The following is a 258,604-nucleotide window of genomic DNA, read 5'->3' as shown; positions in this document are numbered from 1 at the left end:
TTCAAGTGTCTTTTAAATACTGTCATAGAGAGATACAGTGTGGAAACAGGCCCTTCGGCCCAACTTGCACACACCGGCCAACAAAGTCCCAGCTACACTAGTCCCACTTGCCTGCGCTTGGTCCATATCCCTTCAAACCTGTCTAACTGTCTTTTAAAAGATGGGATAGTCCCAGCCTCAACTATCTCCTCTGGCAGCTTGTTCCATATACCCACCACCCTTTTGTGTGAAAAAGTTACCCCTCGGATTACTATTAAATCTTTTCCCCTTTACCTTGAACCTATGTCCTCTGGTCCTCGATTCCCCTACTCTGGCCAAGAGACTCTGTGCATCTACCCAATCTATTCCTCTCATGTGTTTGTACATCTCTATAAGACCCCCTTCATCTTCCTGCGCTCCCTATATTGGAATAGAGACCCAGCCAACTCAACCTCTCCCTGTAGCTCACATCCTCAACATCCTTGTAAATCTTTTCTGACCCCTTTCAAGCTTGACAATATCTTTCCTATAACCTTGTGCCCAGAACTGAACACAATATTCTAAATGTGATCTCACCAACGTCTTATACAACTGCAACATGACCTCCCAACGTCTATACTCAATACTCTGACTGCTAAAGGCCAAAATGCCAAATGTCTTTTTGACCACCTTATCTACCTGCGACTCGAACTTCAAGGAACCATGCACCTGTACTCCTAGTTCCCTCTACTCTACTACACAGAGGCCTACCATTTACTGTATAGGTCCTGCCCTTGTTCGACAATTGCAACACCTCTGTATTAAATTCCATCAACCATTCCACTGTCCACCTGGCCAACTGATCCAGATCCTGCTGCAATCTTTCACAACCACCTTCACTATCTACAAAACCACTAACTTTTGTATCATCAGCACAATTGTTAATCTTGACCTGTATGTTCTCATCCAATTCATTGATGTAGATGACAAACAGTAACGGGCCCAGCAACGAACCCTGAGGCACCCCACTAGTCACAGGCCGCCAGTCCAAGAAGCAACCTTCCACCATCACTTTCTGCTTCATTCCATGGGGCCAATTTGCTATCCATTCAGCTATCTCTTCTTGGATCCCATGCGATCTACACTTCCAAAGCAGCCTACCATGCAGAACCTTGTCAAATGCCTCACTGAAGTCCATGTACACAACATCTACAGCTCTGCCCTCATCGACCTTTTTGGGCATGTCTTCAAAAATATCAACCAGGTTTGTGAGACACGACCTCCCACATACAAAACCATGCTGACTATCCCTAATCAGCCCTTGCCCATCCAAATACCTGTATAACCTATCCCAGAGAGTCATTGTACCTGAATCTACAGCTTACTGTGGCAGCTTGTTCCAAATATGCACCATTCTTTGAGTGAAAAAGTTGTCCCTCTGGTTCCTTTTAAACCTTTTCCCTCGTACCTTAAATTTAATGCCTTCCAGTGTTAGGCTCCGTTATACTGTGGAAATAAAACTTCCCGTCATGATATAATAAACTCTATATGGTCTCTCCTTAACCACCTACACTATATTCCAGGGAAAAGAGTCTCATTGTAATACTCAACTCATCCAGCCCCAGTAACTTCCTTGTGAATCTTTTCTGCTGAATGACATCCTTCCTATAGCTGGACGACCAGAAATGCACAAAGTACTCTAAGTGTGATCTCATCAACAACAATTGTAACATGGCACCTCAACTCCTGTTCTCAATGCCCTGACTGATGAAGGCAAGCGTGCAGTGGTGTTAATGTTACGTTTATAGCAAAATATGACAAGGTGCTGATTGGAGGATTGGTTAGCAACACCCAAGCCATGGAAGGAGATATTAAGATATATGCCTTGAAGCTTGGTCAAAGAGTAAGAGTTTTGACCTGTTCAGCTGAAGACAGAGCCAGGAATACAAGATACATTTATTTGTCATATGTACCAATTGGTACAGTGAAATGTGTGGTCACCATACAGCCATATGAATAATAAAGAGCACAGAACACGATAGTCTATAACACAGACATCCCCACACAGCGGAATCAAAGTTTCCCACTGTGGGGGAAGGCTCCAAAAATTCAGTCATCCATCCTCCTCTGTTGTCCTCTGTTGTTCAGCCGTGATCGGGGGGGGGGCTCCCGAACCCCTCGCTGTCACCGCTAAGGGCGGCCCGATGTTCAGGCCCTCTCCTCTCGCTGGGATGATGGAACTCCGACATCGGAACGGGAGAACCACCTCAACGGCTTGAACATCCGAGTCGGCCACTTCCTACCGGATTCCGCGGCTCCGGAAGTCCATAGGCCGCGCTGGGCAGAGATTCACGCTGGCGGCCCTCGGCAAATGGTCTCAGGACTCCGCGATGTTGAAGTCAGCGCCGCACGCGCTGGGCGCTCTCCAAACCCCAGCTCCGAGATGTTGAAGCAGCCGGCCCAGCAGTCCGGAGCTTCAAACGGCGATCCGGGTGAGGCATCGCCCGCTCCGCGCTGAATCCAGTGTTGCGCCGCCGCTGCTGAAGCTTTGGCCGGTCTCCGGCTGGAAAGGCCGCGCCAATCCAGTTGGTGGGCCGCGAGGAGGGGGGCGAGAACGCGACTCGAAGAATAGTCACATCCTCGCCAGGAAGTGACTGGGAAACGGTTTCCCCCTTACCTTCCCCCCCTCCCCCACATAGAAAAACTAACTTTTCAAACAGACTAAAAATGTTTTACAAGATAGAAAAACAGACAGACTGTAGGCAGAGCTGCCATCAATGCGGCGCCCCCTAGTGGGCCAAACGTCAACAAAGTTACAAGAGAAAGATTTGTGAGGCTTGACAGGAGGTGAGGCTGTTCAGGGACTTGGTGGGTAAAATTGGATTGAATTTTAATAAACTGGATGCTTAGCTGGTGCCACTCAGTTGTTTGCCTGAACATCTGCTGCTTGAGAGTAAACCTGGACAATGCCTGTTGGCTGCTTGCTGACTGGGACTTGTCATCGTGGAACAAGAAGGGTGTTGACTCTCTGGTGCACTGGCTGCACCCCCCCCCCCCCCCCCCCCCCAGCCCCCCCTTCCCCCCCACCCAGCCCCCCCATCTCCCCGGAGAGAGAAAGGCCATCTCTTACACCACTGAAAAACATTTGTCAGTAATCTTTATATTTTTAATGAATGAGCAAACTGATTTGATTTTGTGGTTTATTCTACCTGCATCAGGATGTTGCTGGCATCAATCACTGGGGTCTCAGGACCCCGGGGACTGAGTCACATCCAATGGGAGAACTGAGAGAAAGTCACATCCAATTTTCTGTTTTCGCCGTCGTATGAAAGCCTTTCCTTGAAATAGGCCAATTTCATGCGGAAAAGGAGAGTGGCAATTAACATTCTCATTTGCACTGCCAGTTCAACCAATGCAATTACAATGAAACGCTAACAACTGGGTCTTCAACTGTTCAATGTGGTTTAGCTTTTGGCTACATTATTAGTCCATTGAAACCATGTTGGAGTATTCATACGAGTAACATCCAATAGTCCACAAAAGCCATCACCACCCAAACCCAAATCTACAAGTAGTTGTGAATTTGGCTCGTGTTCTGTGCTTGTGAGAGAATTGGCCATCCACCAACAGATTACTATTTTAGTCACAGAGACGCACAGCACAGAAACAGGCCCTGTGATCCAACAAATCCGCGCTGGCCATCAACAATCGCTGAACAATAAGCCTACATCAATTTCAATATTCTTTGTCTTCTCAATTCCCCCAGATTCAACCTCTCATCTGCACACTGGCTCCAGTTTATAGTGACCCTTAAACCTTCTAATTTACCCATCTTCGGGATGAAGGGGAATCCAGAGCACCCGGGAGAATCCCAAGCGGTCACAGGGAGAACATGGGAATGGAGGTCAGGGTTAAAGCCGGTACTTTGGCGCTGCGAGGCAGTGGATGTCCAGCTGTGCCAAGGCGCTGTCCTGTCTTACTGCTGGGTAATCCAGCAGTAACAGGCCTCACAACTGAATATGACCATGTCCTCAATCAGCCATAACCCTTGGGAGGGTATAATCCTTGGAGTTTAGCATAATCCCTTGCACTCGATCGCAGTGAGAGGCATGGTATGATTGTAATCTGGGTCAGCAGATTTTTACAAATGGTTACAGATCACAGAGACGGATGTACGTTGGCAGGGTATGTATGTTAACGCTCAGACAGTCTAATAAGTAACGGCCATGATCATTGCTAAGGTGCCCAGTCTCAGTAGTTTCTACAGGTCTGTTTCCATCAAATTCTGTACAAGGCACATGGGATAGGGCAGGGGTTGTCATGGCGATGAGTCATGATGATGATATGCAAATACCTTGACCTTTGTATCAGATGCCTTGGAGGTCAGATCGCATGTGCACTGTGGAAGCCTAGGCAGGAGGTCATGGCTGAGTGAGATATTAAACACGGAGACAAAGAACCCTTACCCCCCCCCCCCCCCCCCCGGGATTTTGCGCCCCTGGACTGTGCGTTGACATGAGGAGAGCTAACAAGGCAATAATCAGAGAAAGACACCCAATTCCTACGATTGATAAGGTGCTACAAGTGTTATCAACCAGTAAAGTGTTTTCCAAAATTGATCTCAAGTGGGGACATCATCATTTGGAATTACAACCAGAGTCAAGAGTCATTGACAACATACGTCACTCACTGTGGATTGTACCGATACAAAAGACTGATGTTTGGAATCAATGTTGCTCCCGAGATCTATCAGTATAAAATCCACAGAGTGATTGAAGGTGTACCTGGAGTAGCAAACATATCAGGAGACATCATCGTCCATGCATCAATTCGTGAAGAGCATGACAGGAGGTTGAAGCTAGTGTTGACTAAACTTGAAGAAGCAGGTCTCACTGTGAATGAAGATGTGCAAGTTTGGCGTCTCTGAGATGGATTTCATGGGACATAGACTCACAAGTGAAGGGCTGAACCCAGCCAAAGCTGAAGTGAAAGCTGTTGCAGATGCACGTGAATATCAAAATGCAATCGAGATGAGAAATTTTCTAGGACTGGTCAATTATTGTGCAAAATTTATTCCAAATTTTGCCACACTGGCAGACCCGCTGATAACGTTGACCAGGAAAGACGTACCGTTCCAGTTTGGGAGTGAACAGGGACAGTCGTTCAAGGCACTGAAACAGAGTCTAATGAGTGCAGAAACCCTTGGACATTATGATCCAGCTGCCCCAACAAAGGTCATGGCAGATGCTAGTCCGGTCGGCTTAGGAGCAGTGTTGGTACAGACACATGCAGATGGATCCAGAATCATAGCATATGCCAGTCGATCATTAACCAGCGTGGAGAGAAGGTATTCTCAAACAGAGAAAGAAGCACTGGGACTAATGTGGGCCTGTGAAAGTTTCCATGCTTACTTGAACAGCATTGAATTTGAACTTGTTACAGATCACAAGCCCCTGGAAAGTGATCTATTCGACAAGGTCTAAGCCATGTGCCAGAATAGAACGTTGGGTGCTGAGACACCAACAGTACAAGTACAAAGTAGTCCACATTGCTGGGAAAGCAAACATTGCAGACCCGCTGTCGAGACTGTTGAAGGATGAACAGCTTGAAGCAACATCCACGCTAGAGATGGAAGCAGAGAACTTTGTGCGATTCGTCGCAATTCAGTCAACGCCAGGAGCTGAGACAATGATGGGTTGAAAGGGAATCAGAACATGATCCTGAACTCAAAGATATCAGAGAACATGGGCAATGGGATCAATGCCCTTACAAAGCACATGTTCCCATAAAAGATGAATTTTGTGTAATTGGTCAGTGTGTGCTGAGAGGTGGCAGAGTGGTGATCCCGCAGGCACTACGACCAAGGATTGTGTCATTAGCGCATGAAGGACATTTAGGCATCGTCGGTTGTAACAGAATTTGCGGAGCAAAGTGTAGTGGCCAGGTTGTGAGAAAGATGCCGAAAAATTTGTCAAGACAGGTCACGGATTCCAAATCACAAGCAGGAGCAACCCACCAGTACCAATTAGAAGTACAAAGTTGCCAACAGGACCATGGGTTGACATAGCTGTTGACCTTCTTGGACCACTTCCAACAGGTGAATCATTTATGGTAGTGGTAGACTACTATAGTATGTACTATGAGTATGCAGTGATGAAGACAACTACAGCAGAAAAGACTGTACAGGCATTAGCAGAGATCTTCACCAGACATGGGTTGCCTGTTACATTCTACTCCGACAATGGGCCACAGTTTGTTTCTGAGACATTTGCTAAATACATGAGAATCACAGGCATCCATCATCACAAGGTGACTCCGAAATGGCCACAAGCTAAAGGAGAAGTAGAGAGACAAAACCAGTCCATGGAGAAGAGAATACGACTCGCCCATGCCGAAGGGAAAAACTGTTAGCATGTGTAGCTGTATATTGGGCGATCACTCACTCAACGACAGGGAACAATCCAGCAGAAGCTCTGTTTGGAAGGAAAATTCGCACTAAAATACTAGAAGTGCGAGTGACCAGGAGCTGAGAGACTGTGATGCTGAAAAGAAAGGTGCGGCAAAATGGTGCGCCGATTTGAAACGAGGAGCCAGGCACTCTGAAATAATGCCTGGGGGATGATGTGCTTGTGAGGCGAGATGATGGTGGTGAGATAGACACTCCTTACCATTGTCAGCCATACAATGTTGTATCGAGGAGCGGCAGCGTGGTGACAGTCAAGTCTCCAGTTGGTATTATCTACAAGAGAAATATATCGACCGTCAAAAAGTACATGTCCAGGGACACACAAAACGACGTAGCCCAAAATTCACCAAGAGCTACTGATTCAGAGGGGCCAGGCGACATTTCCGAGGTGGAGAGCAGAGTTCCAGTGGCAGCTCGCTGCAACGCAGGTGGTGAGCAGAGAAGGTGTCTGGGTGACAACACTTTGGCAGATTCAACAGGCTCTCATGCTTCTGTGCCAACTTGTAGTCAAACTGTGAAAGGAGAGCCCCAAGCGATGCAATGATTTTGTGTTATAGATTATGATACTGTTTATTATGAGCAAGGAGTTAATTAAGGTTACAAGAGTGTAAAACTCTTTCTATGTTTCTATGTTTCTATGTTTCTAAAACGTTGCCACCCAGAGTAACGCCCCGGCCAGGGTAAATTCACCCTCTGGAGTAACTGTCCATTTAGGGTGACTCACTGTCCGGGGTAGCGCACAGTCAGGGGTAACACAGTGAGTCGCTCTGGGTGGTCAGTTGCCCTGCAATGGAGCTGCCTGCTGCAGCACCAGTCTTTGTATGAACCGCCACATCCTCACACTGTGCTCGTCCTTGTGAATGCCCAGACAGCAACAAAATACCTGCCTGCTTTAGGGTTAACTGCTGGCTTGGCAGTCGGATTATTCATGCATGGCAGTCAGGTTATGCAATGTTTGTACTTATGTTTTACCATAGCGTGCTAGTTGAATTTAGAAATTGCAAGTGGCCACGTCAAGCAGACTGAAGTATGTCATTTGCTGCCAACAGTTTAATGTACATTACAAATTAAAACAAGGCTTTGGACAGAGACGTGATTCCCTGTAGCTTACTCAGGATGTTGAACATGGTTGATCAGTGGGAAAGACATGATTTAAAATTGTTCCTTCACTTTGCACCAGTACACAACATCATTGGGAATGGAAGAGACTATTTCACCCCTTGAGCCTATTGTGGCATTCTGTTAGACCCTCAATGGTCTGTATCCCCCTCGGATTCATTTATCAGTCTCATGGAAACCCCACCCAACAAAGAACGACCCATTTAATTCTTGGAGGCAAGAACAGTCCTTTGGGGGGAGAGATTTCCAGTTTTTCACAACTGTGTGGAAAAATCCATCCCATTTTTACTGTTGAACAGCCAGCTCCAACGTTAAAATTAATCCACATAATTTTTCATTTTTTTAACAAAGGAAAAATGTTCCTACAACCACCGTTTAAAACATTTTACACACACTGATCAAAACTCTTCTCATTCTCTGTAACTGAAGGAATACAAGCCAGGGTGTAACAGTGAGAGGCAAGAGAAAATAAGATACTTTACTGTGGATGTGGACAGGATGTTTCCTCTCCTGGAGAGAATTGAGAACTGGGGGGGGGGGGGGGGGGGGGGGGGGGGAAGAGGAGGGGGGGGGGAGGGGGGGGGGGGGGGGGGGGGGGGGGGGGAGGGGGGGAGGAGGGGGGGGAGGGAAGGGGGGGGGAGAAAGGGGGGAGGGAGGGGGGGGGGATGGGGGGGGGGGGTGGTAAGGGGGGGGGGGGGAGAGAGGGGGGTCAATGTTTCAGCAGATTGCCATTTAATACGGAGATTAAAGCTGAAGCTTTCCTCTCGGAGAGTCAAGAGGCTTTAAAACTTCATTCTTCAAATCCCGGTGGAAGAAGAACATTTAACTATTTTGATACAAGAGGTAGACAGGTTCATAACAAATAAATGGGTGAAAGGTTGCTGGCTGGAGGTTGCTGGGATTTGAGGTTACAATTAGATCAGCCGATTCTTGCTCCTGGTTTATGCAACCTGTTCTGATATTATTCGGGTGATTTGGTTCAAGGGTCTTGAACGAGGCTGATGCTTGGGACTGAAGCTGAGGTCCGGAAGTCCTCTGCACTTTGCACACCTACACCATTGTGTGTGGGAAGATCAACACTTAGTGTAGTCAGAGATATTAACGGCAACTGTTCTTCCTAATGATGCCGAACATTTACCTCCCTGGACATCTGAAGTTTGCATAAATTCTACAAGACAATGAAAAGAAAAAGCATGAAAGCAATACACATGCTTAAAATCCCATTTCCTAAGCTGGCTGCCAACTTAGCTTCACAAAGTCAGAATGTAAAAAGACAGGTGTTCTTGTGCTGAAAAATCCCTCTCTCTGGAGCCACCTTGACTCACTTTCCACCTATCCCTCAGTTCCCGTAACATGCAGACGTCTATCAACCTCTGCTTTGACTGCACTCAGTGAGTGAGTACCCTTCCATGTAGAGAATTGCATGGGATCCCCTCTGAGTAAAGACATCTCGTATCATCTCAGCACCGATTAGCCGGTCCTTATTCTGAAAATAAGCCCTCCATTTCTAGACGCCTCATCCAGGGAAACATCATCTCGCATCAAATCAGTCAAGCCCTTCAGGAAGTTTCAATGGGATGTCCTCTTAAACTGGAAAGAAAACAGTTCCAGTCTGCTCTTTATATAATAAACCCATCACTGGAACCAGTACAGTTATTCTTCACTACATCTTCACTACATTGTCTCGCTAAGAGCATCCTTCCTTAGAGAGAGAGCCATAGAGAGGTATACAGCCTTTGGCCCAGCCATGTTGACCAAGATGTCCATCTGAGCAGGTCCTATTTCCCTCTAAGTTATCTATCCATATACCTGTCTAAATGTATTTTAAACATTGTATTGGCACCTCCTCCACAGCTTCCTCTGGCAATTGATAAGGAGCTGAATACCATATAATACTCCAGATCTTATCTATATAATTACAATGAGAATTCCTTACTGTTGTATTGAATCCTCGATGACCATCACTACAGGAGCGCCTCAATCCTGTGTGTTCAGTCCCCTGCTTTACTCTCTCTATACCCATGACTGTGTAGCCAGACACAGCTCCGATGCCATTTTTAATTCACCAATTATACCACTGTCGTTGGGGTAACTAACAGGTAACAATGAATCAGGATACAGAGGATGATAATCTGATTAAAGGGTGCAAGAATCTTGATCCCAATGTTCACACGATCAAGGAGTTGATGGTAGACTTCACTCAAGGGAAAGCTGAGGATCCATAAACTTCTTTTCATCAACAGGACTGCGGTGGAGAGCGTCAACAGCTTCAAGTTCATGTCTTTGAAGATCTGTTCTGGCTCCAGCATACTGATGCAATCAGAAAGAAGGTTCATCAACACTTCTACCTCCTTAGAAGCTTGAGGAGATCGGTATGTTGCTGAATACGCTTTTGATCTTCTATGGATGTTTGGTAGCGCAAACCCCCAGGAATGAGGGGGCTGCACAAAGTGGTAGACATTGCCCAGTTCATCACAGTCATTGACATCCCCTCCATTGAAGGGATCTACAGGAGGCGCTGCCTCAAAATGGCAGCTAACATCATCAAAGATTCACTCCACCATGACCATGCTCTAAACTCACTCCTACCATCAGAAGAAGAAACAGGACACTGAAAAACATGACCCCCCCCCGGTTCAAAAGCAGCTTCTTCCCAGCAATCATCAGACCCTGAACAGTAAACACCAACCACAATTCGACAGCAACCAGGATCTATATGAACTTTATTGTTTGTCACACCATTCTTGGGTTTTGCACTATTATAGCTGGTTACCTTGCACTATTGATTATTCATTTATTGCATCGTTGATTATTATTGTTGTTTATTTATTTGTTGTGGTGCTGCAATATTGCGCCTGTAAAACTGCAGCAAGTAAAAATGTCATTGCTCTGTCCCGGTACATCTGACAATTAAACCCCCTTGACTCATTGCCAACGTCCAAGGAAGCATCAGTGTCTATAGATTCAGCTCAGTAAAACTCAATATCACTGGCCATGGGGAGAGCCCAGGAACAGCAATGCCAGTGCCTATAATCAGTGAACATTATCAACTTAAGCAAAAATTGACAAAAAAATAATTATATCTGAAAACAACAAAATTCTCATCAGAATCTTAAGAAAATAATGTGGATTTCATCAAATAGATCTTACAGAAAGGTGACTGGTGTAGAAACGATGGAAAATTATGAATTATTTTGGGCTGAGGCATGAAGGGTGTAGATTGGAGTCTTGGCAAAGAATGAGCTAGTCTTGAGGATTTATCACTTTTTGGTCACTTACATTGTATTGGCCTGAGATACGTGGAGAGCTGGTCTTTCTGATTCAATATTCCTCCACTGTAATTACTTGCACTAAACATGCATTCAACATGCCCACCACTTCCTTATATTCATTTACAATGGCAATACCATCACTTTCCGAGGAGCTCATATTTCTCCTGACCACTCAATTTTCTCGAATGTTTCTTGCTTTGCCATCTCTAATGATTCTTTGCATGCATCTTTTTAGTAACTCTGATGTTCTTTGTAACTCTCCCAGACATCTTATTTCTTGTCATGTTTTGGATTTACAAACATTTTTCATTGCCCCATATGTTATCTGTAGTTGGGGAGCTTGTGTTGTCTGTGTTGCTTGGAATAGAACATTCTTGCCTCTTGTGAGCACAAACTGGTTTTGAAAAGCACAAAGATCGATTTTGTCACGGCATCAGGGTCAGAGCCGACCTACCTCTCCTTTTCCGGGGTTATGTCCATGTCCGAGTGCCCCCTGAAAAAGAACACACATTGTCCATGGGCACCATTGATTGGTTCTGGGACTGCCGGGCACTGTGAGGGATTAACTGTATCCTGAGTCAAGACTGTACTATAGTAAGTAGATGTTCAGCAGTAAGAATACTTGCCATTTTTGTATTATGGTGGTGGGTGCTTTGTCATTGTTCGTTGTATAAATATTGTTGTAAATAAATGAATAAATATAATTGTTTTTATAAAGATCTCTTTTGAAAATTTCCATCTGCTCGTCTGTTCATTTTGCCTAAAAGGATGGATACGACAGAAAGACAGAACCTTTTTCACCAGGATGAAAAAAATAAATACTAGAAGGCATAGCTTTAAGATGTCAGCCGCAAAGTTTGAAAGAGATGTGCAGGGCAAGGCTTTTCTTTATGGAGGGTGGTGAGTGCCTGGAATGTGCTGCTGGGGGTGGTGGTGGAAGCAGGTAAAATAGTGGCCTTTAAGAGACTTTTAGATAGGCATATGGATATGCACGGTTGAAGGGATATGGATTATGTGCAGGTAGATAACAGATGGTCTTGGCTTCAGGTTTGGCACAGACATAGTGGGCTGAAGGACCCGTTCCTGTTCGGTCCTGTTCCAGGTTATTTTACGTTGAAGTCAGACAAAACTATATCTAGGAACTTCTGCTTCTTCTTCTTCTTGCGTATGGCGTGCACAGCCTAAGGTTGAAAGACAATTTATTCTATTTGATCTTATTTGATTGTGCACGCCAGGTTGATTGCATTTGTCGAAACAGGGCGGACCACGTGAAGGTTGCAATCTCCTCCCCCATATAGGAACTTATAAACTCCTTCACATTTATCCCTTTTAAACGCAACATTTAACTTTAATTGAATTTGGACAGATTACTACAGGAGAATAGAAACAGGAAATGCTGGAAATACTCATTAGGACAGCTCGCATTTGTGGGAAGAGAAACAGAGTTAATGTTTCAGGTAGAAGATCCTTTGTCAGAATTGGGAAAAGAAATTTTAAAAACTTTAAAAAGAGAAAGGAAAATCTGACGGTATTTTTTTCTCTTTTTTTCTGCACATTTTTTATCTTTTCTCTCTCTGAGAGTGGGAGACGTATCTAGCCTGACCTGCAGGCACAACTTTCTGCTTCGCATCTCACAACTACCACATTCTTTTGTCTGTGTTCTCACTCTCTAACTGTTCCGATCACATCATTGACCAGATAACGTTTTTACCCTGACCTCCCCCACCCTCCCTACAGTTTAACAAGATTATTTTGTCTCTTTCCCAGATTTGACAAAAGATCTTCGACATGAAATGTTAACGTTGTTTCTCTTCCCTCAGATGCAGCCTGGTTGCTGAGTATTTCCAGCATCTGTAGTTTGTTTTTGACTTACCACAGTTAAAGTTAGAAATCGAATGTAAAAACAAAATACTAAGCAGGTTGGATAGCATCTGTGGAGAAGCATTTTACGTTTCAATTTGAAGACTCTTCATCAGAGAAGTGAAACGTTAGTCTAAGTAGCAGAGAAAGTGGGGAAGTGTCTTTTTTCAGATTTCCATGATCTGCAGTTCTCTTGATTTACACTCTTCTCAATTAAATCAAATCTGTTTTAAATGTAGGCAGCGTGAGGAGGGGTGGGGGGAACAAAGAGAATGTCTGTGATGGTAAAAACCTAAACGAGAAAGGTATTGACCATAACATGTCCATGGTATTTATTCTCTCTTGGCCACCGTTCTATCAGATAGTCCCTCCCTCTTTTCTTTTCACCCCAAACATCTTCTCTGCAACAAAAAAAAGTTTCCAATATTTTCTGGTTCTGATGAAATGTCATTGGCCTGAAACGTGATCTGTTTCTACCACCACAAGCAGTGACTGACCCACAGTATTTCCAGCAGTTTTACCCATTTTGATGATCATTCACAAGTTATCCTTGTCCTTGTCACTTTTAGAATATAACTTCCACTAGTTACAATCCATTGTGGGGCAACTGAAAATACTTTGTCTTGCAAATGAATTCCAATTAAAGTTTCAAATTGTCTTCCACAGAAGGTAGTTGAGGCCAGTTCATTGGCTATATTTAAGAGGGAGTTAGATGTGGCCCCTGTGGCTAAATGGATCAGGAGGTATGGAGAGAAGGCAGGTACAGGGATACTGAGTTGGATGATCAGCCATGATCATATTGAATGGCGTTGCAGGCTCGAAGGGCCGAATTGCCTACTGCTGCAACTATTTTCTATCTTTCTATCCTGTAATTTTTATTTTCCAATTTTAGAGTTTGCTTTTTGTTTTTATCTGTATATTAATGTGTATATCTCCTATATTAATTACTCTCTGCATAGTGTTAATTAAAGGTAAAGAATTTTATTTCCTGGTTTTTTGGCCATCAGAATTCATCATTTGGATTGGTAGCTCAGCCAAATTGTTGACATTATTGTTGACATTCTTTTTACTGGATGTCACATAGTCCAAAAAAAAGTGTTCTACAACTACTGATGAAGCGGAAAACCTATTTCACTGACCCTGCACATTCTTTGTGGGCAAGATCAGCCACGTTTGGAAGATCACTTCCTTGCCTTGACCTGAAATTCTTGCCTAATGTTGTAGAGGTTATGCTGAGCACATAGGATGTTCAATATATTTCTGACATATATGAGGTTATTCCAAACATTGTGATCATTTAAAACCATCATCAACTTTTACTGCCTTTGTTCCATTACACAGCACCTTCCCAAATACTACACCTGGCCTTCACTACAATGTTAAATCCTTTTCAGTGCTGGTGTGCACAGATCTCCCTCAGAAACAGTCACTGCTGATGTATCTCTACTCACAAGCAGTACCTTTATCCATGGGCCTAAACCAGTAAAACCATGCAAGTGGGACTGACGTGCCTCTATCTACCTCTCAATCTCATAGCTGTGGATGGGCCCCGTTAATAGCGTCATGGAGAATGGGCCATGTTTAATGGTCAGCATGGTCTCCATGGGCCAATCAAACACGCATTTACACTAAACCTACACTGATCTAATTTTATTCTGTCACTTTTCTTTAACCAACCACTCCACCCCCCATACCACCACACACCAGGGGCAGTTTACAGCAGCCAATTAACCCTCCCCACACGAAGAGACTGGAGCATTTGGAGGAATCCCACACGGTGACTGTGAGCGAGAAAACTCCACAGAGGCGGCACCACAAGTCTACTGCCTCGGTTGCTGCAGCGGTGAAGCAGCGAGTGAGTCAGTCTACCAGCTGCACCACTGTGCCGCCCCTCTGTTAATGTACCTGCAATAGTACCAGTGATGGTGCCCAGGGAACAAACTCATGAGATCAGTGTCCATGCAATCGTTCTAGTTTCCTTCAAATCACTGGAGTTTCCACACCAATGACATTCTACAGAAGATAAACACAAAAAGCTGGAGTAACTCAGCGGGTCAGGCAGTATCTCTGGGGAGAAGGGATGGGTGAGGTTTCGGATCAAGACCCGTCTTCAGACTTCATGACATCCAATGCTGGCTGTTGGCGGTGCCGAGGGAAATCTCTCCCTGCAAACACTACTACTCCATCACACCCAGACCCATCATTCAGATTGATTCAGTTTGCCGGGTGTAGTTCTATCCAACTGCTCAGGAGTCTGGATCTCGTGGTTACGGCGCGATAGACTGGGGCGCCTGTGCTCCACTGGACGGGAAGGTGATGGGGAGAGAATGAATCGGGAGGCTGTGTCAGGCCGGGGAGGGGGTGGAGAAGAAACATAGGCTGGCAGCTTTCTACAGTACAGCTTTATTAATACTGGAAACATCACAGTGCGATTGAGGCTTCAGCCGGTGAGAGTAAACAAATTCACATGATTATAATATTACAAAAGAGGGTGGAAAAGACGGTTACCAACAGCACCGGGAACATCACTTCAGTGTTTCTTTTTACTCTTTGTCTGTACAAAAAAAAAATGGTGACGAGTGCTGCTCCCTGAAAATGTCCCGAGAATGGCCGTGGGGCAGAAGGGCGTGGAGAAGCAGCGGCCGGTGCCCTGCTGCCGGGAGGGACAGTGGGCGAGCTGGGCTGTGGGGCAGGTGGTTGGCGAAGCTCTGGCAATGTGCCCACTTGCCGCCCATTCCTCAGCCGGGCCGAGCCCTATTGCCGGTGCCCCACGCTGGTTTTCCCTGTTGCCCCCCACCCCACATGCTGGAGCTGATTCCTATTCAACGTGCCTCTTGAAGTTCTCCACACCACAGCCTCGTCTTCCAATCCCACAGCCCCTCTCCATCCCTCCACCCGAGAAATACTTCTGGCAAGTCGTAATCTTAAAACAAAAAGGCTGTTTAATGTGCCATTGCAGAGAACGTCTGCGCCCTGTGGATGAAAAAAATAAATACAAGGCCGACTTAATCAGGATAAAGCCGAGACAATCTGAGACATACACTAATTTGAGAAGCATCTTGGTGATTTGCCACTCCCGGTCAGTTTGTCCAATCTATAGGTTACCATCAGAAAGATAATGTATTTTGCAAGTTTGTATTTCTATAGCACCAAGTCGCTTAACAAAGACTTTACACCCTCAGATAAATAAATACCAGCGCCAAGCCACACACAAGAGACACTGCGACCGACGTGGCAGAGAAGTAGGCGATAAGGAGCATCAGAAAGCAGGAATGCACTTAACTGGGATCAGTGATGTTTGGGGAAGGGAACGCCGCAGATGGGATTTCAGGCAGCCTTTTGGGTAACTCTTTCTTCGTTTTTAGCTCATGTTAACAGATCTTTAAACGCTCAAATTCAGTAGCCCCGAGGTACCTTCCAATTGCCTGCCATACTCCAATCAATAGGTCTACCCACCTGGATGCGTTTATTGTGAAATGATCCCCCTTCACATGAAAGCACGGCAGTTGTTGGCGTTGTTTCTATGGGGTCTAGAGACCTTGTCCGGTACTTCACGTTCGTTCTGGTTCTGAGTAACATTGGGCACCAGACCACGGCTATTTCGCAGCTAATGACAGATGGTTTCTGACAATCCCTGTTCGCGTGAATCTTAGGAGCAGTGTCTCAGCAGACTGGAACTTTGGCTGACCATAACGCACGCGTTTGACCCATATCCCTTCAAACTTTCCCTATCATGTAGTCTGAATTGAACCTGAACTCCCTTGTACAACTCCAGTCTGGGACATGGAAGTAGATGGGACTTGGCAGCTAGTAGTGAGGCCAGTCATTTCAGGTGAAAAGAACAAACATAAGAGGGGGCTTTGTCTGCAGATTGAGCCATAACTCCCAACTCTAACCCTAATTTCACACACGGCTGATTCACTCATGTCACGGGTTTCCTTGTTTTTGCATCCTCACTGAAGGAAGTTGAACGAGTACGTTTAAAGCCTTACTTGCCCTCGAAGGAGAGCTGGTCTGTTGCCAACTGCTGGCACGGAAGGGAACTGTTTAGTTTTGCTTGACCTCAGCACAATATTTGCAGACGCAGAAATCTATCCGTCAAATAAAAACGCCGGCTTGCTTGGTCACCAATAAAGTAGCAAGCCAAAATATAACTGTAAATTCACAACACAGCCAACAATCCCAGTATAACACATTGTGACACAAAACTGGCTTATTCAGCAACAAAAACATAATGCTTGCCTTCTTTATAGGGGCCCCACTGAACTCAAGTTGTAGACATTAAATTATCAATGTCACTTTGTTTAGTGGTCTTAAACATTTTTGATTGAATTTTGGCATACCTCCTGTCCTTCCTATCTCCTATAGTAAGCAGCAGTTTCCTTTCCCAGCCAGGTCTGTTCCTTCCATCCAAGTACAGGTATCATCCTCCAATCCTCACTCTCTCTGCCACCCTCCAATCCCCACACTCTTCTCCTAACGAGTTGGCTTCTGTCACATTTAGATGTTCACATGACGCAGAAATAAAAATGTTATACAGATGTTTACAATTATACATGACTCATTTGGAAAACTTCATAAAAATATATCTATCTGCTCTACAACAGAGGCGATGAACCTCACTGCCTTCTCCTCACTTCCCTCAGTATCTGCAACAATGGGGCATTCTGCAAATTCTCCCAAACTACAGATACCATCAGCATAATGAACCTTGGACGGTGTCATAACCCAGTCAATTCATTGGCATCCATCCCAAACTCTCCCTCTCCTGTGCCTCTGTACCTCTCCATCCTAAAGTCTTCCCTCCAAGTACCCATACACCTCTCCATCCCAAACACTCCTTCTCCAGTGCCCGTATTCCTCTCCATCCCAACCCTTCCCTCCTCGTGCCCCTATAGCTCTCCATCCCAACTCTGCCTTTCCCAGTGTCCTCTCCCTACATCTCTTCCATCTCAACTTCCCTTTCCTGTCCCAGCTGATGTACCTCACCATTCCAAACCCTCTCTCCCCTGTGGCCTGCCTTGGGGAGCTCAAATATTGTAGGAAGACTGAGGAGAAATTCCATTCGAGAAAAATCCTTCACACCCTATACCACAACTGCAACTCTATAACATTTCTTTCAGCAGCTGCTCGTTTCAAACTAAAACTCACAATTAATTTGCATCCTGATGTATTTATTAAATTATTGCACAACTGTAACAATATAAAATGTTGCTTAAAGTGAGCTTATTAGATCTGAAGCCATGAGGCAAGTTTTAATTCAGGGTCTAGCATTATACAACTCTGAACCATCTTAACAATCCTCGTTTCACAAAAGGTTAGCCAACTCAGTCACGGCATCAATATATGCCTCCATTCAAGTTCATTACTCTTCCATTTAATTATTTTCTTACCCTGCTAAATTAAAAATAAATGATCATTGGTGAAGATTGTGCTGGTCACTTAAATGGATACAAATGTAAGACTGGAGTTGGCAGTTATATCTAAGCAGGGTCTATTGCAATTATAAAGTCTTAGGCTGGGCTTTTACTGAGGGAACAGGCCTTTGACAACTCACCCGTTGGGGGGGGGGGGGGGGGGGGGGAGGTCAGCAAGAGATCTCCAGACCCAGCTTTTTGGTCCCTGGGTGCGGGTCTAGATGCCACTCAAAATAATTGGGACACTTCTAAGCTTAGAAACAGTTACAGTGCTCAATATTGGTTGACACTGCCCAACATTGCTGACACAAGCAATAACAAAACTACTGAAGCAACCCAACCAGTTGAGCAGTATCTGTGAAAGCAAAGAGGCAGTTGATATTTTGGGTTGACAACCTGCATCAGTACGGCAGGGTTTCGCTCGAAATGCTGACTATCCCTCTGCCTCCACAGATACTGCCTCACCCGCCGAGTTCCTCGAGCATTTGTTTTTCCTTTATTATAGATTGCAGCATCTGCAGTTTCTTGTATCTCCATTTTATTGTAGACACCAGGATTGGAGCTGGCATTTTGCACACTTACTCCATTTTCAGTGCTGTTTCTACCAAACCTTGAAACTTTGCACAAAAAATACCAACAAATGTCTTTCAGACAAATGTCAAAATATTCAATTTGTAGATTTGAAAAAAAAATCTAAAAAGCTATTAAAAATCACAATTTGTATTCATTTTCTGGAAACGTCTATATAATATTAAAAACCTTTTTTTTCCCTGCAAGTGATAAAGGATTATACAATGACTAATGAATCATACAATTTCTCATACACATTATTTCACAAATATCTAGCTAATAAATACAAACCATTTTCCATTAAGCAATCATTTAAGGGTGATATAGAATATAAGCCTTATTCTGTGTTGCACATCACAACATTTTTTAAGGGTGTTTGCTCACTGTTCAACAATGGCATCAAGTACATGCCTCATCCCCTGCAATCCAACTGTTCAATGGGGTGAATCTTGACTTTAAGAGCTGTTCTTATGCTTTTGAGTCATAAAGAGTTAAGTTCAATTCCTTTCCAAGCACACGATCCAGACTGGTGTTTCAAAGAAATATAAAGTGCTACAAGTTGCTGTCTTAGACCAATGCTCCAATCTGACATATGCTATAATTTAAAACAGTATTGACAATCTCTTGCAGTACAGTAGCCACTCCTTATATCTTGCCCTGTATCACTGATACAGATTACTGGGTCATCCTTCTCATTTGTCTTTGTAAGACTTGGGTATGCATTGTGTTTTTGTTATACAACACATGTCACAATGCATTTTATTGCAAATCATCATTTTCTACCCTTTGTTCGAATTACTGAATTATGGCTAAAACGAAAGATCCAAATGAAAACCAGGAAAGATGTAATTCTAAAACAAGCTGAAAATTAGAGACAGTGCTTAAAAGGTTAAAAGATGGAATTGTCATTGCTCGGAAGATCCCTCACCAAACTGCACTTGTCTCTTAGGTCATTTCAAGGTGAAGGACTGACATTGAACATCGCTTCATGACCAATAGAGTAATGTGGTATAACTAAACTCTTACCGATCCACTAGGTTATTTGGTGCTCCTGAAGACCCTGGAGCTAGACTAGCCATGTAAAGAACTGGACTAATAATCCAAAGAAAGCCTGTCCAAATCCCAAGTTAGCTTCTCTTGGTTTTGAATCCTTTTTTAAAAAGACAGCATTATTTGTAGATTAGACCAACATTCCAATAACTAACTAATATGGTTTAGTGAAGGAGAACTTTCTGACTATCCTCTTCCTTTTTATTTGTAACCATAACACCTCAAGCAATACAGCCATCTGTCTTCTGAAGTATCCAAGTGAAACACTTAATTATACTGAAAGCCGTACAAAGAGAATTAAATTCTAAATCAATAGCATCACCATCACTGGCTCCAAGTCACCTTTCCAACAATGAGGGAAGGGGAATAAATGCTGGTCTTGTCACACCTTCTGATCGATGCACGGGTGATGTGGAGGGGGATTTAATTCACCTCACAGTCCAGAAGCCACAGGGGTGGACAAAGAGCACAACCTTTACCCGTGTTCTACTTGGATCAAGTGTGTAATATTAACTAATGTCAGCAGTTCTTTCCCACAGCTGGGAATTCCAACTAATCCAAGAGTAAAGAGAATGCAAGATATATCCACACAGGATAAGCTCTCCAGAACATATCTAGACAAACATAAAATTGGGGAGTCCTCAGAAGTCTGCTGTGACGAGTAAACACTAAGTTGAAAAATATAAAATGCTCAAAACACTGCAGGTCAGGCAGTATTTGTGTGTGTGAAAGTTGCAGGTTATTGATCTTCTGAATGTTCCCAGCATCTTCTGCTTTTATTTCAGATTTTCAGGAGCTGCAATTTTTTGATTTTCAAACACTGAGAAGTGTTTGGTGCCCAAAACAAAAAAAGCACATCTTACATCTGCAGCCTCACTTTATTCCAATAAAATCTAAGAATGTGCTGGTTACTGCCCATAAGCCCTCTGAACAAGGGCATCAGTTGTAGCTGAACCCATAGTCCTCTTCTCACTCCATTAGCACATTAACCCAAGAGAGACTCTTCTATTGTATTTGATAATGAGAATATTGGAAATGGGATCACATGGTTCTGGTCACAGTGGGTACATGGAGCTATGGAATTGCACTGTCCTTCCAGAAGTCAGTGAGGAACAGAGAGGGCGAGGGAAAGAAAGAGAGAAAGAGACCTTGTACCTATTCCATCACTATGAAAAATTATTTCCACATCCTTGACATTGTCTGCCTCTGCCCTGCCTCAGCCCACCTGCAGCTGGCTGGCATCACCTCTTGTGGGAGGAGTCACTCAGGTAGATCATCTCACACATTGAGGACAACTAAAGCATCTGTTACCTTCCCAATTTCCCACTGATCACCCTTCTGGCAATGTGAGCCAATCCAAAACTGCTTGTGCCCTAACTTGCATTGAGTTCCATTCACGGATTGGTCACTGACCTTCTCTAAATACTGGTTAAGTAATGCCCTAATGTTACAATTCCCATCCGTGTTTCCAATTCCTTCCGAGATCCCTCTGTAATCCCCATCGCCACCGCCAATTTTAACCTCCAGCACGTCCATATGTAACCATTCCATCACTGGCTCCAAGGCAACAAACTCTGGAATTCCTTCCCACATCTCCTCCTTTAAGATGCTCCTTAAAAACTGCCTCTTTGACTAAAGATTTCATCTTCCACCCTGAAATCTCCAAATGTGGCTTGGCATAAGTATTTTTTGCTTTCTAAAGCTCCTGGGAATCACCCTGGATAGAGTGGTGAAGAAGGCCAATTGCATGCTTGCCTTCACAGGTCGGGGCATAGAATATAAGAGTTGACACATTATGTAACAACTGCACAAAACACTAGTTGAGCTGCACTTATAGAGTACTGTGTGCAGTTTTGGTCACCATACAATAAAAAAGATGTGGTTGCACTGTGCAGAGGATGTCGCTTGGATCAGAGGACGTTAGTTATGGGGAGAAACAGGATAGGCTGGGCTTGTGTTCCCTGGAGTGAATGAGGCTGAGGGGTACCTTACAGCAGTGTGTATGATTACGACAGGCATGGCCAGGGTAGATAGTTAAAATCTTTTGTCTGTGAATGGGGTATCAAAACCAGAAAAGCATGGATTTAAGTTGAAAGGAACTGAGGGCAAAGTATTTTACACAGAGGTAGACAAAAATGCTGGAGAAACTCAGCGGGTGAGGCAGCATCTATGGAGCGAAGGAAATAGGCAACGTTTCGGGTCGAAACCCTTCTTCTGAAGAATGCTGCCTCACCCGCTGAGTTTATCCAGCATTTTTGTCCACCTTCGATTTTCCAGCATCTGCAGTTCCTTCTTAAATATTTTACACAGACAGTGGTTGATATCTAGAACTGGCTGGCAGAGGAGGTGGTGGAATTAAATACAATTCCTATGTTTAAGAGGCAAGTAGAAAGACTCTTAAATAACCAAAGCATAGGAGGATATGGACCTAAAGCTGGCAAATGGGGTTAGTGTAGATGGGTATCAAGGTCAACATGATGTGGTGGGCTGATGGGACCCTTTCTGTGCTGTACGACTATGACTAAGAAATCACCCTGTGGCATTTCTTGCTACGTTAAGGGGAATGTAGAAATATAAGTAATTTTTGGTCGAAGTTGATGGTAATGTGCCTGGAGCAAGCAGCAGGGATGGGGTTACAATTTCAGGTGAGGAACTAAATCTTTCATGCAGGAAGTGGCTTGCACAGTGATAAATCCTACTGGTTGAACTGACTTGTTCTCCTATGCACTAATAAACCTGTGTCAACAATCGACAAGGCAGGTTTTCAAGAGGAGAATATGCACAATTCCTAAAAGATAAAAATAACAGCACATGGTGATAAAAGGGAGATTACACAGGAACAGAACAATTCTTCTGAGAAATGTTGTCAGGTGTCTGGGTTAATACAGCACCAAACAACTTCATTACATTTTCACTGACTTCTGTTCTCCATCAACACTCCCCAGTGTGTAAGTATAGTTGTGCAACAAATCCCTATCTTTGTTCTGGGATCGATTCACGGGAGACGGCACAGTTTCATTGATCAGTTCTATACTAAAGGTGGCCAATGATAGGTGTAGCCCGCAGCTATCATGCCGAATCCTTACCCAAAATGAAATGAAAGTCTGTTACAAATAAAGATACGAGGCAGGGCCAACACTGACTTACAATTTGAGGTGCATTGAACCGATCTGACCAGCACAGGTGCCTTTTCAAATGAAAACTACTAAGTTAGTACTCTTACATAAAAAATGTCACGTTAGCCACCAAGCATCCAAATCCATCAAAGAAAAGACCAACATCCATTTGCACCATTTGTCACAGGTGCAAAGGTTGGCTTTTATTTGCCATAAAGCTTGGCTCTTGGATTGGAAAGTTGGATGGGGACAAATCCATTGCATAAGTTTAGACAAGAATGCAGGGACTTGGTAAGTGTTCCCCACAAGACAGAGAACTTCAAGTTTAAAGTTGGTTAGGATAGGGAGCAATTCAATAGTCATTCACAAATGATCTTGAAGCAGCCCCTACAATGTGAAGAAATGCGAGAAGGATGCGATGCACCAAAAATACTTCCACCCGGCACCCCTTCCTCTGAACCAGCAGAACGCTTCTCCCCTTGTAACCTTGGCTCCCTCCCTGCTCTCATTTTTGTTACTGTGGCAGAGCAAGGCGGTGGGTCTGGGGCACACATTGAGGACTGACGTACATAGAGGATGATTGCGAATCACCACAGTGTTTGAAGCTACACACACAGAGCACGTATAGAACATTTTTGTTTTGCACCAAATACCGCAAAAGCTGAAAAAGAAAGTCACACAGTGAGTCAGTTAAATGGCCAATAGAATATCTGTAAAGAACAAAATGTTAAATTCCTCTTTTAACGACCATTTAAAACCTGCCACGTCTTAAATTAAAATATTCTGTTCCACCACACCAGTAGGATGTTCTTGCTTGGTTTAAGGAAGTTCATGGCACTGTATTGGAAACCAGCCTTGTGAAGTCAAGTGTCTTTTAGTCCAATCTTCTGGTCGTATCTCACAGAGTCCATCTAATGATGCACTTGGCCTGCTTTGGCCTTCCTTCCTGCCAGTACGAGTCAGTTCTGAGCGCTGGTTTTGTTGTCACAAGATCCTTGGTGCAGACCTGTCGTTGGTGACGGTCCTCCTGAGCTTAACTCCTCGGCGGATGGCAGTGAGCATGTCTTCGGGAGACTCGCTGGGAGACAGTGGGGGTGGGGGGAGGCCCAGGTCTTCGTCGGAAGCGGTGAGCACCGAGGGAAATGGGAACTGTCCTTCACCCAGGGCCTGGGCACTGGCGACCAGCTCGCCAATCTTCTCCACCAGGCTGTGGCGGTTGGCAGCCAGTTGTTGCTGCTCCTCGCTCGACAGGTGGCCGCCTGGGTAGACGGAGATCTCCACCGTCCCCCCGCCCCCCCAGGCCGTGTTGGGCAGGCTCAGCCTCTTGGGCGAGGCCTTGGCAAGATCCAAGGCATTTGGCGAGGTATCATCGCTGAAGAAGACGCTCTCCTCACTGCCCACCCGCACTGGGACCTGGCCGTCTGGCACGGTGGGCGTCTTCACTGGCACGATGGGGGGGCGGATAGGGATGGGGCCCGCGCTGGACAGGGCTCGACGCACTGAGGGCTTGGTGGATGGAGTGCGCCTGATGGTGGCCACTCCCGGGGTGACCGAGGCGCTCTGCGCAGACCCCGTGGGCAGTCCAGCTGTCGAGGCGGGGCGCTTGGTCTGGAACATTCTCCGGTAGCTCTGTGTGATATCACTGTTCCGTGGGATGGTCGACGATCTGTCAAACTCACTTTGGTGATCACCCTCCGCATCGCCATTGACAGAGTAGCAATCGTAATCTGAAACTGGGCGTAAAAAGGCACGATTAATGCTTATTAATGCCAATGGCATCAGAGAAAATATTCAATGCAGAAGCTTTCTTTAGAATGTAATCGATAAAACAGAGACCAGAGATACAGATTCCTAGGTTGGTCACTTGTTGTAAATGGAATACATGCTGGGCAAGGCTATGCTCATCAAATGCATCAATGAAACATTTGGATAGCTCCCTAACATTGCCATGGAGGTCTCGCATCCAAGACACTCTATACAAATATAGCTCTGGAGAGATACTGTATGAAAACAGGCCCTTAGGCCCAATGTGTCTGTGACGACCATCAGCCACTCATCTACCCTAATACTACACTGATTGCATTGTTTTTATTCTCCCCACATTCCCGTCAACTCTCCCCAGATTCTACTCCTCATCTACACATAAAGGGCAATTTACAGTAGCCAATTAACTAAACTAAACTAAACTAAACTACCAGTCTGCATGGTCTTGGAATGTGGGAGGAAATCCTTGTGAGGTTGAAGTCACACGTGCAAACTCTATATTGACAGCACCAGAGGATCAAACTCAAGTTGTGGGTGCTGTGAGGCAGTAGCTCTATTACCTGTGCTGAGTGCCGCACCATAAACAGCCAGATCAACAACTCCGCACTATGAGCACAGACCAGAACAAAAACAACTCAATGGGTAAGATGTATTTGCCAAGCCAATTTCCTGACACTGAAGTGAAAGTGGCAACACAGGGTGGATAGGATGATAAAGGCAACCCAGTGTGTGGTTCCAATTCTCTTGACATTTTATTTACCTGATGAGTGTAGGCTGAGAGGCCCTTGTATGCATATCTTACGTAAGCTGAAGTAACCACTAATATATACAGTAACACCACCAGGAACCACTGTGATAATTAGAGCCGCCAGCACTCTTGCTTAGTTTTGACTGCTGGAACCATTAAAACACTATATCATTGCATCTTCTGAAATCAATTGTTTTATTCAAGGAAATTCACTGATCCTCTTCCTCCTGCTTCACAGTTAAAGGTTCAATCCCACCAGCTTGCAATTTATGGAAATTTATCTCAAATCCCTCAAGAAGATTTTGTTTTGAAAGTGCTTTCGCTCTTTTCTCACACTGCACTGGGAACAGTCTACCACACAATCAAAAATGAAACAACAAAATATTGTGGTCACTTACATGACACACTATTAATGCATTCATCCCTGCAGCAACACATTAGTTTGTTCACTAAAGCAACATGTGCTCAACAAAGCAATGAACTGATGCGCAAGAGATAATTTCTATTGAGCATATTAATGCCGTCAGTTTATTAGCACATTTGTAAATTGACTTGAACAATCGTGAATCTGTTAACATAAATGTACTGATAAATTACAATATTTCTTGGCATAGTCATTAAAGTCATTGAGCATTGGGAAAGTTATTAAGCCCACAATGTAATTTGTAATATAGAGGAGATACTCCAATTCATATTTGGCAAGCTCCAATTTATCTCCCATAGGCAATGGCAGAAAACGGTAATTTGTCTGAGTCATATCACATGGAAAGTGAGCAATTAGGTCTCTGTATATATGGTCTGGAATTGATGCGTAGCGTGATACTTGTGCAGAAGGTAAACACCTGGAAAGGGAGCACAGAGAGATCTCCTGACGGAAGTACCTTGGGAAGGAATAGTGTCTTCGGAGCAGGAGGGTGTGGTGGTTTGGGTACTGTAACCACTGGAGTACTGCAGAGAGTCACGGCTGCTCTTCTGGTGTTCTAAGCTCAGGCCCCGGGTCAGCACCATAGCCAGGTCACTGGCTGCTGTGGATATCTCCTCCCCATGCTGTTAAGGAAATGAGGCACAACAAATAGTTCTTTACTGTTCAATGCGGCAAATTGTACTGTAATATATGTTACTTTGCACTGTAACACATTGCTCCTTGTACCATAATATACTGTCCCTTGTACAGTGATAGTACGTTCACACTATATCGTAATATGATATACCTTGTTGTGAAATACTGAGTATTGTATTGTGATACACATCCCCTGACACAGTAATAAATTTACCTTACAGTTTAATATATTGTACCTTAGACTGTTACATGTACCATATTATTTGTACTCTAGTGATATACGATACTCTGGAATATGACATAGTGTACTTGGTACTGTTACAATTGTATTTTGTACTGTATTGTACTGTACCCTGTATAGTAATATACCGTTCCCCATATACCAATAAACTGTACCTTGAACTGTAATAAACTGCACAGTGTATTGTAATACACCATGCCTTGTATGTAATATACTGTACCTTAGCAGCCAACGATGCTGCTGTTACACGAGACCTCTGCCCATCCTCGATGCTGATCCCCGGATAGACCATTGTTGCCGAGACGGCCTCTACTTCGCGGTAGCGTTCAGCTGCCTCCTTGCGTCTCTGTAAAGTGTTCACTACCGGCTGGTCATAGGGACCAGGCTTCGACCAGTCCTACAAAGTTGAGGCAAGCAGGTGGTGAATAGAAACATTAGTGTGGGGGCTGGGAGTTCAAAGCCCACAGAGAGGAGGGGAATTTCATCTGATTGAGATATTACAGCAAGGCAGCCAATTAAATACTAAAGCAATTCTGGATTTGCTTTAAGGTAGCTTATGAAAATAGCTCCAATTAATAGCACCCAATTTTGCACCCATGTCTGCCACCTGTTCACTCCTTAGTCACTTATCCGCACATTGCCCAGTAAACTGCTTTCTGTAACTAAAACCAGTTCAATCCACAAACAGACATCTCTCATTTAGTCCTGTTGCACAAGGCAGCCCTTTTCCTCCTGCTCTATACCAACTGCTGGCACTCTTAATCTGACCTACTGCCTGGGCCTTAGGACACCTCCCGAACCTTTAGTCACTTCATCCACAAGCCTGGACAATGTGGAGTGAGAGTGGCTGAACAAGTGCTGGTCATTGTTTCCTTATCAACGGGAACTGGGACTAGATCATCCAAATTAATTTCATGCAGTGCACAAAATGAATGGAAAATCCAGCAGCATGTATAATAAGTAGCCAATAAACTACTGCATTGTTTGTGCCCAAAGCAGATATTCTCCAAAAGAAAATCTAATTTATTCTATCCCTGCATCACTGAAAATGTTCTTCTTTGATCGATGATCATTCATCTTATTGCATAATCTTCTGTTTTAAGTAAGTGCAATGTCACTTTTTTCTATTCACAGCTTCTTCCATTCTTTTATCTTAAGCTGTTTCTTCTTCCCCCGTGCGGTCCACCGCATTTTAAGTTATTTCTTCCTCTCCCCCCCCAGCGGTCCCCACCACATCTCCTCCCTAAGGAGTTCTTGCCTCTGATTTTTCACCAGCATAGATCATGATCGAATGGGCAACATTCCAACCTCCAGATTTCAGGCTGCTTTGGAATTACAGTGGAACAATTAAACAAAAGCAGTCGCAGGAAAGGTGTTAATGTGTAGTTGATTCTGAGATTATGCATCCATGTGATTGGGAATCAACAGCACATCCATGAAGAGAATGTAATGAGAGATGAGGCAAAATTAAATGCAATTTAAAACAAAACTAAAAGTGAAGAAACAAACCTTCCAGCTAGGAATCGTTGATGAGCGTGCAGTGCCACCTCCAAGTGAGTGGTTAGAGGGTGGGTTATCAGGGAAAACAGCAGGGGAAGGCCTAGTGTAGGCCCCTGTGTCAGGGATAGTGGGGGTAGAGCCAAACAACACGGGTGAAGTACACTCACTAGGCAGATGGTAATACACATAACCAGGCATGAACTGCAGATGGAAGAACATGATGTCAGCATGGGCAATAAGTGGACAGCCATCAGACGGTTTTCAAGAGAATGGTTCGGGAAAACACAACTTAACCATATATTTTCCAAAGGAACGCACAAGTTGCATGGCCAATAGTTCAGTTTGCACTGCTCAAAATCCAAAACTTGAATACCGAGGGATTCATAGATGCAACCTGGTAATTTGCTAACCGTGGTAATAGATTTCTCCCCAAAAAAATGTATGCATAAGTTTCCGATTGGAGTTGGACTGAAGGAGTGTGGCTAATTGATCCAACTGCAGAAAAATGGTTGCCAATATTGAATCCACTGAAATCACAAACATTATTATTATTATTAGACAAGGGTTGCAAAATGAAGATGATTCCCTTGCTACAAACGCAACATCTCCAGTGAGGTTGTTCGTGCCGAGAAGCAACTTCCCTGTGTTAATGGGCAACAGGTCCCATCGCATTGATGTACCAAAGTTTCAAAATCTTAAAGCAATGTGCAGTCTTCTTCAATCAGGGCAGGCAAGCGAAAGCTACCACAAGCGGCCAATCCACAGATTAAGTGCTTGCTTGACAAGTTGTGTTTTTGAACAAATTCCCTTGAAACACAGGGTCTCCAAAACCAGAGAAACACTTTCCCAGCGCCCCAACAAATCTCTCTCCAACTCCGTAAGTGATTACCCTTTAACCTCACATCCTCTTGGATGCAGATCAATACTGTAAGTTTTCAAAGTATTCACCAACCAGTTCTTGAACTCAACAGTTTCCTTTTGAATCCTTCTGCAACTCTTTCCTAAACTTGTATAACTCACATCATCTCAATTTTGTAATAGGTATGCAGGTATTTTAAGTCAACAGGATATATACACACTCAATCAATCCAATTATCATTCCCAAACGTGCAATAGTACGACATCTCTAATCACGTTTATCATGGAAAAGTTAATTTTTTGTACGGAAAGTGTTTTTTTCTGTGCGTCCTCCATGTTTATTGCTTTCCTCTGGGATTGGCAGTTTGAAATTGCTTTGTATATTTTGTGATGTCTGAGAGTCTCAGCCAAATGAAGACACTTTGAGCTTTAAACTTAGGACGGTCCCTTTGGCCCTGTGAATGCTACCTTATTGAATTGTATAGATCTTTTACAAAATGAAGGAATGTTAACCTGAATGGTATGGTCTTAACATTTTAGAGGTGATCTAATCAAGGGGGTTTACATGAAAAGTGCTTTGATATGGTGCAGAAGGGGGAATTCAAAGTCATGAGAAGGCATGGATAGGGTGGATAGTTGGAAATCTTTCCCTGAGGCAGTTGTGTCGGAACGCAAGTTAACTTTGGCGTAGAACTGGTCACCTAGGCATCTCCCCATTTGACCCTGTAATCTGTTGTTTGCGGTATGGCATAGCAGCTTTAGAAGGGATCTGAGGAAGAGTTTTTTTCAACAAGGTGGTTGAATCTAAAATGTAATGAAGAGATGATGGAGGCAGATACTAATATTTAAGAAGTATCTTGATGAGTATTTAAAATGGTAAGACTTAGAAGGCTACAGGCCAACTGAGGGTCAATGGCTACTAGATTGTCGAGCCAAAGCTCATATTTCTCTGTAGTATGACTACATATCTTAGCCCTCATTGAAATGTTCAGTGAAAACCTTAATAGAAATGTCATGGCTCTATTTCTCTGAAATAAGGACTCTGAATAATGATTGTTGGATTGGGAATGCAAATATATCCTATCGACTTTGCTTAAACAAAGCTGAACAAGATATTGATAGAAATGTAGTTACTTATGGAGTACATCTAAAGAAGCAAACACTTTAAAACTTACAGTATCACAAAGAGGGGTGGAAATTGGCCCCAAGCACATGGATTGTTGATTAACCCTAATGTGCTGTACGGCATTTACTTGTTGGTTCCGCAGGCCCGGATGGGAGAGAATTAGCGATGGGTATGGATGATTCACCTTTTCACCACCTGACCACGCTCCGGCTGTGGAGCTAGAACTAACCGAAGTGGGTGAGCTACACTCGCTGACAGACTGACACGTCTCCGATGCCTCAGAGGAAGCCGAGCTCGATGACTTCTGCATTGGATCCGGCGTCAAAGGAGACGAGGTGGAGCAATGAAAGAGAAAGAGACAAAAGCTGGTTAGAATTTCATTATTCAGAGACAGCCCGTTTTTCATGCAATCTCATCGGTTGCTCGTGGGTGTTCCCGTTTCCTCGCATTCCCCAAAGATCCGTGGGAGGGTTAATGAACCCTATTGTAGGCAGATGATGGGGGAGTTGGGGAAGAGTGGAGAGAGCTGATGAACATGTGACAGAGAATAAGCTGCAGAAGTGAGAGGTTGAGGGAATGGAATTGCACTGAGAGGAGTCATAAACCCCGTGGGCCAAATAGCCTACTTTTATATAATTCTGCAATCTTTAAATCGTACTGCAAAGAATGAGTCCGGAGGAGCAGGTTTTGATGGCTATTTAGCTGAATGGGTGGAGACAACTTTGGATGAATGCTTCAAAACCACAGAGTTACAAGTAACTTCAGAGCTGCTAAGCTGGTTCAGCAAACTTTGCCGGTTTTCAGATGTGTGAAACTAAAAAGCAGACATTTAAATAAAACTGATAAACAATTCTAACTTCATTCCAATTTTTTATTATACTCAAATATTGCTTTCAAGGGCCCAATTGCTTAGAATCTGAGTAATGCTTCAGTTCTGAATTGTGTGTTGATTCCATAAATATCTCATTATGGCATCAAGTCAAGTTCTTGGATGTATTGTGTACATTTATAGGTAGTGTCATATAGCATGGAAGCAGGCCCTTCGGCTTAACTTGCCCATGCCGAATAACATGTCCCATCTACACTACTTCCCATATCCCTTGAAACATGCATCACTTGTTTAGAATGCACTGCGACAATTCACAGATTTTATTCTGTGATTTGAAAAAAGAACATTTGTCGAGTGCAATAGTTCAGTGGTCTGCTGTGTGCTGTGGTTTCTCGAAAGACCTTTACTTCTTCAGACTGCTACAAAGTTTGTGTTCTCTGTCTAACATGTGTTGCCTCTTTAAGGGCCTGTGTTGCAGCGGCCCCTACAGCCTGTCTGTCTGTCTGTCTTTTTTTTTTTTTTTCTAGTTAAATGTAGTTGTTTGTGTTTTTTAATAATTTTTTTAACTGTGTATATGCGGGGGGCGGGGGGAGGGAAGGGGGAACATTTTTAAACTCTCTTCCCTGTACGGGAGACCCAACCTTTTTCCTGTCGGGTCTCCGTTGTCATTGGGGCCTAGCACCGTGGAGCAGCATCCAGCTGGAACGACCTGGAGGCTCCAGTCTTGGGGCCTGCGGAGCTGAGGACTTACCATCGTGGGGCTGGCCGGCATCGGAGTGTGGGGAGCGGTGGTGACTCGCTGCTGCAGCCCGACCACGTAGCTCGGAGGCTCCAACTGCAGCCGCAGGTCCGGTGGACTGGGACATCGGGAGCTCGCGGGTCCGGGTGAGAGACCGCTTTCCGGAGCTCCCGCAACGCGACTTCTCCAGCCCGTGTCGCGGGGTTGGAACGACCCGGAGCGGGGCCGTACATCGCCCGGCGCGGCTATAATGGCCGTGGGACATTCCAGCGCCCGCCGGGGGCTCCAACTTTGTGACATTTAGACCGGGAGCGGGGCCGTACATCGCCCAGCACGGCCTAAAATGGCCGTGGGACTTATCATCGCCCGCCTGGGGCTTTGACATCGGGAGAGAAATGGAGAACAGGGGAGAGAAAAGACTTTGCCTTCCATCACAGTGGGTTCACTGTGATGGATGTTTCTGTAAATTGAATTGTGTGTATGTCTGTAGGAAATTGTCTTTGTTTGTATGGCTGTGGAAACGGAGTTTTGTTTGAACCTCACTGAGGTTTAAATGACATGTAATAAATATTGTATTGTATATTGTATTGTTTTGTATTGTACTTGGCGATTTTTTTCAGCGACTGTCGGCATCATTGACTGACGTATCAGGGTCGGCGAAAGATTTTGAACATTTCAAAATCCAGGGGCAACAAAAAAAAAATGTTGCGACACTTGAAACATCGTGTATCAATACGTCATCATGCCACGTCACCGCCACGACTTTTTCGGTAACCTGATACGTCAGTCAGCGAAAAAAATCGCCAAGTGGGACAGGCCCTTTAGGATGTTTGTGCTGACAATGTTCTCAGTCTATTGTGCATTGTAGACTTAGAATGCTTGCACTGAGAACTGTGACTAACAACATCAAGTCTGTTTTGTATAAGCTATAAGTATAGAATCACATCAGAATTAATAGAGAGATAGAGCTGGAAAATAGGTCCTTCACTGAATCTGTACCATCTCCCATTTTCCCTAAACATACATTAATCCCATGTCTTATTCTCCACACCGTCTCATGAACTTCCCCAGATTCTACCACTCTCTAATTTAATATACCACCGGAATAATTTACTGTGGCCAATTACAGCAGCCAATTAACCTACAAACATGCAACTCTTTACAATATGGAAGGAAACTGGATCACCCAGAGAAAACCCATGAGGTCACAGGGAGAATGTGTAAACTCTGTACAGAGAGCACATGTAGTCAGGATCAAACCTGTGTCTCTGGCACTGTAAGGCAGCAACTCTGCCGCTGCACCACTGTGACGCCCAACAAATGGGTTGGTGTGGATTTAGTGGATCAAAGGACTTGCTTCTGTGCTGTGTGGCTCCATGATCAATTGTGCTTTTACTGAATGGAGGAGCCTGTGCGAGGAACCTATTCTTGCTCCTGGGTGTAGGCTCATATCCTTCATTTCATCTACAGGTCCCCACTTGTCCATCTATTGCTAAACGGTGCAGTAACATTGGTCGGTGTCAAAGCTAAAAAGCGCTTACCTGACTGGTTATATCCGACGGCATGGGTGAGGGAGGCTTGGAGTACATGGCGTCCTGGGATATGAATCCGGAATCGTGTGACGAGACGCTGGACAGCCGGTTGCTGGAACTGGCAGGCTGGGCCAAACTACGGTAGCGATAGTTTGAGCTTGGTGAATGTGTCTGGGAACCACTGGAGCGGGAAGTGCTACTGTTTGTGCTATTTACGCTGCTGGGGAAGGGTGCAGAGGGTAAAAGGGGGTGAGGGAGGGGAGGAAGGAAGACAGTTTAAGTCATCAGACTTACCAATAACAAAATTACAGCAAAACAGGAGGCTACAGTCAAAGGGCGGCACAAATTTATTTCCTTCATTTGTCTTATAGAAACATTAAAAATTCTTTAGGGATTGGGCAGGCTAGATGCAGGTTATATATTCTCCATGTTTTGGGAGTCCAGAACCAGGGGTCACAGTTTAAGAATAAAGGGTAGGCCATTTAGGACTGAGATGAGGAACATTTTTTTCACCCAGAGAGTTGTGAATCTTTGGACCTCTCTGCCGTAGAAGGCAGTGGAGGCCAATTCACTGGATGTTTTCAAGAGAGAATTATATTTAGCTCTCAGGGCTAACTGAGTCAAGGGGTATGGGAAAAAAGCAGGAACAGGATACTGATTTTGGATGATCAGTCATGATCATATTGAATGGCAGTGCCGGTTCGATGGCCCAAATGGCCTACCCCTGCATCTTTTTTCTATGCTTCTGGTATAGGTTTTCCCTACTATTTCAAAGGGCATTAAACCAGCATGCTGATGTGACTGGTTAAGGAGGGCAAATTTCCCACCACTGAATGGGTTTTTGCAACAATCCACTTGTTTGGGAGTCTAGCTGTTCTTAGTTTTCTTTTTCTGAATATTACATATTATTGAATTTATTAAATTTAAAATTTAAACATCACAGCTACCATGTGAGATTTGAACTCAGGTCTCTGGATGGTTAGTGCAGACTTTGGGGGGTTATAAAGTTGGTAGCTTAATTACTGCATTATCACCTCACCCCATTGATAGGACAATTATGGTATTAATATTAGGTGCTTGGCACGTTTTCCTCCCTCCTATCCTCTCTTCTTGTTTAGATCACAACTTATAACAAGGCCATATCAACGTTCCTACCTCTGTGCATCAGTTAAACCTATTGCAGGGTATAAAGCCCCAGTATTGAGAGCCTTGGTAGAGGCAAAGATCCACCAACTTTTCCAGGGAAAATGAAAAGATGCCCTTGTCATTAATAACAGAGGCATTAGTCAGACGAGGAAGGATATCATGCTTGGACTCACTATTGAATTCCAGATACTTATGAATGAAGGACATTGATTCCTTGACAGGGGTGCAGGAAGGATTTACTGAAACAGGACTTCTGTAAAAAAGACTGAATCTGTGTTGCGGAAGACATGAACAAAATCTTGAGCAAAATACAAACTGCTCGAATTACTCAGTGGGTCGAGTTATGTAGAGGAAATGGACAGTCAACATTTTAGGTGTGGACCCTTCTTCAGACAGCTGCTTACCTCCACATTCCCCATTGAACCCGTACTACATAACTCCTGCTAGTTATACGCCAGAGTCAGGATTGGAAACGTTAACAGCTAAACATATGCCGTTGATCTGTCAGGCATACACACCTACACATGCTGGATTTTCGGGAGCCAGAGCTGCTGGGGGAAGACGGTGGAGTCTGGTAAGACCAACTATAGTCAGAGCCCTTCAGGTCCTTAATCACCTGCAGGAGAAACAGAGGCTGGTTATTCTGGGAATATTGGACAAGGAAGGCTTTATGGGAAACAGAGTCCAGGGGTTCAACCAGTAATCTGCAAAAAAATCTTTTAAGATTTTCTTTTATCAAAAGTTTTCTCACCTTTCTTTCTACACAAAATGTAGCGTATCATAGAAAGTATCTGCAGATGCTAGTGGTTGGAGAACATCAGGTAAAGGGTGGTCCCAAGAGACTGTAGGTGCTGTTTGTTATATACATTAATGATTTGGTTGACAAGCAGTGAACATTGTTCATAAATTTGCTGAGGATACCAAAATTAGTGAGAAAGAATAACTAAATTTACAACAAGATCTGGATTAGTTGGGACGGTAGACTTTGAAATGGCAAAAAAAAAAGTAATTCTTGACAACTGTGAGATGTTGCACTTCTGGATGTCAAACCAGGGTGGGACCTACACGTTAAATGGCAGAGCCCTGGAGAGTGCTGGAAAATAAGAAAGATCTGGGAGCACTGATGCATGGTTCCATAAAAGAGGCGAGTCAGATAGACAGTGTGGTGAAGATGGTGCTGGGCACACTTGCTCCATCAGAAAGGATATCTGGTACAAAAGTTGGGACATCATGATGCAACTGTCCAATTCATTGGTGGGACAATGTGCAGATCCACTGTTATTGAAAGGATGTCATCAAGTTGGAAAGGGTGCAGAAGAAATTCACCAGAATATTACCTGGGCTTGCAGGCTTGAGTTATAGGGAGAGGTTGAGAAGGTGGGGACTTTTTTTTTGGAGTGTATGAGGCTGAGGGACGACCTTATTGTGGTCGCAAGATTATTAGGGGAATAGATAAAATGATTGCTCAGTCTTTTTCTCAGGGTAGAGGTTTTCTAAACTGGAGAGCAAAGGCTTAAGGTGAGAGGAGAGAGATTTAAGAGGGACTTAGAAGTGGATTCAAATATGCTTTTAAAAGCATTTGGAAAGATATATGGACAGGAAGGGTTTAGATGTCAATAGGTCAAATGCAGACAAACAGAACTAGCCCAATACGCCAACTTGGTCGGCCTGGACAAGGTGGGTCACAGGGCCTGTTACCTTGCTGTATGGTTCTATGACTAAAAATACCCTGAAGACAATTTGTAGCGTCATACAGACTCAGATCCCTACTAGATCTCTTCCCCTTATCTTACATAATGCTCTCCAGTTCTATCTACCTCAAATTGTCATATCTACTACAACTAAAACATGGCATACTGGAAAATCACAGCCCAGTCTGCAGGTACAGTATACCACTCTTCCTGGCAGGCGATGAGCAGAACAAAATGCTCAGACATTCAGAGCCAAAAGGCAGGTACAGGGACTGGAAGAGCTTTCTGTTCAGGCAATTGCAGCCAGGATCAGACATTCCGTTGCAGAGTAACACCATGCAGAGACGCAGCAGTGTCAAACAGAACCCAAACCAGGTATCAATCACATGGACTAAGCACTGAGCAAAACTCCCTTTGCAATGTTCAAAAGCTTCTTTGAATGCTGTCCTTGGGTTAAAAAACTGGGCAGTGATTTGAACGGGATTGAGGTTGTGATTGCTAATCAAGCAGTAAAACGGCCACTCTATAACCATCGGTTATGGTCAAATCTACACCAACCAATAGTTCACAGCCTGAATCAGGAGCTGAGCCAGAGGCAATCACATGCTCGACGTGGTCACGTTGTGTGGTGATGCCGCATGTACTTGAGATCTGAGCCATGCCTGTAGCCTAATTACACCAACTAGCGCATCCTAAATGCACACTCCCCCCGTACATGCACACCAGCCACTCGTACACCCACGCTGCCATGTGGCCTTTTCCCGCCCATGCACGTTTGCATTCACTCACCCTCTCACGCATTCATTCAAACTGATGCATCCACTCACCCACCGATGGATCCAGTCACCATCCACACATCAATTCACCTGTACATGTAAGCACACACCCACTCATCCTTGGAAGCATACAGTCACCCATACATGCAAGCACATGGCTGCTATACATGCAGGCATGCAGCCACCCATCCACTCACCCACCCACCCATGTCACCAGAGGAAGTGTAAGAGAATGTGTATCACTGCCTCTCCTTACCTGTTCACTGGCCGGAGGCAGCTTGTGTGGCTCTGCCGTCTGAACAACGAGGTCATCAACAATGGCCTGGAGGTGTGTGATCTCCCCCAGCATCGCAATCTCCCCATCCTGGAGAAAGAGAACTGTTTCAACCTGGCACATCTGGCGAAGCCAGCAAATGGCTGCCCTCTTCCTCCTGCCCCAAACGTGAGCTTGCAAGGAAGTAAAGATACAATTTCCCATCTCTTAGCATGCAAATCCAGAATAAAACCAAGTAGGGCATCACGGTCAAAATCAAACTTGCTCGCAACTGCAGCTCACTCACTACTACAAGATTCCAACGTAGCAACAGACTGGTTTTAATCCCTCCCTTGCTTAGGGAATGCAGTAAATGTACTGGGGTTCCACTTTCATTGGGGAATTGGGATGCAAGTACGATTATTGAAACTCCAGTGTGTACTGTGTGAGTCCTCCAATCTACCATGTGCTTTAAATTCAGAATAATGGATTCCTGAGAGTAAGTCACAGGGTGCAATCTATTTGAAGGGTGGTTTTCAGATAGCGTGGTAGACATTGAGGTTGATGGTAGACTTTATGAGCAGTTGATGACCCACTTTACATGCTTCCCATCAAAGTATTTACCAGCACGCTGCTTCCTGTTCCAAACCAGCAATTTAAGCCACCATTAACCCCCAGGTGTCCAATTTCTGCCAATGGATTCTACTTACTAATGTCTGGACAGGATTATGCTCACTCCTGACCGGGTATTGGCAAGTGTGATCACTGCCATAATCCAGAAGGTGTTAGTGCAGGCCAGATTATAAAACACCACACACTGGTTCTCCCTAGAGGGGTTAAGAGGTACCAGAGTATGTTGGTGGGTTTTTTGATGGGGATGTCACAGTTGCATTTCATCCAGTTACAGCACTCCTGGACCAGACGTGATCAAATTGAAGCAGCTGCCTCTCTGACAGGAAGAGAGCTTTTAAAGACAGAATTGGTGAATCTATTCTACCTGCTGAGAACTTCCTGCATCTTTCTCATGATGTAATTGGTCAAGGGGCAACAGATTGGCACCTAGGCAGGGTGCCCACTTGATGGTCACAACCAGTAGGCAGGGTAGAGATAGCGAGGGGAGGGGGGAGATTCAAGTAGTGGGGATAGTTTTCACCTGCAGACTAGGCTGGCTTAGAGTCCAGTTTGAAGGAACAACATATCAATGGAAAATGTTGGGAATAACTCAGCAGATCAGACAGCATCTGTTCATCTGATTTTGGATCGGAGGCCCTTCATTAGAAGTCTGTTTATGTCAGGCTCCTTACCACCACAGGTTGTAAAAAGGTGATGAACGTGCAAAAGCGGCCTCTCTCCTCGATCAGAGCCTTGCGCACGGCCTGCTTCTCCGTCTCCTCCAGCAGCAGGTACATGTCATTCACATCCTGCACGGCATTCTCCACCTGGGGCCTCAGGTCTCCCTTACCTGGAGCAGGAAAGACAACACTAGGGTTTCACCGCAGAAACACTTGGGGGTCAGCGTGCCAGAGAACGCCAGAGACGGCTAGGTTAGCTTAGTTCAGACCTTGGAAAAAAATGTGACTGACCAAAAATACGGGAAAAGAAAGTTTGCGCAGAGAATAGTGCACTAAAACCTGAGCTGAAACCCATCAGTAAATGTGCAAAGAACTACCAACTGCAGTGCCAATTATCAGGAAGAATGTCGGAGCAGGGTGAACCCTACTCGGGCTTGGAGCAGCGGAGAATAGGCCATAGAGCTAAAGAGAGAACAGGGAAAGGAGGGCATGGCTCTCTCCTCCGCGAGTGTGTGTTTTCTATACGTATGTACTTGCATGCATATATGGACGCATGTACATATATAAGCATTTGCGTGTCGGATTTATAGACAGGTTCAGCATAGAAGCTGGCCCTTTGGCCCACTATGTCTATGCCGAGCATCATGCCTCTTTATATTAATCTCACTTGCCTGTATTAATTCCATGTCTCCGTTTGCCTTGTTTATTCAACTCTTTCCAGGTGCCTCTTAAATGTTTTTACTGTTCCCACTTCCATTACCTCCTCCAACAGCTCATTCCTGATCCGATTATACTTTACATGAAACAGTTACCTCTCGGGTCCTCCTTAACATCCTCCATCTCATCTTAAACCTTTATCCTCTGGTTTCACACACCCCTACCATGGGATGTAGATTCTGCCTATCTACCTTATTGATGTCTCTCATAATTTTATAGACCTCCATCATGGTACCTCTCAGCTTCCTTCAATCTATGGAAAGACACATGCAGTCTATCTATCTATTATGATTATTCAAGCCCTCCAAATCCAGGCAACATTCTTGTGAATCTGCACTCACTCTAGCTTAAACATATCTTTACTTTAATGTGTTTGTATATGTGTACTTTTGTGTGTATATGTGCATGCATATGTGTGCGCGTGCACGTGTGTGCATGCATGCATATTGTGCGGTGGTCCAGGGAAAGAGAATGCAGCGTACTGATGTAGCTGAGGTGGGAGGTGGAGAAACAGCATGGGAATCATAAAGGAGGATTTAACAAGCTGCCTTGTGACGGCTTTCATCATAAATACTGAAGCTGGGAGATGCTGTGTGCAAAGCATCAACACCATCAAGCAGAGCTACGCAATGACCTGCTGTGAGCAATGTGCTCCTCCTCCTTCAGTGAGGGATCAAAGAAGGTCAGTGACTGCACCCGAGGTTCCCAGGACAGAAATGTGGCCGTTCCCGTGATGCTGGGTCAGTACATAAGGTTAAGTGCACACAGATGTCCTCAGACCAATTCCACCCAGACACGATCACCAGTGCAATTTAGCCTGGGAGAAGACTGCGCAATTTACACAGGGTCAGCCAGACCCAATGGATCAATTTTCCAGAAAGCGCAAGTGTGCCACCTGCAGACCAGTACTGGTACTGTCTCCAACTTTGAATGACGCACTGCTTTTATCCAGAGTTTGCAGTATGCCAATAAGGGATGGTGGGGAAATGTCTGGTCAACTGTTTGCAATGTCACCTTGTCAGTAAAGAAATTAAATTGTAAATGCCCTGGTTTCAGTTCTGCTTTTCAATGCATTTTTCATTATCTGGGCATCAGTGGGCAGGGCAGTTACTGCCCATCCCTCATGGGCCTTGAGAAGGTGGTGGTAAGACATCTTCTTAAACTGCTTGTGCAAGGTTGCAGCAGGATCTGGATCGATTGGCCAGGCAGGCGGAGGAATGGTTGATGGAATTTAAAACAGAGACGTGTGAGGTGTTGCATTTTGGGACGTCGAACAAGGGCAGGACCTACACAATAAATGGTAGGACTCTGGGTAGTGTTGTAGACCAGAAGGATCTAGGAGTACAGGTACATGGTTCCTTGAAGGTCGAGTCACAGGTGGATAAGGTGATCAAAAAAGCTTATGGCACTTTGGCCTTCATCAGTCAAAGGATTGAGTATAGAAGTTGAGAGGTCATGTTGCAGTTGTATAAGACGTTGGTGAGACCACATTTAGAATATTGTGTTCAGTTCTGGGCACCATGTTATAGGAAAGATATTGTCAAGGTTGAAAGGGTTCAGAAAATATTTACGAGGATGTTGCCAGGACTAAAGGGTGTGAGCTATAGGGAGACGTTGAGTAGGCTGGGTCTCAATTCTATGGAGCGCTGGAAGATGAGTGATAATCTTATGGAGGTGTACAAAATCATGAGAGGAATAGATCGGGTAGATGCACAGAGTCTTTTGCCCAGAGTAGGGGAAGTGAGGACCAGAGGACATAGGTTCAAGGTGAAGGGGAAAAAATTTAATAGGAATCCGAGGGGTAACTTTTTTACACAAAGGGTGGTGGGTGTATGGAACAAGCTTCCAGAGGAGGTAGTTGAGGCTGGGACTATCCCATAGTTTAAGAAACAGTTAGACAGGTACATGGATAGGACAGGTTTGGAGGGATATGGATCAAGCACAGGCAAGTGGAACTAGTGTAGCTGGGACATTGTGGGCCGGTGTGGGCAAGTTGGGCCGAAGGGCATGTTTCCACACTGTATCACTCTATGACTCTATGCTGCAGTCCATCTGGCGAGGATGCTGTTGGAGAGGGAATTCCAGGTTTAGAAGAGTGAAAGACCTGGTAATATGTTTCCCAGTCAAGATTGTGACTCAGCGGGGAACCGGCAGGAAGTGGTGTTCCCCTGCCCCTGCTGCCCTTTTCCCTCCTGGCGTCGAGGTCAGGGATTGGGAGTGCAGCTGAGAAGGACCAAGGATATATCATTTATATAGTTTAGAAATGTGCAAAACACACGGCAGTTAAAATGCATGCTGAAAGAGGTTGACTGTTTCCCCCCAGAAACTGCTGCTTTGCCAGAAGTTGGGGAAAAGTAGTCAACGCGGGTAGGAATTGCAACAGAAGGCAATTAATTCTCTCCTCCATCAGTGCTGGCAGTTCCATGCCTTCCTGCAAAGGGCAGCAGAAGCAAGGGTCCCGATAAGAGCTGAACTGCAGTAATTCAAGCCACCGGCTATCTGCCACTCCTTGAGCGTAAATAAGGATGGATGAACAATAAATGCTGGCCCTGAGAAATGGATTTAGAAAATGAAATCCTGGCCGTTCCCTTATCCACCTGTTGTCACATTAAATGCTGCACTGATTAGCAAACACAACACAGGTTGGGAGCTGATAGACCATAATAAATGTTGCAGTTTCAGTCCGATCTTATCAAAAACTGGGACAGTTCACCCCTCAACATGCTGATAAGAATTCAGGAAGTCATGTTATAGCTGTATAGGACTTTGGTTAGACCACATTTGGAGTACTGTGTGCAGTTCTGGTTGCCCAATTACAGGAAGGATGTGGAGGCTTTAGAAATGTTGCAGATGAAGTTGATCAGGATGCTTCCTAGATTAGAGGATACTAGATATAAAGTGAGAGTGGATTAACTTGAATTATATTCTCTTGAGCATCGGAGGCTTTGGGGAGACCTGATAGAAGAAGTATCGAACTTGTTTGGTAAATGTCAAATATGAGCAAAGGCATCAAATCAAACTTGTTTGGTGGTGGCCTAGAACACCCTGCTGGGTGGTGGCAGACATGTCTTTTAAGTCTTAAGATAGCCACATGGATATCCAGGGCAAAGCTCTAACATCATGTTCGGCACGTTCTGAACTGCCTAAGCTGTACCGTTCTGAAAATCTGGTTTAAATCGAAGGTAGACACAAAAAGCTGGAGTAACTCAGCAGGACAGGCAGCATCTCTGGAGAGAAGGAATGGGTGACATTTCGGGTCAAGACCCTTCTTCTGTACCGTTCAATGTTTCATGTGTACATAGATACACCAAACCACAATTACAACATTAGACACAGATACAGCACACCATAATAATAAGCATTATATATAGATAAGCCACATGGTAAAAACAAGCAAATTACATAGATTCACCTCACTGCATAAACAAAAACTGCACAAATAGACTACACCATAATAACAGGCAAATTACACATGCAGTAATATTGAACACTGTAAACTGCGACACAGTCCAGAACAGTCATGCACAGCCAGAGGAAACACAGCAAGCAGGCAGTCCGTCCAGGTGCAGTATGCCACATCCAAATGAAATGATGGTTGAACAGTCAGTGTGGAGAGCAAGTGCTAGGTCAAGGCCTGTTGAAGCAAAATTCACGGCTACACTCTCACATCTCCGCATGTACCATCATCATTCTCCCACTCATCATCATCCTCAGCCCACAGCCTAGACTGGGGATAGACGCAGAAGGAAGATCCCTCCACCCTGTCTCATCACACACTCCCAGGGCACGTGATGGACTCCCGTGTAAAGCCCCCTCTACAGTGTCCCATCACACCTTCAGGGTCGGACATCGAGAAGAGCTCAATCGGTGAGCTGTAGTAAAACGCTAGAATTTGGTGAAACTTTGGAAGTCGGCTATGACAATGGACTACAAACGGTTTTCTTTTCAGGAGATTACTGCTTTGCAAGGTTTTTGTCTTTGTTTTCGAGTATTGTGGGAGGGGCATGGCTGACAGATTGTCAAAATGAACTTCTAAGCTCTGGTGGGAACTGAGAAGGACTTAATTTTGATTGTTCTCTCCGACACTCCAATTGTCTAGCCCAGTTTGCTGGGTGATGCCGATTTTCAGCGATACCTTGGGCTTTCGTGAAGTCTGGGAAAGTAGACTTCTTCTGACGCTGCAGAATCGGCACAGAAAATCAACACGGAACAATCCTGCGAGAATGGGAGGAGCAAATATGCCAAGAGATTGCAGGCAGCTGCAAGGTTAATGAGTAAGTCATACGGGGCGATTTTAATTTTACCCAATATAGACTGAGACTGTAATAGTGCCAAGACCTTGGATGAGGTGGAATTTGTAAATAGTGTTCAGGAAGTTTCCTTTGACAATATGTAGAGAAGGCATGGCTGGGTCTACTCTTAGAAAAATTGGGAAGGACAAGTGACTGAAGTGTTGGTGGGTGAACCTTTTGGGATCAGTAATCTCTGTTCTATTAGCTTTAAGATACGGATGAAGGCAGGGCGGGCTATAAGGAGAGATAGAGCAGGGTAGGACTTTATTCCTTGGAGAGCAGGTGGGTTAGTGGTGGTCTTGTAGAGGTGCATAATATCTTGAGGGGATTAGATAGGGTAAATGCACAGTCTTTTACTCAGAGTAGGGGTATCATGAACATGGGTATGAGGTGAGGTCAAGAAGATTTCATTGGAAACTTAAGGGCGACTATTTTTATACAAAGGGTGGTGGATGTATGGAACAAGTTGCCAGAGGAGGTAGTTGAGGCAAGTGCTATCACAACATTTAAAGGACATTTGGACAATTACATAGTTAGGATAGGTTTACAAGTATATGGGACAAACGCAGGAAGGTGAGACAAGTGTAGATGGGGCACGTTGGTTGGCGTGTGCAGGTTGGGCTGAAGTCTACGCTGCATGACTATGAATATGGAAAGTGAAGGGGGGGGGGGGGGGATATGAGGGAAGGAATATGGGAAGGGGGGGGGTTGGTTCAGGAGAAAGAGCCTTGGAGTCTACGTGTCCTGGAGTTCAGCAGGGGACTGAGACGTCGGGCAACAGGACAAAGTTACGGAGGCAAAGGATTCCCCCATAATGGAGGTTTCTGAGACTGCAGTTGGTCAAAAAGGAGACACACATTCTCTAAGTCGTGGGTGACCTTGAGGTACAGGGGCCTCAGAGGGGGTGATTATTCCCACCAAGACCCCATGCTCAGGTATCACGGCCACTGGGTTAGAGGATGCAGTACAGAAACCACCTGAGGGGGCAGATTTGGTTATGGGGGTGGGTGGGTCCCTGGCCAGATTGTGTGCCCAGTTGACTGGTTCCCCTTTCCTCTCTGCCTGTGTTCGTACAGGTGGTGGTTCTTTGCCTGCACAGATACCTGTACACCGAGCACCCCCCTACATGAGTAGGAAAGGACTGCAGATGCTGGCTTAAATCGAAGGTGGACACAAAATGCTGGAGTAACTCTGTGGGAGAGGCAGCATCTCTGGAGAGAAAGAATGGGTGACGTTTCGGGTCTGAAGAAGGGTCTCGACCCGAAATGTCCCACTGAGTTACTCCAGCATCTTGTGTCTACCCTCCTACATGACATGTGTTGGTGATGTATGTTCTCCACCAGGGTCATTGCTTTTTGGTCAATCAGCTCCTGGTAGTGGGCATCTGCTGTACTGATAATTGTGATTATGGAATAAAAACTCCTTTGAAAAAGGTAAAAGAAGTCAGGCATAGAGAATATTCTAATTTATATGTTTTTGTGATGATATTCCAATTAAGGTAATATAAAATGAATCAGGGCTGTGAATAAAGGTTAAGAAAGAGCAGGGGAAAAAAGTAGGTTAGACAGAGTATAGCTCCACCTAGGCAGTCCTGATACACCCCAAACGCTGGGACAGCATGGATGACATAGAGAGTAAAGCACCCCAAACCTACCCCATCAAACAAGGCTGGGGCAGCGTGGATAAGATACAGAGTAAAGCACCCTGACACTGTTCCATCAAATAGGGTTGGGAAAGCAGGCCTTAGACAGATTAAACCTCCCTCTACCATATTTCACCCACACTAGGCTGACGTTCATACTTACTGCCCAACTATAACCTTTCCATGTGAGACACGGGCTCAGTTCAACGTCACAGGACAATCTTATCGTAGCACTTGCGCAGACTCTGACTGTACAACGTAACAACGTGAAGTCACAAATGTAAGAGAGAGAACGCGAGCTGCATCCGTGAGAGAAGAGACTTACCGAGAAGTTCTACAGGGAGGGGAGGAAAGGAGGAAAGGAAGATGGTCAGTGGAGGTAGTGGGAGAAGCAGTATTAGTGACCAAGGACAATTCATTACGGAAGAGGGCGTGTGCAGACAAAGTGGCAAAACTAACTGAGTATCGGCACCTGTAAACACCTCACTTCTAACGTCACAGCTGAGGGTGATCTTGTTGGAGTTATTTCACCATCGTTGGTCATTTGCCCATCTGAGATCCAGACCCCGGAAAACGGGTCAAGGACATCACCCGAATAAACAGCAGCCCCCAGCACTCAGGGAGGTGCAGTGCCCTAGGTACTGCCCAGTATCTAGAGAGGGACAGTGATCCGGGTAGCCCTGTGTCCATAGAGGGGTAGTGGTCTGCATAATGTCCATGGTCGTGAGAGGGGCAGTGGTCTGGGTAATACCCATGATCCAGGGAGGGGTACTGGGTAATGTCCCGGTGTCGAAAAAGGGGCAGTGTCCTTAATGCCCAGTATCCAGAGAGGTGCAGGGCCTGCTACTGAACAGCAATGAGAACAGCAGTGTCCTGGATAATGCTCAGTGCCCAGAGTAGGGCAGTGGGCTGGATTCTGACCAGCCCAGGGAAGAATGATGCCCTGGGTAATGACCAAAGAGCTGAGAATTTGTTGTTTGAAGTCTCACAGGAACATCGGTAGGTCCAGATTTATGAGGTTTATATACTGATAAACTCTCATGCACTTACAGCACTGTTGAGGCAGGTCAGTGCAAACTCAAACCCATAAACAGATCCACTCACCTTTCCGTGCTTTCTTCTGAAGTTTGAGAGTGTCAGATGATTTCTTCTTAATCTCATGTCGAGCTCTCTTATACTCTGAAGTAGAAAAAGCAATGTTTAAATGTGGATTGGGAAATCAGTGCTATTTAAGTAATGACATTTCCAGCAAGTGTTGCATGTAGCAATGTCGGAAATCTTTCCCTTCTAACCGCCATCCCAAACTACTGGGACTCCAAACACTGGAAATGGGGGAGGTTTCAATCCATTGGGATTCCATAAACTGGAAATGGGGTAAGATTTCAGTTCATTGGTATTCGATAGATTGGAATGGGATAGGTTTAAGTCTATTGGGATTCAACAGACCAGGAATGGAGACGATTCAGTTCATTGTAATTCAATAGAGAAAGAAAGAGGAGATATTAAATTCCAATGGGATTCTATAAACCAGGAACACGGGTGGTTTCAATCCATTTACACTGGGAATGTGGAAGGCGTCAATCCATTGGGATTTTATAACTGGCAATGGAAGGATTTGTTCTATTGGGATTCAACAGTGAGAATGAATGGGAAAAGTCTGATTCTCTGAAATTCTACATATGAAATGAATGGGATAGGGTTTGATTCTGTACAATACGACATACAGAGTGAGGTTTGGAGAGATATGGACCAAACTTGGGCAAAGGAGTGTAGCTTAGATTGGGCATCTTGGTTGGTATAGGCGAGTTGGGTAGAAGGGCCTGTTTCAGTCCTGTATGACTTATGATTCTATGAATGGACAGGGTTTGATGCTCTCCACATTAGAAATAATTTTCTAGTGTTTGAGACGCCATGTGTTCAGGGTGAATGAGACAAGGTCAGGTATAATGAGATTCCACATGTTGGGAGTGACCAGGATGGAGTTTACCCTTTTAATGAATGTGCTAGAAAAAAAACATGGTGTGTATGATTGGTGATGTATTATATTAACTCCCAAGACTTGGTTGAACAGGACCCAACTGTCCATTATACAATATCAGTGACAGAGGCACAGTGGGCATACGGTGGTGAACCAGGTAGAGTTACCACTTCATAGCTCCAGTGACTCAGGTTCAATCCTGACTACAGCTGCTGTTTGTACATTCTCCCTGTGACCATGTGCTTTTCCACTAGGTGCTAGAGGTTTCCTCTCACATACCAAATACATTAAATCGTCCCTGTAAATTATCCCTCAGCAGAGATACTTGGCTAAATAATCAACAGGGATTTGTCTGTGAGTGAGAATAAGTTGTAGGGTTACAGAGAAATAAGAATGGGGAAATGAGACTGATGGGACTGCTCTGCCTGGACAGCATGGACCCGATGGATGAATGGCCTTCCATTGTGATATCATAAGAAACACACCATGAACTTAGGATTTCAATTAATAAATTAAAATTCAAACAAAAATAAGACCTACATGGAAGCATAGTAAAACCCTAAATGATTGCAGTCTCTCCTGCACTGCCTGGTTTTAATGGATTAATGTTAATTTGTGGGAATTGAAAAGAATAAAATCAAGCATCTTCAGCACTGACTAAGCGGTCAGCCCTGGGGGTCAGGATGTTGTGACAAATTTATCCCCAAACCTTTTAATGCACTTAGTCAGACACAACACTGGAAACTGGTGCTTGAGAGAGGAGTTGATGGCAACTGAACCCCAGGGGGCGATGTAGGACAGAGATCTGGATCTAGGAGTTTATCAAAGGTTGGATCGTGGAGAGAAGGCAGAGAGGAGGGGGACAAAGAGCTCTGCTTGTACCTTTGGCATGGTCCTTGTCCAGCTGGTTGGCAGATTTCTTCCAGTCCTCAATCCTCTCTTGTAACGGATTTATCAGGCTCTCCATCAGAGCACTAGGGAGAGAAACAGGAACATGCTAACCACCTGAGAGAAATGGGGAGAGAGGTAAAGCGTGGGGAAGGGTGGGAGAGTTGTGGAAAGAGAGGAGGGGAGAGAAAAGGGGGTAGAGAGAGTAAGGAAAGAAAGGGGGAGAGAGAAAGAAAAGAGAGCAAGAGAGGGAGTTAGTATGAGTGGAAGGAAGGGTGTAAGGGAGGGACATGAGGAAGGGAGAGCGAGAGAGGAGAATGAGACGAGCAGAGAAAATGGAGGAGAGAGAGATGAGGGAAGGAGAGGAAGTGGAGGAGGGAGTGGGAGAGAGAAAGAGGAGGAAGCAAGTGGGAAGAAGCGAGAGGAGTGGGTGACAGAGAGTATAAGAGAGAGAAAGAAGGTGCAAGAGAGTGAAGGGTTAAGAGTAAGGGTGATAAGAGAACAAGACAGAGGAAAAAATGGAAAGAGAAAAAAATGGGGGGGAAGGGAAGGATCAAGAGAGGGGTGGAACATGTGGGATGGAGCAAGAGAGGAAGAGAGTAAGGGAAAAAGAGGGAACAACAGCGAAGGAGGAAGATTTGAAGGAAGCCATATGGAGAGGGAGGAGAGGGAGGGGGAGAGAGGGGAGGAAAAAGAGAGGGCGAGGGAGGCAAGGGAGTGAGAAGGAGAAATGGGGAGGAGGAGAAAAAGAGGGAGGGAGGAGAGAGAGGTGGAGGAGGGAGAGAAAGAAGAGAAAAACGGGAGAATGGGGAGGAGAGGAGGGAAGGAGATGGGAGGATGGGAGGAGGGGAGAGAAAGGGAGGGCAGGGAGGGAGAGGGAGGAAGAGAGAGAGGAGGGGAAGAGAGATGGACAGAGGAGAGAGAGAGGGAGGGAGGAGAGAGTACTGCCAGAGGTTTTGAGTGTAAGAGAGGACGAAGATGGCAAAATGGGCTAAGGAGAGACTGGCGACCGGAGAGGTAGTCGGTTCGATCCCGCTTGGAGTGCATACTGTCGTTGTGTCCTTGGGGCAAGACACTTCACCCACCTTTGCCTGTGTGTAATGTAATGTAATTATGTGAAGCACTTTGGGGTCAATGCAAGTTGACTGAAAATGTGCTATATAAATAATCTTAATAATAATAATTCACCAGAGACCAAAACATGGAAACTGTTTTGAGATAAGCTTGCTGACTCTTCACATGGTTTGATAGGAATCCCAGTCTGCTGTACTCGCACCTGAAGCCTGCCGCCTCTGCAGTAGTTCATGGGGACTCTCCGCTCACTGCTCATCTCCCAGCTCACTCCTCAGTCAGCTGCTGCATCACTAGTCATTCTTAGGGGTTAGTGGGAAGTGGCAGACAAATACAACACAACCTGTGCCCATGCGGGGGATGTCTACCTAATTTAATTCCCCCTTGCCCCAGAGAAGCACTGTGGAAGCCCTTACATTCTTTAGATCCTCAGTCAGACATCCATTGTAGAAACCTCGACTCACTCCCCAACCCCAATGTGCCACCTCCACCACCCCCGACTGAATTCCATGCATTGGCCAGTCCGAGATCAGGCAACTGATCTTCTTGAACGATTCACACACCACACTTGGGACTGGAAATATCTTGCTCACTCTCTGTTGTCCCCGAGCTGTATCTTGGTTCATCTAACCAACCCACATTCCGGCAGCTCCTTCATCTGAGGGGGGTGAGGAAAGCGGTCAATCTTGCTTCCCAAGGCGAGTGGGGATGTGCGATAAGCGCTGGCCTCACCAGTGAACCCCTAAACCCTTCGCCCACCAAACCACAGAGACCAGTTCATCGCCGCTGAATAACAAGGCACTAACTTGGTGAAATGGCGGAGCTTGGCTTCGATGCTTCGATGTCTCATACACATCCGGGTCAACGCCGAGCCGATGTCCCGTGTGGCACCTGGGGAAAGAAAACACTTTGGGTCAAGCAATTCCAACCCTGGCCAGCAGTGGTCAAGCCTTGGCTTCCCATCACAGCTCCTGTAAGGGGAATAAATCAGACAAGAAACACAAAGTGTGGAGTAACTCAGCAGGTCAGGCAGCATCTCTGGAGGACAGGAACAGGTGACATTTTAGGTCAGGAACCTTCTTCAGACCGAATGTATTAGGGGGGCAGGGGAGAAAGCTGGAAAAGAAGTGGGAGGGATTTAAAGGGACAAACCCTGGCAGGTGATAGGTGGATACAGGTGAGGAGGAGGGAGAGGGGGCAGGGGGTTGATTAGCAATTGGATGGACAAAGGTGAGAGATGAAAAGGGATGTAAATTAAAGAGAGGAGGGTAAAATGTAAAACCAGACGAATGGATAAACATGAAAGTGGAAGGGGAGGGTAATGGGGTGGGGGGTGCAGGGTCATGGGTGAAGTGGGCTCACACCAAAGTGGGGCACAGGGGAGAGGGGGAATTCAATGTTCATACTGTTAGATTGAAAGCTACTCAAGTGGAATATGAGATGCTGTTCCTCCAGATTGCATGTAGTGGCCTCACTGCCATTGGAAGAGCCCCAGGGCAGAAAGGTCAGAAGTCAGTGGGGGAATGGGAGGATAAGTTAAAATGGTTGACAACCTTGAGATAAAGCGATCTAGAGGACAAAGCTCAAATGTCCGGCGAAATGGTCATCTACGCTTGGTCTCATCAATGTAAAGGAGGCCACATTGGGAGGAACGAATATAGTTGATGCTAGTATGGATGTGATTTAATTCAGCTGGCTCATCGCTTTGTGCCCGAGTGCTGATTTGCTCAGACAGACCACACTCAAGAGGCATCACTGTCTATCTACCAATCTTGTCCCGAGAACAGAGGTTGGCATCGATGACATAAAAAACATGGCAACTGTTGCCAATGCGGGTGGTTTCAGGAGTGGAGGATCTGCGACGATCCTTGTTCCCGAGAGCGGTCCCTATGGGCTTGGGATGTCAGACAGGTGAAAAGCTCATCCCAGTGACGGCACCTCCGACACTGCGGCACTCTCTCACAGCCGCAGCATTGAACTTGAGGTAGCCCGTGTAATGGTTTGAGGAATACTTTAGTATGTCTCGAAGCTGCTGCCGTGAATGTCTTGCAGTTACACAGGGATTTCTACTACCCAGACTAATGATATTCATAAAACAAGATCCAGACCTCCAGCAATACACAATTCTATCACTGCGACTCTATCATTGCTGTATTGCCCAAACCTCTCTCCGTAATTCACTTACACATGCACTTCCCAGGAATTCTGTGGATGGAAACGTACTGAGGTGTACATTTGTGTCCCTGTTTATCAACACATGTTCCTGCATTTAGACCCACTCAGGTGGTTGACTTTTAATTACCTCCACAGTTCAGTGGAAGTTAAGGACAGACCATAAATATCGATATTGCCAGTGATGTCCATATCCAGAGAATGAATAAATAAAAGAAAATGCATAGCTCAGTACATTGCTATCCCCAGCTACATTATCTCCACATCAGAGGGAGGTCATTCCAACATATTGGGTCCATGCCAGTTCCCAGGAGATTCTCATCAGTCTTATTCTTGCTCTCTGCTTTCTCTGTCTCCGATTTATTCTCCCTCACACATGCCTATCAACTCCTCTTTAATTTTTTTTTACCATCAATCTACCGCGAGTGTAATTAACAGTAACCAATAACCCACCACACAGAGAGTATTTCTATGTGTACAATTCTCTCTATCACTCTTATCTCCATAATAATAATAATAATAATATATTTTATTGTCATTGCACATCAGTGCAACGAGATTTAGTATGCAGCTTCCAACCGATGTAAAGAAAAGTAAAATAAATAAATAAGCTGTGTGACGTGACCATCCGAGGGAGACAGTCCAGGGGGGATGGGGGGCACTCAGCAGGGCCGGTTCAGAGCCGCTATAGCTCTGGGAATAAAGCTGTTTCTGAGTCTGGAGGTTCGGGCGTAGAAGGCCTTGTAACGTCTGCCAGAGGGAAGTAGTTTGAACAGTCCGTTACAAGGGTGTGAGGAGTCTTTATGGATGCTGACGGCCTTCCTGAGGCTCCGTGTGTAGTAGATGCCCTCCAAGGCTGGTAGCTGTGTCCCAATAATCCTCTGTGCTCTGTGGACGATGCGCTGAAGAGCTCTCCTCTCCGCCTCCGTGCAGCTGAGATACCACACAGAGATGCCATACGTTAATATGCTCTCTGTGGTGCAGCGGTAGAACGTTGTCAGCAGCTGTTGGGGCAGACCAGTCTTTTTTAATGTCCTCAGGAAGAACAGTCGTTGCTGTGTCTTCTTGACCATACTTCCTTACATGGCTCCCTCTCCAAAAAGTACGTCCGAGCAAACTCTCAAGCCATTGGGAACCTTCCTTGATGATACAGTATAGTAGCACTGTTTGACAGTGCTGGAGACTTGGGTTCAATCCTAACCTCAGGTACTGTCTGTGTGAAGTTTGCTCGTTATCCCAATGACCACATGGGTTTCCCCTGGGTGCACTGGTTTCCAAAAGATATGCTAGTTGGTTGGTTAATTGATCACTGTAAATTGTCCCTAGTGTTTATAGAATCGGGGAGGGAGTTGGAATGCAAGGGGAATAAAAATGAAAGCAGTATAAAAGGGTGATTGATGTGAACAGTGGGCTGAAGAGCCTGTTTCTGTTCTGGATGACTCTATGATACCTGATATCTCTTATCCACTCCCCCAACACACCTCTTCATCCTACCACTCCTCTGCCGTGGAGAGTCATTGAGCTTGTATGAAATAAGAGCAAAAGGTTTATGCTAAAATGAAGGCTGGTTTGTCGGAATCGTAATGAACAATTCCCTTTCCCTTGAAATCTGAGTCAGTATGTTTCAAGGCAATAGGAAGTGTACTTTCCGTGATGTAAATGGAATATTCTAATTTGGAGCAAAGGAGGCCCCCTGTCTCCAAAACAGTCACCATTTAGCACTTGGCAACCTCACAGCCTTCTCTGGGAAAAGCCTCCAAATTGGTGGGGAAGTGGTTGATGAAATATTCTGGAATTTTCTTCATGCTATAAATAACCAACTTGATCCGAACTGCTCCAGAGGAAATCGGAAACAGCTGTTCCTCCACGGATATTTTGACACAGGATATATTGGGAGGAGACGAAATGAGTTAGACCTCGGGGCTGTTATACTATCTCAGCAAAGTCTCTTAGAGGTTTTTGTGCAATGATGCTAGTGACGTCGCTTAATACAACTAGAGGCAAAATTGCTGCAGTTCCTTTCCTTATAGACATCTATTATAAGAGTTCCCACCCAGTAGATCTTATCTACAGAGTTTCAAGTGAAGTTTGAATCTGGTAACATTAGATAATTTGTTGTTGAATCTGTGTCACCCTATCTGTACGTAATCTGTGGTGTAGGTTCCCTGGAAATGTTTGACGGGATACTGTAGAGCAAAACAGATACACAGTCTTCCCACCTGGGTGAATGTTTCATGTACTCATGTCAAGAAGAGATTTACTCTGAACTCCAACCTAATCCTGGGACCGTGACACAATGACTGGACAGTGTAGTGGGTGCGGTATCAATTTCCTTCCTGCCTCTGCACACAAACTAGTTCACATTTGTGTTTAAAATCCCACAAACTATTTACATTAACTTTGTAAATGGATGATAACCGATGATGTGTTAGCGCTGAGTAATGAATATTATGCAAAAAGCGAAGTGCAGGAGATTGAGGAAGGGTCCTGACCAGAAACATCATCTGACCATTTTCCCCCACAAATACTGCCTGACTCATTGAGGCAGAGGGATGGTTGACATTTTGAGGTCTGATGCATGGTCTTGACCTGAAAAACTGACCACCCCTCTTTCTCCACAGATATTGTTTGACCTGCAGTTTGTTTTTGCTCAAGATTCCAACATCCGCAGTCTGTGTTTCCAATGAAAGACATTGCTTGTCATGAACATTTTTACAAGAACGTCCTGTGTTTATTTATTCCAATACTTTTTTTAACAAGTTAAGTATGTTTCGAAATAGAAATAAAGTATTCCTTCTTGGTGAAAGTTTGATGTACAGTGCAGGGGGAGCTGCAGCCACTTGGTGATTGTTTGAGATACATAGTGCGATTTACTCTGCATCTAACTTATCTGTCTGATGCAATGACTGAACAGTGTAGATGGAACTTTACTGCACCTTTCTTAGCAGATCACTTTATGCGTGACAAAATAAAATTGCTGGAGCAATGCAGGACTACAACATTTTTGGGGGCAGAGGGACATTTGACATTTAGAGTTGATACATGGTCTTGACCCGACACATTGACTGTCCGTATTGGTGGAAATGTGTCATCCTCGATAACAATCAGCACGGGAGCATCTCAAGGCTGCGTGCTCAGCCCCCTGCTATACTCACTCTATACTCATGACTGCGTAGCTGGACATAGTGAGAACTCCATCATCAAGTTCGCCGACGACACCACTGTTGTGGGACGTATCACTGATGGGGACGAGTCAGAGTATAGAAGCGAGATCAACCGATTGACCAAATGGTGCCAGCACAATAACCTGGCTCTCAACACAGGCAAAACCAAGGAACTGATTGTGGACTTCGGAATGGGTAGGATGGGGACCCACAGTCCCGTTCATATCAATGGTGGTGGAAAGGGTCAAGAACTTCAAATTCCTGGGCGTGCATATTTCTGAAGATCTCTCCTGGTCCCAGAACACTGATGCAATCATAAAGAAAGCACATCAGTGCCTCTACTTCCTGAGAAGATTACGGAGAGTCGGTATGTCAAGGAGGGCTCTCTCGAACTTCTACAGGTGCTCAGTAGAGATTGCATCGTGGCTTGGTTCCACAACCTGAGCATCCAGGAGCGGAAAAGGCTGCAAAATGTTGTAAACACTGCCCAGTCCATCATCGGCTCTGACCTCCCTACCATCGCGGGGATCTATTGCAGCCGCTGCCTCAAAAAGGCTGCCAGCATCATCAAGGACCCACACCATCCCGGCCACACACTCATCTCTCCGCTGCCAACAGGTAGAAGGAGAGATGCCTGCCATCAGGTAGAAGGAGAAGGAGCCTGAAATCTGCAACATCCAGGTTCAGGAACAGCTTCGTCCCAACAGCCATAAGACTATTAAACACAACTTCAAACAAACTCTGAACTATAACAGCCTATTACAGCCTATATGCCTATTGTAGGCATAAATACAGATCAGATCAGTGTGTCCATATACCATAGAATATATATATATATATATATTCTATGGTATATGGACACACTGATCTGATCTGTATTTATGCCTACAATATTCTGTCGTGCTGCAGCAAGCAAGAATTTCATTGTCCTATCTGGGACACATGACAATAAACTCTCTGGACTTGATTTGACTTCATTTGATTCCTCTGCCTCCACACTGACCATCCCTTGCCTGAATTGTTCCAGCAGTTGTTTGTTTTTTTGCACCATGTTACAGCATCTACAGCCTCTTGTGTTATCATGTTAAGTGTGAATTTGATCATAGACCCTCTGGAACTTTGTGGCATTTTATTTTTTTATAACTTCCAAAGTATTCCTCCGTACCCAGCAGAGGTTACGGAGTATGTGAGAAATTCCTTGGAGATGTATGAGATTATTTAATGCAAGGGAAAAGTAAAGCTTCTCCCCACATAATCCAAAGAGAATTTGTCCAGGTATTTGACCTCCTGTATTCTCATTCCCTTGTGCTCACACATATGGAAGATTCCCTGAGGCACACTACATACACAAACCAAGTGCCCACAAGGAATGACCAGTTCCCAGTAGTGCAGGCCCTATTGCAGTCTCACAGCAGATATGTTAGCAGATTGCTATAGAGTATAGCCCCACATAGCAGCTACGAGCCAGTTAGCCTCGACTAGCCTGACTCAAGCACTGGCTGTGGCCCTTCAGCAGTACAGGAAAGAGGATGACGAACCTGTGGCATTATGCCCTGGCACATCTCTGGCTGTTGACTGACCTTAAGCTAGGGAACCTCCCTTTGCCATGACCCGTCTTCTCTCTTTGAATCTTTGTTTATCCCTCTCACCCATCATGCCTGTCCTTCACACAGATGCAGAGTTGTACGTCAGCATTGGTATGTAAGGAAGGGGGGAAAGTGGAAGCAGATTGTCACCAAAGGATTTTTATAGATTGGATGAGTGGACACGAAATGCAAGCCATCTACAAACAAGCAATCAAAATATTTTCTATTTGGCAAGAAACAAAGCTTGGAGGTCCAAGTGAAAAAATCCAGAGAATTTAGTGGACAATGGACAATTTGCCAAACAGAATTAAAAGGGCTAGTGGAACATTGCTTTTTTTCTCATGGAGACTGGAATACAAAGACCTGAACTCACATTACTATTGTAACACTGATTGAACATTAGTTTAAGGATTGAATTCAGCTCTAATCGGACTGAGTGAGGACGTAACGGCTTTAAATTGATTTGTGGAAGACTTGGACCAACATTAAGCCACAGTTAAAAGGGCATCTCAAGAGCAACTTTTCCAAAACAATTAAAATAAAATTGTGATCTGTGCATCGATGCCTTTATTGACCATCTCTAATTGCCTTTAAATTGAGTGCCCATTTCAGAGGGCATTAAAAGTGGATATGGAGAAACATAGGAGAAGATTGTGAATTTCAGATTTCTTTCTAAAGGGCATTAGTGCACCTGACATGTTTTAAGACAAAGCAGTTGGTTTGCGGTCATTCTTGTTGCTGGAATGTTTCATTCCAGAATTTTAACTCGAAAGCAGCCGTGGTGGGATCTCTGGATCGTTAGTCCAGGCATTCGGATTACCACTGCCATTTCGAGCCTTTCGCCAATTTTATTTCAGCATTTTAAGAATTAAAGACTGAAAATACTGAGCCATAGTGAAGAAGCAAGTGGTGTCTCTGCCTCACAGCTCCAACGACCTGGATTCCACCCCAATAGTGTAGCGAGGAGCTTGCGTGTTATCTCAATGACTGCGCGAATTTCCCTCAGGGGATCCAGTTTCCTCCGACATTCCAAAGATGTGCTGGCAGGCTAATTAAATGCTGCAAATTGGTAAATTGCCCCTGGAGTAGATAAGGAGCAAAAGACTCAGAATTGATGGACATGAGAGAGGGAGAAAATAAGTTGCTGGGCTAGAGGGAATTGGACAGATGGAATAGTTTTACAGTTAGACGGCACATACCCATTGGGCTGAATGGTCTCTTTCTGTATCATCGGAAAAATAGAAATAAGCGGGTGTGTAGATCTGCACCAAACCGTGAAAGCTCAGACAATGGAGGTTTTCTCCTTGTGCTTGCTATTTGTTTAGTTTTTAGTTTCCTTTATGCAGGGCGGAAACAGGCCCTTTGGCCCATCGAGTCTGCGTCGAGCAGCAATCCCCGCACACTAACGCTATCCTACATACACTAGGGTCAATTTACAAACATATCAAGCCAATTCATCTACAAACCTATACGTCTTTGGAGTGTGGGAGGAAACCGGAGATCCCTGAAAAAACCCACGCAGGTACAATCTCTGTCCAGTAAACACCTGCAGTCAGGATTGAACCCAGGTCTCTAGTGCTTTAGGGCAGTAACTCTACCGCTGCGCCACCGTGCCACTGTTGCTGCCGGAAATTCCCAAAGCTCTGGCTGCTCTTTTGATTTCTTTCTTCCTCCGTATGTTTGGCTCCCGTCTCATCTCCCAATAAACAGGAAGTGTCTGTGTTTACTGCACATGCCAGGTCAAAATGGTATTATTCTGGTATGCATGCCTATCTGTTCAGAGTCTGTTCAGTGAACCCAGAGAAAGAATGAAATGCCAACATTAGTAGTAGCGCAGGTACACAAAATTGCTGGAGAAACTCAGCGGGTGCAGCAGCATCTATGGAGCGAAGGAAATAGGCGACGTTTCGGGCCGAAACCCAGACTGGCTGTTACATGGTCACCAGTTACTCGATTCCATGGCTTTGCAAAGGAGAGCTGATCAAACAAGAGAGAGCACGGGCAATATGGGGTGGGGCAACGCAAGGGTCAACAAAATCACTTTCCACATTTGATTCTTTAATATCCAGAAGTCCAGGATTAACTCAGTGGCCAAGCCTCCTCAGCCCCTGTGGGAAGAGCATTCTCAAGATTCACTTACTCTGAGTGTAGATATTTCTTCATCATAGTCGTAAATCATTAAGGACTGCACAGTGGCGTAGTGATAGAGTTGCTGCCTTACAGCGGCAGGGACCTGAGTTTGATCCTGACTACTGGTGCTATCTGTATGGAGTTTGTACGTTCTCTCTGTGACCATGTGGGTTTTCACTGGGTGCTCCGGTTTCTTCCCACCTCTTAAAGACGACAGGTTTGCAAGTTAATTAGCTTTGGTAAGATTGTAAATTGTCCAGTGTGTGATATGGGTGATTGCTCGTTGGCGCGGACTCGGTGGGCCGATGGCCCTGTTTCCCCACTCTTAAGTAACTCTTAAAGTCAAAAGTAAATTGTCTATTCTCTATACTGTGACCATGGCCCCTGGTTCAGGACTCCAAAGCCAGAAGGTTAACCCCAGCATCTACCAAAGGGAACCATGTAAGAAATGTTGTCTGGTTCATAGAAACATAGAAATTAGGTGCAGGAGTAGGCCATTCGGCCCTTCGAGCCTGCACCGCCATTCAATATAGGATCATGGGTGATCATCCAAAGTACCTGCCTTCTCTCCATACCCCCTGATCCCCTTAGCCACAAGGGCCACATCTAACTCCCTCTTAAATATAGCCAATGAACTGGCCTCAACTACCCTCTGTGGCAGAGAGTTCCAGAGATTCACCACTCTCTGTGTGAAAAAAGTTCTTCTCATCTCGGTTTTAAAGGATTTCCCCTTATCCTTAAGCTGTGACCCCTTGTCCTGGACTTCCCTATCATCGGGAACAATCTTCCTGCATCTAGCCTGTCCAACCCCTTAAGAATTTTGTAAGTTAAGTTCATTGGGATCTCTCTTCTAAACTCGAGAGAATACTGTCCCAGTCCACTCAACCACTCCTCATAGGGCAAACTCATTATCCTGGGCATCAGGCTGGTGAATCTTCACTGCGTTCCGTAGGATTTCCTTCTATACTGCTATAGGTCTAATCATAAGGTCAACATGCTATTTGACTTTCTAATCAGTTGTTGCACCTGCATGTTAGCAAACAACTAATTCCGAACTTCAGAAAGGGGAAATCAGGAGACCATGTGCCAATTTCAACGGGTGGGTCAGCAGTGCAGCGAGTTAGCAACTTCAAATACCTGGGTGTTAATATCCTCAGACCGATCTTGGGCATAGCACATTGAGGTAATCACGAAGACCTCTTCTTATTAGCTCCTCCACTATGTCAGTAGTTTAACAAAATTAAGCATATCACCCTGACACTCTAACAAACATATACAGATGCCCTAACTGCCTGTATCATTGCTTGGTACAGCACAATACAAGCAGTGGAGTGCAAGAGGCTGTAGAGTGAGGTGGATTCAGCCTGGTCCATCACGGTCACAGCTCTTCCCACCATTGAAAGCATCTACCACACCACCTCTTGAACTATTTGTTTTCTAGTGTATTTGCATGAATGTTTCGTTTTTTGCTTGTCACTGTCTTAGAATTTCTGTGTAATTAATTACTGTCCCTTCAGTCAAACAGATATAGACTGAGAGTAGCTGGGGTCTAAGCACTGATCCTGGTCACAGCCCAACAACCTGACACCAATCTGTTTAGGACCCAAAGTGTTGGGAGTAACTCAGTGGGTCAGGTAGCATCTCTGGATAACATATATAGGTGACACTTCAGGTCAGGGCCCTTCTTCAGACTGAGTGGGTCTGAATCAGTCCGTGTCAGTCCATCATCCAATCTTCACATGCTCCAACCTTGCTAACCAAATTCCAATGTGGGAATTTATTGAAAGTTTTCCAAAAGCCTATGTACAACCTATGGGGCACAGTGGCGCAGCGGTAGAGTTGCTGCTTTACAGCACCAGGGACCTGGTTCAATTTTGTCTACGGATGCTGTCTGTATGGAGTTTGTACGGTCTTGTTGTGACTGTGTGGCTTTTCTCCAGGTGCTATGGTTTCCTCCCACATTCCCAAGATGTGCAGTTTTGTAGGTTAATTAGCTTCTGTAAATAATCCCTAGTGTGGAGGATAGAACTAGTGTACGGGGATTGCTGGTCGGCGTGGACTTGGTGGGCCATAGGGCCCGTTTCCAAGCTTATCTCCAAAACTAAAATTACAACTATCCCTTAGTTTCATTGTACATATCGTCAGAGTCTCAGTCATTTCAGAAACCAATTAATAAAACAAATGCCAGTTCACATAATGAGACATTTGAGATTATGACCTTACTCTCAGTCAAAGAGATAATAAAGACACACAGCAATTAACTTGCAAAAAAGTTTGACAATACATTGCAAACGAAAAGAGAAAGAATGCAAAAAATGAGTGTGGCATTAGAGAGGGTGCATATATACATTTTGGAAAAGAGAACCAAGGTAGGTGGAGATGAAAACAAGGCATAATGAAGACCCTACATTTATATTTCTGAAGAAGAGTCCCGACCCGAGACATCATCTATCCAAGTCCACCAGAGATGTTGCCTGACCTGATGTGTTACTCCAATACTTTGTTATTTTCTGATAAAGTTTCTGTGTGTTTTCCCTATATTTATAAAATGGCTTTCCTGACGTTATGATCTCCGTAAGGTTTAACAGCCACTGAATACTGCAGCAGTATAGTTGCTGCTGTTCTGAATAGATTCGGATATTTATGCAACTCAAATCCATCCATGTAAAGCTGGAGAGTGAAGGGAATGTGGACGATTGTGAACAGAATTCCCTTTGTTCCCAGTACACGGCCTGCAATTTCCTACCATTAACATTAACAGACAGGATACCAAGGGTTTGACAGACTAATTTTTACAGCAAGCTCCTCAGGAGGGCCCTGTATGAGGTTCCAATGGAAATTGCATCTCAGACTCACATAATTTGCTGATGATTTGTAGTCACATTGCCCAATAAACGTATCGGAGAGTTGGGCACAATTAGGACTTTGTAAAGTCCCTGTAATGTAAGTTGAAGATCTGGCACTACTTAGCTATACTCTGAGAGAGGGGCAAAGTCAGTCACCATGCAAACCACCTCGACTCTTCCTACATCAGCCTCCCTTAAAGAGCTCCCGCCACTCACAGCACGTTGTGCCTGCTTCAAGTGGACACGATGGAAAACGATGAGACTGTTTTAATTACAGTCTAGCACTTAATACATTCTGAACAAAAATACAGAACTAGAAAGTGACGTACGAAATTCTTTATCAAAAAGCAATATGAATATTACTAGCTGCTGCCCATGGAATTGGTTTCCTCTGGAAATCAGCATAAGTATATGTAAAAGGATCTGGCAGACAACTGACTGAGTTGGTCAGTGCCAGATCTGATTGCTCCACAAAGCACTACCCAAGCTAAAGTGGCCATTCAGTTCACAGGGAGTTACAGTTGGCCAATTAATGCTGGTATTTGCAACAACACTCACCCCATAAAATGTACAAAAAAAATTCTAGCTTAATGTTACAGAACATGTCCTCATCCATGCTCTGGACTAGTTAGCTCTGGACTACACCAATGTAATCCATTGGGGGGGGGGGGGGATGAGTAATTAGTGAAAGGGGAGCTTATTTGGATGACGAACTTAGAGATGGTATCAGCCTGGTATCGGGAAAAAATCTGAATCCAGGGATCCAGGGATCAGCTGGATGGGCGATTGGGTTTGAGGAGAGGGGGACCTGATTGGGGGATGTGGACATGGCTGGTTATGGTGTGGAATGATTGGTTTGGTTGGGGTGTAGCAGCAGGGGCAGGTGGTCCTAGGGCTTTGTTACAGTCGTGGGTATGGGACAAGGTGGTGGAGTGGGTACTTGTTTGGGTGGCTGATGAGAGTGGGGTGATTGGTAGGGCGAGGCGATTGTGCTGTGACGGGGTGGGGCTGGGAGTTGGTTTGACAATGATGGAGGTGGGTGGGTTTGTTGATATGGATGAGAGGTGTGGTTGGTTGGAGGGGTAAGTGTAGTTGATGGGATAGGTGGAGAATTGATCTGTAACGATTTAGAGAGTTTAGAGATACAGCGGTGAAACAAGCCCTTCAACCCTCCAAATCCGCACTGACCAGCGATCCCCGCACACTAACACTATCCGACATACTGGGGACAATTTACAATTTTATTGAAGCCAATTAACTTACAAAACTGTACGTCCTTGGAGTGTGGGAGGAGACCAGAGCACCCGGAGAAAACCCACACAGGTCACAAGGAAGGGAGTACAAACTCCGTACAGAGAGCACCTGTGGTCAGGATCGAATTTGAGTCTCTGGTTCTGTAAGGCAGCAACTCTGCAGGTAATTGGTCTGGAAGTGCAGGAGAACACCTCTCCAGCATAACATGGCCCAAGTCCCCCTGAAACAGTCTTCCACCTCATGTGAGAATTGGCTCGTGGTTAACTACAGAAAAGTACAAAATGACCCGGAAGTGTTGCACCCTGTTTTCAATTGCATAGCCCTGAAAAATAGTGTTTGGCAGATGAATTTCTCCAGTGTTTATTAATGTCCACCTGAAGTCAGACAAGAGCTCCCAACAAGGTCTCAACTGCAGAACTGCATCTATGATTGTGTGGCACTCCTTCAGTATCGTAGATGGGAAGTCCAGCTATGTTCCGTAGTTAAACAACAAACTTCTTTCCTGACCACATGATGAGGAGAGCTACGCTGAGCTACCTTTTCTGGCAGGTACACATAAATGTACACCTTGTCACTGATAACTGACAAGGGAAAGTCACTGGAGTTGTGCAGGGAAGCGATGCAGATGGACTGGCAACTGCAATATTGTTGAGGTAAATTGGAAACTGTCGAAGGAGCTGAGTGCAGAGGGCCAGGTGATACCGGTACAGATACCTGACTGTCAAACCAAGTGTGTCAAGCAACATCATTGTAACTGGTGGTCTTCATCCTCATCGGGAACGTGTGCAGGATTCCTGGAACTCTTAGCGCACTTTCACCTTTTAGGATTTGTTTTTGGTTTTGCACAATCTCCCTTCATTTTCCAACGGGTAAGCACTCACCACTGTAGCCCTGGAACAGAAGCTGGTCAGTATCGAGTTGAGGGCCCCATCTCGGTTGAGGGAGCATTATGTACTCCCCCTGGGTATTGATCCTCCTGATTTAAGTGCAGTCAACTAGGATGCTGGAGGAACAGCGGTTTGGGATCCTCAGAGGCTTGCTTTTGTTCCATACGACCAGCTAATTGCTTCTTCCTCTCACAGTCCCCCCGCCCGAGACCTCTCAACAGTGAACACATCACAGGACTAACTGCTGCTGCCTCCTGATAGTAATCATTTTTAATGAAAAGTCTAGGATTGCTGCAGTCATTAGAGGGCCTAATTGCTACCCCCTGAGTGGAGGATGGCAGAGGTCATGGCCCAGATCCATCAACAAAGGTAAAAGTGCGGCAGATATAAAATTAGCCTCAAATCATCCCCACACGGGGCCTTAATGACCAATGGATTATCAGTGCACGTGACGTTTCCAAGTCCCTTGCCTTCCTATTTCTACACTCACACCCACCTCCAGCCTAAGTGGGTGATTAGCGTTTCCTGCCTCAGCTAAAAGTTGCATCCTGCAACACGGGGTGCTAAGCCTGGTTAAACATTGGCATTAGTGTTTTGATTGACAGCACACTCTGATAGCTCAGTTTAATACAAGGGTGCCTCCCTGTTTTGTGGTGAACTCATACTGAGGCATTTCCCTCAGACCCATGGCGATGGGCCAGGGCAAAGATCTGATAACCAGCATACACTCCCACCCGGCTCCGTGCAAAATCCGGTCTAATTGCTAGCACTCCCACCCTTTCCTAATGGTAAAGAAAGATCTTTACGATTGGAATGCCTGCTTCCATTCCAAGTTGTTCAAATACGGGTGGACCGCGCACCGTGCTTGAGCATCGGCCGTCTCCAAAAGTAAAGATCCACACAACTCCCACCTTTAATTATTCATTCGTTCGATGTGCAATTTCCTGGCCTACCTCAATTGCCTTGAATTCCCCGTCCACTTTAGAAGGCATTTAAGAAACACAGTGTATGCGTTGTCAGGCCAATTTGTTTTTGGGACCATCTAAGAGTTTCACAGTCAGAACCTCAATGGCCCAGCTAATGCTGTGAAGTTTGAGGACACATTCCTAGAACATTAGTCCAGGTTTCAGGATTATTAGCCCAGCAGATGAATGACAATATCCTGGCATCCAATGCCATTGGCAACATCAGATTCCCACCATCAACATTATAGGCACAGACTCAACTGGTCCCGTTACATATACTTACCATGGCTACGAGACCAAGTCACTGGTTGGCTATTCTGGTTCATTCCATCTCCTGACACTTCAAAGTCCTTCACCATTTACAAAGCAGTGTGATAAAACAGTCATCTTTTAGTGCAACAATAATGACACGAAAAGCAGGTTCACACCTGGTGTGATTGCCGCACTGTGTACCATCTATAAGATTAGATTACTAGATTCATCCAACAACGCCTCCTAAACACACCACTTTTACCAAGTGGAAGGCAAAGAAAGAGCAAACTCTTTTTCTGATTTTTCTGCATGTCTCCCATCACTACCTAATCCATTTTCCTTTTCTGCTTGTGTGAAGTCTGAATGAAAAACACACTGAACAAGCACTTGTTGGCAATTAATAATACAAGAGTCAAGAGTGTTTTATTGTCATAAGTCCCAAAGAGGACAATGAAATTTTTACTTGCTGCAACACAACAGGATATGTAAACATAGTGCATAACGGGAAAAGAAAAACATACATGCCCAATAAATAACAAATATAGTGCAATAATACTAATAGTCTGTTGCAATTCTGAGCTTATTTGTTGTCATGTTTAATAGCCTGATGGCTGCAGGGAAGAAGCTGTTCCTGAACCTGGACGTTACAGTTTTCAGGCTCCTGTGCCTTCTTCCCGATGGCAATGGTGAAATGAGTGTGTGGCCAGGATGGTGTGGGTCTTTGATGATGTTGGCTGCCTTTTCATAGATCCCTTCGATGGTGGGGAGGTCAAAGCCGGTGATGGACTGGGCATTGTTCACAACTTTTTGCAGTCTTTTCCGCTCCTGGACATTCAAGTTGCGAACCAGACCACGATGCAACCAGTCAGTATGCTCTCTACGGTGCACCTGTAGAAGTTCAGGAAAATCCTCTTTGACATGCCGAATCTCCGTTATCTTCTCAGAAAGTCGAGTCGCTGATGTGCCTTCTTTATAATTGCATTAGTGTGCTGGGTCCAGGAAAGATCTTCGGAAATATGCACGGCCAGCAATTTGAAGGTTTTGACCCTCTCCACCATGGTCCCATTGATAGGATTGTGGGTCCTCATCCTTCCCCTACCAAAGTCCACAATCAGTTCCTTGGTTTTACTGATGTTGAGAACCTGGTTGTTGTGCTGGCACCATTTGGTCAATCGGTCGATCTCACTTCTATACTCTGACATCACCATCTGTGATTCGTCCAACAACAGTGGTGTCGTCGATGGACTTGATGATGGAGTTCGCACTATGTCCGGCTACGTAGTCATGGGTATAAAGTGAGTAAAGCAGGGGGCTGAACACGCAGCCTTGAGGTGCTCCCGTACTGATTGTTACTGAGGATGAAGTGTTTCTGCCAATTCAAACTGACTGTGGTCTGTGGATGAGGAAGTCGAGGATCCAATTGCAGAGGTATGCGCCGAGACCCAGTTCCGTGAGCTTGGTAACCAGCTTTTTTTATTTAATTTATTATTTTTTTTTATTACAACAAAATTTATTCAATTATTAAAAATAATATTTACACTACAATAAAACAAGCCAGAACCCACCACCATAATACAATACAAACATGTATCCATAATAAACTACTATACAACTATGATACAATCCTTATTGAGGATACATTCAACACCCTGCGGAGCCCAGCGGTCCCGGAACTCCCTCAGGGTGCCCGTAGACAGGGCGTATTCCCTTTCTAATCCCACCCGGGCACGGACGTAACCCCGGAAAAGGGGCAGCTGGCTCGGGTAGAGCCCTCCGCTGTCTGGCGCCGTGACTCGCGGATGGCCAACTTGGCCCTTGGTAACCAGCTTGGAGAGGATGATGGTATTGAACGCCGAGCTGTAATCTATGAACAACATCCTGATGTAAGTGTTTTTATTGTCCAAGTGGAATGGAGAGCCAGTGAGATCGCATCCTCCGTTGACCTGTTGTGATGGCAGGCGAACTGTAGTGGGTCGAGGTTCTTGTCGAGGTGGACGTTGATATGCACCATAACCAACCTCTCAAAGCATTTCATCACCACAGACGATAGTGCCACTGGTCGATAGTCATTGACGCATGTCACCTTACTCTTCTTGAGCATTATGGATGCCCTCTTAAAGCAGATGGGAACCTCAGACCTCAGAAGTGAAAGGTTGAAAATGTCCGCAAAAACTCTTACCAGTTGGTCTGCACAGGTTTTGAGGACTCGACCGGGTATACCATCAGGTCTGGTCAGATCTTCTGACGTCGGCCTCTGTGACTGTAGCCTTATGATGCTTGTTCATGAGGCTCACACACAAAGAATGAGAATGAGGATGGTTCTGTTGTGTTTGTAGACCATACAATCAAAGTCCCTGTTTGCTGTACAGGCCATGTGCAATCTTAAAGCAAGAAGGAGCAATCTGACTCTAACCTTGTGAAACCAAACCACTTGAATAATTAACGATAGCCGCAAAAATTATTGAAATCAGTTGACAATGGAAAATCTAGACCGCAAATCTTCAAACCCCTTCAAACCTTCATAATTAATTTTAAATATTTGTTTCAGCTGTGGTGGATTTAGGCAAGGAGAAGAGAGTGAAGTCAAATTGAAAATGCAAAATGAACTTCACAACGAACTGCGAGTGTATTCCCCCCCCACGGAATTGCTCTCGAATCTCAATTTGAACTTGCGAGACTGAAGCAACAGGAAACAGACCATTTGAGAGTCATCAAACCCTCCCACAGGGTTATAAAGTCATCGAGACATAAAATGTCCTCTGCCCTCTGAATCAGTGCTGACCATCAATTACATTACAGTATATTCAACCCACATTTCTACCATCTCCTCTCAGATTTTACCACCCACCCACACATGAGCAGAGCTGCTAAGTTTTGTCAGAGCATTTCAGTATTTTAGTTCCTGAAAATCAGTATTTTGCTGAGGAAATCAGGATTTTTAAGTGGTGCCATTTGGCTGAAATTGTTTTTGTTTTTTATGTGCGGTCATTCCCATGTAAGAGTACAAGAATGCAATAAAAAACCCGTCCCACGATGCGAATTTACCCAAGAGCTCTCCAGAGTTTAAAAAAAAATCAAACTCGTGGTACTTCATCACGAGTATTTTTTACTCTTGAACATTTTTCACAATGTTGAAAAAACTTCCCGAGTTACCGCGTTTCCCGAGTACCTGCCGTTAGCATTACGAGTCGCTACATGACATCCACGAGCTCCGACGTACCTGCTACGCACATTCTACGTACTTACCACGAGTTTGATTTTTTCTTTAACTCGGGAGAGCTCTTGGGTAAACTCACATCGTGGGACAGGGGCTTAACATTGCTACCAATTGACATGCCTTCTACGTACCTTACTTGACAGTGCGTTCATTGCCATCTCTTTGTATACTTCTGTTTGAACGGCTGCTTCCTGCTTTTAGCACCAGATGATGAAGTAGAAGCCATTTTGGAAACCTCCCTCTCCCTCCCTCGCTCTCTCCCTCCTTCCTCTCTTTCCCTCCCTCCCTCTTTTCCTTCCTCTCTTCCTCCCTCGCTTCTTCCTTTTTTTCTCCGTCTCTTATTCCCTCCCTCCCTCTCCCTCCCCGAACAGTCTATGACCCATAACGCTATGTGTAAAGCCCATAGCGCTATGTGTAAAGCCCATAGTGCTCCAGCTGGTAGCGCTACAATTAGAACCCATAGCGCTGTTCGTTTAAATTCCCACGCGTTCAATGGACAGCGCAGTTTAAACCTGTAGAGGGACAGGCAGATAAAAGCTTACAAAAATAATCATCCAGATCTTGAAATTTAAAATACTAATAGATTTAATCTGCTATAATTTTTAGAGTTACAGTATGACTTTTTATATCCTTGCATTTTTTAAGTCGGGCCGATTTGTTAAAAATCCGTATTTTACAAAGCAAATCTGTACATCCGTATTCTTATCGCATTTCCGTACAAAATATGGAAAATCCATACTACTTGGCAGCTCTACATTAGGGGCCATTCACAGCGACCAACAAATCTACTGACTTTTCTTTGCGATGTGGGAGGAAACCAGAGCACCCAGAGGAAACCCACACACACAGGGAGAACTCCACACAGACAACACCAGAGGTCAGTATTGAACCCAGGTCACGGGAGCTACAGGCAGTGGCTCTGCCTGCCGAATCACTGTGCTACCTGCTGCATCACTGTGCCACCCTTAGTTTTCACCTAAATGGGGCCAAGATGCAGGTCTCCCAGGATGTAAAGTGCACCACAATACAGCCAGAAAGAACTGCACTATCCTCAGAGATTATTGTCCTGATCGTGCCCCTATGGTGAATGCTTCCCTCAACTTTGTTCAGCAGGGAGAGTACACAGAGATAAAGTGGATGTATGTCTCGACAAGGAAACAAAGCAACACATTCAGAAAAGAAAGGGTTAATTATCATCTCCCATTAAGGACATGGTCTCAGTTCCATCGCTGAAGGCAGTTCCTGTGTTCCAACTCTTTCATCAAACACTCTCCGAAGGGGAGAGGAAATGCGCATTATCCCAGGACTGGCTAGATTCCAATTAACTTGGCGAGGCCACTGGCACTTCTGAAAAAATACAGTTGGTTTCAGCAAAGAGAATAATTTTTTACCCCTTTTCTTCATCCTGTCACTCCTGCTGGCAGCATTCTGGTTGCGACATTCTTCCAGGAAATGAGGGGACATTGTGGGGATGGGGTTGTAGTAGATAGACCTCTGAGATTTTCCCCCCTTCACATGCTCCCAAGTAGTCAGCTCTAGCTTGCACTCTGTTTTGATTGCCTAGGAGTCGAAGAGTCCACTTCATTAAAACCAAAATAGTTTGGTCTTCTATTTCCCTTCTTCTAATGGGCCTGTCCCACTTAGGCGATTTTTCAGGTATATAGCCAGCGACTGTCAAGTTGCCGGCAGTCGCCTGAAAAACCGGCAACTGAAACGGCGACTGTCAGAATGGAGCACACACACACATCGCTTCCTTCGTCAGCCCGTTATGTAGAGGCGGCTGAGGGATGGCAAGAGGGGGCAACTGGAGTGAAATTTAACACAGTGCAACAGCCAAGGTGCCAGAGACACACATGCTGTGTAGATCGGCAGTCATTTAACAGAGTCGGGGGGGGGGGCTTAAGAGGGAGGAGAGGGGGGGGGGGGAATGAGGGAGGAGGAGAAGGAGTGGACAACTTTTAAGAAGCCAGAGATACACGGCTGTGAAGCTCGGCGGACATTTAACATTACCAATCTGTAACTATTGCTTACGTTTTTTTCCCAGTGTAATGAAAGTCCTTTAAAAGAGGGGGGGGGGAGATGGAGTGGAGACAACTTTTAAGAAGCCCGAGATGCAAGGCTGTGAAGCTTGGCGGACATTAACATTACCGGTCGGTTATCCGTGGTTCTGAAAACTACTGCTTACGTTTTTTTTCCCCCAACGAGCCAATTAAATTCACCGGTTAGCACCGGCTACAACCTACGAGAACTTTCGACCCCCTGGCAACCCACTAGGACCTCCTAGCGACCCACCTACGGCACGAGAATCCTCGCTATTCTCTATGGCGGCTTCATTCTAGTCGCTGCTAATTTTACAACATGTTTAAAAATTTGCGGCGACCATAATAAGGCCGCCACTAGTTCCCAGAATGCGGGAATTCCTCACGACCATAAAGGCGACTCCCCAGCAATCACCCGCGAGCATGTGGCGACCGTGTGACGACTGCACAGTCTCCTGCAGTCGCCTAAAACTTCGCCGAAGTGGGACAGGCCCATTAGGCAGCCTTTCGCCAATGAGGATAACTTGGTCCTGCCCAGGTGTCCGATGAGACCTATGTAGGCACCTCTGAATTCTTCCACAGATGGGGCAAGAGTTGTGGGCAGTGGGTAGTTTGTAAGAGAATGTGTGTTTCTTCCATCATTTATCAGGCCTCTGAGGACTCCTGACCCATGGACTCGAGGTTGTTGACACCGTCCAAGTGCTCCTTCTCTTTGAGCTATCATGGGTCAGGAGTCAGTAGGGATGATGTATTTCTTCAAGAATGCATTCAACACACTGCTATCTTTTCCTCTGTCCACCAATCTTGTCATGACAGTGTTCAGAATAGTGTCGGCTTCATAGGTTTGATGTCAGACACGCCATCAATGAAGCCTGACAAACAACTGTGTGTAACTAGGGCTATAGCGCTGGAGATATTGGCTCAGTATAGGGCACTAACATTGAATCTCTTGTGGACCTAATCTTCAAAACTAAAGGGAAATAGTTACCTTATGGTCCTAAACTCCAGAACCAAGATCACTTGATCCTCAGCAGTCGAGATGATTTCTTGCATTTGGACTCTCGCATGCTTGAGACTGAACTCTGAAGCTTTTACCAACTTGGTCAATGTCCTCCAAGAATAAAGGTTCTTGGGAGACCTTAAAAAGTGTGGACAACTTCACAAAATATTGGAAGCCACCTCTTGGTAAAGGCAGACGTCAGTGATGAAACGCACAGGTGTCTTCAATGCCCTGGGACAACATTGAGTCGATTGAGGAGAAGGATGTTTGAAGATCAGCCCCTCAGACGTGGCATAATCCACATTGTCTACCAGGCAGCAGTGAGCACTGCCCTCCTGCAAGTGGAGAATTCTTCCCTGTGTAAATTCCAGGTACCAGGACTGACTGCTATGTGCCTACATAACACATGCCGTTACATACAATACACGTGCCAGATTCACATGTGAATATTCCATAAGGCACCCTTTGTGAAGGAATATTTCACATGAACAGGGCAGTTGTAGGTACAGTCAGCTTGGGAAGACCCTGTGTTTGGGTCACTGGTGCTGTAGTTATTTTGTGTTCTGAGGAATGTGTGACATTTCTCTCAGAGGGGAATGAATCTCTGGAATTCTCTGCCCCTGACGTTGTGAGACTGGCATTAGATATATCTAGTCTGGAAATAGATTATTTTTTTAAAGATTGAGGAATCGAGGGTTATGGGGAACTGGAGCAAAAGAGGGGTTGAGGCCAGCACAGATCAGCCATGATCATATTGATTGAGGAGCCGAGAGGCCTCCTCCTGCTTCTATATTCGGGTGTCCTTTTGAATTAGTGAATACCACATTTACTAAAATATGGAAGACACCAAGGCTTATGCTTTTATGTTCAAATACATCACAACACTAACTCCTTATCAATGACTCACAACTAACCACCCATGTTACATGTAAGGCTTATGCTTTTATGTTCAAATACATCACAAGCAGGCAATATACCACCCCTAAAGAACTGACTCAGGTCAAGGTCAGGTAGAATTCATAGTAGACATACAGGGCCAAGTTGTACATTAGTTAATTAGTTTAATCAATCTCTGTAAAGCACTTTGGTTCAAATTGATTTTGTTGAAAAGTGCTATATAAATAAAGAGTATTATTATTATTATTGTCTGCTTAGTGCATCCCTCAAATTGCGTCTACACTATTTTCCTCAATTACTCCACGGTAGAGGGAGTTCCACATTCAAGCCATTCTTTGTGTGCAGGACTTCCATCTGATATCTTGTTTCGATTAATTAGTGACTGTGGACCCATTGGTTGGATGATTTGAAGAATGTATTCTTCATCCAAAATCTTGCAAACTCCTCTCTCAAGTTACCTGTTTTTTTTTCATTTCAAAGAGTGGCGTACCAGCCCACAGCAATCCTTTTTGTTCATCTTTCCTTCCCAGGAACAACATAAAACAAATAGCAGCTTGGAAACTAAGGGTTTTTTAAAAAGTTAGATTATCAAGGGTATAAGATAGACACAATGTGCTGGAGTAACTCAGCGGGTCAGGTCTGAAGGAAAAGGATGAGTGACAACATCCACCGCCCAACCTTCATCAATCTCAAAAAACTCAAATCGACTTAGTGAGACACGACCTGCTATGTACAAAGCCGCGCTGGCTATCCCTAATTAGTCCACTCTCTTCCAAATGGGAGTAAATCCTATCTCTAATAATTCTCTCCAATAGTTTCCCTACTACTGACGTGAGGTTTTTTACACAAAGGAACAACACTGGCCATTCTTCAGTCCTTCGGGACTGTGAAGAAACAAAGATCCTTGTCAAGGCTCCATCTACACCCATAGAGTGAAGAGGTAAAGGGAAGTGGGTAGGAGTACTGATGGAACAAAATAATGTCTTGCTGCACTCTTCCATTCCAAAGCCACAAATTCCAATGGGACTGATCCCAAGATAACTGCGGCCAACAGTTGCCAACACTTCCAGGATTGCTCTTAAGTTTCCAATTCCTAAGCGCAATAAATATACCAGCACTCTAAACATTACCTTTGACCCATTTTAAGAACATTGAGAGAAAAAAGGCAGACAAGAATGAGATGATTTATATTCCAAATTGCGTGGAACATTTGTGGGATGGACAAATCAGATGGCCAATGCTGTTAGGGAGGACAACGGGAGGCAGGAGTTCACGCTACGTCAGCTCCGCAAACACGACCAAGCAGCATGCAATGTTCAGCTGTCCTCCAACAAAAGCTTGTCATTTTGCTGCCCCTGGCAAACACCAGCTAGTGCAATCTGTTAAATTCTCCTCATTCAGAATGAACTATGACCAAGGGATCAGATTCTACATGTGAAAACTGTGGGAACAGCTGTTCTTGACAGATAAGCTCCACTCCCTAGATGCTCAGCACACTTCGCACCTGGTGGGATTACCAAAATAACCCACACACCCACATGTGCACACACACACACACACACACACACACACACACACACACACACACACACACACACACACACACACACACACACACACACACACACACACACACACACACACACACACACACACACACACACACACACACACACACACACACACACACACACACACACACACACACACACACACACACACATCACACTCACATCCAAAATCCGTTTGGGTTACATGCTTTTTTGTTCCTGCTTTATAATATTAAGTATTCCACCAGAAATCATCTGCTCCACATCCTTCAACACAGGGTCTCTGAACTAAAGGGCCTGTCCCACTTGGTCGACCTAATCCGCGAGTTCTGGCGAGTTTGCCCTCGACTCATACTCGCAGCATGGTCGACACGAGGTCGTAGGAGGTCTTTGTAACTCTCCTTCATGCTCGAGAGTGGTCTCCGCGTACTCGAGGCCTCAGCTAGGTCGCGGCGTTTTTTTCAATACGTTAAAAAAATGCCCGCGAATAAAAAAAGGTCGCCATGGAAAAAATGGATACTTTTTTTTACTCGTAGGTTTAGTCGTAGTAGGTCGCAGTAGGTCGGTATGTTAGTCGTAGGCAATCGAGGGTAGTCGAAGGTAATTGTAGATAGTCTTCATCATGGTCGAAGGAATGTCGAAGGAGTTTGTCTTCACTCTCCACTATCCGTTGTTCATTTTTTTAGTCGTAGCTAGTCGAAGCTGGTCTTCAACATAGTTGAAGGAGGTCTTCAACATGTGATTTTTTCAAACTCTTCTAAACTCGCCAATTAAGTCGCCCAAATGGGCCAGCTCCTTAAATGATTCACATGATATAGATGTTTAAGAAAGAACTGCAGATGCTATAAAAATCGAAGGTAGACAAAAATAGGTTTGTGATGTGTTATGTTGCTTGGAAACTAAAGGAAGCATATGATGATAAAAAGTATTTCAACAACATGCGTCGACTTTGAATTTTCCAAGGGCAATTTCTCTGTTAATACTCTCTGATCACTAAAGAATCTTTTGACTTACCAATCCTGGGATGCCATACCAAATTCACTTCCACCTCTCCAAACAAGGCCATACCATATGCTATGGAAGATTATTTTATATTATTCTATTCCCCGACACCTACCGTATCTCGATAAATGGTCTGCCTCTTGTCCTCTCTCACTCTTCAACAAAACCCTTGGGTACCAAAGCCAGCAAGCAATTTAACAAACCCCAGACTTCTGATTTAGCCAAATAAAATGTACCAAGGCTTGCACATATTGCACAAAAATTCCTCAAATGCTCCATTAACTGAGTTGTTCAACAATCGATTTTAAATTAATTCCATGCCCTTAATAAAACTGTAGAGGTTTGAGTTAATGCAGTGATAAGCGCCTGCAAAGTTATGTCTAAAGTTTGGACTAAAGTTTCGAACACAGAAAACTTCCTTTGGGAAATAAAGTCATATAGTCATATCGCAGGGAAACAGTCCCTTCGCCCCAATTAGTACATGCCAACCAAGTGATCATCTAAGTTTGACCCCTTTGCCTGTGTTTGACCCATAATCCTCTAAATCCTTTCTACCCAAATAATGGGAAGGAGCGCACTTCTCCATAAAACAGTGCAATTCCTTCGTCCAGTGAGTACCCAGGGAAGATGTTGGTCTTTCATAGAAGGACCATAGCAACCTTGTAACAGAAAATTTCCACCTCATTTAGTTGGGTAGAATATTGTAAAAATGTTTTTTACAATACATTGAGGAATGAAACCAAGTTATAAATCTATCAGTTTTGAATATTTTGTAGCTTAGGTTTTTAAATAGAAACACTTACTTTAATGCTCAAGACGGCTCTGGTGCAGTTCTGATTTTATAGCTGTCAAGAGCCTACTTAAATATGAAAAAAAAGAGGCTTGCACGTGAACAGGTGCTGAAGTTTTCCCTGCTCTCTCACTTGCATTACAGATAACACATGCTCAGTCTGGGAAACACACGCCTTCAGCAGAGCACATCACAGAAGGATTCAGCACATCATGTGTGGTCAACGTGTCTGTGTCAACCCTTGATAAGATCTACCCAAACAATCGCACTGATCTCACGCTCCAGCTGGTGAATTTGAGAGGGGCGTCAGTCAACGAAATGAGCAGATCAACATGCACGCAACATGCGTTTCTGAAGGACTTTTCAGGAATAACGTGTGGAAGGAATACACTTTTAAGATGGACTGGGACATAAGCAGCTGATGTCTTGATGACTAATAATGGGGGTGGAGACAACTGGGGTACACAAGAGCAAGGAACAGGGGCCATAGAGTTGGAGAAGGTCACAGAAATAAAGAAGTATTGAGGTATTTGAACATAAGCTGAGAATATCAATCTTAATTCTTTGGATCACTTACAGCAGAGACACAGTCACATGGATTATCTCCACAGTGGTACATTGTCTTAAAAAGAAAATGCTTGCAGCATTATGGGGAAAGCTTTTTTATTTTTTTAATTTATTTTTATTAGAAGCAATTGTACAAGGATAAAACGATCGGCATCTACAATTATACAATTATTGTACAGCTTCATTTTTAACCTTATAACCTAAATTTAAAAAAAATTAAAAAAAGGAAAACAAGGAAAGAAGAAAATAAAAAATGAAGCGATAAGTAAAAAAGAACAAGAAAAAGACCCCATAGCTACCAAAGCAGTGCAGAGGAAAGAAAAAGAAATAAGAAAAGAAAAAAAAATAAAAATGAAATGATTCAATTTATTGTCATTGTCAGTGTACAGTACAGAGACAACGAAATGCATTTTTTTAGCATCTCCCTTGAAAGGGAGACACAGGGCGTCGCGGTGTGCCCGCGCCTGCCGCCGTAATTACATTCCATTACAGGCAAAGGTGGGTGAAGTGTCTTGCCCAAGGACACAACGACAGTATGCACTCCAAGCGGGATTTGAACCGGCTACCTTCCGGTCGCCAGCCGAACTCTTAGCCCATTGTGCTATCTGTCGCCTTGTAAAAAGATGGAGATATACCTTCCCCCCCCCCCCCCTCACCCATCGTAGCATCGGATTTAAATTTAAATTTGTGTTTCACCATTCTGTTCTTGTAAAAATTCAGTAAAAGGTATCCATTTCTTAAGAAATTGAACTGTTTTTTTTCTGCCAAGACAAGCCTAATGTTTTCCAAGTGTAGTGTCTCGGACATATCTGTAATCCACATCTTCACTGTGGGGACTGTTGCCTGTTTCCAAAATTTAGGTATTAATTTTTTCGCCATTATTAGGCCGTAATTGAGGAAATGCCTTTGAAATATCGTTAGCTTAGAACAGGCCTCTGACATACCTAATATGATCAGTTTTATAGGTACACAAAATTGCTGGAGAAACTCAGCGGGTGCAGCAGCATCTATGGAGCGAAGAAAATAGGCGACGTTTCTGGCCGAAACCCTATGATCAGTTTTATATCTGGTTTATGGAGAAAGATATCAGTGCTTATGTGCATTGCTCCATTCATCCCCTGGGGAATCCTTGAATATATCCATAACGGGGAGCGACCTGAAGTAAAAGCCCACTCGCTAACCTTAAATAAAACCCGACTCACCAACTACCATGTAACAATTCTTATTCTCACTGCCTGGCCTTGCCCATCTTTGTAGCTACCTCCAGAGGTAACAGGAAAAATGAATGAGACTCAGTGAACTTTGTCCCAGGGAGAGAAAGCAAAGTGTAATGATGATCATCATCATCATCATCGTTGAAAACATTAGCGACACAATGGTTTCCGACGGGAACAGTGACGGTTGGACCACACATCTCTGTCCTCCAGTTCCTGCAGACCTCCGCCCCCGGAAGTATAGGATTTTGGTGTGTGTGTTTTATCATCATTCTTTACAATGCTATGTCTGACAGTGATCGCAACTTCTACTGAATTGTGGATGGCCGTTGGCTTGCTAGGAGCTCATCCGCCCTTTGACAGGTCTTGTTTTTGGTCCTGCTGGGGGTCCACAACCCCTTCCTCACCTGGCAAATCAGGTGGGGGAGATGGTTTAGTCGTCGCCGACTATCTGACTGTGGAGCAGGTAGCACGGGAGTACATGGTACCTGTGGCGGGGGGAACTCTTTCAAATAATATTTGATAAGGTTTATATGCAATTATGTTATTTGAAATACTGGTGCCCTTGGATAAAAGGGACAGGAGCAACTTGGAATAAAACAAAATGATTGAAGTTCAATAAACCGACAATTAAAAAATTGCAGATTTTGGAAATCAAAAATATTATTAATGAAATGCTGCATTCAGCATGTCAGACAGTATCTGCAGAGGGAGAGACGGAGTTAACTTTTCCGGTCGAAGACCTCATTTGTCACTGTTTCCACCAGAAATATTAATTCCATTTCTCCTTCTGCCCAACCTGCTGAATGTTTGCAACATTTTCAGTTTTTATTTCAGTAAACTAATGGCAGTGGTGAATGAATTTCTTAGGGTGTAGAGGGGTCTAGAGTCTGCAGTGGTTTTCCCGGGGCTTGTTCATTGCCTTATTGACTTGGATGCAAGAGCACACGTTTGAAATTTGCTGCAGACAAAATCTTCAAATACAATAAATAGTGAAGTAAGAAAGGTGGCAAGTAAGAAAGTTCTTGTGGGAGAGGGATGTGTGGAGAATTGACAGCGGAGTTGCACATAGAAATTAGGTGCAGGAGTAGGCCATTCGGCCCTTCGAGCCTGCACCGCCACCCAATATGATCATGGCTGATCATCCAACTCAGTATCCCGTACCTGCCTTCTCTCCATACCCCCTGATCCCCTTAGCCACAAGGGCCACATCTAACTCCCTCTTAAATATAGCCAATGAAGTGGCCTCAACTACCCTCTGTGGCAGAGAGTTCCAGAGATTCACCACTCTCTGCGTGAAAAAAGTTCTTCTCATCTCGGTTTTAAAGGATTTCCCCTTTATCCTTAAGCTGTGACCCCTTGTCCTGGACTTCCCTAACATCGGGAACAATCTTCCTGCATCTAGCCTGTCCAACCCCTTAAGAATTTTGTAAGTTTCTATAAGATCCCCTCTCAATCTTCTAAATTCTAGAGAGTATAAACCAAGTCTATCCAGTCTTTCTTCATAAGACAGTCCTGACATCCCAGGAATCAGTCTGGTGAACCGTCTCTGCACTCCCTCTATGGCAATAATGTCCTTCCTCAGATTTGGAGACCAAAACTGTACGCAATACTCCAGGTGTGGTCTCACCAAGACCCTGTACAACTGCAGTAGAACCTCTCTGCTCCTATACTCAAATCCTTTTGCAATGAAAGCTAACATACCATTCGCTTTCTTTACTGCCTGGCTGCACCTGCATGCCTACCTTCAATGACTGGTGTACCATGACACCCAGGTCTCGCTGCATCTCCCCCTTTCCCAATCGGCCACCATTTAGATAATAGTCTGCTTTCCTGTTTTTTGCCACCAAAATGGATAACCTCACATTTATCCACATTATACTGCATCTGCCAAACATTTGCCCACTCACCCAGCCTATCCAAGTCACCCTGCAGTCTCCTAGCATCCTCCTCACAGCTAACACTGCTCCCCAGCTTAGTGTCATCCGCAAACTTGGAGATATTGCCTTCAATTCCCTCATCCAGATCATTAATATATATTGTAAATAGCTGGGGTCCCAGTACTGAGCCTTGGGGTACCCCACTAGTCACTGCCTGCCATTGTGAAAAGGACCCGTTTACTCCTACTCTTTGCTTCCTGTTTGCCAGCCAGTTCTCTATCCACATCAATACTGAACCCCCAATGCCTTGTGCTTTAAGTTTGTATACTAATTTTTTATGTGGGACCTTGTCGAAAGCCTTCTGGAAGTCCAGATACACCACATCCACTGGTTCTCCCCTATCCACGCTACTAGTTACATCCTCAAAAAATTCTATAAGATTCGTCAGACATGATTTACCTTTCGTAAATCCATGCTGACTTTGTCTAATGATTTCACCACTTTCCAAATGTGCTGCTATCCCATCTTTAATAACTGACTCTAGCAGTTTCCCCCACTACCGATGTTAGACTAACTGGTCTGTAATTCCCCATTTTCTCTCTCCCTCCCTTCTTAAAAAGTGGGGTTACGTTTGCTACCCATATTGGTAAGGTCAATGAGAAAAGTAATGAAAGCTTATAAAGGCAACAGTAACCATGCATGAACCTTACCAGGTGGCTAACCGAGCAGTTAATATAACGTCGGTCCTAGGTTCCTAGAGTAATGCAACACAAAAACAGACTCTGCGTCCTACCTTACACATGCCAGCCCAAGTCCGACCTGACCTGGTGCAATTTGCCCACATTTGGCACTTATCCCTCCACACCTTTCCTATCCGCTTATCCAAGAGTCTTTGAAACATTGTAACTGTACACGCCACTACCCCTTCCTCTGTCAGCTTGTTCCATATATACACCACCCTGTGTCAAAAATTCAGTCCTCAGGTTCCCTCTCACCATAAACCTATTCCCTCAAGTTTTAGACAACACCTATTCTCGGAAAAAGACTGTGACTATCTACTCTGTCTATGCCCCTCGAGATTTTATAAACCTCTCTCAGCTCTCAGAATTTTTTCTGCACCCTCTCCAGCTCAGTCACATTCTTCCTATTGTAGATTTGTAGAGCATAGGAATAGACCTTCTCGACCCACCTCTTCCATTCTGACCATGATGCCTACCTACATTCATCTCATTTGCCTGCATTAGGCTCATATTCCTCTCTTTCCCAAATGCCTTTTAACTGGAGAGCTTTAGAGAATGAAAGGCAGGTACATAAAATACCCCTCTGGCACCAACTAAATGTCATGTCCAGGACAGGCTGAAGTCCATGGTTTTGATTGTGGACTGGCAAGGAAAATATTTGTTGTAGAAGATGGGTTTATAACCAAAGGTCAAAAAGGTAATGTGATCACAAAAACAAAGATAACACAAGTAAAAGATTATTGATATAGTTAGTGATTTAGCTTTTGGTTGATAAGGTGACAAAGCAGATTCAATGGGCAATTTCAAAGAGTTTTATATTAAAAAGCACTTAAAGGAGACCATATTGCAAGGAAATGGGATTGAGTTCCATCGATTACACTTGATGAGAGTTACTGTTAAGCTGATGGATCAAATGGTATACTCTTCAATCTTTCAAAGAGTAGATGACTTGCAAGATTGGTCTTTCAAACAATCGTCATCTGTTTGCCTAGAAAATGGGTTGGACCCCTTTTGGTCAACTAAAAGCTCCTTGCATTGAACAAGGGACAACAGCTAAAATAGGCTAGCTAAATTAGCAACAGCTAAAATAGGATGTTTAAGAAGGAACTGCAGATGCTGGAAAATCGAAGGTAGACAAAAGTGCTGGAGAAACTCAGCGACGTTTCGGTCCAAAACATTGCCTATTTCCTTCGCTCCATAGATGCTGCCACACCCACTGAGCTAAAATAGGATAGCATTTCGGTCAGATGATTTAATCACTGAAAGATGGAGTGTAAGCAACATGATGATATTTTACATGCGTGTCTTCACTAATTGATTGCATTCATGCATTGATAGGACCGTCCTGTTTGTTTTTTCACCCCAAATCTTACAGGTACTGGTTCCAGTTCCTCAATGTTCTCTCTATGGAAACATTTCCCTTATCTGTTTTCTAATATAACTTAAATCCATGATTATGGGCAGCACAGTAGTGAAACAAGTGGAGCTGATGTCCCATAGCTCCAGATATTAAAGGTTCTATCCTGATCTTGGGTGCTGTCTGTGGGGAGTTTGCATGCTCTCCTTCGATGTTACCTCGATGTTACCTCCCACATTCCAAAGAAATGTAGGCTGGCAGTTTAATTGGCCACTGTAAATTGGCACTAGTGTAGGTGAGTTGGAGAATCTGGAGGGGGGGGGGGGGGGGGGAAAGTTGTTGAGAATTTGTGAGAATATGTTACAAGGATAAAATAAAGGGGGAATTACATTTTTGTGTGAGCTGGCATAGGCTCAATTGACTGAAATGGCCTCCTTCTACAGTGCTCTTCATAATGTTTGGGACAAAGGCCCATAATTTATTTATTTGTCTCTGTACTCCACAATTTGAGATTTGTAATAGAAATAATCACATGTGGTTAAAGTGCACATTGTCAGATTTTAATAAAGGCCATTATTATACATTTTGGTTTCACCATGTAGAAATTACAGCAGTGTTTATACATAGTTTCTATTTTCTAGTAATTTTCTATTACATATCTCAAATTGTGGAGTACAGAGGCAAATAAATAAATGTGGGCCTTTATCCCAAACATTATGGAGAGCACTATACATCTTAAGTAAACTTTCCAAGGTATTGACTCCACAGCCTAATGGATCAGTTCGTCCTATTGTGACAACTGTTCGCTAATGACACCTAATTTCTGCACTTACTCCACATCTTTCCTGGGCTTCAAAAAAAAACTTTGGGCAAGTGACGGCATCTTGTACCATCTTGTCTGTTTTGTATCATCCTGCCTGTCCCAACACATCCCTGTATCCTGAGCAGACTTAGCATTCCCTGTAGTAAGTCCACAATCAGGTTGCTGATTGACCTCAAGTTAGACAAGCTAAGATGACCGACTTTCTTTGAGTAATGCCCCAATCCACCGTGTTGTGTGAAAAACATTTCTAGGCTGTGATATCAGACTTCAATTTGTTTACTTGAGCCAAAAGCATCCTCACAAGTCTGCCTGAAATCATGGTGGACCAATATAGACTAAAAACTGACCAGTGTTCCTTTGCCAACATGCCATGTGAACCAAGGACTCTGTGCTGAACATTTTTTAATCAGTCTGTGAGCAGAGGGGAAATGCTGATGCCATTTATCAAAACGCAAAAGGGATTTTCTCAACCCTTGCAGTGCTGCCAGCAACAATGATTTATAAGCCAACACGTAAGTAACACAGATGATGCTAAGATACCTGGTTCTAACATCAGCTACCTTTTACTGTGGTAAATGTAAAAATGCTGACATGTTCAATCCTTTCCCTGTCACAGCATTTTTTTGTTGGGATAATGGTTGAACATCAAGCTTTTACATTGATGGGCCCAAATATGATGGGCCCAAACTCACAGGAAAGGTTTCATCAATGAAACTATCACAGATCCAGGGCAATCAACAGCAATTTGCAGACTGCTGTATACGTGCCTGATCCCTGTATTCATCGGGACGGGCTCCTGTGACTCTCCGTCTTCTAACTTTCATTTCTGAACCAAGGTTCTAATTCCAACAACCCAAGTTATTTGACGTTTGTTGCCAGAAAATCAACACTGATGGATGTGAAAATCTCACCCATAAATGAGCATATATTACTAGAAAGACCAAGCCATCAGAAACAATATTGCATCATGCAATTTTCAGCACTGCAACATTTTATTATTTGTTTTTAAGCAGGCGACTTCTATCCCACAAAATCCAGGGGATTGGACACTTCTAGCTGAATTGCAATTTTTCAGAAGTGAGAGATGGGAAAACCTTATTAATAGTTAACCACAATAGGAATGTTTTAAACAAAGTGTGCCATAGTAAGGACCTGGACCCACTACAATTCACCACTGCCACAACAGATCAATTACAGATGCAATCTCGCTGGCTCTCCACTGCACTGGAGCACTTGGACAGGAAGAACATAGACTTCAGGCTTTTGTTCATCGACTATAGCTCAACGCACTACACAATCTTTAGAGATACAACGCAGAAACAGGTACGTGCTAACCAGCGATCCCCATACATGAACACTATCCTACAGGGACTCGGGACAATTTACAATTTTACCGAGCCAATTAACCTACAAACCTATATGTCTTAGGGGTATGGGAGGATACCAGAGCACCAACTCTACCACTGCGCCACCGTGCCACCCTCCACCTAGGGTTACCTAGTATTACTGATTAGTTATTTAATGCTGTATTGATTATTGGACACTTATAAGGGTGGCACAGCGGCAGAGATGCCGCCTCACAGCGCCAGACATAGGTTCAATCCTGATTACGGGTGCTGTCTGTACGGAGTTTGCACGTTCTCCCTGTGGCTGCATGTGTTTTCTCCGGGTGCTCCGGTTTCCTCCAACAGCCCAAAGACTGCAGATTTGAAGGTTAATTGTCCCTTGTGTGTGATTGCTGGTCAGCGTGGACTCGGTTACCCAAGGGTCTGTTTCCATGCTGTATTTCTAAACTAAACTAAATTTTGTTGTGCTATTGCATTAATGGACCCATAAAGATGCAGCAAGTAAGAATTTCATTGTTTTGTTGCCTGGAAGAAATCCACAGGTAGAACATGCAAACTCCAAACTCATCCCCTTGGGTCAATATAAGCTTCCATCGGTCCCATTTCCCCTCTCCTTATTTCTCTGCAGCTCTGCATCAACTTCTCTCACTCATGTCCATGAACTCCCCTTTGATCCGTTTGCCACTTAAGTACACCAGGGAAAATGTACAGTGGCCAATTAACCTTACAGTATGTCCTTGGGATGTGGGAGGAAACTGGAGCATCCAGAGGAAACCCATGCAGTCATGTACAGAATGCTGAGAGTCCACAAAGACAGCACCGGAGGCTGAGATTTGGTGATTTATTATTCCCGCTGAACATCCTGACACACACTCGAGTGCAGAATAAGTTTAGAGATTACAGATCAGCACTGGGTTGAAAGCCAAAGGCCAACAGCGATCCTGAGAATGGAACAGCCTGGGAAAATAAAAAAAATGTGGCTCCAATTTCAAGAAAAGCCTACCCTGCTTTTGGCCTCATTAAGTCTACTTACAGGTGAAAGAAAGTGTTGTAAACAGCTGCTCATTTACAGAATGTGTTTCAATAATGCAGGCTGCTCAATCAACCTCGCTCTGCCAATGCAAACTGGAGTAACACAACTTCTGTTGACATTGTTGCAAGATGCCTGATCAAAGTATTTCAACTGCAGTCCACCATTTCAAATACCAGTATTATTTACTTTTGCATAATCATGCAAGACAAGGTATCAGTTTTCTTCAATTTTAGTTTTCATTTTTCTCACTACAGTTCTTCCGTGTCGTTGCCCACAAGGTAGTGAGTGCCATTTGTTTTATGAGGAAATATTATTAGTGGTCTGCAGAAGGTAAAGTGTGATGGAAAAGTTTACATTCAGCAGAATACATATAGGAAATGTATGCCATATCAATTATCTTCAACTTATTTCTACAATATGAAACTCTAATGAACTAGAATCATAAATGCTGTTTGATAATGGTGGCATACTGAAAGAGTTGCTGCCTCACAACGTCAGAGAACTGTGTTTGACCACCCTGAGCATGCCTATTGTCTGTGTGGAGTTTGCATGTTCTCACTGTAACCATGTGGATTTCTTCCAGGCAATCCCAAAGTTAGTTACATCCCAAAGACGTGTGGGTTGTAGACTCTGTAATTTGCCCCTAGTGGGTTGGGAGTGGATACAAAAATGGGATAACATACAACTAGTGTGAATGGTGATCAATGGTCAGTGGGCAGAAAAGCCCGTTTCCATGCTGTATCTTATAATCAATTTTTGCTCCCGTGTTATATATATATATGATGTAATAAAATACTTTTCTGGTAACGGTTAGAAGCATTACTAGACTAAATCCCTTCCTATTCCCCCACCACTGCATGGAACTGCAATGGAACCAAGCTGTTCCTGTTGTAGGAAATTCTAATATGCTAAATCCCTTTCCACTTGCTATTACATTGCATGGATCTCAATAGTCACATTATTCCCCATTAACTCCCATATACAAAAATCTAAATGGAGTATAGACCGTCTAGTTCATTCCCACAAGACTGAATTCTAACAAATGTGAGCCTTAATTCAAACAGTAAAGATGATCAAGCACCAACTTCATTTGTTGTGTACGGACCAAGGAAGCTTATTAACACATCCACTGTATAGAATCCCAATAGGCCAAACTGCCTCTCCGTAATCATTTCGGGTTACAATTCCTGTAGCTTCATTAAGGAATTACATTTAATAACTATCCAAACAATTGCAATCTACCACTGTGGTTCAACAAACTAAATATGGTAAAAATTTACTGCAAGCCACGACTCCAAGCAACTGCATATTGTGGAGAGCCCTGTTCCAAACCTCGTCTTGTTCATTGTTTTCTCGTACAGTTTGTTGGATTGAGTCACTGAATGAATGGGGAATTAGGCTGGTGTTCAAAGAACTGTGAAGTAACTATTTATATCCTAGGTTTAGAGGGGCCCGATCCAAAGGATTTCTTGGCAAACTGTTCAGTACATTTATCTGCCGTCATCAGCAGTGGAGACAGCAGACTGGAAGTTCCAAAACCAGGCTTCTTGCATGTAATAAAATCAAGGAAGGGACAATGTAACTATGGGGAATAAGATTCAGAACAAATAGCCGCTCTCATGTTCCGTGCTGAATAGAACTTACTGTCGGATGCCTTCTGTGATCACAGTGCTTTGCACCCTGTTAAATACTTTACATCCACTCACCATGGTGACATGGATTTTAATTTGCACACAGATAGCTCTCACTGACAGCAATGATATAATAACCATTTCCACAAGGGAGGTCCATAAACACCACCATTGAAATGATTACCTAGGAGGTAATGGGATCCTGAAAAATAAAACACCTCTGAGCAGTGATAGGGTGAAATGTAGGAACACTTCATTGTTGGTAGCCTTAAGAGTTTCAAATGGTGATAGTTGTAGTCCCTGCACAGACTAGATGAGGCTGGTGTCTGTTCCACAAGGTTATCAGTTCCGAGCTGCTACTAATTTTGCTTTAGTTTAGTTTGGGGAGGGGGGTGGAGGGTGGATACTTTATGCAGCAGTGGCACAGTGGTTCCAGTCTCTCCCTCACTGCTCCAGCGCCTGGGTGATCCTGACCACCAGCACGGCATTGCGGGGTTTGCACATTCTGTCGGTCACCACGAGAGGCCAGGCCCCCTGTTGCTCCCATGTGACTGTTTGCGGGTGAAGGAGGACATGTGTACAGCAGGATATCAAGTCCAAAGGCACAGACAGTGTCTGTCACCCTTTGTGTCGCTCTGCTTGACAAGGCTATACCAGTCTTTGTAACTGGAGCGATATTATCATCATTTTATGAGGCCAGTGAGTTTTTACGAGTGACAACACAAAGGACACCACAATGGCACAGCTGGAGAGCTCCTGTCTCACAGCTCCAGCAAATCAGGTTCAATCCCGACTTCGGGTGCTGTCTGTGTTGAGTTTGCACATTCTCCCTGTGACCGTGGGTTTCCTCCCACATCCCAAAAACGTTAGTAGATCCACTGGCTGCCTTTCGTGTGTGTTTGTATGGGTGGGTGAATCTGAGGGGAGTTGATGGGATGTGAGAAGGTGTTGCTTACATGGTAACAAGATTAAATGGATAGCTCAAAAATGGAATAGACTCAATTGCCTCCTCCAATAGCATGAGAAATAAGTATACAGGTCAACAGGGGACACAAATTCCTAACCAATGGATTCCCCTACATACGAACAAGATACCACAATATTATTAGATTAAAAAAATCTGACATTCCTACAATTGGCTGAAGTAGATTCCGCTTCCTCCACTTTTCGTAATTGTTCTTTCTTATCGGTATTTATTGTGTGTTTTGGTACCGTTCATTACAATACTGTGAAGGTTTGGTTACAATATCGAGTGATTCGGTTATTGACGTGTAAAATCGGAACCTATTTGTTACCTGAGGTCCAACAGACTGTATGAAATTTTATAAATCAATATTATCATGCAAGTTGGATCAAAAACCTGGGCCTCTGGTGAGTCCCCATCTTGGCTAAGGGATATAAAATACATTCATGCTAATTATTCATTTTAAACATCTGCTTCCCTGGATTTGAAATAAAGGAACCAATATTGGTCTGTGTCTATTTGTAGAAATCTTAATGAAAACCATACTGTCACCAAACTTTGGTATTGATGTGAAGATGAAAAAACTGAAAACATTGTAAATCTCAAATAAAACCAGACAATGCTGGAAATACTTAACAGATCAGGAAGCATCAGCTTGTCTTCAACCGAAAGCATTAACCCTGTTAATGCCTCCACAGAGGCTGTCTTGACCTACAGAGTATTTCTATAATTTCCTGCTGGAGTTGCGCAACATCACCCTATGAAAAAGCGCCGTGATTGTCGCAAATCAACTTTATTTCCAATTGTAATCCAGACGATATGAATTCCTGCAATTGTCACCCACCCTACAAAGGATCTCACACATTTTGTTCTGATGATTTTCCTCTTCCTTTCACCGAGTCTTGCCATTACAGGTTGGACAAACAGGGAGCTAACCCCAAAGGAATAGTTGTTCTACTTTTCCACAATTACGGTTTGGACTGCTGTAAAGTGATTCCATGTACTTCCTGGCTGCAGGTTTGTAAGCTTTATCTGCACCTCTCGGCATCTGCCTGTGTGGTTTTTGTTGTCTAAATTATTGTGAACTAAGCACCCAGATTTCAATTGTCTTTAATTCATTGAATAATACCAAATAAACTCTCATCAGGTGAAAAAGCAATAAAAGATGTTACGTATACAAACAAGATAAGAAACAGAATTGTACAAGAGACTTCTTGTAGGCTGACTCTCCTCTTATAATTAATCTCTCCTAAAAATGAATATATCTTGAGGAATAAGACAGGCCATTGCTTTGGCTGCCTGGCTAGGAGATTCCTGTTAAATCTCTTAGGCTTGCTGAGCTCAGTATTCTGAGCACTGTTCAGAAATCTGGGTCAGAAGTTAAAATCCCCCGAGACAGCCGCACAGCTGCTCTGAAGATTCAAGAAACTATATTACATTTGTGAGAAAAGTTGTTTAATAATTCGTGAAGATTATTCCACAGTGCCCACAATAATGATGAGCAGACAGCAAATACATATTGTCGCGTCTTCCTACTTTCCTACTTGGTCATCGCTTCAGAATCGACAGCCACCTTTGACATCTGCTGGCAATACCATTTAATAATGATGTAATAAGTGAAATCAAGTGGCATTAGAGAGCATAACGGGCCCTGTAATCATAAATATGTTATGGTTTGAATACCCCCAGTCTTATTAAAGGTACAGTCTCCATTGCAGAGAGTTGATGCAATTGGGCTCCAAAGATTCAATAGGGAGGTCCTGTTGAGTTACCTCATCCACAAAAGCAAATAGAGGACGGATTATGCGTGACCTCCTCCTTCAGCACTTCCAGGATAGGTGAATCAAGGATGATATAGTTACGGAATACCAGCCCATGTAATTGTGGTTGGGAGGGAAGGGGGGGGGGGGAGGAATAGAACTCCATTTTTGTTAACTTTACATCTCAGCAACAGTTGGTAGTGGCAGAGAATGGAACATATCTCAGTTTATTGCCTGCTCTCAGCATCAGGATGACACGGGCAGCAAGAGAACAAGGCTCAGCCCCAGCAATGTTTCTGATCCTGAGCCTTGAGAGTGACCATCACCACTGAGGACCTTTACAAGGCCAGCATAGTCAACATCTCACTTCTGGTCGTGGTATTGCTTGTATCTTCAAGCCTAGCCATCACTCTAAATGTATTTTACTTTTTATTCTTGTATATTAATTCTTTTTGACTAAGATTAATTTCCTTTTAAATTGTTTCTCTGTTCATGCACTGAATAATATAACGTTTCCAACATCATAATTTCAGTGTTAATCATTAACTATTCCTCCATCTTATTGATTCATCACCCTGTTAAAGCCATATTTTTAATACTGTACATCCCTTAAAACAAAATTCACAATTCCATTACACATCCCTTGTAATCTTCTCTCTTTTATTTAAAAAAAGTTTTCTTCTGAATGGAATGTAATCACTCTGTTGATGATCAAATGTCAACTGTGTTTGTCTTTCCAGCTAGCTTATCAACTGCTTTAATGAAAGCTTTTAGGTTTGTTTTTACATGTTTTTGAGTTTTAAATTCCAATTGTTTTGAGCTCACAAACTCACTATCCAAAATTATTTAAAATTTGTGTTATAATGTGTGCCCACAGTGGCAAATAATATCACTTTGGTGTAAGCAAGGTTTCACACATTCACCATCTCCACTCGATTAAGGATTTTACCATTGAACCATTGGTCATTTCAATATCTTTCTATCTCACCTTGAACAATGCTTGCCACTTAGCTGCCCATTGTGACTTTAGCATCATGACACCACGCCCTAAATCTGGCATCATCCAGAACTCTTTGAGAACTGTGATGCTCCTTGATGTTTCTACCTATTGCTTTTACTGGAAATCCAATTCATGACTATAAATGGTGATAAGGTCATGTGAAATGGCCATAAATTAGGCTATTTGGCTCATCAGGTCTATTTTGCTATTCAATCATGGCTGATCTATCTCTCCCTCCTAACCCCACTCTCCTGCCTTCTCCCCCGGCACCTGTGGCATTTCCAAATATGCAAAAGAACAGGGAAAATTTGAGCCGTTGGCCATTAAGCCCATCATTCCATCTCCATCGTTCATCACAATCTTGGCTGATCATTAGCATTCTAGATATCTCTCAACCAGGATTTATCCGTACTAACTAAAGACACTTCCTACCTCCCTAGTCATTTAATTGTCTACAACTCCCAGCAAGGCTCAAGGCTGTTCCATCCCAATGGACCAACTCTCTCTTTCTGTTGGGCTGATGCTAAAGATCAAGAATTGAGACCCAACTCTACCACACCAATCTCCGGCTTATAGACAATAGACAATAGGTGCAGGAGTAGGCCATTTGGCCCTTCGAGCCAGCACCGCCATTCACTGTGATCATGACTGATCATCCCCAATCAGTACCCCATTCCTGCCTTCTCCCCATATCCCCTGACTCTGCTATCTTTAAGAGCCCTATCTAGCTCTCTCTTGAAAGTATCCAGAGAACCGGTCTCCACTGCCCTTTGAGGCAGAGAATTCCACAGACTCACCACTCTCTGCGTGAAAAAGTGTTTCCTCATCTCCGTTCTAAATGGCTTACCCCTTATTCTTAAACTGTGGCCCCTGGTTCTGGACTCTGTCAACATCGGGAACATGTTTCCTGCCGCTAGCGTGTCCAAACCCTTAATAATCTTATATGTTTCGATAAGATCCCCTCTCATCCTTCTAAACTCCAGAGTATACAAGCCTAGCCGCTCCATTCTCTCAGCATATGACAGTCCCGCCATCCTGGGAATTAACCTTGTAAAGCTACGCTGCACTCCCTCAATAGCAAGAATGTCCTTCCTCAAATTAGGGGACCAAAACTGCACACAATACTCCAGGTGTGGTCTCACTAGGGCCCCATACAACTGCAGAAGGACCTATTTACTCCTATACTCAACCCCTCTTGTTATGAAGGCCAACATGCCATTCGCTTTCTTCACTGTCTGCTGTACCTGCATGCTTACTTTCATTGACTGATGAACAAGGGCCCCTAGATCCCGTTGTACTTCCCCTTTTCCCAACTTGACACCATTTAGATAATAATCTGCCCTCTGTTTTTGCTACCAAAGTGGATAACCTCACATTTATCCACATCAATGCATTTCGTTGTCTCTGTACTGTACACTGACAATGACAATTAAAATTGAATCTGAATCTGAATCTGCCATGCATCTGCCCACTCACCCAACCTGTCCAAGTCACCCTGCATCCTCATTGCATCCTCTTCACAGTTCACACTGCCACCCAGCTTTGTGTCATCTGCAAATTTGCTAATGTTACTTTGAATCCCTTCATCTAAATCAATGATGTCTATTGTAAATAGCTGTGGTCCCAGCACTGAGCCTTGCGGTACCCCACTAGTCACTGCCTGCCATTCTGAAGGGACCCGTTAATCCCTACTCTTTGTTTCCTGTCTGCCAACCAATTTTCTATCCATGTCAGCACATCCAAGTCAGGAGGGGAAAGGGACAAGTGTTACATCTCCTGCGGTTGCAGAGAAAAGTACCTGGGGAGGGGGCGATTTGTGTGGGAAGTGATGAGTGAATCAAGGAGTCTCCGCGCCTGAGGTCTCCGCGAAAAGCGGAAAGGGCTGGACATGGGAAGATGTGACTGGTGGTGGGATCATGTTAGAGATGACAGGAATATCGGAGGATGATATGTTGGATGCAGACACTGGTGGGATGCTAGGTTAAGACCAGGGGAACACTATCCTTGTTCTGTCTGGGGAGAGGGGGGAGTGATAGCAGAACCATGGTACACAGAGGAGGCATGCGTGAGGGTTCCATCTATGACAGAAGATGATGACCACATTTACTAAAGAAAGAAGACATCTCAGATGTCCTAGTATGGGAGGATTTTGGTCAGATGCTGTGGAGATGTAGGGAATGGTGCCTTTGTAATAGCTAAGGTAGCAGGAGGTGTAGTCCAGATTGTTTTGGGAGTCGGTAGGTTTATAGTAAACATCAGTCGATAGTCTGCTCCCTGTGATGGAGGCAGATAGGCCAAGAAAGGGCAGAAAGGTGTGAGAGATAGTCCAGGTGTTAACAGGGACTGACTACAGTCTGTCGTCTATATGAGGGCAGGGTGGAGGTTAGTGGTGAAGTTAATGAAATCCACAGGTTCTGCATTGATGCAGGCGGCAGCCCCGATGCAGTCCTTGATGAAGCAGAGGAAGAGTTGGGGGATGTGCCATTGTACGCAATTTGCAGAGGTAGGTCAGGAACAGGCTGGAAGTTATTCCTGGCAGCTGCCACCCTTGCAACCAAACCCTTAACAATCAGAGAAGTCACAGTGCAGCAGTTTCATCATACTATACTTCTGGGGCATGCTGGTACATAAGTGCTAATTAGTTTTACATCTGGGACTGTGCCCACCAGGACTGGATCCAACTTGCTTCTCCCAAGTGACGGTAATTTTATTTTTGGTTTAGGGTGGGTTTTTTTTAATGAAATGGTTTAAAGTTCAAATGAAAGGTCTGCCTTTTGCATTACGTTTAAGTATTTTTTCGTTTTAAAAGTAGATGGAAAACGGTTAATCTGTTAACAGGAACTGACTACATTCAGTCTGTCATCTTCTTGGATCTGACCTCATCTAAGGCTTGCCAGAGAGGCACTGACGAGTAGCAGAGAGGAAATAATCAGTCCCAGTCATCTCCTGTCAGAGTCTGCGAACACAATCTAAACCATATGTCCGACTGCAATAATTATTCCAATAACTCGGCACAGCTGAGCTCAGGAACAGGCAAGAAACTCAAGTCAAGACTATTCCCACCATCAGACACATGAACAGATTAGCCGACCATGAGACAATGTTCCACCTCAGTTGTCACTGTGATGCCGTGAACACTCCCTGGCTCTGAGGGCGGAGTCTATGAACCTCTTCTCTGTAATTTGTTGGGTCCAGCTCTGCAGAAGCTGACAGTTCTCAAGCCACATGCATCCACTCTTGTCCCACAACTCCTCTCTCATTATTTGGGATCAAGAAGAGACTGTTCATAATGATACAACTTGCAAGATAAGGGATCTTGCATTGTCATTGAATGAGTATTTGTCCTTTGGGGAAGGGGACTAGTCTGCCACAGATTACTCAGTGGGATAAATTCCTATTCTTCCAGTGTCTCACACATGCAATCCTAGGAGAATTTCGTAAAACAGTGGTTCACTGCAATTTCCACTCATGATTGTTGGTCCTCTCTCTGTACATGCATAAAGTCTACCACAGATTCACTTACTCATGACTTGGGAAACTGCAACCCCACAGGAAGTACAGACAATTTTCTTGTTGATCAGATTATTACTCAGTGCACCAAATTACTCAGGACACACCATGAGCACACTATCTTAATTTGGGAACTTTTGCTTAATTCATTTTTTGGGATTCGGGCATCACTGCCAAAGCCAATATTTATTGCCTTTGCAAAGAAGCAGGTGGTGAGCTTCCTTCTTCAACGGTTACAGCCCTTCTGAAGGTGAGCCTGTTATTGGAGACAGATTTGGGATTTGGACCAGATGATGATAATGGAATGGCGATATATTTCTAAGTCAGAGTGGAATATGACGAAGAAGAAGAACCTGAAGGCAGTGGTATTCCCACAAGTCTCCTACTCTTGTCCATCTTGGTAGTGGAGACCATGGGCTTAGAAGGTACTGTTGGAGCAATAAAGGCAAGTAACTGCTGTACATTTTGTAGATGATACATACTGCAGCCGCTGTGGAGAATGATTGTTTATGGTGGAGTACTAGGTGCCCATTAGCAGGACTCGCATTATAACCGGAATAGTACTGTAAAAAGGATCATGACTATACAAGATCAGGTATTCAGGCAGGATTGCACACAGTTTGATTGTGAAGAGATTCTTGTGCAAGAAATAAACCTACTATTTTCAACAGATTGTCCATTTTCAGCTGCCTCAAGAAACATAGAAAATAGGTACAGGAGTAGGCCATTTCGTAAAACAGTGAGCCTGATGTGAGCCCTACGAGCCTGCACCGCCATTCAATATGATCATGGCTGATCATCCAACTCAGTATCCTGTACCTGCCTTCTCTCCATACCCCCTGATCCCTTTAGCCACAAGGGCCGCATCTAACTCCCTCTTAATCATTAAAGATGCACACCAATCCAGCTGTGCTCTTATCTTACAACTATCTTAGAGAAGAAGGCCCACCTGCATGAGAACCATTACCTTTAGGTGCAAGAACAGTTTCATCCCATCAACCATCAGGCTCTTGAACCCTACTTCAGCACTGAACTACTATGGACTTTGCACTTCTAAGGTTGCACTATGTATGTTGGCTTGCACTATCATTGTTTTACCTAGAAAACCAATTATTTATTGTAGTTATGATACCTATAAAGATGTAGCAATTAAGAATGTTCATTTTTCCAGTCCTAGTGCATATGACTCATGACTCTTCATTCTTTTCCACTAATTTCAATGTTTCCCCATTCTATTACACCAAAAAGACAAAAAGATTGTAGGTCCAGAGAATAATGAATGTGCAAAATGAACATCAGGCCCATTTTACATAATTCCAGTAATTAACTCAAGCAATCGGGTGGCACAATAGCACAGCGGTAGCGACACGGGTTCGATCCTGACTACGGATGCTGTCTGTACTGAGTTTGTACGTTCTTCCTGTGACCGTGTGGATTTTCTCCAGGTGTCCCGGTTTACTCCTGCATCCCATAGACATACAGGTTTGCAGGTCAATTGGTAACATTGTAAATTGTCCCGAGTGTGTAGGATAGTGCTAGTGTACCAGGTGATCGCTGGTTAGCATGTACGAGATGATCACTGGTCAGCATGGACTCGGTGCGCCAAAGGGCCTGTTTCCACGCTGCAGCTATGATGTCTGAAGTCTAAAGTCAGTTGATGGTGTCAGTGGAGATGTGCTCAGATGACTGATAACTGTCCCTATACTATACTGGCACCTTGATTGTGGATATCAATGGAAAGAATTACAGGGTGAGAACAGCTGGGGCAGTTGTGGCACAGTCTTCAACGAACAGTTCACAGAAGACAACCAACTGACTTGTGCATGATGCGTGGGTTCCAATACATGACGTGGAACCACATGGAAAAATGGCAGCATGACAAAGAAAACTGGCCACATGAATTGCTGAATTCCAGGAAGAAACCTCAGAAAAACAAGAGGGGGAATGGGAATAGAACACTGCGCGCATTTGTTTAGTTTAGTTTAGAGATACAGCATGGAAATAGGTTCTTCGGCCTGCCGAGTACGCACCGACCAGCGATCCCAGCACAGTAACATTATCCTCCATACGCTAGGGGCAATTTACACATATACCAAGCCAATTAACCTACAAACATGTATGTCTTTAGAGTGTGGGAGAAAACCGAAGATCTCAGAGAAAACCCACGCGGTGAAGGGGAGAACATACAAAATCCGTACAGACAGCACCTATGGTCGGGATCAAAACCAGGTCTTTGGTGCTGCTAGGCCGCAACTCTACCGCTGCGCCACCAGAAGATCAGAAGTATACAGTCATGAAGGGCTTTGTTACAGTGAATAGGATGGATCTGTCCCCCTTAGCAGTGTTGTAAAGCAGAATGTATGAACTAATACAGTTGACAGAAGAAATAGAAGGCAGGTTGAGGAAAAGTGTCTTTACTCAAAGAGGATGGGGCTTTGAATTCATGCCTGAATTATTAGGAGAGGCAGATTTCTCTGCCACTCGACATGTTCAATTATTCTTTAAAGAGCATGACCTGCAGGACCACGGCAGTCCAGCTTATGGCGCAGCTAGTACAGCTTTTTTTTAATGAGAACCTGTCCTTCAACAAAGTCGCCATTAACAGACTACCAAATCCCCTGACACAATAGAAACTAGAGTGGGGAACTAAGCCTGATTGTGGGGTGCAAGCTTGCGATATATGGCGATTAATTTTGATTGACAAGATTAAACTGCCCTAATATGGCAAAAGGAGCAGGGTGCAGCACAAGGTGTGGTGAGAGCAAGAATGACAGGCAGAGACGGAGAGATAAACGAAGGGAAGTAATGAAAGGAGTGAATGGAATGGGAGAGGAGTGAGGGGGAATGATGATGGTGAAAGGGGAAAGTGGATGGGAAAGATGGAAGAGGGCAGAAAGGTAAAATGAGAGAGATGGCAGAGCCAAGAGGAAGGGTACTGAGGAGGGAGGAAGAGAGAAACTAGGCATTTTGCACCCTTGCAGATAATGCTAATAGTTGTACTACCAGTCTGAAAAGACATGGAAGATGATATAATATAATGGATCAGTCATGAGGACAGAGCAGAAGGTTGACAGAGGTAAGAATGTATCAGCGGCAATGTGAAATTCAGGCTGTGAGTACAGCCAAACTGCAGCCGAGAAGATGCCTGTGATGTGTTGAGCAGCTAATAACTTCATCTCTGCATTTCATAAACAAAACCTGCACTAATATAGCTCCAACTGTGACAATGGCATGTGCCAAAGAACTTACAACAAATGGGAGTTTAATTGCTGCTTCAGTGGAGAAACTGGCTCCCATGGAATATGGCAAGCTTCCAAAAAAAGCAGTTCAAGGATGAACAGAGCAGTTGTATTTCAACAATACCAAGTTGGGGAACAAATGATTGTCAAGAGGACACGGTGACTGCTTTATTAAATGCTGCCCAGAACTCAATGGAAGTTCAATGAATGCCTCACCTGGAAGGTGCATCATTGATGGTCCAGCACACCTTCAGCAATGCCAGTCCAGGTGTTCCATCGGTGGCGCCAGCAATGGCTGCCTCGCCAGCAGTTGTTAGTCCTGTCTCCCTTTTTGTTATTTTTAGCGTGTCTAAAGGTATGTTTTAAATGTTCCTTGGTATGTCTTATTTGGGGGGTGGTGGGGGGGGAATAGGGGGAAACCATTTCCCAGTCACTTACCTGGACAGAGATGCGTCTTCTCTCTGTGTCGCATCTTCGCACCCCCCCTCGCGGCTTAACAACTGGATTGGGGCGGCCTTTCCTACCGGAGACCAGCCAGAGCTTCAGCAGCGGTGCAGTACTGATTTACCATCACGGAGTGGGCGATCCCTTGCCGGGGATCGACTGTATTGGAGCGCCGGAGTGTTGGGCCTGCTGACTTTAACACCGTGGAGCTGTGGTTTGCAGAGCTTCTAGCCATGGGTGGCGCTGACTTTAACATCGTGGAGGCCGGGGAACTTTTGCCGGGAGTCGCCAGTGTTGGAGTTCCGTCCAGCTCGGCCTGTGGACTTCGGAAGCCGCGGACTCCGGTAGGAAGCCGCCGATTCGGAAAGTCAAAGCCGCGAGTGTGTTCTGCCGTTCTGATGGTGGAGTATCGATCATCCCGGCGAGAGGGCCTGTACATCAGGCCATCTGTAGCGGCAACTGCAGAGGGTTCAAAGGCTCCGACCACGGGTGAACAAAGAGGAAGATGACTGAACTTTATTGCCTTCCATCACAGTGGGAAACGTTGATTCTGCTGTGGTGGATGTTTATGTTGGACTCTATCGTCTATTGTGTTCTTTTTATTCGTATGGCTGTATGGTAACTCAAATTTCACTGTACCAATTGGTGCATGTGACAATAAATGTGAACTTGAACTTGTTGCCAGACCTGAACCTGGAAACTTTGCACCCCAACAAGAGTCCCGGCCCCAAGTCCCAACCAAACTTGCAGCAATTAAGAATTTATCCAGTGCATGTGACAAATAAATACTCTTGACTCTAGACGCAGCTAAAACAAGGACAGACCCAAGTTTGGTCTAGAGAATTGGGTTTAACGTCCACCTTATAAGGAAGGGAGGATGAGAGTGTTGAGAAAGGGAATTTCAGAGGACTGTGACAACTGAAAACATGACCACAAAGTAATGGAAACGTCTGAAATTGGTGATGAGGCCACGATTAGAAATCTGGGAGGTTTCTGGAGTTAATAAGAGATGAGAGGGATGGGAAAGGGAGGGGGCAAAGGCAAGTCCGAAGCATTGCTAGTCGAAGAACCAATACAGATTGGAAGGCACGGACTGACCGGGAGGCGCTACAGGTCTCTCCGTTGCCGAACCAGCAGGTCGAGGATTGTCACTGGTAGTTACCCACTGCCAATGTATTGTGAACACTCCGGACATTATTGCAATGGAATATTCAAATCGTTTGAAAACACAAAGAAGGGAGATGCTAAACTCTAAGTACATGACAATGACAATTAAAATTGACTGAATCTGATAACATTACCCACTATGTATTGTGAAAGTGCAATGGAATAGAGAGAAAACACAAAGATAGAGAACACTGTAAGTAATGAACAACTGGATAACATTAAGTGCAAAACTGTGGCAAATAGATTTCAATACACTTCAGTGTACAATGAGTAAAAATCAAACTGCCAGAGGAACTCAGAGAATTAGGCATCATCTATGGGGGAAATTTACGGATGATGTTTCAGGCCGGAACCCTTACTCCACCCTTCTCCAGTTCCCTTCACAGATGATGCTCAACTTGCTAAGCTCCTCCAGCAGTTTTTTTTTTCCCTCAAGATTCCAGCATCTGCAAGCTCTTGTGTTTTTAATGTAGTGAGATACACTCACTTGGGACCACAAATGGATAAAGGAGAGCACCTTCTGAAGTGGTAACAGGTTAGAAACAGGAAATTCAAAAACCTGGCAGTAGGTGGGAGCAAGAATCAGAAGAAGCAGCAGTCATATGAATCAAAGAGTATGCTCCGTTATTCAAATCCTGGCTGCCGCACACATCCCACTTTCAAATCCATGCATGGGTGAGTGAAATCAAATGTGACAGGAAATAATAAAAAAAATGCTGACGGAATGCAATTCTTTGTGTCTACAGGACTGGTGGTGACAGGACAGTTCAGTTGCCAGTTAATAGCTGAGAATCAACTGTCCTGGAATCCCGAAAGGTGCAACGAGACCTAGGTGTGCTTGTACATCAATCATTGAAAGTAAGCATGCAGGTACAACAGGCAGTGAAGAAAGCTAATGGCATGTTGGCCTTCATTGCGAGAGGATTGGAGTTTCGGAGCAAGGAGGTCATACTGCAGTTGTACAAGACTCTGTTGAGACCGCACGTGGAGTATTGTGTGCAATTTTGGTCTCCTAGTGTGAGGAAGGACATTATTGCTATTGAGGGAGTGCAGCGTAGGTTAATTCCTGGGATGGCGGGACTGACATATGATAAAATCATGGGTCGACTGGGCTTGTATTCAATAGAATTTAGAAGGATGATAGAAACATATAAAATTCTTAAAGGATTGGACAGACTAGATTCAGAAAAAATGTTCCCGATGTTGGGGGCGTTTAGAACCAGGGGTCGCAGTTTAAGAATAAGGGGTAGGTTATTTAGGACTGAGGTGAGGAAAGACTTTTTCATCCAGAGTTGTGAATCTGTGGAATTCTCAGCCACAGAAGGCAGTGGAGGCCAATTCACTGGATGTTTTCAAGAGAGAGTTAGATTTAGCTCTTGGGGCTAAAGGAATCAAGGGAAATGGGGAAAAAGCAGGAACGGGGTACTGATTTTAGATGATCAGCCATGATCATATTGAATGGCGGTGCTAGCTTGAAGGGCCGTATGGCCTATTCCTGCACCCATTTTTCTATGTTTCTAATCTGAATGCGTTTTCAAACTGCTCTACTTCTTGCCTGAGGGGCGAGGGGAGAAGATGGAGTGACTGGGGTTAGACTGGTCCTTGATAATGTTGGTTGCCTTGCTGAGGCAGTGTGAAGTGTAGATGAGACAGTGGAAGGGAGGTTGGTTTGCATGATGGTCAGGACTACGTCCACAACTCGCTGCAATTTATTGCGGTCTTGAATGGAGCAGTTCCCAAACCATGCTGTGAAGCATCTGTAGACACGAGGGCTGCTGGTGACATGTTGAATTTCCTAAGCCTTTGAAAGGAAGTAGAGGCATTGGTGTGCTTTCTTCACATTTGCTGGTCCAGGACAAATTGTAGCGTTGTTACAAAATCCTACCATCAGTGACGCTCCAGATCTGCCCACTGCCTGTGCGTGCGATTCCGGAGGCTGTGGGAGGGGACGGGATTAAAATGCGGGTTTGTATTGGTTGTCGGAGAGGGATTTGCTCGGACTACAAGCTGATGAAGAAAATTCGTTCTCCGATGCAATTCCCGTTCTTTTTTTTTAAGTTTCTGGTCGATTGAATAATTGAATTGAAGTTAAACGCAACTTCTAAGGCCTTCAACATCACAGATCGCAAGTGCAGGACAAAACAAAAGGTATGTCGTTTATTTAACATCTTATCTAGCTTGTTGGTGTGGTTTCAATTTAATCTGATGATGCAAAATATGTTATTTAGGCCCCAATATCGACTGTGTCTTGCCTGCCGATCGGGGCTTAAATCATGGCAGTGGCCACATTCCGATCCATCACAATCCAGAAACATCCACTCTCAAGATAATCAAATACTTTTTTTTTTGCATAATCATAGAAACATAGAAAATAGGTGCAGGAGGAGGCCATTCGGCACTTCGAGCCAGCACCGCCATTCATTGTGATCATGGCTGGTCGTCCCTATCAATAACCCGTGCCTGCCTTATCCCCATATCCCTGACTCCACTAGCCCCTAGAGCTTTATCTAACTCTCTCTTAAATCCATCCAGTGAATTGGCCTCCACTGCCCTCTGTGGCAGGGAATCCCATAAATGCACAACTCTCTAGGTGAAAAAGTTTTTTCTCATGTAATAAGAACAAATCATCTATATTTTGTGTTATTGTCTATCGATGATCAATATTTTCATACTAAGTATCTGACTGAAAACTTCCACAGTACAATCTGAGGAGTATGATGATGCTACTGATTATGATATGTAAATGACGGCCAAGTGAGACAGGCCCTTAAGGCCATGAGACTTTCCTTTTTTTGACACTGGGGTTCTAATAGTCTTCTTGAAACTTGAATGGAGTAAGGAGCAATTGAAGATGTCCGTGAACACGCATGCAAGTTGGTGCGCGCAGTTCCTAAGGACGCAGCCTGGAATTCCATCCGGCCAGTTGCTTTCCGTGGATTCACCCTCAAGAAGAATGATCTAACTTCTGCAAGTGACCCTGGGAAAAGGCGCACTCGAGTCTAACACAACTGATTCACCTCAAAGCAAGCCTACAATGCACTGTTCATCAAGGAGGGCCACATTATCGGCAACAATGCTGCCTTGCTTTGCTCTTGTGCTATATTGTTCAATGTTCTTGAGAAACTAAGTTAGATGATGAGTGTAAGGAATATTTTGTTTGTAAGTACCATGGTTCATCTGACAGCCATTGTTGCCGACTGGATTTAAGATCCTAGGTCAGACAGGATCTCTGAGATTAAAAACAGTCACCGCTTCAGATCAGAAATGTGTTCTGACGAAAAGTCTCTGATCCAAAATGTTGACTCAATTTCCTTTTCCGCAGGTATTGCCTAACCTGCTGAGCATTTCCAGCATGTCCTACTTTTATTTCATCCGACATTCCAGGGTTTGTTAGAAATCAGTTTAAAATCTCAGTCAGCAAGTATCCATTGTGGAGTCGCTTCAAGTGACTACGTGTAGTCTATTAATGATCAGCATTAAGCATCAAAGTTGGATCGCAGCACAAGGAAGTAATTCAAACTCAAGTACCAAATCAAAGCAAAGCCTTGTAAAGCAAAGATAATGTGTGCATTTTATTTCACTTCGTCTGTTCCTTCTTTGTACATGCCTTACAATGAATGGAAGTCAGCAATGAGACTGGTTAATGAGCAATTCCCTGTAAAAGGGCAACACCAGAGAGAAAGATTCATTCGCACACCAGGAAAGGAATGGGACAGGCAAGGTATTGACCTGACAGTGTTAACAATTAAGCAATAATATCACAATTTGTCACCATCACAGCAGGGCAACAACAGCTTACTACATTATAAATGCCACATAAGCGCAAAATATATTCCAGAGAGTTTTGGAAAGCACCATGGTGCTATGTGTTACCAAAGCCACATATGCTAGTATAGATGGCCCATGGAAAAGCAAGGTTAGTGTCACAGTCGTACTGTGCTGGAATAGACCCTTTGGCCCGCCATGCCCATGCCAACCATCAGGTGCCCATCTATATTAATCACATTTACCAGCTCATGATCCATAACCTTCCACACTTTGATGATTCAAGTGCTCTTCTGGGCATTTCTTAAAATGTTGGGAGAGTCCCTACCTCCACTAAGGCAGTCTGTTCCAAATTCCAACCATCTTCTGGGTGAAAGCATTCCGTATCAGAGCTTGCAACCTTTTACTCCTTGCTCTCTGGTTAGAGATGCCTCAGCAATTGGGAAATCTTTACTGTTGTCTACCTTATCTGTGCACCTTATAACTTTGTGCATCACTTGCAGGTCTCTCCCTCTGCACCTGCACCCCCGCACCCCCACCTCCCTCCCACCCCCTTCAAAATTCTACACCCCTATGAAAACAAGCCTAGCCCATCAGGTTCTAAACATCATTGTAACAGAAGTGTAGAACACTGGAAATGTTGGGAGAGGGCTTTCTGGAACTTTAATCCCAGGCAGGATCAACAACAATAAAATAAATCCAATATGTGCAGAAGGGCAGGGTTTAGAGAAAGCCACACGCCTTGGATGGTTGTTGAAATGGCAGAGAACCATGCAAAATTGAGATGAATAGATTGCAGTCTTCATTTGGTCCCATGCATAGCAAGTGATGTATGATGAGCCTTTAAAGAATATACTCCGATTTCAGCTGTAATATTCTGTCCCTTCTTTGCCGTGACATAAAGAAGGATGGCATGGCTGCACATATTTACTGGAAACATGCTAGGAGATGGGTCATGTCTGACAGAAGGAGAGGGTTGACAACATAGAATTACTTGTTTTACAGCAGAGACACAGAGGAGAACAAAATAGAGCTGCTCACAATTCCGATGGGTTTTAGTGGAATAAATAAGGAGAAACTGCTTCCACTGGCTAGTGGATTAGTAACAGATACTGGCCAAATCCCAGGGTGGCAAGTGCACTTTCTTGATGAATTATGATTGAGTTGTACTAAACATCTGCATTGGTCCATCACCAAAATAAGACAGACCTTGAAAAAACATTACAGAGATGCAGAGAAAAAGCAAGGCCCGGAACGAATAAGGTAATGGTTTCAAAGAGTTGGAGTTACACAATAAGTCAAATAACTCTCTCCTGCACTTCATGATTCAAGTAAGGATTTTTATTTTGAAAGTAAATGGAGGCTGTAGGGTGTGTGAATCCCTTCAGGTGAATATTTCCCAATGATTGAAGACAGTCAATCGAACTGAAAACCATTGGGCAAAATATTGGTCCTAGATCAGAACTCTAACAATCTCACTGGCTTTGCACTGTGTAGCAGCTATTTGCTTATATGTACAGTGACTTTCGAATGATGGAGTGCCTCCCTCGTTTCTTCCTTAGTACAGGACTCCCCTGTCTTTAAAATGCAGAGGCAGAGAGGGCAGCTCAAACACTTGTGTTGTATACACCAGTAACTTAGTGCTATCAGCCCCATTCTTTATGAGGCAGAGAACCACCACCTTAAAGAAGCACCAGCATGGTTGAAGAGAATTTTTGTATCCAACCTCTTAACTAGAATCAACAGACAGCAAACAGGAGCAGGTCATACCTGAATTTGACTTTCCCCAAACCCAAATGGGGTATTTTGTAATGGAAGGGTCATGACTCGAAAAACTTTCTATCCATGTCCTCCAAAGATGTTGCCTGACCCGTTGATGTACTTCAGCAGTTTGTTTTTTATCCTTTTAAATCCTGCCAGATCCAACACTTTTCTCACCCCTTGATGATACAGGAATAACCTGTGCCACAATAGTGTCTTGAAGCAATTTACATTTCAAGAATCTGCTGTGTGAAGACATTGCTGCTCGAGCTTCAAGAGGTAGATTGGTAGAATCTGGGGCAATTGATGAGAATGTGGGGAGAATAAAACGTGGGATTACTGTAGGATTAGTGTAAATGGCTGGTTGGTAGTTAGCATGGACTTGGGGCTGTAGTACCTGTTTCCATGCTGTGCAACTCTGTAAAGTCTTTTCATTTCTAAAACAAAGCTTTGTGTTTTCCTTTACACTCTTTCCCCAGAATGGCAAGAACAGATCGCCATCCCAAATTTGAAACCAGCTTCCCCTGGCATTTGGTTTCATATATCCACCACCCTCTGTGTGAATAAATTGCTCCTCATGACTTTTCAACACCCCCCCCCATCCTCCCTCACCTTAATTAGATGCACTCTAGTTATTGACTTTGCTACCCTGTGACCATTCACCTCATGTTTTTTATATACCTTTAAGGTCACCCATCAGCCTCCTGACCTGCACAGAAAAATGACACAGCATATCCAGCCACTCATCACTCAAGCCTTCTAGTGCTGGTAACATCCTGGCAAAAGGGACTAAATGCCATTTTCATCACACTATCTACTGTGTTACCACTCTCTGTCTACAACACTGCAGGCCTCTACCAAGTAATGTGCAAGTCTTGCCCTTGTTTTCTTTACCAAAATGCATTGGCTGATACTTGTCCGAGTTAAATTCCATGTTCCATTTTTTGGCCCACTTTCCTAATTGATCTTCATCCTTTCGTAAAGATAGCCTTCCTCACTGTTCACTGTTCTACCCATTTTAGTGTAATCGGAAAATTTACTAATCATGTTAACTACATTGCATTCATCCAAATCGTAAATGTAGATGACAAACAGCACTATCCCTGTAGCACACCACTAGTCACCAGCCTCCAAGCTGAATAACGACCTTCCACTAGCATCCACTGACTCCTTCCACCATGCCAATTTTGAATCCAGTTGGTTAATTCACTCTGGTACTTTGTGGAAGGAGAAGGTGGTAGGTCGGATCAGATATATAGCTTCCATCTGGATGTTAGGGTAAGAGATTCAAAAGGGGAGTGGTCCCAGTCAGGCTAATCTACTTACCAGAATAACCAACAATAGTCACTGTTTGGAGTATGTGGACAAATTTCCCCAAGAATGCTTCAAAGACGAGCATTAATATTTTCTCTCTCTCCCTTCTCCTTTCCTCACCCTCTCTCGCATTGGGAAATTTCATGTTCAGATAACTTTGTTCTTAATTTGAACACACAATAAAATAATTTCTCTTTATTGACCTGAACAGCTCCTTTCATCAGATCTTCCTTCAGTCTTCCATACTAAAGTTAACAAGCCCACTGTAAGCCTTGGCGTGACATGTTGGCCGACACACATCTCGAGGCAATTATAGAAAGTCATGCAATAAACGCCAGATTCATAAGTGTATCCAGAGAACAACAGAAGCTTGGTGCAGTTGCCTTCCAAAGCAGTTTGACCTACTTTCCCCACAGACTGTTGGTTTTGGGCTTTTGTAAACACTGCAACAATAATCAAACGTCTGGCATCAGCTGGGACCCACCCCTGCAAAAGGCCAAATATGTGGAAAATTAGCGACTGGAGATAAAAGTGGAAGAGATTTCCATCAAAGATGTAGAAACTGCTCAAATTTTAAGTGTCCCGGTGCTGAATCTGGCTAGTTGAGTCACTCAGCTTGTTGCCTTGGTCATCAACCACCCCCAGATTCTACCACTCACTTATATACTTGGTGCAATTTTGAGTGACCAAGTAACCTACTAACCCTCATTCCTTTGAGAGGTGGTAGGAAAATGGAGCACCCAGAGGAAACACACACGGGAAAACATGCAAGCTCCACATGGACAGCACCCAGGTCTCTGGCACCACTTTACTAGCTGCACTATTGTGCCACCCAGTGGCTCTCATTTAAGAGTCTGACGGTTGTGGGCTGGTAGCCCACTTGGTAGATATGGAGTTTGTTCTCTAGTGGAATGCTGAAAGAGCAAACATAGGGAAGCATGCTGCTCGTCAGATAAAACATCATAATGGGAACTTGACACAAAGTGCTGGGGTAACTCAGTGGGTCAGGCAGCATCTCTGGAGAAAAAGGATGGGTGACGACATTGTGTCCATGTTTGGTACATACCAACATCAGCAGTTCCTTTCGACACATAATGTGAACTATGCTTGTCCTTTACGTGAAAATACAAAATTCCACAGTATTATTCCAGTGCAAGGGAATTATTCCCCACTACACTGAACAATTTATTTTCCTCCATCAAAATAATAAAATAAATGACCACGTATTCACGTGTTGTGCTGTTAGATGTAGGACTTCTTGCAGTGCCTCACCAGTTCTGAAATGTTTTGGGATGCAATGAGATCAGGAAAGGTGCAGTTGAACTGCGTTTCTTTTGTCCCAAGACTAATACCACTTTTCTGCCTACTCACAATTCTATTTCATCGAACAACTCATTTTAGATAAAATCATAGGGATTCTGCTTCGGCAGCAGATCGGGGCGATTTCAAATTCTCACTCTTCTCTACCAATGACGTTGTGTGATCCTCCCACATCATTTCATAATTAACGTGCAACTGATTAGCAGAAACAATCTAGTCAATGCTCCTTCATAATCCTATGGATCTGCAATATTTCAGGTCACCCCTTCTCTACAAGTGGAGAACACCCTATTACTTGCAAATGTGAGGTGTTATGGTTTGAGAGGTTAAAAATGAGGGGAAATTATACAATGAATGGCATGACCCTTAACAGCATTGATGTAGAGAGGGACCTTGGAATCCCAGTCCATAACTCCCTGAAAGTGGCAACACAGGTAGAATAAGTGTTAAAGAAGGCATATGGTATGCTTGTTTTCATTGAGTATAAGAGTCAGGAAGTCATGATGCAGATTTATAAGACTTTGGTTAGGCTGCATTTGGGGTTTTGCGTGCAGTTTTGGCCGCCCCATTATAGATAAGGATGCGGAGGCTTTGGAAAGTGTGATTATGCCAGGATTAGGGGGGTATTAGTTGCAGGGAGGTTGGATAAACTTGGATTGTTTTCTCTGGAACGCCGGAGGTTGCGGGACCAGATAAAAGTATACAATTATTTTTATTTACACACAGAAAGTGGCGAGTACCTGAAATGCGCTGCTGGGGTTGGTGGTGGAGGCTGATACAATAGACGCATTTGCGACTTTTAGATTTGAGACATGGGTATGCAGCAAATGGAGGGGTATGGACTATGGACAGGTAGCTAGGAGATGGTCGGCTTCAGGTTTGGCGCAGACATTGTGGCCTGAAGGGCCTGTTCTTGAGCTGTACTGCTCTATGATCTATTTGCCTCTCCACCGAGCAGTGACCCATTGTCCCTGGTGGAATCTGCATAATTTCCACACTGTCTCATGCCCCTCTCAGTAAGGGAACACCCACAATTCCAGAGAAACTCCAATAGCAGCCTATTGGAGGTTATGTACAAACTATAAGCCCACCCACACTCCCTTCTACTCTACCGCCCATCTCTCAGTTCACACTCTCCACACCGTGTGTGTTCATCGACCTACGTTGACGTTTCACTTCTCATTCATTTTTACGAGTCCTCCATCTCTTCACCTACAGCTCGAAGCCACTCCAGGTCTACAACTGACCATGTGCAATAAAGGAATGAATTCCAGTGTGATCCCTATTTTCCAATTCTTGCACATGGTCGTTATACCTTTAGTTGCTGACACATCAAGCTCTGAAATTCTCTCCCTCGGATACTCCATAAAATCTATCTCATGAAAGTGCACTAATGCCTACACTTCCACAGAAGGCTAAGGAAATTCTGCATCAGGAGAAAGCATCCTACCCACAAGCTTGTTTGGCAAACTGTTCTGCCCAAGAGCATAAGAAATTACAGAGATTGTGAATGCAGCCCAGTCCATCGCAATGACTCCATCTACACTTCATGCTGCCTTTGGGAAAACAGCCAACATAATCAAGGACCACTCGCACCTTCGCTTCTCCCTTCTCCCCTCTCCCATCAGACATTCAGGAACGGCTTCTTCCCTACTGTTATCAGACTCTAGAACAGATCACTCATATGCTAAGGACAAATTCCCAATCTTGCAATCATACACATTTTTATAAAAATGCACTCTCAATGTAGCTGTAACAGTATATTATGTGCTCTGGCGACACAAGAAACTGCAGATCCTGCAATGTTAAGCAGAACACAAAGAACTCAGCGGGTCAGATATACTCTGTGGAAGGAATGGACAGATGCATTCTGGTGAGGCGTGGTGATCGATAACTGGATAGAGCTAGTGACCAAGACTAGAGGTTTAAAGGAGACAAAAGGGTGTCAGATAAGGAAAGGAGTGAAATGTAAAGCTGAAGGGAAGAATATGGTTGGAAGGGGACAGAAGGAAGGACGGAAGGGGAAGAGAGGATAAAAGGAGAAAAGGGACTAGAAGCTAATAGACCCGACCTTTCAGTCGAAAGAACAGCATGTCACATTCTGCTTGTGTAGCTTACAACCCAACAGTATGAATACAGTAAACTCTCATTTTAATGGACACTTCACTTTGTCAGCTTCCTCCCTCCACCGCCGACTCCTCCTCTTTCTCCCGTCACTCTGTCCACTCTTCCCTTCCCCCCACCACCACTATCACCAAGAGGAGAGGCACAAGGTTTACACAAATCGATAATTTGTTTCCCCCAATAGGCAGGAACAGCACTAATCAACAGTACAGCCAAGGTAAGTCATATCAATGGCGAAATAAGAAATTACAAATGCTGATTTACGAAGAAAACCTCACAAATTGCTGGAGTAACTCAGCCAGTCAAGCAGCATCAGACAGTTGCCTGACCCGCTGTTACTCCAGCACTTTGTGTCATATGTGTAGGAAAGAACTGCAGATGCTGGTTTAAATCGAAGATAGACACAAAATTCTGGAGTAACTCAGCTGGACAGGCAGCATCTCCGGAGAGAAGGACGTTTCGGGCTCGACCCAAAACGTCACCCATTCCTTCTCTCCGGAGATGCTGCCTGTCCCGCTGAGTTACTCCAGAATTTTGTGTCTACTTTGTGTCATATTTTAAGTTATCTCACTGTCTTGATTGTGGGTTTGAGAGCAAGTTCATTACAGAGCAACACATTGAACTCGCATCAGCAACAGAAACACGCTTATTGGAAACCCTACTTTACTAAAGATAGTTCTCACACACAACTTTCTGTGAGGGCACAGTTATACCCACTGTTGCTAGAATGAAATAACAGCATTTTTTGATGAAGGTATTTAGCAATACTTTCCTAAGTGGGGCACGTTCCACCAAGAGTAACGCGACACCTAATTAATATGAAATAATCTCAGCCTTTTTAATCTCCATTTATGTTCAGCATGATCCACGTGTTCTCTTCAGGTATCGAAACCCCTGAATCCCTAGTTTACTCTTGACAATTCATTCCCAGTAATCCATCACTCCGCATTTACATGCCAGGCTGCATTCATTCTCAGGCTCTATCATTAACACAGGGAAGCCCTCAGTCTGGGAATTATTCAGAGACTGACCACTAGTACAGGTGCATGAATAATTTCCTCCAGTTAGAACAACAATTTCCTAAATGAAGTTACGGTGTCTTTTCCCGGATGAGGCATTCCCAATCGTTTACGCGACTCAAATGGTTCTTACCTCGTGTGTTTGTTGCCATGTCTGCCACTTTTTGAAATGCATCCAAGAAGGCAGCTGCTGCCAGCACAGTGGTCCTGCAACAAAGGAACAGGGCAGCAGGGTGTGAAAAACAATACACTTTGATTTATAATGTACTCTTTTTTTTTTAAAATCTGGGCATCTTTGGCGCAGCCAACGTCTGTTTGTTGTCTGTCTGTCTGTTGTATTTGAGAAGGTAGTGGTGAGCTGATTTCTTGAACCGCTGCATTTCTTCTGGACAAGGTTCTCCCTCAGGGCTATGGAAAGTTCCAAAACTTAGACCTAGCGGCTATGAAAGAACAGCAACTTGTTTCTGTCAGGATGGCAGTAACTTAGAGGGGAACCTGCAGGCAGTGGTGTTCCCTCGACCTGCTGCCCATGTAAATCATGGTGGTAGAGATCATGGCTTTAGGAGATGCTGTTGGAGAGGCCTAGATGAATAACTGCAATGAACTATGGAGATAATACAAACTGCAGCTACCCTGTACTAGTGGTCAGGGAATGAATATTCAGGGAAATGATGGATTGCTAATCACGTGGGTTGTATTACCTTGGACGCTGCACTCATCCAGGCAAATGGAGAGTGTCCTATCAAATTCCACACTTATGCCATGTAGATAGTGGAAAATCCTTGGGCCTTGAGACACTCGCTGTAGGTTGCACAACTTGCGATTTGATCTTTAAGCCTAGGTATTTATGTGGCTGGTGCAATTGAATTTCTGGTTATTGGTGTTCCCTCTCCAAATAATAGTAGTGCCCTTGACAGTGAAGCATAGGTATTTAAGTATTTAGATATCACTGCTTGCCACATTTGAGATGCAAGAGCGAGTTGCTGTTTATCAGCCCATCTTAATGTTGTCTGGGTCTTGACACATATAAACATGGGCTGGTTAAGAAGTTGCAAATTGATTTGAACATGATGCAGTCATCAAACACCTCAATTTCTGAGCTTTTGATGGAAGGCAGGTCATTGATGAGATAGCTTAGGATGGTTGGACCTTGAACTGCCCCGAGGGACTGCTACACTGCTTCTCTAGGACAATTAATCTCCAAAAATCACGACCATCTTCTTATGTGGAAGGCATGGCTCTTGTCATTGGTGTGCTTTCCCCTTGAGGCCCATTGTGTTCAATTAAATCAGAACTCCTTGATGTCACACTTGTTCAAATGCTGCCCTTAATGTCACCTCTTCACTGAAATTCACATTTTTAACAGCCAGAACTGTCCTACTTCACATTCCAGCCAAGATTGCCATGAGATCGGGACCCAAAAAATCAAGGGCATCTGTGAGCAGGTTTATTGGTGAGCAAGTAACACGTGATAGCACTGTTAAATGACTCATCACATCACTTAGCTGATGACTGACTGATTGACTTGCTATTTGTCAGATTGTCCTATTTTATGTGAATAGAACAAACCAGGGCAGGGCAATTTTCCACATTGCTTGGTAGATGTCAGCATTGTATCTGTACTGAAATCGCTTAGCTAGAGGTGCAATTAATTCTGGAGTGCAAGTCCTCAGTACTACAGCTGGAAAGTTGCATGACCTGCAATCTGTGCCATATCTAGTGCTTGCAGCCGCTTCGTGATTCACCTGGAGTGCACCAAATTGGCAGAAGACTGGCTTGTGTATCAGTGGGGATCTCAGGAGGAAGTAGATTAGGATCATCTCTGTATTTTTGTTTGATTGCAAACGCTTCAGATTTTCCTTTTGCACTCACACATTATGGGTTTCATCATTGTTGAAGATAGGAATATTCTAGGAGCATCCGCCACCTGTCAGCTGTGCAGTTGTCCATTGCCATTAATGATTAGAAGTGGCAGAACTACCGAGCTCCGATCCCATCTGCCGGTTGTGAAATCACGAGTTCTATCTATTGCGTACTGTTTATGCGAGTTAGATTCCCCAGGCTAGCCCCTTGTTGTTTTAGCTATTCCAGCAAGATCTTCTGCACTACTTAAACCAGGTTAATTTCCTGGCCTGACAGCAATGGTAGAGTGAGAGGTGTGCCAGGACATGAGGTGATGGATTTGCCACAGAAAGGAGGGTGTCCTTGGTATGAGGATACAGGGGCACTCAAGAATAGATGCAGCTGCCACGGGTTGATTGGTGAAGATGAGGTTTTCTCAGTGTGACTGTGATGGGAGACTGTTGGTATATCTATGTTGGCGGGACCCAGACAATGTATCAACAGACAAGATAGGAGCACTGCTCTCCCAATTTAGAAACCTTTCCTATAAGTTTTCAGGAGGACAATGCAAGTTCACCAGGGTTGGGACAAACTGTGCCATGTCTGAATTTGGTGTTCAGGTCAATGCCAGGTGATCTGTCCAGATGTGTTTAAACTTCATAGTGGTGATATAACTGAGGTGTTAGTTAGACCACTTCAGAGTGTTTTAGAACCAACCAGAAGTTGCACAGCAACAGACCAAGTAAAGATGAGTGATTCCCTTCCCTGAAGAACATTAGTGAACCACGTGAGCTCGAAGGGCAAACCAATAATTTCATGGTCATGTGTAGGTTTGTTTTAAAAATCCAGATTAACTAAATTTATGTTGTAGTGGGATTTGAACTTGGGACTCTGGATGGTTGGTAGCATCATCTCTACATGGTCACTTTTGCCACCAGCGATTGGATAACAGGGGTTAGATAGGTCTCTGCAAGTCAAATTTTATCTTCTGAAAGTTGGCTCTGCAAACTTATTCTTCTCAACCAAGCTCCCAAAGCTGGCCTTCCATTGGACATCACTCAAATTAGATCACAGGGATGCTGGTGGGTGCTAGTTGTGGAAAAGCCGAGATTCACACCCTAATATCACAGAAATCACTGAAAGCTGGTGGATTGAAACATTAAACCGCCAGGACAATTTGCAAGATCGGCTCAAGTGTTTAAACAAAAATGCTTTACCCAGAGACAGGGCAAATTGGAACTTGCTGCATCGTATAGTAAACAAGGCAGAAATAATTATTTTGGGAAAGCAGGTATTGAAAAAACCGTAAGAGATATCAGGATGTTGGTGTGTACAAACACCAGCGTAGAGTGCATGGCTGATGTGCCGAGTGTAATCTATAACATTGTAATGGAATCTATAGTACAAGTGGTAAAGCCTCATATTGGAAGTTGCATTTAAGTCATATTTATCTAGAAAACCAGCCAACGGAACCCTAATAAAAGTAACAGCAATGAGAGCTCGAGCTCTTAAGACCATGGGATTTGTGATGCACAGGAGAGTGTAATGGGTTATTTAATAACTGTAAAACTAAATTGAAGAATTACTCAGGCTTCAGTGTTGACTAGATGATTACATGACTAGTAAGTGTAAGAATTATTTGATGGAAATGAAAGGGCACTGATCCAGTCCCTCCTTGGTTAGGCAAATGGTGATTTAAGCGGAAGGAGCCTCAGAAGAGGCAGGATGGTTTACTTCTTACCCACCCAGTTATTTGACATGTTGGGCGCTCAGGTAAAAATCAAGTTCAAGTTCACCTTACCTGAGCTGAGAGTGGAGTTTAGCGGCCTTGGCATTGAAGTCCTCCCAAATTGGGTATGATCCCTATAGGAAGCAAAGGGCATAATTAATTACAGATTGCCACCAGAAATTATTATCCTTTAATTAGATGCTTTGGAAGAAAAACAATGTATAGCAAGGGGGTGTAAAAGAGTGACGCACAAAGATAGGGAGTGAGAGAGCAAGCACACGCAGAGACAGAGGCCGAGACAAGCACACTGAATGAGGAAAAAGCACAAAGTAAGGATACACGGTGAGAAGCGTAACCACAAATCCATGCACAAACAGAGCACAACGGAGGCAGGCACAGAGAAATTAGCTATGCGCATGGAGACCAACAGCGAGAGAGACACACAGAGTGCAAGAGAGATATGCACACAGCCAGAGGGCGAGAGAGATACACACGCGCGCACACACACGCGCACACGCACACACACACACACACACATTGTATGAGAGGCACGCACAGAGAAACCAAGATGGTGAGGGTGACATGGAATGCCACAAATGAAACTACTATGTGCAATGGGGCACAGGATCCTTCAGGGTAACCGCATAATGCCCTGTGCAGAAGGTTACCACCAAGATCCATAATGTGAGGCCATAATGCTTCCACTCTAGGGATACCCAGAATGCAGGAGAATCCCATTGCCTGCTCTTGTGGCCCGAAGCCTCTTCTCTCTAAGAATAGTCAGGGCAGCCTCTCTACTAGGCAGCAAAGTGACAAAGATCAGTAGTAGCAGCCTGACACAACTCTGATATTTAATAGGCTGACCCTCATAGTCAAAGCTGCCAAGGCACATAAAGGTAGCAGGAGGTGACATATCTCAATGAGAACGAATAATGTAATTTGAGTGATGGCACTTTAAACAGCAGTGTCCTCTGGGGAAAGCAGCTCTTTCTTGTACAACATCCTTGATCAATGAGTAAATAACAAGTCATTTTACAGAAATGACCAGATGAAAATCTCATTTGGAGACCAATTTTCTGTGTTCTACTATTGTTGACCTTATTCAGGGGTATTTTGCTTCTACATAAACAATGCTAAATTCAAACAAAGCTTCAAAAGATTCAGAAATGGAATTCTGATGGTTCCTAAGGAACAATGAAAAAAAATACAAAACTGTGAGACTTTAGATGAAGTAAATTTCAATAACACAGCACCATTTTTTTGGGACCCGTGTTAACAAACTTTTAGCACTTTGTCTACATCTGTTTCTCTTTCCCTAACTATTGCCTAACCTGCTGAGAGCTTGTAGCACCCTCTGTCTTTCTTCTTCTGTGCTCTGCATGAACTTTCATACCTTTACACTCTTCAATAGTGAAACAAATCAAATGGAGATCTGGAGCTAGCCAGGATTTTTGAATCAATGACATGGGTGTAAATTTTTGTTTCTGGGTTCTTCTGCTTCTAAACCTTCCTAATATCTTGGTTTTTTTTCCCCCTCACTTTGCTCTATGTAAGATGTTTGGGTTCCTATCTGAGATCAGTGCAATCTTCAGGGTCCTCTATCAAAATTTCCAGTTATTTTTTTCAATGAATGCAATTTTTTTTCTGCTGCCTTCATAGTATCCAAAGGCTGTACTTTGTAAGATGCATTTGATTCTAAATTTAGGAAACAATATGAAACATTAATATATTAATAGCTGAAATCAACATCATTCAAAAGAAAATCATGAATCCATGAATCCTTTTTTAGAGTCAACTCACATGAGAATAGGCCCTGGCCCATCGAGCCAATGCGCAAAACATCCATTTTACACTAACCCAACTTTATTCTTCCCACATTTCCATTAACTCCACCACCCGCTACAGGCAATTAACCAGCATGACTTTGGGATGTGGGAGAAAACTGCAGCATCCAGCAGAAAACTGCAGGTTCCCTCCAGGAAACCCATGCAGCCACAGAGAGAATGTGCAAACTTCACATAGACGGTACCAGAAGTCCGGACAAAACCCGGCCACTGGAGCTGTCTATTAGCTCCAACATTAGCCTGCCATTAATGTTGCTTTATAACAACTCTTGAATCCACAGTTGCTTATTTTCTCTCCTCACATTGCACATCCTAACTGAAGCCCCCCTTCAACTCCCTGAACTCAACTCAACTAACTGAACTCCCTTCAATTCCGTCAGAATTGAAGGGGGTTCCATGTACGGATCTGCGTAATTCATTTCAATGAGATTTATAAATAAATGTATCCGTCAAATATGTCAGCTGTAGGCCACAGCGTACTGTAGGCTGCACAAATCCACAATTGTATCTATTTAAATTATTGACTCAATACAGCACCAGCCTTGAAAACGCAAGAATGTCTGGAACGAACCTGTCAGTTATCAAATCCCAGGCATTAGCTCGTCACAGCCATTCAAATTCGATATATTAATTTACATGAATTACAAGTTGTGTGGTCAACCAATTTGAGAAAGTCCTTACATTTCTATCTAAACAACCTTCCTGGATTGAAGGAAACGTAGAGAATGTGCTGTGCGGAAAGCTCAGATTGGATTCGAACAGGCTGATTAAACTTTCGAGGTGGGTTGGCTTAAATAAAGATGCTGTCACTTTAACTTCCGGGGTTGGTTCCAGCCTGTCAGGGCACACAGTTGGGAGCCGGGTCCGGGTGGTGATAATTATGAGAATTTGCAGCCATTTGAACCGCAGCCAAACTAGAGGCTTCACTCAGGAGTGGGTCGCAGCACCCCAGCTGATGGGACCTGTTTTCACTCTCTTTGAAGGTGGTGCTGCCCGCCCCAGCAAGTGGACAAACGCGAAGCCAACCTGTAATATGAGTGGGAGCATTTTCTCAGTCAGACTTTGTCGACAGTTGGGGTGGGGGATCTGGGAGAGAGAGCTGGCGATGTCACACAGATGGAACAGTTTAATAACGACCCATTAAAATCCGCCCTTCGGCCACTTGGCCTGCTCTGATCTGACAGCCCTCTCGCTAGTTCGCTGTGTGCCCGATCCTAACGCAGAACCTCCACAAAACCTTTGGGCTTCGGGTAACACCTGCACAAAGAGCCTCTGCTAACAAGGGCTGGCAAACTGTGGTGCTCAATGTGCACTGGGCGAGATGGCTGGGGGACACGCAAACTTGGAACAGCACAGACCCTCCACTCAATCTATCCAATGCTAAAGGGCAGGCATTTCGCAATGTCTTAGAGGGAGTGCAGAGAAGGTTCATCAGACCGATTCCTGGGATGTCAGGACTGCCTTATGAAGAAAGACTGGATAGACTTGGTTTATACTCTCTAGAATTTAGGAGATTGAGAGGGGATCTTATAGAAACTTACAAAATTCTTAAGGGATTGGACAGGCTAGATGCAGGAAGATTGCTCCCGATGTTGGGGAAGTCCAGGACAAGGGGTCACAGCTTAAGGATAAGGTGGAAATCCTTTAAAACCGAGATTAGAATAACTTTTTTCACACAGAGAGTGGTGAATCTCTGGAACTCTCTGCCACAGAGGGTAGTCGAGGCCAGTTCATTGGCTATATTTAAGAGGGAGTTAGATGTGGCCCTTGTGGCTAAGGGGATCAGAGGGTATGGAGAGAAGGCAGGTACGGGATACCGAGTTGGATGATCAGCCATGTTCATATAGAATGGCGGTGCAGGCTCGAAGGGCCGAATGGCCTACTCCTGCACCTAATTTCTATGTTTCTATGTTTCTTATATCGGATTGGCGGCTCCTTCACAGGGCAACCCTGTACTCAGTTTTCCACTGAGATTAATCTTTGCCTTAACGGTACATTCACACCACCTGTAGGTAAAGCATCAGCCCACATCACACTGATACAGTCACTGCCTGCCTCCGATTAAATATATTTTTACACTTAAAAATAATGAATAAAAATGTCAAACACAAGTAATATTTTCTTAGTCCAGTAGCAAACACATTAAGGATTAAATGAAAATAATAAATTTGTTAACTTTTTGAATATCCCATAATTGCAGATTAATGAACTGAACTAGAACTGGGACTGTGTAAGTAGTGTGTGAACAGCAGAACAAGAAAGGAAGTTATTGAGTTGACAGAATTCTAGATTAATTCCTTGGTAGAGTAGTTAACAATTTATACACAGTTTATACAGCGCTGTGTTCGCTATTTTAAAATCCCAAATGATCTTTGACCATTCACATGATTCCTTGCGTTTATTGAGATACCGAACTTGCTTATTGTTTCACACAAAAAGCAATTAATATTTGGAATGATCTGCCGGAGGAAATGGTGGCAGCAGGAACAGTAACAACATTTAGGAGGAATTTGGGCAGATTCATGCAGGAATAGAGGAATATGGAATGAATACAGATATGGATGATTAGTATGGAAAGATGGGCCTAATGGTCTTCTGTGACTCTAATTGGAATTAATATTTCTCATTGCCAATAACATGGCTTTACCATGTCACCTTTGCTTATATATGCGAGTATATATACTTATACACACACGGCTGGATTTTCAGGCCACTTACTACACACCCTATACACTCACACCTGTACAGCCAAATTCTGCTCTAACCCTATCTACAAATTCGCAAATGACACCACTGACTTTGAACAATAAGGAAGGAGGAGGTAATTAGCATACTAGTATAGAATCAAGACAACAAGCTATCTCTCTCTCTCAATGCTGGCAAAACCAAGGAGCTAGTCACTTACTTCAGAAAGTGGGATAGAGTACACACGCCAGTCTACATCAATGGTGCTGAAGTAGAGAGTGTAGAGAGCTTCATGTTCCTCAGTGTAAATATCATCAACAGTTCGCCCTGATCCAATCACATTGGTGTGTGTTTGTGGCAATAGTGTCAATGTCTCTAGATCCTCAGAAGACTAGGGATGTTTGGCATGTCTCAAGCGACTCTTACCAATTTACATAGATGTGCCACAGAAAGCATTCTATCTGGATGTATCACAGCTTGGTATGGCAAGTGATCACAATAAATGACTTAGTTGTGGAAGCAGCCCAGTACACACAATCCTGTCCCCATTCCCCACCCAATCAACTTAATTTATACTTCACACTACCTTGGCCAACATACTCAAGCATCACTCATACTTCTGTCATTCTCTCATTTCATTTCTCCCGTCAGGCAAAACAAACAAAACCTTGAAAGCATGTATCACCAGATTTGAGAATTTTCTTCCCCACTGTTCTCAGATTCATGAATGGTCCACTCATAAAGCTAATGATGTATTCCTGATTTCCCACTCTACCTCGAGTGGATATTTTTATGGCAGGGATAGACAAATTCTTGATTAGAACAGGTGTCAAGGGTTATGGGGAGAAGGAAGTAAAATGGGATTAAGAGGCAGAGATCAGCCATGATTGAATGGTGGAGTAGACTTGATGGACTGAATGGCCTACTTCTACTATAACTTGTGAACGCGAGTGGTGCTTAAAAAATATCCACTGCCTTGGCTCTACAGCCTTCTGTGGCAAAGAAATCCACAGATTCACCACCCTCTGACTAAATACATTTCTCCTCTTCTCCTTCCTAAAATAATGTCCTTTAATTCTGAGGCTATGACCTCTAGTTCTAGATTCTCCCACTAATGGAAACATCCTCTCCACATCCACTCTATCCAAGCCTTTCATTATTCTGTATGTTTCAATGATGTCCCCCCTCATCTAAACTCCAGCAAGTACAGGCCCAGTGCCGACAACCGCTCATCATAGGTTAACCTACTCATTCCTGGGATTGTTGTTGTAAACATCCTCTGGACCCTCTCCACAACCAGCACATCCTTCCTCAGACATGGTGCCCAAAATTGTTCACAATATTCCAAATGCAGCCTTACTAGCGCCTTATGGAGCCTCAACTTTACATCCGTTTTTGTATACAAGCCCGCTAGAAATAAATGCTAGCATTGAGTTTGCTTTCTTTACTTCGATTCAACTTGCAGATTAGCTTTATAGGAATCTTGCACCAGCACTCACAAATCCATTTGCACCTCAAATTTCTGTATTCTCATCCCATTTAGGAAATAGTTTACACCTTTATTTCTACTACCAAAATGCATGACTCCACACTTTATTACACTATATTCCATCTGCCACTTCTCTGCCTATTCTCCTAACCTGTCCAAGTCCTTCTGCAGAGTCCCTGCTTTCTCTACACTACCTGCCCCTCCACCTATTTTCGTATCATCCGCAAACTTTGCCACAAAGCCTTCAATCCCCTCGTCCAAATCATTAATATACAACGTGAAGAGTAGCGGCCCAAGCACTGACCCTTGTGGAACTCCACTAGTCACTGGCAGCCAACCAGAAAAAGCCCCCTTTATTACCCCTCTTTCTCTTCTGCCATCCAGCCAACCTGCTATCCATCTAGTATCTGCCCTTTGATACCGTGAGCTCTCATCTTCCTAAGCAGCCTAACGTGTAGCACCTTATCAAAGGCTTTCTGATAATCTAAGTAAACAACATCTACTGACTCTCCTTTGTCTGTCCTGCTATTTACTTCTTCAAAGAATTCCAGCAAATTTGTCAAGCAAGACCTCAACTTTTCAACGCCATGCTGACTTCGGCCTAATTTATCATGATCTTCTAAGTACTCCGTAACCTCATCCTTTATAATAGACTTTAAAAGCTTACCATTGGTTGGATTGTATTCATATATGGATGATTACCCTGGTTAACAAACAAACACAAAGTTCTCAGGACTCGTGATCAAAATAATCCAATACCTATACAACAATGCTGTTCTTCAAAACAGTGTAGTGGGATCTTATACACATCCCTGAGAGGTTTCATGCATGCAGGTTTCATTCTGTTGCACCACCCAGTTAAATAGAGCAGCAGTTCAGGTATTTTAATTGGAGCACAGGCTAGCCCAAGAGTTGATGGGGATGTAGGGAAAATAGGTGGTCAACATGACCATCAATTGATCGTCAACAAATGGGTGATTGATGATCAAACATTCCATTCTATATGATTCTAAATCCAGCATTAGTGATGGTAGATGGCAGAAAGTCCTGCATCGGGTTTAAAAGAAGAAGAGAAAGAAAGATAAGGGATTTTTAAAAACCTGGCAGTACATGTGCGAAGGACCGGAGAGTGGAAGAGGAGGCCAAGTGAAAGATACAGGGAGCCTCTGAGAAGGGCTGTGTTGAGTGCTGTGCCAGGCTGCAGCTGGGACTGTATAATGAAGCCTTTCATCACACACTACAAACAGCACGATTCCTGATAGATAGACTTGCACACAGCACAGTTATATGGATTCAATAGACTGAAGGATTGGCAAACAGCTCCTCAAACTGTCAAAGCAACTGAAAGCCACTGTCCGGATTCAGTGAAAGGAATTGTTCATTGTGGAAAATGTCCAGGCTTTATCCAGCTTCAGATAGAGAGGCCAGGACGGGAGGGGGAGAGGTCAGGGAAGGGATAGGGAGTTGAGGGAGGGAGAGAATGTGGCATTGGGGGGGGGGGGGGGGGGGGGGGTGGAGGAGAAGGAGTATGTGTGGGAGGTGGAGGTGGGGCGGGGGCACAGGGCAGGAGACAGGACGGGGTGGGAAGGGGGTGCAATTAATACAGTAACAGAAAGAACATTTAAACTCCACACAGACAGGGCCGGAGGCCAGAATCAAGTTGCGAGTTAGCTACTATAAAGGTTGCATCAATGCACCTTATTTGTGTTTGCACTTAAAAATAGAATTACTGGCCGTTCAGCTCAGCTGTTGGGATTTCCATGCGATCTCAGGAGCAAGTTAGAAAGGCAAGTCTCACAGGTTTGCTAATTGGGCAATAAAAGGAAGGTACGCATAAGCGAAGCGGCCAAAGTGAGAGTGAACAAGCTCAAGAGGCTTCAGCGAGGGCGATTGCAGGTTATGGATTGGTCTGTCACTTACTGTTTATATCAAAGTGCAACTTGGTCTTGGTGTAGGTGGAATGGAATCTAGTTCAGTGGAGTGCTCGAACTGTGGGATGTGGGAACTCAGGAAGACAGCCAGTGGGCCTGAGGACTACAACTGCAGGAGGTGCATCCAGGTACAGTTCCTTAAAGACCCTGATAGGGAACTGGAGCTGCAGCTGGACAACCTCAGGCTCATCCAGGAGAGTGAGGAAGACATTGATAGGAGCCATTGAGAAGTGGTCAGACAGAAGGTACGCACAGAGAATAGATGGGTGACCATCAGGAAAGAGAGTAGGAAAATAGCTCAAGAATGCCCTGTGGCTATTTCCCTGCAAAACAAGTATATCCCTTTGCATACATGTTGAGGGGGATGACTGCTCAGCCAAAAGCAGCAGCAGCCTGGCTCTGAGGTAGAGTGGGGTAGGGTGAGGTCTTCTTCTTATCGAGTCCACATCACTAGATTAGAAATTGTTCATCCAGAGCTGAAAACACTTCCCGGCATCTGCATACAATGGCTTTGTGCGCATAGTAGTGGAAAGATTGGTGGAAACAGGGCTGCTGTGACAGCCTTTCCAGGACGTGAACGCTCCAACCTTGATCCCGGGTGAGGTCTAGCAGAGCGATAGTGGTAGGAGAATCTATAGTTAGTGGGACAGACAGGAGGTTCTGTGGCAAACGAGACTCCAGTATGATTTGTTGCTTCCCTGGTGCCAGGAACCCAGATGTCTTGGAGAGGCTGCAGAACATTCCCAAGGCTGCAGAACATTCCCAATTCCCACAAACGACACGGGAAGGAGGTTCCTGGAGGTTTTTGCCAGTCTCCCTACCTGCTTCCACTACCTGCAACCTCCGGCAACCACCTGCAACCTCTGGGAACCGCACGGAAACCTTGGGTGGGGTGCAAAGTCTCCAGAAGTTTCCGTTCAGGTTTCCTAAGTGGGACAGGGGCATTAGATTCCTCTGTTTTACAACATTCCCCAGTGCCCTACCATTCACTGTGTAGGTCCTGCCCTGGTTTGACTTCCCAAAATGCAACACCTCACACTTATCTGTATGAAATTCCATCAACCATTCCTCAGCCCACCTGATCAAGATCCTGTAGCAATTTTTGACAACCACCATCGCTATCTACAACACCACCCTCTTTATTATCATCTGCAAACTTACTAATCATGCCTTGTACATTCTCATCCAAATCAAACAGCAATGGGCCCAGCATCAAACCCAGAGGCACACCACTAGTCATGAGCCTCCAGTCTGAAAAAGAACCTTCCGCCATCACCCTCCGCTTCCCTCTATGAAGCCAATTCTCTATCCCATCGAGTAGCTCTTCTTGGATCCCATGCAATCTAGTTTTCCAGAGCAGCCTACCATGTGGAACCTTATCAAATGGCTTGCTGAAGTCCATTTAGCAACATTTATGGCTTTTCTTTCATCAACAATTTGGGTCACATCTTTAAACTCAGATTCGTGAAACACGATCGCCAACTTACAAAAACCATGTCAGTTCCCTTATCAGCCCTTGTCCATCTAAATGCGTGCATATATAATCACTCAGAGTATCCTCGAGTAACTTTCCGACCACAGATGTTAAGACTCACTGGCCTTTAGTTCCCAGGTTTTTCCTTGCAACCTTTCTTAAATAGAGGCACATCACTTACCACCCTCCAGTCTTCCTGCACTTCACCCGTATTTAATGAAGACTCATAAATCTCAGCCGGGGCACCTGCAGTTTCCTCTCTAACTTCCCACAATGTCCTCAGATATATCGGTCTACTTTGTTACTTTAAAGGTGATCAAGTGAAGACTTGGCCTTTCTTTTCAGGGGATAAAGAAGTTGCAAAAGATTCTCACTCGGTTTATTCTCATCGTTCTGGTGTCAACCTTGCAAATGGTTTTTAATTTGTCTTTTCTAGTCTCTTTATCTCCTTCGTGTAATGCATTGAGGATAGGAACACTGATGAGTAATTTTTCATCAAGTTTCTAACATTAGATTGATAAATAAAGCGGAGGGAGTAGGGTAGGGTTTTAAAGAAAGATACAGCAGAATTGTTTTCATTACATGCTCAACGTGTTGCTAATGTGGGAGAAAGTTGGGAGAAGTGAAAATGGGTAGTTGGTTATGATTTTTCCATTAAGGCGGAGACACTATAGATTAGCAACTGGAACCATAGTGTAGTCCCAGTCAGCTACCCTCACACAAGAAAAATAGAGGAAGTATTTAATTTGGGGTCAAATACTTCAATCAGCCTGCAAGCCTTGTAAAATACTGATGTGTTCTCATTTCTGTCTGACTAAATGAACTGGGCAGGAAATGGCGTCTCTGTAATCCAGAGACTGAACATGATTGGTTTTCCATCCGGTTTTGTAGCAGATGAGAGGGAGTTAAACACAAAGTACAGCCGTTCTCCTTGTTCAGCAATTGTAAACTGTTCCAACAATAAGTATGGGAATAGGTTTCCTCTTTTGAGCTCTTACCCTGATACAGCAACAACTTCACTTCGTGTTCTGTCAACACCTCCAATACAAAGACCTTCATAGGCGCTTTCTCCCCACTCCACTGCGGCTCAGTTACTAAGCAACTGTCACTGCATTTTAACTAAGTTGTCACTCAAGGGAGCTCAACCGTGGAATAACTACCACAGGAATTGGTTACAACGACATACATAGATTGTATCAACAAGATCAGGCCAGGAACGGACAGTCAGTACAACGGGACTGGATGAGGAACGGCCAGAAACGGAGAGAGTCAGTACAGGGGGACTGCGCTGGGCGCCAACTAAGTTTATAGCCAACTTTTAATATCCTGAAGCCTGGATGAACATTATTAAAATGAAAGTAAGGGGCACAAATCACAAAATGTTAGACTTTGGACTTCGTCTCTGCGCAACAGAAGAACTTTTAATTATGTTCAAAGGGCCTTTTTCTGATTGTTAACTAGCTGGGGATCTTCTCAAACTAACATCTTTTTGGTGTCTCAGTGCTAGAGAATGGTTGCCTTATTCCAGCAATGACTCGGTGGCAAAATCATCGAGCCCATTGGTTGCAAAATGCACTGTGTAAATGGAAATCTTTATTTTTGCAATCCCTCTGCAGAATTTCCAATCACTGACCACGCATTAAGACAGTTTACTGTCCCAACTTCACCACGTTCCATAGCTCCTGTCCCTCCTCACAAACTGCCTCCTTTCCAGATTAAAACTCATTGTGTTTCGATGCCAGGAGCAAACCTCCACACAACAGTGATCTCTGGCGTCGATTTCCAGAAGTCAGTGCAGTATAGAATCAGATTGTCCCACTGAGTTGGACCAACCATCAAGCACCCATTGACACTATTCCCATTTATTCTCCCACATCTCCATCTCTCTCCCACATTCCACCACTCATCGACATATTAAAGGCAATTTACAGTGGCCAATTAATTTGTCAACCCGCATATCTTTATGATATGGGAGGAAACCTACACAATCACTGGGAAAATGTGTAAACTCCACAGTTGGCATCTGAGGTCAGGATCAAACCCGGGTCACTGGAGCTATGAGGCAGCGGCTCCACTAACTGAGCCACTGTGCTGCACATTACGCGTTAGCATGCTATTTTAACCGAAGGATGCATCAAAGCAAGGCACCGCATCTGATCACTCCTAAAGCACACTCTTTGAAGCAGGGTCATCGGCCAGTCAGCGGGACCTGAAATCTTGCAATGGTTTGAGCCCAAGAGCAAGTCGTAATCTTTTAACTTTTATCCCCTAAGAGAGATCAGGTAACAACCCAGACATTAGGTCACAACAGGAGAGCTCAAGATCAAGCAATTCAGACGGTCCCGCCAGTCACAAATACTGAGTAGTAATAGTTTAAAACACGGCACAAATCCTGAGATCGGGTTACAAGCTCAACTCCCTCCTCAGCATCTCAGGTTTTATACAATAGTTCTTGTAACGCGAGAGTCTGTTTGTGGATGTGAGCTTAACAAACATATAATTGATTTTCACCATCACAAAAGGTTCACCAGATTCATTGGAAGCATCAGTGGGAAACGCTGCACACCTGCAAATCCCAGCCCAAACTGTGGCAGAGCTGGCAAGGTTCACACTGAGAGAACCTTGTCAGCAAATGCAATCCCTTACATAGTACATACTGAAAATGTACCAGGCCAGTTGCTCAACTGCACTGGAGCACTAAATAATTCGAGCCAGAATTGGAGATTCTGCCCTTCTCACTTGGAAGGGCAGAATCTCCAAAATATAAACTGCATGGCAAAGTGCTTTTTGTAGTAATCATTGTACCACATAATCCAGTTACAATCCTTTTGCACGGCATAATTCGGGCAGATATTTATATACCCCAATTTGAGATACGACACCTGATTTGCATCAGTACATTTGTTGGACGTGGGCAAGACCAGCTTTATTGCTCATCCTTAAGGGGTGCCAACTACCTTACTGAATGCTTGTAGTCCTCTGGTAAAAGTTGTAATCACAGAGCTATACAGCATGGAAACTGGCCCTTTGATCCAAACCATCCATGCCGACCAAGTTTCCAAACTGAACTAATGCCACTAAGGAGTTAATGGATGATTTTAAGAGGAGAGGAACACCTCTTGTCCCCGTCTCCACCAATGGCATGGATATGCAGTTTACCAAAGAGCACAAATACCTTGGAGTGTATCTGGACAGTAAACTGCACTGGTCCAGGAACACTGAGGTTTTATATAAGAAGGGACAGAGCCGGCTGTTCTTTTTGAGAAGGCTCTGCTCCTTCAAAGTTTGCAGTAAGATGTTGCAGATGTTCTACCAAATGGTGGTAGCCAGTGCCATCTTCTTTGCTGCCGTGTGCTGGGGCAGCAGGGCAAAGGCTGCAGACACCAATAGGATTAACAAACTCATCAAGAAGGCTGGTGCAGTCCTGGGGGCGGAGTTAAATTCAGGGGAGGTGGTCTTGGAGGGGAGGATGCTCCTCAAACTGCAGAGCATCCTGGACAATACAGCTCACCTCCTCCATGACACACTGGTCAACCCGAGGAGCACCTTCAGCAACAGACTGGTTCCACCACGACACAGGACAGAATGCCACAGGAGATCCTTCTTCCCTGTGGCTATAAAACTGTACAACAGTGGTGGGATGGACTGAGACCGACTCTCCTCCTTTCCCCCCCTCCCCTCTCCAATCTTGCACATCCCCAACCCTTTCCACTCGTCACTTTAATTTAATGTTTCATGGATTTGGGGATTTTATGACGGTTATTATGCCCTCTATTTTTAGACATCTCATCCCAGGAAGAAGGACTGTGGCTATGTGAAGATGACTGTGACTCTGACAGTGCTGTTAGGGAGGATCAAGATTTAGTCGAAGACATCATATAGGAACAGCACCATATGACAGCCACGACTTTGAGGAATCATACAAAATGGCATTTGACGCTTTGTATCCATCCTGGTCACAGCCCAATGCAAGCTTCCTGCACTGGGCGCAAAGACCTGCAGGTCACAGCTCTTTAAGTGCTGTTTAAACATGGGGAGGAATCCAGACCACTGTCACCTTCTGGGCGCAAGTACTTTCATTGTCCCTCCTCTAATTCTGCTTCTCATCTCTGAAGAAGGGTTTCGACCCGAAACGTTGCCTATTTCCTTTGCTCCATAGATGCTGCCTCACCCACTGAGTTTCTCCAACATTTTTGTCTACCTCTCATCTCTCCTATTGTTTTACGTCACTGCTTTGGAAAAATAGCTTTTATATTACAGTCTGGGCACCTCATAATTTTATACACCTCATTTAATCCTACGTTTAGCCTCCTCTGATCCAAGGTAAACATTCCCAGCCCATCTAATCTCTTCTCTTTATTAGAATTTTTCAATCCAGGCGTTTCCCAATGCAGGATAATTCTATCTTTCCTACAAAGCTGTGTCTAGAACACAGAGACCCAGATTCAATCTTCACCTCGGGTGCTGTCTGAGGAGTCTGCATATTCTCGTTGTGGCCATGTGGGTTTCTCCTAGTGCTTCGATTTCCTCCCATATCCCAAATACGTGTGGGGTGGTGGTCACTGAATTGTACAGCACACAAACAAGCCCTTTGGCCCAACTCAGCCAGCTGAGATGCCTATCTACATGATTCCATATCTTTCACCATGCAGTATCCGCTAATTTACTGTCTACTCCCCAAGTTCGAACTTTTTTTCCAGTGCTGCTCACACTAACTGATGATTGCAGTTGTACTGGAGAGGGTGCAGAGGAGATTCACCAGGATGTTGTTTGGAGCGGAGCAAAACAATTATAACAAAAGACTGGATAGGATGGTTTTGTTTTCCCTGGACTGGAGGAGGCCAAGTGGTGACCTAATAGAGGTGTACAAATTACGACAGGTATAGATAAGTTAAATGGTAAGAACTTTTCTCCCATGATGGGGCGTCTAAAACATATGGAGAGAAAGGTAACGAGAGAGGTAGGAGGTTTAGAGTGGATCTGAGAGAGGGTGGATTCTTTTACACACAGATTGGTTGGATTCTGGAACACAGCAGTGGAGGTGGTGGAGGCAGAAACTCTTACAACATTTAAGCAGCATCCGGACAAGCACTTCAAATCCCCACGGCACAATACGCAACAGCCTAAACAGAGGTACATGTGACCAATGTTGATAAAAGTTGAAAACGGGACCAATGGTTGGTATGGACATGGTGGGGTGAAGGGTCTGTTTCTGTGCTGTAGAACTCCATCTCTCTCTCTGCCATTTCTTTTCCCAACTAACCTGACTATCTTTAGCTTCCTAACAATTCAAAGCTTCCTTCCTCACTATCAACCACATAGCTAATTTACCTATCATGTACACCCTTCACCTCTCTGGGTCCATGCTTGTGACAAAGTTGTGATGAGGCCAGGCCCAGTAAATCTCAAACTGGGCATCACTAAGCAGCATACGGATGAGTAGAAGCTGGTTGACAGCAGTGTTGTCAAAACATTCCTTCACTCTAATGATTGAGAGCAAGCTGATTGGGCTGTAATTATCTGGATTGGATTAGACCTACCATTTGTGAGCAGGACAAACGTGGGCAATTTTCCACTCAGTTGGATAGTGGCCAGTGTTGTAACTGTACTCCTGGTGATAATCCTTTTACACCACATAATCAGAATGATAATGTTGCTACTCAGGTGTCAGTAATTGCACTTTTTTTTCCATCTGAATTCACATATATGAACCTAAAAATAAGAGTAGGCCACTCAGCCATCATTGCTATTCCACCTTTCGGCAAGATCATGACCGATGTTTTACCTCGGCACCACTTTCCTGCACACACCCCATACTCTTTGATTCCCCTAACTACACAAGGAACAGGTAATATTACATTCTGTTGGTTGAATGGTGTGGGTGCACATCAGGGGCAAGGTGAAAGCTTCTTGACTTGATGACTTTTACAACACCTGACAGCAAAGGCACTTGGGAGATACAACAATGCAGGGACTTACAAGTGGAAAAACGGTGTCCGAAAGATATTACATAAAACAGTACAGCACAGGGACAGGCCCTTTGGCCCACAATATCAACGCCAAACATGATGTCAAGTTAAATTAATCTCCACTGCCTGCACATGACTCATACCCCTCCATTCGCTTCATATCCATGTGCGTAGCTAAAAGTCTCTTGAGTTTGCCTTCACCATCATATCTCTGGAAGCACATTCCAAGCACCAAAGACTCTCTGCATAAAAATACTTACCACGCACAACTCCTTTAAACTTTGTCCCACTCACCTTAAAGCTATGCCCTCAAGCCGTAACATTTCCACCAAGGGGAAAAGGTTGCGACTATCTATCCTTTCTACGCCTTTCATGATTTTAAATACTTGGTTCCAACTTCATTCTGAAGCAACATCAAAGACAAAATTAGCCACACTTTGTGATTAAAAGCAATGTGGAGGAGCAGGCCCTCTGGTGCAACCTGGATGGCATGGAGAAGGGGGGGGGGGGGGGGGGGGGGGGGGGGGGGGAGGAGGGGGGCAGGTTGAAGGCTCTCTAGGACTCTCTGGCACCAAGATCAAAACTGGAAGGCCTCACTATTATATTCAGTAAATCCAACTGGCCACAGCTTTGCTACATCCATCACAATATTTGTAACCAGGTTCTTGACACTACATAGTTTGTAATGTTTGTCACCTGTCAACATTGAAAACTCATTTTCCCCCACTCAACATTTATTTTCATGCAGATCCTTACAGGGCACATCCTGCCTATTGGGCAACTTTCAATTTCTATTTTCAAAGTCCTAATATGGGCAATAATTTGTCTACTGAAGATGTGCAATTTTTGCCAACTGTTTCTTATCAGATGCTTTCTGTGAGTCTATATAAACAATATTCATTGACATTTTCCTGACAGACACTTTAGTTGCCCCTCCATATATAAAATACCCATCAACCATTAAGTGTGACACATCCCTTGTAACTACTGCTGGAGCTATCTAGTCAGATTTAAAATGTCAAGATGTTCAGTCACTGTGCTTAATTATAGATTATAATAAATTCCCAGCAACTTGTGTTCAATCATTATAGTCTACCATCATCTGGTTTACACTTCTCACATGTTCCAGGGTGGCATGTGTAATGTTCTAAAGGGACAACTAAAATTAAACAAATTCATGAAGAATATAGATTATTATACATGAAATATCCTCAATCACTTATTTTAAAACTCTGGGATAGGTCCACCAGGTCCTCAGGATTTACAAGAACCTACTGCCATTATTTTTTTTTTACAGTTAATTTGCTCGTGTGGATTTTGGTAAATCTCGGTCTTTGATTCAATAGATTTCTTTAGGTTAATTGTCATGGTAGCTTCTTTGAAAATCAAAACAAAACCAGCAGATGCTTGAAATCTGAAATAAAGACAGAAAATGGTTGTCAGGCAGCATCTGTGGAAAGTGAAACGTTTCAAGTTAATATTTCAAGTCCGAGCCTTTTCTTCAGAACTGGCAGAGAGGGGAAAAAAAACAACTTTGTTTTCAGTAGCAAGAAGGTGAGGGAGGAATGTAGAAAATTGGGAATATCTTTGACAGGTGGTGGAACATCTGTCGTTTCACCTTTTACCCAAGGAACTCAAACAGTCCTTCTAAATGAAGCAGTGATTCACTTGCACTTCAATCTCCCTCCGGTCACTCCCTCTTCTCCCATCAGGCAAGAGGTACAGAAGTTTGACAACGCAGAGCTCCAGATTCAGGGACAGTTTCTTCCCAGCTGTTATCAGGCAACTGAACCATCCTCTCAGCAGCTAAAGTGCAGTCCCGACCCCCAACTACCTCATTGGAGACCTTTGAACTATCTTTAATTGGACTATATTACACTAGATGTTGTACTTTTATCCTTTATCTGTGTACTGTGGATGGCTTGTTTATAATCATGTATAGTCTTTTCTTTGACTGGATAGCAGGCAACAAAAAGCTTTTCACTGTTATATGGCTGTTTTCACAGCTATTCACGGTACACGTGACAATAATAATAAACTAAACTTTTTCCAATCCAGTGAGTTGCATTCTGTGCTCACAACATGGCCTCCTCAGCACTGGGGAAACCAATGCATACTGGGCGATCACCTCACACACAGTACCTCAGTACACAGGAGGACCCCAAGCTGCCTGTTGATGTCCCACTCTGATCTGTCCGGCAATGGCCTCCTGCAACATTACAAGGCCCATTGTAAGCTCGAGGAAGAACACCTCATCTGTGCACACTGCTGCCTTCCAAACTGAAAATTAGATTCTCCAACTTTAGGTAACTGGCTCATTCTTTGTGTATCAGAAGTGTCCATTTCTGCCAATCATAATTTTGGCGCAGTTTTTCTTTCTCCATTTGGGCTGTCTAATTTGCGGGGCATGTCCCACAGCCTAACCATGAACTACACTGACATGTAAGCATAATGTGCTTGTACCTACTACTTTAAATACCCCCAGCAACCCATCCAGTCTCACACTATGTGATATTCCCTCTGTTCTACTCATCCCTTCCTCACCTTCTTTGCTACTTTCTCTTTCCCAGTACCATAAAGGGAAATGTTTACTGCTTTCCACAAATGCTGCCGACTGTTTTCAGCATTTTCTGTCTTTACTTGTAAATACTGGTACAAAGTAATTATGCCATATCTGTTATTTCCTAATTTTTAGTTAGTTTATTGTTTTTCAACAAGCCAGTCTTACTTTTGACCAGCCACCAGGTGGTTCTAAAACTTAAATTGATTTTGTATTCCTTGTAACCTTCTTTTCATTCTTCTTTTTGAGGCCTTTCTTATTCTGCTGTAACGTTTGGCAATTCTTCACATCTTTGTCAGCCTTTGAATTGTTTTACCTTTAGTTTTATGTTGTCATTTATTTTTCCATAAGGCCTCTTAGGATATAAAATAGTTCCATGCTGGCCCAAACTCGTTATTTGGACACCTCCCACCGATCTTCTGTATTTAGCAGATTTGTTCTATTTCATTGGAGTGAAGGTGAACCATCAACCATTCGCCACCCAAATCTTGAATGGTAATACTCATCTTATGTTTCTTCTGTTTAAACACATCCTTACATTTAATTACGATTGCTATTAGATAAATATTCATACATCATTAGGCTCTTGAATTGTGCTCAGTATTATTTACAGATCTAATTTAGCCTGCTCACTTATTCTGTGAGTATTACAAAATAACTTTCTTGCCAGCTCAGTTGCTCCCAGATTGAAAAACAGGCCAGGCCTTATTACACACAGCAAGGACCAATGCTACCAAGAATGACTGACATAGGGCACCAGCCATTCAAAATTACAAATTACGAGGAATTGTTGAGGTAGAGGGCACTAATATTTGTAATGGTGGGTAAATACAGAACCTGGAAACAGGAGTTAGACAACCACAGCTGATTGAAGGGGGCAAATTAGACTTTGACCTTCCATGTCATCTGAATTGCCAACTCTCCCCTGTTCAGCTCTGCAGAATTTGCCCAACTTGGTGCCACCCTGCATAACATTGTGGTTTTATTTCAAATTGCCAATAACTGAAGCATTTTGTGGAGATAATCAGAACAGAACCAAAGTGAGCGATAAAATGTTTTTAAATTATCTCTCTTCCATTACCGTGAGATTGGAAAATAACAAATTCTAGTCATTAAACCCGCAGAAAGTAAATTGTATTCCTGTAAAATACAAGATTTTGTCAAGTGTATGTTTAGACTGAACTGTGGAGTAAATAACGGAGCAAGTTGCATTTGCAAGCTACGCAATCAGCTGTTTAGTGGGTTTTGATCCAACTGAAACATTCCTTGGCAAGCCAACTGTGGGCTTACTGAGGCAGCCTGCACTATATGATTTAGATACAAGCTGTGTCAGCAGAAACTTTCTCCTCTGTGTGATAGAGATGATTGCACAGCAGAAACTCTCTCCTTTGTGTGATAGAGGTGATCGGTTCAGGAGTACGAAAGCCGTGTGGAATAAGCTGTTCATAACTTGGGACACCCAGGCTTTCAAGCTCCCGTATCTTTTCACTGAAGGTAGGAGATAGAAAACTAATTGGTCAGGGTGTCAGATACCCTTGATGATACTTCCAGTCTTTCTGATGCAATATACTGTGAAGATGAACTGGATGGAAGGAAGGGATGAGCTTGTGATAGACTGGACAGTGTTCTGCAGGATCAGGCAATCAAGAGCCATTTGGTTGAGATACATCCCATCAAAATATCTTCTGTAGCACATCTGCAGAAATTCAAGGGAACCCTTTTGGATATGCTGAATCTTTTCAGATGCCGAAAAAAATATGCTGATACATTTTTTTTTAAATCATATTAGTGTGAAAGTATCCATTTAGTTTGCTGGTGATATGGATGCCAAGAAACGTGATCGTGTTGACAATCTCTGCAGCAGCTCTGATGAGGACAGCGTTGAGCTCACTCTCTCGTTTCCTTAGATCAACAAGTAACTCTTTCATCTTACTGATGTTAAGGACCAGGTTGTTGATCTGAATGCTCTCGATATTTTTCCTGTATTTCATGCCATTGCTGTTGTTGATGCAGCCAACAACAGCAGTATCATTGGTGAACTTAAAGGTCAAGATGGCGATTTACTTGGTTACATAGTCATGGATGCACACAGAGAAGAGCTGGGGACTAAGCAGACAACCCCTAACAGACACCAGTGTTGAGGGTCAGGGTGGGGGAAATATTATGACCAATTTTAGTTGACTCAGTTTTGGCAATCAAGCATTTCATTATGGTCGATGTTAGTGCTATTCGGCAACAGTCATCGAGATAGATCACACACTTTTATTGCTGTCTGTGTCGAGTCTTGCACATTCCTCTCGTGACCGCGTGGGTTTCCTTTGGGTGCTCTAATTGCATCTTCCATTTCAAAAGCATGCACATAGGTAGGTTAATTTGCTGCTATAAATTGCCCCTGGTGGGTAGGCGATAAGTCATAGAGTAATATAGTGTGGAAACGGGCCCTTCGGCCTAACTCGCCCACACTGGCCAACAATGTCCCAGCTACGCTAGTCCCACTTGCCTGCGCTTGATCCATCCCTCCAAACCTGTTCTATTCATGTACCTGTCTAATTGTTTCTTAAACATTGGGATAGTCCCAGCCTCAACCACCTCCTCTGGCAGCTTGTTCCATACCCCCACCATCTTTTGAGTGGAAAAAGGTACCCCCTCGGATTCATATCAAATCTTTCCCCTTCATCTATAACCTATGTCCTCTGGTCCTCGATTCCCCTACTCTGGGCAAAAGACTCTGTGCATCTACCCAATCTATTCCTCTCATGATTTTGTATACCTCTATAAGATCTCCCCTCATCCTACTGAACTCCATGGACTAGAGACCCAGCCTCCTCAACCTCTCCCTATAGCTCACACCCTCTAGTCCAGGCAACATCCTTGTAATTCTTTTCTGAACCCTTTCAAGCTTGACAATATATTTCCTGTAACATGGGTCCCAGAACTGAACACAATATTCTAAATGCGGTCTCACCAACATCTTATACAACTGCAACATGATCTCCCAACTTCTATACTCAATACTCTGACTGATGAAGGCCAAAGTGCCAAAAGCCTTTTTGACCACCTTATCAACCTGCGACTTGTCCTTCAAGAAACCATGCACCTGTACTCCTAGATCCCTCTGCTCTACAACACTACCCAGAGGCCTACCATTTACTGTGTATGTTCTGCCCTTGTTCGAATCCCAAAATGCAACAACTCATACTTTTCTGTATTAAATTCCATCAACCATTCCTCCGCCCACCTGGCCAATCGATCCACATCCTGCTGCAATCTTTCACAACCATCTTCATTATCTGCAAAACCACTAACTTTTGTATCATCAGCAAACTTGCTAGTCTTGCCCCGAATATTCTCTTCCAAATCATTGATGTAGATGACAAACAGTAACGGGCCTAGCACCGAATCCTGAGGCACACCACTAGTCACAGGCCTCCAGTCTGAGAAGCAACCTTCCACCATCACTCTCTGCTTCCTTCCATGGAGCCAATTTGCTATCCATTCAGCTATCTCTCCTTGGATCCCATGCGATCTAACTTTCCAGAGCAGCCTACCATGAGGAACCTTTTCGAATGCCTTACTGAAGTCTATGTACACAACATCTACAGCTCTGCTCTCATCAACCTTTTTAGTCACGTCTTCAAAAAAATCAATCAGATTTGTAAGACACGACCTCCCACGTACAAAACCGTGCTGACTATCCCAGACTGATTCCATCAAGCCCTTGCCCATCCAAATCCCTCAGAATACTCTCCAGTAACTTACCAACTACAGATGTTAAGCTCACCGGCCTATAGTTCCCAGCATTTTCCCTGCAGCCCTTCTTGAAAAGACATTTGCCACCCCCCAGTCTTCCGGCACCTCTCCTGTATTTAAGGACGACTCGTAATTTTCAACCAGGGCTCCCGCAATTTCCTCTCTAGTTTCCCGCAATGTCTGCTGATGTATCTGAATCAGTCATAACACAGAAACAGGCATTTTGGCCTAACTTGCCATGCTGATCAAGATGTCCATCTAACCTTATCCTATTTACTTGTCAGTTCATAGTTCACTAAACCTTTCCTATCCATGTACCTGTCCAAATATCCCTTAACATTTTAATTATACCTTCCTCTACCACTTCCACTGGCAGCTCATTTTATATAACCACCACCATCTGAAAAGCTTGCACTTTATATATCCTTTAAATCTTCCCTCTCTTCTTTAATTCTATGCCATCTAGTTTAATACACCCCTATCCTGGGTAAAAGATTGTGACAACTCACCCTATCCATGGCCCTCATGATTTTTTTTGTGATCACCCTTCAGCCTCCTTTACTCCAGAGAAAACAGTCCAGGGAAATCCAATCTCTCCTCATAACTCAAATCCATCCAGTCTAGGCAACATCCTTCTGAATCCACTCCAGCTTAATCATATCCTTCCTATGCTGTGGAGACCAGAACTGCACACTGCTAAGCAAATTTTGATACAACACCGACAAGACTATGGAGTTAATGGTGGACTTTAGGAGGAGAGGAACACCCCTGTATTCATCAATGGTGTGAATGTGCAGTTTACCATGAAGTAGAAATACTTTGGAGGCTCCGCTCCTTCAACATCTGCAGTAAGATGCTGCAGATGTTCTATCAATCGGTGGTAGCCAGTGCCATCGTCTTCGCTGCCGTGTGCTGGTGCAGCAGGCCGTAGACGCCAATAGGATTAACAAACTCATCAGGAAGGCTGGCTCCATCCCGGGGGCGGAGTTGGATTCATGGGAGGTGGTCTTGGATGGGAGGCAATTTGCAGAGCATCCTGGACAATCCAGCTCATCCCCTCCACCACACACTGGCCAACCTGAGGAGTACCTTCAGCAACAGACCGATTCCATCAAGAAGCAGGGCAGAACGCAATAGGAGATCTTTCTTCCCTATGGCTATCAAACTGTACAACTCCTCCCCCTTCTGTCATGGGGTAGACTGAGACCAACTCCCCCCTCCACAATCTTTGTACATCCCCAATCCTTTCCACTCAACACTTTAATTTCATGTTTCATGTATTTTGTGTTTTTATGACTGTTGGCAGATCAATTTCCCTCCTGGGATCAATAAAGTTCTGTCGTATCGTAACATGACATCCCAATCTTGTACTAATGCATTAGTCAACAAAGCCAAGCATAACAAATGCCTTTTTCATCACTCTGTGGGTCTCTGTAACCACATTTCATGGAAATCAGTCTATGTACCCGTGTGTTTCTCTTTTCAACAATGCTCTCAGTGCCCCATCATTCACTGTGTATGACCTGTTCTGATTTAGCTTCCCAAAATGCATAACTTCCAACTTGTCCGAGTTAAATTCCATCAGCCATTCCCTTGCCCACTTTGCTAGTTAATTTAGATCATGTTGTAACCATAGACAACTTTTTTCACTGTCCACTACATCACTAATATTGGTCCATCTGCAAACTTACTTATCATGCCATCAACATTCTTAATCAAATCACTAGTATTTGTGACAAACAACAGTGGATCCAGTAGAGATTTCTGCAGAACTTCACTGGTCACAGGCCTCTAATCTGGGGGAAATGGGGGGGAAACCCTCCACCACTGCCCTCTTGCTCCTTACCACCAAGCCAGTTTTATATCTAATTGGCTAATTCAGCCTGAATTAGTTTTTGATATGAACTGGGAGAATCTTTAAAAAATAGGATGAGTCATAGTGGGTGGTTGACAGTCACTCCAGGCTCAATAGATTGAAGGACTTGTTTCCGTGCTGTTTCTGTCTATGACTGTAAAGGTTGGAACAGGATCTAGATCAACTGGGAAAGTGCGCAAGTGAATGAGCAGGAAAGGTATAGATGGATAGGAGGCACACATGGGCAAATTAGATGAACTTAGAAGTTCTTATCTTAGTCGGATGGACAAATTGGGCTGAAGGGTCTGTTTCAATGTTGCGCAACCCTGATTTTACAGGATGCTCTGAGAAAACGTATTCAAATTAAGCATGTTGCTGAAGGATAAATATTGGATAGGCTATTGTTCTTGAAACAGCCAGGAGGTCTTGGTTTAATGTCTCACATAAAAATGTTGCGTGTTCATGCTCCTCTATGGCAAGAATACACCACAATTATTAATCCCCTCATTCTTGCCTGATGTACCCTCCTTTTGCTCGTGTCAGGATTAATTACTATCCTCAAATAATGCTCTCCCAGGACCTTAAAAACTCTAGAACGCTCACAAGCTGCGCAACGTTAAAATTTGCTCTGGATACTCCAGATGAATACTTCGTCATCCTCGGTTTTTTACCTTGATTCCAAACTGTACTCGCCCCTCCAGCTTCTATTCCACCAATTAAAAAAAGGACATACTGGTTTTCAGATGCTAAAATAAAACCAGCATGCTTATCTTTTAGCAGAAAACAAACTTCACCCTAGAAACAAATCGTACAGTTTGAAGGTCATCCACTGAAGTTTCCAAACATGCTGCTGATGCACGTCAGATGATGACCCCATGACAAAATAGATAACCAATATATAAACAGATAAATGAAAAAAATAACTTGCAGATGTTCAAAATTTGAAATCAAGCCACACAATTTTGAAAATGAAAGATGGTTCTGACAAAAGGTCTTTGACCAGAAACAATAATTCTTGCTCTTTCTGGAGATGTTACCTGAATAGCCAATAGACAAAGGAATTTAGGCCCAGAGAACCATTTCAAAAGAATTAGCTGTGTTTAATCGTCTTATGTACCTGGATCAGCAAATTAAATTCAAAAACACAACAAAAAATAAAACATACAATAAGAAAACAAACAAATAAATAAATAATTATTCAAGATAAGGTAGACCATGGCAATGCCAAAGTACACAGTGCTACCTTAATGCCAAGTCGGTTGTAGAGCAATTCTGAGGTACTATTGTAATTAGGTGGTGTAGGAGAGTTCAAGGGCCTGATGGTTGATAGAAATAAACTGTTCCTGAGCTTATAGGTAACGGTTCTCCTATACCTTCTTCATGACAATAGTAACAAAATGAGAGCATGACCTGGGTGATCTTTAAGGATATTAGCTGCCTTGAGGTAGGAAGGTCAGTAACAGTGAAGGGCCGGGTAATATCAACTTTCTGCAGTCTCCTTCATTCCTGGGCATTCAATTACCAAACCAAGCTGTGATCACCCAGTCAGTATGCTCTCTGCCTGTACAGCTGTAAAAATTTGAAACATCTGAGGAGGTAAAGGCATTGGTGACTGTGCTATCACTTAAAAAGATCTGCTTGTAATCTCAACACTGATCTTCCCATTTACTTTGGAGTCATTACTTATCAAGCCTAACTTTGCCTTTCGGGATGGGAATTCAAAAGACTCTTGATCGTCAGAGAGAAGAAAAAAAGTCCTCATCTCTCTCTTAAATAGACGACCATATTTTAAATAATATTGTGTGTAAGCTGCAGCAAGTAAGGATTTCATTGTTCTGTTCCCAATGAAAACTAAACACTCTTGACTATCAAGTCACGCCTATACTCTTGGAAATGCCAGGAGATACAAGCCTAACCTGTCCAACCTTTCCTTCTTAGACAACCTGCCTGTGCCAGGTATCAGCCTAGTGAAGCTACTCTGAACAGTTTCCAAGGCATTTATATCCTTCCTCAAATAAGAAGACCACTCTACATAGTACTCCACATGTGGTCTCACCAATGCCCTCCATAACTGAATCACAACGATTCTTCTCTTGTATTTCATTCACCTTGCTTTTCTAACATTTTGTTAGCTTTGCTAATTTTTTCCTTCTCCTGCATACTAGTCTCTCACTTACTGCGCACACCCTCACACGCAAAACTGCTGCTGGAACGTCTGCCTGATAGAGTCGTGGTTTGTATTGATTTCAGGTTTTTTCCGGTATAAGGCGTATATCCACATAGGGATTAGAATGGTGATTACAGTAAGGACACATTCATATCAGAGCCATGTTTGCTGATGCCCAAGGTCACTGCAATGCTGCAACTGCATTGCATCTGAATTAGAGCCTAAATGCTGAGTAAAGTTCAGAAGAAGGACTTCGAGTCAGATCTTACTTGAAGTAGCCATTACACTCAATCTGGGATTGCCCCCAGTGTGACCAGGGTAACTTCCTATTATCATCCAGTGGAATAATAAGGTTAAGGGAAGAAAACATGCCTCCCTCGCCTTGTGGCCTCTGATGGTTTGTGCCTCAAATCTACAACTGGAGATCTCTTGCCTCTGAGCAATCAGGTGCTGACTGTTCTACTGACAAAAGGGCCTATATGATACCAATTGGTGATGAGTGCTGCTCTGCAATGTGTTGGCTATTGTGCCTGCAAATTTAATCACCAGCGCAATGTAACAGCTTTGCAGGGAACCAGCCAGAGCTGTTAACAGGACCAGCTCTTCAAAGACAGGGACCATAGTTGGTCTAGACTAGGTCTGGTGGCCACTGGAGCCTGTCCAGTCTTTCACTGGTCTGGTTGTAGCATTGCTGTGTCAGTTATTCCACCTTTACCGTGAGTATAATCATTGATAGTAGATGTGCAGACTGCTTCACCAGGTTTCTTCTATTGCTCAAAGGGACACTACAACTGTTAAACCACTGTCTCACAGTGCGAGTCCACCCACGAGTGATTCCGAGTTTAAAACAAATCAAACTCGTGGTAATCACGTAGATGTGACGTAGCGGGAACGGCGGAACTCGTAACGCTAACGGCAGGTACTCGGGAAACTTGTTAACTCGTGAAAATCTTTCAACATGATGAAAGATTTCCACGAGTCAAATTTAATCTTGAAGTAAACATTTTAAACTTTTAAACTCATTGTAAGAACGTAGTAGCCTGTGCGTTTACGGTAGTGACTCGTGCGTCTACCGTGGGCACTCTTTAACTCAGTGGGACAGGCAACATCTCTGGAGAGGAGGAATGGGTGATGGGATGACGTTTGCAAAATTCTGCTGCGTCTTTGTGTTACTCCAGCACTGTGTGTTCACTTTTTGTCAACCAGCATCTGCCCTTTCTTGTGTATGACATTATTTGTATCCGTGGCAGTTGATTGTCACTCCCCTCAGTTCCCCATGGGGTCAGGACAGGACTGGACCCCCCCCCCCCCTCCCAACACACTGGGAAATCCGCTGAGTTAAACAGTGCCCACGGTAGACGCAGTAGTCACTACGGTAAACTCACGGGCTACTACGGTAAACTCACGGGCTACTACGTTCTTACAACGAGTTTAAAAGTTTAATATGTTTACTTCAAGAGTAAATTTGACTCGTCACGTTGAAAGATTTTCACGAGTTAACAAGTTTCCCGAGTACCTGCCGCTAGCGTTACGAGTTCTGACGTTCCCGCTACATTAATTGTACGTGATTACCATGAGTTTGATTTGTTTTAAACTCGGGATCACTCGTGGGTGGACTTGCACCGTGAGACAGGGCCATTAGACTTTGTATTCTTCCACAGATACTTTACAGGATATGTCTTGGAAAGAGTTGATTTTTAACATTTGGTGTTCTGAAAGGAGAAATTTTGAGCAGACCACTGGGCATTTATTCCAGAAGGGGAGAACTTTGTCCCAATGTCCTGAATAGTGTTGGCACATTCAGCCTTGGTCAGGACTGAGATCTTGATCTACAAGGAACAGCTACCCAGGATCCATTGGCAGAGTCCAAGAGATCATTCTTGGATGCTTTTATATGAAGCCTTTCTTGTGAAGGACACTGTATATAGATTAATCTCATCCTTGCCCAGAGTGTCTCAAACCCAAACAAAAAAAAAGGAAGAGTTGCTGGAGCAACACAGTGTGTCAGGCAGCACCTGTGGAAGAAAATGGATGTCTTTGGTCTATCCCACCCCTCCATTCTGTGTTTCCATTCCATTCTCTGCTGTTTCCTTTCAGATGCATTAACATGCAATAATCCAAAGGGTACCACATTTATTAGCCTCTTTCTAAGACTCGCACTGGCACATCTACTACCTTGGACTTCGCTGAGGCCACAGGTGAACCGTGCCTCTGGTGAGAGGATTCTCAGTTTTAAAATCTTTCTACAATGTCTGGAATGTGGTAAAGAACTGAGCGCAAACAATACTATGGAGCCATAGAGATATACGGCATGGAAACAAGCCTTTGAGTCCTGACTATCGACAATCCTTTACAATGATCCAACATTAATTGGATTGTTTATTCTCTCCACACTCTCTCTAACTCCCACCAGAGTCTACCATTCATCTGCACTGCATGGGGCAATTTACAGCAGCCAATTAGGCTTCTGACTTACATATCTTTGGAATGGAGGAGGAAACTGGTGCTCCTGGAGGGGAACCCACTCAGTCACAAGGAGAACGTCCAAACATACACACAGACGTGGCACCCGAAGTCAGGATCATGTCTGACTCTCTGGCACTGCCATCACTTGGATAAGACCTTAACCCTGCCCCTTGAGATGGACATGACATATTCCATAATACTATTTTGAAGTGGGAAGTCCTCCCTAAAGTACAGGCCATGACCTACACCTCAGCCGAAGTTACCATTACTAAGAAATAATTTAATAATTTGTCTTAATGTTTAAGGAGATTTCTCCATACAAATTTTTCTTTAAGGGAACGGGGAGGAGGGGGGCTGCCTTAGAAAGTACCTCATTGGCTGTTAATTGTGTTGAGAATCCAGAGATCACACAAAGGATGATGGAAACACAAGGTTTTAATAATTCAGATATTTGCCACATGGGAATCATTGCCCCTTGAAACAAGCAAGAGGGCCACCAATGGAAATATACCCTTTAATTCTAGGTCTGAGATCTGTGTTAAAAAATGTTCTCTTTCTCTTGACTGTCCATTCTCATTCCTAGGTCAACTGTAAAATTACCCAATGTGAAAGCCAGAAGACTGACATTCCAGGTACCCAAAATTACTATAATTGGCTCAATGAGGGATGGGCTAAAAATGTCGGGTTTTTAAAAAAATCAGTCTTGACATTTCATTGCTGTGTACTTCATGTAGAGGGGGCCAGTTGAAAGGTCAAATTCACCGGATGGAAGTAAAGCACTTCAATCAGACCCAGGTGGGGAATCAATACAAAGTGATGTGAATGATAAGAAGCTGAGCTAACAAATTGAAGACACCCCAGGCACCAATTATCTTTAGCATTAAGGGATTGCATTAAATAGGAAATAAGACTTGAATTTATTTAGCACCTTTCATGACCTCAGTCAATCCCAAAGCACTTGAAGAGGAATCAATATTGTAATGAAGGAAGTGCAACAGTCATTTTCCATGCAGTGAATTCCCACAATGTCAATAGTGATCAGAATGCAAGGCATGCTGAGATATTGCCTCAGAAATAAATATTGACCAGGGCACCAGCAGAACTCACACTCTAGTGTGAAATAGTGTTACCGGATCTTTTATGTTCATTTCTCCTTGTGACCTCTGTGAATTTCCCACGGATGCTCTAGTTTCCTCCCACAAGACCCAAGGGAAATTAATTCTGTGCAGAACCATTCCAACCCCTAGTGCCAAATCCTGCCCGTATCCTAGCCCAAATACCAGCTGAAGCCAAAGTCTTTTCAATAGTCGACTTACAACATGCATTCTTTTCTCTTCCACTTCATGAAGACAGTCAATATTTATTTGCCTTCACCTATAAGGGACAACAATATACCTGGTGCACAAAAATGCTGGAGAAACTCAGCGGGTGCAGCAGCATCTATGGAGCGAAGGAAATAGGCAACGTTTCGGGCCGAAACCCTTCTTCAGACTTCGCTCCATAGATGCTGCTGCACCCACTGAGTTTCTCCAGCATTTTTGTGTACCTTCGATGTTCCAGCATCTGCAGTTCCTTCTTAAAAACAATATACCTGGACCAGGTTGCCTCAAGGATTTGTCCTCGCCTACATTGTTTCCAGGTGTCTGCAGGATCAGCTAAGTACTTTAAAGTTTAAAATGAATTCCACATTGGTGCAGTATGTTGATGACCTATTGGTGGCAAGTAAGGACAAATCCAGTAATTGGGAAGACATTGCACAATTACTAAATCATCTAGCCAATCTAGAATATGTGGTTTCCCCATCAAAAGTACTGGCAGCTAAGGAGTAAAATTTCTAGGGATTATAATTTCGGCCATCGAAATCAATTTTGAGAAGAGCAGACTCGCACCTATTTGCAAATTTTCAGTCCCAAAAGAAGCCAAACAAATGAGGCAATGGCTTAGCATGGTCAATTATTGCAGACGCTGGATTCCAAATATAGCTCTAGAAACCAAGGAGCTAACACCCTATACCAGCAAGGAGGGTGAATTTAAACTGACAATAGAGGCACAGGAAGCTTTGAGAACTTGAAAAGATCTTTGATGCAAGCCCTGGGCATTGGGAAGGCCATTATACAATCGTCCCTTCCAGCTGTATTGTACAATTCTATCTGATTGTTCCACCAGTATTAACGCAAAAGCATAGGGATAGACATGGGCCAGTTGCATATTACTTCTCCAAATTAGATCTAGTAGCTAGAGGACATCCTCTTTGCATTCAAATCTTAACTGCAATTTACAATAGTCTACAATCAGCTGCTAATTTGACACGCCAGCAGGAAATTGTAGTGTACAGTTCACATTCGGTGTCGCCATTGTTGGGGTAGCTCCAAACCCAGCATTTGACAATGGCCCGCCAAAATTAGTACGAGATCTACCTGCTAAACAATCCGAAATTACAGTTTAAACACTGTACATTAATTAACCCAGCGTCTTTTCTTATTTCACCCCCAGAAGAGCCAGCAGAAGCAGGACACGACTGTCTATTTGTAATAGAGGAGGAGACATCAGTGAGAGAGGACTTGAGGGATGTACACATGGAAGACCCCGACATCACATTATATGTGGACGGTAGGTTATCCACTTGACCACGGGGTGAGAGATTGTCTGGGTATGCAATTATTAATCAAAGGATGGAAATTGTAGAAGCAGCTGCTTTTGATTCACCCTATTCAGCACAAGCTGAATTATTCCTTTAATTAGGGCCAGTATTATCGGGAAAGATCTAAAACTAAACATTTACACTGATTCTCGATATGCATTTGGGATGGTGTATGATTTCGGACAATTATGGAAAAATAGGGGATTTCTAACTTCTGCAGGAACCCAATTATCACACAAACAATTGGTGATAAATTTATTGAAGTCCTTAATGCTACCCAGATAAATCTCTGTAATGAAATGTAGCTCCCATACTAAAGGACAGACCCCAGTAGACATCGGAAATCGTAATGCCGATTTAGTAGTTAAAAATGTATCATGGGAACGCAAGGTGGTGGTACCTAGAATGATGAGGCAGACTGAAAGTCCCCCTTGGAGAAACTGATACCGACCATCCAAGTAATCGTTCGATTACAAGAAGAGGCTACTGAAGGAGATAAAGAGAAATGGAGACAACTAGGATGTGTACTGGATTGTATGACTGGGCTGTGGACCACTCCAGCAGGGCAAATTTGTATGACAGCCTCATTGGGTTATTGAGTGTATGCACTATGCAACCCATTGTGGTGCAAGAGCAGTAGGGGGCACTCTACTAGCTACTTGGTGGTATCCAAAACTACAATCTTTTGCTCAAAAGGTGAGCAGTAATTGCCTGGTCTAAACCAGCAATACAATCCAGGGAAAGGAATAGGATGTGAAGTAGGAAAAACACCATTGCCCATGGGTTATTTTGAGACATTGCAAATGGACTATATTGAATTAGAAATATGTCAATGATACAAATACATTCTTGTCATAGTCGATGTATTCAGCAGGTGGATTGAAGCCTACCCAAACCTTGACAACAAAGCGGCTACTGTTGTCAAGGTGCTAATGAGAAAAATTGTCCCTAGATTCGGTATTCCCATCCGACTTAGCTCAGATAATAGTCCACACTTTATTGGACAAATCAATAAAGAATTCTGTGAACTTTCAAGAGATAGCTAGATAGAGCTCTTGAAGATAGGGTCAGGGGATATGGGGAGAAGGCAGGAACGGGGTACTGATTGTGGATGATCAGCCATGATCACATTGAGTGGCGGTGCTGGCTTGAAGGGCCATATGGCCTACTCCTGCACCTATTATCTATTGTCAAGTCCACAACTGATATATGGGAAAGGACCAGTTAATCAGAGTTCTGGACTGGCATGTTTCAGTAAAGGAGGAAGGATAAGGATGGCATGGTAAGGAATTGGATGACGAGAGAGATTGTAAATCTGGCCAAAAAGCATATGTAAAGTTTAGAAAGATAAAATCAGATGGGGTGTTGATGAATATAAAGCAAGCAGCAAAGAATTTAAGCTTGGCCATAGAAGGGCAGAAAGGTGCCATGAAATGTAATTGGTGGAAGAGATGAAAGAAAATCCCAAAGCTTTTCATAGCTACATAGATAAATCAACAAGTGGGTAACCAGAGAGAAGGCAGGACCGTTCAAGGGAATTGATGCTTGGAGTCATAGATATAGGCAAGGTACTAAACGAGTACTTTGCATCAGTATTTACCAAAGAGAAAGATATAGGAAGCGAACGAGACATGTGTGTGTAATACTAATGTGCTAGGGCAGTTTGAGATCAAGAAGGTGGTGGTGTTAGGTCTCTTGAAGAATATTAAGGTAGATAAATCCCCTGGGCCTGTCAGGATCCATCCCAGGTTATTGAAAGAGGCAACAGAGGAAATTGCAGCGGCTTTAACGAAGATGTTCTTCAGCCACAGGCGAAGTCCCAGATAACTGGAGGGTAGCTAATCAATGTTGTTCATATGTTTAAGAAGGATAGTAGAAATAATCTGGGAAAATACATGGTGGCGAGCCACGAGTCAGTGGTTGGGAAGCTTTTGGGGAGGATTCTTCAGGATAGGGTTTACTGTCAAAAGGAAAAGAATGCGCACATTAGAGACAGGCAGCAGGTCATGTCTTGCGAATGTGATCACATTTTTAAAGGAGACAATGAAGGTGATTGACGAGCATTGGGCGATGGATGTTGTCTACATGGATTTTAGTAAGTCATCTGATAAAGTCCCTCTTGGTAGGCTGATCCAAAAGATTAAGATACATGGGATTCAATGACTTTTTTTTGGATTCAGAACCACTTTACTCAAAGACAACAAGGGTTGTAGTGGCTGTTATTCTAGTTGGAAGTCTGTCACCAATGGAGTTAAAAGACATAGGAGCAGAATTAGGCCATTCGGCTCATTGAGTCTGCTCCACCAACAATCATGGCTGATCTATTTTTCTCTCTCAACCCCATTCTCCTGCCTACTCCTTATAACCTTGGATGTGCTTACTAATCATAAGCCTATCAATCTCTGCTTTAGAAATATCTAATGACTTGGCCTTCATAGCCGTCTGTGGCAATGAATTCCACAGATTCACCACCGTCTGGCTAAAGAAATTCCATCTCATCTCCATTCTAAAGGTATGTCCTTTTATTCTGAGACTGCACTGCACCTAGACTCTCCCACCACTGGAAATATCCTTTCCACATCCATTCTATCTAGGTCTTTCATTATTCAGTAATTTTCCATGAGATCTCCCCACATCCTTCTAAATTTCAGTAAATACATGCCCAAAACCATCAAATGCTCCTAATACGTTAACCTTAATCATCCCCAGGATCATTTTTGGAAACTTCCTCTGAACCCTTTCCAATGCTAGTACAGCCTAAAGGAAGTAGTGCTGGTCTTTCATTGTTTGTGATATATGTAAGCATATATCACCACCACCTTCTCAATGGCAATTAGGGATGGGTAGTAATACACTCATCACAGAAATAAATATTAACAAAGCAAGCCTCTAATCTGACTTTTATACTGCCAAAGCAACTACAACAAAGAGCACAATGTTTAACTTTCTTCACATCCTGCTCCAGACTGTGTGTGGAACAGCCATAAATCCCTGGCATCCTTCCCTGGTACTCGACACAGTCAAACGAGTCAACCATCTCCAAGTCTCTGATTGACCACGGTCAACATCATTAAATGTTTTCCCTAGAAATTTGCTACCAAACAAACCATGACTTAAAAAAAAAAAAAAAAGAAACATTATTGTAAAGCGAATACCAACGTTTGTTGCCTATCCCTATCTACTTGTCCCCAGAGTTGTCTTTCTTAAACAGCTAAATTCCACAAAGTGAATCTACTCCAACAAATGGTGTTAGGGAGGGAATTCCAAGATTTTGATTCAAAGATGATGGAAGAAGAGAACAGAAATGGTGGGAACCTTGAGAGGCTGGTGTTCCAACTATATTATTGCTCTTGATCTTCTCAGGGGTGAAGAGGTTGTGGGGAATCAGGTTAAAGTGGAGGAGTGCACGGGGATGGTGTAAAAGGGAGCACAAAGAAATAATGCAGCAGCAAGAGTAATTCAACTATTTAAACCTTCATGAGATATACATTAGAAATTCTTAAACTTCAAGGGCTTCAAGTAGAGACTGGATAGGGTGGATTTATTCTCACTGAAATATGGGAAGCTGAGGATGACTATATAGTTTAGAAGATTATGATGGGCATAGATAGAGTTGATAGTTAGTCTTTTTCTTAGGGTAGGGGAGTCTAAAACTAGAGGTGGGTTGCACAGGTTTAAAGTGAGAGAGTAGAAAGTTAAGTAGTTCTAACGGACATTTTTCCCCACACAGAATGCAGTAGTTTTCTGGAATAAACTGCTAGTGCAGGTGGTAGAGGCAGATACAATTACAACATTTTAAATACACTTGGACAGAAACTTTGAGAGGAAAGGAATAGAGGGATAAAGGCCTAATGCAGGCAAATGGGATAAGCATAGACACATATCAGGATTGGCATGGACGAGTTGGGACAAAGGGTCCATTTCTGGGCTGTATAACTTTATGACTACTTTAGAGATGAAGGGAGTGCAAAAGCAAATATCACCATTTCATTGTTGAATTTTTTCTACAAAGTCAATGTGACAAATTATTTGTTTATATGCTTGATGATTAACATGACACCGAAAGTTAACGGTATGGCATGTTCCTCACTCAAGCCGTCAAATCTGAGGATACCCTGATTCCATACGGACTCAGCAGCGCAAGCATGGACAGCGACAGGTGTGGGCAAAATTGAGGTGCAAGTGTAGTGAAGCTATAATTTTCATCGAGACCCTTCTTCAGACTCAGTCTGAAGGGTCTCGACCCAAAACATCACCCATTCCTTCTCTTCAGAGATGTTGCCTGTCCCACTGAGTTACTCAATCATTGTCTACCTTCAGTGTAAACCAGCATCTGCAGTTCCTTCCTATACAATTCTCATCAACATCTACTGTACAGCTTAAAACTGACATGACAATGTGATCTCACAGCCAATGAATCAGATCAAAGTGTTGCAGTTCTGCCCCAGAGGCGTGAATTGTTGTAGAATTAAACTGAGCGCAGGAGGAGGTGGACCAAAGTGCACTCTGGTGATGGAGGTGCCCAGCACGTGAGAGCTAAAGGCAAGGCTGAAGCATTTATAACCAACTGCCTGAAGTACAAACTGGATGATCAATCTCAACTTCCTCCTGCACACCCGCCATCACAGAAACCACCTCCAGCCAATTTGATTCACCAAGCAAAATCAAGAGATGGCTGGGAGTACAACAAAGGTGAAAGGTGAAGACGACATTCATCTGCGGTGCTGAAGACCTATGCACCAGAACTAGCTGCTTCCCTAACCTAACTCACATAAACAGTTGCAATACTGGCATCTACTCAATGTTGCTTAACATTACCTGAAATCACGAGATGAAGGGCAAATCCAATGCGACTGATACCCTTTGTCAGCAGCAGTGCACAATGCATCCTGTCCACTAATGTCCCTGACCTCAGTCGTAAAACATCATAACCAGAAGCAGGCCATTCAGCCCATCATGCTGCTTCACCGTATAACCGTGGTTGATTTTATTTCCTCAGTGATGCTTTCCCTGACTCTGCCTCATCCCAAATCCCATGATTCCCTTAATATCCAAAGATCTCTTGATCTCCCTCTATAATGGACTCAACAACTGAGCCTCCACAACGTCTGGGGGAGGGGATTCTAAAGATTCACCACCTCCTAGGATGAAGACATTTCTCTTTGCCTCTGGATTGAATGCTGACTGTGACCTTAGCACTGGACACCCTGGCTAGAAAAAATAACTCTAGTTAGATCTTCAAAGATCTACCCACCTGGTCAAAGAGTGTTTGCTGTACTTCCTTTATTACAAGTATAAATTCCTTGGAAAGGGAGACCAGACCTGTACGTAATATTCCAGATGTTGTCTCAGCAGGGCCTTGCATAATTGCAACAAGATGTCGCTTTGCTTGCATTTAAATCCTTTGTTACAGCATCCTGACTTGAAAGTATGTTGCCCTCCCCCCCCCCATCCCCTCCCGGGTCCTTGTCCTGGAACTCTTTCTCCTACTGCACTGTGGGAGCACATTCATCAGAAAGACTGCTGCAGATCAAGGTGGCTCACTCCCCACTTCTCAAGGACAATTAGAGGATGGGAAAAATGTGATGTTTTGCCAAAACACTGCATAGGGTTCAAATTATCATTACCACAAAATATTGTCATTGTTAACAACTTCCGTATCAATCCTGCACTTGTCAACACTACAATTATCATAATCACAGTAGTGCAACACTAGTACTGTACAGTAATGCAATGGTAATGGTAGCAACATTAGTACTGAACAGTAGTACAACACTATAATGCTGCCTGGTTACACAGTTGCAATTTTGTACTTCTGGAATCTAATGTTATTGTGACAGGCCCATGCTTACCACCACAGCACCTCATGCATTAATCTCTCTGCCTGACATTCTCACATTATATGTAAGAAGGATCTGCAGATGTTGGTTTAAACTAAAAATAGACATAAAAAACTGGAGTAACTCAGCAGGACAGACAGCATCTCTGGAGAGAAGGAATGGGTGATGTTTCGGGTCACCCATTCCTTCTCTCCAGAGATGCTGTCTTTCCCGCTGCATTACTCCAGATTTTTGTGTCTACTCTCACATTATTCATATGTATCCACCAATATTACTCAGTGGCACTCAAACACACACATTCTACCCTACTGCAGCTTTAGAAACATAGAAATTAGGTGCAGGAGTAGGCCATTCGGCCCTTCGAGCCTGCACCGCCATTCGATATGATCATGGCTGATCATCCAACTCAGTATCCCGTACCTGCCTTCTCTCCATACCCCCTGATCCCCTTAGCCACAAGGGCCACATCTAACTCCCTCTTAAATATAGCCAATGAACTGGCCTCAACTACCCTCTGTGGCAGAGAGTTCCAGAGATTCACCACTCTCTGTGTGAAAAAAGTTCTTCTCATCTCGGTTTTAAAGGATTTCCCCCTTATCCTTAAGCTGTGACCCCTTTACGTACGCATTCAAACAACCCCAAAATTGGAAGGGCAGAATCCATAACGTTTTGGTTCAGGAGAGCAGGCAAGAGTCTTTTTTTGTGCAAAATCTGACTGTTACCCTGTAAGTACAGGAGTCTCAAATTCTGCCTTGTCCAAAACTGAACAGAGAATGGTCACTTGGCAACAAGGATGCCCTCCGTACTGAAATGGCCTTTTTTTTTGTTAATTCCACAATCCTGTCAATAGTCCGAAAGGTGGCTTTGCCAGGAATATAGGGCATAGTTGTCTTGGAGCAACAAAACGAGCCACTGCGTGCCAAGGTCAGTTTAAAGGGTACTGTTTCCTCTCAGGCACGCTTCTGCAAAAAAAAGTGAAATCATTGCCGTCTCTTTGTTATCCGAGTAACCGAGTTCGTCAAATCCCAGGTAAGGGGTGCAGCAGTGAAAAGGCCTCCATTTTTAAACAAAACTAATCTTAAAATAACAGGTAGCTGCGAAGTATTAGGTCAATTCCTGAGAACAAAATAACACATGATCATCTCTATTAGCTGCAGATAAAATTGCTCTGAACCCAACTCCAAGCCTTTTTTTCGGTTGGGGAGACATCTTAAAATTAATTTATATTTTGTCATCTTTGTTGAGTCTTTTATAAACATGCCGGTGACTGAACCAGACCACGTCTGGATTCCCCCGCCGTCCGAAATATCTCATAACAGCGACCTGCAATACTTGTATTTTTCTGGGGAAGAGAGGGTGCAAGAAGCCGTATTTTAAGATTGCTCCGCCCACTCTCCAAACAAAATTTCATCGATCAGTCGAAATGTTAATATATTAACCGGCCCACAAATCGATATTTAATTCAGACACACTCCAAACCCACGTAGTGACAGTAACACAGAGTGAAATACACCTCCTCCCCTGAATTTGTTACACCAACAGTGCAGTGTAACAGCCCGCATTCCCTCGCTCTCTCCTCCCGTTCCAGCAGCTGCCCTCACATACACGCACACAGGCAGAATATATTGTCCCTCCAACAAGCACTATTTTGCTTTCATTGCTCCGGGCGCTCACCGATCTTTGCAATCTGTAACCCGGCTCCACCACAATACTCTACATCCATCCAGTAGTAATAGCATTCACAAAATCAAATCTCTTATTCCTCCACACACACACACACAAAAAACCCAGCCGATATACCAGTCTAGATTGCAGAAAGAAAATGTAGTGCCTCGTTGATCGCTACAATGCAAGACACGTTTTATTTACATTAACCTACAATTCCCTCCCCATTCACTTGCACCACAGCTCGGGGTGAGAAAACGCTCGCTCCGTTTGCATGGAGGACAGCTTTCATTTTTAAATAACGCCGGGGCGAGCGATTTCATTTATTTGTTGCCAATTCTGCTATTAAATGGTCGGGGCGGCCGAGCCAACCAACCTTACCTTCATATCATTGATGACAGCCTGGAAGAGCCCACCGAGGGCTCCGCATTCCTTATCCATGCCCGTCTCCATCTTTGTACATCCAAAGCAGCAGAAAGGGGGAAAAAAGCACCCAAGCGAATTCAGTTCACCTCTGAACGCCTCCGCTCCTTCTCCACGCGATCAGATGGTTAATAAGACAAACACCAAATATGAGGAGGGAGAGCGGGCAGGCGGGCAGGCAGGGACAGTGCTGTGCGGAGCGCGGCTGCTGGGAGTGAGCGCTGGGAGTGAGCGGGGGGAGGGCGCTCACTCTGCGCCGTCTCTCCCCCTCGTCACTCGGGCTCCTGGGCTCTGCCGCTTATAATGAAAGCTCTCGCTCTCTCCCCCTTTCTCTCTCTCTTTCCCTTTCTCTCGTCGCGCTGATTTATTTTTAATCACTTTCACAACTCGGTTAATCCCAGAGGCAGTTGATGATTTTCCGCAGACATGACTTCTCTAAAACAGAAGGAAAAGAGAGGAGGAGGGGGAGGATAGAAATAAAAGACGGAGTCCGGGGACTAGAGGGAGCGGGATGAGGGAGTGTGTGTGATCGGCAGGGAATGGAGCTCCTCGAGGATGCGGTTGCAGTGGATGTGTACGCGCTCTGGCGGGGCAGTCCCACTGGATGTGCGCGCACTCTGGCGGGGCAGTCCCACTGGATGTGTGCACGCTCTGGCGGGCGGTCCCACTGGATGTGTGCGCGCTGGCGGGGCAGTCCCCCTGGATGTGCGCGCGCTCTGGCAGCGTGGTCCCACTGGATGTGCGCGCGCTCTGGCAGCGTGGTCCCACTGGATGTGTGCGCGCGCACTCTGGCGGGCGGTCCCACTGGATTGGTGCTCGCTCTGGCGGGGCGGTCCCACTGGCGATGCGGTCTCACTGGACCCGTGCGCTCGGATTGTGCGGTTCCACTGGATGTATGGGCTCTGGCGGGGCGGTCCCACTTTATTTAAATTATACAAATACTTTTATTCAAAAAAAATAAGTAAATATATATATATAAAAATTAGCACAATCAGCCGTTGCTGATTGGACGCGCCGGGGCTCTGGCCCCGCCCCCACAGGGGCGCTGGTGGGCCACGTGACCGCGAGGCTCCGACGTCAGTGGACGAGGAGGGAGGGGCGGGGCCCGCGGCCTGGATCTCTGCAGCTGTGATAAATCACAGTGAGAGCTGGGGCTGGGGTGGTGGGTGCTGGGTGCTGGGGTGCTGGCTGGGGCTGGGGCTGGTGCTGGGGGCTGGGCTGGGCTGGTGCTGGGGGCTGGTGCTGGGGGCTGGTGCTGGGCTGTGGGGCTGGGGCTGGGGGCTGGGGCTGGGGCTGGGTGCTGGTGCTGGGTGCTGGTGCTGGTGCTGGGTGCTGGTGCTGGGTGCTGGGTGCTGGGTGTGGGTGCTGGGCGCTGGGGGCTGGTGCTGGGGCTGGGGCTGGGGCTGGGGCTGGGGGCTGGGGGCTGGTGCTGGGGCTGGGGGCTGGTGCTGGGGCTGGGGCTGGGGGCTGGTGCTGGTGCTGGGGCTGGGGCCTGGGGCTGGTGCTGGTGCTGGGCGCTGGCGCTTATCCGGAGCTTTATGTCAGGTAAACATTTCCACTAAGTAATCAAGATGTAGATCAGATCAACAATTATTTATTGTCTATCTGAGTTCAGTTACGCCATTTCATGGATAGGCATGTAAACAATCTTCATATAATCTGATGCAGGCACTCGTATTCCCAAAATACAAAGCGACAAATCACTAATATATTTAAAAGTGTTCAAACCCCCGTAAAGCCTTAAAACAGATCGAGAAACTTTAAATGCCATATTATGGCATTTAATGTCATAAAATGTTGATTTAATTACACTTTATCATCTCATGTACCAAGGTGCAGTGATATGCTGTGTTTTGCATACAACCCAATAAAATCATGTAGCAGACCTCGCCTAGGCAGTACACAAGTGTTGTCACATTTTGACGCTGACTAAGTTACAAAAGTTCACCAAACAGTCCTATCTACCTAAGATACTAGTATATTTTTGCCATAGATAGTTGATTTAAAAAAATCTGTGTTGGGAAATATATATATCAGTAGGTTGGGATAGTGCTGACATTTAACTGCCTCACACTGGTTGTTAACATGACCTGATGATCCATTGAGGACATAATAGATGAAGTTAAGATTCTACCATTCCAATGCCAAACTAATGTCAGATGTGGACCACATAAGATTGGCAATTTACTAATTTTAGGAAGAAAACTTTGATGAATCAGTTGTGATTTAGCAGCCACTCGTTTCTTCAACTGATGGAAAATGTTCTCAGCAGGTCAGGTAGTATCGATGGAAAGAAAAAGAGTGAATGGTTGAAGTCAAAGATCTTTCATCTAAGTCATTAACCCTCTCCCCCTTCAATAAATATCTATCTATCTGTCTGTCTATCTGTCTGTCTGTCATCCTAACTTCCAGGTGACATGCAGAATGGTAATTTCAGGTCAATTACTGATACTTCCAAATTAGTTTTAATTCAAATTTGCAAAACACCATGGTGAAATTTTAACTCACTTTTTCCTGGATTATCAAAGTATTACATTGTTAAAGTTTTTTGATGAACAGCAAGATGTTACTGTTGAAACATAACATCCCAACATCTATACTTGATACTCTGACTGATGAAGGCCAATGTACCCCAAGCCTGCTTGACTACCCTAAGTACCTGTGATACCATTTTCAAGGTACTATGTACCTGCACTATGTACCTCTACCTGATGTGGCCATTTGTGTCCTGTTATCTAGATGGTCCAGAGGAGAGTGGAGAGCCCGTGAGATAGCAACTGCTGTTGACCTGTTGTGACAATAGGCAAATTGAAACAAATCCAGCTCATTTCTGAGTCAGGAGTTGATTTGCGCCATAACCAACCTCTTGAAGCACCTCATAACATGCAGAATGGTAATTTCAGGTCAATTACTGATACTTCCAAATTTGTTTTAATCCAAATTTGCAAAACACCATGGTGAAATTTTAACTCACTTTTTCCTGGATTATCAAATTATTACATGGTTAAAAGTTTTTTTGGTGAACAGCAAGATGTTACTGTTTCTGTTTGTACTTTCCTCCAACATGTTATCCTGTGTTTGAGGGCAGAGCATGTACAGTAACAAGGGGATACAATGTTGTTGTCTACCTAAATCCCGGGACAAATTGTTAAGAATATCATTCAAAGTTAACAACAAAATTGCTCTGGGTAGATTCAAGATTTAAGAATAAGGAGTAAGCCATTTAGAACGGAGACGAGGAAACACTTTTTCTCACAGTGGTGAGTCTATGGAATTCTCTGCCTCAGAGGCAGGTTCTCTTTCAAGAGAGAGCTAGATAGGGCTCTTAAAAATAGCGGAGTCAGGGAATATGGGGAGAAGGCAGGAACGGGGTACTGATTGGGGATGATCAGCCATGATCACATTGAATGGCGGTGCTGGCTCAAAGGGCCGAATGCCCTCCTCCTGCACCCATTGTCTATTGTCTATTCGCAGCAGTACTGGGTTAAAATCTGTAACTTCCTCCAAAACTCCCAAATAAGATGCCAATTACATACTTTACAGAAATTGAGTGAGTGCATTTAGCAATGATGTTCTTACTAAGAACTGAGGCAGAGTAATCTGGTGCTGTAAATAAAGAAACGGTGCTTTGGTAAAGTTATCAAATCCATCTGAGAATCAGTATTGATTATATTTGTCCCCACAATCCCAGTCGGCTATTATCAAGCTCCAATTTAATAAGATAGACACAAAATGCTGCGGTAACTCAGCGGGACAGGCAGCATCTCTGGGGTGAAGGAATGGGTGAAGTTTCGGGTCAAGACCCTTCTTCAGACTGATAAGGAGCTAATCAAAGGTTGTTAATGCTAGACAAAAATGCAGGAAAAACTCAGCGGGTAAGGCAGCATCTATGGAGTGAAGGAATAGGTGACGTTTCTGGTCGAGTCCCTTCTTCAAACTGATGGGGGGGGGGGGGGGGGGGGGGGGGGGGGGGGGGGAGGGGGAGCGGGAAGAAGACCAATAATCAAGAAGAAGAATTAAAGGTGGTGGTAAGTTTACAGTTTCATTCTGTCCATGCCTTGAGAGTCTTTTCTCTAAGCATGTACACATGCCCAATTTTATATTCATGTCCTCTAATTCAGAAAATAAAACAGCACAGCACAATAACAGGCCCTTGGGCAATTAATGACTGTGCCATACTAATGCTATCATAGACATTAGTCCCATTCCCTACTTCTTCAAACTTATTTTTTCTCATCAACTCCCCCACCCAATTCTCCTAACCCAAACCAGCTACGTAATTGGTAGTGGCCAATTAACCCACCAAAACATGTTTGGGACATCAGGGGATGCCGGAGCATCCAGGAGCATGAGAGAAGCTTGCAAACTCCACATAAACAGCATATCAAATCAGGATTGAATTCAGGTTACTGGATCTGGGAGGCAGCAGCACTAACCACTGTGCGACCGTGCCACCCCTGTAGTTATTCATTATCATTGCTGAAGCTCAGACATGAACTGTCCCGCAGGAGAGATGACAAAGTTCAGAGTTCCCACCTGGACACAATTTGCCCATGCTGTGCTCTCTTGCCCATTCCAGTCACAAGCATCATGAATGAGATACCTCATTCCTCCCATTGCGATCACCCTAATCAATGCCGACCACTAGCCATAGGTACGCAAACACTTGCATCTGAATCCAACGGTGTCCACACCGACTACTCAGCTTTAATTCGCAGTGAAGCGTTAATTAACAAATGCAAAATAATCATTTTTTGGGGCCAAATTCTCGTATCTTCTGATGACGTTTCCTAATTTCTTTCTGCTTTAGCACAGGAAACCCATTTGCTTGCATCCGTCAAACATATTTCTATAAACAAGATCATCTTCATTCTGCATCAGGGATTTTCAACAAAATAAGTAAGAACTGCCATTCCATAGAGCTCTCAGAACAGAGGCACACAGTATTCTCGTTGGCTTTTGTGAAATTTGCAATGAATAAATATTATCTTCCAACCCACATAAGTATTGCATAAATCTATGCATTCGCTGGATGATTGACAGTGGTCCAACAGTTAAAGTGTGGAGATTCTCCCAATTCAATTCGACAAGCCTTTCATTGCCAAGAGAACCAAGTTCAGGTTTCAAGTCAAAAACTCTTCTTTAGTCCTCAGCTCTGATGAAGGGTTTGCAACCAAATCTAATTTATTGTTATTTGCACATGTACAGTGAGGTACAGGTACATTAAAAATCTTGCAGCAGCATCACAGGCACATCGTCAAATGCGCAAAAACAAATTACATTTAGATTAGACATCTCTGAAAAGAGAGAAGACTGTCCAAAAAAGGCATTAGTGCAAAAACATAAATAGAAAAAACAAGGGGTGGACTGTAGTTTTCTATTGTCAAGGCAGCATGTTTGTGCAAGTTGGTTCAAGAACCTGATATTTGTAGAAAAGTAGCTATTCGTAAACTGATAATGTGTGACTTCAGGATTCTGTACATCCTTTCCATTTGTAGATGGAAAAGAAGACTGGATGGTGGGGATCCTTTATGCAAATGATGTCAAAGTCACCAGGCCAGCAATCGGAGCACTCCTCTCTGGTGACCCCTGGCAAGGATTCACCCGCTCTGCAGTGCCTCATGTGGATACTTTCGATGGAGGGGAGGGCTGTGCCTGTGATGGACCAGGCTGAGCTAATCCTTGCGTTCCTGTGCATTGGAATTGCTGTATCAGGCCATTATCCAATCAGTCAGGATTCTTTCTACAGTACATCTGTAGATGTTTGTTAGAGTATTCAGAGCTGGCGTGCGTCTAAGGTCCCTGACAAGATGCGAGCCAAGTGGAGGAAGAAGCGTATGCACAGATTGAAGCGTAAAAGATGAAAGATGAGGCAGAGGTCCAGGTGAACTGCCGATGATGCAGTGCTGATCAGACTATGTTGAATCTTCCTTGGCAACTGGACTCTGGACATTTCTGCTTACAATTGTTCCTCTAAGATCAACAATTTATGTAGATGTTTTGGATGCCGGTCATGAAAGATGCGGAACATTGGACTGTTATAGTGCTGTTCCATGATGTATATTAGTTACAAAATAAAGTGTAAACTAAAAAAAAAATTAAAAAAATTCAGAGACATAGTGAATCTCTTTAAACTTCCAAGAAATTAGATGCCTTGGTTTACCTTCTTTGTGATTAATCTATATGCTGGGCCCAGGACAGGCCATCTGAGATGTTAACGCCCAGGAATTTGAAACTGCAAACTAGCTCCACCACCGACCCAGTGATTAAAAACTGGTGCATTGTTTCCCGGCTTCTCCTTTCTGCAGTCAATCATTTACTCCTGGTCTTGTTGACGTTGAGTGAGACATTATTGTTGCAACACCACTCAAACAAATGCATTATATCTCTCCTGTACACTGGCTCATCACCACAATGGCATAATCGGCGGGTTTTATAGATGGCATTGAAGAAGTCTGAAGAAGGGACACGAACCAAAAGGTCACCCATCTTTTTCTCCAGAGATGCTGCCTGACCCGCTGAGTTACTCCAGCACTTTGTGTCTTTCTTTAGCATTAGAACTATGCTTAGCATTGAGGTGTGGTTGTGCCTGGGTGAAGGAGTAAAGTAATGGGCATCATGCAGGATGAAAAGATTTGAGAGAATGGGAACATTGCTCGATTGAACTGGATAGGAGGAAGCAACACAGTTTGGCCATCCAGACTTTTGAAGAGCCACCATTGGTAAATTCGATATAAATGTTCATGTAAATATCCAGCACGCATCCTGAAGCTTGAATTGCAAGAGACACACAACTCACACCTTACCCCGATGTTTGTTTCACACTCCCATGACTCTCAGTGTTTGACCATTGTACATTTTGCCATCCAGCACAGACCATCAGGGATAATTCTCCCAAATGAGATGTGCTGAGGGACAAATGAGATGTTCTGTAGGCTCCTACTTTTCCCTCAATGTCCAATTATTTGGGGCAACTAGTATTTTGGGATATAAATACATTTTTGTTTTCAAAATCAGCATTCTTGAAATATTTCCAGGTGATGTTAAACTTAGATGTCACCTTAGGTATCTCAGGTGGCATTTTTAATCTACCCCAAAATTTAATCCGTCCATGTCGACGTTTAGCCAAACAGATTTTTGCCTATTTTTGTGTGTTAACTTCTTATTGATGATGTCACTAGAATTATTTAACATTTCGCTACACCATAATGAATATCTAGTTTGGGATGATACAGTGAAGAGTTAATTAATTGAATTAAAACTGCTCCCATCTTTATTTCCAGCAGTGGCAGAATTAACAGTGGCAGTATTCATGTTTCCATGGAGAACATTAGTTCCCCACTTAGTTGTTCATTTTATGCTTGTCCACTGGTGATTTGTACTGGTAAACTATTCTTTAGTGGAATATTTCATAGCTTGGTCGAATCACCTCCATTTACTCTTTACATGTTAGTCAGCCTCAGTTGGAAGCACACTTAATTCTGCGTCACAAAGCTGTGGGTGCAAATACCACTCCAAAGACTTGAGTCCAAATTTTCAGCTGTTTCAGATGGAGTCTTCGGCTGATGCCTTCTCTGGTCTATCGGGCGGAAGTAATCTAGCTCTGTAATTTGTCTGCAAGGGCCTAATAACATACAAAATGAGGTGAGTGTGAGTGGAGAGGAGGACCTTAAGAGACTTCCTAGAAGATGGCAGGTGGTAATTAGAAGTCATCCACCCTGGTACAAAAGGGCAGAATATTTTATTGTAAATGGTGAGAAATTGGAAAATGTCGATGTTTAAAGCAATCTGGGTGTCCTTCTACACAACCTGATGCAGCAAATGATTAGCAAGGCAAAAGGTATGATGGTCTTTATTATGTAAGGTTCAAGTAGAAGAAGATGTCTCACTGCCATTCGAAGGAGCTTTTTGATTGCACCTGGAGCATTATTTCTCTTATTTTACTTATTTTATCATAGAGGGAATGCAGCAAAGATTCACAGACTGGTTCCAGAAATGTCAGGTATTTTGTAGGGTTAAATTGAGTAAACCGGAACTGCAGTATTGGAAGAAAGAATTCCTCATAACATACAAAATTCTGTTAGGGCTTGACAGGGTGGGTGTAGAGAGGATGTTACCTCTGGCCTAGCTTTCTAGAAATAAAAATCACAACCTTAGCTTAAACAGTCGGCTGTTTAGGACTGAGATGAGGAGAATTTCTTTACTCGGAAAGGAGTGAATCTTTGGAATTCTCTAGCCCAGAAGGCTGTGGAGGCTCAGACGTTGAATTCATTTAAAACAGACATTATTAGGTGTCTGGATATTAAATGAATCAAGGGCTTTGGGATAGGGGAAGAATCATTATGTTGAGGTTAAAAAACGGATTTGTTGGTGGATGAGTGGTGAAGAAGGCTCAAAGGGTCAGATGGTTCACTCTTGGTGCCAGCTTTCACAGTTGATTATGCCGATACCCTGCCTGCTCCACTGGATGGAGTTCAGAAACTGATCAAGAGATGTATCCTGCCTCATACCTATCTCCCAACCAACACCTCTGCACACAGATAATCTACTCACCGTGTATTACTATTTGTGGAACCTTCCTGTGCCGTTTCCTCGCTTCCTGACGACAATTAAAAAAAGAGTTGGTTGTAAGTGGCATCCAACTTCCATGTCTTTCATCTGTTGTTCAAATACTAGGAGGTAGAACGTTGACCATTTGCAACTCTCACTACCTTATTTGTTAAGTTTAATTGTGTTACAGCATCCAGACTCTAATCGCCCCCAATAAACCTCACCCCACCAAACATTGACACAAAAGATGGCCCGCTGAGTTACTCCAGCTTTTTGTGTCTGTCTTTGGCAAAAATCTGAATCAGCAAGCCCAGAACGAAAAGTCTTTGACCTGAAACATTAACTCTGTTTCTCTTCCCAGACATGCAGCTTGACCTGCTGAGTGTTTCCAGTATTTTCTGGTTTTTATTTGAGAAAGCCTCGCGTCAAACCTAGCCTTGGTGGGGTAGCAAGTGTGATTGTACTGTTGGCTGTTTTTCATTGTGGAAGTGAAACCAGGTGTGGAACTCCTGATCCCTGTTACCTTGTAGAGGAAGCCTACTGATTGTTTATTCAACACACGGGACTGGGAGGCTCAATGTTCTTTCAACCTATGAAAATTGGGATCAAATGCCCTGCTCCTTCTCCACACACCCTGCAGCTGAAAGCAAATACAGGATGTTGTCTTCCAATGTTGTGAACGTGCCAGAAATCCCTGGCAGTTATATAGCTCTCCCCTTGTCTGTTGAGAGAACAATGCTTACACACATTTGCATGACACAATATCCTACACTGCCCCGACCACAGGAAGTTAAGCTAACAACAAATCCCACAGCATGTATTCAGTAACGATTATCCGGCCAGAGGCCAGAGTAACTGTAACAGACATAAGAGGTTAATGGTTATAAAGGGAGGAGAAAAATCACTCACTGATCAGCAAAGGTGCTAATGGGAAGTGTTGAGCCACTGCTATAAAGAGAGAATTATTAAAGTCATCTCTGAGGGCTTGCAGTATGGTCCTGTGATTAAATATTATTCTTCTGGATATTATTGTATCTAATCTGGAGAAACAACTGGAGTATTAGATGTCAGAGAGACAGAGTGGTACAGCACAGAAACAGGCCCTTTGGCCCACCCAGTCACACCAATATTTTTACCAATCTCCACCAATCTACACTTAAATGTGGGTACAGTGCTGAAGAGCAGAATAGGGATACAACCATCCCTTAATATGCCGAACAAGAGCCTACAATATTCACCTTCCCTCATCTCTTCCTCTAACTCCACTCCACCTCCACTGTGGAGGTATACTGTTAGGAATCAAATGTCAGCTAAACAATAGATAAAGCAGTTGCAATTAGTTTGCACCAGTCTTCATCTCCCAGGCAAGTTGGCCAACAATTATTTTGTTATAATTATTTGATTCACTGTTTAAATCTATTGATATCTTAAATGATCAGATTGAGATTACTCTTAAAATATTGGAGAATGACAATGGTGTGGGATTGAATTACCTGCTTTCAGCAGTGAGGGTGATATCCCGCAGAGGTATGACATTACTTTCAGCTCTCAAGTGGAGACACCATCTATTGCAGCAGATGAAGTCTTGCTGAATTTGATTGTCCAATGCCTCTAGAAGGAAAAAAAACTTCTGGTCCTGGATCTCAAGAAACAATGCTCCAGTGACCGGGTTCAATCATGATTCTGTGGGGGTTTCATGTGTTCCATGACCACATGGGTTCTTGCAGTTCTCTGGTTTCCTCCCACATCCCAAGGATATGTGAGGTGGTAGGTTAATTGCCCGTGATAAATTGCCCTGGTGCAGTTACAATCACGATTAAATTAATGGACATGTGAGTGACAATAGATTGTAATGAGGCAATTGCGGGAATGAGACTGATAAGAATATTCAAAATGCTAGTACAGATCAATGGGCTGAATATGTTGCATGGAAATATGAAAGTATATTGAATCTTTCCTGACTTCCAAAATAATTTGCAGCCAATGAAATACTTAAAAATGCTGTCACTAATTATATGCAAGCAAGTTGCAAACTGATCGGAAGGGCTTAGAGGGACACAAGTCAAATGCAGGTAAATGGGACTAATCCGGAATTCCAACTTGGTTGTCTTGGACATGGTAAGCCAAAGGGCCTGAGTCTGTATAGCTTAATGACTATGACTGAAATTCCCACCAAGATAAACGAACAATGAACAGCTGAGGTGTTTAAGAAGGAACAACAAATGCTGGAAAATCGAAGGTAGACAAAAATGCTGGAGAAACCCAGCGGGTGAGGCAGCATCTATGGAGCGAAGGAAATAGGCGACGTTTCGGGTCGAGACACTTCTTAACAGCTGAGGGATGATTTAACCAAAAGGAACCTTCAACTTTTCTTCAAAATGGAACAATAGAATTATTTATGTTCACATGATAGAGCAGTCAAACGAAACATAAATAACATCCTCAATATAGAAGCAATATCTGATTTAGTCAACGATATTTCATCAATAATCTGAAGGTCAGTTCATAGCTGGGACCTTATCGGTTCTACGCTGCAGGGATGAGCTTTGCAGTGAGACCACTGATGGTTTCAGTTATGTATCCAGGCAGAGTCCAGCAGGATCAGAGGTGAGTGATAGGAAATGGTTGTTGAAGGATGGAAGTTGAATTCCCTCAAAGGTGTGTTTGAATTCCTGGATTGATGTGAAATGACCAGTTATTGTGCTTCTCTCCCAGTGGGGTCAATATTAAATCTGTATCGATTAACCAGTGTTTTACAATTGAATTGAAAGGCCTTATTCTTCTGACTGAATTTACTCATGAATTGGGTCATCACTGAAAACAGGTACCCCCGCTTGGGAGCGGAACACACGACAAGATTGAGTGGTAGCCAGGGTTGTGATTCCAAACCTTGTGCCGAGGCACAATGGGGAAGAGTGACGTCAGGCAGAGCCATAGTGGTGGGAGACTCCATCGTCAGCGGTGCGAACAGGAGATTCTGCGACAGCAGGCGAGACTCCAGGACTGGTTGTTGCCTCCCTGGTGCCTGGATCCAGGACGTCTTGGAGCGGCTGCACGGCATCCTCAAGAGTGAGGGGGAGCAGCCGGAGGTGGTTGTGCATGTTGGCATAAATGATATAGGTAGGAAGAGGAAGGAGATTCTGCAACAAGAATTTTCCAGAATTGGGCAGAAGACTGAAAAGCAGGACCGGCAGGGTAGTTAGTGATCTCAGGTTTGCTTCCAGTACCTCGTGCTAGTGAAGGTAAGAATAGGAAGATTGAGGATATTAATATGTGGCTGAGGAGTTGGTGCAGGGGGCGGGGATTCAGATTTCTTGATTATTGGGATCTCTTCCGGGGCAGGGGTGACGTGTATAAAAGGGACGGGTTGCACCTAAACCAGAGGGGGAACCAACATCCTAGCGGGAAGGTTTGCTAATGCTACACGGGAGGGTTTCAACTAGATTGGTAGGGAGGTGGGATCTCACGCAGGACCGAGACACGTGAGAGGCAAGAAGTTGGTATGGAGGGTGGTGTGGGAGAGGTTAGTGGCCAGAATAGGCAGATGAACGCGGCAGAGAGCGAGGAAAGAAGGTTGGTTTAAACTGCACATATTTTAATGCAAAGGGCCAGACTGGTAAGGCAGATGAGCTTTGGGCATAGATAGATACGAGCAACTGGGACTGAAGCCTGGTTAATGGAGGGGCAGGACTAGCAGCTCAATGTTCCGGGATTACTGGAGCTTCAGGCGAGACAGGGGCGAGGGAAAAAGAGGGGGGGGGGGGGGGGTACTCCAGCATTTTTGTCTACCTTCGATTTTCCAGCATCTGCAGTTCCTTCTTGAACACAGGGATGCAAAGGTTACTTGAAGTTAGAGAAATCAAAAGTCATACCTCTGGGTTGTAAGCTACCCAAGCGAAATATGAGATGCAGTTCCTCAAATTTGCATTTGGCCTCACTCTGACAATGGAGGAGGCCTAGGACAGAATGGTCACACTCTGACCTTTCTGTCCTAGGCCCCAATTGTCAGAGTGAGGCCAAACGCAAATTTGAGGAACTGCATCCTCAGGATAGCTTTAAGGTGAGAGAGGAGTTTTGCGAGGAAAGTGTATTCGCACAGGAAGTGTGGGTGATTGGAATGAACTACCAAGGGAGGTGGTGGAAGCAGACATGATAACTGCGTTGAAGAATTATTTAGACATGCACATGAACTGGCAGTAGATGGAGGGATGTAGATCACATGCAGGTAGATGGGATTAGTTTGGATTGGCATTGTTGGCACAGACATCGTGCACTGGTGCCCATTCCTGTGCTGTACTGCTCATGTTTTAAAGATAATTATTCCCAGCTTTTCTTGTGCAAACTCCCAAACATGTATCTAAACTTACCATGACAAAGTTGGGTTAATTTGTCTGAGTTAACAGAATTGCAAACTGTGTTGGTCCTCTTAGTTGGTTTCTATTTGACTCTGTGTGAAGTATATCAGAAAGAAGCCAAACAAGGCAATAACGTTGATTACTAACAGTATGGTTTGGGGGAAAAAGCGATCATCCAACAGATTAACAGATATCCCAGGGCTAATTAGCAACAACAGAATCAATCTAATCCAACCACAGGCTATCACCCTGAGGTCCTTAATCATACATTATGTAACATTTTGTTCTCTCTCTGATTAAAGCAGAATCATTTTACAGCGAACTAAAGGTGAGATGTCATTCCAAATATTTTTGAAGTGAAGGCATGGGCATTAATAGTGTGATAATCCATTTTCAAAGTATTTGGAAATCCCAATGATTCATTGTCTGGCTCACAGGAAACTGTTTCACATTTGCTTTCTAGGTCTGAAGGTAAACTCCGGTTTAGTTCCTGGTGCCAATGGACTCTCAAAGCATCCTGAGCTCCCAAATCACCCCAGTGATGGTCACAGTATTGCCTTCCCATCCTCATGTTTCATCTTCTCTTTTGCCTACCCTCCCCCCCCCCCCGGACTCGGACTCTGGTGATGTTGCTGCCCAAAGAACACCTCAAAGCAACACCCCAAACTTGATACAACTGTGAAGTTCCTGGACTCGTTTGTGTTGCTGCTTAGATAAGTAACAGAACCAGAACAATCAGCAGAACATATTTTATCAAAGGCAAGCCCCCAACTAAAATATCCCAATCATACCATATGATATAAACCAGCTCTTAAAGACACCCTCTATGCACACATATACAATCATAGACCATCACACACATACACACAAATGACACACGTGCTCTCGCTATACAAAAGTAGAAGATCATCTTCCAGAGGTTTGTAATGCACTGTTCAGATTTATTACCCTCACCCATATATATGAAGGCTCTTGCAAATATTGCTGCCATCAGACAATGCAAGGGAACAAAATCCCCATTAATTCACTGTTACAATCTTCAATAATGATGAGAAGTTGCATGCTACATTTTTGTTTACCTCTCCCAGGTGATAGATTACATATCTGCTTGTGTGTGAGAACACCACTGAAAGCCTTTGTGCATTTTGTTTGCAACTCGTAGGAATATTTAACTGGAGCATATCTGTTTGTATCCAAGTTTCATTTGGACATTTCTACTCTATTATTTAACTCTCTTAAGTAAATAGGAATCTGTCAATTTTTGTCACCACTAAGTTCCTCCAGTATTTTGTGCTTTGCTCAAGATTCCAGCATCTGCAATTCATCGTGTCTTTCTTGTCTTCTTAGTCTCCCTTTTCTCCTCCAGTCCTCATGCAAGCTTATTGCTGCATTGATTCCCATTGGGTGTTCTGTTAAATGGGTCAGCCCTCTCCTCTACTCTCTCTTCACCCATGACTGCATCCCTAAGAATGGATCCAACGCCATCATTAAATTTGCTGACGACACCACGGTGGTAGGACTGATCAGTGACAACGACGAGTCAGCCTACAGGGATGAGGTCCAGCACCTGACAACCTGGTGTGCCAACAATAACCTCGTCCTCAACTCCAAGAAGACAAAGGAAATTATTGTCAACTTCAGGAAGATCAGAGGGGGCAGATATACCCCCATCCATATAAATGGGACTGAGGTGGAGCGCGTCTCCAACTACAAATTCCTTGGGGTACACATTTCGGAGGATCTGTCCTGGTCCCTCAACACCTCCGAGCTGATCAAAAAGGCGCAGCAACTGAGGAGGCTCAAGAAAGCTCACCTGTCCCCCCAGATCCTGACCAACTTTTACCGTTGTACCATCGAAAGCATCCTGACCACCTGCTTCACGGTATGGTACAGCAGTTGCACCGTAGCGGACAGGAAGGCACTACAACGGGTGGTGAAAACCGCGCAGTACATCATCGGTGCCCCGCTCCCTGCCATGGATGCCCTACACCGAAAACGGTGTCTGAGACGGGCCGGGAAGATCATTAAAGACCCCTCCCACCCCAACCATGGACTGTTTGCCCTCCTCCCATCAGGGAGGCGGTACAGGAGCCTCAGGTCTCGTACTAGTAGGATGAGGAACAGCTTCTACAATAATACCATCACATTGCTGAACTCGGAGTCCCGCCGATAGATTTCTCCAGTCCCTCCGTCCACATTGTTTGATTATTCTGTATTTTTATTTCTATATTGCACTACTACTACGGACTGACGCTAAACTGCATTTCGTTGTACCCATACTTGTATTTGTGCAATGACATTAAAGTTGAATAGAATTGAATTGAATTGAATATTTCCAGGTTTGCTTATGGCATAAAGTGGGTGTCAGAGTGGGTTGTGAGGAGGATGCAGAAATGATTCAGGGGATTTGGGCAGGCCAAGTAAATGGGCAAGGACATGATAGATGGTATATTATGTGGAAAAAAGTGAAATCATCCACTTTGGTGTAGAAAAATATAATGGCAGAGTATTCCTTATTTAAATTGGGAGAGGTTGAAGTGTGTTGCCGTTCAGAAGTACCTAAGGGTCCTTGCACAAATACCACATAACGTTAATGTGCAGGTACAGTAAACTATTAGAAAAGCAAACCAAATATTGGGTGTTAATGCAAGAGGATTTGACTGCAAGAGCAAAAATGTCACACTGCAGTATCCCTATGGATAAAGAGTACGGAATATTGTGTGCATACTGGCTAAGGAGCTTGAAATCTGCAACATCCAGGTTCAGGAATAGCTACTTCCCCACAGCCATCAGGCTATTAAACTCAACTCAAACAAAACTCTGATCGTTAAATAGCCCATTGCACTTTATCTGTTATTTATGTATATATATATATATATATATTCATTGGTATATGGTCACACTGATCAGTTCTGTATTTATTTATGCCTACTATATTCTGTTGTGCTGAAGCAAAGCAAGAATTTAATTGTCCTATCTGGTACACATGACAATAAACTCTCTTGAATCTAGAATCTAAGGATATATTTTGATACAGGGAGGATACCAACAGTTCACCAAGTTAGTTGCTGGATGATCGATTAGCCCCATGAGGAGAGATTAAGTCGACTGAGTTTTATACCCCCTGGAGATTATCTCATTGAAACATATAGAATACATACGAGGCATGATTGGGGAGATGCAGCGATAATGTTTCCCCCACTGGCAGTCCAGAACTTGGAGTCACGGCAATAAAACAAGGAAGTGGTCATTCAGGTCTCAGCTGGGAAGAAAATGTCCTCATCCAGATGGTTGTGAATCTTTGAAATTCTCTGCTCAAGAGGACTCAAGTCACATTCACGACAGGGCTGAGTAGATCTCTGGACATTTAGATGAGGGGGAATTGGCTGTAATGAAAGAAGGCTGTGCTGAGGTAAAAGATCAGCCATGCTCATGTAAAGGCAGTGCAGTTAAAAGGGCCTGAAAAGCCCACACCTTGTTCTATTTCTAACATTCTCATTTGTGGGTTACTATTGAATTGGACTTCATTATTCTTCCATGCAGAGCTTGTCTGAACACAGCTTGCTGTATTAATAAAATAAAGGTCCTTGATGAATTGATGCTCAGAGACCTGAGGGCATTTATGAATTAAATGACAGTTGGCAGTAAGAATATCCCAAAAGAGAGAGAACTTTAAACAGGACACCGGCAGAAGCGACAGCAAGGGAGCTAATGGGAGAAGCTGCCATTATCAGCTCCTGAATCCCAATGAGAGTGAGCCTGACTTGCAAAAGAACAATCTTCTTGTCCCAGGTTTTCCATAAATTACAGATAAAAATAGCCATAGCCAATCTCTATCCCACAACCCCTTTCATCATCCACTCAGCAATTCAAAGGAAACAGCAAAATAAAACCTCCAGAGAAAGCACTTAGGAAAACATTTATTTTACACAAGATTAATTGGATGTTGAGGCATGCCGTGACCCAAAGCTAAAATAGTAATGAATTTGACTATATTTAAAGTTCCCTAAATAACATGTTCACATCAGCATGAGTTACACATTTGGAAGAAACATTATTCAGAGTCTCTCCTAACTCTACTCTCTTCCACTTTCACCTGAGGGAGCTGATTCCTGCGAGGATACAGTTTCATTTGTAGTCAGCTGGCAGTCATTACTCTGGTGTCTTGCACGCTGAGAAGGGGATTGTCAGACAGTCAAGAACGTCTCTTTTATAAATCACTAGCATGGCCTGAGCTAGGGTACCGTGTCTCATTTTGGGCAACGACTGAAGGTCAAGGTTTGGAGAGGATGCAGGAGATGTGCAGTCAGGCACCACTGGGGACTCCAGTAATGTGGAGAGGCAAAGCTTGCCCTTCATGGGAAGAGAAAATAAAGTGAATACTTAATTGTGCTATTGTAAATTACAAAAGGTTTTGTGAGGGTGTGTAGGAGCAACCCATTTCAACTGGAAGCAAAACAACAGCCGGCAACATTTAATATCATTTCTTGAGGAACCAGTTTGAACAGAAAAAGCGAACATTTTAAACAAAAGCAAGTTGGTGTAACTTAAAAGCAAAAACAACACAGACATTGTAAATCTGAAACAAAGATAGAAAATCTTTGTATGGGTCAGGAAACCTTCCCCTTTCTTACCCATCCCTTTTTTCTCTTCCCCTCTCACCTCACTGTGCCTCTCCTGTTCCTCCACTAGCACCCATTTCTCCAATCTCCCTCCCATTTCACCCTCATTCCTTTCCCTGGCTTCACAATTTGCATTTCTTCAGTCCTTAACCCACACATATTGTCTTTTCATTTCTGGCCTATGTCCAATCATCTGCTATTCAAAACCCTCCTCACCTGTATCCACCCGCATTTTGTATCCACCTATCACTTGTGTGGGAAAGAACTGCAGATGCTGGTTTAAATCGAAGATAGACACAATATGCTGGAGTAACTCAGTGGGTCAGGCAGCATCTCTGGAGAGAAGGGATGGATGACGTTTCGGGTTGAGACACTTCTTCAGACCCTTTCCTTCTCTCCAGAGATGCTGCCTGTCCCGCTGGGTTACTCCAACATTTTGTGTCTACCACCTATCACTTGTCAGGCTTTGTTCTGCCTCCTTTCTTCCAGCTTTCTTCCCTCCCATTATGATCAGTCTGAAGAAGAGTCTTGACCTGAAATATCACCTATCCATGTCCGTAAGAGATGCTACCCGACCCACTGAGTTACTCCAGCACTTTGTGTCTTTTTTTGTAAATCAGCACTTGCAGTTTCTTGCTTCTACAGAAAACACTGGACTATTTTCATTCTGGGATCCTCTGGAATCAAAATGGGTATGATGGTGTTCAACAGCAGCCTGAGCACCTTCCAGCGCTTCCTTCCCAATGGCAGTGATGAGCTGCCCAGGTCACAGGCAATGCCCACAGAAGTAGCCTGCATTACTCAGAGGGGTTTTCCAGGGGTGGGTCTCAATCTGGTACTGGGGAGGAGTGGGTCAATTGGTGCCCCTTTAAGTAACTCACTCCTTGTGGCCTCCCTGCCCAACAGCCATATTAGCCATCCCCAAGCATATCCTATCCCATTCCCCCCCCCTATAAGTTTACAACTCTCTCGCTACCCACTGCTACACAAGCAGACCTAAAACATCCGAAACCCCAATGATTCAGACCTGCATCCTGACTTCCAGTACTGCCCTTAACCACTTCTCAAACCCTGAAATCTTAACCTCATATCTGTCCTCCCCTCCCCTCCACAATCCTTGGCAGCCAATCCTTGTCATGACCCCTTTTTCGATGAGTAGATCCTTGACCTTGCCCTTGCACCTTGGTCTCCTTCCACCACTACTGTCTTGCCACTCTGACATTCATCATCATGAAGTACTTTGATAGGCTGGTCATAGCACATATTAATACCAGCCTCTCAGACTGCACCTTACCTACCGTTGTAACAGGTCAATGGCAGACATCATCTCTTGCCTCTATACACATTACTGGAACGTCTGGATAACAAGGACACCTGTGTCAGACCTATTCATTGACTATAGCTCTGCCTTCAACACCATAATCAAAACAAGCTCATCTCCAAAGTCCTGGACATAGGATTATTGGCTCCGTGACGGATACAAAAATACCCTAACAGGATGAACAATGAATTCCACAATTTCAAGTAACTAAACTAACTAACCCCCCCCCCCCCCCCCCCAAAAACCCCCAGGATGTACCCCCCCTTTCCTGTGCCCCAATGAGAGCCAACACTGGATTCACACTCATTTCCCCCCTTCCCCACTGATACCCGTGTCCCCTTTCTCTGGCTTCTTAATTTGCATCCTTTCCATCCGTATCTCATGGTTTATGTCTTTCCATCTCTGGCCTTTATCCAACCATCAACGTATCATAAACTTTCTCACCTGTATCTTATGTATCACTTGCAAAGCTTCGTCTTGCCCCCACCTCTCTTCCAGCTTTCTTCCACTATCCCCTTACCACAATCTATCAGAAGAAGGGTCACCTATCCATTTTCTTCAGAGATGCTGCCTGACCTGCGGAATTACTCCAGCACTTTGTGATTTTTATATTTTGTAAACCAGTATCTGCAGTTCCTTGTGCCTCCAAAAAGATGAAAGGATGTATCACCAATATCAGTAACAATGATGATCAGAACACCGGTTTACTTGTATAAACCCATCCGTTCACTGACAACGTTTAGGGAAGGGGACTTGCAACTACGTATCTAAAATTTGCAGAGAGCACTGAAATTACTCTGGCGAGTTGTATGTGTGGAAATGGGCCTGTCCCACTTAGGCGACTTTTTAGGCGACTGCAGGAAACTATGCAGTCACCACATGGTCGCCACATATTCGCGGGTGGTTGCCGGGGAGTCGCCTTCATGGTCGTAAGGAGTTCCCGCATACTGGGAACTAGTCGCGGCCTCATTATGGTCGCCGTGAAATTTTCAACATGTTGAAAAACTAGTGGTGACTAGAATTAAGCCGCCATGGAGAGTAGCGAGAATACTCGAGCCCTAGGTGGGTCACCAGGAGGTCCTAGTGGCTTGCCAGGAGGTCGAAGGTTCTCGTAGGTTGGATCCGGTACTGACCGGTGAATTTAATTGGCTCATTGGGAAAACAAAAGGTAAGCAGTAGTTTTCAGAACCAAGGCTAACCGACCAGTAATGTTAAATGTCCGCCAAGCTTCACAGCCGTGTATCTCCACTCCTCCTCCCTCTCTTCTCTCCCCCTCTTTTAAAGGACTTACCGTACACTGTGCTTTAGCCGTCTTTTTACAGCGCAAACCTTCCTGTTCATCGCAGTGTGTGTCTGTTTCACCTTGGCTTTGCAACGTTGAAATTTAGACAGCGCTCCCCCCGCATGCCCTGTCCCCTGCCTGCATAACGGGCTGGTGAAGAAAGCGATGTGTTTGTGTGTGTGTTCCACTCTGACAGTCGCCGTTCCAGTTGCCGGTTTTTCAGGCGACTGCCAGCAACTTGACAGTCTCCGGCAGTCCGCTGAAAAAAATCGCCTAAGTGGGACAGGCCCACAACAGAGCCAGTGACCATGAGTTTGCGGTTGCTGAAACTGCTGACCAAATCTGTGTGGGGACTTTGACCGGGATGAGCAGTCTATTACCCTGGAGTCCTGGAGAGATTCACAAGGTGAAGGTCAGCCTGCCTTGCTGATATGAAGAAACCTAAGCAGCCTTAATCCCCATTGAGCGGAGCGATCGCTCAACGAAATCCCCAACCCTGGAGGGAATACTGTTCTCCACACAGAACTAAAGATAGGTCAATGAGACAAAATGTTTGAATGCATATTATCTACACATAGTTATCTTGCAAACATGCAGATTAGGAACAAGAGGAAACCACTCCCTCCCTCCACTTTTCGATAATACAATGGCTGGTCTAATTATAACCTCAACTCCATGGTAACCTTTCACCCACTTGCTTTTCAAGTATCTATCTATCACTCTCTGAAGAATCAAAGACCTCCCTTTGAGGAGGAGAGTTCCAAGGACTCATGACCCTCTGAGAAAGAAATTGCCTCTTCTCTGCATTAAATACATAATCCCATATTTTAAATCTGTGACCCCCTAGTTTTAAATCCTGCTGCAAAGGGAAGCATCCTCTGCAAGGGAATTGTGTAGAGGAATTACCGTCAAGCAGTGTGAGTGAGATACCCATCTGTTAAAGGATACAGAAGGTCCCTGAGTTTAAGCAGTGGCAAATACATTTATTCCTTTGAGGGCTCGAGCTCATAAGAACATTATGTGACCAAATCAGAATGTGTGAAGAGATTGAATATCTTTCATAAAAGAATATGCAGCATTTTAGCGCATCATCTGCAGCCTAAGGATGTTGCAAGGATCTTGAATGACATGAATAATTTCCCTGAAATATGGCGATGTTAATGTAGGAAAAACGGTTGCCAAATGCGTGACAATAAGGAATTTTGAGAAATAGTTTCAAGCCATTATTTCCAAATTTGAAGTTAAGTAGTACAAATTTAAAACAAGCACTGGATTTTTTATCCAATTAAAATCCTCAGAGTTCACAGTATACAACCAGTCAGTCCTTTGCTGATCCTCATTGACAACTCGTGTATTTAACCCTGCCGGTGCTAAATGTTGATTGGATGGATGGCCAGTGAGGTCCATAAGATCAGAGGTTAGATGCAGCTGGGAGTGAGTTACAGATTGGAATCCAATCCACTGATAATGATTTTGCAGTTACTGATTAATTTTTGCCCAATTCCTGGTGGACTTTGGGGCACAGTCATTAGACTTGACATTGTTCAGTACGCCCATTCTGGACTAGTGCAAACCTAACCAACATTTTTTTATGTAAATGCTGCACATCAATCCGAGCTTCTTCAATCTGAGTTTTCAAGTTGCCTTTCAGTGTAAGAAAAAGCAAAAGTCAATCATTGAGCCTCTTTGTATTTCCTACAATATGGAAGGAGGCTTTTCAGCCCATCAAACCTATGCTGTCTCACAGAGCAATCCTATCCCCTTCCTCATTCACCTCCTCACGTGGAGCAACTTAGACAATTTGGGATGCAGAAGGAAACCAGAGCAATGGGAGGGGGGGGGGGGGGAGGGGGGGGGGGGGGGGGGGAGGGGGGGGGGGGGGGACGGGGGACGACGACCCCATTCAGTCACAGGGTGAATATACAAACTTCAAATGAATAAAATGTCAAAGAGCAGCTTTAAAGTCATGCAGGGAAAATTTAAAGGAGATGGGCAGGGCAGATTCGTTTTATGCAGAGAGAGGAACGTGCAGCCGTGTTTTGTGGTGGAGTAAATTAGAATAGAGGCATTTAGGTGGCTTTTAGACAGGCAAATGGATATGTAGAGAACAGAGGGATATGGATCATGTGCAGACAGATGGGATTAGTTTAACTTGGCATTTTGTTCAGCACAGACATTGTGTGCCAAAGGCCTGTTCCTGCGCTGTACTGTTCCAAATTCCACAAAAAAAGCACAAGAGGTCAGGGTCGAACCTGGTCATTGGAGCTGCGAGGTAGCGGTTCTGGCTGAGATTGCTTTGTTACTTAATAGGATTATAATAGGACAATTCCTAAACCTTCCTGCCCGTTTCCCTATAGACCTGCCGTCCGTATTTTGTAACTTGGTCTTCACCGTTCCGAGCGAGAGACCATCACAGATCCACAAGCTACTGAAAGAAGAATTTGTTTATTCTGAGGTCATACATCAACATTCTTAACATAGCCCATCCGATTCCAATTCAAACTAATTTCACATTGAGCCACACCCGCCTGTGTGCAGTCCAGTAGTACCTGTTGGGAAGTGCATTAGCATGAGGCTCCCATCTGATACATCCTGCCGAGACTCCCTGTATGTGCGGCCATTCAGTTGATGCTGTATGGATGGCACAATCGGTGAATTGGGTGATAATGGAATGCAAAGATGGAGTTCATGGGTTCCATTCAGTGCGATGGAAAACAAGCTGCTGTTCCACCACTTGCATGTAAAAAAGGATAAAAGTGAAAAGACAGGCACTCGGGCAAATTAATGGGAATAATAGTTCAATGGTCCAACTCTCCAATTGAAGCAAGCTCACAGCATGAGGGTGCGCTGGTATGTACTGCCGTTTGCAAGGACAGAAGGATTGAAGTTTCCATTTGTTTTCATCTGTGCATTAATTGCCTCATACTGTGTTTTGTATTGAATTCTGTATTTACTTTGTGTACTAGTCATGTATCTACTATTTATTTCATTCCCCTTACATGTTTTTCCTCTACTTGCTAAATTTTTGTAAGGTGTCCTTGAGACTCTTGAAAGGCGCCCATAAATAACATTTATTATTATTATTATTATTTGTGAAACTTTGCTGAGAAAATTGTTGGATGTGTTGATTGAGCAACTTTCCAAAGCAAAGTCTCTGCTCAAGTTTCCAACCCAAGTCACTTGCAACAATCAAGTGGAATATCTTCCCAGAGCCAGCAGTCGGGCAGTTTAACAGTTTGGGATAGTTTTAAGAATATACTAGACCAAATGCAGACCCGTTGGGTCTGTTTCCCCAACGGCGTTTGCGGGGGGGGGGGGGGGGGGGGGGGGGGGGGGGCTGAGGCATCACACTCACATTAACCCCCCCCAAACACACCTGTGAGGGGAGGGGGGTGAGAAGAAGGGAGGGAGGGGAGGGGAGGAGGAGGAAACGGGACAGATTTGGGAGGGAAAGAAGAGCGGGGTAGGGGGGTGAGAGAGGGGGGATGGGGAGAGAGATGTGGGGGAGGGCGGATGGGGAGTGAAGGGGAGGGAGGGAGGGAGGGGAGAGGGGATGTGGGGGAGGGGGGATGGGGAGTGAAGGGAGGGAGGGAGGGAGGGGGAGAGGGATGGGGGGGAGAGAGGGGAAAGAGTGGGGAGGGGGGGGAGAGTGGAGAGGTGGGAAGAGGAGGGGGAGAGGAGAGGGAGGAGGGGAGTGGGGGAGTGATGGAAGAGGGACAGAGGGGTAGGAGGAAGGGGGCGGGTGGAGAGAGGGAAGGGGGTGGGGTAGAGAGGCAAATTTGGTGAGGGAGAGAGGGAAAGGGGTGAGGAGAGGGATGGGTGGGAGAGGGAGAGGGAGAGGGGTGAGGAGAGGGAAACATAGAAACATAGAAATTAAGTGCAGGAGTAGGCCATTCGGCCCTTCGAGCCTGCACCACCATTCAATATGATCATGGCTGATCATCCAACTCAGTATCCTGTACCTGCCTTCTCTTCATACCCCCTGATCCCTTTTGCCACAAGGGCCACATCTAACTCCCTCTTAAATATAGCCAATGAACTGGCCTCAACTACCTTCTGTGGCAGAGAATTCCAGAGATTCACCACTCTCTGTGTGAAAAATGTTTTTCTCATCTCTGTCCTAAAGGATTTCCCCCTTATCTTTAAACTGTGACCCCTTGTTCTGGAATTCCCCAACATCTGGAACAATCTTCCTGCATTTAGCCTGTCCAACCCCTTAAGAATTTTGTACATTTCTATAAGATCCACCTTCAATCTTCAAAATTCTAGCGTGTACAAGCCGAGTATATCCAGTCTTTCTTCATATGAAAGTCCTGACATCCCATGAATCAGTCTGGTGAACCTTCTCTGTACTCCCTCTATGGCAACGATGTATTTGAGCATTGGGCATTGTGACATCACACAATGGAACATTTACCAGGTGCTGGTGCTCCTGCAAAGGCATATGTAAATGAATCCATTCCGATTGGACAAATGTGAACATTGGGCATTGTGACATCACACAATGGAACGTTCACCATGTGCTGGGGCTGGGGCTGCTTCTATGGGTGAGAAGCCAGTTTATTTTTGAAATATGGGGGGGGGGGGGGGGGGGGGGGGGGGGGGGGAGAGAGAAGGAATTGATTAAAAATGAGTACTTAAAGACGACGAAATGTAATGAGGAGCGGATACTTAGAAAGAAAATCTACCGAAATGGAAAAGATGTCGGCGATTCTGCATCTGGTTTCGGAGTTGCAGGGAATCAAAGGAAGAAAGGCGGCCGGCAGCCGTCCATGTAAATGGATCCATTCCGATTGGACATCTGCGAGTATTGGGCATTGTGACATCACACGATGGAACGAATCAAAAGGCAGAAAGGCAGCCGGACGGCAGGCACACAGTTTTAATATATAACTAGACCAAGTGCAGACCCGTTGGGTCTGATCCCCCAACCTAATATTCCACCATGCACCCGTTTCCTCCAACGGAACTGAACCCGTTCCCAAATGTAAGATTCCAGCACTCCCCTGCCTCCCTCAGCAGTGGATTTAAAAACAATTCCAATTGCACCTCCCCTGCCCGCTGCAGCAGTTCCAATTGCAATACCAATTGGCCCTCCCCCTCCTGTTGAAGCACTTGCTGTGATATCCCATTGAGGTGAAAAGTTCAGAGTGTTCCTGTCTTGCAACTTTGTTTTGAAGTGTGTTGGAAGCTGATAGGAAGGAGTGTATTGGGCATTGTGACATCACACGATGGAACGAATCAAAAGGCAGAAAGGCAGCCGGACGGCAGACGGCAGGCACACAGTTTTAATATATAACTAGACCAAATGCAGACCCGTTGGGTCTGCTCCCCCAATGGTGTGATTCCCCCAACCCAATATTCCACCATGCACCCGTCTCCTCCAATGGAACTGAAGCCGTTGCCAAATGTAAGTTTCCAGCACTCCCCTGCCTCCCTCAATTGCACCTCCCCTGCAGCAGTGAAAAGTTCAGTGTTCCTGTCTTGCAACTTTGTTTCGAAATGTGTTGGAAGCTGATAGGAAGGAGCAGCCGTCAACAAATCAAAAGGCAGGAAGGGATCCGTACTGCAGGCGGACGGATGGATTTGAGTTTTATATATTAACTAGACCAAGTGCAGACCCGTTGGGTCTGCTCCCCCAATGGTGTGATCCCCCAACCCAATATTCCACCATGCACCCGTCTCCTCCATTGGAACTGAACCCGTTCCCAAATGTAAGATTCCAGCCCTCCCCTGCCTGCTGCAGCAGTTCCAATTGCAATACCAATTGGCCCTCCCCCTCCTGTTGAAGCACTTGCTGTGATATCCCATTGAGGTGAAAAGTTCAGAGTGTTCCTGTCTTGCAACTTTGTTTTGAAGTGTGTTGGAAGCTGATAGGAAGGAGCAGCGAATCAAAAGGCAGAAAGGCAGCTGGACGCCAGGCGGCAGGTGGCAGCCACACAGTTTTAATATATAATAGATAGATAGATAGATTTTTAAATCACCATGTTTAACCTTGCTGTATCTCTATAAATACAATTGCTGATGAGTTTACCACAATGGTATATTAGGAATCCGTCCCTTCATTGGTACATTTTAAATGACTGAAAAAATCATTAAAACAATTATTTTGGATCATTCATCAGATTGGTTGATGTACGCTGGTCTCTCTCTGTCTGCAGGAAGTCATGGACTCAGATAGTACGGTAACGGCCCTTTGGCCCAACTCACCCACTCCAACCATGTTACCTACTTCAGGCAGTCCTATTTACCTACATTTGGCCCATATTTCCCTCAACCTTATCCATGGACCATTCCAAATCTCTTTTAAATGTTGTAATATACCTACTTCTATCACTTCTTCTGGTAGCTTGCTCCATATACCCTGTGTGAAAAAAATGCCCCTCAGGTTCCTTTTGAATCTTTCCCTACTCACCTGCAGTCTATGTCCTTCAGTTTTAGACCCAGGGAAAACAAGTTAATGCTTATTAATGCTTCTCATGATTTTATCTACCTCTGTAAGGTCACCCCTCAGCACCTTCACTTCAGCTTAAAAAGCTCCTCCCTATCCAGTTTCTCCATATAACTCAAGCACTCCATTCTTGGTGACATGCTTGTGAATCTTTTCTACACCCTTTCCAGCTAAATTACATTCTTCGCACATCAAGGCAATCAGAACTGCACACAATACTCTGAGTGTGCACCAAAATGCAACATTTCGCAGACATCAGAGTTAAATTTTATTGCATAAAATCTCCTAATGTGTTGACCAGTTTTTATGCCACTCCCATTATTGCAATCTGGATGCCTTGATGATTTTGGCCAAAATGTTATTTTATCCAACGGAAAATCAGGGAAATTGATATAGGTTAGAAATAACTTGCATGATCTTTTGTGGTGATTTGATGAATGTCAACAATGATAAAACCAACCCACAGAAACTCTCAGCCGCAATATATTAAACATTCTTTAACAAGTCAATGAGTCAGAGTAACACAACACATTTCGGGCCATCAAGTCCACACTGACCATCATACACCCATTTCCCTCTGCATCTATTTTCTTGCACTCTTGTTGGTTCAATGCTTTCTCCTGTTCAATTGCCTAATGCCAACTACCAGTGCAATCACAGTTGGGTCTGAACCTGTTCATATATGCTTCCCATGCTTAAAGCAAAACCTGTGGCTAATTTCCAGCTACTGATTCAGATAACAGACCTAAGATTAACGCTGTCTTTGGGTTTTATACTTTATCCAGCACAGCATGCAATGATGCTGTTAACCCGTCACTTGTCCCTAGAAATCAATATTCCAATGCTGACCAGATATTGTGTTAAAAGGTATCAATTCAACTGCCTTTTCTGGAATGCTGCCCACAAAAACCACTGGTCTGTTGGGAGTATTTCATAGCAGTTATCACGCTAAATGTGTTAAGATAACTTGACCAAAATAAGATAGGATCCTCAAAACAGCTTCTCTCCAAAAGCTAGTATGGCTAATAAAACTGGCATTGATTTATAATTAGTGGGTTAGTTAATATATGCCAAAACATATTGATCAAATCTAGACTTTAGGTAGAATCACAGCTTGGTCATTTACCACTTACATTTGTCTGCACAATTCCCAATATATTATACATGTGCAGATATTCTAGTCTATACATGATCTTAAGTAAATAGCTTTCCACAGTCCCTTCTATGAGCTGGCATCAGCATCATGATACGGCTTACACTGCCTCAAAAACGGTGATGAACAGACCTACTGGTGAGCGGTGAAGTCACACACCAGCGTTTGTCTCAACACTCTCACTTTGTAAAGATCAGACACCACTCTGTGAGGCCAGCAAGGTATGGATCAAATGCTGAAACACAGTGGGAGATATCCTGCCTGCACCTAGCTGTCGACGGCCAGATGGTGATGGGTTTGGCTTACGTTGGAATTGACCATCACAGCCACCAGTGAAGAAGGTTCGGGGAAAGGGTGGGCAAATAAAAACTGAAATTGTGCGGGACTTGGCTGAGTGGGTTAAAAAAAATTAAAAATGAAGCTATTTCAAATAAATACTATGAACCCTTATGTAATCATTGATTCTGCATAATAATAGTGAAGAATAGTATTCTACTTTAAAGTAAAGGTTTACATGTATGGAAGGCAACTTTATTATCAGACTGCCTTTTTCCATTCTGACTTTATTTCTGGTTTATTTCTTGGGTTAGTTGAACTTTAATTGCCGTGACTGAATTGCAAACTACAAGAGTGATTTATCGTTTCTCCATTCGAAGTTGCTACACCCCCACTCTCCTCCCAATTTTGTCTCAAAGAATTATGAAAAGAATTCAAGCACATCTTACTTCTGCAATTTTGGCAACAGAAATAAAAAAAGCTTTTTAATCCCAGGCTGGAAATTCAATGGCCGTCAGACAAAATGCTCAGATTCTGGGAATCGCAAAGGTACAAACCAGTGCACCAAGATGCTTTGTACAAAAGCAGGGTTAAAGTAATAACATTTTTCTTTTACACATCATGTACAACTCAAGTTTATTTAAATTTTAAATTCAAAGGACAAGTCTCTTTGTAAACAAGATTAACAATGTTGATTCACGGGACATGCTGCCTTTATTTACAATCTGAGGCCATGATTAGTTCTTAGTCTTTGTGCGTTAAAGAGATTTACCACAAATTTGCAATCCACCTTCAGTGCAATTAAGGCAAGTGATTTGCTATAGCTAGCAAATGGTGTATCAACCTGGCATTCAGTCACAGCTCCTGAATGCAGTGCAAACCTCTGCTCTACCCAGCTCATTCCCCAAACCCCTGATCATTAACTACCTCTCCGCCACCCACATCACTACTTTTCAAGAAAAAGACCACTGCGAATGGCAGATTCGCAGGACGTTGCCCCGACAAACCATTTGCCTTGCATGTAATCGGATCCCTTCCAATGATTCAAGTACACTCACCTCTCATTCAGCACCCTGGCTGCTATAGAGACCTGGGTTCATATCAGTCTGGTGGTTTTTTGGGAGGGGACGTTGCTATACAGTGAACGTTACATAAATGGTTTATCGCTCTCATAAGGAACATGGAGCACTTGAAGGTCTGTGGTGCATCTACTCAACTGGGAGCAGGTGGAGTGGAGTGAGAAATCACACTTCAGAACCTGGTGCAAAGTCATACGGCTGACCACCCCTCTGACCTGCACAGTGGAATAAGCTACACCTGGTTAAATATCGTACAAGCACACTCAGAAGCAACTGGGAATGTGATCCGTGTTGGACCCCAGATAAAAGAAAATGGAAATCAAAACAGTTGACCAGAGAATGGTGAGGAGACAGAGGCTGGTCATGGGTAACAAAGCCCAGCACAAAGTAGTGAGATCCTGCCCCTGCACGAAACACAGGTCACTTTAGGTCAGCTGAGGCCCTGTCAAACATACAGATGAGCAGCACCAGTGACAAAACGTCAGTGATCAACATTGGAGGTGAAATAATACTGGGCGCAATGTTTGCCAAACAATTGGGGGCAGTGAGATTTTAGATTTATTCAGGGTCACTAAACCTTAAAGTGTCTTAAGTGCAGTTTCCATTGTAATCTCTGGACATCGATAAAGTGAATTAAATCAGTGATGCACTTCTATTTTGTTCCAGTACTGGATGGATCCCCAATTCTAAAATGGGGCAGTGAATAGCTTTAAAATCATGATAGGTATACTTAAAATATTTCCATTTGTGGTAGCAAAAGGATGGAAGATCCTGTCCAATGGCATGAACTGAGTGGTCCCTGGACACGGATGAAATTACTTAATATCCGCTTGGCAAACCTTATCCTTTTAGTACTAATGTCATGATTTTACATGGGGCGAGGACAGGGTAGTTGGACGATATGGTGGGGAGGGGGGGGGGGGGGTGAAGATTTGGCAGAAAGGTAACAATGCCAGGACAAGTAATTATAGTGAACCCTATCACTTCTAATAGCCCACAATCATCCAGCTTTTAAACAAATAACAGCTGGAATACAGCATATATCAACTGCATGAACCATGCTGTTGACAGGAGGATCTCACCTCCAGTGGCAGATAGTTGTGGACACAAGCCACTGAGGGCTTCTTTTGCAGGAAGTGTTTGATTTTTAACTGTTTCTTGTCTCTGGTGAAATTTATTGTTAAGGTGGCAATTAAAAATGGCAGTTTGAAATGAAGTCTTAATATCAGTATCCCTGAAGCAAAACAAATTTGCTTTTAAATCTATCATTTTTGCATTTTAAATATTCTAGTAACAGAGTGGGAGCCGATAGAAGTACGCAGCTTGGGTAAAAATCAATTTGGCCTTTAAGACGATACAGTCACGTTCCCTGTGATACATTTTTAGAAAGGTATCATGTAAAGATCTCCTAAATCATTGTCAGATTCAATTTGACTGGACAAATCTCAAGCTTGTTAAAACTGATTTTATGCAATGCGTTGTTTAACTATCTTGTACTCACTGCATTCTGTTGGAGAAACATTCCTGCAAAGCCGGGCAAATGCATTTCAATCTTTCACCCAGTGTTGTGCTTTGGGCCGTGACTTCAGAAACTTTGTGTTGTCTTCTGAGTAAATTAAAACACCACCCTACCTTGCTTCACTTCCTAATTTAGTGGTTTTGATATTTACTCTGCTACAAAAAAATACTATAATCATGGACAAAATCCATTTTTGTTTGTGAGTATATAATCCAGATACTGACAGGTGCGCACATCCTCCAATTACACCAGATTGCCACAAGCCAGTCTCAGTAATTGATTAGCAGTAGAGTACACACAATTTATAAAACAGTGCAAGGACTTCAATATTCAACATTGTTTGCCCATGCCCCACTAACACTCTTCCCCTCCCAAACCACTATCAGTGTGTGCTGGTCATTTAGGATAGAGAGCTTGATGCAGCTACATTGCATTCCACAGTCCTGTGGATAAATGGGATTGAAGTTGGTGGAAGCTTTAATGGTGATGAGTTGCCCATCCCTAGCTCCATTCTGGGAAGATATTACAATAGCATAATATTATTAGAGTGCACTCTGAATATTTTAGGATCCAGTGCTTTTTTAATTATTCAAACATGTGTTTGGGGAATAACTTTGGAAAAAGTCCTTCCAATTGGTCTGCAAATGAACTTGAAAAATCACCACATGTGTACTAAACCAGCAATTCACAGACCTGATTCCCGATTCGCAAATACTTCATGTTTATGTGACACACATAGTACACTGGTGAGTAAATGTTGACCATTATCAGCCATAATGAGGACATCTATCATACCTTTCCATTTAATAAGGTGGATCTAATTCATTTTGTTTTCAACTTTGAACACGCCAGTGTCATCTCATGCTTAACCTTGAGCAGAGTACTTAGCGTTTTCTGAATTAAGTACCTCTAGGTGAGGCTGTGTGGTGGGCTATTACTTTCAATGTGTTCGTTCTCAGCCTTTATCTGGGAAGAGTCTAGCATTTTGTGTCTATCTCCTCTTTTCAAGTTGCAAATCAATTTCGTGTTGTCCAAACCAGTCAAGAGCTTGAGTACAAATCCACTGTTTGCTGTTGGCTCGGTTTTGTAAGTGCAGTTCGTGGCAGTGTGATAAGAGACAGAGTTTACACATTGAATTAAATTTATAAAATTCCAATGTCCTGCCAGATATTTTCAATTGATATTATGACATGAGAAACAGTTTTAGATGAGAATATTGAGTGGAGGACAGGTAATGTGCAGATTAATGATTAATAATAAAGTAAATATTGCCTCTGGACTGAAAAGAAATATTGTACAAGGCCCATAGGCTGGATATGCAGCGAAAGTGAGGAATTTATCGCAGGATAGGACTGGGGATGCAATGATCTCAAATTCACAAATGATGCAAATTCTCACCGAACCATAAATTAAGAGAGGAATATCGGCCAGCCTACACATAGTGAATATCTGTGGGGTTGAAGGACAATACATTCTAATGGTACCCGAGCAGCCCGACAAAACTGACTCCACAGTCTTAGCAAGTCCCAAACGTGGGAATCCTCCAGTCACGTGCGCAGAGTCTCTTGGTTGGTGCCAAGCGTCACAGATTGTTGCGGCCTGCCCGCTGGTGCCTGATTTCCAGGTGTTTCTTCTGCACTTTCTCAAAGTGTTGCAGCAGTTCGTTATAGTTGATCTCTGACGGGACTTGCCTGTTCGACGTCGTGGTCTTCTCACTCGGCCTGTTAATCAAAACACTTGCATTTAACGTACAGCAAATGGAAGGAAAAATGTAATGTCCATGGACAGGCAGTGACAACACAAAGGACGGCCCACCACCCATTCAAGTGAAGCCGTACCTACATTCTACTTCCAGATCTTTGCATTTGGCCAATTTATTTGCTTGTTTATTTGCCAGCTATTCGGCACGCCTTCAGGTCATGTTGTCCATGCCTCAAGAGAGATATGTAGTAGAACATCAGATAAACCTTGTCTTCAAAGATGTTAACCTTTTTCTTCCACTAATGGTCCTCAGTGTGAGTTCTTCTGTTGCCAGCAATGGAACCAGCCTTTCACAATTTAGTCATCCCATGCCATTCAGAATATTAAACTCCACCATTAAATTTCGCCTTTGTTTGAGAAAAACATCCCACGATTTTTACCCCTTTTATATGATCAGAACTACCCCAGTAATTCTTGGATTAACACCAGATCCTGCCCACACACCCCGTGAATAACACCAGCTCCTGCTGATTCTGCCCACAGTCCATGACTAACAGTAGGAGCTGCCCACACACCCCGTGACTAACGCATGTCCTGCCCATTTTGCCCACACTCTGTGGTTAACATCACCTCCTGGCCGCACTCCCTGTGACTAACAGCAGCACTTGCCCACACACACCGTGACGAACACCAACTCCTACCCACTCCCCCCATGAATAACACCAGCTCCTGTTGATTCTGCCCACACTCTGTAACAGGAGCACGGGCACACCGTGACAAACACCAGTTCCTGCCATTTTGCCCACGCTCTGTGGCTAAGATCACCTCCTGCCCCCACTCCCATTGACCAACAGCAGCACCCGCCCACACACCCTGTGACTAACACCATGTCCTGCCCATTTTGCCCACGTACTGTGGCTAACACCAGCTGCTGCCCGCACTCCATGTGACTAACATCAGCTCTTCCTCACACCACCTCCGGTACTCGTGATTAATGTCTCTCCATCCCACAATGACTAACAACAGCCTTCTGCTCCTGGTCTTGATGCCAAATCCCTCTCTTCCTCCCACAAGTGCTGGCCTCCCATGGGTACCACCCTGGGCCTAAAAGGGCCTGTGTTTGACCTCCCAGCCTGGCCTTGGGGAGAAGAGGTCAGCACGGCACATTTTCTGCTCTGAAAATATGATGCCTAGAGTTCTGATGTAAACGCTTGGAAGACTGGAGCCCTGGGCGGCAAATGTTGGAGCAATGATTTTAGCATCAAGATATTTTATGCCAGAGTTTGGGTGAGTGATGACCAAGTCACCAATAAAATGATTTCTGGTGAGATATTTTCTCATCCCATTACATTCCCAACAGATAACACAAAGAGCCGTGTTAATCTCACTTACAATAAGGTGGAAGGGAAAAAATGAGGCTCAGTGTCACAGTGAAAACTTAATATTAATGTGGGGTGTGGAAGTAGATGGTGGTGGAGGGTGGGGCTCGTTTCCTGCCTGGGATTGACCAGGTGGACATGGAGAAGCTACAGGGAGCACCACAGCAACTGGCCAGGCTTCTTTTACAACACCCTCGATCTCCACCAAACACGAGGATTGGAGGAAATCACTTTCCTGACCGTGATATACTGCTGCTCTTTTATCTTCAACTGACTCCAATTTTAGAATCCCCTACTTCATAACTCAAAGTGTCTTCATCCCGTGGGCTGCATACATTCAAGACAACATTTCTCCACAACGGTGAAGGGTGGTTAGTAAATATGACCTTGTCAGTGACACAAATTTATCCACATGAATAAAGTTTACCAACATGTGCCCCATAATCAAAAAGTCTCCTCATCTGCGGAATACAGCAGTATTACTCCCAACTCACTGAATATAGAAAATATCAAAAGGTACATACAGATAAGGCTATATTACCGAGCTGGGAATAGCCAGTGACATGCAAATGTCAGAAAGATTACTAAATAAAGTCCTTTGGCTTGATACAATCTATCTACTGGGGCTATAGAATCAGTAACCACTCGATGGCAGATACAGTCGTCCAGTACAGAACAAGACATTCAGTCCATCGTCCATACCAACCATGATGCCCAATCTAAACTTGTCCCATTTATCCATGTTTGCCCTATATCCCTCTCAACATTTCCTATCCATGTCGCTGTCAAAATATCTTTTAAATGTATTAATATATCTATTTCAACCACTTACTCTGGCAGCACATTCCATATATACACCACCATCTGTTTGAAAAAGTTACCACTCAAATTCCCATTAAATAGTTCCTCTCTTGCCTTAAATCTATGCCCTCTAGTTCTTGATTTCTCTACCTTTGGAAAAGAGGTATTCACCCTATCTATTCCCCTCTTTTTTATAAATCTCTATAAGATCACCCCTCAGCCTCCTGTGCTCCAAGGAATAAAGTCCTAACCTGGCCATCCTTTACCTGTAGCTCAGCCCCTTGCATCCTGGCCTCAACCTCACAACTCTTCTCCGCACCCTTTCCCGCTTAATGTATTCTGTCTTATAAGCAGGGTGAACACAATATTCCAAGTGCGGCCTCACCAACATCTTGTACAAATGTAACACTTCTCTACTCAATTCCCTGACAGATGGCCAATGTGCCAAAAGACTTCTTCAACACCTCTGTGATGCCACAATGTTAAATGTAACGGATGTGTTAAAAGTCTAGAATTAGAAAGATCCTCTCGTCCTCGTGGTGTTGTTGGAGTGAGCAGAAGGAAACCTGAATGCTGAACTGTACGGTGGATTGGGGAAAGGTAGAGATTAAGAAGAATGTTATTTCAGGCCTGCAGGAGAAGGAGCTTTGTACATCTGAGAAGTCAAAAGTATAATCATATAAAATATTACATTATGGGCAGCATAGTGGTACAGCTAGTCGGCTACTGCCTCAGTGGCAGAGATCCCAGTGTCTGAAGAAGGGTTTTGGCCTGAAACGTTGCCTAATCCTTCGCTCCAAAGATGCTGCTGCACCCGCTGAGTTTCTCCAGCATTTTTGTGTACCTTCCAGTTCAATTCTGACCTTGGGCACTGCCTGTGTGAAGTTTGCACTTCATCCTGTGATGGGTGGATTTCTCGCGGGTGCTCCAGATTCCTCCCACGTCCCAATGTCGTGTGTGTCAGCAGATTAATCGGCCACTGTAAATTGCCCTTCACGTGTAGCTGAGTAGTAAAATCTTGGGAGAAGTTGACGAGAATGTGAAGTGAATAAGAACTGGGTTTAAATGTAGGAGCTGCGTGAAATAGGTGGTTGATGGTTGGTGGCGATTCGATGGGCTTAAAGGCCTGGTTCCTGCTGTGTTTCTCTATGACTAAGTATGTTTTTATATGTCGCCTACCACCAGGATGACTAAATCATTTCCCAGTCATGAACTACTTTCCAATTAAAGTCACATTGGGCATTTATGAATGTTTGCTTCCTGTTTAATCCCACAGACAAAAACATGATAATAAACAAATAAAGTGATGATTTCTTTTTTACATTGGGGAACAAAGATTAAAAGCTAGCCAGAATGTCCAGCTCTTGTTTAAAATGGTGCAGAGGGTTTCCTTTACTTCTTCCTGAGAAGGCAATGTATCAGTTTAACAATTCACACTCAATACAGCACTAGAGTTTGGATTTAAATTGAACTGGGGGGGGTCTGGGGGTAAAAATGTTAGCACTGAGCCATAGCTGAGGAGAAAAATGTTTTGACTCTGCAGACTGATAGAATGTGGGGTCTCCAGTGGAACGTACAGGCTTCACGCAGGCCAGCAGATAGCACGCAAGCAGTTCCTACAGAAGAAGAACAGCCTGTTCTGTGAGATGGTGGCCTTGTGACCCACACAGTGAAGTCAATAACCTCGGGTGCAGCATTGCTTCCAAACCGCCTGCCAGGACAGGAGTCGATGTCAGTGTGAAACTATCATTCAGGAGCCTGATGGTCTCTTGAGCTTCAGCCCAATGAGTTTATACAAACTTCACTGGTATCTCCAAATTCCTTTCCTCCTTCCTCAGGCTGCAGATGTTTAACACTGTGATGGGTGATTGAAATGTTTTTAAACTAAAAACAGGGTTTAGTTGAAAACATGAAGTGGGTCAGTGTGCATGTGTCGAGGGATAAGGCAGCTGAGTGATTCTGAAAGAAGCTTGCTCTGAAGTGGGGCCACACCCAAACCCCCCAGCACCTCCACTCTCTCCAATCGTTCAATGGCCTGCTTTTTCACACTTTATTATCTGCCTAATAAAAAAAGGGCAGAGACCAAGTAAAATAATAAGAGAGGAAGTATTAAAAAAGTTAAAGCACCAAAAACAAAAGGCCAAAACCAACTGCAATGCAAAACAGCCAAACCTCAGTAATTTAGTTAGCTGGGTTCCTCAGTATTTCAACTCCAAATAATTTAAACAGCTCTTGAATTTGCCTTATCCCATTTGATTCGTCTCCTTCTTAAGTTGATTCTCATGGAGCTAGGCAGCACGGAACATGGCCTTTCTGTCCACCCTGTCAATGTTGATCAAATTGGTAGTTTTGGCTAGTTCTATTTACCTCCATTTGGCCCATATCGTTCTAAACCCTTCCTATCCAGGTATCTGTCATTATGTCTGCTGAAAGCAGTAATTCTATCCGCATCGACAGCTTCCACTGGCAGCTCAATTCTGATATGAATGGCTCTGAGTGAAAACATTGTCCCAGAGGCCCTTCTTAAATCTCTCTCCTCTCACCTTAAGCCCATGACCCCTAGTTTTAGAATCCTGGGAAAAAGACTGAGCTTTACTCATGCTCCACATGATCTTATACACCCCAATAAGGTCACTCCTCACCCTCCTATGCTCCAAAGAAAAAAGGAACCAGCCTATAGGTGGATGTTGGTGAGGGGGAGGTTTTAATAAGCAGTGGAATTTGCCAAAACAGAAGGCCGTCGAAGCCAAGTAGCTGAAAATGAGTTCAATAACTTTCCAGATGCAAAAAACATCAAGGGATGCAGGGGGAGAGTGGGAATATAGCAGTGAGATGAGGTTTAGTTGTATTGAATGGTTGAGCAGACTTGAAGGGTCAAATAACCTCCTCCTGTCTTATTTTTTACGTTCCCGTGTGTTAAGTCTGGCTCGGTTTTGAGGTTTTCATTTGGTGCACTGCAACAGGATGTTTGCTGGATATCCTGTAACTTGTTTGGGGTTTATATAAATGAGCCTGGAACTACAAGAACAGATGAGATCCCTTTCCAACACTAAATTATTATTATTTTTTTAACTCTGCTAATGTTCAAAACCTGCTGTCCAGGCTCGGGATAACTCAGGGAAGGAAAGGCTGTACTACATGCATAAAACAGCTCAGTGTCCCAACAAGGACACTCCAAGAGCAGAAGACAGCAAAATGGAAGCTGGGCATGGCACCTTGGAAGATGTGAACAAAAGAGCAGGCGAGGCCGGCAGTGCTGTCCAGGACTGTCTTGGAAGATGGTCCAAGTGTTACGGAGTTCCCACCAGGCAGGGCATCAGAATCCTGACATTGTGACCATATCATTGCCAGGGTTTCGAATTCATTGCAGTTAGTATGCCGTGCATATAAAGCATGATTGGGATGTGCAGAAATGCTGCAGTCTCCTGCTACAATAAACTGTTTATACAGAGTAAATAAATGCCCATATAAAGCTCTTACAAACCCTGCTGGGCCTCATACAGATAACCACAAAGTGAACTACAGTACAATGCTCCTGTTACATAATTTAGAGTTCAGAACTGCTCTTCTTCCTCTCACATCAGCTTGCGAGAATTGAGGAAGGATCCTGTAGGAATAGCAGTGTTCCTAGATCCTGCTGCTCCATGTCACAAAGGATCCCTCATAAACCAAATGCTCCCAGGAATGTTGGTTTAAAGAAAGACATGTCCTTTTTACAGTAGTCCTATTTGGAGATATAAAGAAAAAAATGTGTGTATCGCCCTATTCATGATCTCACCATGTGCAAAAGCACTCCATCAATGGAATGTTGAAAAAATGCAGTTTTTGTGTTGAAGAAACCCAGATTATGTTTTATCTCCTAGAGTTGGATTTGAATCCAAATCTTCTGTCCCAGAGGGACGTGACACATTGAATAACAGACCACACAGAAGACAGCCCAGACCTATAATGGTTCAGACTCACTGCCATTCATGCATACATTGGTAGATTTGAGCACCTGCAAACATCAACTGTGAACAGGACAACGCCTATCAATGGATCACCATAAAATGTGGGTGTAGGTTAAGATGGAGTGAGCGGTACACAGTTAGACCCAACCCACCAGCTGCTCAGTTTGAAGGTCCACCAGCTCTGCCAAGCCTTAACATAGAAACATAGAAAATAGGTGCAGGTGTAGGCCATTTGGCCCTTCGAGCCTGCACCGCCATTCAATATGATCATGGCTGATCATCCAACTCATTATCCCGTACCTGCCTTCTCTCCATACCCCCTGATCCCCTTAGCCACAAGGGCCACATCTAACTCCCTCTTAAATATAGCCAATGAACTGGCCTCAACTACCCTCTGTGGTAGAGAGTTCCAGAGATTCACCACTCTCTGTGTGAAAAATGTTTTTCTCATCTCGGTCCTAAAGGATTTCCCCTCTATCCTCAAACTGTGACCCCTTGTCCTGGACTTCCCCAACATCGGGAACAATCTTCCTGCATCTAGCCTGTCCAACCCCTTAAGAATTTTGTAAGTTTCTATAAGATCCCCCCTAATCTCCTAAATTCTAGCGGGTACAAGCCAAGTCTATCCAGTCTTTCTTCATATGAAAGTCCTGACATCCCAGGAATCAGTCTGGTGAACCTGTCCCACTTGGTCGACCTCCACCGCGACCTCTGGCGAGTTTGCCCGCGAGCCATAGTCGCGGCAAGGTGGTCACGAGGTTGTAGGAGGTCTTCGTCACTCTCCTTCATGGTCGAGAGTGGTCTCCGCGTAGTCAAGGCTTCAGCTAGGTCGCGGCGTATTTTTCAAAATGTTAAAAATTGGGTTCAGGAATTATTCCTGCAACCAGGTGCTTGAACTAATCTGCACAATCCTAAATCCTAACTTGCACTACCATGAACTTATTTTCTAATTGTGTTTTGCACTAATGACTTGTTTTTTTTGCACAGTTGTTTGGACTATCATGTAGAGATGATTCACAATCTGTTTCATTTATGTTTATCGTATTGTCTGATCCATGTGCCAGTGATGCTGCTGCAAGCGAGATTTTCATTGTACTGCATGGGACTTGAAACCTTTTCTATCCATGAACCTGACAACATTTGTTTTGAAAGTTGTGATTGTACCCACTTCCATCACTTCCTCTGGCAGCTCGTTAAATATTGCCACCACCCTCTGTGTAAAATGTCTCCTCCTCAAGTCCCCTTTAAATCCTTCCCCTCTCACCTTAATCCCATGGCCTCTAGTCTTAGACTGTCATACACTGGGATCAAGTCTGTGACCACCCACCTTATCTCTGTTCCTTATGACTTTGTAAACCTCAATAAGGTAATTCCTCAACCCCCTATGTTCCAGGGAAAAAGCCCAACCTATCAAGTCTCTTCTTATAACTCAAGCCATACCGTTCCAGTCACATCCTTATGAATCTTTCTGCACCTTCTCCAGCTTCATCACATCCTTCCTACAACATGGTGACCAAAACTGCACGCAGTACTTCAAGTGTGGTCTCACCAACATCCTGCACCAATTTAGTTTGAAGATATGCTTAAGATTAATATACATCTTACAAAAGCAAATACAGCCTGCCAAACACACCCCGTCGCACAATAAGAATCCAACTCCTCAGATTACCCAAGAGAGATGCCAGATGGAATTAAAATAACGTTGGGCAGCCCACTCTGGAGGAACCAAAACCTTGGTCTTGTGCTCCTCTGAGCTGCGGAGTGTATTCCAGTAGCTGGGCAGAGCCATGTGGACAGCTCCTTAATCAATTACTGTGAAATGCACAAGATCTCAGATTACAGTGAAGCCTTGAGGTTGGCTACTGCTCTGGGATACCTTCCAGCATCTCTAATGTTTATAATTACATGTTCAGATAAACTAGTGCTGCACTGCAAGAACAGAATTCCAATTTAACAAACCATTTCCAAATTCCTAAACCCTTGATCTAAGGACAACACTTCAGTAATTAAAAAAAAACCTAAATATATTCCTCCCAAAATTATTCTGTCCAAATACAACCAACAAAAATCATAGCTGAATGCATCAACAGATTATAAAATGAAAATCACAGCCGCAACAATTATTTTTTTTGATCTACAATTAAACTGCCAATTAGGTCAATAATTAATGGGGGGGGGGGGGGGGGGGGGGGGGGGGGGGGGGGGAAGAAGGAGAGCCGAACGCTGCATCTCAGCACCATCTTTCTGCACTCATTCCCGTCCTGGGTACTCCACCGATTCAACCCTCCATCTCTGTCTTGAATGAAACAGCTGAGAATCCTCAGCTCTCTAGAATGAAATATTCACTCATGATCCAGTGAAAATGAAAGAAAGATTTATTTGCATTGAAGGGTCCCGACCCAAAACATTACCTCTCCATGTTCTCCAGAGATACTACCTGACCTGTGGAGTTACTCCAGCATTTCGTGTACATTTGCATTGATATGACGCTAAATTTCATCCATTTTAGGAAATGCAAAAGCATTTTACAGTCAACCAATTTGCAGACAGCAATGTAGAGAAAATGTCAACCAATTTGCAGACAGCAAGCTCGGAAACCCGGTGAAACGGAAGTATGAATTGTTGTACTTTGGCCGGTCAAATCTATGGGGAAGGTATTCAGCAAATGCCTAATCCTTACGAGGGATCCTGGGGTACAGAAACAATAGTGCCAATTAAAGAGGCAAGGAATGAAGGATGTGGATCATTGGTATTGATTCATGTGCAGGCAGATGGCATTGGTTTAATTTGGTCTCATGTTCGGCACAGACGTTGGTCCTCTATTGTACTCTATTATGTTCTATTATACAGGTGATACTGCAAGAAAAATTAGGTTAGGTTACTTCAAAGAAAACGACTACACTTTGAAATTATTTATGGCTTATACAATCACACAGCTTGTGCAAATGCATTGTTATTATACTGATCCATTCCTTCAGGTTAGGAATGAGTTGATTATTTTCTCAGAGATATTTAATGTAACCAACAAGATAATGGCCTTTCTCCTCGAAATGGTGCCATGCTATTCCTCATATCCATGGGAGAGAACAGTCAGAGTACATTTTACCAATTCATATGAATAACAGCTCTCCGAATGTGCAGCCTTTTGTCAGTGCTGCACTGGAATGCAGTGGATTTGAACGGTTCTATCTAATTTAAGACATGTGCCACCAACTGAGCCACCGCTGACGATGACTCAGGCAGCAATCTCTTCACCATCCTCTTATTATCCCTCAAAAATTCAGCAAATTAGTCAAAGGCAATCTGCTTCTAAATAACCCATGCTTTTTCTCATGTGACGGCAGATCTGATGATAGGTCCAACCCAACTTATTAACTCTTTGTCTACCTAGAGTTGCCTGCCTTCCAGTACTGCCCTTTTCATTTCAGATTTCTTGCATCCACACTTTTTTTGCTTTACCGTGCTCTCTCGCCTTTATTAACTCAAACTTCTCTGTGCTGATATTTTTGCTGATTGTTTCTAAAACATCCTCTATATCAAGAGATGCTCTGCAACTTTCTTATAGGCCTACTGGATCTTCTGATTTGGTTTAGAGATACAGCGTGGAAACAGGCCCTTCGACCCACAGCTTCCGCACCGACCATTGATTCCCGCACATTAACACAAGCCTACACACACAGTATGTACCTTATACCAAGTATACAAACCCAGGCCAATTAACCTACAAACCTGTACATCTTTGGAGTGCAGGAGGAAACCAAAGATATCGGTGAAAACCCTCATGGTAACGGGGAGATGTACAAACTCCGAACAGACGGCACCCATAGTCGGGATTGAACTCGGGTCTCCGGCGCTGCAACTCTACCGCTGTACCACCATGCCGCCAAAAAAGGTTCTTAACCATTTTAACGTCCCATCCCATTCCCACACTGACCTTTCTGTCCTGAGCCTCCTCCATTGTCAGAGAGAGGCCACACACAAACTGGAGGAACAGCACTTCACATTCCAAGGGTAGCTTACAACTCAAGGGCATGAACGTTGAATTCTCCCAGTTTGGGTAACTTCTAACTAACCCCTTCACCTCCTTTTCCCCCCGCACTCCCCTCTCTTCTCCCCTTCCCTCCTCTGCGTCCAAAACTTGACTCCCATCTATTTTCTCCCTCCCCCCGCCGCCCCCTCCTGCTACTTTCCTTCTCCTGGCTTCACAATCCACAACTCTTCAAACCTGTCTCACACCTATGGTTCTTATCTCAGTCCTTTGTTTCCGCCATCCGCCTGTCATTAAATTCCCCCTCGCCTGTGTCGACCTATTACCTGCCACTCATTGTCCTTCCTCTCCCCTTTTCCAGCTTTCTTTTCCCTCCCCTCCACTAATCAGTCTGAAGAAGGGTCTCAACCTGAAGCATCACCTATCCATGTTCTCCAGGGATGCTGCCTGTCCTGCTGAGTTACTCCAACACTTTGTGTCCTTTTGTGCATTAACCAGCATCTGCAGTTTATTGTTTCTACCGTTAGAAACAAAGAAAATAGGTGCAGGAGCAGGCCATTCGGCCCTTCGAGGCTGCACGTAATTCATTGCGATCATGGTTGATCATCTACAATCAGTAACCCTGCCTGCCTTCTCCCCATATCCATTGGACTCCGCTAGCCCCTAGAGCTCTATCTAAAGGGCCTGTCCCACTCGGCCGTCATTTGCGCCTCCTTTATGCGTCATATGTAAAATAGGTCGACGCGTTGTGATGCACGGGTAGCGCGTGGGTAGCGCGGGACGGGCGCACGGAGGCGTGGAGGAGTGCGGAGGAGTATCGCGCGGCGCTCCAGGATTTCATCCTGTACGAAATCCTCACGTGCCACCTGCGTGACGTATCGCGTACGCATGCTGACGCATTGGGTACGCACGTTAACGCATTGGGTACGCACGCTGACGCATTGGTGTCGCACGCTGCATTCCGACATCTCACGTATATCGCTTGGTGACGCACATTTACGTCACCGTGCGTAACCGTGTGTCGCCGTGCGCTGCAGGATATTGTAATCACCAAACGGCATGATGACGCGTGATTCGCACGCGACATCGCGCCTAAAGATGCGTCGATCTATTTTACATATGACGCGTAAATGAGGCGCAAATTACGGCCAAGTGGGACAGGCCCTTAACTCTCTTTTAAATTGATCCAGTGAATTGGCCTCTACTGCCTTCTGTGGCAGAGAATTCCACAAATTCACAACTCTCTGGGTGAAAACGTTTTTTTCTCATCTCAGTTTGAAATGGCCTCCCCTTTAGTCTTAGATTGTGGGCCCTGGTTCTGGACTCATCCGTCATTGGGAACATCTTTCCTGCATCTAACTTGTCCAGGCCTTTTATAATTTTATACGTTTCTATAAGTTCTTATACGTTCATCATAACCTGGGCCCCTAAACTATCCCCGATGTTCTCACCAATACTGATCCCTTTATTTTACAGATTACCTGTCATTTAATCTCTCGTAATCAACTCTACAGCAGACTATTCATCTCTCCTCTCCTCCCCAATCAAAATTATGTTATATCTATAATCTTTCTGAGCTCTAATGAAAGATTATTAATCTAACATATTAACTCTATCCCCTTCCCCACATGCTTCGCCAGTACTGCTGATAAATTCCAACACTAAGAGTTACAGGTATAGGGTATGTTTGCTATCTACCATGCCCATCAGGCAACAAACAAACAAGCAAACAGACAAACAAACCCCCACAGCTGCATTCAAAGAGTGAAAAAATCGAGAGCTTCTTTAAATTTGAAAAAAAACCTCTCAGAAAATACTGGAAATATGAAAAAAAAATTCCAGTGTTTTCTGGGAGTTTTTTTTCATATTTTCAGGCTGGAGGCTCTTTCTCAGAATTGGCACAAAAAGCAAGTTGGTCTTAATTTTTGAGAGAGGGTGGAGAAAGAAATGGACAGAGGAAATCTGAAGTTCTGATGTGCAGTGCACAGTATTAAGCGCACTTTCAGAAGTTATAAAATTTCGTTGAACATGTCTGGATGGTTGCAGATAGAATTCTGAACAGTGTTGCATGAGCTATTGTCTAATTGGGACTGTGGTCCGATTAAGGGCAATGTATATGTATGTAAAGTTAGCATCATGTTGTAAATAGCCCATGTCTTTTCTACCATTTATGGTTTATCTGTTTCATGTTTTCACATACAGATTGGCTTACTGCATGAAACCACGGAGCTTCAAAGGCTTCACATAGCCTCATCACGAGACTTCGATATAAAATATAAAGATTAAACGAGAACTTACCGTTTGAAGTTTGATCTTTATTTTATGAGAAGTTGGAGTGAGAGACTACGTGCCCTCCACTCCCAACCCTGAATCTCATAAAGATCATTTGGTAAGTCAAGCGTTATTAATCTTTCTATAGTTTAGGTTGGTGCAGGTGGTCTGTGGTTTCATACAGTTGCTCTGAAGATTGACGCGTATGTGGCTGGCGGGCTCTTCACGTAGTCTCTCACTCCAACTTCTCATAAAATAAAGATCAAACTTCAAACGGTAAGTTTGAATACCGCCTCCTTTAGCACCTTTCCCACCTTTCCCACAAAGACCAAAGTCCATTCATTTACTTATTCTAAACAGCAATAATTCTATGCACTGTGGTTTGAATGAAATGCCAGAGCAAAGCCCAAGACTACCCCTCAATGGTGTTAACTTGTTGAAAACAATCTGGTTAATCATGCGTTAAAATAGCATTAAAAAAAAAGCACATGACAACGTTATCTAGAGAATGAGACATCCTTACTCAGCAAGGGAAAACAAAACTTTGATCAATTATTCACCCTCATTGTTGGGCAAGCATAATGAAATTGTTAAAAAGCAATAGTTGAAAAGCAGACAAAGACACAAAGTGCTGGAGTAACTCGTAACTCAGCTGGAACCCCCCCCCCCCCCCCCCCCCCCCCCCCCCACCACCTGTATCCACCCATTCACTTATTATTGATCAGGCTTTGTCCTCCTCTCTTCTAGCTTCCTTCCCCACCGTCAGAACTGTCCCGGCCTAGAACGTCACCTATCCATGTTCTCCAGAGAAGCTAACTGATCAGCTGTGTTAGTCCAACATTTTATATCTTGCCTTGTAAACCAGCATCTGCAGTTCCTTGTTTCTATATTAGCTGAAAAGCAACTTGAATTGGCTGCAAATAAGTTGACTAAAGCTTTGGTGCCCAGCATGAATGGGCCATGTGCACTTGAAGGCCAATGGGTGCAATGTTAAATAATGTTAATCAAAGAATGAATGTTTGTTACTATAATAAAAGCAAAACAAATGCTGGGAAAATTCAAGAGATCAGGTAGCATCGTGGATAGAGAAGCAGAATGAATGTTTCAGGCTGAAGATCCTTTGCCAGAACTGTGTGCTACTGTAAATGATGCTCTCAAACTCAATGGACACCATGCAGTGCAGAAACAGTCTTGGATGGCAGGCATTATCCAAAATGTACAAAAACTTAAATGAGAGGTAGGAAAAGATGACTAGAGCCATCCCACATGTGCAATGGCTGAAGCACAGGTGCTAGCTCTTCCTGGGAGCGAGGAAAGAGAGAACTCTGAACCAAAAGAGGGAAGAATAAATTCTGAAAAAAAATCTTGTCCACATCAGTTGCAAAAATGCTTGGCACTGGAAATGGGCACACACTCTGGTTTAACTCATGATGCCCATGTTCATCAGAACCTTAAACACCAGAATTTTGATTTGTGTAGCCTGGCTCTTCACTGTCTTGTGCTTCCTTGTATGATCCAGGGCTGAGAGTGTTCCAATGTACCACGATTCACTTTTGAATAATAATTTCTGCAATGTTTTAGACTTGCTTAAATTGTCACACATACAGCAGGAAAGCAATGGTTAAAAGATTTAAAAACTGAGCAACTAAATCAGTTGCCAAGATGAAAGTAAACAATTCAAAATTTGTTTTAGTCTACAGACAAACTGTGATTGTATAAAAACTGGAACATTGAACAGTGTATATGGATTCACTACAGAGTTGCATTGCAAAGTCAAGGCGTCAGTGGATAAAAGATAAAAAATATTTGTCTTTTTACCATCTGGCCAATTTTACTACTGCTCTTTGCTATGTCGTCTTCTCCAGCTAGTGTACTCATCTGTCCCATTTAGATTTTCTTATTATCTGCCTCTTAACTACATTACTAACTGAGGTTTGACCATTCTATTTTCAATCATCCTCTTGCTTCCTCATTCCTCATGTCTGGAATATTTTGACTCGAGGAATAATTCAGGGAGTGCCGCTTTTCCACAGCTCATTGAGTAATACAGTGTGGAAACAGGCCCTTCGACTCAATTCGGCCAATGTCCCATCTACCCTGGTCCCACATGCCTGCACTTGGTCCATAACCCTCCAAACCTGTCCTATCCATGTACCTGTCCAACTGTTTCTTAAATGATGGTTAGTCCCAGCCTCAACTACCTCCTCTGGCAGTTTGTTCCATACACCCACCCTGTGTGAAAAAGTTACCCCTCAGATTCCTATTATATCTTTTCCCCTTCACCTTGAACCTATATCCTCTGGTCCTCGATTCCCCTACTGGGTAAAAGACTCTGTGCATCTACCCGATCTATTTTTCTCATGATTTTGTACACCTCTATAAGTTCTCCCCTCATCCTCCTATGCTACATGGAATAGAGACTTTATGCATCTTTATGAATGTGCTTACGGTTCATATACAAATCCAGTAGTGTTTTACATGCAGGGAGTTCCTCCTGATGTCCTTAACAACAGCCTTCCCTTCTCAACATCACTAATTACAGATCAGTCGGTGCAGAATCTTGCCGTGAACAGATTAGTTATTTTTGCCCTTCTATCATCATGAATATATTTCAAAAGTAACTCATTGGCTATAAAGTGCCATAAGATACAAAGTGTAAAAGAAATGAGACGTACGCCCTTTGGAGATAGTTTGCTCGACTTCCTTTTAGAACAGTATGGAGGAAAGGAAACCATGGCTGAGATAAACCACATCTGTGGACATCATCCCATTATTATACGTCATTCCTTACAACGTGCCCTAAGTATTTTCCCAGCTTGCACTCCGCCATCTCCCATCCACCACATGGTAGGTGACTGGGTGGCTTGGAAAAGTGTTATGATAATGAATGATAATTAGATTAACTAGTTACAGGTTGTCCTCAGGTACCCAATGGGTTGAGTTCTTATAATCATCCTTAAGTTGATTTGGTGGAAAATTCACTGAAATTATCTAACACAGTAATCATACTGCCAGAAAATTGTTCTGAATGGCATCAAAATCACGAGACCGATAAGAAAGAACAATTCCTAAAAATGGAGAGTGAGAGGAAACTAGTTTATCATTCGTTGGATAGAATTTATGTATCTACATCAAACTTATGAGTTAAATAATATGGGAGCACGTTCATATGTCTGTAAGTTGGAGTGGTTTAATGTTTTATAGTAAGTTTATTTATTTTCGAGCAGTGCAGATATCAAGACAATCTAACAGTAGTCTGTGAAATAATAAAAGCACTGGACGGCTTACCTGTAGCTCATTTCAGTTTAATAAATAAGATGTGGGTCTACGTTTAAACCACGCAAATATCGAAAGGCAAATATTTCTCTTTACTATTTTACGCTCCAGAAAGTAGTGCGACTTTGGAATTCACTGCTGCCTGCTAACTCTCTGCATGCCTTCAACAAGGCTGTTCTTGGCTGCAGTGTACATTGCAACATGTGGGAAGTGAACAGTAATGTTCAAAGTTATCTTGGAATGGACCAGCTGGTCTCATCCCATGTTCCAACAGCTGGGATTTGTGATGGGAGCATGGCAGATCTTTTTGCTTTGAATGCGACATGCCTCTACATGATGGCTCTGGCAAAAACATTTATGCATTCAGCACACAATGGGTTTAAAATACATTCTCCTTGACCTCAACAGGAGACGACTCCAGTCATTTGGTGACTTGACCATTTGGCGTTTAGCACTCCATTCTCACGTTGCTATGTTATTCGGGCAGCCCAGCAGTTAAGTCATTTGATCAGTTATCCGCAAACTTGGACTAATGTTCCTGAGAAACAAGTTCAAATTCCATCTGGCAGCTGGGGAATTTTAATTCAGTTAATTAAATTAATCTGGTATTTAAAAAGATGGTATTAGTCTGGGTGACCAAGGAACAACTGGCTCGTAGTAAAATGGTAATAATACATTTAAATTCCTTGTGGACTAATTATTGGTTTTAGTAACTAAGTGGGTCAGGTCCCAAACCCAGGAATGCCAACACTGATTAGTCTGAAGAAGGGTCTCGACCCGAAACTCCAGAGATGCTGCCTGTCCCACTGAGTTAATCCAGCATTTATGTGTGTACCTTATGCCAAATCAGAACCTGGGCTAATACTCCAATGCTGTACAAAGGGAGTGCCACATTGGGGGGGGGGGGGGGGGGGGGGGGGGGGGGGGGGGGGGGGGGGGGCAGAGAAGAAAAAGTGCTCACTAGTGTGGATGTAAAACTTCCAATGGAAGTAATTTCATAGCCCAAGCATCATCATTAGAAATTAGTCAGTCATGGCAATTTTTTGTTGGTGGGATTTGCTATGCACGGATTGGGCTGCCATGCTTCTCATTACACAACAACGGCACTTTAGTAATACAGTAAAACTCTGATAATCCAGTATTCCATTCTTTGGAAATCCCAATGGTTCAGCTCACTCATCGGTCATGTGAGCTATATGTATGGAGTGTATGGAGTCAGAAGCGGGTCTGAAGCCAGGTGTGTGATGAGGAAACGTAACATATAAAGCTGTGATGGGTTTGGTATCCCGAGTGCATCATCTTCTGATATAACTTCCAAGGCTACACACGTATTTTATATAACGATGGAGATGGCACAAGTTGGTGGTCCAGAGTTTATAGGGAAGATGCTGCTTGGATCACGTTGCTGTGGTGACTATTAAGATCTGGGTGGGAAATGTGTTCAATATTTCAAGGCTTGCTGTGCATAGAAGAACCAAAGCTCCAAGTGCAACATCTACAAACGAAGTCCAGTACTCTGGAGCCCAGAGATGTATGTAGTTGGGTGCTCTCTGCTAGAGGTTTGTTACTGAGGAACACTGCTGGAACAGGAGAAAGGTCCTTGACTCTGTATTTATATATCTTACATCTGAGTTTCAAGCACTTAGTGTTGATATCGAGTACAAACAGTAGAGAACATTTAGTTCCTTATGACATCAGGTAAGTATGAAATTAACAAAAACGTTTTAAAATATAAACAAATCCCATGTTTAATTTTGTATTTACAGTGTTCGAAGTGGGAATGTTGGTCATATTAACAGATATATTGAGGCTCCTATTGTGTAACACTGATATATAACAGCACTCAGCCAATTTTCAGAACATCACCTTGGTAACCAGTGATTTAATGCACCAAAAGCAATAATTTTGTAAAAATGTTACATTTTACCCCTTTTTTCCCTGCTACAGGTACTAATTTGTACTTCAGCAACGCATAAAAAACAGCCATAAATCTTCCAGCACTGGGAAAGGGTCAATTACTTGTCTGGAGGCATATCTCCCGTCTTTGCAGAAGTTGCTATGAATAATGCTCATTGTTGTATCTTTGATGGACAATATTGAATAGGAATCACTGCTCAACATAAAGGAAATTGTCATAAGGTCATAAGGAATAGAATTAGGCCATTCGGCCCATCAAGTCTACTCCTCCATTCAATGATGGCTGATCTATCCTCTCCCTCCTAACTCCATTCTCCTGCCTTTTCCCCATATCCTTGGACACCAAAGTACTATCTATTTCTGCCGTAAAAATATCCATTGATTTGGCCACGACAGCCTTCTGTGGCAAAGAATTCCACAGATTCACCACCCACTGGCCTAAGGAAAATCCACAAGAGAGCTCAGAAGGCTCAGACACAAAATTCCTTGAAGGTACAAAGCCAGAAATATGTATTTCTCCCGACAATGCTTTTCATTATGCCTGAAGTTTGCCACACATTTTTCATGTAGCGTCTCACACAAGTGCTTTCTGAATGCTGTTTACAAGAATCAATTTGAGCACAGCTAGGTTTCATCAATAGTAGGTCTGTTTTTTAGCTATTTTGTAGAAGGGGCAGGTAAGAATCCTCTGGAGCATTTCTTGAAATAGCTGCAAAATCTGTCATTTATCTAGGAGGGCAGAATGGAGATTGGAATAACATCTCAACTGAAGTGTGCCCATTTTCTAGACATGGCACTGAAGTGGCTAGCTCAATACATGGAAAGGGTCTGGATTTGTTCAGATACACAGACACAAGGGAGGCACAATGGTGTAGCAGTAGAGTTGCTGCCTTACAGCGCCAGAGACCCACGTTCGATCCTGACTATGGGTGCTGTCTGCACAGAGGTTTTACGTTCTCCCTGTGAGCGTGTGTTTCCTCTGGTTGCTCTGGTTTCCTCCCACTGCAAAGATGTACATGTTTGTAGGTTAATTGGCTTCTGTAAATTGTCCCTAGTGTGTAGGATATTTGTAGCGTGCAGGGTGATTGCTGGTCGGCGCAGGCTGAAGGCCATGTTTCTACGCTGCATCTCTAAAGTCCAAAGTTTAAAGCCATGATAAAAGTCACAGATATTACATTATGTAGAATATTTTGACAGTCCCAATAGTAATGCCGGAGAGATTGCTCAATGTGGATTTAGCAGAATGATAGCAAATATGGATCATTTTATCAGCACAGGAAAGGTTGGTATATTATTGTCACGAGTACAGAGATCCAGTGAAAAACTTTGTGTTGCATACTATCTGGTCAAATCATACCATAACCGGTAAAGAGAGGGTGAGGGCCTGGTAGGGGGGGGCCAAGGAGGGATGAAGGATGACGGGCATATGGAGCAGAGTGGGAGGTGGGGGGTGGGTGCTGTTCAGAGACAGAAGCAGGTATATCACGAGCGAAGGTGGACAAAATACATAGGGCTGATGGAGCCAGGTGGAGAGAGGTGTGAGTAAATGTGGACACCACGACAAGAGGGTGATAAGTGGGAATGCAAAGGCTGCCATTTGCAGGAATCTAATAAGTACAGAAGATTATGTAAAAAGTTTCAAAGAGACTTAAGGGGAAAGTTTTCATAGAGAGTGGTTGATATCTGGAATTCACTGCTGGAGATGGTGGTGGAATCAAATACTATTGCCACCTTTAAGACACATTTGGACAGTCACTTCAGCAGGCATGACATATAAGGATATGGACCTAATGCAGTCAATGCGATTGATACAGAGGGGCTAAAAGGTTAGCATGGACATGATGGGCCAAACAGCCTGTTTCTGTGCTGTATACCGCAATAACATTAAGCTTTAATAGTTTGAACTGCTTACTCAATTCCCATGCTCTTCTAAAAGCAATCCATTCAATTTGTTTAAATTATGAGACTGATTGGAGGAATGCAATGACCATCAGATTGTGACAGCTGTTTTTTTAACATCTATCTCCGTGTGATATAGAAGCCTTGGCTTCGTCCCAAACCTTTTCCCGAGTCCTGACTCTGGCCCTAGCTTCTCCCACTGGAACCTTTGTAGGATGAAGTATGCTTACAAGGGAAGAAAAGGAGAAATTCTCAGTTGGAATAAGTAGCATTTTGAAAGGAGCAATGGATGTGGCTCAGATTTGTAGCAGGTCAGGTTAACCTCATGTCACTGATGCCCTCCCCCCCAACTGAATTGGCAGCAACCTCTCAAGTGGAACATTAGGTCATGTTCCCACACATCCAAGGTTACAGTGCCCTCCATAACGTTTGGGACAAAGACCCATCATCTATTTATTTGCCTCTGTACTCCAATTTGAGATTTGTAATAGGCCGGTTCAAACTCCGCGGCCTGTGCCGGACGAAGCTGCCACCCTGTAGTCCAGTGGATGAAGCTGTTGTTGCGGGAGCTCCGGAGAATTGGTCACCAACCTGGGACCTACGAGCTCCCGATGTTGTCGTCCACTGGGCCCGCGGCCGAAGCCTCCGGGGCTCCAAAGTCAGGCCACTGCTGCAGTGCCACCACAGCTCCGAAGTCGGCCAGCTTCGCGATAGTGAGTCCTGGCTCTGCCTCCGTAGCCTCGAGGTCGGTTCCAGTTGGAGGCCGCTAGCTCCGCGATTAAGCCTCAGCGCAGACGGAGACGGAAATGGAGACAGGGATATGACAAGGAAAAGGTCGCATCCCCACAAAGGAAGAGACTAAAACAAGTTTCCCAAGCCCCCCACACATACACAACTAAAAATACACTAAAACATACGTCCAACAAGACAAAAAAAACAAAAAGACAGACGGACTGCAGGCGAGCCGCAGCTGCCTGGGCAGCGACCCACTTCCGGAATTGAGGAGACCTTCAGCTAAGACTGAACTATCAGGGCATGCAAACCACGCCCCCCCCCCCCCCCCCCCCACCAGCATCCTCTGGCTAATGTACATTTGTAGAACAAGATAGAAGACTCAGGATCAAGACTGCTTCATCAGAGAGACGAGGGACAACCATGTACTCTGTTTCACAGTGATATGGCTCACACCAAACTCTCTGGACAGAGAGCTCCAGCCTGAGGGTTTTTCCCATCTGGGTTGCGGCGCCTGCTTCACGTTAAAATAGTCACGGTGCTTGGACATGGCGGTATTATCTCATTCCTGCTCTCCGGTCTGGAACTCCTGATGGTTAAGTACCGGCCATTCTACTACCGAGGGAGTTCCCTGCCGTCATCCTGACTGTAAGCTACATACGGCCTCAAAACAGCACACAACAGAACCTTCCACATCGTCACTGGGGACTTTAACCAAGCCAGCATACAGAGGTAACTACCAACTACTGTCAACACCTCACCTTCAGCACCAGAGGACCCAACACACTCAACCACTGGTCTATCGCCATCAAGTAAACCTAGCACTCCAATCCATAGCGTGTACTTTGGGAAATGTGACTGAACCTGACTAAAGAGTGTTGCACCAGCAAAGAGGGCTGAAAAATACTGATCAGGAGAAGCAGAAGGGCGGTTATGGGACTGCTTAAAGACGATGGACTTGGCCATGCTCAGGAACTCAACAGCAGATCTGAATGAATTTGCCATGGATGCCATTGACTTGATAAATAGGTTTGTGTATGTAGGTACAAAAACATTCTGAATCTCCCCAACCAGAAGTCTGTGATAGATGCCCGTTATAAGCAGGTGTGACTCCAGCTAAACTCGGAATTGTCTCTTAGTGTGCTAGGTGGCCTTCAGGAAGTCATGCCTATGTTACTGAATCTACTTCAATTTGCCTATCACTACAGCAGACTCACCAGCTGGTTAACAGCAACATGCATGTCAAGCTGCTGTACATCAACTACGCCTCAGTGTTTAACATTATCCTCTCCTCCAAGCTCCAAGACCTGGGATTCTGTATCTCACTTTGCAACTGCATCCTTAACTTCTTCATCGGACCTCAATCGGTGCAGATCAATAACAACATCTCCTCATCACTGATTCAACACATGGGCACCTCACGGCTATCTGCTTTGCCCCTGCCCTATTCTCTTTCCAGCAATGACTGTGTGGCTACACACAGCTCTACTGTTCACTGGCGACACCATTGTGCTTAGCAAAGTCACAGGTGGTGACGGGTCAGTGTACAGAAGATAGAAAACGCGTTTGACTGGTGTTACAATAACTACCTCTTGCTCAATGTCAACAAGTCCAAGGAACTAATTAAGGGCGGCATAGTGGCATAGCAGTAGAGCTGCTGCAAGCCAGAGAAGTAGCGTTCAATCCCGACTACGGGTACTGTCTGTACGGAGTTTGTATGTTCTCCCTGTGACCGCGTGTGTTTTCTTCGGGTGCTCCGGTTTCCTCCTACACTCCAAAGCGTGCAGGTTTGTAGGTTAATTTTGGTTAATAAAAAAATGTAAATCATCCCCAGTGTGTTGGACAGTGCTAGTGTACAGGGTGATCGCTGGTCGGTGCAAATCTGGTGGGCAGCGTGCTTCCTCGCTGTATCTCTAAAGTCTACATTGTTGATTTCTGAAAGGGGAAGTTGGGAGACCATTCACCAGTTTGGTGGTTGAGAGATGATATGACCTGGGCCCAGCACACAGATGTAATCACATTGAAGGGAAACCAGCATCTCTACTTTCTTAGTAGAAAAAAGGGATACCTGTACTTTGTAAGCACCCTTTATTTTGCATACCTTGGGTATGCAAGCAAAGAATTTCACTGTGACTTGCCACATGTGACAATAAAGTATTCATTCATTCATAGATTTGGCATGTCACTGATTACTCCAAGGAAGGTCTACAGATGTACTGTAGAAAGTATCCTGACTGGTTATATCACGGCCTGTTACGGCAATTCAAATGCACAGAAATTGAAGAGAGTGGTGGATTGAGCCCAAAGCTTGAAGTCGCACACCACCAGGTTCATGAACAGCTACTTTCTAACAACTGTTAGGTTCTTGAACTACCCTAATCCTACTTCGTCCACCCCTTGCACTGCCATGGAATATTTTTTTTTAATTTTTTTTTTTAATATACGTGTTTTTTTTATTTGTAGTCTTTTTACAGTATCGTGGAATTTTATGAGTAATTTATGTTTAAGTTTTATTTTTGTGTGATTTATCTGCATCTATGTGCCTCATGCAAGTAAGAGACTTACACCCTTGTGCAAGTCAGATGTTACGTAAGTCAGAAGCAAAAGTGCTACTCCACACGCAAACATTTACTATTCGACTCTAAGACAATGTGGGAGAACACGGGGGAGCTCCGGTGTGGAGACCATGGGGGAGCTCCGGTGTGGAGACCATGGGGGAGCTCCGGAGACCACGGAGGAGTACTGGCGCAAAGACCACGGAGGAGTACTGGCGCGGAGACCACGGAGGAGTACTGGCGCGGAGACGGTGGGGGAGCTCCTATGTGGATACCACAAGGGAGCTCCGACATGGAGACTACGGGGGACTACGATGCGGAGACCATTTGGGAGCGTCCAGGAGAACAGCTTGCGGAAACGGCCGCATGTACAGTAGCGCTCTGCAATCGAGACTACCAAGCTTCAAGAATTGCTTACATAAGTACAAGCTCACATAAGTCGTCTGTTACGTAAGTCAGGGAGTGTCTGTACTCCTTCATGCTCCACAACATCAATAAACTTTCGCGGTGCTGTGTCCTTTCTCAGAGCACCATTGGAATGATGAAGGGTCTTTGAGCAGAAATATTAATTCTGTTTCTCTTTTCATATGGAATCTAAAAATACAGTATATTCTGCCTGTTACCTTGATCCAAGCATGTCCTAAATAAAAGCCTGAACCTTTTCTGTTTTTATTTCCGATTTCTAGCATCAACATTATTTTTCCATTTTCACCTTTGCAACAGTGGAGTGAAGACAGCTTGTAAGAGGCAGTGAGTGACATCTTTCCTATTTTCTTGCCATTCATTGTGTGCCTCGCCATGGCGTCAGTCATAAACAGTAGTTTACACCAACCCGTACCTTCCTTCCAACTTCCCTCACTTGTGTGGAAGTTACCCCACATATCATCTTCATTAGAGCAAATGGAACTGCTCAGGATCAGAGCAACATGGGGGAAATATAGATGACAGGGTGTTGTGAGGAAAACAGAGGTGGTAGATATAGAGAACTGTCATATCAAAACTGTAACTGAGAGAAGATACAAATCACATAGACTTTATACTTTGACCTTGTAGAATTTTGACTTTCCATAGCTAGAAAAGATGGAAATGGGAGGCGGCAAGTGTGGAGGTGAACGGTACAAAGGCAAATACTCCAGATCCTTTAATCAAGGGAATTAAACTTTGTTAAGTAATCACCCTGGTGTTACAGCCTGTAAAAGGTGCAGGTTAAAGAACGGGTCAGATTGTTTTCTCCGAGTCTGTAATTTCCTGGGGCTGCTATTTTTAGCTTTGTAACGTGAGAAAGGAAAACTCTCTGGCTGGAATCTGAAGCAAGCGATGGCAGGCTCATCTTGTTAAACTAATGGGGTCTCTTACCCAGACAATCAGCAGCTGGTGCTTTCGCGATGGGGAGGGGAGGGGAGGGGGAAGGAAAATGTTGAGAAGTACAGAAAGGCAGCCTATAAAGTGGAAGCAAACTGTGAACATTCCCCCTGTGTAGTTTATTTACACAAAGACGTAATGCAATGAATTATATTCACCACCCGCACTAAAACTAAATAGGGTGAAGAATTTTGAGTAAGAATGCTCTGGCAGAAATTACAAACACTATTATAGTAACTAAGAGGATAGGGCAGACATTTTCCATCAGCTGTGCCAGATATCTTGGAAGCTGCTCTCCTTCCCTCCCCCAAGGATTGCCAAATTTAGTCCAGTGATTACTTCACCAGGCTCCAAAACAAAGCAACATCTCCCATCACTGCTCAAATTGCCCTTCTCCTAATGGAATATAGAAAAGTTCCCAAGGGATCCCACAGTGAATTTGTGTTTTTCCCCTCAAATTATAATGGAATCAAGCTGTTTAATTACCATTACTATCGTCTTATTGCTGGAGATTGAAAAGAACAAATTAACCACATAAATTCTCGTTAGATCGATCAATGTTGACACAAATTACAGAGCACTGCATGTGGCAGGTTTTGTCCTGTGTGACGAGGAGGGTGACTTCTGCCGTTAGTTCAGGAGGTGAGGGAATTAAATATAGAAAACATTACTTAACTTTGGCTTTCTTTGTCTTTGAAACTTCCACTCATATAGATACTGTCATCATCACACGGGGTTACTTTGCCACTGGTACATTTGACAATTAAACACTCCTGACTCTTGAACATAAAAAAAACAACCAATACTTTTTCTACTTAAGAATATTAGCCTCAGGTCATCTCTTCCAATATTAATTCCTGGTGTTTGGTGCAAAGACGGCGGTATTGACACATTAAGCAACAGAAAGTGTAAAGGAATGTAACAGAGCAGACACAGTTTTGAGCTATGGGAGGGGAGGAGGGCTGGTTGGACCATAGGAGTCACACAGAGAGTGGTGAATCTCTGGAATTCTCTACCACAGAAGGTAGTTGAGGCCAGTTCATTGGCTATATTTAAGAGGGAGTTAGATGTGGCCCTTGCGGCTAAAGGTATCAGGGGGTATGGAGAGAAGGCAGGTACAGGATATTCTCGAAGGGCCGAATGGCCTACTCCTGCACCTATTTTCTATGTTTCTATGGAGAGAGAGAGAGAGAGAGAGAGAGACAGAAACAAATAGTAAAATTGATTTCAAAGAGCAACGAGGTACAATTTCTCCGGGGTCTTGGAATAAAGTGGCTGATGGTGCTGTAAACAAAAGGACACAAAGTGCTGGAGTAACTCAGGAGGCCAGGCAGCATCTCTGGAGAACATGGCTAGGTGACGTTCAGGGTTGAGACTCTTCTTAGAGGCGAAGCAGTGAGAGAGGGCACAGCTCCCCCTCTGTGATTCCACACTTTGTATTGCCTCCCCTTTTCCAGCTTTCTCCCCTCCCCACCTCCCTACAGTCAGTCTGAAGAAAGGTCTGGATCTGCTGGGTTACCCCAGCACTTTGTGTCCTTTGAGTGTATTAACCAGCATCTCTATTTTTACATGATGGTGCTGTATTAGCATTAGAGCAGCTTGGTACGTCACTGTCCTTGCAGTACTGAGCTTGGTAAATGTGTCCAGCAGCAGATCACAGCTTGGAGATGGTGGCGGGGGCTGTTGTATCCAGGCCAAAAGGACATGGCACAAAGATACCTTTCTGACAGATCCCTCGGCAGCATGTCAACCAAGCCATCCTACATTCACAGCATGTTAGCCCATGTATCACGCATATACTCCATATTGATGAAGGGACTCTTTAATAATAGCATTAGCTCAGTGTTTCAAGAGGGTAACATCTTAAACAAAGGATTTGAAAGCCCATCTTGTTGAGATAATTCTTGCAAGAAACACATACTTTGGTAGTGCAAGGTGCTGCGAGGATTCCACTGAACTGGGTAGATGGCTCACTATTTTGGCAGGGTCTGAAGCACAATAAACCCATCTCACTCAACCCAACCCATCTAAGCAGCAATTCTGGGTTCAGTGCTTTATGGCTCCCCACACAGTGTTTACGTGTTTCACTATTAGGAACCTGTTTGTATGTGGGGTCTCTCTATGTACAGTACTAATTAGATCCACAAGATGGATGACTCAGATTGTGCTATTTTTATATGATCAGGTTGGGAAGACTGTGTTGTCTCTACATTGATGTTTAACGAGGACAGCAATTCCACTGCTTTTTAGTCTATTAACGGGTCCTGAGACTCCTGACCCGAAAAGTCACCTATCCATGTTCTCCAACGATGCTGCCGGCCCCACTGAGTTACTCCAGTAGTTTGTGTCTTTCACTGCTTTTCTTATTTGCTATTCTACTGCAGCTCAACCTCTACAGATGGAATTGAAGGTGATGGTTCTAGCCTTACATAAGTTTCCAGTGTCAGATTTTAAGCTTTAATATGGTATTCTAAATCCGACTGCCTTCACTGAAGGGCCAGCAACCTCTTGGCATTCTGCCCTTGGAGCTGATGGGAAGTGGGAAGACATGGTGAATACTCTCTGTGGTACCACAGGCAGCAAACATATGACAACCCGAGCTTTCCATATTATGTTAAATAGTTTGCAAAACATTAAGAATGTTAACTAAACCAAGGTGTAAATATGTTTAAGAAGGGACTGCAGATGTTGGAAAATCGAAGGTAGACAAAAGTGTTGGAGAAACTCAGCGGGTGGAGCAGCATCTATGGAGCGAAGGAAATAGGCAGCGTTTCGGGCTGAAACCCTTCTTCAGGATTTGAAGAATGGTTTTGGCCAGAAACGTTGCCTATTTCCTTCGCTCCATAGATGCTGCCTCACCCGCTGAGTTTCTCCAGCACTTTTGTCTAGCAAGATGTAAATATGTTATCCAATTTTTGGTGCCAAGTTTTTTTTTGTCATTAAGTATTCTTAGTCAATCCAGACTTCTATTTGATCTAAAGGGCTTGAAAAGCAGACCTGAGCCTGTGCACACTGGAGAAACATTGCTACCCAGGGGCTACACATCTTCTAGCTTCTTGGATTCAAGAAACTGGATTCAGTGCCCAAGGGAGAGACTAAGACAAATAAAAGCAGCCAGGCTTCCCACTCCTGATGGGTAGTCAGCAACTCCCACAAGGTTCTACATAAGCAATGGAACTGGAGGGTGAGAAATGACGTTCTGCCTTGTGCACATATCAGCATCTCGTAATACGAATGCAGACTTCATCTTCCTGCTTTTCCACGAAGGGCTAAAATATTGGGTGCATGCAGAGATAGGTGATTGCAGATGTTAGAATCTGGAGCAAAAATAAACTGCGGGTCAGATGGCATCTGTTGGGGGGAAGGAATAGTCGACACTTCAGGACGAGACTCAGTATCAGGACCGAGAGTGGAGACGGAAGATAGCCGGTATAAGGAGGGTAGGGGGAGAGTGAGAGGGGCTGGTGGGTGATAGGTAGACTGAGGAGGGACAAATGACGGCTAGCAGATGGAGTCAGGTTGTGGGGAAGGGACGTGGTGTGGTTGGTAGACTGAGGCTGATAGGTGGAAGCAGACAACAACATGGCTTTAACTGTATTTTTTTCACCAACAGTTGTTTTTTTGCTCAAAGGTGCATGTGATAGTTTTTGTTGTACAGTACGACAAAACTTCACTCCGATGGCTTTACCCCCCCCTCCCCGGTCGGATGACTTCCAGACCATCTTCCTTGTTCCTTAATGATTTATGTCTCGGACACAACCTAACGAGTGTGGATTGCCCATGCTTCTACTCATTTTTATCCATCTTGAATTTCTCCGTATGCATCTTTCAATATTCAAAGCTAATTCTAAGGGAACGCTGCACTATCCTTTGGATGCGAGTTAAATCTGAGATTCCATCTACTACCGCACATGGACATAAAGAGTTTATGCGTCATCAAAGAGCTGGGAATGTCTATCGTCCTGAGCAATGTTTATCCCCAAACACTCTAAAATAGCTGCTACAAGTCTACAGTCTACAACAGTGACTGCATTGAAATGGTTGGGAAGTTCTAAATGGATAAGTGGTACTATGGAGACAGGGAATTTATCCTATGGAATATAAATGTGGCCTTTGAAATAGAGACAGATAATATTTAAATAAAGTTCTCTTTTAAAAATATATTTCCATACCAATTAAGAGGAATACACTTATTGAATAATGTTTAGATCTGGCACATGTAATTGCCACCGGTTCTGAGGACCCAATGCCTTGACACAGCAGCTCAACCCTGCTGCACAATTCCCCCTCTGCAAACTACAATCTCACACGTGCACTCTCATGGAATGTGCAGAGACTATGTACAAAGAAGTGATCGACCACTGAAACCTATCCAAGCTTACACTTACACCTGTTGGTGTGCAGGTTTTCCTCCCAGCTGGTTGAACTCCTCCGCAAGGCAGCTTCTTACGTACTTATATGCGAAACTTTCCCCCACAGAATATCATGTGAGGCATGCGGAACCGGACGATATGCAGATTAGAGGTTTGAACATAGGGAACCCAGTGGTGACTCAAATCTCTCCCTGCATGCACGTGGTTACATCTTAAGCCAAAAGTAGCACAGTCAAGCCCACTTTCACATTTATCTGGATTTATCCAAGTCATTGTTGAGTTACAATAACAATCAACTCTGTGATATATAAATCTAGCTCCTGCTCAGTTTGTCGATAAAAAGGATTTGGCACTTTTCAATCAAGCTAGTTCCTTGATTTAATGGAGACATAATGTGAATCAGTGCAAAGGATGAAGTTTGTGATTTAACATTTGTTGCTGCAATCAAGTGGGATTGACTGTAACATGCAAGTCATTGAGCAGTGTGAGTGAGAAGGCTTGTGGGAGGGAGGAATAATGGGCCTGTCCCACTTAGGCGACTCTTTAGGCTACTGCCAGGGACTAGTTTTAATGGAATTCACCTACGACACCTGGCGACAACCTAAGACAACACCTATAACAACCTACGACAGCAAAAATTGTCGCCACTGTCGCAGAAAATTTTTCAACATGGTGAAAATCCGATTCAGATTCAGATTCAGATTCAATTTTAAATCTGAATCTGAATCGGATTTTCACATTCGAAAATTTTGCGGCATTCGCCTGTAGTCGCCCACAAAATCGCCTGAGTGGGACAGGCCCATTAGGCACGTGGCACAGCAGGGTGAAGTTCCAAATATAGGCCCTCAGTGGCAGTGAAACGCACAGAGCAGAAGGGACAGAATTTTCTTCATAAGCAGAGGGATGGATTTGTTTGGAAGGCAAAACCAGGGCAGGGTGGAGTTTAAATAAAAAGTCACCCATTGTTTCTTTCACAGCGGAGAACCCAATTTAAGAGCAGCATTAAGTGGGATCTAGAATCCTTGCCTGGCATCTCAGGCTGGACCAGAGGCGCGAAATGCGAAGGGAACCTGGGGCGGGAAAAGGAGAGTGAATTACATATGTGTGGCAGGCAACCTGAAGATGTGGACTTCGCCCCTGCAAATAAACCCAGAGTGAGCAGGTTTGTCCATGTGAGATGTGCAGCACTCACCTCTGGTGAAGGGTGATGCACACATTGAGACCTGCCCCAACAATTCCAGAAGTCCGATGAGCTACGTGCCACGGTGGGAACGCTGCTTGTTACTCACGTGCTCTGCATCAGCTCCGGGTTAGGTACACACTGCAGCCGCTGAGAGAGGAGCTGGAAAGCCTTGCTCTGGGGCAGGAGCATGAGAAGTCCATACAGGGCTTTGATCAGATAGGGATTGTTCTCAACGTCAAGGAGCTGCAGCCTCAGATCTGGGATGGAGAACAGGAGATTAAATCAACAATGTCAAAGGTCGGGGGAAGGGGGGGTGGAGGTGGGGAAGGCGTGGGGGTCAAGAGGCGGGGGGTGGGGTGGTTGAGGGCGACCATGGTAGAGAGGATCATGTACAGTAAGATATGCAGTGTCTTGTTCAAATAAATAGTCCAAGATCAGGACAGGTTCTAACTCACTCACCGGGCCCCGTTCTCAGCACGAGGTTTAAGTGCCAATTTTTATTCAGCGGGGAAAGAAAGTCCTATTTGTCATGAACTGTAATTGAAGGAGTGGGTTTAGTTTATTGCTGTTAGTTTGTTTCTTTACCGAAAGGTGCCAATGCCTCATTTCAGCTTACGATGGCCTTCCTGACTATCTGCAAAGCGTCTTTTCATCCTCAGGCTGAGGAGCATGGGAGGAGCACATTTATCAGGGCAGGAGCATCCTTGGTTGATTTTGCATTTGTTTTACTGGCTCTAGCATCCCTGGAAGAATAGATTTCTTGTCTGTCTCAACAAATACCAGGCTGCTTGAACCAATAGGTCCAGAGGGGCCCCGGGAAGAAGCTGTTACTAAAAGCAACAAGGAATATTTCAGTTTGAAAGTTACCCCTGGTTCACAGAGTCCGGAGCTTTTCAGCTGCTCCCATATTTGGTGTACACTCAGATTTATGCAGCTGCCATTGCGTGCTTGTTAATTCTGCCCCATTTCCTGAAGCAATATTACTCTGCGTTGTGGATTCTGACAGGGCTTTTGGAAGCAATGAACACTGTCGGATTTACTCACATGTGAAGATTGGACACTCAATCAGTTGTACCAGCTTGTCCACTTCAGTCAGGAAATCTATTGTCACCTCAAGGTCTCCACTGTGGTAATAGTCAAGGTGAACGTGAGCCAGAAATGAATATGATAGCATCAAGTTAAAGCAACAATTATTTGTTACACTCAAAATTAAATAATATATATTTATATGGACATCCACAATATTCTATGGACATAAATAAAGCGTGGCATGCATTTAGAGAGCTCTCGCTTGTTCTCAGGATGTTCTAAAGTACTTTCTTATCTAAGAATAATTTTAAGCATAGACACTGCCAATACAGCAAGCAATTTATTTTCATATTTCATAACGCAGGAGGCTGCTATTTAGCCCATCTGGTCAATGCCAATACTCATCGTACAATGATCAGCCCCATCCTCCCACTTACTGCCCTGTGATCAATTCTCTTTCACATGTCCATCAACTCCTGATTCTCCTTCCTCCCAACTATAACATAGAACAATTGACCTACGTGCATGTCTAGGTGCTGGAGCTACCTGGAGAAGGAGCACACATTCACAGGGAGAGAAAAACATAATCACAGCATACAAAATGTGCAGTCAGGGGCAGCAAGGCAGCCACGGCAGTAAGTTGCTGCCTTATGGCGTCAGAGTCCCTGAGACCGTAGTTTGATCCTGACCACAGGTGCTGTCTGTACGGAGTTTGCATGTTCTTCCTGTGACCAGCGTGGGTTTTCTCCGGAAGCTCCGGTTCCCTCCCCCACTTCAAAGATGTACAAGTTTATAGGCTTTTTGGCTTGGTAAAATTGTAAATTGTCCCTACCGTGTGTAGGATAATGTTAGTGTGCAGAGATCGCTGGACGGCACAGACACAGTGGGCCGAAGGGCCTGTTTCTGCGCTGTATCTGTAAACTAAACTTTGGTAGTAGGAATAAAGGCGTAGACTATTTTATAAATGGGGAGAGGATGCAGAAATCGGAGGTGCAAAAGGACTTGGGTGTACTGCTGCAAAGTTGCAAAAGGTAATTTTCAAGTTGAATCGGTAGTGAGGAAGGCAAATGCAATGTTAGCATTTATTTTGAGAAGACTAGAATATAAAAACAGGGATGCAATGTCGAGGCTTTATAAGTCACTGATCAGACCGCATTTGGAGTATTGTGAGCAGTTTTGGGCCGCATATCTGAGGAGGAATGTGCTGAATTGGAGAGGATCCAGAGGAAGTTAACGAGAAAAATCCCTGGGATGAGTGGGTTAACACATGATGACCATTTGATGGCACTGGGCCTGTACTCACTGGAGTTTAGAAGGATGCGAGGCAATCTCATTGAAACTTACCCAATAGTGAAAAGCCTGGATAGATTGGTTGTGGGGAGGATGTTTCCACTGGTGGGAAAGTCTAGGTAAAGTCCAGATGATACAGCCTCAGAATAAAAGGACGTACCTTTATAAAGGAGATGAGGAGGAATTTCTTTAGTCAGAGTGTGGTGATGAATCTGGGGAATTCATTGCCACACACAGCTGTGGAGGCCAAGTCATTGGGTATTTTTTAAAGTTTCTTGATTAGTAAGGGTGTCCAGGGTTACGGAATGAAGACAGGAGAGTGGGGTTCAGTAGACTCGATGGGCTGAATGGTCTAATTCTGCTCTTATGACCTATGAATGTGCAAATTCCAAACAGACAATAACAGAGCTCCAGACTGAAGCCAGGATTACTGGAGCTGTTCTGTTCTTCTAGCTGTGTCTCAACCTTAAATAATTCAGTCACTCTGGACTGATTAGAACTGCAGTCTCTGTGCTGTTCTTCCATGCCCTGGATTACAAGGCCAGTAAACTATAAAATGCCACTAATACCAGTTTGTTTACGGCACAAAGGGGAACTTCCATGTCTTTGTCCAATCACCTCTTTCACACCTCCTTCCCAGAGGTGCTACCACACACACTTACTCTTAATTCTGCTCTTTCGTTAATGCACTTTAATATTCTCCTTGCACTGTATCAGATAGTACTTCGGTTAATTCCATTCTGCTATTTTGCATTGTTGTTGTACTTATTATTGTATCTATTATTAGATAGATAGATAGATAGATAGAATTTATTTGCCACACAACCAGGGTCGGTGGAATTTGGGTTGTCAGCAGCGATACAATAATAAAGAACACACAACCACAATAAAAATGTAACACAAACATTCACCACAGCATTCATCACTGTGGTGGAAGGCACAAAATTTGGCCAGTCCTCCTTCATTTCCCCCCCGTGGACAGGACCAGAGTCCAGGGTCAGTCCAGGATCGGCTCTTCCTCACCAAACATCAAAAACATACTTTAAGACATACTAAAAAAATAAAAAAAGTTGAAAAAAACGAACACGCTGCTGACATGGCTTCTGCCAGAGCAGCGCCCCCCTACGAATCCATGTATATTGTGTACTCTATGGGCTCGATGTTATGGATTCATAGAATGATACAGCGTAGAAGCAGGCCCTTCGGCCCAACTTACCCATACCGACCAACATGTCCCATCTATACGAGTTGACGGGTTTAAATACCTCTCCCACAAAATATAAATCAAATAAAGCCAACCCCGCATCACCAGCTTGGCTTCGTAATCTGAACTAAACATTCAACAGCCAGAACACTGAGGAAACTGTGCCCCAATTGTAGTATTAGGCAGCAAATCAATGAAAAACAAGGAAGCAAAGAAAATCAATGAGTTTGTGTGATTGATATGTTAACAAATTCAGGTAGCACATATAGCATTATGAGTTAGCTGTAAAAAATATAGTGATTTGATCCAAACTAATTCCATTGCACCCTGGTGTATATGACAGTAACCTCATCTGAATCTGATAGGATACTCAATTACCTAAGAGACCATCTCATCGAAAAGGAGCTGCACAATGGCACAGCGGTAGAGTTGCTGCCTTAAGGGCCTGTCCCATGAGCATGCGACTGCATGCGGCAAGCGCGACCAAACCGGAAGCGGGGACCGCGCGGAGGTCGAGTGATCCCCGTACAGGGCCGGTCCCACCAGCATGCTACGAGCGCGACCAAATCAGAAGCGAGGCCACGCGAGTGACGTTCGAGCGAAGTCTGTGGGAAGTTCGCGCGTGACGTACGGCGTCAAGATGCTGTTATGCTAGTCAAGGCGGTGCGCACGCCCGTCCAGGCGGTGCGTACGGCGTCGAGGCGACTGCGGGCCGGCAGGCCGTTGCCGCGTGGAATTTTTGAACACTGTCAGTTTTTCGGAGCCCCGCGCGATGTCGGGACCAGCTCCGCGCAACTCCATACGGCTTTGGCGATCGAAGTGGGACCAGCCCCGCGATGCTGTGCGGCTCAAACGACCACGTTATGTCACGCTTGCCGCATGCAGTCGCATGCTCGTGGGACAGGCCCTTTACAGCGCCAGAGGCCCGGTTCAATCCTGACTATGGGAGCTGTCTGTGCCCCCAATTCACATCAACTTAATCCAACTACGTTACATTCTTATTGAAAGCATCAAATTTAATGAAAAACACCATTTACAATATTAACAATGTGTGACAAACCACATCTTGGATCTCCAAAATACTTGTCCCCACATCTATCACGTTCTACACTTTCAAAGCAAAACAAACTAGAATGAGTGTGCCATATTTTCTATTATATTGTGTACATTCCGGGAATTAATATTACTCTCAGTTCACTGCCTTTTTGTCTCTCATACATTCCACTGAAGGTGCTGACAAGTCATTGGATGTTCAGACAATGCCACAACTGGCTCCACATTATTAATAATAACACTGCTCCCTTCTGAAATGGCAATGGCAGAATTGCATAAAAGAAAACCTAGTCACTAAAGCCGAGGGATGTCCAGCTTCTCCAGAGACTTCGATATTTCATAACCCAGCAAGCAACAGAGCCAGTATGATCTGCACTGGCAATCCAACCCTTTGACTATACAGTGATGTTTAAAATCTCATGTTTAGACCCTGGGATTGAGTTTTACTTCGTAAACGGGTTCAGTTGCCGAGTTTCTCACTTTGCCCTCCCTTTGACGACTAATTCTTCTTAGACAACCGCTTGGGATCCTGGGTGAGTTGCTTCCACTTCTGTTCAGGTTTCTAAGGTGACTGATGAGGCCCACGCTGGACCCTCAGATTTTGCCACAGATGAGGCTGAAGATTGCGGAAAATATTTTGGCAAGGACACGAGGAAAAATCCCCTTGTACTTAGACACAACGTGCTGGAGTAACGCAGCGGGTCAGGAAGCATCTCCGGAGAAAAGGGATAGGTGCAAAATGTCACCTATTGCTTTTCACCAGAAATTCTGCCTGACCCACTGATTTACTCCAGTATTTTGTGTCTATCTTCAGTATAAACCAGCATCTGCAGTTCCTTCCTGTACAATCCCCTTGTACTTCACTGAAATAGCGTTGTTAGATATTTCACATGCACCCTAGTGAGGATTAGAGGTTACAATTCAACGTCTCATGAAAAGATCCAGACAAGTGCCACAGCAGTCCTTCAGTACTACATTTAAATGTTGGCCATGAGTTTGTACTCAAGGCATTGGAGAATAACTTGAGCCCACAGATAAAATGTCATGCCTGAGGTAGCGGACACACATTTCTAGGCATTCTTCAAATCCCACTGCTGGGAAAAGCACCCATTCCACCATCTCTATTCTAGGTCCCGGTCACCTCCTCTCCTGGGCCGCTGCCAGTTTTTATTTCCTCCTTTTCAAAATGGTCGAGGTATTTGTCACTTAGCTCCTGTTACTATATTAAAATAGGAGCAAAATAAGGAATGCTGAAATTGCACATTTGAGAAAGAGATAATCAAAACTATTGGTAATGTCAAGTGTAGAGTCGAACCTCTCACACAGATTCTGAACTTTTAATTCCATATATTTAGTGATGTCAGCATTCTACTTTTACATCAAGCTAATTTGTAAATCAAATGTCCAATTCTGTGCCAGAGGACATTAGTCAAACCATAGCACTTAGTGCAAGAATACTCAAGTTTATAAAAATAGCATCAAACTGCATACTAGCCAAACAGACTCTGATTTTTCTCCCCTTCCTCGGAAGATCAATGATTCAGTTCTTCTATAAAAGGAACATCCAAATGTCGTACATAACATGCGGCACGACACAATAAACGTAATTCATTTCCAAACAAGAATTTTTTGAATTCAAGAACCTTGATGCAACAATGGAATAATCACCACAATTCAGACTGAATGAATGAAGGCACTTGCTTGGCAATACTCTACATTTAGATGGTGGATAGAACCAGAACTCATCTAATTGAGTGTGGATCCATTATCCACAATTAGCATCCTGATTAACTTAACTTAGAGCATGGAAACAAGCCATTCAACCCACCAAATCCACACTGACCAATAAGCACCCATCTTTCAGCACTTGGGCCCTAACCTTCTACACCTAGGCAAGTCAAGTGCTCACTTCTTAAATGCTGTCAGCGATTTCCGTTTCCACTACTCTCTCCAGCAGGCTATTCCAAGTAATCACCAGACTGGGTGAAATGGAAATCCCTCAGAGTCCCTCGAAATCTCTTCCGCTTACCCTAACTATGTCCTCTAGTTTATCTACCTTTGATATGGGGAAAAGACTACTGCACTTTACCCTATCAGTACCCTTCAATTTTATATACCTTCATCATGTCCTCTCCTAACCTCCCCCGCTCCAGGGACCTAGCCTCCCCAGGCTCTCCTCATCACTGAATTCTCATGGTTTAAGGGAATTAGTAATGATCTAACTGGTATGGCAATTGAAAGATCTGTATTAATGAGTAAAATGAGTTCGGATCACACTACAACTGAACAGTTAATTAAATAATAACGGTAATAAGGAACCAACTAATTGGTTGTAAAAGCCCAATCTAGGTCACAAATGCCTCTCCTTGGAAGAAATCAACTTTCCTCATCTGCTTTAAATGCTGCAGTAGACCTTCCAAAGTGACCCAAGGAATATAACAGACACAGCAAAAGTTAAACCATCTTAGATTACTCTGCAAGGATGAAATTAAAGAATGCTAGAAATATTCTCCGGTGCGTTTAGCAATTCCTGTTTTTATGTCTAATTTCTCGAACCTGCAGTTTTTTTTGTTACTTTGTCAACATTACCTGGGAACATCTACAAAATTGTGTCTGAATTGTGAGAGCTCTCCCCCCAACAAGCAACAGAACCATACTCTACAACCAATCTTAAAAACTTCTGCACTACAACCTCCCTTCCACAACAGACCCACTGTACATAATTAAGCCTCCAGCCTCATTATATTTGTGAGAATCCCCAACATCAACTCCAGACTTTAGGAAGCATCATGGCATCAGATCAAAGATGGCCAAGCCACTGTTGATGAATCATAAGCCTTCATATCGGACCTAACTTGGAAGAATGTTTCAATAAACATCACCAGGTGCAGCTTAGTGAATTAGTTTCTGAAACAGCTGGCTGAGTATCAATGAACACAACTACTGACACAACACTGGGCTGGAGGTGGGTGGCACGGGGAGCTAAACAAAGGGAAAGGCTTTTGACCTCAGCCTTATTAATCTACCTGTCACAGATGTATCTGTCCATTGCAGTACTGAAAGGAGTGACAACCACCTTCTGAAGTAAACACTGTGCCCTGTATGGAAGAGCAGTAACACCACACTACAAATGGTTTATTCAGAGCATGGCCATTCACTCAAAGCTATGATCTTTTGAGCACAAACAGAGCTGCAGAATTGTACTCCAAACCCGCTACCAAGAGCAGCAAACCAAGAGAACGTCTCTGATTAAATGTGTACAGAAGGCTATACTGGAGGGGTCTCAGAGGTAACTAAAAGTGACAGGGCCCCTGCTATTTACATTCATGATAAACAATGAAAAATACAATAAGGATAGGGTGGAGTGATTTCAAGTCTTTCTCTCTCCAGTAATGAATGGTGGTGGATAATTAAATAGCTTACTGCCAAGAAAGGCACTACAACCATCATCAGCCTCAACAATGGTGGGACTCAGCATGGGAACGAAGGAGAAGGCTGCAGCCAACATGCCTCACAAATAACCTCAACTTTCATAAGATGTCCCCTTATTTACTGGTGAATAAATCTTATTTACTAGATCTTTATTTCCAATGGAAATACCCATAAAAATACATCAATTGTCCAGCAATATGCAGCATTCAACTGCAGTAGGATTTTCACCCTCATTGGTCTATAAAAAGACATTTATCTAGATACAAGTTTTACTGACCTCATTCTCCTGCATCGTGCCACTTAAAATGTACCCTCTGTCCTTAGTCCGAACTCTGACCTACAACTTCAAAGACACCCACGTACCTATGCTCATGGAGGATTGCAGTTATCCTCAGCTTCATACTCGCGGGATCATTCCAAGCAGCTGCTGGGAAACTTTGTCACATCTCGCCATTTATTGCATGAAATAGGAGAATCCATTCACTTTCCTTTGCAAGTTTCCCAAAATGTAGGTATTTAATTAATCCAGAGATCTGCCGAGTAACATCCTGCCAGGAGCACCAGGCTGTTGCCCAGAAGGGTTTCCACATTTTCCTTTCAGAAAGAACATCAGCAGCCAGTCCAGGCACCAGTGATACTATAGAAGTTCTTTTTCACCTCTCTCTCCTCACTGCATCTACCACTCATTTATAGCAACATTTCCCTGCATTAATTCTTGCAATTGAACTGCTTGGACTTCATGTAATGTTTATGTCATGGAATGGCTTAACATCAGAAAGAGAGTGGAGCTATTTCCAGCTACTGTTATTAATCTATCCTTCTGTTGAAAACAAGAGGGATAGCAGTTACGCTAATACAAACTTTCCTTATTCTCAGCTAGCTCCATTATGGACAGATGCTTAAATAAACACCATTTATTCTGCTGCTCTGGGAGCACAAGAATAAGAGCAGGTCCCTCAACTGTAAGCATTTGTTCCATTACTCAGCTCAATTATTACTGATGTGCATTGACATTTTATATATCTAGCATGGATTTGCAACTCTGAACATAATGACTAACAAAACTCTAATCGATCTCAACAATAATATTTTCAGTTAATGCATAACATGAACAGGAAAGTTGCCAACATAATCAAGGGCATTTTGCACCCCAGTCATTCCTTCTTCTCCCCTCTCCAGTCAGGCAGAAGATACAAATGTTTGAAAGCACATGTCACCAAATGCAGGAACAGCTTCCTCCCCATTGCCATCAGACTGAATGGGCTGGCTCATTTACCATAAACTAATCTTCCTAATTACCATGCATTTTTTTTAATCTGCACTTTTTCTGTAACTGTAATGCTGCAACATTATTTACTGCACTCTGATCATTTTCTCTTTGTTGCTCTTATGGAGATACAAGGAACAACAGATGTAGGAATCTTGAGTTAACTAAAAGTGCTGGAGTAACTCAGCGGATAATGAAAGCATTTGTGGAGAAAATGGACAGGAACGTTTCTGGTTGTAACCCTTCCTCAGACTCAAGTTACTCCAGCACTTAGCGTTTTACCGTTAACCTTGTATATGGCTTGATTGTAAATGAGTAATGTATGATTTGACTGGACAGCATGCAAATAAATTTTTCATTGTTTCTCACTCAGTACACATGACAAAAATAAACCAATTTCGGAACTGCTATTTAATTTCTATAACAATTATCTTACCACCCCCTTCTCCCACTGGTTGTTGCTCATTTCCTACGAACTGCAATGTGAGGATTACATTTAGACAATCGATGCAGGAGTAGGCCATTCGGCCCTTTGAGCCAGCACAGCCATTCAATGTGATCATGGCTGATCATCCACAATCTTTAAGAGCCCTTTCTAGTTCTCTGTTGAAAGTATCCAGAGAACCAGCATCCACTGCCCTCTGAGGCAGAGAATTCCACAGACTCACAACTCTGTGTGAAAAAGTGTTTCCTCATCTCTGTTCAAAAAGGCTTACCCTATTCTTAAACTGTGGCCCCTGGTTCTGGACTCCCCCAACACCGGGAACATGTTTCCTGCCTCTAAACTCTTAATAATCATATGTTTCAATAAGATTCCCTCTCATCCTTCTAAATTCCAAAGTTTACAAGCCCAGCCGCTCCATTCTCTCAGCATATGACAGTCCCGTCATCCCGGGAATTAACCTTGTGAACCCACGCTGCACTCCCTCAATAGCAAGAATATCCTTCCTCAAATCTTGAGACCAAAACTGCACTGTTTGAGAAGTCTGAAATCAGATACACATGTTTGCGAAGTGTCTGAAGTGAGCGATACATGTCCTCCTGATCCCAATAACAGTAACCTTGAGCTTTCAGGTTGCTATTTTGTTTCGGATGTTAAAATAAATGTGACTGGAGATTCAAATAATTTATTTTTTACAGACAAGAGGAATAGATGTAATAGATCGGGTAGACGCACACAGTCTCATGCTCAGACTAGGGGAATCTAGAACCAGAGGATATAGGTTTAAGGTGATGGGGCAAAGATTTAATAGGAACCCGAGCGGTAACTTTCTCACACAAAGGGTGGTGAGTGTATGAAACGAGTTGCTGGAGGATGTCGTTGAGACAGGTACTATCGCAACGTTTAAGAAACATTTAGATAGGTACATGGATAGGACTGGTTTAGAGGGAAATGGGCCAAATGCATGCAGGTGAGACGAGATGTAGAAGGGAGATGTTGGGCGATGTGGTCAAGTTGGGCCGAAGGGCCTGCTTCCACGCTATATGGCCAAGAAATATATGCAATAGCAGCATTAGCAAAGAGGTTAAGGTGGTTAGTCAACAAATTAAGTTGGATAGACAACTCCTTTTTATTACATTATGCTGATCCTGTGATTACTCTACATTAATATGTAGTACAGGGGCTTTTAATCTATTGACAAAGCAGTTGTCCCATTGCAAAGCATTTCAACAAATCTTACAAAGGTCATGTGCTGTTCACATGCGATTGCCAAGAAAACATTCCACTGTGTGATAGGAGCACGATCACAATCATCAAATTGTTTTATGCTGAAGATGGTCCAGTCTTGCAAACTCACTCTGCATCTCTGCTCCTCACATTTCCTATCCTCTCCAATTATATTTATTCTTGTATACACCCAAAACTCAGGCCCCTGTAACCTATCGTATAAAACCCATTGACCCAGATTCTAGAATTCCCATAATCTGCCTTATGTGAAATGCAACTAGCCCAGAATCCCCCATGTCTCTAAACTGCTCAGCACTGAATCTTATTCATTCTTGTCCTTGCTAACATTCACAAATTTCCTGATCTTCCACACAAGGTGAAAATCCTAATTCTGCACTGTCCCCCTTGCAACAGCAAATATGTTATTGGGAAAGGAACCTTCTTAGATGCACATCAATGTAGTGGCTGAGTGACTGAATAACTAATTTTTACTGTGTAAGTGTGCTATTAATCCAGTGACCTGGCTACAACCCACTAGGCCAACAGGATAATTTTAATTCAGTCAATTAAATAAACCTAGAAAAATTTAAAAAAAGATTCCGAAATGATGTTAAAACTAACACAGTTTACTCAAGTCCTTACGTGAAGTGAATCTCCTGAATGGACTGACCATGCCTTCAAAATGTGTGACCAGCTCAGCCTTCATAAATTGCTGAGCTAGCCACAGTTCAATGGTTTTTCAAGAAGGGCAGTAAATAATAGTCTATTCTGCAATGGCCACATTTAGTGAATGAATATAACAGAAAAGCATTAGAGGGTTTCCGATGAATAATGGCCCTCTGGAGTTTCAGCAAAGCTTATGGAACTACCCTGGCACAATCTGCATTGGCTGCAGAAAGTAGGGGAGAAAAGCGAGGAGATGAGAAAAAGATAATGACGGCAAACCTATTTGTAGATCCATTATGGTAGCAAAATTACACAATTTATAATGGCAATAAAGTACATTCTAAAATATAAATTCAATTACAGTGCAGACAATTACTTCAGAATTAATAGGTGCCTCGGACTAATAGAAATCTATTTCTTGCATAGATTTTCTGCCCAGAATAGATAACTGCCATCAGCAAAAAAACAGATCAGATGATTCAGAGAATATGGCTTGGGATCTTTGTGTAATTCTGTGAGATGGGCGGCGCGGTGGCACAGCTGTAGAGTTGCTGCCTTACTGGCCAGAGACGCGGGTCCGATCCCAACTACGCATCCCGACTATGTAAGGAGTTTGTACGTTCTCCCAATGATGACGCGTTTTGTCTGAGACGTACACGTTTGTAGGTTAATTGGTTTGGTATAATTGTAAATTGTCCCTAGTGTGTGTAGGATAGTGTAAATGTGCGGACTGGGTGGGCCGAAGGGCCTGTTTCCATGCTGCATCTCTAAATTAAACTAACAAATAAAGCACAGCAATGGTGCAGCTCACCCTCTGTACTCCTGAGTCATGATAGTATAGCTCAACTATTGACGACTAGAGGGCACAGGTTAAAGTTACGACATTCTGAATCAGAGGGAACATCTGAAACACAGCTGCTATCTCTCTGGTCAAGAGACTTTGAGGGCTGTTGATACATCATTCAAGAGGTGACTAGTTTCCTGTCAACAGCATTTATCACGTAGCTTTATAATTACCCTTAGATATTGTGTGGTCAGGTGAGTAAATTTTGAATGGCTACTTTGAACACGGAATCGCAATCCTCACCGTCAGGCCAGCACATAACTTCAATTGCACTCTACCAATTACTGACTTGTAACTGCCTTGATTACTCTGACTGGCATCAACATTAAACATAATACCTACATCCTATGAATAAATAAAAAGTCTTTGGAAGATTATTAAGAGATTACTAGACCATGTGGGGCCCGTTAGGTTGCGGGGTGAGGGGAGGGGAGGGTGGCGGCCTGCAGCGTCACACACACAATAACCAACCCCCACTCACACGGGGGGGGGGGGGGGGTGAGAGGGGTAGGGGGTGAGAGGTGGGGGGTGGGGAGAGTTGGGGGGGAGGGAGGGGGGGGGGGGGGGGGGGGGAGGGGGAGAGAGGGGGGGGGAGGGAGGAGGGAGGGGGGGAGAGGGGGAGGGAGAGGGGGGAGAGAGAGGGGGGGAGAGGGGGAGAGAGAGGGGGAGAGGAGGGGGAGAGGAGAGCGGGAGGGGGAAAGAGGGAGGAGGGGGGAGAGGTGGGGGGAGAGAGAGGGGGGGAGGGGGAGAGGGGGGGGAAGAGGGGGGGAGGTGAAGGGAGGGGGGGGAGGGTGGGGGGGGAGAGAGAGAGGAGGGGGAGAGGAGGTGTCAGGGGCGATTTTTTTGGGGGGGGGAGCGAGATGTGGGGGGGGAGACGCGTGGAGGGGGGGGAGAGGGGGGGGGGGAGGGAGGGGACCGGGGGGAAGAGAGAGTGGGGGGAGAGGAGAGGAGGAGGGGGAGGGGGGGGGAGAGAGAGGGGGGGGGAGGGGGGGGGAGAGGGAGAGGGAGAGGGGAAGATAGAGTAGAGGAGGGGGGGGAGAGGGGAGGAGGAAAGAATAGTTTCAGGGAGGGGGGGGGGAAAGGAGTGGAGGGGAGGAGGAGGGGGGGAGAGGAGGAGGGGAGCCGGGCTGCGAGCGGACTGCTGCGAGCGAGCAGGTGACGTCACTCGCAGAGCATGAACACAACGTGCAGCCATTGTGACATCATCGCGTCATCAGCCAAAGCCAGCCGAATTTCTAAGTTATTTGAGATTTTTGAACATTTTGATTAATCTCGAGAAATAATGCATGAATTTATCAGGTAAGGCGATTTTTGACTTCACGGGATAAAATCTCTACGGGAATACGTAAAAAGTTTACCATTAGAGCGTCGTTTTTAAAGCAGATGTGATAATCATTTGTATTAACAAAGATCGGACGCTGTGAACTGCCAACTACGTCTTTTCCCAGATGACCACAACTACATTTCCTATTGTAAGGCATTTTGTTGGCTCCCTGTTCAACGAGAGCCTACTTTCAGAACCTGTCCAATATCTCTCACGTTGATTACTCCTGTAATCAATACAAGACATATCAAGCCCGACATGCCTAAACAAACGCACACAGCTTTCTTTGATTAATCCATGCTTAATAATTTTATCTTGGGTTATGAGATCCTGTGTTAGAATAAAATGGGATTTGTGTAGGATTAGAGTAAATGGATGCTTGATAGCCAACTCGGACTTGGTCTCAAAACTCTATATTCCTGAACACCTCTGGGTACAATGGAATCATCAATCTCAGATTTACAATTAACTGACCTGACATCCAAAGTTTGTCAGTGGAAGAGCATTCCAATTTTATACCACTTGCTTAATGGAGAAGTACTGGATTTATTTCGCAAATTGTTTGACTGTAATCTTTTGGCCATGACCTTTCTTCCTAATTTCCCCAATCAGCAGAAATAATTGCCTTCAATCTACTGTATTGTTGCCCTTGATTCCACAAAAGTCAATCGGGTCAAACTCTAATATAAATTCTAGAAAATACACTTTTGTTTGTGTAGTGTTTTCTGATTATTTCTGTTCTGGTAAATCTGCAAGTGTTCCCTCCAACATTAATAAAAGCTTCCCAAGATGGGTGCCAGAATTGTTCACAGTCCCACAGTTATGGCCTAACTCGGGCTTTGTATACTGAGCAATTCACAATAGTTATATTGATATATAAAAGCAATTTGCCATTCGTCTTTTTGAAAATTGCATGTATCTGTTTGCAACATTTTAATAATCAATGCATGAATGTCCAGATCCATGGACATCATCTGCTGCCAGCTTTTCACCACGTAAAACCACTCTATTCTATTCTGTGGAAAACTATCCTGAACGCAATCCTGGAATTCATTATATCAGACATGGCTGTCTTTTTGCCCCAATTTTCCGGAAAGTTTTTGCATTTTGCAATTTAACATTTCATAGCTGCAACTACAGAGATTCTATATAACCTTGTTACAATCTTAAATCCTTTTAAATATAATCTCCTCATCCTGCAATTGTTTTATTGCCAGCACTCTCTAATTACTTGATTTTACCCTGATTCAGTGAGTTTGCTCACCTCCTGATTATTCACCTTTTAAATCTTCACGTAGTCACTCCCCGAAGTAAAATAGTAATTAAACCAAACTCTAGTTTGAAGTTTGATTGATTTTTTCTGCTTGAAGTATGCGCACATGCGTCCTGAGGCGGGCCCACAGTCAAACTTCTACGTCTCGTTACTTACGAATGTGACGTGCTCTTTCTTCAAAATGGTGGGTCAACTTAAACCTGGTAGTAGTAGTCACTTTCAGTTTTTTTTTTTTGCATGGCACCTTATCAATACGCCTTCTGAAAATCTAAGTACATCACATCGATTAGCTCCCCTTCACCTTAGCTCCAAGCACAAACTTAGGCCGATTGGTAGACTTGTCAAGCTTAATTTCGATTTTATGAATACATGTTAATTCTACTTTCATTTTCTGTATAGTTTACTATTCTACTACTATGACAAAATAATTCATAATCAAGCCAGATCTTGTTCTCCAAATGTGGAGCTTCCACTAATGCAGATCACACTGAATTTTAGCCATATTTCTTTTCAATAGCTATTTTGATTCCACCTTTCTAGCTGGGATTTTAGGGCAGGCTAGGAAACAAGCCCAATATACTCCTGATCTTCATGGATAAACATGGTGACTGCAATGCACTCGTGTCAAGCTGCGGGGGTTTGGATATTAAAATAAGGGCAAATGGATTTGCAATCAGAAAATTAGTAGGGCCAAGCAGAAGATTTTTATTAATAAAGCTGAATATCACTGACTGAAGAAAATGTATTTCACTCATTAATAATTAGAATTCATAAATGATCGGACCAGTAACTGTCATAGAAGATCAAAGAGATTCTACATTTGCAAATGTATGATACAAATACACTATCACTGAGAAATTAATACAGGGAGCTGCAGCAAGTATGATTTAGTAACATAATCAATGACTAATATAAATTTACTTCTTATGGTTTCACAGGTAGAGATTTTAATGGCATACTTTATTGATAAATGATCTGCCTTTCACAGCTAATTTCAGCACCTCAGAAAGCTTACATTGATAAAAAAATTATAACAAATGCTCAAAATAAATATCAAAATGATTTAAAAAATATACATTGAATTTTGTCAAGCTTAATTGTTAGCATGGAGAGGACAGATTATTAGTGCAGAAAGTGAAAAGGAACAAATGGTTTATGTTTGGGTTAGTGATATGCTACCAGTGAGCACCATGGGGATCAGGATCAGATAGATGACAGATTTAAAGGGAACACAATGGATTCAACTTCCCCAAAGACAGATGGGTGGGAAAGCCAGCTGTAAAAATGCCACACTTGTCTGCAAAAGGTTAGATGGGATTACATGAGTTTTTCAGGTGGTAGATAGAGAAAATATGGGTTCTTGCATGGGAAGGAAGATTGTCTTTTAAAGACTGAAGCTAACAGGCCCTGGGTGCACAGATGAGTTTGGTTCTGGTTCATGAGAAGTAGGGGCAAATGTTTGGAGAGCACCGTGGGCAATTTGGAATGCAAATGTTATGTTGCCCTTAATTGCACTGAGTTGATGTAGAAAAATGTAATATATCCTGCTGAGATTTCTGAAGGCTTTATTGCGACCTCCATTAGACTATGTTTGGTTTTGTCTCTCTGTTTAAATGCCATACTTAGAATCAGCAATTCACTGGTCCAATTCCTCCAAAGGGTTGTCTTATGAAAAAAGATTGAGTTAGGTTGGTCCATTCTCGTTAGAAGAATGGAAGGTGATCTCGATTAAGAGACACAAGATCTTGAGGAGGATTAACAAGTTAAATACTGAGAAAACATTTCTCAGCATGGAGAATGTAGCATTTCGGGACAGTCCCACTGGGGAAATCGACTTGAGGCGCAGGTCATTATACTGAATAACAGAGAACACTCAGTAGGCCAAAAGACTCACTCCTGTTTCGATTTCTTATGTTATGTTAATTAGTCTAAAGACAAACATTTACATCAGGAGCTAAGGATATAGCTGAAACTCACAAAGTATCAACTACATTATGTGAATTCTTGACAGTTAGTAACATTTTCAATCTAGGTCATTTCAAGAATTAAATGTAGTTTTCAATATAGATTATTTCAAGAATCTATATTTGTAGTTTTCTTCAAAATCATAATTGCCCCAATAAAGATTGGAATCAGAGTGAATTGGACTCAGATCTTCAATAGCTACGTAATTTTTAGAGGGAAACATAAAATATAGTTTAAAAAAAATCACACAATGTAAAGAACATGCCTTATTTCTCATTACAGGCTGCCTTAGAAGACAGTGTTACGGCTTATTTTAGAAGTGCCGGCCTCACTACAGTGTTTAAATTGCTTCAAAGGGCAGTTAAAATCCAATCATGATAGTGTGCTAGTTCGAAGCTGGGAATTGCAACAAAGTAAGCCAAACTTTGCTTGTTTTTTCATTTTTACTGCCTTTCAGAATTTGTGAAATTTATAAATCTCATGTATAATTTATATTTTTCTGTATTGTCTGAGGCTGTGTGTCTGTGATGCTGGCTGTTGGCAGGATATTCATTGTATCTGTGCCTCACTTACTTGTGCATGAGACAATCAACTCAACTTAACCTGGCCCAAGACTCCATCACTTCGACTGATATCTGAGGCAATGTAACATTTTTCAAAAAATAATTTCAGACTCTTTTCAGACTAATTTCAGCTTCCATCCACTGAATCATAAGCCCAGCAATTCAACCGTTTCCTTAGCTACATACCTTCTTTGAGATGGGGCTTTAGTCAAATTTGCAAAGCTATGGAATAAGCAACCACAGTGTGGCCTTTCCACATGCTCCATGTCAGTGTTTATCCCTTTGAAGGAAAACGTATTCCATTCTGAAAAGTACCGAGGATTTTCCACTTGTCACACAATGATTTGCACATCACCTTATCAGCTACTTGCATTGCCATGAAAAAAATTCACTTCAAACTAATAAATCTTTAAATGATATTATAAATAGAGCTCACTAATAGATGCAACTCGAAAAACTGCACAAGCTGTGCAATGCGAGATACGGCGAACAGAATACATACGATTCTTATTGCTCTACCGCAACAGTCATCAGCAACCTGTCAGGATTTATTTATTCCCCTACATCTCATCTCCTGGATTCCTCACCCATGTACCTCCTCTGAGCGTACAAGCACTGAATAGTGTCCGACTATCTGGCCAAGAGTGGGGGGGAGGGTAGGGAAGCATCACAGCCATGATTGATATAATGTGCATACATCAGGATTTGGATTGTTCCCTGGAAGTCAGAACCCTGGAAACTGCTGGCCTGGGGCCTCAGCTCAATAGTAAACCACAGCAGTGTTAACTCACTACAGACAAGGGTTTAAGAAGGTTGCAGGTAAAAACTGTACAGTTTCAACCAACAGTAAGTGCAGCCAAAAATAAAAAGTAAGTGATTTGTCCAGAGCTAATAAATGTCTAAGTGAATAGAGTTGATGTATTACCAAAAGCTGCTTTTACCTATAAATGGAAAAAAGTAAAATGCTCATGCAGAGTTGGTGCCATTAATATTTTTAGTTTGGCCTTGCAGAGGAATCTGCAACAGATTATTTTGCCAATTCTGGTCTTGTTCAGCCTAGGGGGTTGAGTACACGGATATGTACAATATGGACAATTTCAGGAACCAAGCCATGATTGAACTGCAGCAAATAATTCACATTAGCTTAGTTGGCCATTGCCATTGTAATTTAGCTTTTTCCATTGAGAGTAGGGAAGATTCAAACAAGAGGACATGATTTGAGAATTAAGTGACAAAAGTTTAGGGGTAACATGAGGGGGATCTTCTTTACTCAGAGAGTGGTAGCTGGCTGGAATGAGCTTCCAGTGGAAGTGGTGGAGGCAGGTTCTATTTTATCATTTAAACATAAATTGGATAGGTATATGGACGGGAAAGAAATGGAGGGTTATGGTCTGAGTGCAGGTAGATGGGACTAGGTGAGAATAAGTGTTCGGCACAGACTAGAAGGGCCGAGATGGCCTGTTTCTGTGCAGTAATTGTTATATGGTTTAGAGAAGGTTAGTGGCAGGAAAATCAGGGTGGGATAGGTGGGCATGTGAGAGAAAAGTTTACAGATAAAATAAGTATGAGGACTAGTGGACTCGATAGCTCAAATAACCATCTTCTATGCTGCAGGGAGATATCACACACAGAAACCATTTCTTTATAATTCCGTTAAGTGCAGAAGAGAGAGGGATGGAGTCGGTATTTATGGGATACTAAGTACAAATATTAAGAGTCCTGGAAAATATTATATCTCCACCCCCATAAAGTCACAGACCAATGCCAATATTATCCATGCAAAGTGAACTGCAATTCAAAGAACCGAAGGCCAACCTTTGTCACACCAAATAGATCAGACCACATGAGCAGCTACTCTTTCGGGAGGGCTGCAACTTGAAGAAATCACACTACATCTAATAGAATTATCATCTATTGCAGCAATGATGTGAAGATCCCTTGTGCTCAATATTAAAGACAAGAACTGTATCTCATTACAAAAGTGTTTTTATGCCACTGCTGCATACAAGGAAAAGAAGTTTAATTCAAATCTTTCATGAAACACTCCCGTCCTGCAGCGCTCACATGGCTTTATAACAATGCCTCGTAATATCCTCCTCATCATGTCTTACAGTTTCTACTGTGTTATGGGTACTGTTACAGTGCATGGACTTCAGGGCACTGTAAAATGAGCACACAAGGAACTGCCTCCATATTATGTTTTTTTTTACCCTTGCATGCTTACAAACTGATCATAGAAAGGGCTTAACATGTGAACACTGGTGTATTCGTTCCCAGTTGCACAACCTGAAAGCCACAGCACTTATTTTAGCTCACAGGACAAGGGTGTGGGCATCATCCGCAGATACATCAATGTTGTAATCCAAATCACTTCAAACAAGGACACTTAAGCCAGTGTGTTGGTCAAGGGATTGGTGTTAGATTAATATAAATGGAGATTTAATGGTCGGTGCAGATTGTGGGGCTTGTTTCAATGCTGTATGACCAGATACCACCTCAGTCAGATGTACAATACCAGAGCTGAACCACCCACAGAATCTGGGTGGATGACCAATTTATTCTCTGTTTTTGTTAGTTACGACTGGAGGAGCAAGAAGGATGAACACATACTTCACTGGGATTACTTTTGAAGTGTCATGGGAACTTGACAGTGTTCACTGAGAACAGTGCACGCAAGGCCTTGGTTTAACATCTGCAGTTCTGCTGCAGATGCAGTTCTATCTTACACGGGCCTTGGTTTAACATCTCCTCCAGAGGTCTGATGGTACAGTTGACAAGCTAGGCTGCAAAATCAATCATGCTTGAGGTTTCAACGTGCAAGTTTCTGACCCAAGGCTCGAGTCTTACCAACTGAGAGAAGCTCCAGGAAAACAAGCCAAGCTGTCAAGCTCACATGTTAAGATGAAAGGATACAATTTCTGGATGAGATCGTAGGCGTGCTTGTAGTTCTGTGTGAGGAAGCAGAGGGAGACTGTGGCGACAGGATTGTGACACCAGGAACGATACAAACTGCAGAACAGATTGCAGCTTTCCTGTAGATAACAAAATATAAGGAAAATATAATTTTCAAAAATCAGCATACAAAACATGGCATCTGCAAGTTATAGCTTCAAACTGTGGTGCTCAGTGCACTAATTTAGAACCACTGTGAAGCCCTCTGGTCATAACATAAAAAGGAACGTCGCTTTTAAACTGAATGTTAGAATACCATCTGTTGTGAAGATGGATCGCTGTTTGTAAATGGTCTTATTTTTAAGAAAATCAACCTTCTATGTATATCAAATTTATCCAATGGAGGTGTAAAGGGGAGGGTTGTGGAAATTAAATCTTAAAATTTTCAAATTCTTACAGTAAGCTCTACTCTGGTTATCCAATGATCATCTCCAGAATAATGATGTAAGGGAGTCACATTTGAAGCTGCCACCACCCCCACACAAAGTATTGTCTCCAAACAATCTCTTAGATAACCTGAGATCTAGCAGAACATGTTTTCTTCCTGTCCTCCAAGTCATTTAAATCCAAATGCCGCAAAATACATGATCACACACCCTCCTCATTACTGCGTGCAACTGCATCAAATCTGGTGCTCAGCATTGTTTAGCTATCTTGAAGAAAGCATCAGTTAAGTGAGTCTTTGGCCAGGAGATTTGAGATAGTCAATTTCTTTAAATTGGAATTTGTTTAAGAAGGAACTACAGATGCTGGAAAATCGAAGGTACACAAAAATGCTGGAGAAACTCAGCGGGTGCAGCAGCATCTATGGAGCGAAGGAGATAGGCAACGTTTCGGGCTGAAACCCTTCTTCAGACTGCTAAGTCTGAAGAAGGGTTTCGGCCCGAAACGTTGCCTATCTCCTTCTTTAAATTGGAATATTGAAGATTGAAATGATCTAATCGAGATAAAGCTGAGGGGGGTTTGATAAAGGAAGTACATGAAACTCCTTTCTATTGATTGGTGAGTTAGTGAAAAGGGCACTAAATTAACAGTCACCGATTAAGGGAATAATTTTCTTCAAAATACAAAGTTGTGATGACAGAAAAGACAAGTAGGTAAATACTAAGAAATAAATATGGAGAAAGGTGAGTAACTGTTGAAAAGTCATAAGTAGAAGGGGCTGACTGGCCTCTTGGCAGTGGGTGGTTGGTTGGTAGGTAGAGCATATGCCCTCCCATTTCAACCTGGACCTAATACTACATAAAAATAAAAAATGCCGACAACCCATAGAGGGCCAGGCAGCATCTGTAGAAAGCAAAACAAAGTCAATGTTTCATTCGACCTGAAATATTGGGAATAAATTTAATTTCTCTTTTCACTGATGCCGATAGGTCTATTGAATGTTTCCAGTATTTTACATTTTTATTTCAAATTTCCAGTATCTGTAGTTTTTGTTTGGATTTTCATACATTTACTATTTTTCAATAACAAGAATCAGCAGATGGAATAGGAAGTGAAAGCTGAGGTGTTGAGATGCCGAAAGGCAAACTCAACTTGGAACCAGGCATTGCAAAGGAGAAATTGAGGAGGCAGTCAGAAAGGACGATGATGTTGAGAATAAGAAACAGGAAACAAAAAGCTGCCATTTTACTGTTACTTGCCAAGGTAAGATCAATGGAGTCATCCTAATCCGCGAAATGGAGCATTTTGCATTGTCCCGACTATAAGTCAGGAAGTAAAATACCTGCATCACTTGACATGAACCTACTGACCAAACCTTATCTACACAACTATGCCCAAACTGTGAGCCAAAGAGGTGGCCCTCACCATTGTTCGCAGGTCCTTCAGCTGATTTCGAAGCTGGAACAGTTCAGTCGATGTTAAGAGAATGGAGTTCAGCGTTTGGACCATAGTTGAAGCAAATTTCAGGTCTTCTTCCCAAAGTAGGATTTCAGCCATGGAATGGAAGATGTTCTCGGCATTTAACAGGAGACACAGCTGTCTGGGGATTGAAAAGAAGCGCGGTGAAAATAGCTATCAGTACCACAAATAATTAAATTGACCCACTTAACATAATCAACTGGAATTTATGGAGCACTTTTAATGCTCAATGCACTTTACATGACTAGTCAGAGACAACTTAACTTTGCCATTCATTTGACTTGGGATTAAATGCTTGGTCAGTGCTTGTGAGGGGATTTCCAGAGGAATTGGAGGAGACAAATGCACATAGTCAGAGGAACATACAGTGTATTCAGAACTTATTCAGACCCCTTCAATTTTTCCACATTTTGTTACGTTACAGCCTTATTCTAAACTGGATTGAATTCATTTTTTTTATCATCAATCTACACACAATACCCCATAACAAAAAAGCGAAAACAGGTGTTTAGAAAATGTTGCAAATGAATTAAAAATAAATAACTGAAATATCACATTTACATAAGTATTCAGACCCTTTACTCAGTACTTTGTTGAGGCACTTTTGTCAGCGATTACAGCCTCAAGTCTTCTTGGGTATGACGCTACATGCTTGGCACACCTGTATTTGGGCAATTTCTCCCATTCTTCTCTGCAGATCCTCTCAGGCTCTGTCAGGTTGGATGGGGAGCGTCGATGCACAGCTATTTTCAGGTCCCTCCAGAGATGTTCAATTGGGTTCATGTCCGGGCTCTGGCTGGGCCACTCAAAAACATTCACAGACTTGTCACAAAACCACTCCTGCATTGTTTTGGCTGTGTGCTTAGGGTTGTTGTCCTGTTGGAAGGTGAACCTCCACCCCAGTCTGAGGTCCAGAACGCTCTGGAGCAGGTTTTCATCAAGGATCTCCCTGTACTTTGCTCCGTTCATCTTTCCCTCGATCCTGACTAGTCTCCTAGTTCCTGCCGCTAAAAAATATCCCCATAGCATGATGCTGCCACCACCATGCTTCACAGTAGGTATGGTATTGGCCAGGTGATGAGCGGTGCCTGGTTTCCTCCAGACATGACACTTGGCATTCAGGCCAAAGAGTTCAATCTTGGTTTCATCAGACCAGAGAATCTTGTTTCTCATGATCTGAAAGTCCTTTAGGTGCCTTTTGGCAAACTCCATGTGCCTTTTACTGAGGAGTGGCTTCAGTCTGGCCACTCTACCATAAAGGCCTGATTGGTGGAGTGCTGCAGATTCAGTTGTCCTTGTGGAAGGTTCACCCACCTCCACAGAGGAACTCTGGAGCTCTGTCAGAGTGACCATCGGGTTCTTGGTCACCACCCTGACCAAGGCCCTTCTCCCCCGATTGCTCAGTTTGGCCGGGCGGCCAGCTCTATGAAGAGTCCTGGTGGTTCCAAAGTTCTTCCATTTAAGAATGACAAAGGCCACTGTGCTCTTCGGGACCTGCAATGTTGCAGAAATTGTTTTATACCCTTCCCCAGATCTGTATCTTGACACAATCCTGTCTCGGAGGTCTACCGACAATTTTGAGTGTCATTGCAAATGGTCTGAATACTTCTGTAAATGTGATATTTTAGTTATTTATTTTTAATTACTTTGGAAAAAATTCTAAACACCTGCTTTCGCTTCTTCATTCTGGGGTATTGTGTGTAGATTGATGATTAAAAAAAAAGAATTTAATCCATTATAAAATAAGGCTGTAACGTAACAAAATGTGGATGAAGTGAAGAGGTCTGAATACTTTCTGAATGCACTGTAGACTCTTTAGGAACATAGGCTGGGGTGGGTTTCAGATACTGGGTGGAGTGGAATGCTCCATAGAAAATGAGAACAACTTAATTAAGCAGTTCAGTATCTGCAATCCACCTGCAGAACAAACTTATGGTAGACACTGTTGCAATGATATGCACCTGTGAATAAAGATGTAGGTGAGGCAACAGGGAGTGCTGCAATCAACAGCTCCTTCCTGTCAGTGGTATATACCCTAACATACCATCCCCCAAAATACAGGATATGGTGCCTATGGTGACATGCTGCCTGCTGTGTGAGCACAATCGACTGAATTAACTGGAACGGGGAGAATAATTCATCAAAATATGCCTCATTTTAGTTTAGATTATTATTGTCACGTGTACCGAAGTACAGTGAAAAGCTTTTCCAGTCTATCCAGTCAAAGAAAAGGCTAAACATGAATTACAATCAAACCATCCACAATGTACAGATAAAGGATAATTAAGTTTCCCTGCAAAATGTTATAATACATGCTAAGAAATATTGTAAATATTATGGAACTACAACCTATTTTGCTAAGTTCTCTGTGGTGTTAAGGCACTTTCTCAGTCACCAGAGCCAAACCAAATCGAAGATAAGATTGACCATTCAACTTTGACAGAGGAACAAAGGAATGCATTAGGTTAAGAAGGGTCTCGACCCAACATGTTACTTATCCATGTTCTCCAGAGATGCTACCTGACCTGCTGAGTTACTTCAGCATTTTGTGTCCTTTTTATGCATTAACCAGCACCTGCAGTTCCTTGATTCTACAAAGGAATGCACACAGAGCAAGGAAGAATAAGAGGGGACCAGGGAGTCGGAAGATAGATGAGAGAGATGAAGGAGAGAGATACAAAACAATTGGAAAGGGCAAAAAATAACCAAGAAAGTAAGTTTCACTCCTGTTCCCACCTGGTGGCCATACTTTGCTGGTAGGTGAGCAGGTCCAATCCTTCCCCCACCTCTACACTTGCCAGATTCACCACCAGAACTGTCATAATACTTGACAATTATTTGACATATCTGCCAAAGCTAACTTTTTATTCAGGGTAACTGTATATTGGGCATATTTAAATAGGTCAATGCTATTCTGATTCTGGAAGTGGCTCCATACCAGATATTGTTAAAATATTTTCTGCATCAGAAAGCTGACTGAAGTGAAGGGATTTTTCATGGAAGTATAGTTCAGGCTCACTTTGATGCCAAACACGTTGAATGAATTGTAAAAAGACACAGTAAACCTCTGTTGGCAATACAATTTACATAAGCGCTGGTGGCAAAACGCTTCCTTAAATAGGGAATTATGAGGAGTTCAAAGCTTTGCAAGTTAACTTCTGGATCAGAAAGATAAAACCCATACAAGTGGAATTTCATTAAGCAATCTCCTGATTAACCCGCAAAACTGCCAAAACACAAAAATAAGTGACGCAATTACGTGAGGGCGGATTTGAAATGATGTCTAAATATAAGTCTTTAGATATGAATTAAGATTCTTCATAATCGTTTACGTGGAGCTGTGTAAGCCTCCAGTCATCTCATCACCGGTCTAATACCAAAAACCATCAGTAATGTGAAGTTCATTAACTTCCACAAACTCATTTTAAGTCCTAATTATCTTTTCTATCAAAGCCAGTTGACTCACTATGATTCCCAATTTAGAAACAATCTAAGTATCACAGAAGACTGGAAAAAATAATATATATTGCAGATTTTATATTTCCTATTTTGTGATCTAATGGCAACGGACTTTTAAGAAATATGAGGCTAGGTAATGTAGACACAGAGTCATACAACATGAAAACCGTCCCTTCAGCCCAACTTACCCATGCCTACGAAAATGCCTGATCTATACAAGTCCCACTTGCCTGTGTTTGACCCATATTCCCCTAAATGTTTCCTATCCATGTGCCTGTCCAAATGTCTGTCAAATGTTGTTATAGTACCTGCCTTAACTACCTCCTCTGGCAACTTGTTCCATATGCCCACTGCCCTCTGTATGAAGATGTTGCTCCTCAGGACCCAATTAAATCTTTCCTCTCTAACCTTAAACCTATGTCCTCTAGTTCTTGATACTCTTACTCTGGGTAAAAGACAGAACATTCAACCTAAATATTCTCCTCATGACTTTATTCACCTCTATAAGAGCATCCCCCGGCCTCCTGCATTCAAAGGAATAAAGTTCTAGCCTGTCCAATCTCTCCCTATAGCTCAGGCCCTCAAGTCTTTCAACATCCTCATAAATCTTCTCTGCACTCTCTCCAGATTACCAATATCCTTCCCATAGAAAGATGACCAAAACTGACCACAATACTCCAAATGCGGCCTCAGCAACATCTTGTACATAGAAATGTTTGCTTTTGTAAGGGGAATCCATAATCAGGGGACATGAATTGAAGAATGTCACTGATAAATCCTGGAAATGCTTCATTATCCACCAGCGTGATTAAAATGCAGAACTCTCCTACATGGAGAGGGCGAGTTAAACAGTATAGGTGCATCTAAAAAAGGCAGATAATTACATGTAGAAAGAGATGAAATGTTCTGCAGCATAATCAGAAAAGAAGCAGACGTTATATAACATACTCTGCAGTGGCTGAGTGACTCATCTCACTTGTGTGTCCTCCTCCATTTTACAGATCGGTACAATTTCACGCAATAATCGCAGGCCATTCATCACAGGCAGAGCAAGCAACAACAAATCATTTGACCACTGAGGCATCAGCACTTTATTTCAATGTTGTGGATGCAGGAAGGTTAATAATGAATTGAGATAATTGTAAGATGAAAGAATTTTCAAACAGTAGCTATCCAAGCTTTTTGACCCTAAAATGCTTTTACCATGGACTCAAATTTCACCTCAAATACATAGTGTGTAAATTCAGTGCCATCAAGCTGTTAACTCAAAATGATCTGTGGATCGAATCGTTAATTTGAAGAGGTTTGTTGATGCAGTTCGGTTGCATCTGGCTATAAATGAATGCTGAAAAGTATGGAAAGAAATGGTGTTGGGCGGGTGAGTTGAAAATAATTGAAACACACCTTCATTATCTAAGGATGGTGATCAAGAGATAGAAACCTGGCTTTGTATTTCATGCCCATCAATTATTTTTTTTTAGATTTGATATGTGCACCACTTAAATTTCATATAGTATATTGAAATATTTTCCTGTTCAAAGTATCTAATGGGCATGAAGTGTAAGCTCGCAAAACAAACTGTTTTCACTATGGGACCCACGAGGATAAGGTCCATTCTGTTCCTGCGTGTCCTTTCCAACACAAACACCAATTCCTCCCACTGGTAACAGCAAAAAACGTCACTGATCGTGGATCTAACCACGGAACCTTCTTTGTATGGTACAGTGGTCAAGGTTTGAGACGGCATCCACCATTTGATTAGCTACCTCTATTAATGCATAAAAAGAATAAATGGGATACTTGTACAATGGGTGACTTATTTCTCTGGAAACAGAGGGCTAAAGATTAACCCAATGAAAGCCTTTACATTTATGAAGAGATCTAACATAGCAGACTCAAAGAAAATATTATTTGTGGGTAATCCAAAATTATGGACATAAAGAGAAGGTAGGCCACAAAAAAAATCTGAGAGGGAACAGAGAAGAAATTTCTTTAACTAGAGAGTGGTGAGAAGTTGGAACTCACAGCCTCAGTTAATAGGAAACTAGTTATACATTTCATGGAGAAAGGAACAGAAGTAAATATTTGACAGAATGAGAGATGGTGAAAGAGGCCTATGTTGAAATTAATACTGGCAGAGATATTTTGGTTAAATTGTCCCTTTTTATTCTGTGGGTGGCAGAGAGAGAGTGTGAGGCAGAGTGAGAAGAGGAGGTAGAAAGAGAGAGAAGGGAGGAGGAGGTAGAAGTGTTTGAGGTGGGCAGGCGCAGAGAGGGAGAGGCAGAGAGAGGGGGTGGAAAAGAGGGGGAGAAAGACTGGATAGACTCGCTAGAATTTAGAAGATTGAGGGGGGATCTTATAGAAACTTACAAAATTCTTAAGGGGTTGGACAGGCTAGATGCAGGAAGATTGTTCCCGATGTTGGGGAAGTCCAGAACACGGGGTCACAGTTTAAGAATAAGGGGGAAGTGTTTTAGGACCGAGATGAGAAAAACATTTTTCACACAGAAAGTGGTGAATCTCTGGAATTCTCTGCCATAGAAGGTAGTTGAGGCCAGTTCATTGGCTATATTTAAGAGGGAGTTAGATGTGGCCCTTGTGGCTAAATGGATCAGGGGGCATGGAGAGAAGGCAGGTACGGGATACTGAGTTGGATGATCAGTCATGATCATATTGAATGGCGGTGTAGGCTCGAAGGGCCGAATGGCCTACTCCTGTACTTGTCCATGACGACCAAGTTGGCATTCTAGGCTAGTCCCATTTGCCTGCATTTGGCCCATATTGCTCTAAACTCTTCTTATATCGGTCTCAATGACTTTTGAAAGTTGTGATTGAACGTACTTCTATGGCTCCATTTGGCGGTTGGCTCCAGATATGGACCATTCTGTGAGTGAATAGGTTGTCTCTAATATCCCTCTTCAAATCCCTCCCCCTCTCACTTTAAGCCAGAGCCCTCTAATTTTAGCATCCTGGGAAAAAAATTGTGACCATACACAGTAAAGCATCCATTTGCTCTTACCACCTGTTGATACCAGACCATGCTTCCAAAAAATACACTGGATTGTGAATTTTGCACTAGTTTTATAATACAGTATTCATGTACTCTAATTCTCTAATGAATACTTTACAGTTTAGAAACCCATATAAGAGATGAGAATTTAATACCTGCCAAAAACAATATCAATTTTCCTTCCCGAATTGCAGTCCATGAGAGGAAACATAAAGAACTTTGTGAATAAAAGAACAGGGCGGCTCGGTGGCGCAGCAGTGGAGTCGCTGCCTTACAGCGCTTGCAGCGCCAGAGTCTCGGGTTCGTTCCCGACTACAGGTGCTGTCTGGACGGAGTTTGTCTGTTCTCCCCATGACCCCGTGGATTTTCTCCGAGATCTTCGGTTTCCTCCCACATTCCAAAGACGTACTGGTTAGTTGGTTAATTGGCTTGGTCCAAGTGTAAATTGTTTCTAGTGTGTGTGGGATTGTGTTAATGTGGGGGGGATCGTAGGTAAGTGCGGACTCGATGGGCCAAAGGGCCTTTTACCATGCTGCATCTCTAAAGTGTTGGAGCTTGAATGCATTGGGAGGTTGATCCAATGGCTGAATAATCAAACATCTCTTCAATTCTATTTTTGATCTGTGCTTGCATCTTCCTCTACCTGATGGGCTGGTACTCTGGTGGAATGTTCATGAGAACCAAATTTAGCTGGGCATTGTTCAGGAATGATTAAGGACAGTGGGTGGGCGTGGTTGCTCAGCTCCAGTCCTGCGACATCATACTCAGAACTAATTTAAAGTTATTTCAATGGTACCACTGATGATGATGATGTGAACTCAATTTTGTGTTGTCTGTTTGAATGTTTTTTTCCAACTCTCATTTCCAAAGTCGAGGGACGGTCACAACCTCAGCGGGTACTCACGGGTCCATTGCTTCTGCCGAAAGCACTCCACCACGAGGTTCCCAATTTCTAATCAGGTACACTGTACTGGGAAATCAGCACTGTCCAACTCACAAGTCTGATCACTTAAGAACCATTGATAGCACATTTTGCACAGTGCAGAATGCCCACATTAAAACCACATTTTAAAGCATTAAATCAGTAGGTTCTACGTCCTGTTCTAACCTTTATAATGTGTGCAAAGTATGTTTAGTACAGCTTATCTCTAGCGATAGGAGAAAGTTGTTCCACAGTACTGGGCTATCTCGGTGATTTTAATTGCAACAAACTGCTGCTGCCCAAGGCTAAATAAATCATGCTGTGCTCTGAATGACTTTCTGCAGGAGCCTGCCATCCTTTCCCACATGGAGACATCAGCAAGCACTGAGCTGGAAGAACCGTTGCCCAGCAACCAAACCTTGGCTGAAGACCACTCCTCTGTATCCCAGGAAATGAGGCTGGTTGTGAGCGAGAGAGAGAGAGAGAGCGAGAGAGAGACAGAGAGAGAAAGAGAGAGAGTGGGAAACAAGGCAATGAATGGTTTTCTACATAGCAAATAGAACCTCCAAAGGAAGGGAACAGAATAGAATAAACAGAATAGGGGAGGTGGAATATTTGAACGTAGCTGAATTAAAAGCTTGATATTCAAAATTAACCAAACGTCAGGTATTATTGTCTCTTTTCATTGACATGACGATGCTCCGAGCAAGCAGAGATGCACAGTGCAGATAATCTTTCTGCTGGTTTTAGTGTATTTAAGACAACAATGTTTCTCTTCTTACCCTGTCCTATGGCATTAGAGTTGATGCCCTTCTCATCTGCATGCTAATTTTAACCAGGCAGCAATTGTGACGTTACAAATAGTCTCAGCACTCTTGGGAAAGAGGAACATAGATATCTACCGCACTTTCCCTCCTCCGCACACACACAAGCATTAAGGACAGGATAGGGCTGCTAGAACAATGGGGAGAGGGGAAAGATGGGTGAGGAGGGGGGGACGGGGGACGGAGTGGAGAGTGATGGAGGGGGCAGAGGGAGGGAGGACGAGAGCAGGGGGGGGGGGGAAAGGGGTAAGAGGGAAGTTGGGGAGGAGAATGGGGCTAGGAGGGGGATGAGGGAGGGGGAAGGGGGGGAAGAGGGGTAAGGAAGGGGGGGAATGGGCAGAAGGGGGAAGAGAGAGGTGGGGGGAGAGAGGTGAGGAGAGGGGGGGGGAGAGAGAGGGATTAATGGGGAGAAGGGGAAGAGAGGGAGGGGGGAGAGAGGGGGGGGGAGGAGGGGGAGGAGAGAGGGGTGGAGGGGGGGGGGGGGGGGGAGAAACTGAACTGAAAAAGGGTCCCAACCCGAAACGTTACCTATCCATTTTATCATGAGATGCTGCCTGCCCTACAGAGTTACTCCAGTAATTCATGTCTATCTTTGGTACAAACCAGCATCTGCAGTTCCTTTTTATTTCATTACTGAACGCTTAATAAGGATACCGTAAGATAAGGTGAGGGTGTAATATTAACATTAATCAAAGCATCCATTCGAGCAAAAGGGATAATATTGAGAATGGTGTACAGGCTAATTATATTGGTTGAAGTTAGGAAACATAGATGCTTATCTGAAGTGTGTTACAGACCACCAGACAGTGGAAAGATATGAAACGATGAGAGGTCCAAACGCTTTTGAGCAAAAATGAGTTGGGTAAAAATAATGAAAGTTACAAAAACGGTTAGGATTTTCTATGATGAGTTTCTCTTATGGGATTTTGTTTTTGATAATGGATTTATCATCCAAAGAAGGTGTTAGCACTCTATTTCTATTAAATGAAGAGGAGTAATGTAAAGAAAGGAGACACCCAGGAAACAGTAATCAGATCAGAACTTTGCTTCATACCGGAAGTGAAAAGGCTAAGATAAAAGAACTTGACTTGGAAGTTCAGTAGGATGAGCGAGAACGTCCAAAACTCTAGCTGGAGAAACTGGCAGATAAAACAGGGGACAAATAATTAGATTGAAACATAGAAACATAGAAAATAGGTGGAGTAGGCCATTCGGCACTTCGAGCCTGCACCGCCATTCAATATGATCATGGCTGATCATCCAACTCAGTATCCTGTACCTGCCCTCTCTCCATACCCCCTGATTCCTTTAGCCACAAGGGCCACATCTAACTCCCTCTTAAATATAGCCAATGAACTGGCCTCAACTACCTTCTGTGGCAGGGAGTTCCAGAGATTCACCACTCTCTGTGTGAAAAAGGATTTCCACTTTATCCTTAAACTGTTACCCCTTGTCCTGGACTTCCCCAACATCGGGAACAATCTTCCTGCATCAAGCCTGTCCAACCCCTTAAGAATTTTGTACGATCCCCCCTCAATCTTCTATAAGATCCCCCCTCAATCTTCTATAAGATCCCCCCTCAAATTGCTTCAAGAATAGAAACAAAATATTTCCATGAGAAATAGAGGGTGAAGTAAAATGAAGTATACTGCAATCTGACGCTCAGGCAACTGGAGAAATTAAAATCAAAAGGTTTAAAGCAACATTATATAAATCCTTTCTTTAAACACAAATCAGTACATAACAAAAGAAACACAAAGTGTTTGGAAAATGGCAGGAAATAGGGACAAAAACAAAATGTAGAATAATATTGAAGAGCAGGGTAAATTAGAGACATTTTCAACAAGACGCTTCCAAAGGAATAGTTGAAAGACTGCATGAGTATATTCCCATACATTCATGGAAATACCCAGCAAAAGGAATGAAATGGTATTAAATAACACTGCAGTGCTACCAGGTTTAGGAGCGCGTACTGAAAAGTCAGTGGACAAAGTATTTTACTCTAAAATACGAACGAGAATTGGCAGAAATAGTATTGGTCTAATTAGTCTAATTAGTCGAAACGTCCCATTATAAGAAATTGTGCCAGAGGAAACGTTGCCAACACATCATCTTTGCACCGGATGGGAACACATCTGAATCAATGAACCATTCGTCCAAAATTGTATGGATTAATTAAAGGCAGCATTTGTTAAATAGAAGTCATAACTAACAAATGGAGCATCCTCAGGTGAACATGGTGGCAAATATTTTCCATATGATAAGATGTCACACAGGAGACTTGTTGATAAAATGATGATTCATGACATTAGAGATACAGTTACAAGCTAGGCTCATATGTTTCAATTGGTAGGGCCACGGGGAATAAAAGCAAAGAATGCAAAAGCCATAGAATAAGTACTGAAACAATTCACTGTGGTGGTGATGGAGGGGACTTTGATGGCGAAGATTAAGAGAAAATAGCAGGGAGGTGTTCGAACTATGATGAACTGAACTGGTTATGTAGATTGGGGAATCAATAATTGTGAATGAAGGAAACCGTAGATGTTTACGTCGCACACAGAAGGATGTCATAACACAAATGAAAATTGAATATTTGAAAAGAAAGTACTAGGAATGCTACGGGAAGAGACCAAATCAGCAAACGGCTTCTTCAGTGAACCATTGAATACAATATCCTGTGATGTCAAATTCTATTCTGTAATAATTTCAACAATTTGAAATGACTCTTCAATCTTCCTGTCTCAAACTTTCTGCTTTCTGGCCTTTGTTCCAACCATCTGCCTAGCACTACCACCCCCTCCCCCCTCCCCACATTCCTCCCCCCTCTAAAATCAGTGTGAAGATAAGTCCCAACCTGAAATGTCACCTATTCATTTCTCCAGAGATGCCTCCTGACCCGCTGAGTTACTCTAGCTCTGTATTTGTGACTCAAATTGCATTAGGCATTCAACAGCCTTCACAACCTTTCACAGGCAATCAAACACCATTCCAATCTAATACCGTTTTATGAAAGTAGCTGGAGTAAACAACACTTGAAAAGTCAGAGTTTGAATTTCCCACAGGCTGGAAGACATCCAGACCTGGATGCAATATTATTCCACTTGAGGTTAAGGCCATTTCCAGCTTCACAACACTTGTTATTGGAACTGTTCAAATATATTTCCCAGCCTTTTTTCAAGAGGATAAAGCTACTATTCTCTATTGCAACACATTAGACGCATAACACGCTCACAATAATGTTGTCTGACACCCTCCATGTTGCATCTTGTGGCTCATCTTGTGGAGTACGTACTACAATTTCACCATTGTGTAAAGTTGTGTCACAGAATCCCTCCTCTAATGGGCCTGTCCCACTTAGGCGACTTAGACACTGGGAAAAAAAACGTAAGCAGTGGTTACCAACCGATAATGTTAAATGTCCACCGAGCTTCACAGCCGTGTATTTCTGGCTTCTTAAAAGTTGTCTCCACGCATTCTCCCTCCTTCACCTTTTAAAGGGCTTGCCATACATGTGTCACCTTGGCATTGCACCGTGTGAATTTCACCCAGACAGCGCTCCCCCCGCTTGCCCTGTTCCCCGCCTGCATAACGGGCTGGTGAAGGAAGCGATGTGTGTGTGTGTTCCACTCTGACAGTCGCCAGTTTTTCAGGCGACTGCCGGCAACTTGACAGTCACCTGAAAAATCGCCTAAGTTGGCAGGCCCATAAATCACAGAGGAGACGGATGGCTTTCAGACCATACTATCTCTTTCAGCGTCTTGATAAAACAATCCAACATTAATTCCGATATAAAGATATGAATTAGGAATCGGAGTAGGCCATTCAGCCTCTGTCATTTCAATAAGACCATGGGCAATTTGATCTGACTAATGCCATCCCACCTACATTATCAAGGATACACCTCCACTTTAAGAATATTCAAAGACTGGTGGAGGGAGGTTAAAAAGAATCACCTTAACTTGTCCGATAAACCCTTTAAGATGTTTTTATAAATTTGAAATTCATTTAAAAATTTGCTTCATGTTCAGTTCACCTGTTAATAAGCAAAACCCAAGGTTCCTCTTCCTTGAACACACAACAGACTGATAGCACAAATACAGAATTATCTCCATTTGCAAAGATTATCTTTAACAGTATATTTTACTTGAACATAATTGTTTTCATCATTTATAATTGTTTATAAAGGTTGTTTGTGTATCTTGGCACTGCAGTAGATTGAACAGTTTTATGTGTCGTGACAGGAGGGGCGGCTGCATGAATTTCTATGCGTCTATGCAATGTGGAGATCACAGATAACAGTGGCAACCTCTGGGAATAAAGGGTTGACCTGGTGAAGGCATTTGCTTGGAATGTGGATGGGGGCTGGGAGTGGGGCAAGCATTGGGAGACATCATCAGGAAATGGCATTTCTGCAGAGGTATACTTGGATTGCAGCTCACTTGCTTTTGATTCTGTCCTTGGATCTAGAAAAGCCGCTCAATTATGCCCTCAGCGAGTGAGGGTGGAAGACTACTTAATGAAAATGTGGGAAGCATCTACTTTGCAAATATGAAAAAGACTAAATTGTTTTTACGAGTTTATGCAATTTATGTTATATAAGGATTATGTAATGATGGAATCATTGTCGGAATAATTTGGAACTGTATGAGCAGAGGTGAGTGCAAAAGACTATACTTTTATGCTGACAATCAAAGACTAAATTCTCCTCTCGTGCTCAGCCCACAGCTCGAATTATGAGGAAATGCAGCAATCAGTAATTCTGAAGTTTCAGGTGTAAAAGAAATAACCATCTCCAGTGTTTGCAAAATCATGGCATGTCCTCCCACCCATTACTCTCTTCTGATCCCACAGCCGACTCCAGCTCAATCCCTGCCAGTTTTGGCCTCCCTTCTCTGATGCTGAGTGGCCCACCCTCAGCAAAGGCCTCATCTTTGCACCCTTTCATCTGCACCTCAACAAGTTCTGGGAACTCTTCTTCTGTCACGTTCATGCCTGCTTCTTTGGCAAAGAGCCTTTGTCTCCCCACCACCCCATCTCCCCTCCCCCCAAACTACTGCTGACTCTTTCACCCATCTACAATATTACTCTTCCTCTTGGATACTGCCTCTGGGCTTTTATTCTCTCAACTTTTTTCATTCTATTTGCCAATATGACTTCAACTGTCATGATCTCTCCATTCTCTTTACCTGCTCCAACCTTACCCCCTCTGAGCACACATATCTCCTTACATTCTACATCAATCCCGACCTTGTCCTCAAACCAGAGACAAGGGCAGTGCTGGAGTGAGCTGATCTCTACCTTGCAGAGGGAAGAAGGCAGTTCTCTGACTCTTCCTCATTCCTACATCTGGACCATGACCCAACCAATGATCACCATGCTACTGTCTCCCATACCATCACAGACCCCATCACTTCAGAAGATCTCCCCTCCACAGCCTCTAACTTGACATTCCCCAACACCATACTGCCCATTTTTAAAATCTCCTACTCAAGATGCATAAACAAGCCTGCCCCAACAGGCCCATTATTACTAACTGCTCTTGCCCCACTGACCCCATCTCCAAATGTTTCTACCCTGTTTCCCTTGTCTAGTCCCTCCTCAACTTTATCTCACATGCTCTCCACCATTAAAAAAAAAGGCAGTCAAGATGCAGGGTCTCCACCAGAAAATGATGACTGGCCATATTCCCAAAACAGTTGCGGTCTGACGTAGTTTGTCATTTGCTCCTATGGGACCTGCATTTCAATTGGTGCTGCATTTGAATGTTCAAGTTTAGCACATTTTGGAGCTATTCATAGTAATCATTAATACAGAAGAATGTGTCACAAATTGTTATTTATAGTTGTCATCTTCTGGAGAAGACCATGGGATTGAATAAATTCTGTTTGATCAGGGAGAAATATAATGAAGGAATTTAAGTCCATCAATGTTGCTCCTCACTTTCCAGGTTTCCCTTGGGTGTTTAAGGTGGCTACAAAACCAAAGGATACAGAAAATGATAGGGTTTGCAACCGGAACCCTCTGTCAAAGCATAGATGCCCAGCTTCGTTAACAGGAGCTCGAGTCGTGAAAGAAGGTATGACAAAGTGCCAGAGGGAGAGAAATAGATAGACTGGAAAAATTATGTTTTTTCTACGTTATAATCTAATCTCAACAACTAGCAGTCATGCTTCATGGAAACAATGCACCGCTGCACTTTTTTAATGACACCATGTCTAATAAGATTCAAAAAGCTACTATATATAGCATGGAAAAGCCCTTAGGCCCAACTTGTCCATGCCGACCAAGTTGCCTAACGGACATAGTCCCACTTGCCTGCACCTCACCCTCATCCTTCTACACCTTTCGTATCCATGAACCGGTCCATGTGTCTTTTAAATGTTGTAATTATACCCGGTTCCACCACTTCCATTGGCAATTTGTTCCATACATCCATCACCCTCTGTGCTGAAAAGTTGCTCCTCAGATCCCTTTTAAATCTATTGCCTCACCTTAGCCCGAAGCCCTCTAATTTTAGACTTATCTGCCCTGGGGATAAGACTGACACTATTCACCTTATCTATGCCCCTCATGAGATCATAAATTTGTATAAGATCACCTCTCCAGGGAATAGAAGTTCCAGGTTTTATTCTAAAGCTGTCAGTCCAGGTTGGTTAAGTTCAAATATTTAATTACATGCTCGTCTTCTTAGTACATCAGCCCTATTAACCCCATTCAAATATTCTTAATAAAAAGTAATGTCATGAACATACAGTTTCAATGCTCCTCCAAATTTTCTGCTGAATTAATTGCTACATAACTTACAAGATATACTTTTAATTAAGGTAATCCTGGAGGCTCATCTATCGGTACACTGAGGCATACCTTCCACTGCCAAACGATCGCCTGGGCAATGCTGATTATTCCAGTGGGCACAGTGATTTGGGGAGGCAGAGGGCAGCCTCGAAGCAGATTGTGGGCAGCACTCATAGGCAGCATTGTCAGCCACCAAGGCTCTGCCCTCAGGTTCAAAGGCTGTCAAAACAATCACTGTTAAAGAATGTTTCAGTGTCCTTGACATTCACAAACATTCGACAATCACTTGGTGCCTGCCTTACAATAAAATATAAAAATACAATTAAAACTATTATAAATCTCTCGCTCAATAGCAAATTGCTCCCATTCACATACAGTGGAATTTGGCTTACATTAGCATGAACTCAGTGTCCTGATTTCAAAGTCCAAGAGCTGATGAGGCGGAGAGGTTCATTCTGCTCCTTTGGATTAAATGACGAATCCATCAGTGTAGTGGTCATGAGTACACAATGAGGCAGGGGTGAAGATGCTACCTTTTTCAAGGCTCACTGTAATGTTGCATTGCGACCTCCACAGAGCTGCAATTAGCCATTAGTGCTGAGATCAGACTGGAAGATTCAGCCTGTTATTCTGGCTGGCTGAACGAAAGTGGCCAAAGGGCACTTCTGGATCAAAACCTACTTTGTGACACGACGCACCAACTTTAATTTCATTAAATGATCAGCTAGCCAAGCATTCACAGATACAAAATGGATAAAGTATTGGAACAAATAATCCAAAATCATTTATCACAGAAACAGAGTACGGTTTGAAAGCAATGCATCGTTGATAACAGTTTTCGGACACATTGAGGGCAAAGGCAATAATAGTCCAAAGGCAATATGTCAGAATCAGATCGAGGACCGTACAAAAACACCCGGGGGGGGGATTATGAAAAGAATTTGCCACTGTCAACAACTGTGAAGTAATGAAAGCCATCAACTGGATAGCCTGCCAGCTGGGTAAGTTCATAAAAAGTAAGAAACAAGAACAGGAGGTGGCCTGAGGGCTCCTTAAGCTTGTTCCACCACTGAGTAAGATGATGGCTGATTTAATAATGGCTCAGCTCCACTTTCATGCCTGATCTCCTTTCCGATCAACCAACTTCACCCTCGAATGTGTTCAAAGTCTCAGCCTGCACTACTGCTTGGGAATTCTGGAGAACCCCACAGTTTCATGGCCTCAAGCCTTAAAAAGCCATCCTCTCGGAAGTTGCCTCTAGACTGTCATAGTTGAAGAAAATCTAATGAAGTGGGATCAGGGGGATACCACAGAAATCCTAGAAATGACCAGGTTTTGGATCATGACGAGGAGGCACTAAACTTTTCAAGACAGACTCCTGCCTGAGCAGCCTGCACTTTTACCCACGTGCAGGTTCAGGACTTGAAAGCAAAAGTCTGAATCATCTACTCAGCTGATCACCAATCCTGCCTCTGCTTTCAGAACTCTTCATGAAATAGAGCAGAGAATGCACGCACAACAATTACAACAGCCAGCGCCAAAATGGGTCTCAAAGGAACTCTGTGGGTGGAGACTGGTAGTTTCAGTCAGGGATTCTCTGTGCCGTGTTAGGACTGCTGGTCAACTAGTCGTGGCTTCCCAGTGGAAGACTGTACTTGGATACTGCCCCGGGTAGGATGAACAAGCCATCTGTGAGCTCTGGCAGTTCACTAGTCATTGTTGGCTTCACCATGGCTCCTGTTGGCACTATTTTTTGCCACGTTGTAAACTTTGCCGAGTGTGAAGGATACTGAGGAATGCTGCAGAATGGAGTCTGTGATTGCAGTGCTTCACACCGAGGTGATGTAGCTGAAAGCATTTCACCATCGAAATAGAGGTGAGACTCTTTCGCCCAATGTCCATTTAAATATAGCAAAGCAGCCATTTTTTTGGGAGCCAATAGGCATGTTATTTGTTTTTGTAGATTATAGATGGAGCAGATACCAGGACATTCCAAATAATTTCTTGGCTTCAGAGAACACAGTTGCAAACGAAGGGCATGCGGACAGTTGTGGGAGCAGCCAGAACTGGGATTTGAATTGGAACGGCACAAATTGCTGCCACTGTATCAGCAGTGTTTTCTGCAAGATACGCAAGGCCGTATAAATTCCCAATTTTTTCCCCAGGTGAACACTGCAATCTGGGAGACTTGTGGAAAATCCAAAACCAAAATTCATTGAACAGGTAATATGCCAAAACCAAGAGCTAACAGTATGTCAGCCGTAGAGAAGTGTTGCTGAATTAGAAGTGGGGAAACCCCCTACTGTGACCAGTATATAACAGGATAAATTAACTCACCCTATTCCTGAAGTTCTCTTTTACTACATTCAGAGACTATGATTACAAATAAAAAATAATCAATGGGTTTAAATTTAATATATCCCTGTGATACAAAAAACAGATGTTGTTGGGAGGAAAAGTTAGATTGTTACTGGGAATTGTGATTTGTATTGGTGCTCGTGTGGAGGAGTCTGCCAATGATCATTCAACAGGAAAGGGTGTGAAGTCAAGGCCAAGTGGCAGAAATATCATATTGTAGCGCCTGCTTGCGCACGCAGGTATCGAACCCGGCGTTCGGAAGCCGCGGTCACATGACTCGAGAGGGGCTACTGTTTTTGCGCGGTTTCGCTCTCGCGAGACAGTTGTGTGCTGACCACCGTTGTGGCCAGACGTGTTTGTAAGGACCTGTGAACTAAGAAGTTATTTTCGAAATAAATAAGTTGATAAAACTTAGTTGTCGTTCTTGCGACCGACAAAATATCAATAAAAACAACCTGCCTTGTTAATCCAATGGCAGTTTAAGGGAAGATTTTAACATCACAATGATAAGTAAACAACAATTCACTTTATGGAAAGACTTGGCCAGCTATTCTGGAACCAGTTACTCCATCCAAATTGCTAATTTATATTTTAGATGTTCAATTATAAGGTCAAATACATGAATTGTCTGTACTATGCCCACTACAAACCCAAAACCCACCTAGCTGTAGTCTAGCGATTCTATTCTTCTGGAACCTGGATAGCGTGCCTCGAAGTATTGCAAGATGGTGAATTGGCAGTAGTTATAATTGTGATATTCCACTCAGTCTTCTTCACATTCAATACTGAATTTACCAACTGTTACGATGGCATCTTGTGGCAAATCATTACAACTGACTTGTTTTACATAATGATTGTTCTTTAACACACAAAATGTAATTTGAAGATAGGCACAAAATGCTGCAGTAACTCAGCGAGAAAGGCAGCATCTCTGTTCAGACTGAAGAAGGATCTCGACCCGAAACGTCACCCATTCCTTCTCTCCAGAGATGCTGGAGTTACTCCAGCATTTTGTGTCTATCTTCGTTTTAAACCAGCATCTGTAGTTCCTTCCTGTACAAAGTGTAATCCCTGACTGTGATGAAATGTTGACTTACCATTAAAGACATGGGTAGAGCTAGATGCAGCACCACTGGGGAATACTAACAAAGCTAGCAATCTCTTTGACAACAAAAACCCTTGAGAATGAAGTCTGACTTGCTTGTGTGACATTTGAACCTGAAGATTCAATTATATCCCTCAAACCCATCCTTGATATGTTAATAGCATATCTCCTGATAATAAGCAGTAAATCATTCAACAAAGAGCCAAGTGATTACACAAATTAAGTGTTCAATGCAGATCTGGTTACACATTAACCATCATCTGCTTGCAACCAGCTGCCTGAATAACTGCAATGAAATAAAAAACAAAGTGACACATTGTGCTGGACTAATTTAGTGGATTAGGCAGCATCTCTGGAGAACATGAATAGGTGATGTTTTGGATCAGACTTCTTCTGACTGATTGTGTGATGGTGGGGATTGGTGAATGGGGTGGGGGAGGGGGGGGTCGAAGGGGGAATAGAAAGCTGGAATATAGGTGGAAGATGCTAGGGGGAGGGGAAATAAGAGAAATGGGTGTGAAACCAGATGGGCACAAGGAAGAGGGGGCTTTTGTCCAACCACCTGACTATTAAAACAAAAACTGTCTGGCTTTGTCCTATCCCTACCTCTCTTCCAGCTATCTCACCAAAAGGTGTCCCGACCCAAAGTGAAATCTATCCATGTTCTTCAGAAATGCTCCCTGACCTGTTGAGGTACTCCAGCACGGTGGGGTTTTTTTGTACACCAACAAAGGCAGTTCCTTGTGTTAATTAAATAAATGAAATAAAACTGTGCCCCACATATACAAAATAAAACAGACAGCAAGACTGAAGTTAAACTGTGTGGTTTGAACTGCCAATCCTTGTATGTCATTTTTATATCTACTGTTTTCCCTTGGTTATATTTACGTTTCAATCATTTCCCCCATTAAATCCATCAGGTCTGCTTGGGCTTATATTCATAACTGCAATCTTTACATGGTACTTTATTACATAGTTCTTTATTTGTCACATTCATTTTGTGAAATTCATTTTTGTACACAATTCAGTCCAAGTATCACTATATATAAGCACTGAGATACATGTTAGATGAGTATCTAAAATACAGTACAAGTGTATAGCAGTAGTACACGGAGAGAGTATACAGAATTGCCAGTTTGGAGCCATTATCAAGTCTAAGTTGTTGTAAGTGACATGGTCTTGACCTGAGCATGAAGGTCCATTGTCCTGGTGGCGTTGGCTTGTCCAAGCGTGACGTTGGTGTCCTGCGCCTCTGCTCCACCGCTTCCGGTCCATGTGCTCGGCCTCTTGGAGCGGTGCCCAGTCGAGCTGAGCCACAGGTTGTTGCAGGGCTTCCAGTGGCCCACTCCCCCGTCGAGCCATGCACTCCCTCCAGCTGCTGGTCTGTTTACCGGCAAACCAAGTTCAAGTTCACATTTATTGTCACATGCTCCAATTAAGGTCCAGTGATATTTGAGTTACCATATAGCCAATCAAGTAAAAAAAGAATGCAATACACAATAATTTTAACATAAACATCCACCACAGTGGAATCAACATTCCTCACCGTGATGGAAGGCAATAAAGTTCAGTTATCTTCCTCCTTTGTGGGTCCTCTGTCCATGGCAGACGAATCCTGGTGTGCGGCGGGTGGGCTGGGCCTACCAGGCAGGTTCTGGTCTGCGATGCAGACCCACCGTCCGTTGCGAGCCAGTCCCTGGTCTCCCGCGAGTGAGTCGGGCCTACCGGGTGTGCTAGTCCATGGTCTCCAACAGGCAAGCTGGACCCTCCGGGCAGGCCCTTGTTCTATGGGTCGCGGCTCCCCTGGATACACCCGCCAGCTCGGCTCTCCTGGATCTACCTTATGACTCTATCTTAGTCATATAACTTGAGCAATCAGATAAAAGGCACTAAATCAGATGAACGGTCATTAATCCGAAACATTAACTGCACCTTTCTTAGGGAATGTTTGATTTAAGCTGCCAGTAAAAACATTTTTTGAGTTGTATGGGGAGAGAATAGGAATATGGTATGAGATACAGTGCCCTCCATAATGTTTGGGACAAAGACCCATCATTTATTTGTTTGCCTCTGTATTCCACAATTTGAGATTTGTAATAGAAAAAATAACATGTGGTTAAAGTGCACATTGTCAGATTTTATTAAAGGGTATTTTTTATACATTTTGGTTTCACCATGTAGAAATTACAACTGTGTTTATACATAGTCCCCCCATTTCAGGGCACATAATGTTTGAGACTCATGGCTTCACAGGTGTTTGTAATTGCTCAGGTGTGTTTAAATGCTACATTCATGCGGGTATAAGAGAGCTCCCAGCACCTCATCTTTCCTCCAGTCTTTCCATCACCTTCGGAAACGTTTATTGCAGTTTATCAACATGAGGACCAAAGTTGTGCCAATGAAAGTCGAAGAAGCCATTATGAGACTGAGAAACAAGACTAAAACTGTTAGAGACATCAGCCAAACATTAGGCTTACCAAAATCAACTGTTTGGAACCTCATTAAGAAGAAAGAGAGCACTGGTGAGCTTACAAACCGTAAAGGGCCTGGCAGGCCAAGGAAGACCTCCACAGCTGAAGACAGAAGAATTATCTCTATAATAAAGAAAAATCCCCAAACACCTGTCCGACAAATTCGAAACACTTCAGGAGACAGGTGTGGATATGTCAATGACCACTGTCCGCAAAAGACTTCATGAACAGAAATACATTACAAATCTCAAATTGTGGAGTAAAGAGGCAAATAAATAAATTATGGGCCTTTGTCCCAAACATTATGGAGTGCACTGTATATGATTGGCCATGATCATGTTGAGTGGCAAAGCAGGGCAGAACAAGGCCAATAGGCTCCAATAGAAAATAAAGGCACACGGGTGACATTTCAGGTCAAGACCCTTCTGCAGACTCGAAACATCATCTGTCTATTTCCCACCGAAGCTGCTGCCTGGCCTGCTGAGTTCCTTCAGCACTGTTTTTTGACTTAGATTCCAGCATCTGCAGTTTCGTGTCAGCAAGAAAATAAAGGTAACGAGCCAACAATGATCATAAACTGAGAAAATTGGGCTTGATTGAGTGTGTGGTAAGGGAGAATTTTTGATTGTAGATTTCCGAATCTACAGTAACTCCATAACACATCATGAGACAGGTCGATCAAGCCGCTTTCAAAACTTCGACCTCCTGGAAACCCACTAGGACCTCTTGGCAACCCACCTACAGCACGAGAATTCTCGCTACTCTCCATGGCGGCTTCATTCTGGTTGCCGCCAATTTTTCATCATGTTGAAAAATTGGCAGCAACCATAATGAAGCCACGACTAGTTCCCAGAATGCGGGAACACGTCACGACCATGAAGGCGACTCCCCGGCAACCACCCGCGAACATGTGGCGACTGCATAGTCTCCTGCAGTCGCCTAAAAAGTCGCCTAAGTGGGACTGGCCAATTAGAACCACTTCTTGCAGTACCAAAAGTTATTTTAATTATTTGCAATAATGTGGATAAGCATATCTGATAGAAACATAGAAAATAGGTGCAGGAGGAGGCCATTCGACCCTTCGAGCCTGCACCACCATTCATTGTGATCATGGCTGATCAATAACCCGTGCCTGCCTTCTCCTAAGCATACAGGAGGGTGGAAATCGCTTCTGCTCATTACATCATGAGTTTGGTGCTGGGTGAGGTCTTCAAATATATTTGTACTCAGCTGGCCAAAGACCATGCTGCTACATAGTAGACAATGGTGAATCTATTCACCGAGGTGTACCTGCTGCTGTGCACCAACCGCACACACACCCCGGCCTGCAACAACAATGAACACACCAACCTGCTGACGTGGCTTTGTGCTATAGTAGGTACAATGTATGTGGGAGCATCTGCCTATTTTGTGCATGCAGCAGTATACGGCATCTAAACATCTTGAACCCCCTTGACCTCACAATAACACAGTTCCAGTATAAAATCCTAGTAGTTCACTAGCCTTATTTTGGAATCTCATCTACAATCCCAAAGAGTTTCATGTTCAATAGGAATGATAGGTGAAACACGATTTTCAATTCTTTTTCCATTTCCACAGCATTGCAAGTAAGAAAAACATAACTGTGAGAAAAAACCTAGTTGCTGGAGGAACCCGGGGGTTAGTCAGCATCTGTGGAGGTTAAAAAGGATGGTTGATATTTTATGCCCTCATGTGCGAGATTTAGCTCAAAATAGACTTTACGTGCAAAGGCAGTCATCAGATTTTCTGGACCAATGTGCAATACTGGCAAGATGCATTTTGCTATGTAAATATGTTCCTTGTGTCAGCACTATACGGCCATCATCAAGGCAGCTGGCACTAATTACGTTGTCACTTTGTTTATCACAGTTACGGTGATAAACGATTTAATACTCATAGCTTCCCTGCGACCAAAGATTAACATTCATCATGATTTTTGGCTCATTTAATATTAAACTAAGGTTCACAAAGCCACAATGTGTTTCAAGCTCGCATTGGCTGCAAAATGATACAAACTGCAGATGTGATGCCAGACCCACCGTGGGTCAACTAATCTCAGCCAGGAAAGAGCTGCTTATGACTGGCCTCCTGTGCATTCACATGAGTGAATTCACAGGAAAATAATGGCAAAGCCATGACTAAGAGCTGTGAAGCTCTGCAATGGGAAGTTTACTTGCACCAAGACTGGACCACACTCAATGATTATCTGGATATACA

General features: G+C 43.7%; 2 protein-coding genes and 1 long non-coding RNA gene across 14 annotated transcripts in view; 1 reads left to right on the top strand and 2 right to left on the bottom strand.

The window, feature by feature from the left end:
* Positions 1 to 15,062: 15,062 nt before the first annotated feature.
* mtss1lb (MTSS I-BAR domain containing 2b) lies at positions 15,063 to 151,688 on the bottom strand. 9 transcript variants are annotated; one of them, XM_055648699.1, is made up of 15 exons: positions 150,989 to 151,688; positions 112,344 to 112,405; positions 108,834 to 108,907; positions 49,778 to 49,862; positions 47,895 to 47,986; positions 46,139 to 46,213; positions 38,396 to 38,553; positions 37,095 to 37,202; positions 34,890 to 34,987; positions 33,235 to 33,445; positions 30,310 to 30,429; positions 28,151 to 28,342; positions 26,862 to 27,038; positions 26,183 to 26,387; positions 15,063 to 24,561 (listed from the first exon to the last, which is right to left on the bottom strand). In XM_055648699.1, exons 1-15 carry the CDS (start codon positions 151,058 to 151,060, stop codon positions 23,813 to 23,815), a joined length of 2,478 nt encoding a protein of 825 aa, XP_055504674.1. In that variant the 5' UTR covers positions 151,061 to 151,688; the 3' UTR covers positions 15,063 to 23,812. The 9 variants fall into 9 exon arrangements, with proteins under 9 accessions (XP_055504674.1, XP_055504675.1, XP_055504676.1 ...); XM_055648700.1 differs by having other exon boundaries at positions 33,235 to 33,442; XM_055648701.1 differs by having other exon boundaries at positions 26,222 to 26,387; positions 150,989 to 151,686.
* LOC129705227 (uncharacterized) lies at positions 149,217 to 157,315 on the top strand. Of its 2 annotated transcripts, none has more exons than XR_008724866.1 (2): positions 149,217 to 149,971; positions 156,529 to 157,315. It is a non-coding gene; the product is annotated as an uncharacterized LOC129705227 (long non-coding RNA). The 2 variants fall into 2 exon arrangements; XR_008724867.1 differs by lacking the exon at positions 149,217 to 149,971 and adding an exon at positions 152,090 to 152,171.
* A 22,313-nt stretch (positions 157,316 to 179,628) lies between these two features.
* Positions 179,629 to 258,604, bottom strand: part of vac14 (vac14 homolog (S. cerevisiae)) — a 214,195-nt gene continuing 135,219 nt past the window's right edge. For 2 of the 3 annotated variants that reach the window (XM_055648696.1, XM_055648697.1), the window contains exons 16-20: positions 235,366 to 235,540; positions 233,518 to 233,636; positions 214,070 to 214,149; positions 213,132 to 213,282; positions 179,629 to 183,359 (exon numbers count right to left, since the gene is read on the bottom strand). In XM_055648696.1, the coding sequence (XP_055504671.1) occupies positions 183,221 to 183,359; positions 213,132 to 213,282; positions 214,070 to 214,149; positions 233,518 to 233,636; positions 235,366 to 235,540 (664 nt within the window). In that variant the 3' untranslated portion in view covers positions 179,629 to 183,220. Of the gene's footprint in view, positions 183,360 to 213,131; positions 213,283 to 214,069; positions 214,150 to 233,517; positions 233,637 to 235,365; positions 235,541 to 254,984; positions 255,279 to 258,604 lie in introns of those variants that run through there. The other variant, XM_055648698.1, reaches the window with a different exon arrangement.

This window comes from Leucoraja erinacea, chromosome 17, assembly GCF_028641065.1.
Source record: "Leucoraja erinacea ecotype New England chromosome 17, Leri_hhj_1, whole genome shotgun sequence".
Classification (NCBI taxonomy): domain Eukaryota; kingdom Metazoa; phylum Chordata; class Chondrichthyes; order Rajiformes; family Rajidae; genus Leucoraja; species Leucoraja erinaceus.
The sequence above is the reverse complement of the archived record's forward strand: the minus strand, read 5'-3'. Positions and strand labels throughout refer to the sequence as shown.

Bases quoted from the DNA above. Each gene is read 5' to 3' on its own strand.
- mtss1lb (XM_055648699.1), bottom strand. From the start codon at position 151,060: ATGGAGACGGGCATGGATAAGGAATGCGGAGCCCTCGGTGGGCTCTTC. The intron at 30,430-33,234 runs GTAAGCGCTTTT...GATCCAATGCAG, and splicing joins CGTCGGATATAACCAGTCAG to AAGTCATCGAGCTCGGCTTC. The intron at 26,388-26,861 runs GTACAGTATATT...TTTCCTTAACAG, and splicing joins CAGCATCGTTGGCTGCTAAG to CATGGGGAGGAGATATCCAC.